Raw genomic sequence first — 212829 nt, 5'->3', positions numbered from 1 at the left:
GTGAGGAATCATCTTCATGACTAAGACTTTCATAATTTTAATTATTTTAAACATTGCCACCGCATGGAGCGAAAATACATAATCTTAAAATCCGTTAAATTGAACCCCGTCCCAAAATCGAACGGCTTTGTATTTTTTTTTTTTGCCAAGGTCGAACGGTTACTGTACCCACAAATATGTTTGTTTTCTCTTTAGAAAAATGCAATGGAAATGCACAAATCCTTGCTTGCTTTAAGTTGACTCCTTCTTTAAACAATAAGTTCTAGATAGAGCTGAATTAGGGCGTAACAGCTTTTGTAAACAATGACTTCTCTTGATGATTTCTCAAAAGTCATGCATCACCCTGGAAAATCAACATCACCATCGAGTAGAGGAAGACTTCTGCTACCCGATGGATACATTGGTTTGTGTTGGCGTGCCTTGTATTTCTAGAAATCAACGGGAGAAGTAATTGTTTACAAAGGCTGTTACGCCCTAATTCGAGCTCATTCAAGAGTTGTTCGGTAACGGATACATGCTTTTAAAATTTTATCATAAAATACTCATAAATTAAGTTGCTCTTGGAGTTGACTCCTTCCTTTTATCTTGAGCTGTTCTTGGACAGAAAAAAGCTTTTGAAAATTCCATCGGAAAATTCTCAAAAGTGACAGAGTTGATTCCTTGTTTACAGTATAACCTGTTATTTGACATTTTCTTTTATAAAAAAAATATTGAAATATTTACAAATTATTTTTTTAAGTCACGTCATGAGCTGTTTTTAGATAAATAAAATAGTAAATTAAATAATTCCATTGAGATGCTCACAATTAATTCCTAACTGCAGTACGAAAATATCGCACTGTCCGCGTTCTACTCACAATGGCTGATTTACCAAGCACAATTGGCAAGAATGAATGAGAACCAACTTTCAAAAAAATCTTCTAGCTATGGAGCGCAGGTTGGAACAATTGACTAATACCATAATGGTAACTCTAAGACTAGTAGGTCCCGAAGAAATGTGCTCAACTTTTTGGTTCAGTTCTGGTACTATCTTCGGTCCCAAGCTAATCGATTCACCCCTCGAAACATAGGAAAATCAACTAACCCCTCATTTTATCTGTCAAACTTTCATAGCGAATCAAAACAAACATAGTGTAGTACTAGAATTTTGACTAGAATGGGGTACGTAATCGATTTGCTTGGGACCAATAGGCTAGTCAAGTAGTGAGCCAATTTGAAATCGTTAGTTTCGTATTGATTGTTGCTAATACCATGCACTTCAAAGCATGGTTGTATATCGATCCGAGGATTAACTAAATTATTGGTACTGGCATTTATCGCAACTTATATTGAAATTGGTCTTAACTTTCAATTCATATTTTCCAATTGTAAATTTGTAAAAACGTTTAAATAAAGTTTACCCAATCTTAAAATAAAATGATCATAATTTTTTAAAGAAATTGACAAGATTTCAAAAGAAGCATTCAACATATTTTAACAATATTGATCACAAGTTTTCTCCAATTTCAGCAAGATGATCACAGCTTTACTAAGCATCGATCATAATTTAATATATTGATTGTGTCTTTTTACCAAGAAATTGGCCATAATTGTTTGTGAAAATGATAAAAAAAAAATCCAAAATTGCTCACTTTTTACATTGCAATGCCGAACTTTAAAAAAAATGGTCACTACTTAGAATGTAAAAGGTAATCACAATCTTTAACAAAACCCACAGTCTTCGAATTTAATCACAACCTCATTGAACGAAAATCTGTCGCAATATAACAAAAAATCAGCTAGGGTTTCTGATCCAATTTCCGTCCTACTAAGCACATCCCGCGCTTTACCTCTCTTTTTTGAAAGGGTTTGAACAAAGCATAGAATGTTTTCATTAAAGATAGCTTTTAAATTTATTCACCTTTCCATACGTACCATTGGATTTGATAAAGAGTCAAACAATGTTGAGATATTACTAAAAATCTAACGCTGCTTCTTGATTCTACATTCGTTCTACGAGTTTCAATTCCGTCCTAACGCATTGAAACGCCATTAGATTTTCTTCGTCCTATGGATGATGGTAGGAAAAGTGAATTCGCTAGGAGCGCTTCTTTTGTTTTGCGAACAATGAGTGTAAATATTCATACAATGCGCTGTAATAGGCTTCATGTTGTGGCTTATGAACTAACGGATCGGAACAAACGTTTTATTGTTTTGTGCATGGTGAAATCATTGATTTTATTGATGATTTCTGCTCAATAGAACGGAGATGAGCGATTACGACGAAGTAGCGCTCTTCCTCATGTGTTTTTTTTTTTCGTTTTTCAGTTATATTTTTTGAAATTATCAAGTTTTGGGTTTTCACCTAATACTCCTTTGCGACTACACAACTATGCATCTCCATTGATACATAGCTAACATAGTGACATTACACAAAATTTAATATGTTGTGTAAAAAATCCAAAATTTTCTAGGAAAAATATAAAAACATATTGTGCCCTCTGTCCACGAACCATGAAAACCATAAATAACAAATACTATTAATATTTTTTAATATAAAACCCCAATTTTTCAAAACCATTTAATTTTTTTTTCGAAAAAAGTATTTTTAATTAGCTTTCATTTGATATTTTGACCTTTGACATCGGCCACGTGGTTCAAAAATTTTAATATGTTTGACGTAGGACTACACACTTAGCTTTTTCTACCGAGCTCGGCTGTGCAAATCTCGGCAAAAAAAGTTTCACTGAGATCTCAGCAAACATTTCATTTGTTTGCTGAGATTCAGCTAAGCATTATCCGAGACTCAGCAATCAAATGTCACTTTTGCTGAGATCTCAGTGAAACTTTTTTTTTGCCGAGATTTGCACAGCCGAGCTCGGTAGAAAAAAACTAAGTGTGTACGTCTTTAATTTCTTTACTGGGGGTCATATTAAAAAAAAATCAAAATTCAGACATGTAACGAAAAATCTCAAACACGGACGCAACGATAGAGCACAAATCGAACACACGACACATTGCATATGCGCACATGAGCGAGCTCAATACTCGATTTGCGCTCACCATTTCACCAATGAAAGGAAGGAAGGAGAAAAGCAGCGATAATAAAATCACTTGCCATATCGTTTTCTTCGTCATGATTCTCTGCTTGATCGTCAAGCAGTTCAGTTCGGTGTTAGCTCGCTCTCTCGAGTTGTTTGAAAAGTTCGTGGCGTTAGTGTTCGCGCTCTCGCGGTTAGTGTTCGCGGTTTGTCGTGCGTGTGTGTGTGCCCCGAAATGGGGAAGCATCGGTCGCGAAGCCCGGCGAAGGTCCAGAACCCCGGTGAAGGAAGCTCCGGTGTGCCTACCTCGAACAGGTTTGCTGTTCTCCCCATGGATAGGAATATCCAGCCAGCTGTGTTGGAAAAACGCAGCAAGAAGAGGAAGAAGAATCTAGGCCAGTCCGATGGCACGATTGGTCGAGACGATGCCTCTGCGACGAACGGAGATTTCGGTGACGCTGCCGATAAAGAAAATGCTGCCGACATGAGCGCGGCAAGAGTGAAGCTACCTCCGCTGGTAGTGAAAAATGCCCATCTCAACGAGCTCATCGCGGATCTGGCGTCGCTGGGTGTCAAAACCGAATTCAAATTGGGCAGAGTCGCCACCAAGGTGGTGTTCCGTACCAAAGCGGAGTATGACTTGGTCATCGCCCACCTGAGGACTTCCAAGGTGGAATTCTTCACCCACGACATCCCCGGTGAAAAACCGTTCAAGGTCGTCAGTTCAAGGTCGAAGTTTATCTAACATGAAATCAGGGACCGGTTCAAGCTGGCCCCAAGTGCCGTGTGTCGAATGACAAGAAGAGACGAGTATGGGAAGGCGTATCCGGATAGCCTTTACCTGGTACACTTCCAGAAGGGAACGGTGACGCTCAACGCACTGAAAGCCATCCGGTCCATCAATTCCATCATCGTTCGCTGGGAGCCATACCGTGGCGGCCATCGCGATGTGACTCAGTGCCAGCGGTGTCTGAACTTCGGACACGGTACCCGCAACTGCAACATTAAGCCACGCTGCGGAAATTGCGCTCAAGACCATGCCACCTCCGAATGTGCTGCGAATGAAGCTGTAGCGTCCAAATGCGCCAACTGTGGTGGTGCTCACCAAGGATCCAACAAGCAATGCCCTAAACGCGAGGATTTCAAGCGCATCCGAAATCAAGCGTCCACCAACAATCAACCAGCACGAAGGAAGGATAAGGCCCCGGCTTTCAGGACGGAGGACTTTCCGCCTCTTCATGGACAAGCGAATCCAAGGATGCGATCCGCGCCCCCTCAAGAAACGTCTGGATCTTCTGCTGGACAAAGTTCTCCACCCCCCCTGGATTCTGGAGGCAACCAACAGCTCAAACAAATAATCCCGATCTGATGAACTGATGGAGATTTTTACCAACATGACCGGTGCTCTACGTAAGTGCCGCAATAAGCCCGAACAGATCCAAGTGCTCGGTAAGTTCATCATCCAATATGATGTCTAAACCGCTAACCATCGCTACCTGGAACGCTTGCTCTGTAAGAGCTAAACAGATTGAGCTTGCCGACTTCCTCCGCAAGCATAGCATCGACGTGGGTCTTCTAACCGAAACCCACCTAAAGTCCGGTGACAGCTTCTGGTTGCCTGACCACAACATTATCCGGCTTGATCGCACCAGCTCCAGGGGGGGTGGTGTAGCGGTCATCGTCAGAAAGGGAATCAAGTTTTGCACTCTGCCCCACATCCGCACTTCTATCATCGAGGCCATTAGTGTGGAGGTGGAATCACCCACTGGAAACGTCCGGTTTATCGCAGTTTACTGCCCACGTCAGTGTACCACAAGCAACGGCCTACGCCATCACTCGTAATAGCTCCCGATTCATCGTTGGGGGCGACCTGAACGCCCGCCATGAAGCTTGGCGGAACTACCAGCGAAACCGGAACGGATGTCTATTGTTCGACCACGCACAACATGGACTACACTGTGCAATTTCCGGACGAACCAACTTTCATCTCTCCGACGGGAAATCCCTCCACCCTGGACTTCTTCCTGTCAAACATCGGACTATCCAAGCCGGAGGCGCACAACGATCTCAGCTCCGACAACCAACCGGTGGTGACTGAAGTCGGTGTCAACGAGATTCCTGCTAGAAGCTGCCTGCGTAAAGACTACCACCATGTCAACTGGGTGCAGTACGGACGAATGGTGGACAGCAACATCGATGAAAATCCACTGCTCGACACCGTAGATGACATCGACCGGGCGTTGGAAGGACTCCAACAGGCCATATCCGAGGCTGACGAGACATGCGTTCGACAAGTTCCTGTGAGGGGTAAGTTTGTTGCTTTTGATTCCCACACCCAATTATTGATTCGATTGAAAAATGTGCGTAGACGCCAGTTTCAGAGGACTGAAGACCTGGGCAAAAAACGTGATATGGTCGATGACCGTCGATCTGAACAGGCAGATTGCTTCCAGAATGGCTCACTCCGAAATGAAAGTTTCGGGCGTGTTGTCCAGAATCTGGACGACCGCTCCAGACCATTCTGGAAGGTAGCCAAGGTCCTGAAAACTCATCCCAAACCCATTCCACCTCTCAGAGTTGAAAATGATGACGATCGGCTTTTAATCACCCCACAGGAGAAAGCAAATGCGATCGGCGAGCATGTCGCTTCATCGCATTTGCTTGGCTCGACTATCCAAAGTCCGCTCGAATATCAGGTTGCGCAATGCGTTCAAAACCTAGATACCTCCCCTTGTGTCGTGCCTCCGGCGGATATGATTACAGTACAACAGATTTGCTCAGCGCTGAAATGCACCAAGAACATGAAGGCTCCCGGGTTTGACGGTATATTCAACTTGATCTTGAAGAGACTCAGCATAAAAGTGCAATCTCTTCTAACCGCTATTTTCAACAGATGTTTGGAAGTGCACTACTTTCCAAGCATCTGGAAAGTAGCAAAAATCATACCAATCCGCAAACCCGGTAAGGATTCAACATTGTCTTCAAGCTACAGACCAATCAGCCTCCTTTTAGCGCTGAGCAAATTGTTCGAGAAACTCATTCTCAATCGTTTGCTCAAGTTTGTCGAGGAAAATAACATTCTCCTTCCAGAACAGTTTGGGTTCAGAAAGGGGCACTCCACCAATCACCAGCTAGTGCGGGTGATGAATAACATCCGAAGTAACAAAGCTGTATCCAAATCCACAGCCATGGCCTTGTTAGACGTTGAAAAGGCGTTTGACAATGTTTGGCATGATGGGCTTGTATACAAGCTTTGTAACTTCAACTTTCCATTACATCTGGTTGAAATCACCCGTAACTACCTCCAGCAAAGGTCGTTTAAGGTATCGTTGAATGGTTGTCTCTCAGACACGTTTTCCATCCCAGCAGGAGTCCCGCAAGGTAGTCTGCTGGGCCCCTTGCTTTACAGCATTTACACTTCCGACATTCCTCCCCTCGGTGACGGTTGCGTGTTTTTCCTGTTCGCAGATGATACCGCAATAGCCGTCAAAGGAAGGATGCCTCGCGAAATAACGAACAAACCTCAACGATGCCTTAACGCCTTTGCTGATTATGCCACCACGTGGAAAATTAAAATCAATCCCTCCAAAACACAAGCGATCATGTTCCTCCATCGGCAATCACCCAAACTGAAACCGGCTCCATCTTGTACTGTAATCATGGATGGCACAAGGGTGGAGTGGTCCGCCGAAGTAACCTATCTCGGGATGTTGATCGATGAAAAGCTCCTCTTCCGTTCGCATGTAGAGAAAACTGTAGTCAAGTGTTCTACCTTGGTTAGGTGTCTGCATCCGCTGATTTGCCGCAGATCCCGCCTCTCAAGGGTGAACAAACTGGCCGTCTACAAACAAATCATAGCACCTGCGATCCTCTACGCAGCTCCGGTGTGGGAATCATGTGCACAGACTCACAGGAACAAAATTCAGGTAGCTCAGAAAAGAGTGCTGAGGATGGTTCTTGATCGTTCTTTCGACACTAGAATAACAAATTTACACGAAGAGGCAGGCATTGCCAAAATAGATTCCAAAATTAACGAAATTAAGACTAAATTTGCACAAAAATGTAATTTATCAGAACATGCTTTGATAAGCAATTTGTATATAGTAGATTAGGTGTATATAATAGTTGTAGTTGTAAAAAGTAGTTATAATAGTCTTCTTTTTCAAATTTAAAACAAACCAATCCCACCAAGGTGGTCATTCTTAAAACAGGCCGATAGGACTAGGAACTGTAATTAATAATAATTGAAATATCAAAAGAACTAAAGTTGAAAAGACGCCTCTGTGTCACTTGATAAGTAATACATGCAAACCACACAAATACAAGAAATAAAGATCATTTAAGGTAAAGTAAGTTTTCTTCGTCATTTGCTTTCGAGCAACGGGCGGATATGCATCGGACACGACGTATGAGTGGAACAGCATGAATCGCACCAATACGAAGACGACAACGACGACGAAAACACCCACATCGACCGGAGGAAAGGCTTCCCGCAAGAGACAGCATGACTAGGCCACCTGCATCCGGTCGGCATCGACTTACACTGGTGCGGCCCCCATTTGAAAAATAACAGGCCTTTTCAGGGCCACTAATTCAAAAACGGAAAAAGTTAAGAACTAAATGATCAACATATTTGTTCCGTCCACTAGCGGTCCTACGTCAAGCTTGCGTTCGTGCCCCTAGGCACAGACCCTTCTACTTTTTAAACCATTTTTGAAAAAAAAAATCATTTTTTGATCACCCTAACGTGGAAATGGTCACCCTAGTGACAAAATATAAAATATGGTTTTAAAATTTTGCAATATGGAACAAAACTACTAATTTTTACGAAATTCTGAGAGCCACCACCGAGGAAATTTACTTGTCTGATTTAACATTGAATTTGATGAATCTTTAGAGAAGCCAGGAAGCTGGCAGGGGATGCCAGTACGTTGGAGGAAACTGCATGGAAAGTCGAAAAAAAATTCCAAGATTCACATAAATTTCTGCGTTGTACAGTGTATCGTAAAATTGAGCGCACATCCTAGTGGACCTTTGTTTTTAAATATTCGGAATAGATATATTTTTATTATCTTGGCTGGTGGTGATTTATCGTTTTAGTTTAGGACTTTATTGGAATAACCTGTATGAAGTTAGATTTATTTTAGAAAAACGCACGATTTTAACGAATTTTAGTAAAAATAGTGGAATATGAATGATCTTTATTATGGCTGAAAATGAGAAAAACTTCCAAAAGTTAAGTTAATTATATGTATTTCAAGATATTAAGGTTTTTCGAGGATAAGGCGTTTTTCTCAAATAGCTCTTACTTTTAATAAACGTAACCAAATAAGCGTACTGCGTACTTTAGTGCTTTCCAGTCTCGGAGCAATTAATTTTTCATGACATGTTTGTTTACGTCTCATCTTTTATGTCAAAGACGGATTCCGTCACGTGTAAGATTAGGTATTTCTAAGTGTGCAACTATAACTCAAAATTAAACAAAAGGAGATTCTACGAGATAGCTAAAAATCAGATATTTTTGTGTGGACTTTTGGGGAAGTAGGAAGAAACTTCGAGGTGAAGTAGGAAGAGTCTTCCAGGGAAAGTCAGATAAAGCTTAAGAGGGAAATACGTAATATAAAAATTCGGACAATCAGCAATACACAACTGGATTGGGAAACTGAAAAAAACTTCCGGAGAAAGTAGGAAAAACTTTTGGGGAAAGTTGAAAGAAATTTCCTTGGAATGTTTGGTGAATCTTCCAAAGACAGTTGCAGTAAGCTTTGGTGTGAAGAGTCTTCAGTGGAAAATCAGATGGAACTTCAGGATGAATTGGTAAATCATTTCTGCTTCCAGTAGCCAGAAGATACTGTTGCTAACGTTAGAATAATCTTTCGTTGAACGGTGGAAAAAAATTTCGGAGTAACTTCATAGAAACTTTCGGGGAAAGGTGGAAAAATCTTCCAGGGCAAGAAAGAGAGAAATCATAAGGATCCTTCCAAAGAAGCTGGTCAATAATTTCAAGAGGAAGTTGGAGGAAACTTAAAGAATATTTTGAAAAAATCTTCGAGGGAAACAGGAAGAATTCGGATAAAAATCCGAGTGGAATTCATACATTTTTTCGGGTGAAAACATAATACGATAATATATTAAAATTAAAAAAAAAATATATAAAATAGCAGAGTTGGTTGGAAATGCTATTAAACATGAAGCTTTAGTGTGATAATTTAATAGCTAGCTGATCTTAGAAGAGGATAGCTAGATAGTTCCATTAGAGTACGGCAACGTGGGGCTTTAGGTAGTGATGAAACGTCGCTAGAACTATTCCACAGCCGCACGCAGTATTTGAGCAAAAGTAGACGCACACTTTTTGCCTGTAGATGTGAAGACATACATACTTCAAATCTTCACTAACATCGTACGGGTTAGGCACAGAGTGTGCGTTTGACTTGCATTGTCGAATTTATGGCCCTTCGCTCATTTTCAACTTCTATTCAATTGTCATACTGCCGTACTCTAACGAAACTATCTACCTAGCCTCTTCTAAGACCATTCTCTAGCTAATAAATTATCACACTAAAGCTTCATGTTTGATAGCATTTCCAACCAACTTTGAAAATCGCAAACTTTGCGTATGAAGTAACATAAAATACTTTGAATAATAATAATATCCATAAGTCGACAGTGAAAAGATCCAATTCTAATAATTAACTCGCGAGAATTATATCTGGTCACTGGACAAAAGTATTTCCCGATTCCCATAGAATTCACAAATTCACAGGTCACAGCCATCAGCTGTTTCACGATTCCCTAGCAGGCAGGTTTGGCCGTGAAATGGAAACACTAGAGTTATAGCAAGAAAAGGGCATTTCACTAGAATTGAATTTGTGATGCTTATTTAATGGAACTAACAACATTCTATGTGGAGTAAAATTGATTAAAACTCAAGACCAAGCAACGTTTTCTCCAAAGCTGAACCCTTCGTGTGCACCACTTGATGGAAAAATCATGTTTTTAAGTAGTTAATTTAATAAAAAGGCTTTACGGAGCCGATAATGCATTGTTTCGTAACAAAATTTACTTAATTCTAGATCTAGTAGGATTCCAGTAGTCGAAGGATAGGATCAGGGGAAGAGCTTGGGCGAGAGGTTTCGTTGTCTCATCAGAGTGGTGTCTCCAGTATATGAATGATAGTGCGTTTCTAGATTCAACGTCGTCTGGAGTTCAATCGAGTGTCCAGTGGGAAACGATGAGACTTAGCGAGAAAAGGAGAGGGGAAAATCATGCTACACCTTTGAATTTAACGGAGGTATACTGCATGACATATAGGATACGACAAGCTTTCATATATTAAACAACAAATGTTACATACGGTAACAACACGCACAACTGCTGCCAAATTAAGCTTGGCCTCATACAATTTTCAACTGATTGCAATGTGAAACCGTACGATTGAAAAAGAAAACCTTCTGTCAAATAAAATATTTGGCTATAGAATTGGAATCAAAGGAATACTTTCTAGAAATCCATTCCCACAACAAACATCGCCTAACAAATCACACAAATCGCACAAAAGCTGCAGTAACGTACCATTCCGTCCCATGCAGCCATATCAGCCATAATGGACAGAAATCCGTCAAAAGAGATGCCAATCCATTCCGTCCAAACACCGAGCAACCAACGCCGATAATGGCGGTAATGATTGTACTTTAATACCTGTCAATCATCGATCCGTACTTATGATTGAGTCATCATCGATGCTGCGGTCACCCAAGACACCATTTGAATTCTGATTGAAGTGGTGCTTTTTCATATACTAGTCAAAGCAGACGAAAAGAAAAACGCTCAAAAGATTGACGTTTATGATTGAAAGCGACAGGAAGAAAAATGAGTGCTGTCTGGGTGCTGGAGCTCTCGGGAAAGTGCACCTGCCGCAGTTTTTCCTCTTCGCCGGGTGAATAATTTCACTTTCCACCAACTTGGAACTTCTGTTGCCACTACACTACTGGCTACCACCGCTTTATTCCGCTGTGGAAAAGAGGATAAAAGTCATAATTATTATGATTTACTCTATCTCCCACAAAAAAGGGAAGGTAAATAAATATTATCATCAATAGGCTGACAATCTTGACAAGCAACGTGCGGCGGCGGGGATTCGCTACAAAGTTAATATCGCGTCCGCATCAGACCGTGCACTGACATCCATCGAAGGTCTTACTCATGATCTGTTCGAATGGTAGCGAGCGAACGCCGGGGTCTGGGATGACTTCAAACGATATTGGAGAAAATTATAATTTGTAGATAATGTACGTATGTTGGTTGGCATTTGTTACACAAATCCTTCTGCGAAGTAGATCAATAGGGGCAGCGATTTGAGCTGCTGACTCGCTACCGAACCGGCTGGCATGGAATCTTCGTTGCATGATTGCCTCTCTTTTGATGAAATCACTTCCTATACCAAATTCGTTTGATGATGCACCAATATTTGGCTTACATCACAACCACCATCATCATCAACAGCAGCAGCAGTAGCAACAGCACCAGTCGTGATCACCATCATCTTTCACTGCTTGCGGATCATACACAACGACCTTACGAGGCCAGTTCCGGTTACGTCGATCTCCCAAAAATGCCGGCTCGCCACACCGAAAATTGATGGATCAAAACAACACCAAACCAACAGCAGGCAGCTCAAGAAAATTGTGCAAACAGCTCCGGAATCATTACAGCCCTCTTTTATGTCTTATTTTAACACATTTCCCTGAACATCGTCCGAGCGAGCACTCTTCGGACGGTTCCAGCAAAGAGTTCCAGCCAAAATGTGGCGCTTTTGAAATCGTCACCTCTTTGCCTTCCAAGTCGAGGTCACTCGATGAGTTGGTTTGGGCTTTCGGTCGTTAAACAATAAAATTAATGCCATAAACATAAACGAGTTTGGGAGGTGCTGAAAAACATAAATCAATCCACATAGCAGTATGACGATTTTTGTTTGAATTTTGAAATCATTTCAACTTACAAATATGGTCAAAATTACAATCGGATGAGCCCAAAAGGAAATGGGAGAGGCTTAATATGAATCTCCACCGCCTCTTCTAAACAATCACCAAACAAAACCAGCCAGTTCAATAGACTCGATGGGGAACGGCAAGGTCGACGTCTGTCCGGTCCAAGGTTGTTATTTGGAACGCATGCGGAGAGAACTACGACGGACGTTGCTTGGTTGGATTTGGGAAAGTCTTCGGGAGCAATTACCTAGCTAGAGGAGATTTCGAAGTGCTACTGACCTCCGATGACCTCAACAACAGAAACAACCGGGCAGGTCGATATGAACAGAAGGGGAACCGTATGGAAAGTAGAGTAATGTTGGAAACTGGTTTTCTTCGTTTTCGCCGGACTGGTGCTGCTGGTGTGCCTTAAATGTTCTGTGTGATGGCTTTGCTCGCTTTCACGTCGTTGTAGAATCATAATGAGTTGTGACAACTAGTGTGACAAGAAGGCCGACCGTTAGGTGTTCTTCTTATTATTATTATTATTATTATTATTCATCTTCATAATCTTCTTTTTCTTCTTCGTTGGAGCTTGGTGGAAATCATGATGACTCTTTTACTGATTTAACCAGCGTCAAGAATTTAATTCATTCGAATGCTTAAATATTTTGGCACTGAAAAGTTACGTTTAGTTTTCCATTCCCTGAGCTTAATTTACACTAGGGCATGGGTAAAACATTTCTGCAATCAGCTCGCCATACAACAATTTGAGACGTAATCAGCATCTAGAGTGGAATCCAGACCCTCACCTTAATAAGTTAAACTTATAATCACTGTCCAATCCCATCATACTCGTTTCACTATCTTCGTTCACAAACATGAATCGGGAACAGTGCTGCAAAATATCAATATCAGTACCTACAATATGCTGAATTTCACTAGCCACCTGATGTCAGTATCAGTTCACATGGATCGTAATATCAGTACGCCTGAAGTCACGCTTACTACGAATATCAGAGTCGGAAGTGAAATTCAGCGCTTAACCAATATCTTGCGTCAATTGACATTGTTGACAGCACGCAACACTGATTGGGAAGCGATAGTAAAGAAACTCTTCACTGCATTACAGAAGAACAGACAGCGGACGCCACTAATTTAAGCGAGAATATGAATAATCAAAAAATAAACACAGCTGGAAAAAGTTGATTAAATTTGTGTTCAATATAATGCAAATAAATGGAACGTCACATATCAAAGAATCTTTTCTTTCCTTTAATTTGTTTTCCGTCGATCTTGTTTTCCGTGCTGAGCACCAATGCTACCAACGCCAGAGAGACAGCTCCCACACCTGGAACCAACCTGTCGACCCATCAAACTCATGGACCGGGGACCAACGGTTTTACTTCTTTTCCGAAGAAAGGCGTGATCCGAGATGTTATGCCTCAGAATATTATAATGAAAGTTCTACAAATATTACTTACGTTAATGGAACACACTAGAACTTTTTTCTACGCTTACGAAACTACCCTAATAACGGCGCCGGTGGTGTAGTGGTAAGCGTGATTACCTCTCACCCCAACAGGCCTGGATTCAATCCCAGTCGGCGCCGCTGGGATGTTCTGAGGCATAACATCTCTGATCACGCCTTCCTTCGGATGGGAAGTAAAGCCGTTGGTCCCCGGTTCATGAGTTGATGGGTCGATAGGTAGGGTCCAGGTGTGGGAGCTGCCTTCCTGGCACGTCGGTAGCATTGGTGCTCAGCACGGAAAACAAGATCGACGGAAAAAACAAACCAAAGGAAAAAAAAGAAACTACCCTAATGCTCACGGTACTTGCCTTACAACCTTTGAACATCTCTGATCGTCTTTGAAATTCCAAAGTTCTCGCAATATCCCTAGAATTCTAGGAATTTCGTGATCAAAACTTCTCTAGATCTCGGGACATTTCTAAAGTTCTTGCATTTTTCCTGAAGTTCTTGATGCTTCCCTAAGTATAATTGTACTGTCAGAAAATTCCTTTAACTTCCTTGAAGTTCTTTGAACTTCTGTGAAAATCCTTAATTTTTTTTTTTTGAACTTTTCTCAACATCTCATAAGTTCTATAAACTTCTTGAAAACCCAGGAACATTTCAAAACTTTCCGCTATTTTTCAGAAATTAATGGAACTGCATTGATCTTCCCTTTAATTTCCTCTGAATGTGGACCAGAACTAGGGGATGGGCAGAACCCAACCTCCACGTTGACCTTTCGGTTGCTAAACGATTCCAGGCTGGTAGCAATTCGCGGAAAATGCACGGATATGTGACAGAGCAGCTGGGAATTTCAGATTGTGCAGCTAGTTTTTTCTTCCGACTCCTGGACCAGTGCTTCGTGTTCTCTGCGGAAATTGCGGCAATCTTCCACGCCATAACCATGCACGCCAGCAAACCGCTTTGTATTCTTCCGGACTCTGCAAGTGTTCTAACAGCGTTGGAATCCCAGACATCCAGACATCCTTGGATCCAAGGGATCCAATTTAATGCTCCGTCGAACACTACCTTCCTATGGATCCCTGTGCCCTGCGACACCCGGGAGAATTGTGAAGCAGACCATCTTGCGGCTACGGGTCTATTTTGACTGCTCGCTACTAAAACCGTTCCTGGACTTGATATTAAGGTTTGGGTGAAGTTCAAACTTCAGAACGCTTGGGCCAGCAAAAGAGAACCGTTTCTCCACAAAATTCAAGGGGAATCCACCATGTGGCAGGATTCCCCGAATCGTCAGGACCAACTGATTCTTTCTCGTCTCCGCTCAGGACATACTCCGACGATCCATAATATGGGGAGTGCGACTTCGTTTCGAAAACATTGCGATATTTGCAACACAACGATGCCGGTAGAGCATCTGCTCATGTTTCCAGGGAATCAGGGAGCTTTATGGGATCCCGACCAACATTATAAACGCACTGGCCAATGACCCTTCAACCGAAGCGGCTGTTATATGCTTCATGAAGGACGCCAACTTGTATAAGAACATCTGACCTACCACACTGACAAGAACCAACCATAATCGAACCAGGGCCAACCTCTATAACGAAATCTGAATACATCACCATAACAATTTGCCGACCAAATGCACCAAACCAGAAACATCTACTCTGTTAAACAAATACTCGGTTACTAGAGAGGTCCCTTTCGGACTAACCACTCGTCTTAACAAGGGGGTGCTGTAACCGTTCACGAATTTTCGTTGAAGTTATGGTAAACACACAGGAGAGACCACTGGTCGTGTTTGCAATTTGCCCGATTTATGAGATCTTATCTCAGAAAACCTCTTGACCGGTTTCCGATTACTAATGGCACAACTAGCTTTATTAAATATAAAACGCCAAGTCCTATAGAACCGCAGGTATTAACTAAAGAATAAAAACTTATCTTCAATCTTCATTAAAATCTATAGCTGAATTCGTTTATTTGGGTTGGACTTCTGAATGGGTGTACTGAACAGAGCAAATCATGGCCATGCATAAAAACATGCTCTAACATACCTGCGCAGGTTTTTCGATGCGAAGAACGACGGCTCGGTGAAGGCTGACAGTGGGGACTCGACGACTCAATGATGGTGACGAAAAACGACCTTCCTGTTAGCGTGGCCATGGCAGCGAGGTGTGATGGCGCCGCACAAGAGCTGCAGCATGGCGAGCAGCGATGGAAGGTGACCCGGGCGCAATATGGCCGAACTAGAGTATTGGAGGGAGTGGTGGCTGGACGGAAAACTTCCGATTTATTGCGTCGAGAGCTGAACATGTCTGACCCTCATAGACAGAGACTTACCGGAATCCCATACAAATGAAACAGAAAAATAAACCATGCTTTTTGAATCGGTGCATAAACTCAAGCTAATATTTTATGTAGAAGCACATGCTTTCGGAAAGCGCCATGCAATACTTCGACAGTTGATTAGATTGGCGCAATTTTTAAATAAAGGAATCGATTTAAAAAGGCGACCTTAATTTCAAAAATAGACTGTCGTTAGGAACATTCTTCCCCGTGAAGAAATCGAATCGGCTGTGCATGAATTAAGTTGTGCATTTGGCCTTGCCTTAAAAAGTTGTTAAATATAGTGAGTGTTATTTTATTTTTCAGACGTTATGTTTATTAAGACGGTTTTCTTTTTTTGTACAGTGTAGTTAAAATATCAATTGAATTCCGCGTAGTCTGTTCGTTTTATTTTATTAGTGAATTTTACTTTTTACTTTACTTTTCCTGGTCCGACGTCCTTCAAGATTGCACCTGCGTCACAATGTTACGCCAACTAATTCGTTTCGTGGCTGCTTGGCTCCAATTTCTTGGCCGTCCCACACTTCCTAGATCTTGCTCCACTTGGTCTGACCACTTTGCTCGTTGTGCTCCTCTGTGTCTTGTTTCGGCCGGATTCGAGGCAAACACCATTTTTACGGTTTTTTTCCGGCATTCTCACAATGTATCCGCCCATCGTACCCGTCCAGCTTTTGCGACTTTCTGGATACTGGGTTCGCCATAGAGTTGGGACAGCTCGTGGTTCATCCTTCTCCTTCATACACCGTTCTCACATACCCCGCCAAAGATAACCCTAAGCACTCGTCATTCTAAAACACCCAGTGCTTGCAGGTCCTCCTCGAGCATCATCCACGTCTCGTGCCCTTAGAGAACTACCGGTCTTATCAGCGTCTTGTACATGGTACATTTAGTACGGGGTCAAGTTTACCCAACCTCAGGGTCTTGTGGAGTCCATAGTAAGCACGTACCCAGCTCATGTGCATTGCCGAAGCTCTGGTAGATGGTATAACCATATATATACTATACGTATGTACCGACGATCCCTTCCAGCAAACCTCCTGCAGCGCTACAATGTCAAACTTGCGGACCCTCAATAAATCGGAAAGAAATTGAGAGACTTGCAGTTTCATGTTCTGAGTTTCCAATCGTTAGTCTGTTTTCGTTGCATGGGTCTATGCCGATTGTTCCGGTCCGTATTTACATTGCTTGCTTCCTGTAGTTTAGTTTTTTTTTACGGCTGGCTTGTAGGGTCTTCACCATTGTCTCGCCGGAGGACCATCGTGCACAGCACTGTTTAGAGTCCCACGCTGGCACCAGGACGTTGATCAGCCGCTTCTAACATGGAGAACAGATGCCGTTTTGAGCCGCACCTCCATGGTGAACAGACGCTCGAAGACTACACTCTCCGGAGAGAGGAGTCACCCCTTCCCTGTCAGCATACGACCAAGGTCCCACCGGGGTTGGTTCCCCGATCTTTCTTATGGTTACTCGTACCCCAGCTGGCACCGCGGGGAGGTAGGGATAGGGGTTACTGGACAAGAGGCTAAGTGACCACGCCCACAGAGGTGTTGAGGTCTATTTTATACCTGCAGATACGCGAAGTATCGATGGTACGCATTGTCCAGCCGTTTGCCAGCCTAGTGAATTTTGTACAAAAAGGTAATAATAGAATTTAGTTTTATATTGTAACTAGCTGAGTGTGCCCGGCCTTGCTCGGTATACACTGAAACCTCCGCTTACGAAGTCTTTTTTACGCAGTAAACGTCTTTTTACGAAGTAAATCCCACATAACGAGGTTTCTTTTTACGAAGTAAATTCCAAATAAAAAGTTTTTTTTCAAGATTTTGGGAATCTGGGAAAAACTGTGAAATACCTCACAATTCGGGTATTTTTGGAATCGGAGTGACTTGTAGGGACCGGAAATCAATGTTTGACGCCATTTTGAAATCCACGATGGCGGTATCCGGTTCATGAAAAACTGGAAAATACGGTCAATTCCCTACAATATCGGTATTTTTGGACTCTGAGTGACGTGTAGGGACCAGAAATTAATGTCTGAGGCCATTTTTAAGTCCAAGATGCCGGCATTTCAAAAATACCCATATTGTGGGTATTTAACATTATTTTCCAGGTTTTCTGGAACTGGATGCCGCCATATTGGATTTCAAAATGGCGTCAGACATAGATTTCCAGTTTGTACACGTCACCCTGATTCCAAAAATACCCATATTGTGGGTTATTGACAGTATTTTCCAGTTATTCATGAGCCGGATACCGCCATCTTGAATTTCAAAATTGCGTCAAACATCGATTTTCGGTCCCTACATATCACCCCGATTCCAAAAATACTAATATTGTGGGGTATTTGACAATATTTTCAAAAATCTCTTTTTACGAAGTAAATCCCAAATAACGAATTTTCTTTTTACGAAGTAAATTCCAAATAACGAGTTTTTTTTTTGCGATTATGGGAATCTGGGAGAAACTGTGAAATATCCCACAATATGGGTATCTTTGGAATTGGAGTCCATGTCTGACGCCATTTTGAAATCCAAGATGGCGCCATCCGGTTCATGAAAAATTGGAAAATACTTTCAATTCTCCACAATATGGGTATTTTTGAAATCAGGGTGACGTGTAAGAACTGGAAATCTATGTCTGACGCTATTTTGAAATCCAAGATGGCGGCTTCCGGTTACAAAAACACTTGGAAATTCTGTGAAAATTCCACAATATGACTATATGTTTTACTTTAAATTCTGCGCGAAGTCAATGATTTACATAGTTGAAGATGCTAATATCAAATAACAGACTGAAGTGGTAATTTATATACGGTAGACGAGGAGATGAAAGTATAGATTTGATAGTTCCTTTTAGAGTACGGCAGTGTGAAAATTGCATAAAAGAAAGCGAGCTAGACAACTTTTTATGTAAATACAAATCAGTTTTATCATCTCTCTTTACCAAACTCCCCCTTTGGAGAGGGATGGTGAGGGCTGTCCCCCCCCCCCCCCCGCCACAACTGGCAAAAAGAGATGATTACCAACGATGTGTTTGAAACAATTCTACCGATTTTTACCGCACTGCAGTTGTTATCTGAAGGAAGGCATCCAGTCGTAGGTTTTGAAATTGCAGCTATTGTTACCTCTACCACGGTCTGTGCTCCTGTCATCGTCGACTTGACGAAACATATAGTCAAAGTACATACCCATATTGTGGGGTATTGAAAGTATTTTTCAGTTTTTCATTAACCGGATGCCGCCATCTTGAATTTCAAAATGGCGTTAGACATCGAATTACGGTCCCTACACGTCTCTCTATTTTGAAAAATATCCATATTGTGGGGTATGTGACAATATTTTCAAAAACCTATTTTTACGAAGTAAATCCCAAATAACGAGGTTTTTTTTACGAAATGAATCCTAAATAACGAGTTTTCTTTTTACGAAGTAAATCCCAAATAACAAGGTGCGCTAAAAATGAACCTCAGATTCGAAGGATACGCTATTGGTACACTACATTGGTGAAGGTTTTGGAAGGTTTAATGAAGATTTTCGAAAAATCACCCGTCTATTCAGCAGAGCACTCAAAACAAAAACAAGGAACCTACAAGGAACGTTCGAAATCCTTGAAGGTATGTTATGGTGCGCTGTTGGTACACTACGAAAAACATAATTTTATCAACTTTTGTGAAAAGTGGGCTGCTGGATAGATTGACATGCGATCCATTCCTGTTCGAGCTTTTGCAATTTCTCGCTAAGACTTTCTTAGAGTATCACCTTAAATTGACCAGTTCCAGCAATGCATTACTAGCGGTGCCAGAAGTGTAGTGGTAAGCGTAATTATCCCTCACCCCAGCAGGCCTGGCTTCAATCCTAGTCGGCGCCACCGGGATGTTCTGAGGCATAACATCTCTGATCACGCTTTCCTTCGGAAGGGAAGTAGAGCCGTTGGTCCCCGGTTCATGAGTTGCTGGGTCGATAGATAGGGTCCAGGTGTCTGAGCTGCCTCCCTGGCGTCGGTAGCATTGGTGCTCAGCACGGAAATTAAGATCGACGGAAAACAAATCAAGGGGAAAAAAGCAATGCTGAACCAACATAACCAAATGGTTATCATTGTACTGAAATAGGTCGAAAGTCAGGCTTTATTGGAATCCGAAGATTCACGACGTACTTTTACATGACTTCTTGTTGCATATCCAAAATTGGTCTCTTTATCCAATCCTATTTTTCCCGAAACATCTTCAAATTCATTATTCATGCAACCGTACCATTAAAATTCGACCACACCATCCAGTTTTATGGCCCAGTCTCGTTTAAATTTCACGCATCGCTCACCGTTTGATAGACACACTGACTCACATTTCAATTAGTTTTTTTTTTTGTTCCTCTCACCACTCCAGCAATTGCCTTTTTCTTTCCCCTGACTTCCTTCCAGTGGCATTTTCGGATTAATTGACCAACACTATTTCAAATCAGACGTCGATCCGACTAAGATTTTTGTTTCTGTTTGTTTATGTGCTCATTTTGATAATGAGAAACTTAACCAATCCCAATCCACTTACAACCATCCACTAAGCAACCGTCGGAGAACCGTGAGAACTGAAATCAATCCGCTGCTGCGAGGAAAGTGCAAACCAATTCATATTCCATACCTGCTAGCAAACGCAAATTTACGTTATCAAAACAATCCAACCACCAAAAAAAAAACATTCACGTCGATGCAAAAGATTCCCATCTCGAGGGGTTTCACTGTTGCTGCCAGTTGTTTTTGTTTGGACTCCATCCACAGAAATTCAAAACAACCCAAAATTAAGTTCTTTTCACTCATCTCCCATGTTCCGTACAATAAGCCAAATTTGGGTAAACCGGCTCAAAGTAGTTTGCATTTAAGCACGGCAAAAAAAATTACCCATCGCTAAGTAATTTTCAATTTTTTCTACCCAAAATTAAGTTCAATTAACTCAAATTTGGGTATATCGCATATTACTCAATTTTGGCTTCTTGTACGGAACTAGACGGTTGAGTCGAATCTTTCGTTCTATTTTTGACAACAATAGCGAGAGGAAATGAAACGGACAGAGGTCAAATAACTCAAATTTGAGTTTAAAAAACCCAAGCGGTGGGTAGTTTTGTTTTTCTGTGTCCGTTCTCGCTCTTTCCCTCTCTGACGCACACACCTCGGATAACGATGTGCAATTTTAGACAACAACCCACTGCGGGTGCTGCACCCGCAGACTCCCATGATCATTCATGTTGTTTGCACATGGTCGTAGGAAAATTTCGTGCTCCCAAACGCCAAAACATAACGCGAATGAGCAACAGCTCGCAGAGACGGCGGATTTCTCTCTCGGCTGCTGGGTTTGGACTTCTTACAAAGCGCTGAACATTTTTCAAACATGTACAGTTATATTTTTACAATGTCTTAAATCTGGCAGCGTAATAGCATCATTAAGACTGCTTTCTGTTTGGTCTCGTGTCGCTCTTCTCTCTTCCTGGCGCACTGGAGCGCTCTCACCGTGATCCGCTTCCAAGTCGGTAGATCATATGGGGAAGTAACGACGATCACGACGACGACTACGACGACGACGACGACGATGGAGGCCTGCTCGCGTGCTCCTTTTTCCCTGTGGCTTGGTCAGTTTCCGATACGAGACTCGTCGTTTAACTCTACATAGGCGAACGCGACCGCGAATAACGTATGCTGTGCACGCTCTCTTTGAGTCGACCGTATATGCCGCAGCCCTCGGTTGGTGCTGCTCAACGGACTCACCTGTTCCTATTGGGTACTGTTCTTTTGGATGGAGTTTGATCAGTAATTTGGTCGCATCGATTCAAAGTGTAATAAAGTATTTCTTTATATGAAATGGGAAATTAAATGCAGATTTGATAGAGGCAGTAACAGCATGATTTTCATTGGGATAGTTCAGTTGAATATTTCAAAGAATACTTGGAGGCAGGGTTACTTCCACTCACTTGCTTTAAAAAAATGTTATTCGGAATTATGAAATCATGAGATGGTATAATGATAATTAGTACTTGTAAGTTGCAAGAAGAGGTCGTGAAGTATATATTTTTCACAAAAAATCTGTCAATATTGCTTTCAGTGTGTCACAATCAACGATTTTACGACTCGTGAGCGCTCACTCTGAGTGAACGCTCACGAATCATAAGATCGCTGATTGTGACGCTCTGAAAGCGAAATTTCCAGGTTTTATGAGTCAAACATATGCTTTACATCCTCTTCTTGTTACTTATAAGTACATTACATCATTATATCATTTAATGATTGTATAATTCCGAAAAACATTTTTTTATAGCTAGTGAGTGGAAGCAACCCTGCTTGGAGGATTTGTTCAACAAGGCATGGGAACTGCGAATACCACACAATCAGAAGTCGTATAATAATGTATAGAAAGAAACGTAAATTTCTACAGATTAAGTCAACATCAAATGTAAAAATGAGATGCAATGCTTAAGTCAAATAGCATAGAATTAAAAGTTTTGATTTATATGCAATGAAACATTTTTATAGAACCTATATAACGTAATAACTAATCGTGTAAAAAGAAATTCAAATTTGCACGTATATGGCCTACACTTTCATACGTGTAAACCATTTCTTTGCATTCTATACGATTTTAATGCTTTTTAATATAAAAATATTGCAAAATATTAAAGAGGATGATTTCTTGTTATTTAAGATTTAATAGTTTTTTCTTTATATATTATTAATTCAATTTTTATCCGTGTGTATTTTTCCGGAAAATATCAAATACGCCATAAATCGCAAGATTCAAAATAACCGAATTTTAGCTCAACTGTGAATGATTGATCATAACAAACAATTATGCAAAGTTTCATGAAAATTGGAGAAGGTCGCGTCAGATCGATTCGTCATTTGGCGTGTAATTGTTCAGTTATATCACATCATCGGGCTTCAACAAACAGATTTGACGTAAATTATGGAACGTAAACAAACATGTCATGTAAAATTAAGTGTTCCCAAACCGAAACATACGCAACTCGCCGAAAAGTACGCTTGATTGAATTGATTTTCTCGTTTCTTTCAACTGATTCTTATGTCATTTGGGCCGCTTGCATGTGTCGGTCTCTGGGCACGGAAATTTACATGACTTTTTCGTAGTGTGTATTTATGAACAAACAATATCCCCAACCCTGCTAGCTGACTTCATCGTCCATCTTTCTCTCACTCAGCGGTCGTCCCACAGCACTCGTCGTCTAATTTTTGTTTCCAGAGCATCGATCATCTGCTTCTCCGCCGACTGGTTTGGCGTTTGGCATCGACCACGACTACGGCAGTCCTTCTCTGTTGCTCGATCAGTTCGGTTCGTCGCTTGGATTTCCGACCGTCGTTCAACTCACTCGCGCGTGCCGATTTCTACGTTTTCTTCGCTCGCACTTCCGCGTTGGTGCACAAACATTACATTACAATCCCGGTCAAGTGCGGGGGTGTCATCGTCTTATCCCGATTTCCCGATCCTTCCCCCAGCTCATTCTTCCTGCCCCTGCCCGGGAAATCGATCGGGAGCTAGCAAGCGGTTGCATTTTAAGTGGATTTTCGGATCGTCGCTGTCGGACACAACCCGGTTATCGCCGCCAGCACCAGCACTTGTTCGACCGAGATTAGTGTCAACTCAATTCCACCGTGCACACAACTCGTATGGAGCGATCGTAGCGGACGAGTGCCCAGTATCTCTTGCCCTGCCCCTGGGGATGAGATCCAGAGTGTGTGAGGTGTAATTTCCGTGTCATCCCGCTGCTACCAGGTGTGTGTGTTTGTGTTTTGTGTGTATGTCTCCTTTCCCCTCTGTCTCTTTCTCCTTCAGTGTGTGATTAAGCAAAACATATAAAAAGGAAAAAACAACCATAATGCGTGTAGTGTCTCACTTTGGATGCGGTGATTTAAGCTAAATATCAGTGATTTGAACATGGCGAGAAAGTACAACTTGCTGAAATGGTTAATCCGTTTTGCTTTCCTCACCTCACTCTGGATGTGACGGCGAGCAAGAGATCGCGAGGAATAAGAAAATGATAACACAGTGCAACGAAATTCCACTTCCATGAGGACTGAGCTGATGTCTCCGGGTTGAAGTTTGAGAACTGATTTGGAATGCATTGTATTTATTTGAACATAAGAGCAGGTTTGTAGGGGACATTGTAAGTCTAGTTGAAATGGGGATAATGATAACCTAGTGAATGATGGCATCTAGGAATGTCTTGTGAAAAGAAAGAGCATTTGTATTTACTATTGAATTTAAATGCGATAATTGATTATCCTCGACAGATGCACAAATTTCAATGTGCATTTGACTTCATCAAGTTCTAGTTCAAATGTTCAACGAAAATTAATTGGCAATTCACATTTCGTCGGAGTGATCATAATCAAATAGTTTAATAGCAAATAGAATGTTCAAAGAGTTGTGAACGACTGTGGGCTTTGCTTAAGTTGTTTCTCAGTCACAATACTACTCAAATCAGGAAAAAAAAAATATATCCAAACTGATTATGTAAATTTTTTCCCTTGATTTGTATTCTGTCGATTTTGTTTTCCGTACTGAGTACCATTGCTAACGACGCCAGGAGGCAGATTCCACACCTGAACCCTACCTATCGACCATCAAACTCATAGATCGGGGGCCAACGGCTTTACTTCACTTCCGAAGGAAGGCGTGATCAGAGATTTTTATACCTCAGAAAATCCCGGCGGCGCCGACTGGGATTGAACCCAGACCTTTTGGGGTGAGAAGCAATCACGCTTACCACTACACCACCGACGCCGCTAAGCTTAAAGATCTGTAAGAGTAAGTTCCGATAAATTCAAGACAGTTCCATTAGCTTCTCTATTTTTTTTTTAAAGAAGCACTGCGAATTTCAGGAAAGTTCAGAAAACAGAGAGCTTAAGAAAATATCAGAAATATTACAGAAACATCACAGCAGTCCATAGAAATTAAGGGATGTCTAAAGGTTTTCAGGACAATTATATTTATTTCAGGGCAGTACCAAGAACTTCAAGGGCATCAGATAGGATAGTCAGTAAAGACACGGTATTACCAACCCGAAGGTGGCGGGTTTGATACCCAGTCTGGGCGAAGAAATCTATCGAGTTGGCAATTTTTTTGACTTCTCTGGACACATTGCTTGCCTCACAATAAAATGCATTGGTTCGAATTGAAAACTCTAAATTAATAACTGTGGAAGTGCAATTAGAATACTAAGTTTAGAGTCAGAAAAACGCTCGCTACAGAAATGTTATAAGCCGTGAAGAAGAAGAACCAATAACTTCAGGAAATTTGAGAGAACTTCACGGAAGCTCCTTGAAAATCACGACAGATTGTAGATCTTTTAATGCAAAATGCTGCAATTTTAAAGGAAGCATGGTTTCAAGACGTTCATGAAAATTTTGGAAACGTTAGGAAAGTAACATGAAATATGGGAAATGTGAGAAAATTTAGGAAGAAATTATGTGTCTTCCATGGCATATTTGAGAACTTAAAAAAAAAAACGGGAACTGCAATGAAATTCAGAAGACAGTATAATTAACGTCAACAAAAATGCGAGAGTTTTTAAGAAGTTCTGAAGTATCAGCACCGATGGTGTAGCAGTAAGCGTGATTACCTCTCACCCCAGCAAGCCTGGGTTCAATCCCAGTCGGAGACGCCAGGATGTTCTGAGGCATAACATCTCTGATCACGCCGGGAAGTAAAGTCGTTGGTCCCCGGTCTATGAGTTGATGGGTCGATAGGTAGGGTCCAGGTGTGAGAATTGCCTCCCTGGCGTCGGTAGAATTGGTGCTCAGCACGGAAAACAAGATCGACGGGAAACAAACCAAAGGAAAAAAAAGTAGTTCTGATTTCTCTGATCGAAGTCCTAGAGAATTTCAAAGGAGATCATAGATGTTCAGGAAAATTGCATAAACTTTTATTGAGCTCCGAAGAATTTTGGAATATTCCGAGAATTTCAGGAATGATCCGAAAACTTAAGAACATTGCGCGATCTTCAGGAATTTATATGAATATCATGCTAATTTCCAGATCATTGGAAAATTTAGAGAACATCAGGGAGGCATCGAAAACTTCAGGAAAGTCCATAGAAGTTCGGAGAAGATAAGGGGAAAGCTACAAGAGCTTCAGCAAAGTTTTTAAGGAGAATAAAAGACCTTCAATTATTTGAATTTGATCTTGAAACTTCAGAAGAATAGTGAAAATTTCTCGGAAGTCTTAAAGAAATTCAGAGATCTTTCGGGCAGTTCGAATAACATTAGGAAAACATGAAAAACATCAAAGAATGTCTAGACTTTTGGGGAAATTCAAAGATGTTAAAGAATCAAATCCGACCATTAATGGGCGGTTCCATGAATTTTAGGAAAATTTAGAGAACTTCATTGCAAATGCTAGAACTTAATAGATTATTTTGCTTAAATTTCAGGAAAAATAAGTTCTGTGAATATGAGGGAAGCTAAAAAAACTTCAGTGAAGTTTTAAATTTTCAGGAAACCTTTGAGAGCATAGGAGTCTAGAAAACCTCGTAAACGTCTTAGAAGTTCAGTAAATTGTAGAGGAGATCCGAGAACTTCAAAGAGATCATCATGAAAGTTTCGCGAACATCAGGAAAATGCGGGAACATTTAAAAGAAGTTGCTTAAATTTAGGGCAGTTTCTCGACAAACTCTAAGGAAAGCTGATTACAGTTTCATTTATTTAAGGAAATGGGAAAATTTTAAGATGCTCCCAATTTTCCAGTCAAGTTTTAAATCTGTAGAAATTATCCATGATCCAGAACCTTAAAGCAATGCACTTCAACCTATGAATATATGTTATTCAGCCACTCCAGAATTATTATGTTCAATGAGTGAAAGTGAGAATGAATTATGAAATATTTTAAAATTCATGAGAATCTTCTCTGGCGTAATTAAATTTATTCTATTTTAAAAAAATAAGCTTAATATGCGAAATTGAAAATTCCCTGAGAATTCCAGATTTTCAGCTAAGATAAATTTCCTGAATATTCAAAGTTTTTCAGCCATTTCCTGTTTTTTTTTTCTTAATTTTTTAGGTAGTTTATAACACTCTGCTTTTTAAAAAGATATTGATAATCTAAATTCAGTCAACTCTCCACATCTCTGTATTCTACAACTCGATATTTTCTATAACTCGATGGATTTCCATGTATTGAATTCTCCATAAGTCAATCTTTCCAGAAGTCGATGCCTCCTTTGGTCGATGTTCTGGTGGATATATTGAGTACCGAGAACCACTCGGCCACATCAGAACATATTTGTGGTGTCCTTGAGAAAAGAGTCCGTATCTTTTATCATACCAAAATCTAACATGAGGCAAACCAAACTTGAGTACTCAGGGCAGAAGTGCCAGGGGATTTAAGAAAAATCATCAAACGAGATCGAATAAATGTCTTCACATGTCTACACCGCTTCTGTTCAACTCGTAATCATGTTACAGTCACTATTAATCAATGGAGACTCATGGTAGTCTATTCGCATAGGAGTACAGAGCGAACACCCAAATCTTGATAACTTCAAAAAATATAGCTCATAAACGAAAAAAAAAACATCGCTTATTTTTATATGGTGCTTAAAAAAGCACTAATTATAACGAAAATATTTAAAGCATATTGCGCCCTTTATCTGCAAACCATGTAAACCATTAAAAAAACAAATACAATAAAAGTTTAGTTAACTACATCCCAAATTTATAATATCATTATACATCCCGAGTAACACAAATTCATATAACTATGTTGAGTAAACTGCTTTAAAACCAAAACGAGTCATATAAAGGTTATATATCCTGTTATAGAACATGTGTGTTGCTTGGGATAAGAATTTTTAGTGGTTCATAAGTTTTATTTTTTTTTAAAGCCAGTTTTGAAAAAAAAAAAATTTTTAGTCCGCTCTAACATGGAAACAGTTGCCCTTATGACAAAATAAAAAAGGTCGAATATTTTGCGATAAGGTGCAAAACTTCAATTTTTACGAAATTTTGAGAACCACTTTATAGTTTTGCTATGGAATGGATGAATATCTATATTTTTAAATTGATGCCATTATTCATAATCATAAAATCAGAGAAGAAGGATTTAAGGAGCATGATAAGGGTATACACTCAATGAACAATTTAGGTTTTAATGACGGTTAAATTTTGCTTCGACAATAACAATATAAATCCACTGTTATTTTTAATTTAGGAAGTTCAAGAATCTTGAAACATTTTATAATTTTGGGTACCTACTAGCATGCTTGGCATACACAGTTTTGGTCACAAACTGCTCATTTGCTAATAACTTTACCCAGAGTTGACGAAACATAGTTATTTTTGAAGCAGTAGATAGAATAGAGTTTAAGCTTATTAAAGATACATAAATTAAAGTAGGTTTTAATTCTTGTAATAAACTGTATTTGTTTTTGCGTTGTAAAAATGAAGTGAAAAATGCTCGCTACACATCGCGGACTTTTAGTGTAAAAATTCATTGGTGTAGATTCAAATGTAAAGATTTATCTACTGTTTGCATACCTATAGTAAACTATGATCCTAATCTATCAATTACTTTAAAGAAAAACAAATTTCAACAACTGAGTAAAAAGCTATTAACAAATGAGCAGTTGGTTTGTACAACTGTGTATGCCAAGCATGCCTACTAGAATGTAATTAGTTTTTATTAATGCGATCACTAAAGCTATTCAAAGTCTCTTATATTTTAAATTTCATAGAAATTTTTCGAAGTCTGTTATCGCTACTGGGATAAATGCGTGTCGTAAACACGAATTTCGCAAACAGAAGGAATAAAATTTGAAATTGTTTTAGACATTTTGAAATTTAATTAATTGAGATCCGAGATAACAAGACTGGAATATTTACAACAAATTTCAAAATTGTGAGTCAGATTCCTCAGATTCTGAAATAGAAATTATAGTGCCGAATAAAATTTTCAATTTCTGGTCCTTAAAAAAAGTATGTTTGACGGCAATTTCAAGATTCTAGAGCAAAGATTCAGATTTCGAATTTTGGTAGGTTTTCCAAGACCCCAGATTTGAAAACAAAAATCAACTTAATGGTTCTTTAAAAAAATTCAAGATTCATGGGCTTGAAGAAAATATGCATGATTCTGGAATTTCGTGGTATAACCTTGGGAATTTCTGAAGAACTTTAAGGCGAACTTTAAGGGAATTCTAAGTAGTATTCTTAGACAGGATAGGAGTGCCTGGTACATGGAGTCAACAATGTAAAAGTGAAAAAATGACTGCAAAACGGAGTATATGCGATATGACAATGGAGTGATGCTTATTATTAAAATACCCGGAGATATTGTTTATTTTTTGCACTGGTGTTACAGTTTTTTAAGGCACAACTAGGAACTCAAGCTTATCATACAAGGATAATCGGCGTCGAAATCTCGTAAAACACATATGAAATAGAATTAACGATGGGCCCAATCTTAGATCAATAGGCCAACATTAGACCCATTTCCCCTACATATACAAAACAATGCTGGAATTGGGAGAGACCATTAGGGCACCCGATTGAAGCGATTTGGACGGGAAGAGTGGGAACGCCAACTCGCTATTGGTAACATTTCGTGGATAAAGGGTGATCTATCCTCCTCACTCATTGGGGCATCTTTAAGTTCGGGGCTCGTCTTTTTCAGCAATTTTGCGATCATATTGCTGGAAGCAGATTCTTCACTGTCCCTTAAATGCGTATAGGCGACTTTGTCTATCGATCCACCCAATCCATTTTTGGAACATCATACAGCGACATGTTGAGGACAATCAGAGGTTATTAAGCTTGATCAAGACAAATAGAGAAGAGACGCCACTCTTATCGGACTTAGTTTCCATGCTACCATGGGTGGTAGAGCACTATCATGCATCATCATGCATGATCATAAAAAAAGTTTGAAGACATTTACAATATTCTGGAACAAAGATTCAGATTTCAAATCTTGAAACGATTTCCAAGATCCCAGATTTAAAAACAAAAATCAATATCATGGTTCTAAGAAGAAAATTTAAAAGATTCATGAACTTGATGATTCTACATTTGTCAGATGAAAAGGACGTTTGGAAACAAGGTTTAAGGAACACATAGCAGAGGTAAAAAGGCTAACAAAGAGATGGATAAAAAACTTCATTATGAATATCAATCCAAGGTTGCAGAACATATCTTTACAAAGGGGCACAATTTGACAAAGGATAACATTAACATCCTGCAGAGTGTATCTTCGTCTTGGAAAGTACACGTAGCAGAAAGTTTAGAAATATTTAAACATAATCCATCAACATTCCTTAATAGAGATCAAGGAAATGGATACTCGAGACTCTTTAGCATGTTACCTAAAATTACACATCGTAACATGCCTCTACCTGTTGGAGACTAAATTTAGATACCTGGATAGGTAAATTGGGACATGGCAGTGGATTCCTGCTGATTTGTTGTACCTTTTGATTAATATTTAACTCATATAGTTTAAGATGCTAATTTCAAATAACAGTGGTAATTTTTATACGATTGATGGAGGAGATGAAAGTCTAGAGTTGATAGTTCCGTTAGAGTACGGCAGTGTGAAAATTGCATATAGATAGTAGATAGCGAGCTAGGACAACTTTTAAGGAAGGTACAAATCGGTTTTTTCATCTCTCTTTACCAAACTCCCCCTTTGGAGAAGGATGGTGAGGAGTGCCCAATGTTTGATAGATATTAGCTTCATGCAGGAACTTCAGTAACCGCTTTTCACTGTCATCATCGCTGCATAGTGCCTAAAGACTAGTTGGATCGATATCATGTTTCGTCCTGACTGCTTCAAGTTTCCTGCAGTGTAGAATTACGTGCCGGACATCCATAACAGTTCCACAGCATTCGCATGTCGGTGGCGATGATTTCTTTAATATTCGTGTGTCAGCCTGGTATGGCCGATGCGCAAACGAGTGAGTACTCGCTGGTCGGCAGAACTTTTCTGATCGATTACCTTTTTCGTCGCACGTTTTATCTCCTTCAGTGCCTCCCACTGTTGACGGACGGCTTGGTTCATTGCCTTAATGGCATCTTTTCCTGGAATACAGATATTGATTGGCGGATTATTCCGTGCTTCTCCGGCGATTTCTGTCGGCTCCTTCGTTTCCACGGATGCCAGCGTGGCCGGGAACCCAACACAAGTGAATCGGACGGTTTCAAAGCAGACATTCAATTTATTGGATCCATGGATGCTGCGATTTGCCACTTTCTATTGCTGAAAGACAGCTAGCCGAATCGGACAGAATGATCGCGTCAATTATTGTACTCGCCTCGTTGACAACCGATTTGATCGCATAGGCCTCCGCCGATAAAAAGCTACATTGTGATGGAAGGCCTATTGCGCTCTGCACGTTGCCGCTGAATACTCCTGCTCCTACTCTGTCTTCACACCTAGAACCGTCGGTATAGATGCTAGTTCAAATTTGATAAAAATACAGATGGGACTGACTTGCGATTACCGGCAGTATTAATAGGGGAAATTGATGTTATTTCGGCCTAAACACCCCTAATTTGGGCCCATACATAAATTCAGCAATCGACTAAATTTTCAAAACCTACCAAAATGTCCATTAGTACCGTCTCAATGACGCGTTCACCTAGCTTAAATTGATAAATAGCAGATTTTTAGCGATGAGCTCAATCTTGGATCCATAGGCCAACATTAGAGCCATTTCCCTTATACAACTTATTTACAATTGGAATTTCTTTAATTTTTCATGGACGATGTTCCGTGTTACTTGGATAAAACTTCGTAGTCTGAATATAGCATAACATAATTCAAGAGCCACATGTGAAAAGGGCATACAAGCTTTTTGTAAACAAACCTTTGTAGGCCCTCTTCTCGCCAACCGAGGGTCGCCCACGCAAACTAACAACATCATCGGGAAGGGGAGAGCTTTCCCTTGATTTGATGGTTTGCGTTGGTGTCATATGGGTGGCGAGAAAAGTGCATAAGAAGATTTGTTTACAAAAAGCTTGTATGCCCTTTTCACATGTGGTTCTTGAATTATCAACTCTGTATAATTGATGTTCAATGATGACTGTTCAATTTCTCTAGCTTAAAAAGTGTACTTTAAGTTTGATGTTGATGTTTTAATTTAACTTCTACAACTCAAGTTGACTTACTTAAATTCATAGTAGAAAGGTATCCTGTGGCGGTTTTGTACAACAAATTCCGTTCAGGCATAAATTGCTTGTTTATTATTATTGATGTATGTAGGGGAATTTACGTATTCTCGGCAACCTAAGCAGCGACCTTCTTTCTATAGCCTTTTTCTCTATGGAACGCACACATATGCAGTATTGGTTTGTTTACAATCTTTTGCTGCCAGCTGCTCTAACAATTTCAGTCGAAAGAATTGTCAAAAACTGTTTTGAAACGCTTTTACAAAGCTCCAATCTTCTCTAGTGAGAGCGAGTATTGTCGGCAACAAGTTTTTCTTCGTCAACCGTTCCATTTGAACTGCATGTAAATCTGCTGTTCTATTATCGGCAACTCGAAATCAGCTACAATTTGTAGTGCGTGTGTTTCATTTCAAGAAAACCCTGCTAGATTGCTTTTTCTCAGTGGTAAAAATATAGTCAAATTGAAGCTGAAAGCATAAAGAATCGTTTGTATGCATTCAGCGAAGTGTTTTCGTAAGAAAATCCAGTGAAAATAGTGCTTCAATTTGGGTTGCCGAAAATAGTCTGTCATGCCGAAGCCGTCATTTCCCCTACATCTATTAGAACTCTCGCATTACATTTTGCGTTTATATTATAACATGGAATATGATTTTTAACCACATATTTTTAGAAGTCTTAAACAAAGATTTATAGAAAATCTCCTAGATGCAAAATGCATAAAGCATCCCCAACACCTGCAAAACTCTTGCCGCCCAGTGTAATGTGACGCATTGACAGTCCCCCATCGACGGTTTTGGTACGTCAAGGCGCAACCATATATTGGCAGCTGGAGCTCAGACATATTCAAATTAAGGCCTGGCACAAAAGAGCCAGCAGAGATAGCGCAGTCGAAAAATGAATCGCATTCGGAACAATGGTGGTGGATATCGCCGAATCATCAGTCAGTCAGCTCAGTTTTTGCGCCAAGGAGCGCACAGCTTGAACATTTTTCCAACCGTCAAACCGTTGGCGAAAGAAGAAAACTCGAACGATAACAGTAGCACGTCCAGCAGTACCGTAAAGGTTCAAAGACCGGACGCTTAGTCCACAGATCAAAATAGCACGTACACTTTACCATGGTATTTTCAAACCGTCACACATAGGGTGGATATATCATTGACATACGTTCTTACTATGGTGTGATTTAGATTAGTTTGGTTACCTTAATTATAGTGGCTTTCAGCCTTGAACTTCCCTTACACACAGGGATGGATCGCTCATTTGACACTTTTTCATTACTTTTTAATAGATAATGCTTTACGTTACATCCAATTGAATTTTCAGCTAACCCATCTTAAAATAGATAGTTTTGTGTTATTAATCCCCCAATCAATATTCATATTTTTCCCACCGCAGAGCCACACTCTCTGTTTTCACTGAAGGTGCACTTGAGAGCGCTCTCGAGTGCACCTTCAGTGAAAACACAGAGTGTGGTTCTGCAATGCGAACATTTTGCATTTTGATACGGAGATTATTAGCATTAAACTATCTATTTGACGATGGGATATCTGAAAATTCAACTGGGTTTTACGTTAGCATTCTATAATAAATATTTTTTCACGCAATAATCTTAATATGAAACAACAAATCGTCCAGTATTCTGTGCATTACGGTAGTGCTGAGATGGAAAGGCAGCAACGGTGACGACTATGCCGATGACTACGACGACGACGAAGATGACGGTCGTGCTTCTGTGCAGCAGTGCTGCGAAAAATGTGAACGCACCAGGGTGAAACGGATGATGGTGGAATATTAAAGCTTGGACCAGTTATTTATTCTAATTAAAAGTGGATTATCTAGTTGTGCGCTTTCGCGGAAGTTTTCTTTTGGAAGCTGCTCGAAGTGAGAAGCAAAACACGTGCGAATAAGTGCCGGAAGGAAGGAAACTGGTATCGAGTGTCGGATTGATTGTGATTGATGAAATTGGAAGCGAAGATAGTGAGTAGAATTTTGTCCGAGCGATGTCTTTTATGTATGACCTATTTGAACGTTCGAAAGCATTCGAGCTTTCACTGTCCATTCAATGGCTTCTTTCGAATGAAAAAGTCGAAAGCTTGAGAAACTGACCTAAAGTCGATAGCATGCTTTTTTTTCCTCTCGCCAAATCCCAAACATGACAAAACATTCAAGGTATGTGATAAGTTTTTTCACCATCCCAGCTCTTCTCCATTTTCACTCAATTACAATCAAAATATTCATTTCAATCTCTCCAACAATAAATTGAGGAAGCAATTTACCGAGCACAACACCACACACAGAGCGGAAAGAAATAGGACTATTGCCCAACTGCAATGAAAACAGCTTCGATTAGATACATTAAACTTTTTCTAAACAGCCAGCAACGATCCAAACAAATCCAACCATCGGGTAAACACCATTATTATCATCACAATCATGCTCATCATCATCCGTTCCATCTTCGTGGATCCAGCGAAAAGAAGCATTGCAAAAATCAACCGGATAAATATACATAGACCGGAAAATGCTCTTCTTTTTTTTCGCTAAACGGCATCATCATTACCACCCTTGCCCACGACGACTCCCGTTTGTTCGCTCACCAGCTGATGGTGTTTTTCCTCAATTCTGAAAACGAATCCGTTTTATTTTATTTTTGCGCCATGTTCACCGGAGCACAAACGATTATAAAACTTATACTGCTCAACGGCAAATGAAGGGGAGCCTCTCTGTGAGTGATAGTTTACTGAAACGGAAGAACACATCTCGTGCCCAGCAGCAAACACTGCAGCGGTAGCTGAAGATACGAAACAAAAAAAGGAGAGATCAAAAAGCAGAATCCATCACGGACAGATTGCAGCAGGTCCAAATGTGGAACTTGCCCCATTGTTGCTGCGGGCCGGAGTCTTTGGAGCAAGAAGGAAAGTTTCCAGCCCATTATTTGCAAATTTGCTCCTATAGCAAGAGGCTCGTTTCGGTGCTAATTTTATGGTAGAAGGAATCGTAAAACTCGTGCCAAAAATTGATTGCCGGTCGTTGGCGGATGTTTGCTGCGAGGGTTACTGAACCTGGTTGGCTAAGAATGTTTAATCGGGAAGTAATTAGCACACGAAAGCAGTTGGAAAGCTTGTGCAAATTATAACAGTAATTTTCCCAGCTACCTGGGAAGATAAACTATCTCGAATATATTTGTTCTGTTTGCAGATTTTGGTGCCATAAAAGAGAGGTGGGTCCAAATTTGTAAATAAGAAGAGAAAATATTTAAACTTTTCTGCCCTCTGCTGCAAATAACAAGAAGAGTTCTTCCTTTAGCAGCAATGCCGGTGTCATCGGTAAACAAAGATGTGTGGCAATCCTGAAGCAAATCAGGGAGGTCCGAAGTGAAAATTTTGTACAATATAGGCTCAAGAATTGTGAAAGGAACTTCAGCTCTAACAGGTATTTAGTTGATCAGATTTGCAATTTTGATAATTTACCTGTAGAGTTTTGTCATTTAAATAATGCTGAACAAATTTTGTAGTACAGAGTGGAAAATTGAACTTTTTCTAAATGGAAATCAAATCTTCATGCCAAACACTGTCGAATGCATTTCTCAATGTCTAGAAAAGCTATTCATGTTGAGCAGCCTTCAGATTTGTTTGAACGAATTAAGTTGGTAACTCTTAAGAGTTGATGAGTAGTTGAATGTCCATGGCAAAATCCAAATTGTTCATCTGCAAAATTCGAGTTGGTATTGATGTGAAGCATCATTCTATTCAAAATTGTTTTTTACCAAAAGTTTACTTATTGAAGAAAGCAAACTTATTGGACGCTTCAAATAGATTTTTATCTTGTTTCAAAATTGGAACAACTTTTGCGTTTTTCATTTGTGACTTTTAAGCAGATTAGTATGAGAATCTGAAGGATCGAAGAGGAATTTTCCACGAATCGATATCCAAGCAGGATTACTTCGGGTAGGGTCCCGAACAAGGATCGAAGAGAAATGAGAGTTGAACAAGATTAAACATTTGCAGGTAATATTGCAGCACAGGGAAGTGTTGTTTAAATTTGATGTAGCTTTTGGTAGCAGTAACACTTCCTTCAGGAAAATGCTAATAGATCGGCACGGCAAGAGAACACGATGCGGACTGAGAAATTTTTCAAAAGTTTGCACGTATTATTTGAAGGGTAAACAAAACTAGTAATGCCCTTTCTGCGCGAACCGAAGCTTGCCTTTACGCAAACCACAAATTCCCCCTATATCAGATGGGCGATGTTGGTTTCAAGATACAAGCTTTTTTTTTTGCGCGAAAAGGGCATTACAAGATTTATTTTTTCTAATGGTCCTTTTTTGAATGTAACGCGATAATGCACTCGTTGACCATAATTAATACATGAATAAAACTGCAAAAAAACGTTATCTTCCATTTAATTTCATTTAATTAATTTTGGTATCCATTTTTTTTTTTTTTTTTTTTTCCTTTGGTTTGTTTTTTCCGTCGATCTTGTTTTCCGTGCTGAGCACCAATACTACCGACGTGCCAGGAAGGCAGCTACCACACCTGGACCCTACCTATCGACCCATCAACTCATGAACCGGGGACTAACGGCTTTACTTCCCATCCGAAGGAAGGCGTGATCAGAGATGTTATGCCTCAGAACATCCCGGCGGCGCCGACTGGGATTGAACCCAGGCCTGCTGGGGTGAGAGGTAATCACGCTTACCACTACACCACCGGCGCTGTTAATTTTGGTATCCATGACAGATATGTATTTCGACTACAATGTGCAGTCTTCATCAGTGTCATTCCCCCTAAAGACTTATAAAAATCTAACCCCTTAAGTATTCATCCATTACTCAGCATTCCACTAGCAACTCAAGATCATTATATCATTATGATGGCTACCAAGCCTTTAGGAAATTTCCTCATTAAAGAATTGTATAGATTTTTCTCCTTTACTTTACTTAAATTCCTGGTTATTAGTTAGGTAGGTTCCGATTCTGCACGTTGCATTTTCATTTTTAAACCTAATATCTTGACATTTTTACCTAGGGGATGAGTACTTAAGGGGGTTAGATTTTGGTAAGTCTTTAGTGGGAATGACACTGATGAAGATTGCTGATTGTAGTCGAAATACGTGTCTGTCGTGGATACCAATATTAATTATGTAGAATTAAATGTTTCATTCAGTGGCACCAGTGGTGTAGTGGTGAGCGTGATTACCTCTCATCCCAAGTAGCACACATCTATCACTAAAAGTTGCAGCAACTTGAGTGTGACTAAAATCAGTCCTACAGCAGATATTTCAACCGGTTTGTGACAAGTGTGCTACTAGGGATCCCAGCAGGCCTGGGTTCAATCCCAGTCGTTGTAAAATTATTAGGACGTATGTAAAACCTTTACATGAAGATATAGCGATTTGCTTCATGGAGCGAAAATGTGCATTTAAGAGCACTTACAAGTTTGTAGAACATTGAAAAAATTGAAAAATTAAAACTAAAAAGTTATGGTAAAAATATGGTTTTAAGGGAGTACTAGCGTTAGTAGTCCATTTTCACCCTATAACTTCGTCCACTTGAAAGATAGAAAATTGACGTCTTGGACAAAGTTTCTTTAAACGACTTTATTTACAATGTTTTTTTAGATGTTCACCATTTTCAACAAGACATAAAAAAGTTTTTTTTTTATCTTAGTGTATACCCCCCTTAATCAAAAATGTTTACTTCTCAATTAAAGTACTCAAAAATGAAGAAACATTCTAAAAGATATCTAAATGCTATACTCAATATTGGTGCTCAGCACGGAAAACAAGATCGACGGAAAACAAATCATCCAATCAAGAAAAAAAAAATGTTTCATTTTTACTTACGCATTCCGCTAACAACACATTTTCATTATTTCAGAATATATTTTGTTTTTCTATAAGTTCAATAGTTTATAAGTTTATAAGTTCATAAGTTTATTTTTTGAAGGAAATAAGATTAATATGACGACTGATTTTTACAATTTCAAATGATGCATTGAAAAAAAAAAACTGGGTTTAAATATTTGGAAAACGTGCTGAAGTAAAGTGGACCTGTTGCCATAATTAGTAAATCTAAAGCATGTAAAAGCATTACCTTCCACTATATATTAGAAAGCGTAAAAACATCTGACTTTTTTGGCTCTACATTTACAAATTTACTTGTAACATCAGCAAACATGGATATTTTTGAATCTTTAAGGTTTAAAGCAATAGTCCGGGAACAATTTTATTAGAATATCTTCTCATAATATTCCCTAATACGTACACACAGAGATTATTTTACTGGGGTCAGTAATTTTTTACTGGGTTTTCAAACAGCTGAAAAAGTCAGTAAACTGAAAATAACGGTCACACGTAATGCAACGAACAATTTTAACATATTTTATTTTTATCATCAAATAAATGTAATAAGAACAGAGTCTGTATAAATTTCAAGAAAAAATTACTTTTATACAATTTTTTACAATTTTTTTAAGTTTACTGACTTTTTCAGCTGTTCAAAAACCCAGTAAAAAATTACCGAACAGGGAGGCCGTGATTTTGTGTGTAGGATAGATTAATTAATTTCTTTGCTATTTAATTGAATCAATCTATTAGAGTTGGTTGGAAATGCTATCTAACATGAAGCTTTGTGTGATAATTTATTAGCTAGTGAGAAAGGTCTGAAGAGGGTAGGTAGATAATTCCACTAGAGTAGAGTAATGTATTTTTCTTGGACCTATTTATGTCGTCTAAATGAATGCCGTTTTTTTGATCTATAAATGAAACAAATGGACATGAAAAATGTGTGTTTGGTGAAAAGTCTACCTGACTAGTTTCAAATTATACTGAAAAATAATATTTTATTCAAAATAAGATGTAATTGAACGTTTTTATTCAGCAATGAGTTTGAATCATGATTGGACCTAAAAATGCATCATGGTTGTATGTACCTATTATTTGAAGTACCATTTGTACGTTTGGGAGCCCGCAGGATCGAGTGTCATGAACTAATCGACGCAGTTTGATGACATCGGAATATGTCTTGGTATGTGTGTGTGTGTGTGTGTGTGTGTGTGTGTGCGTGTGTGTGTGTGTGTGTGTGTGTGTGTGTGTGTGTGTGTGTGTGTGTGTTTTTTTTTTTTTTTGGCAAGGAGGAAACCTTCAAAACGGCCATCGTGCCACCGCTTGACGACTGGGCGCACAGTCGCGGTGACACGGTGTGTGCCCTTTTCCCCCGGAACCACTTGTCGTATTACTTCGGAGGGGGCCGTGCATTACGCACCTCACTTTACCTCAGCTAATTGGCGCTTCCAGTTCGCTGATCGTCTCTCCAATTTGTGAGCCATTTATCTCCCAGCGTCACGTTCTACTCGGTTATCCCTGGTGGTGGATACAGCCTACTCTGACGGAGAGTTCTCCCGGCTTCGGCTTTCAGTTCGCACTTGTGTGAGCACATTACTACTTTCTAGTTGGTCTTCCCGCCATTTTCGCTGCAGCGCTGACATGATCTGCGTTACTGCTCTGCTGACGGCGTTAAAGGTGCCCTCCTCTCGACACTTTTCATCGACGACATTCTCCGTGCTAAGGAAGAGCATAACCTCTCGCAAATCTAGGACATTCGAAGACCACGTGCTCTGGTGATTCTTCCACATTCCCACACTCCGGACAGAAGGGTGACGTTGTGTGTCCTAACCGATGCAGGTACTTCCTGAAGCAGCCATGACCAGACAGGAACTGCGTCAAGTGGAAGTTGACTTCTCCATGCTTCCTGTTCACCCAGGTCGAAAGAGTCGGTATTAGCCTGTGTGTCCATCTACCGTTCTCTGCTGCATCCCACTCCTGCTGCCACTTAGCCATCGACTCCGTTCTCACCATTTTTCGTACTCCTCTGGTTTCTCTCGTCATATAGCACTCGTAGTCCTCCGCCAAGGTGATGCCGATTGGGATCATACCGGCGATAACGCATACTGCCTCCATCGAAATGGTTCTGTACGCACTCACGACTCGCATGGCCATGAGCCGGAACGTACTGCTCAATTTCCTTTGGTTCTGCTTCATTTTCAGCGCTTCAATCCAGGCTGGACCTCCGTACCTTAGTATTGATGAGGACACACTAGCCAGAAGACGTCTCTTGCTGCTGCTTGGACCAGAATTGTTCGGCATGATTCTGGCTATTGCGTTGATGACCTTCGTCGCCTTCTCGTAAGCATATTCGATGTGTTCCATTTGAACTGCATGTAAATCTGCTGTTCTATTATCGGCAACTCGAAATCAGCTACAATTTGTGGTGCGTGTGTTGCATTTCAAGAAAACCCTGCTAGATTGCGTTTTCTCAGTGGTAAAAATATAGTCAAATTGAAGCTGAAAGCATAAAGAATCGTTTGCATGCATTCAGCGCAGTGTTTTCGTAAGAAAATCCAGTGAAAATAGTGTTTCAATTTGGGTTGCCGAAAATAGTCTGTTATGCCGAAGCCGTCATTTCCCCTATCTGCTAAAAATCAAAAATAAATTTCAAAATTATTTCCAATATTTTTTTTTTGCTGAAATGCGCTTGAACTTTCAATGAAATTTCAAATTTCTTTCCGGTTAAAAAAAACATTTTGTTTGAATAGAAGTCGAAGTCCGTTGTTTTCGGAGTTGATCGATTTTCATCCACAATCCTGCAGAAAAGTATTGCAAAAGACGTCATTTACCCTACATTATCAACCGAAGAAATTTTTAATGTTTTGCTTTATTATGCATTTCACCAAGTGCATCGAATTAATCCGAATCGGACAAACCACTGAGTTCGATTTATTTCAATAAACACCATTTCCCACTAGCAGTGCAGCAAATGTTAATCGACTGCAATCTGCAATGGTGATGATGTTGATGATGAATTTGAATAGGCGGATTTGATTTGCTTTTCATTTTCATCGTTGTGTAACTGATCAATTCGGTCGTGGAGCAGCGTTTTTCATTCGAGAAAATTAGATGCACTACTCTGAAAAGCATTCGCCTGATCTATTCTCAACACGGTGCGAAAATTGGGTATTGTTCGTTTCATGGGGTTCGAAAACTGTACTATTATGGAAGAAACGATGACGATATCGTAAAGCATTTGCCGGTTATGTCAGTTGGTGCTGACCGAACGGTGGTGTTCGATATGAAACATAAGAATGGGAATCAATAAGTGGAGGAAATTCTGCAATTAGACTTTCTAATGGCTGCCAGAGGGGAATAATATCCTCTGCTCATACTGATGGCTTGCAAATTGATTAATTATCTTTTTGATGGACGTTGGATGCCCGAACGTATTGGAGTGAGTTTGCGAAACAGTGACTTAATTGACTGACTGCACAAATAAAAATAATAATACCACACGCAACTCTCTCATCTTTCCTTTGCGCAGCCGGAGGAGAGAAATTGTGCAAATTAGCTATCTTCTTCAGTTGGTATCATCTTCTTTTGGCGTGTGTGCAGCCGGAGGCGATTGGTTCTATTTACCTCTCTGGCTTAAGGGGACCATGCAATAATTACGTAAGCACTTAGGGGGAAAGGGGTTTTAGAAATTGTCTTACGTTTTCTAACGAGGAAGGAGAGGGTCTCGGAAATATCTTACGTAAGCATGAACAATTTTAATACAGACCATTCGAATGTTTTGGTCTCCTTTTACAATCACGCACGATGAAATATTAGAATCAGTACAAACACAGTTTCTATTATACTCCCTTCGTAAATGCTTATACACATACAAACGTTAAAAGACCGTCTTGAATATGCAATGGTTTCATTTTCAAACGATATCGTTTCGCAGCGCATAGACTCAACAGAACTTTTATCTAAATTATATGGCTATGCACCTACTCAGCAACTCAAGAACGAAATTAATTTGCCATAAACCATGGGCCATCATATCAATACTCAACACAATAATATTTTAACTCCATTTGGAACTATGACTCATAAGAAGAAAAATAGGAAAGGAGACATTGTTTAATTTTTATTTAAGGGGTTTCGCCACCCTAGGATTTTCAAAAAATCGATTTTTTTTTACATAAAAAGGTACTCTGAAGTGTCAAGAATAAGGGACAATTGGTTCCATGTCGAACAAATTAAAATTCCGAAAGTTATAAGCGAAATTACAAAACTTTGCATCACGCACCTGAATCTGTACCTCAAACTTCAACCGCGTTTTTTTTTTCGATGCAAAATTTCTCTCCGCGGCCCACACGATAGCATCTGCAATTTTGACTCAATTTGATCTAGACTTGGACGATTGCATTCTTTGATTAATTATCTAGAGAAGTACATACGAACTTTCCAATTGATCAAAAAATGCAATTGTGGTAAACAATTTTAGAAACAAATTTCAGGCGAAAAAACTGATTTTTTGCAAAAACAAGTCCCATTTGCGTAAAATTAAAAAAAAAAAATTCATCTCCGTATGTACTTCTCTAGGTATTCTTATATAAAATAAGAAAAACCACTCGTTTTTGTTCTAGGTTCATATTTACGACGAAGAAAGTGTGGGCCGCGTAACACTACACGGGAAGCAGTGCCAGGAACTCGCAGTGCTGTCAACTGCCACACATGGTTTCCCCTTATGAAAAAATACTGTAAGCACCCCTAATTATGTGTACTATAAGCCCATATAAGTTAATTTAGTATGTGACTTTATTAAATAACAAAAAAAATTAATGAAGTTGGTGCATTTTTCTGTATTCTAGGGTGGCGTAACCCCTTAACACAAAATTGGACATTTTACTTTTTCTTTCAAGGATTTTTTTATATTTATGAAAAAAAAAAAATGGTGTGATTGTGTATAAGACACGACCGCATGGTTAACGTAGACTACTTTATGCTGTGTGTGAAATTCTCGTGCATTTTTTCTAGATGTGGATTTAAAATACAGTATAATTAACCTATGAGTCCAGTCCTATGCACATATTTTGGATTTCCTACATAGTAGAACTTGGTTAAATTTAGGACCTCATAAAAATGCGAATACATAGGGGAAATGTCTCTAATGTTGGCCTTTGGATCTAATATTGGGCCCATCGCTTAAAATCTGCTATTTATCAATTTTATCTAGATGAACTCGTTATTGGGACGTTACTAATGGATATTTTTGGTTCCTATTGAAAATTTAGTCGATTGCTGAATTTATGTATGGGCCCAAATTAGAGACATTTTGGCCGACATTACCTGCATTTCCTCTATTCTATTACATTTGATTCCTAAATTACAATCAGATATTAGTCAAGCTTGCTTCAGGTGATTCATTGAAGCATCTAACAATTACCGTCATGATGGTTGATATTCCCTATCACTTCACGATTTCTAGGGCACAAATCTTGGATGTTTGTGACATCACGCATGAAATTGAAACTCCTTGTGTACTACACTGCAGCAAACGTGTGGCTTTTCAACTTCAAAACGCTAAAAAAAAAATGCACACACAAAAATCGGAGCGCACAATGTTGTAGCAATGTTATGCAACATTTCGTAGTTGATCGGGAATATCTTGATTAGCCATAAATCCCTCCAATAAGTTATCGGTACATCTTTTATCTACCGATAGAGCTAAAAAAAAAAATTACTAAATATTGCTGATTTTTAAGATTTATTTTGCGTTTTCTAGACGCACACGCATCATTTTGCATAAAAACACTGAGCGATTCGGTGGTGCAAAAAAGTGGCTTCCATATCTATCACAGAATACAAATTCCACAGTTATCATACATAAGGACGTAACCACGATGATCGATTTTTATCTTTTTTAATAACTCGCTTGGATTAACATTTCTCGGTACATTGAAAAAAAATCAAACAATATTCAAGCTTAACATTTCATTAGGTCCTCAGTAACTTTGATCGATTCTCTTCGTCGATTTTCTCTTTCGTTAATAACTTGAGCATATAACCGTTTCTACATGGGAATGTCTTTAAATGGGCGAAGGGATACAAGAAGCAAGTCGACGCAGAAAATCTTGTCTATGTTAATTAGGACCTGACGCAATATTCAGCTTGAATTTTTTCCTTTAGCTGTATAAATGTAAAGGGAAAATCGATGAAGAGAATCTATCATTGCAAGTAGGCCCTTTTGAACGCACACTGTCGAATTTCAGTACCTAGCACTGAAAAAACTCGACGCTACCTCTATTTATACTATAGAACGGTTTATAAAATCCCAGATTTTTTGCTGATGGAGGCGAGGCATAGCAAGCCGTTCTATTTCAAAATTCCCCAAGTAGGACGGACTTACAATGCTTACCTCGTAAGTCCCTTCTACTTGGAGAATTTTGAAATAGAACGGCTTGCTATGCCTCGCCTCCATCAGCAAAAAATCTGGGATTTTATAAGCCGTTCTATAGCATAATTTTCCAAGCAGGATGGACTGTCATAGCTTATCTAAAAGCATGAATGGAGGTACCGTCTGATAATTTCAGTGCTTGGTATAGAAATCTGTAATATCTGTAATAAATAATTGAATATAATTTGATTTTTTCGCAAATTTTCACACACACACGTCTCTTACCGATGATATGTGCTAACCTCTCAGTATGTTTCAAACTTTCTTACGGAATCTGTTATCTGTGTAGGGAAATCCTTTTGTTCCCACCACAGAAACACCACGTTTTCTTATGCAAAATAATAAAGAGTCAAATGGAGGGATTTCAAGTTCAAATGTATGTTCCTATCGCGAGATATTCACGATTAAGACCGAAGTTTCACAAAAATGTCCAACCCGTTTTGTTTGTGTGTGTTGCTCAATGCTTAGAGAACTTTCATGAATAACGTAGTCGTTGAAATGGGAGAGGGGTTTCAGCTGTTGTGACCGGCCATGTATTAGGTATAGCAAATCACGCTACGAGAAGGAAGGGGGGTTAATTGGTCAAACAAATTCTACGTAATTTATGGATGGTCCCTAATTTTAATTTCAAGGTTGTGTCCCAATGGACGAGTTAAATTTAACTCGGAGTTAAAAGTGATAGATGAGTTATCGAATAACCCTGCTATCACATGGTTATTTCTGACCGACTAGAAGTTAAATTTTGGCAACCGTGGCTGAGTTCTATTTGAAAACTGATTAATTTCCGGGATTTTCGAACATTGAAAATAACTTTAGTAATGTCACGTTTAACCCTTATGTGATCGACAGGGTACCCGGGTACCTTTTCAGATTTCAAGTTAATAAATTATGAAGTTATTTTCACGACAGGAAACCAGAATTCAGTGACATCTTAGAACTCATGGAGTGACAACTTTTCGTGAAGAAAGATTTCAAATTGCAGCAAGGGGCTTCGAAAGGGGGGGTCGTAAAATTTTTTACCCTTAAACAGCTCGACAAGGGTACCCGGGTACCCACAAAATTGAACTGCTTGCTACTGCGGCCAATTTTAACCGATTATGAATCTTTTGGGACCAATGGATTCAGAAACTTATCTTCTTTCTGGACATTACCATCAATGTCCATCCGGAATAGTCTGGTTCCCGGAAATCCGGATTTTCTGTATAATGTTCCAGAACTAAGCATTTTCTTGGCACTTTCGCTAGAATTTTGAAGGAATCGATATCAAAGTATCAGAATTTCCTTCAAAAACAATTTCAGCTTACTTGAGGACCAGTTTAAGGTTTCTCCCCGGAACGGCCATTCCGGCGCAGGTTCCCGTAGGGCCTCTAGTGGCCATAGAAGTGTTTTTGAAGAAACCCCTGCAATATGGGTATCAAAATTCATGAATTTACAGCAGGAGACTGTCTATCATAATCTTGTGATCATCCGATGGATTGTCCCCGGGACGGCCATTCCGGCGTAGGTTCCCGTAGGGCCTCTAGTGGCCATATAAGTGTTTGGGAAGAGACTCCTGCAATATGGGTATCAAAATTCGTGAATTTACAGCAGGAGACTGTTTATCATAATTTTGTGGTCATCCGATGGATGGTCCCCGGGACGGCCATTCTGGAGTAGGTTCCCGTAGGGCCTCTAGTGGCCATAGAACTGTTTGGGAAGAAACCCCTCCAATATAGGTATCAAAATTCAAGAATTTACAGCAGGAGACTGTTTATCATAATTTTATGGTCATCCGATGGATTGTCCACGGGACGGCCATTGCATATTATGTTCCCGTAGGGCCTCAGTGACCATAGAAGTGTTTGGGAAGAAACCCCTGCAATATGGGTATCAAAATTCATGAATTTCCAGCAGGAGACTGTTTATCATAATTTTGTGATCATGCGATGGACTGTCCCCGGGACGGCCATTCCGGAGTAGGTTCCCGTAGGGCCTCTAGTGGCCATATAAGTGTTTGGGAAGAGGCTCCTGCAATATGGGTAGCAAAATTCATGAATTTCCAGCAGGAGACTGTTTATCATAATTTTGTGATCATCCGATGGATTGTCCACGGGACGGCCATTCCGTATTATGTTCCCGTAGGGCCTCTAGTTGCCATAGAAGAAACCTCTGCAATATGGGTATCAAAATTCATGAATTTACAGCAGGAGACTGTTTATCATAATTTTGTGATCATCCGATGGATTGTCCACGGGACGGCCATTCCGTATTATGTTCCCGTAGGGCCTTTAGTTGCCATAGAAGAAACCTCTGCAATATGGGTATCAAAATTCATGAATTTACAGCAGGAGACTGTTTATCATAATTTTGTGATCATCCGATGGATTGTCCACGGGACGGCCATTCCGGAGTAGGTTCCTGTAGGGCCTCTAGTGACCATAGAAGTGTGTTTGTGCAATGTCATCTATATGTGCAACTATCCTACTAACTGTACCATTACAATATACAAAATTTACTATCATTACTATCCGTCTCGATCGGGATCAACAATTAAAAGATAAACAAATAAACACAACGTAGGGATCTCTCCCGTGCGCGATCAAAGTGTTTGGGAAGAAGCCCCTATAATATGGTATCATAATTAATGACTGAACAGTTCGTTACTCGACGAAAAGTCGACTGAATTCTATGTCAAAATTGACGCTCATATATGTCAGTCTAAGAACACTTAAATTTATATGATTTTTATCGAAGTGTGCAGATAGTTCTACCATAGAGGTAACTCTAAGACTAGTAGGTCCCGAAGAAACGTGTTCAACTTTTTGGCTTAGCTCTGATACTATCTTCGGTCCCAAGCTAGTCGATTCACCCCTTGAATCATAGGAAAATCCACTAACCCCTCATTTTATGTGTCAAACTTTCATAGCGAATCAAAACAAACATTGTGTAGTAGTAGAATATTGACTAGAATGGGATACGTTAATCGTTTGCTTGGGACCAACAGGCTAGTCAAGTAGTGAGCCAATTTAAAATCGTTAGTTTCGTATTGATTGTTGGTTCTACTCCAGTTGAACAAGATCCGTCCGGACGGGAGCCACAAGTTGGCATCTGTCATATCTGCAAAAGTGAAGACATCAAGAGTAGGAAGACCAAGAAGATGTGAAGTCATGCTCAAGACCTGTGTGCAATCAGCACTGCCAAGAAATTTGCGATAACTGCTAATTTTTTTTTTCGATTGCTTTTTACGTTCTTGTAATTTTTTAACAATTTTTTATGAGGATTTAAAGTCCATAGAAATGTCAGTTTATTTATAGCACAGCAGAGACTGCAAAAACTCCAAACAACATTAATCCACAACGTTTATACCTCTAGAGAGATTGAACACCAGGAAAACTCAAGAAAATAAACATTGCATGAGTTTTCATCCTGAATTTTTCACAACCAATCGATTATTCACTTGTTCTAAAAAAGGCCATTCCATGGACATTTAGTCAGACACAAACAAATAATGAGAAAAGTTTCTTTTTTAAAATTTAAGAAAAATAAAGAGCATTCTATCCAAGCCCATTCCGGGGACAATCTGTCAGATAGCCACGAAAATATGATGAATAGTCTGCTGCTGAAAATTCATGAATTTTGATACCCATATTGTAGGAACATCCTTGCAAACAACTTCTATGGCCACTAGAGGCCCTACGGGAACCTACTCCGGAATGGCCGTTCTGGGGACAATCCATCGGATGATCACAAAATTAGGATAAACAGTCTGTAAATTCTTGAATTTGGATACCCATATTGCAGGGGTTTCTTCAAAAACACTTCTATGGCCACTAGAGGCCCTACGGGAACCTGCGCCGGAATGGCCGTTCCGGGGAGAAAGCTTAAACCGGTCCTCAAGTAGGCTGAAATTGTTTTTGAAGGAAATTCTGATACCTTGATATCGATTCCTTCAAAATTCTAGCGAAAGTGCCAAGAAAATGCTTAGTTCTGGAACATTATACAGAAAATCCGGATTTCCGGGAACCAGACTATTCCGGATGGACATTGTTGGCAATGTCCAGAAAAAAAGATAAGTTTCTGAATCCATTGGTGCCAAAAGATTCAGAATCGGTCACAATAGGCCACAGTAGCAAGTATTTCAATTTGTGGGTACCCGGGTACCCTTGTCGAGCACTTTAAGGTGTTTTTTTGTCGATCACATAACGGTTAACCACGAGTTAAATTTAACTCGGCAATTGTGGCACAGCCCAAGAAGAATTTCTCGATTACTTTTTCGAAGGGACGTATCAGTTTTTGTAAACAACGCATTTTATCGTCGATTTGGCGTAACTGGTAGCTTACCCACGCATGTTAACACTACCATCAGCTAGGGGAAGTTTTGCCCTACCTGATATACTGGTGTCAGTATGCGTGGGCGAGCTATCAGTTACGCCAAACCGACGATCAAATGCGGTACAGAAGCTGATACGTCCTTTCGGAAAAGTATTCGAGATTTGTAGAACGTGGGATCGTTATCATTCAGGCAAAGAGGTGGATCTACTTCGGAGCGCTTGCGTCATCGAGGCGATGACGCTGCCAGCAGCCAGTGATCTCGACGGGAACGAAGCGCAAGGTTCGAGGTGCAAAACTCAAACGCTGCGCGCTGGAACCGCTGCCTTCCTACTGCTACTGCTGCTACCTGCTCACCCGCCGAAGCAAAAATGAGTTGAAATTGTGCAACCGAATGGTACTTGAATATGACGACTGGGCTTGGGGAGAACGTTTATTTCATGAAAACAGTGATACAAAAACCACTTTTTATTTGTACATTATTCAACAGTTTTTTTTTTATTGAAAACTGAAAAAAAACACGTTTATTTACGAAAGTTATAAGCGTTCAAAACCTTACGCCTTTTCTTGACGGTTGCAATTTACCCCCAGTACCTTCCCGTAAGACGTAGTCTCCGTCAAAACACTGTATATGTATGTGTACTTGTCTACGTTGGAAGACTAAATAAATAAATAAATAAACAAATATTTAGGATTCAAATTTGGCCAACGCCCATCTGGTGATTTCGATATTATCGAAAATTCAAGAACGTTAGAAAAGATCGCTGTACACTGAAGTATTTTTTTACACGGTTTTTTTTACACGGTTTTTCGCGATTTACACTGTACGTTTTTAAAGATTTCTCGACAACGATACAACCTATTGACTTGATTCCAATCACATTTTCCGTTTTAAGCTATAGGTAATCGAATTGCATACTTTTAAAAACAAAATCACAATTTTCGGTGTAAATTTAAAATATGTCTATACGGACCATAGGATGCTATAATTACAAATGGCTTCAAAATCCGATTTTTTTAAATGTGTATGTGAAAATCAAAATTTCGGTGGGTTGGCAGGATATAGTAGTATAGGCGATCTGTAGGTAAATTGAACTGGTGGAGTGTTCCTTGTAGTCTTCAAAACCATCGTTGGCAGCTAATGGCACTACGGATCAATGGACATAATTTCTGCGACCATTCCCTCTGGAGGATTAATAAATACCTCGCGGATGATCATTATACGTCCGACCATGTCTTGACATTACCGTTTCGATTATAATCTGGTTTTTTAAACATATTATGCGATAATTTTCCTCCATTATTTTAAATCGCCAGTAGTTGCTTTCACTCGCTAGCTAAGGCCATGCTAGGAAAAGAAAAGGAGACCTGTCTGCTCAGTCAGTGGCTCAATACTAAACACTCAATGGACTCATATCTTTTGAGTCCGCAGGTCCGCTTCAAGCCGGATCCTCCATAATCCCCGGTCATTTCTCCTTCGACCAATCCGTACAAAACATAATTGATTTCCTCCATTGTCACCTTGATTCAAATTATCCACTCCGCGTACCCTTTCTGCTGGAATCCACCTGTAGCCATTGTTTTCTCCGCACAAATGATGCATCCAGCTGTTTTTAATCTTTTAATTTGCTCTGCCTTGCGACTAAATAATGGCACGTGACGCCACCTCCGCACCAATGCGCTTTTTCCCTTGTTGTGGGTAGAAAGTTCGCCGTCCTTCTCTCGATTTAATCTCATTTCACTACCAACAACTACCAACCAATCTCCCTCGGTTCCACCCTCGAAGCAAACAGGAGGGTGGTAGGTGGCGGTGGTGCAACACTGACTGCCGCTGATGGAGAGAAAAGCAAAAACGAAACAACCACACCACACCGTCTCCATCGTCGTCGTCGTCGTCGTCATAATGCAGCATAACATGACTGTTAATTAATCCTCTTAATTGCAAACTCCTCCGGCTTTTGCTTTTTGTTGTTGTTGTTGTTGTTGTTTAGTTTTGGCGTCAGGCGGTGGTAACGGAACGGAACTACTGAAGGCTGGTCCTCTCGCACGACTGACGGATGGCGGCCTTGGTGAAGGTCATTTTCAAAACTCAGTCCTTCGCTCCGATTGGTAGGCATATGTAATGTGCACGATCACTCCCAGCGCCGCGCCGCCGTCGCCGCCGTCGCCAATGGAAGAAATGGGCGAATCGCCTCCGGGGTGTTTACTCATCGAATGATCATTATTCTCATGTCTTCCATTTCACGTTACATGTGGCGGCCGATGCGATGTTATCGTCGTACGTCGGTCGTCATGATCATCATCCAGCGAGCGTCTGTGTGAGCATTGATGGTCGTCATTTGCTGCTTCGCTGCATTTTTTTTTTTCACTGACTCGAAATTTTTCGCAAAAGAAAGATGAGAGAATTGCGTGTGGTATTATTATTATTTGTGCAGTCAGTCAATTAAGATTTGCCTTCCGGCTAGTATTATGACCTCGCGGCCACGCAGCGGGGGATGACCGATGGAGCGAAAATCAAAAATAGATTCGAAATTGTTTGCGAATATCGAAATGGAGGAAAAGGTTAATCAACTGCTTCGTTTTTTCATTTGCTAAGATGAAACGGGTTTGGGCGTAATTTTGGGAATTTTTCAAGCTTTAAAGCGGTATGAATGATAAATCCGTGTGTTTCATTATGTTTGGTGAATAGCATGTTCAAATGATACCATTCTTGAAAGGTATGCAATCAGGATCAGTTGCCCAAGATAATCTATATGACGCATGAAGTAACGACTTCAGGTGACCTACTTCTTTCATACACGTGTTTTGGTTTATGATGATGCCGGCAGTTCTTCCAATCAGGGGCGTAGTGAAGGTTTACTGCACTCTTGGTAGTCTTAATATAATATGCCCCTTTCACATCAAGTGTCAGGATTTGACAGCGCCGGTGTTTGAGTGGCAAGTGTTTCATCTTACTTTGGAAAGGACGTAAATTCGTTGGTCCTGCTCCCCCGGGTTCAATATGTTTGGTCATGGTGAAGTCAGCACCCTGGCGTAGTTAGAACGAATACCAACCGAAAATAGAGGGGGTAATACATTCACAACAGCTCTGCACAGCGGCACCGGTGGTGTAGTGGTAAGTGTGATTACCTCTCACAGAAAAAAGTCTCGGAAATCGATTGGAGTGGGTTTCATCTTGGGCACGATAGGGTAAGTTGGGGTTTTTCACAGTTTTGCCCTAAAATCTACTATTTTGCATGATTTGAATGCTGTATCTCAAGATACCGATGATATAGACGGATGATTTCTTCGGCAAAGTTGATCAGGAGGTCAAGAACTGTTGGATGATGGACAGAACAATTCGGAATTCCTCCGCTAGTTAGTGCTATCTATGATCTTCTCTGGCTATTACGTCCCAACTGTAACTTAACGCCTGCTCTCAACTTAGTGTTCTAGATGCACTTCCACAGTTGTTAATTGAAAGCTTTCCAAGCCTGTTCGATTTTTACATGTGTATATTGTGTGACAAGTACAATAATATGCTATGCCCAGGGAAGTCGAGAAATTGTCCAATCTGAAATCCTATACCAACCGGGATTCGAACCCAGCCACCTCCAGCATGGTTTGCTTTATAGTCGCAGGCTCTACCGACCGAGCTTATGGAGGCCCCCTGATCTATGAATGTAATCAAACTAAAATGCGAGATGGTAGCCTAATTAACAAGTGTTGAGGACAATTTGGTGAACTTAGAACGTCTTAAACATATCGAATTCAAACGTAAATAATGTGAATGATATGTTTAACCCTGTTTTGAGATGTTTTAATACAAAGGGCTTTGAATCAGTGAACCTGGATAAGAATTTGATCTGATATACAAGTTCAAGTAAGTTTAAAAATCAGTAAATTTGAAATGTTGTGCGCCCCTGATAAACACGTTCTGCAAAACATTTAAGAAGGATATATTTGAAATGACTTGCGCCTCTGGTAAGCATCTTTAAAATGATTAAAACCGTTAAATTTAAAGAGGATAGCGCCCCTAATATACATTTTCAGGGGAAAATTTAAAAAAATGTTAAATCTGGAAAATCCTAAAAAAATATAAAATGTGAAATAGCTAGCGCCCCTGGTAGACAAGTTGCGGTAAAAGTTAAATAAAAAAGAAAAATTTTAAATGGCTTGCGCCCTTTGGAAATATGGTTAAAGAAAAAAAAAAGACATGTATCAGGAAAAAAAAAATATTCTTAAAAATTGTTTAAAAAAAAACCTAAAATTTGTAGTTGTTGGTGCCCCTTACGTTTAGGAAGAAATTAAAAAAAAATATTAAGTTTGAAATGGCTTTTACCTCTGGTAAACATGTTCGGGGGAAAATTGACAAAATATTAAATTTGAAATGGCTTGCGCCCCTGATAAACATATTACGGAAACAATCAATCTAAAATGGTACAATTGATGTGGCATGTGCCCCTGATCGGAGGAAACAAAAAAATTTAAATAATACTACTGAACTGTTAGTTGAAGTTCACCTGATTGAGGTTAACCATTAACGGTGCAAATCCTTATTGGCGGACAAAAATTGGCGCTACTTAGTGGCGTAAGATATACATTTTGACATGATGGTGCTTTCAAAATTCTTTCACGGTGAGGTATGGGAGAGTAGTTTGGAATCATATAAAAAAGATAGACATCACTTCATAAAGTACTGAATCACTTGAGAATAGTTCGGAATCACTTCGGAAAGTACTGAATTACTTAAGAAAATAATTGAATCACTTCAGAATCATTCGGAATCACTTCGGAAAGTACTGAATCACTTCAGAAAAGTTTGAAATCACTTCGGAAGTGCTAAATCACTTCAGAAATGTTTTCAATCACTTTGGAAACTACGTAATCACTTAGGAATGTATTGTATCACTTTATAAATGTTCGGAATCACTTCTGAACGTACTGAATCGCTTCAGAACAGTTTGGAATCACTTCAGAAAGTCCTGAATCACTTCAGAAATGTTGAGAATCACTTCACAAAGTACTGAATAACTTCAGAAAAGACTCAAAACACTTAATAAACATTCGAAATCACTTTGGAAAGTACTGAATCATTGCGAAAAGTTCACTTTGAAAATAACTGAATCACTTAGGAATGCACTGAATCACTTCAGAAATGTTCGGAATCACTTCGGAAAATACTGAATATCTTCAGGAATGATCGGAATCACTTTGGAAAAGTTCATGATCATTTCGGAAAGTACTGAATTATTTCAGAAAGCACTGAATCACTTCGGAAAATGTTGAACCACTTTAAGCTCGGAATATCTTCGGATAGTATTGAATCACTTCAATACTTTGGATTCACTTTGGAAAGTACTGAATCATCCCAAAAAGTTTGTAATCATTTCCGCAAGAATGGAATCACTTCGAAAATAATTTAATTTGAGAGGAATGCACAGAATCACTTCAGGATCGTTTGGAATCACTTCGGAAATACTAAATCGCTTCAGAATGTGCATAATCACTTCGGAAAGCACTGAATCATTTCAGAAAGTACTGAATCACTTCAGGAATGTTTGGAATTACTCCGAAAGGTACTGAATAATTCCAGATAGTTTGTAATCACTTCAGAAAGAATTGAATCACTTTTGAACAGTTTGAAATCAATTCTGAAAGTAATGAATCACTTCAGAAAAACTTTGAAATTCTTCGGATAGTATTGAATGACTTATCCCTTTGAAAAATACTTAATCTTCCCAGAAAGTTTGTAATTGCTTTAGTAAAAACTAAAAAAATCCGGAAAGAACTGAACAACTTCACAAAACTTTGGAAAGTACTGCATCAATTCTCTCAAGTTTGCAATCACTTCTTCAAGAGCTGAATCACTTTGTAATAACTTCAGAAAACTTTGGAATCCCTTCAGAAAATATTTAGTTATTTCAGAAAAATTGGAACCAGTTTGAAATCAATTCTGAAAGTACTGAAACACTTTAGAAAATCTCGGAATCTGTTTGAAAAGTACTTAATTACTGCAGAAACACTTCAGAAAGTACTGAATCACTTCAAATAGTACATACATAATTGAGCATGATAATGATTAACCGCTCGCGGTTGCTACTCCGTTATTACCAGATCAGAGAAGCAAAAAACGATGCGTTGGACTAGCGTACATCAGCCAAATGGGATCAGTCCGCATCGTGCTCTCTTGCCGTGCGGATCTATTTGCTTTTTGCTGAAGGAAGTGTTACTACTACCTAAAGCTACAACAAATTTAAACAGCACTTTTCAGTGCTCAACCTGTAAAAATTTTCTACCTTGTTCAACTCTTATTCCTCTTCGATCCTTGTTTGGACCCTACCCGAGGTAATCCTTCTTGGATATCGATTTGGAAAATTCCTCTTCGATCCTTCAGATTCTTATAGTAATCTGCTTGGAAGTCGATTTGGATAAAAATTTACTGCCGCCATGGCGCCTAAACGCAAAAGAAAGGGGCAAACTCTTGACCCCCCTTCTGATGAAATTAATTTGAGTAATCAATTTGATTTGCTCACGGATGATGAGAATGATCCATCATCCAAGAAAAATTCTAGTAAACTTTCCCGGCTTAATGCCAAGAAGGAAAAGATTCCCCCTATTGTGATAACCACTACCGATTTCCATGCTCTTCGCATGGAACTTTTGAATTTCGTGAAAGTTAAGTTTTCACTACAAATTGGACGTCGGGGTGAATGCCGTGTATTGGCTGAAACCTTGGACGGATTTAAATGTCTTCTCAAGTATCTTACTGAGAAGAAGCACAAATTTTTTACTTACGACACCAAAACTGAACGTGTGTTCAAGGTTGTCATGAAAGGACTGCCCAGTGGTGAATCCCTGGATCAGATCAAAGATGAACTGGCAAAATTACTTGGAGTTGTGCCACTCCAAGTAATCAAAATGAAAATGAAATCCCGTCCTGGCGATTCGCGCAACGGGATTTCTAATGATTTTTATTTAGTTCACTTCAAGTCTAGTGAACTGAACAACCTTAAGGCCTTAGAAAAAGCTAGCCTTATGCTCCATGTCCGAGTGAAGTGGGAACACTTCAGGAAGACTGGAGGAAATTTCCAAAACCTCACCCAGTGCCGTAAGTGCCAGGGATGGGGTCACGGAACTAAAAATTGCTACATGCCAGCTAAATGCATGAATTGTGGTGATTCCTCTCACGCAAAGGACGACTGTCCTGTGAAGGAAGATCCTAAGAAATTTAAATGTTCAAATTGTGGTGAAAACCACAAATCCAATTTTTGGGAATGTAAGACTCGCAAAGCGATCCTACAATCTCGTTCTAACCGTCAGGTAGGAAACGCTCCACGTTTCCGACCAGGTACAAATTCCTCTGCTGTTAACAACGGTCAGCGAGGAACAAATTCTACATTCGTACCTGTAGGTACAAATATCTCCCCTGCTTCAAATGTTTCATCTGTACCTACTCCCCTCGCTGCTAACAATGTTCAGCGAGTTAATGGAGCTACCTATGCTGCTATTGCAGCGGGTAGAAATCAAAATACTAACCAACGTTCTAACGGAAATTTTGACAATTTTGACTTAGGAAGCATTACTGCCCCCAAAATGGAATTTTTACAGAATTCATTAATTGACATGATTTCTGATATGCTTAAATCTAACTCCATGTTTGATGCTATTCAAACTGGAGTAAAATTTGCAAATAATATTGTCATGACTTTAAAATTCAGTAATGGATTTTAAAGCATTAAATATTGTAAATTGGAATGCTCGATCTCTTAAAGATAATGAAGACGAGCTATTTAACTTTTTGAGAGTTCATAACGTGCATATTGCCGTTATAACTGAAACGTTCCTTAAACCTGCCCATAAGGTTAAGAAGGACGCAAATTACTTGATTTATAGAAATGATCGTCTTGATGGACCCTGTGGTGGCGTTGCCATCATTATTCATAGACGAATCAAACATAAAATTCTTTCTTCATTTGAAACCAAAGTTTTTGAAACTTTGGGAGTTTCTGTTGAAACAAAATTTGGACAACTTACGTTTATAGCTGCCTATTTGCCATTCCAATGCGTAGGCCAGCAAAAGAATTTTCTCAAGGGTGACCTCCAGAAACTTACCCGTCATAGGTCTAAATTCTTCATTATTGGTGATTTTAATGCAAAACACCGCTCATGGAATAATGCTCAAAGCAATTCCAATGGTAATATTCTGTTTGATGATTGTTCTGCAGGTTATTACACTATTCAATATCCAAACAGCCCAACATGCTTTTCTTCTGCAAGAAATCCCTCCACTATTGATTTGGTCTTAACTGATTCATGTCAACTTTGTAGCCAATTGGTTACCCATGCTGACTTCGGTTCTGATCACCTTCCAGTAACTTTTGAAATATCCCAAGAAATAATTTGTAATCCCAACAGCTCTACTTTCAATTACCATAGAGCTGATTGGGAGCAGTATCGAACATTTATGGAATATAACTTCGATCCAAACATTCCTTTGCAAACCAAAGATGAAATTAATTATGCTCTTGAATCTCTGACTACTTCTATAGTTGAAGCAAGAGCTGCCTCAGTACCAAAATGCGAGGTTAAATTCGATTCAATTATAATAGACGATGATCTTCAGCTCTTGATCCGTCTTAAAAATGTCCGCAGGAGACAATATCAAAGAACACGCGATCCTGCCATGAAAGTTATCTGGCGGGATTTGCAAAAACAAATTAAAAAGCGATTCTCGGCCCTGAGGAACAAAACTTTTGAAAATAATATTTCTAAATTAGACCCGAGTTCCAAACCCTTTTGGAAACTCACAAAAATTTTGAAAAAACCTCAAAAGCCTATTCCAGCGCTTAAAGAAGGTGGTAAAATTTTGATCACAAATTTGGAAAAAGCTCAGAAACTTGCTAAGCAATTCGAGAGTTCCCATAATTTCAGTTTGGGTCTTACTAGTCCTATTGAGAATCAGGTTGCTCGGGATTTTCTGAATATTTTCTCTCGGGAAAATATTTTTGATGATTCCTGGGGGACTGATTTGGACGAAGTAAGGTCTATAACTAAAAATTTTCAAAATATGAAAGCTCTAGGTGATGATGGAATTTTCTATATCCTCATCAAAAAACTCCCAGAGAGTACCTTGTCTTTCTTGGTAAAATTATTTAACAGATGTTTCCATTTGGCATACTTTCCTGATAAATGGAAAAATGCAAAAGTTGTTCCAATTTTGAAGCCGGATAAAAATCCAGCTGAAGCTTCTAGCTACCGTCCAATAAGTTTGCTTCCTCAATAAGTAAACTTTTTGAAAAGATAATTTTGAATAGAATGATGCTTCACATCAATACGAACTCAATTTTTGCAGATGAGCAGTTTGGATTTCGCCATGGGCATTCAACTACTCATCAACTCTTGAGAGTTAACAATTTAATTCGTTCAAACAAATCTGAAGGCCACTCAACTGGAGTTGCTCTTCTAGACATAGAAAAAGCATTCGACAGTGTTTGGCATGAAGGTTTGATTGCTAAATTGAAAAAGTTTAATTTTCCACTTTATATTATGAAATTAGTTCAAAATTATTTAACTGACAGAACTCTTCAAGTAAATTATCAAAATTCCAAATCTAATCGACTACCTGTTAGGGCAGGAGTTCCTCAGGGTAGCATTCTTGGGCCTATATTGTATAACATTTTCACTTCGGACCTCCCTGATTTGCCTCAGGGTTGCCACAAATCTTTGTTCGCTGATGACACAGGCATTTCCGCTAAAGGAAGAAGTCTTCATGTTATTTGCAGCAGACTGCAGAAAAGTTTAGATATTTTCTCTTCTTATTTACAAAAATGGAAGATTTCTCCCAACGCTTCCAAAACTCAACTTATAATATTTCCACATAAGCCTAGAGCTTCGTTTTTGAAACCTAGTAGTAGTCACATAGTCACTATGAACGGAGTTCCAATTTCCTGGTCAAACCAAGTGAAATATCTTGGATTAATACTTGACCAAAAATTAACTTTTAAAGATCACATTGCCAAATGTAACAAATATATAAAATGTTTGTATCCTCTTATAAACAGGAAATCCAAACTTTGCCTGACGAATAAATTTCTAATATTTAAACAAGTTTTTAGACCGGCCATGCTTTACGCTGTGCCAATATGGTCTAGTTGCTGCACTACCAGGAAAAAAGCACTTCAAAGGATTCAGAACAAAATTCTCAAAATGATTTTGAAGTTGCCTCCCTGGTACAGTACAACCGAAGTACATAGAATTTCGAATGTTGAGACTTTAGCACAAATGTCCAACAAAATAATTAATAATTTCAGGCAAAAATCGTTGCAATCCTCAATTGCAACGATTAATTCCCTTTATACTTAGATAAGATTTAGTTTTAGTTTTTAGTTTTAAGATATAATTGTTATACTGACATGCAGGTTAAAAAACCTGTTTAAAATACTGAATTGCCAAGACATGAACAATGTAAAAACACTTAGATATATATCATAACAATTAAGGCTGGTACGTTACTGCAGTAACTGGAGCACCTAGGTTAAAATGAAATGTAATTTATTTTAAATTTGGAACAAATAAAGAGTTAAAAAAAAAAAAAAAAAAAAAAAAAAAGCCAAATGGGATGTGTCATTTTGAATTATTCTACATATATTTTTATGGTTGCTGTCCTTTTATGCTGGCGATTGATTTATGCTATCTTAACAGCAGTCATAATTTATAACTATCCAAGATATCACAAATCCACCACGTCCAGCATAAATTGAACAGTAACATAGAAACCAAATTGTTAATGATTTGTTAAACGCCAGAGGTGTTCTGAGTAAAACGCATAAAGCGAATCCATTTTTATGTATCTTTATTTTTTGTTTTTTGATTTTAACTATCATCATATCCATAATCTTCCTCCTAATTAGCCTAGTACTTGTGACTTAAGAAGGGGCCTCGGAGAAACAAAAGTTCGTTGCGCCATTGCTTCGGTTAGCGCAGTAAGGGCTTCTTACTGCGGATGTTTTGATTTGATAACATACTGGTAGTTTTGGGAACTTTGTTTTACCCACGAATGTTTAGAAAAAGGTTTTTCCTGAAATTAGGAGAAAGTCAAGCAAGATAGATATGAGATAAATTAGAAAACACAAATGATAGTGCTGGGAAAATGTTGACCGAACTTTCGGAAACTAATCATAATTCCAAGAAAAAAGAGTAAAGGGACTTCACCACTTGTTTTGCAACGTACAATATAAACTAGATAATACATTATGTGAAACAACGCCATCAACGTCGGGGGCGGATGCATCGTTATTTTAGGCAGATTTATATTTTAAGGGCGCTTGTTAATATTGGGTGCAACTACTTAGCTCAAATTGTAAAAACACCGCACTGATTCAGATCAAATTGTTCTTATTTTGTGGTTTTCCTGGTAATTTTTTTTTAAATTTTGAAGCATAATCAATTTTCAGGAACTTTCAATTTGAATTATTTTTATAATAATTACCACCCCCTCTGCCCAATTCACCCATTTAACGTTTACCGTGGCATTCATCACAACAATCCTAAGCCCAACATCGTATTCAAGGTAAACAAAACGTCCCACGAGTTGTTAAGCTACCTCATCAAATAATAAAGTTAATGTGGAAAAACCTGTTTTTAGGTTCAAATGAAAACGGACTCAATGACAACCGGAATGAATTAAAATGCATCAAACCCTGTGCATATGTTTAAGCCTCACAGTGAAGACGAGTTGAATATACAGCTGATCAAGACAATACAAACATTTAACAAAGAAAACACTATCGGTTTCCATCCAGATGGAACTCAAAACACCGTAAAATAAACTATCCGCATCGCAACATTTCAACACTTCCATTGTTCCGTCCGTTCATGTACGTAGTGCACTTTGTCCGGGCGAGATTTATGCTGAGCCCTTGAACAATTAGCTCTGCTCCACTACCCACCCGGGCAAATATGTTTATCCTATTCAATTTTTCACACTCATCCATCTGGTTCTGGAAATTTCACGCTACAACTTTTCCTTTCTCCTTGGCGTCGTTTCAGAAAGAATGAAAAATAGATACGCGCGATCAATCGGAGCAGCAGCAGCATCGTTCAACGGCAGCAGAAACCGCGGTGGTGGAGGAAGATGCTCTCATGGCATTTCTTAACGTGCGTGATTGGAATTCTCCTCTGCCACGGATGTTTCCTAACGAAGACAACAACAATAGCTAATGCAAGTAAGTAGACGCGATCCGCGCCGTGACCAACTGGCTCAGCCTGTTGAATGGACCGAACTGGGAAATTCTCATCAAGTCAGGGTTGGCCGTATTCAATCCAATTTGAATGCATTTTCACACCGATTAATCCGGTTCGGTGTGTTTTGTAAAACGTTTATCACAAAGGGTGAATGAGGTTTTTCTGCTAAAAGATCAGCGGTGAACCATCGTAGAATCGTGTGTTAAATTTGTTGAGCTTTGCGAAAAAAGCGATTATACCACCAGTTGACTACCGACTGCTTTGGTCCGACTTATGGGGTTGGATGGTAATCATCATTTTTTTGAGTTTGTGCAACTCTAGCCGCGAGATTGGTTTTGCTGATCGTGTGTAATTTCAAGATGGGATGAGTACCCATGACCTATGGCTTACATAAATTCATCACATTAGAGCACAATGGAGGTCAGTGAGCAGCTGAGCAATTTGTCATCGTTAGGCAACCATTCCCACGATCTCTAATCATGGTCACAGAAGTAATTTATGTCTATCTTCATCCTTAGACGTAATCCACAACGTGCTGGGTGTTCCATCGACCTGCGTCCATCAGAACGTAGTTCGCCAGTGTCGATTGTCGTTCTCCTGCTGGCTCGAAGGTGGTCGCCATGTTGCCGGCTGTGGCGACAGCCGCTGGCTCTTTTCATGTTGCATCAAGGACAATGAAATTTCTACATCGCCAGCGATCATCACCTCAAAATTGGCATTTGCTGCACCGATGCGACCGATGATAGCCCCCATGCCGGTGGTTCCGGTCAATCCACACTCGTACGCCGCAGCACAAAAGAGCAGCTTCCTTCGTCGACGATCGGATCAGATGGCAAACATGGTAAGTGACTGAACTTATGAACGCATATCCCGCACTGACCACCTCCTTTCAATTCGCAGGACTGTGGCATCCCTCGGACTGCCCAGAATACTCTGCAGAAGCGCATCATTGGAGGTCGTACGGCAAACTTCGCCGAATATCCCTGGCAGGCACACATTCGCATAGCCGAGTACCAATGCGGTGGTGTGTTGGTTTCACGGATGTTCGTAGCCACAGCCGCCCACTGCATCCAACAGGCACGCCTCAAAGATATCGCCATCTACCTGGGGGAACTGGACACGCAAAATTCCGGCAAAATAGCCGAACCACTTCCGGTGGAGAAGCATCGCGCTGAGATGAAGATCGTTCATCCGAAGTTCCTCTTCCGAATGACGCAACCGGATCGGTACGATCTAGCGTTGCTCAAACTGACCAGGCCAGCCGGCTACAAATCGCACATTTTGCCGATTTGCCTCCCGGTGAGGCCATTGGAACTGATCGGACGGAAGGGAATCATAGCCGGCTGGGGCAAGACGGATGCCAACATGGGGCAAACCGGAACGAACATACTCCGGACGGCGGCGGTTCCGATTATTAGTAATGCCATGATGATTGAAGTTGTGCTGGAAAATTCCTTAGATTAACTGTTTTCCCACAATTTCAGGTACAAAAGAGTGTCTTCGGTGGCACAGCAGCAAACACATCAATGTTGAGCTCCACAATGAAATGTTTTGTGCGGGTCACTCGGACGGCCATCAGGATGCTTGTCTAGGTAAGGTTTCTGAAATGATGGGATTTTTTTAAATAATCATAGGGGAAACGGTCCTATTGTTGCGATACGTTAGAAGCGTTAGGAGCCTATTGTTATGTATGGAGACCTCCATGCACAACAATAGGCTTCTAACGCTTCTAACGTATTAGGTAGAGTAAGGTAGGCAGAAGTTTGTTTTGAGGTTTTTGATGAATATGCACACTAGACTGATGCGAAATTTGTCTTTTTTGCTCCACGGTGCTTCAATGGTTTCAAATCGGGTCCTGATTAGCCTCTCAAAGTTACAACTCATTTGGTTAGAAACAGACTTCGCACAAGCCATTTGAAGTTTACATGTAAATTACTATGGGAAATCTCAACTTTTTGTTCATTGCCTTCTAGTCTTTTTCCATATTGAGCTGCGGAACAGTTCGATAGCCATTCTTATAGAACATTTTCTCAACTACAACTTTGCTCAAGATTGTTTCTATGTAAAACGAGACAGGAAAAAGTTATTAATTATTTAAGAGATTGGTAAACTTATGACATGATCAAGCAGCTGCTCTGTAGGCAACACTGTGTTTTGCAGTGTGACATAGTAGCCATGATTTGTGTGTCCTATTCAACGCCCCAGAAACACCAATGTTGCCTGCTGAGCAGTTGATTGACCATGATCATAAGACATCAGCGCATTGAACCGTTGATAACTTTCGATCCTTGCATTAAATTAAAAAGTAGTCTGGAGCAAAGTTGTAGCTGGGAAAATTTCCCACAAGTAGAGTTGAAAACTTTTAAAGCAGACCAATATGGTGAATTATTAGATAGACATGAACAAAAATCTTGGTTTTACCATACACAGCAAAAAAATAATTTTGATTTCACATCAAAGTGGATGCACTACAATCATGTCGAAAATTTCATGTAATTTTTATGACCACATAAATAAACAAATGCAGTAAAAGCAGTGTAATGTCAGTTCATGCATTGTATTAATGATAATTTTGTCCTTTTTAGCAAGTAATATTACACCATATTTTCGACATGATTGTAGTGCATCCACTTTGACGTGATATCAAAATTATTTTTTTGCTGTGTAGTAATTCCCATACAAACTTCAATTGGTTTGTGCCATCTCAGTTTCTCACCAAATAAGTTCAAATTTTGAGAGGTTAGTCAGGATCCGATTTGGAATCGTTTAAGTATTGTGGAGTGAAAATTTCAAATTTTGCATCACTCTAATGCACACTAAAACTCAATGTTCCAACAGCTACTTGAAAGGTCTTTAAGAGGCAACATCAGAAACAAAACTCACAACAATTAATGAGGTTTTAGAGAAGTTGCAGGGAAATGTGTATTTTGAAGTGACAAATTATGACCTTTGTACGAACTTTGCAGTTGTACAAAGATCATAAATTTTGGATGGATGATTTTATGTTCGTGTTTTCCGTACACCACCATATTTTTGTTCGTGTTTTCCGTACACCACCGGCACCGCTGGAATCACCTATAGTGGGGCAAAAAGTAGAGCCTAACCCCAAATCAATGTAAAAATACACATTAGGGTGGTTCAAAATATCGATTTTTCAGGTCCTGGTAATTCTCCTAAAATTTGAGCACGTATGGATGCGAACCCATACTGCACTGGCTTACTTTGAAGTTCGTTCAAAAAGTTGTAGCTGATAAAATTTCACATTTGACAATAGCAAACTTTTCCGTAAATTATGATGGCAAAGTTCAAAGACGTTGAGTACATAAAGTTTACTTTTTCTGTAGTAATCAACCATATCAACCCATATCAACTTCAAAGGCCCAGCAGTATGAGTTCGCATCCGGGTATAAAATTTTCGACCATCTGAACACCCCCCAAATCGAGATTAGAGCCATATTTACGGAGATAAATCGATTTAAAGGTTTGGGAAATCCACCGGCCAACAAATAAAGGATTTTGATATGTTTTATTCTAGGAAATCCAGGTATAAGAATTTCGACCATCTGAACACCCCCAAACCGCGATTAGAGCCATATTTACGGAGATAAATCGATTTAAAAGTTCGGCAAATCCACTGGTCGAAAAATAAAGGATTTTGAAATGTTTTATACAAGGAAATCTATTTATTTCGACCATCTGAACGCCCCCCAAATCGTGATTAGAGCCATATTTACGGAGATAAATCGATTTAGAGGTTTGGAAAATCCACTGACTGACAAATAAAGGATTTTGAAATATTTTATACTAGGAAATCCGGGTATAAAAATTTCGACCATCTGAACACCCCCCAAATCGCAATTAGAGCCATATTTATGGAGATAAATCGATTTAAATGTTTGGAAAATCCACCGACTGACAAATAAAGGATGTTGATCCGGGTATAAAAATTTCGACCATCTGAACACCCCCCAAATCGCGATTAGAGCCATATTTACGGAGATAAATCGATTTAAAGGTTCGGGAAATCCACTGGCCGACAAATAAAGAATTTTGAAATATTTTATACTAAGAAATCCGGGCATAAAAATTTCGACCATCTGAACACCCCCCAAATCGCGATTAGAGCCATATTTACGGAGATAAATCGATTTAAAGGTTTGGAAAATCCACCGATTGACAAATAAAGGATTTTGAAATATTTTATACTAGGTAATCCGGGTATAAAAATTTCGACCATCTGAACACCCCCCAAATCGCGATTAGAGCCCTATTTACGGAGATAAATCGATTTAAAGGTTTGGAAAATCCAGCGACTGACAAATAAAGGATTTTGGAATATTTTATACCAGGAAATAAAATAAAAATTTCGACCAACGGAACACCCCCCAAATCGCAAATGGAGCCATATTTACGGAGATAAATCGATTTAAAGGTTTGGAAAATCCACCGATTGACAAATAAAGGATTTTGAAATATTTTATACTAGGAAATCCGGGTATAAAAATTTCGACCATCTGAACACCCCCCAAATCGCAATTAGAGCCATATTTATGGAGATAAATCGATTTAAATGTTTGGAAAATCCACCGACTGACAAATAAAGGATGTTGATCCGGGTATAAAAATTTCGACCATCTGAACACCCCCCAAATCGCGATTAGAGCCATATTTACGGAGATAAATCGATTTAAAGGTTCGGGAAATCCACTGGCCGACAAATAAAGAATTTTGAAATATTTTATACTAAGAAATCCGGGCATAAAAATTTCGACCATCTGAACACCCCCCAAATCGCGATTAGAGCCATATTTACGGAGATAAATCGATTTAAAGGTTTGGAAAATCCACCGGCCGACAAATAGAGGATTTTGAAATATTTTATACTAGGAAATCCGGGTATAAAAATTTCGACCATCTGAACACCCCCCAAATCGCGATTAGAGCCCTATTTACGAAGATAAATCGATTTAAAGGTTTGGAAAATCCAGCGACTGACAAATAATGGATTTTGGAATATTTTACACCAGGAAATAAAATAAAAATTTCGACCAACGGAACACCCCCCAAATCGCAAATGGAGCCATATTTACGGAGATAAATCGATTTAAAGGTTTGGAAAATCCACCGATTGACAAATAAAGGATTTTGAAATATTTTATACTAGGTAATCCGGGTATAAAAATTTCGACCATCTGAACACCCCCCAAATCGCAATTAGAGCCATATTTACGAAGATAAATCGATTTAAAGGTTTGGGAAATCCACCGACCGACAAATAAAGGATTTTAAACTGTTTTATTCTAGGAAATCCGGGTATAAAAATTTCGACCATCTGAACACCCCCCAAATCGCAATTAGAGCCATATTTACGAAGATAAATCGATTTAAAGGTTTGGAAAATCCAGCGACTGACAAATAAAGGATTTTTGAATATTTTATACCAGGAAATAAAATAAAAATTTCGACCAACGGAACACCCCCCAAATCGCAAATGGAGCCATATTTACGGAGATAAATCGATTTAGAGGTTTGGAAAATCCACTGACTGACAAATAAAGGATTTTAAACTGTTTTATACTAGGAAATCCGGGTATAAAAATTTCGACCATCTGAACACCCCCCAAATCGCAATTAGAGCCATATTTACGAAGATAAATCGATTTAAAGGTTTGGGAAATCCACCGACCGACAAATAAAGGATTTTAAACTGTTTTATACTAGGAAATCCGGGTATAAAAATTTCGACCATCTGAACACCCCCCAAATCGCAATTAGAGCCATATTTATGGAGATAAATCGATTTAAATGTTTGGATAATCCACCGACTGACAAATAAAGGATGTTGATCCGGGTATAAAAATTTCGACCATCTGAACACCCCCCAAATCGCGATTAGAGCCATATTTACGGAGATAAATCGATTTAAAGGTTCGGGAAATCCACTGGCCGACAAATAAAGAATTTTGAAATATTTTATACTAAGAAATCCGGACATAAAAATTTCGACCATCTGAACACCCCCCAAATCGCGATTAGAGCCATATTTACGGAGATAAATCGATTTAAAGGTTTGGAAAATCCACCGGCCGACAAATAGAGGATTTTGAAATATTTTATACTAGGAAATCCGGGTATAAAAATTTCGACCATCTGAACACCCCCCAAATCGTGATTAGAGCCATATTTACGGAGATAAATCGATTTGAAGATTTTGGAAATCCAGCGACTGACAAATAAAGGATTTTGGAATATTTTATACCAGGAAATAAAATAAAAATTTCGACCAACGGAACACCCCCCAAATCGCAAATGGAGCCATATTTACGGAGATAAATCGATTTAAAGGTTTGGAAAATCCACCGATTGACAAATAAAGGATTTTGAAATATTTTATACTAGGTAATCCGGGTATAAAAATTTCGACCATCTGAACACCCCCCAAATCGCAAATGGAGCCATATTTACGGAGATAAATCGATTAAAAGGTTTGGGAAATCCACCGGCCGACAAATAAAGGATTTTGAAATATTTTATACTAGGAAATCCGGGTATACAAATTTCGACCATCTGAACACCCCCCAAATCGCAATTAGAGCCATATTTACGAAGATAAATCGATTTAAAGGTTTGGGAAATCCACCGACCGACAAATAAAGGATTTTAAACTGTTTTATACTAGGAAATCCGGGTATAAAAATTTCGACCATCTGAACACCCCCCAAATCGCAATTAGAGCCATATTTACGAAGATAAATCGATTTAAAGGTTTGGGAAATCCACCGACCGACAAATAAAGGATTTTGAAATATTTTATACTAAGAAATCCGGGTATAGAAATTTCGACCATCTGAACACCCCCCAAATCGTGATTAGAGCCATATTTACGGAGATAAATCGATTTGAAGATTTGGGAAATCTGAAATGTTTGCAACGGCAGCTCCTGAAGTTGAGGCAATCAGCTTGAATTTAATAGAACCGGTCAGAGGCTCTTGGATCTTCACTGAAGTTTACCGAAATCTATGGAACTACACTCAAGCTATCGGAGCCTACACTAAATATCTTAAAAATTGACGTTTTGAACGTTCTGGACGACCTGGATGTTTTTGAAATTGCCTTTAAATGCTTGTAATATCCACAAAATTATCACTGCTTCCAGAAGGTTTACGCTACTTTTCTGTTTTCAATGGAACTAGCATAAAGTGTTCAAAATTTTCCAAAAGATTTTATAGTTTCATTAAAATACCCGAACATTTTTCAGACGCTCATGGGACTCTTAATTTTTTTGAAGTTTTCTGGACTTTGTGCTAGAAACATATGTTAAGTTCTTGCAATTATTATAAAATTAATCAAACGCACATGAACTTATCGCATTTTTTTGAGGTTCACTCAAGTTTTAACTACTTCGATGAACTTCTCAGAACTTTCCCGAAGCTCTCGGAATTAAAGATCTTTAAAATTATTTGAAAATTTCTGAAGTTTGTTCAAAATCATGGAAATTTACCGGAATTTTTTTTTAAGCTAATGTAACTGCCGTAAAGCACTCTGAGCTTCATTTAAATTAACAGAACTTTGCAAGAAAATTTGGAACTGTACTAAAATTTCCGGAACCAACCTTTGAAGGTCTTTATTCTTCCCCAAAGTTCTGAACCCTCCTGTGTTTCTTTGAACTTCCCTGAAGGTTTTTAAACATCTCTGAACACTTTGAATATTCACTAAAGTTCTTGAAACATCACTGAAGTATTCATAATGAGTCTAAATAGCTCGGAACTATCATATTTTTCTGGAGTTCCCTGAATTTATTAGAACCTCGATGAATGTGCTGTTATTCTCCTGAAATTTAAAGAACTTTCCTGAAGTTCACTGAAATGCACCATGAAAACAAAATGTTTAAAAACTACCACACGAATGTTGGAACGAATCACAGGATTTATTTGAGGTTTGATCAAGAATTTCTTTAAAGTAATCTAAGATATCCATCTTAGATTTCTGGCTCTCTGTGGTTGTGTCCATATAATTTTCATAAAAGCTCTCTAGAAATCATCTAAAGAAAACTCATGACATTCGAGTTTGTAGATCACTTCGAACTTTGAATAATTGTAGCATAATTACCTTCGAATTCTCCATAGTATTTTTCGGAGTCTTTAGGAGTTTTGCTTCGCATTTTCTTCTTCTTCTTTTTCTTCTTTTTCGCATTTCAAGCTTATTGGATATCGCATATTAGCTTATTGCGTGCTCTCAACTTAGTGTTCTTGCACTTGTACAGTCATTAATTGAGAGCTTTCTTTGCCTGTACCATTTCTGATACATCCCTTAAATGTTTTAGTCTTCCTGACATTCCATTTATTCAAAAAAAAAAAACAATTTTAAAAACGTTCAATATTTTGAGAATTTAAATTATCAATCTTTGGGATAATCATACAACATCTAATTTTTTTTAAGTAAAAATTAATCTATAACTTATTTCCCAGACAGATTAATCTTGGAACCTTTAACAGTATTTCTTTGGAATTTGTTAGTTTGTTTGTCCCCACACTTCAACTTGAATAGAAGTGATGAAGACATTAAAGACATTTATTCGATCTGATTGAAGATATTTTCTCAAAAAAAAAAACTGGCTCAGGGCTCAAGATTGATTTGCCTCATGATAGATTTTGGTATGAATTACACATACGCAGGCATGGAAAATCATTTGCATTCATTTAGTGCATTCATTTACATTCATTTGCCCCTAACTTTATTCATCAACAGAATTCCGCAAAATGGTGTATGGAGCTTTTGTAGGTATTGTTATTAGCTAAAACTTTTGCCAGTAACTCAAATCTGTATCTCTTATGCATCACGAATTAGAGCGGGCAGAACTCGTTACTGTTTTTCAGTGAATGTAAAGTACATTCATTGAAAAACAGTATTGGATTCTGTCTGCTCTGGCTCATCATGCATAAGAGATACGGATTTGGGTTTTTGACAAAAGTTGTAGTTAATAACAAAACCTACAAAAGTTCCATACATCATTTTGCGAAATTCTATTGATGAAAAAAGTTAGGGGCAAATGAATGTAAATGAATGCACTAAATGAATGCAAATGATTTTCCATGCCTGCACATACGGACCCTTTTTCCCAACGACACCAGAAACATTTTCAACGTTACCGATAAATAGATTCTGGGTACTCAATGCTGCTAACATGCTTTCAAAGTCTCTTTGATTTTATCATCAAAATCACAGAATTCAGAAGCTCATTGACATATCGAGATACTGAATCAAAATAACACTACACCGACCAAATCGACCAAAGGAGGAGTAGACTTGTGGAAATGTCGACTTATGGAGAATACGATGCATAGAAAAATTAAGAAACCACCGAATCCATAGAGTTATAGAATATCGAGCTGTGGAGAGTAGTTCCAAAGAAACTCTGGTACGAATTTCAAGTGAATTTTAACAACAATTCTTACGGGATTGAATTCTGAAGTTAATTTCATTTGAATTTGAAGAAGAATTCTACTTCTTAATATATTTTCAAGGGTATAAGATGGGAAATTCAAAGGAAATTGTCTAAAGGCTCTGGGAGTGCTCTTAGCTAATTTTGAGGAGTATCTCCAGGTAAATTTTGGTACAATAATTATAGATTACTGAAACGAATTCCCACTTTATTTTAATGAGATTTCATTAGATTTTTTGTGAGTATTCCAATAAATTCTAATGGAGAGTTTCCAGGGAGTTTGGAGGAAAATTCACGATGATTCTGAATAGAATTCCGTGGAAATTTTGAGTAGAATTCTATGATAGTTAAAAAAAATCAGGTGAATCTTAATTATTGAATGGGAAAGCGGTCACATATCATACTGATCGCACGATTCTTTCGAACTCCGGTGTAGGCAAGCTGCAAGTGTACCAACTGCTTCACTGCCTACATCTAGGCGTACCTCTGCTAACGCTTCATCGCATCGCTTTCATCATATTCATTTTCGTTGAATAATTTCCTTTCGATTCTTCTCTCCTCCGCAGGTGACTCCGGTGGTCCGTTGATCATCAGCGATCGCGGCCGGTTCACGCTGATCGGCATCACCAGCGCCGGGTTCGGGTGCGGCGTGGACCACCAGCCGGGCATCTACCACAACATCCAGAAGACAGTCAAGTGGATCCAGAATGTGATTTTAACCGTAAGCTAAGAGCTGGCGAAGAAGCAACACCTGACCTGAACCGGACCTGACGATAATGGGACGCAGCTATGGCTGAAGGTGCTGTAAAATTAGGAATCAACAGTATTTTTTTTAAACCCTACTCAACGGAAATGATAAGTCGTCTAGTGATTGATAAGGTTTATCTAGTGCAAGCACTCTTTTGCTCTAAACTAGGCCGACAGAAAACAGGATATTTTTTTACCTTTACAACACGACAACAAGCTATGAATGTGATGATCTGAGCTTTTATAAATTTCTTTAAGAATTTTATACTGTACCTTTGTTTTAAAAAACGGGAAGATGCTTCAACTACTACTACTACTCGGTGGGTGATATTCTATTTTACGGTATATTAATGCTATTTTACCTCTTCACCTCAACGAACTAGGCACAGCGTAAATTCTGTTAGCTTTTGAAACGTAGAATGCGTACATATCTCCGTAGGCAAATGATAGGAAAGTATTTATTCAAAACAAATGAATAAAATTTATTTAATTAAAATTTTAAACCTGTTGTCTTATTAATCATGATGCCAACTCTTTTCACGTGGAACTGCTGACACTGAAAGACCAAGATTAGCGTAGACAGCTGTAAAACAGATTTAATAACTTCCGTGAACGAAGATCGTGCGTGATGACAAGAAAGAAGTTTAAATGGCACTAGCCACCGAAAAACATGCCTTTCACCACTGATGAGGGATACCTATTTGAATGAAGCTTAAGATTGTTCATATTTTGCAAAACGATGCTTTGGAATATGATACACCTTAATGCCAAAAATCAGCGCTCAATTACCTCGTTTACCTCCTTGACGATAAATAAGTGCTGAAGCCGTCATTTCCCCTTTTTATAACCGAAACATAAAAATTGTGACATCGAGCTTTTCTGTCCATCCACGCAGCGTTTAAAATGCGATTTACTGCTTTGAAAAGGTGATACCTACATAAGTTGATTGCGAAAGCTTTTGAATTGCTGCGGACGAAAGCATTGTTGAAAGTGAACTTTTAAGTCGAGACAGTGTGAGGTAAACGAAGAAATAAACTTTTTATGACTTTATTGTTTAGTCGGTGGCATAGGATGTGTTGTTGTCTCCTGTTTATGGCAAGTCATCTGGTAAGTAGTACACGGTGATAAGGTTTTGAAGACGGGGGTTTTATTGTCGTTTTTTTTAGAAAGCTTCACTGCCGATCCTACTCATACTGTTTCAAAGGAGCTGCTTGTATTGAGAGTTTAAATTGTATCAACAGTCGTTCAGAATATGATCTTGTTGTCTAAGCTCTCGGTGTAGACAACGGTCCATGGGACCAGGGATGCCAGAAGGTTTAAGTGGTGTTTACATCTGTGTTGGTTTGCTAGCGCTAGGGTACTAGAACTGTACTACAAAGCAGTCACCATAATGTAAACAGGGCGTCAGCATCTACCAGCATGAAATTTCAGGACCTACTGAAATTCGTGCTAGTTGGTTGAGCTGGTTGAGCTAGTGAACCAGCGTATATGTAAACATGCCATTCAGAAAAAAAGTCTTCAACCAGATCGAATAAATATCAGCAAATGTTTTCACCGCCACTTGTGGACTTGGTTAGTGCGGCGTGGGACTCAGAGGTGGCAGGGAGAGACAAATACCTCAATCTCTGATGCCTTCTTAACATATTTTTTCAGGATTTTTAAAATTTCACAAGTCTAAGGGTCTGTCCATCAACTACGGTAATGGATAGCCCTTAAGATCGATGCTAAAGGGTGATACGGTCAAAATTTGGTCAATATCAACTTGACGTATTGCTTTCAATTTTGCATTTAAAAAACCTGAACACCCCTCATTTTGAAGGTGTGTGTGTGTAGAATGTTGTTCCTATTTTGATTTTGGAATTCACTCTTCAGTTGTCAAAATGCCGTCCAAGCAAGAAGAGCAGCGTATCAAAATTTTGCTCGCGCATCGCGAAAATCCGAGCTACTCGCACGCAAAGTTGGCAAAATCGCTAAAAGTTGCCAAATCAACCGTTACAAATGTAATTAAAGTGTTTGGGGAACGTTTGTCGACAGCCAGGAAGTCTGGATCGGGGGGAAATCGAAATGGACGACGAAACCTACGTCAAAGCCGACTACAAGCAGCTTCCGGGACAGGAGTTTTATACGGCAAAAGGAAGGGGAAAGGTAGCAGATGTTTTCAAGCACATGAAACTGTCAAAGTTCGCAAAGAAATATCTGGTTTGGCAAGCCATCTGTACCTGTGGCTTGAAAAGCAGCATTTTCATAGCTTCCGGGACTGTCAACCAAGAAATTTACGTGAAAGAGTGTTTGAATAAACGTCTGCTGCCTTTCCTGAAGAAACACGGTTGTTCCGTACTGTTTTGGCCGGATTTGGCATCTTGCCATTACGGTAAAAAGGCCATGGAGTGGTACGCCGCCAACAACGTGCAGGTGGTTCCCAAGGACAAGAACCCTCCCAACACGCCAGAGCTCCGCCCAATTGAGAAATACTGGGCTATTGTCAAGCGGAACCTAAAGAAGACCAAAAAAACTGCTAAGGGCGAGCAGCAGTTCAAGGCAAACTGGCTTTCTGCGGCGAAGAAGGTGGACAAGGTGGCTGTACAAAATCTGATGGCAGGGGTCAAGCGTAAGGCCCGGCAATTCGGATTTGGAAAAGCGGAAGCCTAACTGAATATTTTTCCTGAATTTTATACTAATTGAACTTGAAAAAGAAATTTAATTTGATTTTTTAAATAAACGATTTCACCGATTTACACGCGTTTTCCCTTGACCAAATTTTGACCGTATCACCCTTTAATTACCCAAGTCATGAATTGTTTTTCAGTCTCTAAATTTGAAATTTTGTTGACTTTCAGAATCATTTGTTTTAAGCTGACATAATAAAAATTGGGAAGAACAATTATTTTAGAAAATTTGAGCATAAATAAATAAAGATCTTGAAGAAATCTCTCAGACTACGATGGTAGGTTGGCTGTCTTTATTAAGGATATTTTCAGCCAGACGCTGGTTCATCTCCCAGAACTTAGTCTGAACCTTCAGACTGTGGAACTCTGTAAAAATTTGAGTTTTAGATTTTCCACATTCCAAAGCCCTAGAAGTTCAGATTGGTTTCATGTACCAGGACATTAAAAAATAGAGATCAGATGTCGGATTTTGAAAATTTTCCACTTTAAAAATAATTGGAACTTTTTCAAAGTTCTTGGACTTGGAGAAAAATAAACATTAATGTCTTAATCAAGAGTATTTCAATGAAAATTGCGATATAATTCAAACTCAAACGCAAACAAGAAGACTTTCAACATAAATATAAGTTAGTTTAAAAATCCCCCTTATTCCTGGTGAAACCTGAAAATTTAAAGAAATTTGAGAGAAGGGTATCTAATTAATACTAAGGGGAATTCCAAAGTAGTTCTGTGGAGAACCTTAATAGAATCCTGAGAAGAATTTCCAAAATAATTATGTAAAGAAATACCACGGAAGTGTGGGACGGGCATTTTAGAAAACATTAAAAACATTTAGAGAATGTTGAGAAAAATGGAATGGAAATAGTGAGGAAAATTTTGAGTGCATTTTATGGTCAATTTCAAAAGATTTCGAAACATAACTACAAGGAAATTTGAACTTTAATTTCAAGATAAATATGACGTTAATTTAAATCCTAATTAATAGAATGAAATCCCAGTATGTTATGTTACCGTTTTTGTTCCTGTCCCCTTCTTATCCACTTTGAGCGAGATAAATCAGGAGATAGCGAGAGCGAGGAATGGGTTATAGCTATATGTCAGTTTTGTTTGCCAATTTTTTTGACGTAGGACTACGTCTTTGATTTCTATATGGAGGTACACTTTGTGAAAACCAAAAATGGAACATGTAACAAATTAAGAAAGATTTTGAACGGTAATAACTCAGCTGCCCCTGGTCCAATTTTAATATTTTTATCACCAATCGATCAGAAATATGGCTACGCATCGATAACAATGCTTCTAAATGTTGATTTTCAACAAGAAACTATTGAAAAACTGGTAAATGTCCAGCATTGTCCAAAACCGTCGAATTAACTAACAAATCCACCAATTATCTACACGCATATGCTGCTTCCCCAGTACAGTCGTCAGAGAGTAGTAAGTAGACGAAACAAGTCGAAGTGGCATTCACCTCCGATCCTCGGGCACGTGCAAATAGGGAGGATGGAATTGCGTAATATTTTGCACACTCATCGCCATACTCAGAACCACACGCTCCCAACGACCACACCACTGTGTGGTGATGTTCGGTCGTCGAAATTAGTAGCAGCAGTAGCAGTGCTTTCGACGTGTGGCATTGAAAATTGTTCTCCAGTAACAACGAAAGGCTGCCTGCAAGCAGCGAGCTGCAGAGCCCACATAAGCAACCATCAAAGGAGGAAGAAGCTGCACCGCTATGCTATGGATCGGAATCAGTAGCTCTTCGTGAGTCACTGCGGGTCGGTCATCTATGCCAAGCGTGTCACCCTCGCTCCAAACGACATACAGCTCGACAGCCTCATCCGTGTTGAACACCCAGCTCAGCATTACTCAACCATCACTACAAAACGTTCCTTTTCAGGGCCACCAAAAATTTGTTAAATAGTATTATTTGGACATTGGTCAAGGTCATCAGTTCCCGCAAGCAGCTAGCTATCAAGGCTCAACCTGTCTATAGAAGGTGTGGAATTGTAGGCCTGAATATATTGGTGCAATTAGTTTTTCCTCAGCTTTCATTCCGCACGATTCGTTTCTTTCGTTTGATCAATCATCCTTGTAGTGACGTCGTAAAGATTGTTTCAATCAGCGCTTACATGTGAAATTTAATGTGGATTATAGAATATTTTGTATGCTACCAAAATTTATGACTGGTTTGCAACTAAATGTTGAGATAATTTATTGATTATTGAATCATCACACTGTATACCATGAAAAGGCAGCCTGTTTGTGAGTTTTTGCCTGTTTTCAAGTAAGGAGTTATCATAAAAAACAAAGCGCCAACTGGTATTTCCCGGCGACTTTACTAATAAATAAAATCAAACAAAATCTTCAAGCAGAACTAGCTAGGATTTGTTTTACTTCATATTTCACAAAATTGCTTTCGAGTGTTAAGACATCGTCTCCCGCAAATTTTACATTTTTCCCTCTACCAACACATATATCAGGGCTAGATAGATCTCCACAGGATCTATAGAATCCACGCAATTTCAAAAAATCAAAATGCAAAGCATTACGAAAAGAGGTCAGGTTTTGACCAATAGCAGATAGATTTTAATTCTAAACAAGCCAAACGATTCAAAATTTATCTACCAATCTGCTAAAATGAACAATTAATTAATTTTCAATAGGTCATTATTGAAAAATACCGAATGTCCAACTGTTGCAATGGTGATCAAAATTATCACCGAATGTCTGAAAACAGCGCATTCCCTAACACAGACTTAAAAATCGAATTCGATGCGGTCCCACTGAACGGTGCTCATTCAATCACCGTAAGTGGTGGTGTCCAGTCCAGCAGCAACAGTAGTAGCAGCAGCAGCAGCAGCAGGAGTGCTTTCAACAACAACAACAACGAAAGGCTGCCTGCAAGCAGCAAGTTGCAGAGCTCATATGAGCAACCATAGAGATAGAGGAAGAAGTCCCACCGCTAGGCTAGGATCGGAATCAGTAGCTTGTCGTGCTCAGCTCAGCATTATTCAACCATCACCATAAATTTGTTAAGATTATTATCCGGGGCACGTTCATCGCTTTACGGACGGATCGCGATCACGGGCCGGAGTGGGACTCGGAGTGGCAGGACCAAACACCGCAACAAGTCAAAGTCTTCCGGAGGAGTGTTCCGTTTTTTCCGCAGAAGCCGCTGCTGTTCTTGACGCAGCCATCACTCCTGCAGATCAACCGATCCTTGTGCTAACGGACTCACACAGCGTCATCCAGGCGCTGGAAGCCGAAGCCCCGAGCCACCCCTGGATACAAGCCATTACACGTTTTGCCCCACCCTCAACCGTTTTTACGTGGATTCCCGGGCACTGCGGTGTTCCTGGAAACGAGGCAGCGGACAGGCTGGCGGGATCTGGTCCATCCGGACCCCGCTTCACCAGGAACGTACCACTCCTAGACGTCAGGCGTTGGATTACGAATATCATCATGGAAGCCTGGCAGGAGGAATGGTTTCAGTCACGCACCACCCTCCTGAGAAAAATCAAAGAAACCGTACGACCTTGGCAAGACAGCCACAAGTACAAAGACCAGCGGATTATCTCAAGACTCCGGACCGGCCATGCGAGGATTTCCCACAATTTTGGTGGGACACCACAAGGTTTGTCCAATCTGCAGCATCCCTGTCTCGGTGGAACACGTGCTGTGTGTCTGCCCAGAGTTTCAGAGGCTACGCGAACAACACCGACTCCCAGAGAGCATCAGGGAGCTACTTGGCAACGACCCCTCGACGTTGACTGCGCTGATTGCATTCTTGAAGGACGCTCACCTATACAACCAAATCTAGCCCTCTCGTCGTGGGCTGCGCTGTCCGTGTTCTTTCACCTTCCTATTTTCCTGCCGTCGGGGTATCTCTGCCGGACTGGGGCACTGTCTCTTACGGTGGAGCTCTACCTTGTTCGCGCATCCATTCCTCACCACAGTCCCGATGTAACTCCCACTTTACATTAAGCTTTTTAAAATGTTGTCTGTCCCTTTTGGTGGGTAATCAGAGCCAGTTGTACGTTATGTAATGATAGACTGAAACGCTTTCTTTCGAGGCAGGCCCTAAGCCTGACCCTCGATTATCAAATGTGATGAACTAGCCTACGGCTAAAAATCACAAAAATAAAGAAAAAAAAAAAAAAAAATATTTGGAAATTTGTCAAGATCATCAGTTCCCGAAAGCAGCTAGCTATCAAGGCTCAACTTGGTCTCTATAGAAGGTGTGGAATTGTAGGCCCGAATGTATTGGTGAAATTAATCATCGTCTGACCATTTTCCAGAACACGCTGATAGGAAGTGTTAAAAATCCATATAGAATTTGAGAGAAGTGGGAATAATTCGCTTTGGGTGTATATTCAGTCCCCAGAAAGCCAATAAAATCAAATTTGTGAGAAAATTAGTTCTCACGAGTGCAATCTCTTGAAGTCCCTCCTTTTTTACATATTCTGCACAAACGATACTTTCCGCCCCGCCCCTTTCATATAATTCGGAAGGAAATCCTGTTAGGGGTGAATTGAATACACTTTAATACCAAAATGCACAAAACTTAAAAATTCATATATTAGAGATGAACCAGCCTAAGGCTGAAAGTCTCGTTAATAAAGGAAAAAAAAAAAAAAACATATATAACAAAAAAAATCAAAATACACCTTTTAAAGTCGGGTAGATGAATCGAAAATACTCAAGTTGACAGTCCCTTGGATTCTCTTCATCAACTTTCTTTTTGAAATAAATACTACAAATTCGATACGCTTACAAATAAAAAACGGGAAGAGTTAAGATAATTGATGATTGATCAATTAAAAGAACTAAATGTTCAAATTTGTTCCGTCCACTAGCGGTCCTACGTCAAGCTTCCGTTCGTGCCCCTAGGCACAGACCCTTCTACTTTTTTAAATGTAAATTATATTATAAAAGGAATACCTACTCCCACATGAACGGTCAACTGAAATATTGTAACCCAGTCACACCAACAACACATAACACAGAACACGTAGCTGGAAGGAGAAAGTATGAAGCTGGGCATCGGAAACAGGACAAGGGGATGGTGAAAAAGTGGGAGGGAGGTGGAAATGGGCTTAGGTCAAGGGGGAAGCTACTGGGTCAAACTGAAGGGAATGTTCTCTTTTTCTTCAGCCATTGCGCAAGATACATCGATCAATCAAGTTTAATAAGAGTTTAATAAGAGTTTAATATGTAGTGAAGTGAAAACAGTCCTCAATACATACCGGCAAGCTACCGACGACGGCATCAAACCAGCAACAGGTGAACAGCAAGTCAACCGTCGATCAGCTGAATGAGCCCCGATGTGACATCCGTCGTGCCACATGGACAACCGTCAAGCACCGTTATCCTCCGGGAACGTACCGTTCATCTGCCGTCGAGAAACCCCACCCGCTGCAGAATCCCGTCGTCGCTGGCCAGCACTGCACACACACTACAGACACCGACACCGAGTGAGGAATAAAATAATCGAGTTGAAATAAACTAAAAGGTGCTTTTGTGCCTCGGATCAGTACCGAAAAGCCAGGAGCCGACCTTGAAGCTCTAGGATTTCGAGCTCAAGCTAGCTAACAAAAGAGGCGAGTGTAGCCCACCCCAGATGATCTCTGTGGCTGGACCAGAGGTCAGGGAAATCCCTTTGAACTAGCCCATCTGGCTAACCATTAACAGTTCTAAGGACAATTCCAAGGTAGATTTAAGTAGTATTCCAGAACAATTATGAGAATTACTCGATGGAAATTCCAGAAGAATTCTAATAAGTATTCCAAACTTAAAAGGAGAATTCTATGAGATTTCGTGGAAAATTTTATAACCTTCAACATGGAATATCCTTTAACATCTCTAAACTTCCCTTAACTTATCTGGACTGAAAATATCGAAAGTCCCAAAAAATCAAAAACCTTTTCTAATGTTCTCTAGAATTTTCTGAAGATCTTGGAACTTTGCTGAAGTGTTTGGAAATTCGTTGAAGTTAATTGAACTGATCTGAGGTGCTTGGAATTTCTTAAAAGTATACACAGCTTTCCTCAAGTTCCATGAACCTCTCTGACGTTCTAAGATCTTCTTTAAAATTCCTGTAGTTTCCCTTATGCTGATGGAATCATCTTAACATTTTCGGAGCTTCCTTGTAGTGGCTGAAACTGTATACCAGTTCTCAGAACTTTCATTATTATTCCTCAGTCTGTTCATGAAATTCTCCAGAAATCCTCGGTATTTCCTTTCATTCCTCTGAACTTTCTTGAAGATTCTAAAACTTTTGTGGATCACCCCTTCCCAACATTTTCTGCACATCCGTGAGTTTATTGGAGATTTTGTGTAGTTTCTGAAATGTTTCTCAAGCTTCCTTATCTTCCCAGATATTCTCTGAAATATAATAAATTAATGAAACTTTTTGAACGAACCCGCTATTTTACTGAATTATATGCAACAGCCATAAAGTTCACGAAATTCACCTGAAGCTTGTGGTACTTTCCTGAAGTTTCCCGCATCCTTAAGATATTTAAACTAAAGTGAAGTTTTGGTAACTTCTGTAAAGTTCCTGCAGTTTTTCTGAATTTAATGGAGCTGCCCTGAATCTATGTATATTTCTCAAAAATTCTTTGAATTTCCCCAAATCTATTAAACTGCTCTGCAACTGTGGGCACCTTATTGATCTTAAGACCACCCGTAGCTCAGAAGGTTCTTGAAGTTTTTGGAATTTGCCTTAAGTTTTTGATTTATTCATCAATTTTTGGAATTTTTATGAAATTTTCAAAAAATTTGTAATGTTTTCTCATGCAAATGGAACTAACACAAACTATTCGTGAAGTTCTCGGAACTTCATTAAAGTTCCTTCAATTTTCTTGACATTGACCTTCACAAAAATTCTTGGAATTTCCCCAAAATATATAAAACTGCCCAGAAACTATGTAAACCTTAACGATCTTCAGACCTCCCAGTAGTTCAGGACGTTCTTGAATTTCTAAGAACTACCCTAAAGTTTTCAGATGTTCCATCAATTATTGGAATTTTTTATAAATTTTCAAAACTTTTTGAAGGTTCCCACATTTTTTCTGATGCTTATGAAACCAACACATTATTTTCCTGAAGTTCTCGGAACGTTGTTAAAGTTCCTGTAATTTTCCTGACACACTAAAGTTCATGATTTTGTCTCCGAAATGTATGAAGCTGCTCTGAAACTGTCGGAACCTTAACGATCTTAAGACCATCCCCTAGTTCAGAACATTCTTGAAATTCTCGGAACTACCCTGAAGTTTTCTGAACTTCCATGAATTCATGGAATTTCCATGAAATTTTCAAAGCTTCCTGAAAGTTTCTGCAATTTTTCTGATACTTATTGAACTAAAACAAAACAATTCTGAAGTTCTCGGAATTTCATTAAAGTTCCAGCAATTGATCCTCACAAAAGTTCTAGACATTGATCTCCATCAAAGTTCTTGGAATTTCCTATAAATCTATAAAACTACTCAGAAATTGTGGGACCTTTAAGATCATCAGACCTCCCCATAGTTCAAAACGTTCTACAATGAAGTTTTCAGATCTAGATCAGATCAGACTAACACAGTATTTTCCTGAATTTCACTGACCTTTTTTAAAGTTCCAGCAATTTTCCTGACATTGATCTTCAACAAAGTTCTTAGAATTTCCCCCAAATCTATGAAACTGTTCTGCAACTGTTAAGACCTCGGATCTTTCATAAATTCATTGAATTTCCATAAAATTCTCAAAACTTCTTGAAGGCACCCGCATTCCTTCTGATGCTTATGGAAGTAACAATTTTTTTTCCCTTAACTACTCGGAACTTCATTAAAGTTACAGCAATTTTCCTTGTAATTCATGGGACTCTCAACTTCTTGCAAGATTTTTGGACTTTGCTTTTTTGAAGCTAATCCAATGGCTCTGCACATCTCAAAATGTTCCTGCACAGCAGAAAAAAATAATGTTAATATCACATCAAAGTTGATGCACTTCAATCGTGTCGAAAATATGGTGTAATATTACTTGCCAAAAAGGACAAAATTATCATTAATATAGTGCATGAACCGACATTACGTTGCTTTTACTGCATTTGTTTATTTTTATGGCCATACAAATTACATGAGATTTTCGACATGATTGAAGGGCATCCTCTTGGAATATAATTATTTATTTTTTGCTTTGTGACACTGTCTAAATTGCCCTAGTGTTCCTGCCCTACAGTCCTTAGAACTTTCCTAATGCTCTGTTACCTTGTCTAAAGATCTTTAAACGTATCCGATTTTTTTTTTGCGTTCTTGTAAAGTTCTTGAAATGTTCTCGAAGTCAATGGAACTGCCATGAAGTTCCCTGATCTTCAACAGATTCATGATTATTTTTTTTTGAAGTTCATGGAACTGCCCTGAAGTTTTCGGAACTTGCACGGTCGATCAGAAACGGCTCAAAACTGTGACAAGTCGACTCAATTTCGTCAAAAGTTATTTTAATTTTCCGGACAAAAGTCGTACAAAACCTGGAAGAACTTCTCGAATATGAAGAAAATCCATGAAAATTTTGCTCAGTCTAGGAGTTTACTAATAGACTGAGTTTTATCGATATTCCTCATATTCGAGATTCTGGAAAAGACCGGAAAATTCAACTCACTTTTGATCGAAATTTCAGGGCTGGTAGCGAGTCACTTTTTAGTGACTTAGTCACTTTTTTCAAGCCAGTCACTAAAAAGTCTCTTTTTTAAAGGCCAAGTCACTAAAGTCACTATTTCTTGTAATCAGTCACTATTTTCAATTTTTTTAAGCGTGAATTTATTTCTTTACTTCAGGCGTTTAATCGTCTTTCTCTATCTACAGGGTGTCTATTCATTTTTCTAAATAAAATTATCGGACTTTTCCAGGGTTTTCCTGTATTTTAACGGATAAATTCAAGGTTTATAATAAACCTTAATTTTTAAATGCGTTAAATATATATATTCATATATATATATTTTTGTAGATCAAAAACAACAGTTTGAAGTTTATCACTTACTTAATTTCTCACTTAATAAAGATATAAAAAACTTACCCAATTTGAGTAATTCCAAGATCTAAAATTATTCAATATCTTCAAGTTTTGTATTCCATGTACAAGTTCAAGCTATTGAAAATTTTCAAAGTGCCCGAAACAAGGAAAAAAAAAAATGATTTATTTCAAGTTCGTAGGAACTTTGGCGAAGTAATGAGTAAATAAATGATGAGAACTTCAGTGAAGCTCCATAAACAAACTGTGGGATCATAAGGGAAGTTAATACGCTGAAAATATGGGGAACTTACTGGAAGCTTTAAGTACCTCAAAGCGGTTCTTTTAGCATCCGAAAATTTTCGGGAACTTTCATGAAGTTCCTAGAATTTCAAAGAACTTCACAGATGTCAATGGAACTTGAGAAGTATAGAAAACATGAGGGGTTAAACTGATGCAAATTTTGACTTTTTCGCTTCACAGTGCTTAAATGGTTTTAAATCGGGTCCTGATTAGCCTCCCAAAGTTACAACTCATTTGGTTAGAAATAGACTTCGCACAAGCCATTTGAAGTTAACATGTAAATTACTATGGAAAATCTCAACTTTATGTTCATTGCCTTTTATACTTTTTACATATTGAGCTGCGAAACAGTTTGATAGCCATTTTTATAGAAAATTTTCTCAGCTGCAACTTTGCTGAAGATCGTTTCTATGTAAAACTAGACAGGAAAAAGTTATTAATTATTTAAGAGATTGGTAAACTTATGACATGATCAAGCAGCTGCTCTGTAGGCAACACTGTATTTTGCAGTGTGACATAGTAGCCATGATTTTTGTGTCCTATTTAACGCCCCAGAAACACCAATGTTGCCTGCTGAGCAGTTGATTGAGCATGATCATAAGACATCAGCGCATTGAACCATTGATTACATTCGATCCTTGCATTTAATCAAAAAGTGGTCCTCAGCAAAGTTGTAGCTGGGAAAATTTCCTACAAGTACAATTGAAAGTTTTCGAAGCAGACCGATATGGTGAATTATTAGATAGACATGAACAAAAATCTTGGTTTTACCATAGTAATTCCCATACAAACTTCAAATGGTTTGTGCCATCTCAGTTTCTCACCAAATGGGTTCAAATTTTGAGAGGTTAGTCAGGATCCGATTTGGAATCGTTTAAGTATTGTGGAGTGAAAATTTCAAATTTTGCATCACTCTAATGAGGGGTATTGTGCAATTTTTAAGAAGTTCTAAGTACCTCAGAAAAGCTAGATCTAAAGATTTTTCTGGGGAATTTCAGACCTTAGCAGTTTCCGTAGCTATAGTCCAGACTTTTGGAGCAGTTTGAATACCTATAATCATAAATTTAGAAAAATTTAGGACAGTTCCATGATGTGCTGAAAAAAAATCGAGAACCCTTAAGATGTTCCGAGAATTTCAGGGAAGTACAGAGTCCTTGAGAGAATTTATGAAAACTTCAGAAGTATTTCAGAAACTTCACAGAAGTCCAGAAAATTTCAGGGAAATTTAAAGGTTTTTACGGGAATTCCATTTATTTCCGAGCAGCAGAACCGAGATCTGCAATAGAATTGAAAGTTTTAGGGAAGCTTCGAGAACATCAAGACAGATTATAGAATAAAAGGGCAGTTCAAACAATTTCAAGGAAATTGTAGGAACCTTAAAGAAGTTGCGAGAAACTCAGGGAATTCAGAAGCGTCAGGATATTATGAATATATTTCAAACAAATTGCCGGATTATCAAACAAATTAAGAGACCTTCAGGTAACCACTGATAAGTTCAGGGAAAATAAGGGACCATTTTTAATTTATAATGTTTAAGGGAAATTGTCGAAACTTCAAAGAAAATAATTGAATTTCAGTAAAGTTGCGGGTCCTTAAAAAAATACTGAAAATTCAGGGCAGTCTAGAGAACTTGAAAGAAATTCACCAGGAAAGTCTAGACTATTGAAGAAGTTTTAAATAAATGTCGATAATTTAAGGGAAGTGAACTTCAAAAAAATCTTGAGAACTTTAATGAAAATCATAGAACTTTATTACATAATTATTTCGTTCTAATTCCATGAAAATTGTGGTAGCACAAAAGATCCAGAAATTTAGAAAAACTTCGACAACTTCACAGAAAGACTGTGGTCTTCACAAACATTTCGAGAACTTTATAGAAATCGATAGAGATTAAGGAGAGATCCACGAACTTCAGGATTTTTTATGAACATTGAGCAGGCCAGTTCCTTTAGTTTCAGAAAATTAGTGGGAAGTTTAAAGCAGTTCCCAGATTTTCAGATAATTTCAGAGACGTTAAAAAATTAATTGAGGTCTTCGCATACGTTCAGAAGCTCACTGAAGCTTAAACATTTTTAGGGCGGTTCAATTAAATTCAGCGCAATCCAACAAGATTCATGAGAACTGAGAAAACTTTAGAGAAGTTTTGAGAATTTCAGAAAAGAACAAAGAACCTCAGAGCAGTTCCGTTAACATTAGAGAAGTCACATAAATTTAAAAGAAGTTTTGAGAACTTCAGCAAATTGTTAAACGTTTAGAGGAGATCCATGATCATTGAAAAAAATTAGGAAACTTTAGGAAGTCTTTTTTTTTATATCTTTATTAAGGAGACTTTCAGCCGTTGGCTGGCTCGTCTCCGCTTTAGGAAGTCCTAAAAAGTTCAGGGAAGTTTGAGAATTTGATGAGAAGTATTGTGAGTCTCAGGCTAGATTCTCAAACTACAAAAGAACTTCAAGGCAGTTTTATTAACTTCAGGAAAAAATTGGGAACTTTCAAGTAGTTCTGAAAACCTCACCATATTCTACGGAGATTTCCATTGAAATATTCCTCAACATTTTGGTGAAGCTATGCTCCGAATTCAATTTTCTTTTAGTTTACTTGGAATGCTCCACAATAAGAAACCTTTTCGAAAGATTCTCCGAATATTCATCGAATTCATTTCAGTTTTCCTTTTTAATCTCACTCCTTTCCTTGAAATTCTACACTCGTTGAAAGTCTCCTAAGAATGCATCGGCATATCTCCTCACAAATTACTTAGATTTCTTCTCATAATTTGTTTGGCAAACTCTCCTGAATTAATTTTCCGAATTCCTTTGAAGATGTCCTGATGATTTAATTGTAATCCTCCTTTAGTATTTTCAAAAAATTTCCTAGGACTTATGCTCCGGAGTCGTTTTCTCCCACAAACTTTATGAAACTATGCCCTTGGAATTTTCCTCTGAAGCTCCTCAGAAATTCCTAAGAGTTTTCATTAAAATTTACTTTTAGGTCACTTTTTATTCACTATTTTTACAACTATAAGTCACTATTTGGTCACTTATTTCATCACTATTTTTAACAGCAGTGATTACTAACAGCCCTGAATTTAAGCCGGTTTGATCGACTGTGTACCTTTAAAGATCTTTAGACTTCCTCAAAGGTCTGGATCTCTAGTTTACGGAACATTCCAAAAGTTTTGAAACTTCTCTGAATATTTCGGATATCCCCTAAAGTTTTCGGAACATCCCTGAAGTTTTCGAAGCTTTTATTTCCAAAAAATGCAGCACTTTCTTGATGTTATCTGGACTTTCTTCAAAATGAGCAGAAGCTAAAATCATCAAACGTACCTAACCGCTACAATCGAACTATAGAAATCACGCGATTGAGGTTATACGGGTAACAAGTGAAAATCAAGAGCAATGATAATAAATATATAAGAATGTTTTCAACTGGAACATATTCCCTAAAATGGATAGATTTTGATGTTTATTGGTGTGGATTAATACATTATGGATTCAAATTGAACTACATTTGCATTCACTTGATTCAGAAATGGCAGAAAACGACCAGGAACTCGTTTTTAGTTTGGGATGAAAATGTGTGGGTTCGATGGTAGGTTTGTTTAAGTTGAAAAACATTCTTGTAGACTTTTCTTTAAACTTGTAAACATTTATCTTGATTTCCGTTTGTGCTCGGATTGATGGCTTAGATCACCTTTGAATTTTTGTTCGGTGAGTGTAGCTTTTGCTCATTTTGAAACATAATTTGTAATTCGGGTAAGCATGTTCCGCAACGTTTATTTTAAGATCAACTGAAAGCAAAGGTGGTCCATTTTTAATTGATGTGCAGTATAGGACTTATTCAAATTAATTATAAAAATATGAAGGCTTTATAAATTATGCCCCCACGTTACGTAAAGACCTAATCAAAATAATGAACATCGGGTAAAAGTAGAATTTGGTGAAGTCATAAGTGCTATCCGTAGCTTCTCATCTCCGGTTTTGAAAGATCATCGGTCGCAGTTACCTGTTCCGGTGTCAGAGGCACCGCCGTCAGTTGTTGCATTAACTCCATAATAAGTGGTGTGTTATGATATGATGGACTTGGTTGCCTCAGACAGCCGTTTTTGGTTACTGAGCAAAAATCGAGGAATCATACCCAGGCCACATAATATTAAAAAGTTTCATAGTCACAATGCATGCTTCCCGTGTTTTGTGAAAATCGTCGTCGTTTCTGTCGATCCAGTATTTTAATGGCTACAACATCTCGATCATAAGTGGGGTGATGTGATATGAAAGGCTCGGTGGCCTGAGAGCGACCGTTTTTGCTTACTGAGCAAAAATCGTCATTTTAACTCCATACCTCTCTACATTCAAGATTCGTTAGTCGCTTCGAAGAATTTCCAATTACAATCTTAAAATTTCAAATCATCAAATTACCATTATATAATTAAACAGAGAGCAATTAAAAATTTAAAAATTGCCAATGAAATCTCAAAAAATCGAAAAAAAAAAACAATTAGCTTTTTCAATGGACAATTTTGATTTGATGAAAAAATTCAGAAAACTAACGATCTTTTTAGAGACCTTGTAGTTCCGCCAAAACCTACCGAGCACCGTTCATTTGTGGCTTTCATCGTTGATGTTGTATCATCGCGAAAGTCTCTTGCCGGCATTCAAATGGTGCAACTTGGATACGGTGTGGGAAAACAAGAAATTACCATGTCTTAACGAGGGTTGTTTCCTCGTGCATGTGTGTTTGTGTGTTGAGTTTGTAGCAGCAATCAACCTTTTTCCGGTTTCGATCTGACATTATACGTTTCCAGCAGACCGCTTTATGCTAATTACTCATAAATGAGTGATAATTTTATGTAACAATATCAAGCTAAACTGCCAAAATCATCACCTCATTCCGACTCCGAGGTCATTACCAATTCAGTGCGTAACGAGCAAAGCATGCACCCAAAAGTGCATAGCATATTGTGGTTAATGGATCGGCGATAATTTGGCAGCAATTCGACAATCATCACCTGATCTCTTTCGACTGTTCAATCATGTTAAAACAATACCGCCAACATCGCAGTCGAAGCCGACCAGCCCCCCGCCCTCCCCCGGATGATGAATCGGGTATTTTTCATTTTACTCATGCACAATTTCAATTTTGCAACTCCCCTCTCTCTAGCCGTACAGTCACATAGCTCTAGCAAGAAGCCGGTGTCCGCGTGTTGATCCGTGTATCTGCATCATACCGCGCGAAACGGTTGTAAACTTTTGGATGTTTTTTTTTTTTTTCGTTTTGTTGTACATGCTCCGGCAATGGCACGTATGTTGTTCGTTGATTGTACAAAGCTTTTTTCCACTAACCATTTCCCATCGAAGAGGGGGGTCTTGCTTGGGTAGTTGTTTAAGTGGTTAGAAAGCAGAAAACTGAGCCTACAAATGCCGTCCGTGTACCGGAGCAGTAGGTTTGTATGGGTTTTTTGTTCCGACATTTCCTGTAAAATGCCAACCTCCTCTGCCTGGTCTAGGATAGCTGGTTTGTGTGGCACAAGGTTTGTATGATATGGCGGAAAATTTCCACTGTTAGGAAGTTGTTACGTTTTAAATGTGTGCATTACCGGTTTCTGATGAACACATTAGGCAATGCTGGCCGGGCTTTGCGAAATGTGATCCTGAACACGCACACCAGCATTCGAAAAGCACAACATGTGCCCACGTCGACCACTGGATCGGTGAACGAACGATTTTCTATCATGTCATAGATTTAAGGACTTGTGAGGACTTCAACATTGACTTAGATAGCTACTCAAATTGAAATTGCAGATACTGAACATCGATGTTTTTCAGTAGAAGTTCCAACAAACGTCGGTAATGCGACAATTTAGTAATGAAATGCAACAGTACAGTAGCTCAAGGGGTCAATAGTCATCCTAGAATAGGTTGATTGGTGAGAAGTATTAGAGGTTAACAGATGTGCATAACGATTTCAGCGGCTGGGTGAAAGTTGCCAGAACCAGAAGTCGATACTTATGATAGCATGGAGATTAATGATACCGTAAAACGGGGATCTTTGATAATGCGGGTAACTTCGATAGTATTATGTAAAGATTTAATTTACTCGCAGCACTTTTTCCAAATTAGAAACATTAGTTCCATATTGTAGCTTAGGGTATTTCCGTTGATTGTGTTACATATTTTACAAATATATCAAAAAACAATTTTCGTGTTTTTCACCTGTTTGAAAAAGCACTCAAACCATCACTTATGAAATGTATTTTTGATGTTTCCATTACACATTCAATGTTGTATTCTTATTGCTTATGATGTTTTCTGATTATATACTCATTCAAAGTTTGATATTTAAAGAACTTAATTGTCTGAGTTTCACCCATTTTTTTCTACATTCATCGAAAATTATCAAAGTAACCCCAAATCAAAAAAAAAACTGAAGTTCGGACACAAAACTAAAAAAATAATGCAAATGCTATAATTTCCGTTTAACATATTACTAACGAATTGACTCTTGGATCTTCAGTACTTGTTTTAAAAATAAAAATTTTGAAAAACATTCATTGCTGTAAAAATTATTTAGAATATACTTTAAAAAACTATCAATGTTACCCCGTTTTACGGTACTTGTTTAAAGAGTTCTGTTTGATTAGACGAATAGTGTGAGAGAAGGTAAATATTCACCAGAGTTAATATTCGAGATGATCGATGACCTGAGGATACTTAATCCTTACATGTTGACTACTGTAGATGGGGTTAAAATAATAAATACGTGCGATGAAAATCTAAAAGGTAACATAGAAGGATGCTCTTAGTAAAATTACTTTTTATTTCCATTGATTAAGGATGTTACATTTCTATAGATTCAGCTTGAAAGGCTCTTCATCTTCGGATTGGGATTGGGGCATATTAAGTTCTAATTGAAAAACATTTTCATAACCTACCTATATATGAATAACTGTACCTAACGTCAAATATCATAAATTCAAGACCAACAATTGAAATGGCCTTAACTCCATTTTGTAAACAAGCCATTTTCTCGCGAACCGAAGTCCGCAAAGGCAAACCAACATAATGAACAGGTAGGGGAAATTCTCCTCTACCCGATTGTGGTTGAGGTTTGCGAATAAAGGTTTCGGTTCGCGAGAAAATGGCCTTACAAGAGTTGTTTACAAAATGGAGTTAAGGCCATTTCAATTTTTGGTCTTGAATTGTGTGATTACTTCTCACCCCAACAGGCCTTGGTTCAATCCCAGTCGGCTCAGCCGGGTTGTTCTGAGGCATAAAATCTCTGATCACACCTTCCTTCGGAAGGGAAGTAAAGCCGTTGGTCCCCGGTTCATGAGGTGATGGGTCGATAGTTAGGGTCCAGGTATGGGAGCTGCCTTCCTGCTGCTCCCGTGCCGAACTTTTCAAACACGGAAGTGAGCAGCTGCATCAAGCAATCCACCATATTCCAATGAAGATATGGGATGACGAAGAACTGCCTGCTAGCTGGTTGGATGGTCACCGTCCTAGTGCCAGCGTGGGACTCTTAACAGAGCTGTGCACGATGGTCCCACGGTGAGATAGGGGGTTGTGGCAGGCCCAACAAAAAAAAACATAAAATTGGAAATACTGAAGAAAGAAATACGGATCGGAACAATCGGCACAGACCTACGTGACGAAATAAGGACTACGATTGGAAACTCGGAGCATGGAATGGCAAATCGCTCAGCTTCCCGGACTACGATAGGTTAATCTATGACGAACTTCAACCACGCAACTTCGAAGTCGTAGCACTGCAGGAACTTTGCTGGACGGGACAAAAGGTATGGAAAAGCGGGCATCGAGCGGCTACTTTCTACCAGAGCTGTGGCACCACCAACGAGCTGGGAACCGGCTTTGTAGTGCTGGGTAAGATGCGCCAACGTGTGATTGGTTGGCAGCCGATCAACGCGAGGATGTGCAAGTTGAGGATTAAGGGCCGTTTCTTCAACTACAGTATCATCAACGTGCACTGCCCACACGAAGGGAGACCCGACGACGAGAAAGAAGCGTTCTGTTCGCAAAGGCGTCATCGGCAACATGAACGCTCAGGTAGGACGGGAGGCAATATATAGACCGGCAATTGGGCCAAACAGCCTGCATTCCGTATCGAACGACAACGGCCAACGATGCGTGAATTTTGCAGCCTCTCGGGATATGGTAGTTCGAAGAACCTTTTTCTCCCGCAAGGATATCCACAAAGCCACCTAGAGATCACCTGACCAACACACAGAAAACCAAAATCGATCACGTTCTAATCGACGGGAAATTCTTCTCCGACATTATCACGTACGCACGTACCGCAGTGCGAACATAGATTCGGACTACTACCTAGTTGCAGTATGCATGCGCTCAAAACTCTCGACGGTGCATAACACCCGTCGAAGTCGAACGCCGCGACCGAACATTGAGCAACTACGGGACGCCGGAGTTGCCCAGGACTACACGCAGCAGATTGAAGTTGCACTACCCACGGAAGAGCAGCTTGGCGCATCTTCTCTGGCAGATGGCTGGAGGGACATCCGTTCCGCGATAGGTAGTACTGCTGCAGCGGCACTAGGTACTGCGATCCCGGACCGAAGAAATGACTGGTTTGACGGCGAATGCAAACTGTTAGTTGAGGAGAAGAATGCAGCACGGGCGAGAATGCTGCAACACCGCACGAGATTGAATGTGGAGCGATACAGGCAAGCGCGGAACAGACAAAACTCGGTATTTCGAAGGAAGAAGCGTCAGCAGGAAGACCGAGATTGCGAGGCGATGGAAAATCTGTTCCGCGTAAACGACACACGGAAGTTTGCGCAAAGGCTACGTGCCGCAAGCCGATATGTGCAAGGACTTGGACGGTAACCTTCTCACGAACAAGTGTGAGGTGATTGAGAGGTGAAAGCAGTACTATGACGAGTACCTCAACGGTGAAGCAGCAGAAAACGAAGGTGGCACGGCAGCATACCTTGGAGCACGCGCAGAAGACGACAGGCTGCCGGCCCCTGATCTTCAAGAAATTGAAGAGGAGATCGGTCGGCTAAAGAGTAACAAAGCAACTGGTGTAGATCAACTACCAAGTGAGCTATTAAAATACGGTGGTGAAGCACTGGCTAGAGCGCTGCACTGGGTAATTGCCAAGATTTGGGAGGAGGAGATATTACCGGAGGAGTGGATGGAAGGTGTCGTATGCCCAATCTACAAAAAGGGCGACAAGTTGGATTGCTGCAACTACCGCGCGATCACACTGCTGAGCGCCGCCTACAAGGTACTATCCCAAATTCTATGCCGCCGCCTGTCACCATTTGCAGGAGAATTCATGGGGCAATACCAGGCGGGATTCATGGGTGCCCGCGCTACCACGGACCAAATTTTCGCGATTCGGCAAGTTCTGCAGAAATGCCGCGAATACAACGTGCCCACACATCATTTGTTCATCGATTGCAAATCCGCATACGACACAATCGATCGAGATCAGCTATGGCAGATTATGCACGAGTACGGATTTCCGGATAAACTGACGTGATTGGTCAAGGCAAAGATGGATCGAGTGATGTGCGTTGTTCGAGTATCGGGGACACTCTCGAGTCCCTTTGAATCTCGAAGGGGGTTATGGCAAGGTGATGGACTTTCGTGTCTGCTGTTCAACATCGCGTTAGAAGGTGTGATCAGAAGAGCTGGGATAGACACGAGTGGCACGATATTCAGGAAGTCCATACAGCTCCTTGGTTTCGCCGATGACATTGACATTATGGCACGGAACTTTGAGACGATGGTGGAAACTTACATCAGACTGAAGGCTGAAGCTAGGCGGAGTGGACTTGCCATCAACGCATCAAAGACAAAATACATGAAATGAAGATGTTCTAGGGAAGACAATGTTGGCCTTCCACCCCGAGTTCAGATTGACGGTGACGAAATCGAGGTGGTCGATGAGTTCGTGTATTTGGGCTCACTGGTGACCGCCGAAAATTATACCAGCAGAGAAATTCAAAAACGCATTATGGCAGGGAATTGTGCCTACTTTGGACTCCGGAGGACGCTTGGGTCGAATAAAATTCGCCGCCACACGAAGTTGACTGTCTGCAAGACGATGATTAGACCGGTGGTCCTCTACGGCCACGAGACCTGGACTACGCTCGTGGAGGACCAACGCGCGCTTGGTATTTTCGAAAGGAAGGTGTTGCGTACCATCTACGGTGGAGTGCAGATGGATGACGGAACGTGGAGGAGGCGAATGAACCACGAATTGCACCAGCTGCTGGGAGAACCATCCATCGTCCACATTGCAAAAATTAGGCGACTACGGTGGGCTGGGTACGTCGTAAGAATGCCGCTCGACGACCCAGTGAAAATGGTTCTAGAAAGCGACCCAACAGGAACAAGAAGAAAAGGCGCGCAGCGGGCAATCCACCTTGTAGAAGGCGACCTGCGGACCCTTGGCAGACTACGAGGCTGGCGAAGTGTGGCCATGGATCGAGTAGAGTGGAGACGACTTCTTCGGACAGCAGAGGACAACAAGGTCTTAGCCTGATTGGTAAGTAAGTGGATGGATCGAAATCAAGATTTCGACCTCGTTCGTGACCTTAGATGGATTGAAGCAGGACGATGCACTTTCAAACTTACTATTCAACATTGCTCTTGAAGGAGCGATTAGGAGAGCTGGTGCGCAGAGGAACGGTACCATCATCACACGATCGCACATGTTCCTTGCCTTTGCGGACGACATTGAAATCATCAGAATTGACCTTAGAGCAGTGTAAGAGGCCCTTGTGCCTTTTAAGAGGGAGACGGCGAGGATTGGGCTCACGATAAGTTCTACCAAAATGAAGTACATGGTGGCCGGTAGACAGTGTTGCATCAATAGAGGTTTTGGTTGTGAAGTGATAGATGGTGAACAATTTGAAGTAGTGGAAGAATTTGTGTATCTTGGAACACTAGTGACATGCGATAATGATGTTACCCGCGAGGTGAAGAGACGTATTGCAGCTGCAAACAGGACCTTTTACGGATTTCGTAACCAGCTGAATTTGTATAAGACGCTGGTATTTCCGGTGGCCCTCTACGGCCATGAAGCGTGTACTTTTAAGGAGACTGACCGGAAAGCATTTGGTGTCTCCGAGCGTAAGGTGCTGCGAACAATACTCGTCAGCAAACTAGGGGTAAGACAACTGTACTCAGAGTTAATATATTTGCAGTGAGTAAATTTGAGTTACTCAATATTTACTCAAAAACAAACAAAGTAGTCTAATATTGTTCAAACAATCCCCATCTGACAGAATGTTTTAATTTCAAAATTTAGTTTTCATTCATTAAAAGATCCAAGTTAGATGGCTCTTGTCCAAGCCAAGGGATGTTTAGGTCTCGTTTGCTTTCTAGGATGGATGGTTAAAGTGTAATGTCTTTGAAGTTTTTGGTGATGTGGTGGTGTTAGTGTTTTCATATCCCAGCCATTTATAATTATCCGGTAATCTTTAAATAGCTGAAGACTCTTCCCGGAAATCGGGAAATATTATCGGTAGTTATTTATTAAAACTTGAACTTCGTCAGGATTTCTCCAGGAAGATTTTTCCGACAATTTCTGGATGTTTCATCCAACTTCCCTTTGAAGATTTCGACAAGCTTCTTATGATTTCTCTAGGAGGTTTCGTCTGACTTTGCACGAAAGTTTCTTCCAACATCTCCTGGAAGTTTTTTTTAAACTTGCCCTGGAAGAATCTTCCACCTTCGTCCATTGTTCAACGGAAGTTTCATCATCTTTTCATTCCAACAGTATCAGATTATAATCAGAAGTCCTACCGCTGGAAGTGGAAACTATTTCCCATTTCATCCGGACTTCCCACGGAAATTTTTTTTCTGAATTATTCTGAAAGTTTCATCCGGCTGCCTAAATTTGCATGGAAGTCTCTTCTAGCTTTGCCCGGGAGTTTCTCACAGTTTGTGTCAGAAGCCTCTACCCAAGCCTCTACTTGTTTTGTTTGAAAGATTCTTTGCCAGGAAGCTTTCCTGACTTCGCACTAAAGATTCGTCAAACTTTCTCCGGAAATTTCTATCAATTTTCCCCGAAAGTTGTGTGACCATTTTTAATATTATATATGTTTAACATGCTTTTCGTACAAAAAAACTGCTTCTCGGGAATAATTCTGGTAAATTGCCCAGGAAGGAAACACTAGATGGTGTGATTTCAAGACTAAGGAAGTAAGAATTTGGCCAAATGTTTTCAGAAGATTAATTTAGCTCATGAAAATTAAAACTCAATCTCACAAAATCGGTCAAAGAGGTTTCATATTTTGTTGCACTACATGCCTAAAATGAGGAAACTCTTTCGTGATAAGCAACATTTTATTTACCAGCATTCCGAAGTAGAAGGGTTTAAATCTTTGAGAATATTTAGCTAGAAAATGTCAGAGTTAGGGTCAACTCTCTCCAGAAGCGTTCGTTGTTTTCCCTGATACTCCTGCAAAAAGACATCAATAGACACGAGTTGAAAAAGGTTGAACAGGAACAGGTTGAATTTTCATCGTCTTGTGTTGTTGTGTTGATCGACACAAAAAGGAGCATTGTTGAATGCAGTCTTTTATTTAATTGTTCATCCCAGTTTCGAATAGGTTAGTTCTGGCCAACTTCATAGTTGATGCGATCGTCGAATGGATGTACACATACCATTTTTTAATACTGGGATTGTCCAGAATCTACCTTTGGATTGACTGGATTATATAGAATCCCCCCTGGACAGTCATGAATCCCCGTCAATATTGAGTGCAATTCTTCCTGTGATTGTCCGGAATCCTCCCTAGGATAGTTCATATTCCTTCTTTGGATTTTCCGAAGTTACCTTTGATATTGTTGGGAAACCGAACTGGTATTGTCTGAAATTCCCCCAAGGCTTGTTAGGAATCTCTACTGAGACTGTCATAAATCCCCTTTGCGATTGACTGGAACTCTCCTAGAAATTGTACAAAATCCCCCTAATAAAACGTCATCGGCATGGCAGTAAAGCAAGACAGCTCTGACTGTTCCGTAAGGTCACCATAGAACTCATCCATCGATTTTGAGGGGACAGCTTGTAGTTCCTTTCAGAAGAGACGTGAGTGTCGCTAGTGTCCAATCTACGAAGTATATCATAACAACGCTAACGCTAACGCTAACAGCTTGTAGTTCCTTTCATACACGTGCAATTGCCTTTTAATTGCTGAAAGATGTTCCCAGTAAAGCATTGCAAGCGCACCGTTTAAAATGTTGTTGCTTTGCTTTGCTTGACAGTATCGGTTGCTATGTGTATTTTATGTTGATCAACGCGAGTTACTCAGAGTTACTCAAAATTAACTCCGATTTTACTCATGATCAAAAGCTGTCTTGCCCCAAGTCAGCAAACAAGAAAATGGCATCTGGCGGCGTCGCATGAATCACTAGTTGTACCAACCGGTGGAAACAAACGCTTTTAAATTAACTCACTACTTGACTAGCCTATTTGTCCCAACTACATCTATAAGCGTACCCCATTCTAGTCGAAATTCTATTACTACACTATGTTTGTTTTGATTCGTTATGAAAGTTTGACAGATACAATGAGGGGTTCGTGGATTTTCCTATGTTTCGAGGGGTGCATCGATTAGCTTGGGACCGAAGAGAGTACCAGAGCTGAGCCAAAGAGTTGAGCATGTTTCTTCGGGACCTTCTGGTCTTAGAGTTACCTCTATGGTTGTACCAAGTATACAACGGTACGGATATTGAAGCTTATAAAACACCGCAGACTACGGTGGGCTGGGCATGTAGTGTGGATGCCGGAAGAACGACAAGAAAGGATTATATTCAGCAGTAAACCTGGTAGAGATTGTCGACTTCAGGGTAGACCCCGCACACGTTGACTTTTTGCAGTTAAGGAGGACATCAGGTCGCTAAACGTTCGTGGTGACTAGAAGCGATTGGCTCAGGACCGAGTCTAGTGGAGAAGACTACTTCGTTCGGCGCAGAATCAACAAGGTGATTCGTGGCCCATCAAATATCAAGTAAAGGGCAAGGTTGCAAAGACTCATTTCAGCTAAAACAATGTTTTTCTAAATTATGAAATAATTAGATGCCATGATCAAATTTTGAGTTGGTAGGATACAAGAAGAGGTTGCAAAGAATGTGTTTGACATATTAAACCTGTTTATTTCACTTCATGAGAGTCACAATCAGCGATTTTTCACAAACTCACTCACTCACTCACTCACTCACTCACTCAGCGATCAGCAAATCGCTGATTGTGACTCATAGAAAGCAAAATTTACAGGTTTTATGTTTCCAACGCATACTTTGTAACCTCTTCTTGTAAGTTACAAGTAAAACATGCCATCATACCATCTTTTGGTTTTATTATTCCGAAAAACATTATTTTAGCTGAAATGAGTCTTTGCAACCTTGGTAAAGGGTGTCCCACATCAAAATGCATCACGGAAAAAAACGCTGTAGAAAATTACCCATTGGGTATTTTCTCTTGAAAATTTGCGTAGAAGTAGTTTAGAGTGTATTGTTTATACCGTATTTTAAACGCTGTCAGTTTTTCGGAAGTTGGAAAATGGCGTCACTCGAAAAGCAACACACTACCAAAAAGTCATGTAATTTTCCGTGCCCTGAGACCGACACATGAAAGCGGCCCAAATGACTTAATAATCAGTTGAAAGAAACGAGAAAATAATATCAATCAATCGTACTTTTCGTCGAGTTGCGTATGTTTTGGTTTGGGAATACTTAATTTTACATGACATGTTTGTTTACGTTCCATAATTTACGTCAAAGATGGATTACGACTCGTGTAAAATTAGTTATTTTTAAGTGTGAACGTCGTGAATTGATTTTGCGCAAGTACCTGGAAAATCCTTAACTCTCTCATCGGGACATGGGTTAACAACTCGGAATCGTGCAGTCAATGGTGAGTCGTGTGATTAAAAGCTACTACGAAACTCTGAGCATCGAACGGAAGGAGAAATGCGGTCAGAATGGATGTTATATTAGTGATCAGAATCACAAGAGTGTCGTGAAAGCGTTTAAGCGGAATCCCAATGCTTCGGTCAGGGATGTGGTCAAAAAGTTGAATCTATCTAAGTCCTTTGTTCAGAGAGCCAAATACCGGGAGGGACTGCATACGTACACAGTGCAGAAGGGAAAGTCACGGGCCCGGAAACTGTACACCCAGATGCTGACGAAGCCTTATTGTCTCATCATGGATGATGAGACTTACGTCAAGGCGGACTTCCAGCAGCTTCCGGGACTACTGTTCTTCACCGCCCAGCACAAGTTTGATGTTCCGGAGGAAGTAAGGAAGCAGAAACTTTCAAAGCTTGCCAAGAATTAATCATTTTGTCAAGCTTCTGCATTCATGTTCCATCAGATGTCACTGCTGCTGTTTGCGGTGTTTTCCGTTAATTGTTCACAGAGGAAACTGCAGTGTAAATGTCTGGCACCTCTATATATGCATTTAGATTATTATTCGAAGTCCCTTCTTCTTCACACATTCTGCACACAAAATAGCTCACCCCTCACAGAATTTTCCGCCGATTTTTATTTATGAGCGGAGCAAAAAGTATCTTTTGTGCAGAATATGTTTAAAAGGAGGGACTTCAAATGTTAAACTAAATGCTTATTTAGAGGTACCAGACATGTTTTGTAGTGAAAGGTACTCTATTTTGTAATCTGTGAAAGCGAAATCACAAATCGAGTGTCATCATACATGGCATGTTGAGAGATTGAGCTCATGAGAGAGAATTTTCTCTCTCAAATTTGAATTTTTTGGCTCTCTGGGGACTGGTAGTAAAGCAGGTAAAACTGTATGGGGAAAAATCATTTTCATTTAATTGTAGCTTGTTTAACAATTATTTCCGGGAAAAAGCTGAACGACTTAGTCCCTGACTAATTTGTTAAGGTTGTCGTTCACTTTTTTTGACCTGAATATGCGCCGAAAGAGAATTATTCCCACTTCTCTCAAATTCTATATGGGGATTTTTACCACTTCCTACCAGCGGAACAGCGCCATCTCCGTGGAAAATGGCCGGACGATATCAATAATTACACGATTTGGCAAGCGATCTGCTCATGTGACAAACGGAGTGTGTCGTTCATGGCTACCGGGACTGTAAACGGGGAGATCTACCTCAAGGAGCGTCTACAGAAGCTTCTAGATCTTCTGGCCGGATCTAGCTTCGTGCCACTATTCAAACGTTGTCTTGGAGTAGTACGAAGCCAACGGGGTCACTACCCAAGAACATAAACCCCCCGACGCATCGGAACTAAGGCCCATCGAAAAATACTAGGCTATTATGAAGCAGGCACTACGGAAGCATCTCAAGAAGGTCAAATATGAAGAATACAGGAAGAAAAAGTGGGTTTCCGTACAGAATAAGCTGCATCCAGATGTTTTACAGAACCTTATAAGTGGAGTTCAGCGTAAGGTGCGAGCGTACGGTTATGGTATTGAAGTTGAATTAAAAAAAAATATGCCAAAAGCTTATTATTGTCTGAAAGTTTGAAAAGGATCGGTCAACTAGGTAATTTTCTGCAGCGTTTTTTTCCATGATGCAATTTGATGTGGGACACCCTTTCAGTAATTTAGAGCAAAAATCGTTAAAAATCGCGTAAAGAATAATAAATGACACATAACAAATTTATTAAGATTGAAATAATTCAACTTTATTAAGTATATTAGCGGAAGCATCTCGAACTATGTATATTGCAACCTGAGAGGTTCGAATTATTGGTTCCGGTATTTTGCACCGACCCATAATCCGATATACTTAACTTCTTGAAATTCAATTCATAAGAAAAATCGTGTCTGAAATAAGTAACTGGCGTTAAATCGTTTCAAACATAACATTTCACAAACCAATCCTCGAGTCGAAACACCGCCACTCCAACCGCAAGCCTTATCAACAGCCGCTTCGTTAGTGCGTTTATTTTTTTGTTTTGATGGAAATTCATTTCACTTTCAGTTCAGTTCCACCCCATTCCAACCGACGAGAAAGAGATGGAAAATGAGTTGCATGTGGTTGGTTGAATGCGTTGTGGCCCATCCGCCAACCCAGGAGAGGACACCACCATACGTAGAGGCCCGTCACCGCTCGTCTACCACATTATCACCAACATGAAGCAGATAAAAAAAACCAACTGTTTGGGTGTTGATAGGCCGGGAGCTATTCATCTCGGACCACTTCCGCACACATGGTTCACAGTCGGGCTACGATCGTCACCCGGATCAGTTGGTCATTATCATCTCGGATCGCGACGATACGGTGGACCACAACGACAACGGCGAGAGAGAGTGAACCGAGTGAGTGGCGTAGAGTATTTCATGGTCGATTATGCAATTCAGTCGCATGCAGAAACGGCAGCAGTGGTCAAAAACAACGAAATAAACCAGAAGTCAGCGAATCGTGAAAAAAAGGTGGGAAACGGTGAAATTGTGGAGCGCAGTTTTTTTACCACCTCCCAAACGAACGCTACGGGCTTGTCGTGGCTGGTTGAGGTCTCCCCCCGAAAAGAGTGGGTGGTAATGGTCACAACGAGTTGGATTATTTGTGGCGCAGAGTCAATTCGTTTCGGTCCGTTCTAGGGTTTCAGTTCAAAGATCTACGTGAAGATTCGAACCGTCGGGCTGGAGCCAACGAAAGCGTGAGTGAGTGATTGATTAGTGAAGGAATATTCGAAAAGCCAAGCCCGAAACGAAAGGGAATTTGATTAATTAAGATGAAGCGAAGAGTTGCTTGAAATTAAGTGCCATCTTCCGTTCAAGTGCGATTGCGAGCTCCAGACGAAGCCATCTCCTGCAGTGACAGTGCCATTGATCGCAGAGAGTAGAAGAAGGGAAAATGAGGCAATATTTAAGCTGCGGCATAACACATTTTACCATGTGAAAGTGAAATTGAATTGAGACATCGATCGATCGGATTCGGTTTACAGAGAGGTGCCGTTGTTTGCGGATGGTGTTTTAGCCGGTATTTTTTTTTTTTGCTGAACTCCTTAATACCAGGTTTTTGGTACTGAAGATATCATCTGCAGTCAGTATTCTTACTACCAAAGATCGGGCGGCTAAGAATAGGGAAACAAGGAATACCGGCTAAAACTCCACCCGCAAACAACGGTACCTCTCCGTATGTGAAGGAACAAGAAGAAGAAACTGCAAGGTTGCCGGATCAGCTTGCATGTGCGGTGTACGGAGGCTTACGTTAATCTGAAAACGATCAAACAGTTGACCACGTCTGGTATCGTCCGTATCCGTTGGTGGTGATACCGGCATGATACTGTGTGGTGTAATCAAACTTGTTGCGGAAAAGAGAGAGTGTGTGTGTGTGGTTGGGTGGTAAACAAGGATTGCCGGTGGCAAAATCCAGATTGGCATCCGATGATTCATGCTATGCTGTTACTATAAAGATACTGGTGGGAATGGCAATTTTATATGCAAAGTGATTGCTAAAAAATGTTGCAGTCATTTGAATACACATATGTTACAGAGTACGTATATTTTTTTTTTCAATGATGCAATAACATTGAAAAATTAAACACCTGAACAAAATTTATGGAACTCTAAAATGTAGAGTCTAAATGCAAGATTTACTTTATTATTTAGCGATATTTCAACTTGGTTTAATCTGGTCTTGTTGAGAATTATTTCACAGATAACAATGCATCCCAATGTGATGCTTAACAAGTGTTGTTTAATCGATTTTAAATTCAGTCTTAGATTGAATAATTGCTGTACATAGACCATGTTAACCTTGTTTGTAATTATCTAAATCTGGTGATGTTAATCAGCCAAAAGCTTAATAGTAGTATACATTATAAGCTTTTAAAGGCATTAAATAACAGTCTTTTCCAACCCTTGTTCAGTCTTCTAGTTTTATTTCAAAAATAATAATGGAAGACCATTTCAAATCTCATGCATTTATATGAAACTTCTTTAACTTTTTTTTGCTGACTTATTGGATTTACATTTTATATTATTAATATAAGTCTAAAAATTACCTTTTTATTTCGGGATTCTAACCGGCAGTCCCAAGTACCAATTTTGGTTTTATGAGGGTTCTGTAGACCATGATTTAGACTTGCAGAATGCTATAAAACCACGATAAAACCTGCAATGTTACTTGGGGTTGCTGATTCACAGGCGTAAACCATACCTACTAAACCATTTAAGCATATGTGTGGCAATAGGTATGAAACACGTCAAATTTAAGTTGAATAACAACAACCGGAATAGTATTATACAGCTATGCAGAATTGTAAACAACAACTGGTGACAGTAAACATTCCTCTTATTTTCAAGTTCAGTTGACACAATATAGACACAAGTGCATGATTTATTTCGGTCGTCATTTTTAAACTATTTTAGTGCCATAATTGAGTAATATTTTTAGAATGCGGTCTGAAACTTCAGTGCAATATAACAGACAAAACGCAGTAATACAAATGTTAATACTTCCGACATCATCGCAGCCCACATCTACCTGGAGCTATGCCTAAAAAACTGCTGTCACTGCTTGTAAGGGCCCATGCATTAATTATGTCACGGTAAATCGAGCATATCGTGACGTTTTTCCTATACCTAATGCATTGCTTGCCACAAAATCTTAGCCCCCCCCCTTCCCCCCTTAGAGTGTGACATAATATATGCATATACCCTAATTAGAAACGTAGGCAGTTAATTTAGAAGAACCAAAATGCCGGAAATGCAACGAATGACACAGACACTGACGAAATTTAACAAATCAAGCTATCAAAATATGTGTAACGCATTGCTCATTTGTGGAGTTGTGTTAAGCTTAAGTAAGGCTTGTTAAATCTTTAGATCAGCTAACTTATTGAGGTTGGATTATGTTGGTACAATTCACTTCATGCAGTACTAATCAACTATATACGTATTAAGGTTGATGTTAATAAGCTTTGTTCACCTTAAATCAACCAATAATCAGCATCTGTTCTTACTGTTCAGCTTGAATTTTTACTTGGGAACTTATTAAGATTCGTTCATGCATAGAATCAACGTTGTTTCTGAACAAGTTTAGAGTAATTTTCACTATTCATTCGCTATAGGCGCTTGAACACCAACTGGTCCAATTTCCTATCTAGCACTGTATATCAATCTTTTAAAACTCTTCCAACAATGTTACATGGAATTCAGGACTGCTGGTTGGTTCAACAGCTGGACATTCTGCAATAAAAATCATTGTTTTGACTCCTTTCTCATGTGAATTGTGGCATTATTCCGTTGAACGAAAGAAGGACCCACACCATGAAACTAAGACATCCAACATGTGTACTCAATTTTTACTTGGGGTTCATGCGTAGATTGTGCCAACATTAAGTTCAGCAGTCAGAACTGACAAGATCAACCAGCTAGATAAAACTAAAATGATGCATTCTGTTTTATCCAAGGTATATTTTTCGATGCTAATATCAATTTTTTCTTAATATACCTTAAAGTAAAGTTGAAATTGTCGAATAAATGTCAGGATCTGCGGTGTAACGAATATAGTGTTTTGATAGGAGGATCAAGTGCCTGCTGTATTCATGAAAAATTGAACATTCTAGTATCTTCAAGATGTATGATACAGTTCCCAAGTAACCAACAAGCCTGCTAATCGGGCTTGTAGGTCACTTGGGTTGGATTTGGTTTCCTTCCTACCTTTACATGAAGCACTCTACAGGATTTCTTTGGAATGTTCTCATGAACTTTATCTGCATTTATTTTCTCTAAATAATTCTCTCTCTACATTTTTTTTTATAATAGACCTAACACAAATCACGGAATTTATCCTAAGATTAACTCCAAATTTTTAATGATTCTTCCATGAGTTCTCTGAAAATCTTGTTGCTGTAAACTACGTAGCAGTGCTGCAACATATCAATGTCAATACCTAAAAAATGCTAAATTTCTCTATCCGCCTGTTTGCAGCATCAGTTCACACAGTTAGAGTATCAATGTATTCACCTCAAGGGCAGTGATGCAAATGATACAGTATGATAAAGTCCGATGCCCGATAAAAGGAGTTCCCAAGTAATCAACAACCCTGCTAATCACTCTTTTTTGCAATATAAAGATGACATACGACTGTTTCTAAAAAGGGGATACGCGTACTATGAGCACACACTTAGAAATACCCAATCTTACACGTGACGGAATCCATTTTTGACATAAAGGATGCGACGTAAACAACCATGTCATATAAAATTAAGTGCTCCGAGACTGAAAAGTTCGAAAGTACGTTTGATTGAGCTGAAGCTATTATGACTCAATTTTATGTCAAAATTCACGCTCGTATATGTCAGTCTCAGAGCACCTATATTTACATCAATTTTTCTAAGTGTGCGGCCTTGTAGGCACTCTACAAGATTTCTTTGGAATGTTCTCATAAACTATCTCTACATTAATTTCCTATGAAATAAATTTGAGAACCAGCTCTCTACATTTTTTTATAATGGACCTAACATCCTAAGATCAATTTGAACATAAATGATTCTTCCATGAGTTCTCTGAAAATCCTTTAATGCTCCAATGATTTATTATGCAATTCACTTCAAAACAGACCCAAAATTCTACTCAAAATTTGGAACTGTTGATGCAACATATCAGTGTCAATGCCTACAAAATGATGAAATTCTCTTGCCACCTGTTTTCAGTATCAGTTCACACAGTTTGAATATTAATGCATTCGCCTCAATATCCAAGACGCAAATGACATTGACATCGTAAGTTCTACTTCAAATTTATATATACGCCAGCTATATAACCGATCTTTATAAAACTCATCAGTAGTATTTAAAAAAATGCAACGGTTATTCAAAAAATAGATTTATTGAGATAAAAGTAAGATTTTCAACTTTTCCTAAATGATATTTATATGGTTAATGATGTCAAAGCCGTACCGCATTCAGTGCTGGACCAATATCTTAAGTCAATTGACATTGACAGCACTCAGTACTACGTAGACCGATTTTTTAAGGTTTTAGACTCCTCCTTCCCCGCATAGAAAATCGTCCATACAAATGATTCGATTTTTTTTACGAACCATATCAAGTCAACTCCTCCCCCCCCTCTAAAGTGTCAACGTAGTTTGCGAACACTCACTTATATATATATATTTTTTGAAGATGTCCTGGAATTGTTCTCGGAATTCTCTTAAAATTCATCATTGAATTTCTCAGAAATCGTATCCTCAAAATTTAATTTTCTTGATATACTTCTCAGAATTCCCTTGGAAATCTGTTCAGAATTTTATTGACATCATTTTTAAAAGTACCTTAGAATTTGCTCTAGAATTATTTTTGAACAACCTTCCGAGTTTATTGACCTTGGAATTCTATTAGATTTATCATCAGAATTCTCTATGAATTCTTCTCATATCTTATTTGGAATAGATTAGATGTAAATCCAGCATACTTTTCTCAATCATCATGGAATATTCCTCAGAACAACAAATTCAACTCTGAACTCTATTTAACATTCACTTGGAGCTTTTTTTAGCAATGACCATGATACTCTTTCACATCAATTTACTTGGAGTTCTAGTCAAAACGCTGTTAGAATTCATTAAAAAATTACCTTGAAATATACCTTCTGATTCATAGCGGACCACTTGTTAAGGAGGTGAAGGGGGGGGGGGGTTGGTCAAATATTTATTAAAGAGATTTAATACAAAAAAAAATCAATAGGGGTGCCTCATTTGACTGATGCAAACATTGAAATTTTCACTCCACAGTGCTCAAACGGTTCCAAATTGGGTCCTGATTAGGCTCCCAAAATTTGAACTCATTTAGTAAGAAACTGACTTGGCACAAACCATTTGAAGTTTATATGGACATTACTATGGGAAAACCATAATTTTGGTTGATATCTACCTCCAAATTCATCAGTTCACTCTGTTTTAGAAAATGTTAACTGCGCTTGTTGATAATTTTCTCAGCTACAACTTTGTTGAAAACGTCTTTTCGATCAAATTTAAGGAACAAAAGTTATTAATCATTCAACTCGCTGATGCCTTATGATTACGCTCAATCAACTGTTCAGCAGGCGACATTTGTGCTTCTGGCGCGAAGAATAGAGGACAAAAATCATCACTACTATGTCACACTGCAGATTAGAGTGTTGTCCACAATACAGCTGCTTAATTATGCCATAAGATTATCCATCTATTAAACAATTGATAACTATTTAATTTGACGTTTGGCTGAAAAACGATATTCTGCAAAGTTGTAGCTGGTAAAACTTTCCATAAGAATAGCGATAGAACTTGTAACAGTACAATATGGAACAAGACTGGAAGTCAATTAACAAAAAGTTTGGTTTTCCCATAGTAATTTCCATATAAATGTTAAATAGTTTGTGCCAAGTCAGTTTCTTATCAAATGAGTTTAAAATTTTAGAGGCTAATTAAGATCCGATTTGGAACCATTTGAGCGGCGTTGGGGGCAAAATTTAAAATTTTGCATCAGTCTAGAGTCTCATAGCCAAGGCGTTATTGAGGGGCTTATTGATTTAAGGAAGTACACCTGTTGAGATCTCTAAATGAACTGTATTTTTTTGCTATTTTTATTTAAGAACATTAGAACAAATGCAAATACCTCGGGTATTCAGTAAAATTTCAGCTTTATTATCGAAAATATTCAGTCCAACGTATTTTCTTTTTCGCTGTGGGCAGCCGTTTTCTCGAAACCTTTTTTTTTTACTTTGCGAGCAAGGAATCTCAGAGACCATTCGATCAATTTTGCTGATTCTTCTGTTCACGATGTAAAAATGAACTATCTAAAATCTAACAAAGGATTTTTTTGGATATTCAAACTTTTACGATTTTAACGAAAATTCGTAGTTTTTAGTCGAACGCCGGAATTTTGGTAATTTTGCGAATTTTGATTTTGAATTTGGATATTTTAGATTTAAGATATTTTAACGAAGAAGTCACCACAATAATTACGGAGGCGAACCAACCTCAGGCTGAAAGCCTTCCTAATAAAATAAAACTTAGCTTAACTTAACAACAATAATTACAGTGCCTTCCCGTTTTTGGCAACTCGACCTTATCAACTAATACTTTCATCAAATTTTTGTTTGCGCTTTCTGGGGAATTTTCCATGGAATTCCAGGTAGATAAGATCCTGAAAGAGGGGTCTTGTGATATCACAAATGGAAATAAGCGTTGGATGGATTTTCTAGAAAGTAAAAAAGACAAAAATTATGTGTAGCCACAATCGACAAAATCATCGCCTGCATCTGCCTGGTTGCAGGGTTACCAACAGTGGAAGATTAATATTTTGGCTGAAAGTTTTCTATAATAAATGTGAAATGGTGCTTAATAACATGCTAAAAACCCGAAGTGATTGCATTTATTCTTAGATTCTAAAAAAAAACAAAAAAAAACCTTTTTTAGACATCTCAAAAGGTGTCCCCCTTAAGTGAGACCTTAAGTAATGTACTGGGCGCTGTTTTCCAATTAAATGACCAAAATGCTCCAAAGCGTATTTGTTTACAAGAGTGAAGCAACCTGTGCATGACACATTAAAAATAGGTTGAAATGTACTCGACTAAAATTTTTGAGAAATTTTTATTTAATTTTAAACATATAAAAAAATTTATGTCTCTCTTGGTAAGTTATATTATATAAAGTCCTTTAAATGTCCTTTACATAGGCGTTGTGTAGCGTTTGTAGGTTTACACTAATTAAATTTGATAATTAAACTTTTAATATAATTGGGTCCTGAAGATGCTCAAAATGAACATTAACAACTCTTAAATTACTAAAAAATCTTCCAAGGTAATTTGAAGTGTTGAAAGATTATCATTAAATCATACGTTGAATACACCTTATTTTCAATATGACAGAAATAAACAAACACACTTAGAGAAAGTTGACGAACATATTATTTTCGAAAAATGTACTATTTGGGACATCCTGTGCTAGATTACTGATTATTTTATGAATTACAATAAGTATAGGTAATGGAATATTGTAGATATCCAAAGAACATTTTTCCGCCCCTCAGGATTTTTAGTGGCGAAAGCTTGCTGGGTACGATGCTATAGTCACCCTAGGGGAAGTTGCCAGTGTTGAGCCAAAAATCAACCGAAAATTAAAAGAAATTAATATAATTTGAATGTCTACCTCCACATAACCGTCGATTTCTATCATCTTCAAATACACTAGTTTACAAATAAAAGTAAAAAAAAAACAAATCAACTTGAATCTTTGACCAATGGTTCTTATGTAAAATCGTGCGCAGAATCGAAAAATGTAATCAAAAAAAATCACAGTAGGATAGTTTTTGAGATACAACTAAAACATGAAAATTCACTTTAAAAAAGTGTGTTTACTAAAATACAAATATCTCCAGTTGTAATGGAACCAAATAAGTTATTTTCACACCAAATTAAAAGTAAGATTTTTTTTTCGATCAATTGAACATCAACTGTCAGTGAGATTAGTGGTATTGTTGTTAATTATTTGCTTGTTTATTATATTTTTATAATTTGCATTTCTCCAAGAAAAATTTGATTTCTGATTAGCTTTTAAGCAGTGTAAATAAAAATGTTTGTAGTGGTTGAACAACTAATCTTACTGAAAAATGGTGATGTTGTAATCGATAGAAAATTTTATCATCTTTAATTTGACGTTAAAATAATAAATATAACTTCATTACAACAGATATAATATCAAGAAAACTAGCAACTTTTCCAGGATCCAAGTGACAGATACAGTAGCACTGCACTTTAGCAAAGGTGGAAGCAACACATAGAAAAATGAACAAATACACAAATTTTTCTTTTTTTTTTTTATTATGGTCACTTTCACACTCTTGGGTTATTCGTGACTTGTCTGGGGGTGAGATTTGAACTCGTGACTTTGGCGTGAGAGGTATTAATGTTAACCACTACGCCGGGGCACCCCCTGAAACCTTTCTTCTGAGGATGAAATCTTTGCTATCAAATTAGTTCGAAGCATTTACCTTTGATCGGCAGATGACGCAATTGTACCTGTCTCATAGCGGACGTACGAGTAAATGGAAGAGTTGCCAGTCTTCTTGATTTGTTGTCTTCGATTTTAGTGAGCACATTTTTTTAAGTGAAATTTCATTTTTTAGCTATATCTCAAAAACTATCCTACTGAGATTTTTTGGACCACATTTTTTTAATTCAACACATGATTTGACATGGAAAATGACCATCAGTGTTTCACGTTCAAATATGCTGTGTTATTTATTAGTAAGAGATCCAATCTTATATTTCTCAATTGTGGATTGTGGCTTGAGAGAATTGCAAGAGCTGTCAGCTTTTAACAAAGAAATATATTTAATATAGATAAATACAAAGACAACTTGGGAAGACCACATGTCTGTACGAGGCTTTACATCTACTTTACAAAACAGATCCTTAAAAGGGCTTTAAGAAAAATCTAACATCAAATTTAATGAAATTCTGAAGCCAACTTGATTCTAAGCTATGCTGAAAAGTATTCCATGGGACTTTTGAAAATTTTATAGAGAAATTACGATAATTTTTACATGAAATTTGAATGGCTTGCAAAGAAAGAATATTGATATTTCTAAAATACACCAGAGAAAAATGCATGACCATTTTTAGAGAATTCTTAAGGGGTTACGCCTACCTGCAAGACCGAAAAAAGCGAAAGTTTGGATTTTTTTTCTCGAAAACGACGCAACATATTGAAAATCGGTTTTCTGCCGTTTATTGAACACACATTAAATGGTACATTTATCAGTCGATGCTGTAAAAACGAGGTCCTGGTGCCCCGCATGGCTGCTCCTCGTGGACGATGTCCTAAAAAACGCTTTTTGCGGTGCCAACTGCGGTTTGTTATGTAATCATCTGAAATAAAAAAAAAACCATGCCAAATCGTTAAGCATGTATTAAACTAGTCCTTGATCGTTCGGTTTTTTTTAAAACTTTTTTGACAAAATGGCGGCCTTGCAAAGTTGAAGTGCCGATTTTTGATCCTTAAAATTTGTCTTTGATCGGCTGTAATAAATCGAAATTAAATGATAGACGAAATCCGAACGATCGTGGGCTGCACAAAATAGCACTGAACAGAAATCAAAACGAATCGGACGAATCGAATGTATACATTTCGAGAAATTTTTGGCACCAGTTTTGAAAATAGGATTCCGAGATAATCGCGTTTAAAGTTTCAAGTTGGCTTTAGTCCACTTTAAGTGAATATTTTTGTACGTCGCATAACTTTCACAATTTTCATCGGATCAACTTGATCTTTTGAGGAAATATTCATGACTTTATATACTTTCGATTAGGACAGTAAAAAAAACGGATTTTTTGAAAGTTTGCAGGTAGGCGTAACCCCTTAATATATCCAAATAAATCCTACAAGGCGTTCCAAAAAAATCTCTAGATGAACGAGCAATAAATAAACTCTTTATTTTTTTTTTTTTGATATTTGTGAGTGGGGATAGTTCCAAAGAAAACTAGAACCGTGCCAAAAACGAACAGAATAGAAAATAATATATTTTGGCTATTTGTGATATATTTTTTTAATTGTCAATTATTAATAACGTCTTTGTAAGTGGTGCTCATGTTAATTTTCCAATAGCTGGATGTTTGATCCATGGTGTTATTTAAAGTTGAATTTTGCGTATTTCTCAATCATTTCGGCCATATATTCGTAATGCAAAATGCTGAGGGTGTTGCATCAAAGAGATCCAAGCATAGACACTTTGTCATCAAGATGTTTAACGGTGGCATACAATCAACACAATCATAAATTTAATTTAGTTTTTTTTAGAAAAGGCGTCTTTGAACTTTTTTTTTGTTTATTTAAAAAAAATATGTATAAAAACATTAAAAAAATATGAAACAAGAGCATTTCCAAACAAAAACAAATTTCTATGAAACCTTTTTTCTGTTATGTTATGCGCAATCAAACACATTATTGCAAAGAATTCTCGCGCAATACGAGAAAAGGGCCTATCATTTTCGATCTATTCTCTTCATCGATTTCCTTTTTGACGAATAACCCGACTGCAAATGTATTTCCCATTGAGTGTGTTGTTTCAGGCACAAGCTAACATCATTTTCTGAAGAGCATCGATCAACGAAGATAGGCCCTTTTCAAGTGTTACGCAAGAATTCAACCATTTTGGATGGATTGTAAAATTTTGAAAAGGGCGCCTTTGAAATTTAAAAAAAGGTAGCGCGGGAATGGCATAGTGATTAGCATCCACACCTCTCGCGCCAAAGTCACGAGTTCAAATCTCACCCCCAGAAAAGTCACGAATGACCCAAGAGCGTTAAAGTGACTATAATAAAAAGAATAATAAATCTGAGACACCGCGCACCGTTGTTGAGAACAATAACATATTTCTGGGAAAAATAAACAAAAAATATGTGGTATGTACTTTAAGTAACAACTCAAGCAAATGTTAAAACCCAAACATGTCGAAATATTCTTGTTCGATTTTAGGATTTGTTGTATCTGGTTCACCTTCCAACTCAATCCCGTTAGCTTTATGGAGCCGAAAATTCATTGGTCATTGTTTTTAACAAAATTCACTTATTTCAAAGCCTACATATCAAGAAGACTGGCAACTCTGCCAGAATCCATGCGACATATTCAGTAGCGCCGCACTCGAGCGAAGGTGGAAATAACGCATAAAAAAATAGCAAATTCACAAACCATTCTTCTGAGGTTGTAATCTTTGCTATCCAATTCGTTCGAAGCACTTACCTTAACGCGTCAGATGATGCAGTTATGTCGGTCTCATAGCGGTTGTATTAGAAAATGGTAGAGTTGCCAGTCTTCTTGATTTGATGTCTTCGGTTATTTCTATGTCTAATAGTAGTACATTGTCGAAGAATAGGATCAGGAGAGGAGCTTGGGGGTGGGGTTTCGTTGCCTCATCAGAGCGTTGTCACCAGTTTGAACGGTAGTGCGGTTCAAGATTCGTCTGGAGTTCGACCAGCTATGGTGACCAGTAGGCGATGATGAGACTCATCGAGATGAAGGTACAACGCAGGCATGCAAAATCATTTGCATTCATTTCATACATTCATTTACATTCATTTGCCTCTAACTTTTTTCATCAACAGCATTCCGCAAAATGATGCATTATTACTTGTACCCAGGCATGGAAAATCATTTGCATTCATTTCGGGCATTCATTTGCATTCATTTGCCTCTAACTTTTTTCATCAACAGCATTTCACAAAATAATGTATCGAGCTTTTGTAGGTTTTGTTACTAGCTACAACTTTTGTATATAACTAAATCTGTATCTCTTATGCATTACGAACTAGAGCTCGCAGAACTTGTTACTGTTTTTCAGTGAATTTAAAATACATTCACTGAAAAACAGTAGTGGCTTCTGTTCGCTCTGGTTCGTAATGCATAAGAGATATGGATTTACTTATATACAAAAGTTGTAGCTAGTAACAAAACCTACAAAAGCTCAATACATTATTTTGTGAAATGCTGTTGAAGAAAAAAGTTAGAGGCAAATGGATGCAAATGAATGCACGAAATGAATGCAAATGCTTTTCCATGCCTGGGTACAAGCAATAAAGAGAGACGAAAGGCAAAGGAATTAAATTCTTATACTAAACTTTGCAGAAACACATGAATCGACTGCATATAGCAGATTAGACATTTGTGTAATTTTCAATAGTGACCTATTAAAATTGATAAAGTGTTTTTCAGTAGATTCGTGGACAAATTTCCAGTCAATTGAGTCGTTAAGAATTAAAATCCATCGGTTATTGACAGAGTTATAAGTGGTCAAAACCTTACCACTTTGCGTAACATGGTCGATGTTGGTTTTTTTAAATTTCATCGCCAATATGTTGCCAAAAAACGCAATCCTACGTCAAAAAACGCTAAAAATAAACTCGGTCTAATGATTAAAAATTCTGCTTTCGACCTTACCACCACCAACTACACACACCTTTCCTCGACCGTATCTATCTTAGCACAAATTAAAACAAACAAAACCAAATCCCTCAACAGCAGCAGCAACAGCAGCAGCTCCAACCAGTAAATCAATCAACCTTGATTATGCATTGAAACCAAAGAAAGGAAAGCAACAAGAAACCGAAAGAAAGAAATTCCAAAAACGGCCGGCGTCGTTTTGTTATGCGTAATAATAAACGAGCGGACGAACCAGACCCAGACCCAAACCGGCGGCGTCGTCGTCATCACTGCGCAAGTGTGCTGTAACACTGCTGGCTGGCTGTGATCGTAAGTGATAGTGAGAGTGATTACGCGATCGCATCGTCAGATTCACTGGTTCATAGTTTGTCCATCTCTCTCTAGCCTAGTCTGGGGCAGTCTGACAAAAGTTTCGAGAGAACCGGTTCCCACCGAAAAATCTTCACGGCAAATACAGTTTCGGTGATGTTCACGTAAGAAAGGTCGGGAAAACGGCAGCAAAATAACAGACGACACAGCTGATGGTGTGACGTGAACTTGGATCAGCAGCGCGTAGGTTGTAGTGTCGAAAGGTGCGGGGGAATTCCGGGTGGCGGTGAGTGCAGCTATGATGAGTGGGGGTTGGACTAGTGCGTCACCCGTGCGATTTATTGTTGTGGTTGTCCTACTGCTGAATGTGGTGATTTGCAACAGTGGAGATGTGACAGGGGCGGGAAGTTTCAACCGATACTACAACAATGTGGTGGCGAAGGATGATCTACGGGACGTTATCAGCGGGCAGCTTCCGAAGCAGGGCAAGTTTTTCGAGGAGTTCGACCGAAGTAAGTATGAATGATGATGAAAATGATGTACAAATATTGATAAGTTGTACCAAACGGTTGATGACAGTTTGCGTGGGTCGAATGCAACAGTGTGGACAGCAGGGGCGTGATAATCGGACGGGTGGGTTGATAAGATCGATTACATGCTCCGGTGGTCCACAACTGAATTTGATAGCTGGTTTGACTGAATCCATTAAAAATTGCACTGACGATGAAAGCAACATTTAGGGAGAGAATGTTTACAGCGTTTAATCTTTCACCAAAACTATAGTCTTAAGTAATTGTGGATTCAACCTTAAAGTATAGAGACTGCTTGACTTCAGTATAAACCAGTTCTTACTGGTGACCAACGACATGGTTTTCCCAGTATTTAAGCTGCGTTCACGCAATCATCTTCATTTCCAACATGTCTGCTCAATATCCATTATGAAATCACCTTCACTTCTATTTGTAAAACAATCAAACTATCCGATGGCACTTTCCAGCTTTCGCGCGACTCTTGAAGGCCCAGTAAACAACCATCTTCCCCCTCCTAGCGAGGACAGTCCTCCACTACCATCAACAACTAGCACTGCGCTGCGGTCGGTAGTGCACTGGAATCGCAAGTTCAGACAAAGCACGCTTCATTCGCAGAAGGCAAACACTGCCTACACTGTGGCATGAGTCAGACTGAAATATTATGCAACTAAAGCCAGGTACCGGAATACCCACGAAGCCAACTCATCCTCCGTCCTCCACGCGATGCCGAAATCCGGGCCAGAAAGTTAAGCCACTCGCCACGACTGTGTTCGGGATTTACTTTTCTTATGATGTAATCCGATTGAATGCTACTGAGAAGGTGGTCGAGCTGCGCTTTACAGTGACTTGTATAATTAGTCTTAAACTTCGATACAAGATGTCTCAATTGGGTCGTACTTGGGTTTAAACCGTCCATTGCAAATGTGTGGTAAATTTCATGCACTCTTTATTGCAATAGAAATGCGTGAGATGCCGATGAGATGACTGAAAGCGATTGTTCGAGCAGTTTAGAGACGAAAAGAGAACGAAGGAAAACGCCCATTGCTATGCAACAGCTTGGCCGAGTCAAATACGACGCCGGTTTTTTTTCGAGTTGTTTGTGTGTGCAAATTAATAAACAGTGAAAATCCCCAACTGACTTGCATGCTGCAGAACGATGAACCCCTTTTTGGACATGCCATGTTTATCACTGCTTCAAAATCCTAGCAAAACTAATCATCCACCCGGCGAACGAATGTGGGTCATTTCTAATTGATTCACCTCACGTGCATCGAAAGCCACGCGCGCATTTCTCGATCGTCATCGCGCTGAGTTTCCATAATTAATTATGCAACAGCGGATCGAAATTAACTCGAAGAAATTCGTTCCGATCGAGATGGTCGATTTTTTTGATGTTGTGCACTGCCCCCGATGCCGTCGTTTCAAAGCATTGTTATTATTCAATCTTGGTGGCCACTCATAGGCAGTGACATAAATTACAGATTGACATTTTTTTACTACCAGCCAGTAGCGGAGGGCTCTTCTCGGACAGACATAACCATTTCGTTTCGGGCATAACAGCTTCAATTCACTGCGGCGATTGGTAATTCATAAGTTTAATGTGCTTTTGCAAATCAGTTGCAGTGGTTCCAGCAATCAACGAAAGCGAAAGTTTTGCTCTCTGTTCGGATAGGAGGCAAGGATCGGGGGTGGGGTTGTCTGCTCATTATTACCGTTCAGCGTGCTTATTGAATTGGGGATGCAAGACTTACAAACAAACCGAATCTTGACAGGTAAGTCAACAGCAGCAGCATTGCACGTGGTGTGAAATGCGTTTTGTTCGGTTGGAGTCATATGGTTTCGATCTTGTTGTCAGTGGAACAGGTAAGCAGACTGCAGACTGCGGAATGTGAATTCGGAAGCGTGGCAAAAACGGGGTTTTGAGGTGACTGTTTACGGTTATGAAATGTCGGTGGATCTGGGAAATCATTTGCGAGATATTTCGATCGCGGTGAATTTTCATCGTGGGAAAATGCATTGTTGTATTATGGTACAGGAAATTACACACAAATCAATGATCTAGGTAGGTATCTGTTATTTTCAAAACGTCGTTGAGATAGTTTCTTCGTCAACGTTAAAGTTAAAATAGAGAGTCCAAACAACAATTAGATTAGTATTTAGGGGATGGGGGAGGGATGATTAATATTATATTAACAAGTCTTACAAAAATAGATTTATTTGGAACAACTCTCCTGGATTGGCATATCATACTCGATAACAGGTAGTGGGCAGTGGGCTTCGCGGTCGTGCGGTTAGCGGCGTCACCCGTCGTTCAGGCGTATTGTGAGTGTCACGAAGTGAAGGTTCGATTCCCGCTCCAGCCGGTGGAACTTTTCGCAACCCGGAAATTTCCCTACTGGTCTACTGGGTGTTGTGTGTTGTCCATGGTCTAGTGTTAAGTATTCAGTCTGTACAACCTCTGGTTGAAGACGGTGTCAATTGTCTCTTTTATTAGTTGTCTATAGGCAGCAAGCTTATTTTTCCGGGATAAGGTGGACTTTCTCTTGATAAGTGGATACAGTGATCTTATCAAGATGTTGCATTTAGTGTTAGTTTTTTTTTAATGTGCTCCCTGAAAAGAAGCTTGCTGTCTCGTGTTAGTCCAAGGTACACAATCTCTTTGGACCATTCCACCACTGCGCCAATCAAATTGATCTTATTATTCTCAGACGGAGTAAGTCTGGGAGATTTGGAATGATGAAAGATGATGACCTGCGTCTTCAATACGTTTTTACGGTGGCAGACAATACATCCAGTCCTCTCTGAAGTTCGGCGGTCAGAGCTACGATGACCCTACCCTTATAGATTTCCTTTGGTTTGTTTTTTCCGTCGATCTTGTTTTCCGTGCTGAGCACCAATGCTACCGACGTGCCAGGAAGGCAGCTCCCACACCTGGACCCTACCTATCGACCCATCAACTCATGAACCGGGGACCAACGGCTTTACTTCCCATCCGAAGGAAGGCGTGATCAGAGATGTTATGCCTCAGAACATCCCGGCGGCGCCAACTGGGATTGAACCCAGGCCTGCTGGGGTGAGAGGTAGTCACGCTTACCACTACACCACGAACAGAGACAATGGAACAAGATAGGTCTAAGGATGCTTCCTTGTGGAACACCCACACCGATGTTAAAGGCATCCGAATAATTGGGTTGATTCAACGGTACAAGTGATGGAATGAACCTTTAGGCTTATTTTTAAGGATTTTTTTTAGTTTCCAGAAGGACTTTGTACAATCTAGGAAAATTAAAAAAAAAACTACAAGGGAAAGCCCCACACAGAAAAAAATCTGAATTTTAACTCCCTTTGTTTAATTTTGGCATAAACATCGAAATCGTTCACAAGCTTGCATATAATATTGCTAATTTATGCGATATTGCGCATAAATTCACACGAAATATCGCGTAAATTTATGCCAAATCTAGCGTTAATTTAAAACGGTGTATAGGGTTGTACGCAATGGTGACGTAGGACTACGTGGTCTTATATAATAAATCTTATTTGTTAACTGCAGCAGAAACTTGTATTTTGTGTAGGAATAGGAATGATAGCGTGGTTCTCTCTGTTTATACTGTTTAGAATGACGCGCTTGACATAGATGGCCCATAGCGACTCACGAAGAGCTACTGATTCCGATCAATAGCGGTGCGGCTTCTTCCTCCTTCTACACAGCAAAAAAAAATAATTTTAATATCGCATCAAAGCGGATGCACTTCAATCGTGTCAAAAATATGGTGTAATATTACTTGCCAAAAAGGACAAAATTATCATGAATACAGTGCATGAACTAACATTACGTTGCTTTTACTGCTTTTGTTTATTTGTGTGGCCATAAACATTACATGAGATTTTCGACATGATTGAAGTGCATCTTCTTGGATGTAATATTAAAATTTATTTTTTGCTGTGTATGGATGCTCATGTGGGCTGCAGCTCGCTGCTTGCAGGCAGCTTTACGTTGTGTTCATATCGATTGGCGTATTAGGAATCAAAATCCATCATCTCTGGATCTAAATCAGACCACATTCATGCCGCGACCGACTTTGGTTTTTGAAATTGTACCTCCAATGTTGCCCTAAAGAACATGGAATGTTCGATTCGACCCTCCGTTACTCGCGCTGTTGTACTTTGTACAACACACATGAGTTTTACATTGCCATTTTGTTGCTGAGTTACCAATCGATCTGAAACCAACGAGTATTCCTCAAAAAACTTGTTTTGATCTAAACAAGCTAAGCTTTGATTACAGTAAACACCCAAAAAATGCGGATAATAGGGAAAATTGAAATGGAAACCGCGTGAACTGTGACCATACTTCGTGGGATTTGACTTAATTGATTACAACATGGAATATATCGAGATCCTGACCAGATAGAAAGTTACTGTCTCCGACAAAGGTGTTCAGGAGATCATAGCCTTGTCGCTGGTGGATAGTAGTTCAGAATTTTCTCACTACGTAGCGCTAGTATACATGTGAAATTCTTGCATGTGATATATCTCGAGATCGTGACCAGATAGAAAGTTACTGTCTTTCATAAAGTTTTTCAGGAGGTCAAAGCCTATTGCTTGGTGTTCAATAGTGCATAATTTTCTCACTACGCGACGCTAGTAAACACGTGAAATTCTCATATAAAATATCTCGAGTTCCCAACCAGATAGAAAGGTACTGTCTTGGGCATAGTTGTTCAGGAGGTCAAGGCCTTTTCGCAGGTGGACGGAGTTTTTTCACTTCGCGGCGCTACTATACATGATAAATTCTCGCATATAAAATATCTATAGATCCTGACCAGATAGAAAGTAAATGTATTCGGCAAAGTTTTTAAGGACGTCAAAATCTTTTTGTTGGTGACAATAGTTCAGAATTTTTTCACTATGCGGCGCTAGTATATACGTGCCTTTCTCGCATATTTAGCTCGAGATCTTGATCAGCTAGAAAGTTGCTGTCTTCGGCAAAGTTGTTTAGGGGGTCAAGACTTTTTGGATGGTAGACAGTAGTTAAGAATTTTCTCAAAACGTGGCAAGTTTTTCGCTGAGAACCAGCAAAATAAAATACCGAGCTGCTCGGTGGTGCCCATCTTGGCAAAAACATTCTAAGTGTGTAGGTACATCCAAAGTCATAAAGAAAAGGCCTGATAATATGAGATTATCATCTCTTTCATTATACTGCTATTCCTACGCTGCTAGGAGTGTGACGTCGAATTTATGGCTACATACACCTTATCCTAAATCTAAACGAGAAGAATCTACTCAGTTCGTCTAAAATGTGTAATGTAATGTAAAATGTAAAAAATATATACACACGAGTTAGCCAGTCGAGCCATAGGACTATCTCAATCGTGATATTGCTTTACTCAGTTGTCTGAAGAAATTTCCAAAAGCGTAGTTCACTCAGCGCTGAGTAACCTACACTCCCGATCAGGGATGGAAAATCATTTACATTCATTTCGTGCATTCATATACATTCCTTTTTCCTTTCTTAATAACTAAAATATGAATCTCTTATGCATGATGAAATAGAGCTGGCAGAACATGTTATTGTTTTTCAGTGAATGCAATTTACATTCACTGAAAAACAATGGTGGGTTCTAATCACTCTGATTCATCATGCATAAGAGATACAGATTTTAATTGTTTACAAAACATGTAGCTAACATAAAAGCCTACAAAAGCTTCAAACACTATTATACGGAATTTTGTTGATGAAAAAAGTTAGAGGCAAATGAATGTAAATGAATGCACTAAATGAATGTAAATGATTTTCCATCCCTGCTCCCGATCATAAGCTTAAATACACCCCCAAAATACATGCAAATGTGTTTTGTTCAAAGCTCTCTCATTTTACGTCCAATTTTTGATCTCTTTAGGTTATTTGAATGGTATGAATGGCATAGAATAAGGGTTCTTCTACTATTTTTAATTGCAAATATATATTTTTCCACTCAATTCTGAGAAAATCAATCATGATTCTTCAGAGTACATTTTGAAAAGTAGTGAAACTTTGGGTGAACCTTTGGTATACAAAATTTTAAAATTATATTGAGCGATTTGCCTCTTCGTATTTCCATTCAAAATCTTTCAAATGTTCTAAAAATAACGAAAATTGGATGTAAATGACATGCATGTTTTTTGGGGGTGTCCTTAAACTTATAATCGGGGATGTACGAATTTATAAATTTGTCCATTCAAGTGAGCAAAAGTGCCTAACTCTCTGAGTTAGTTTCGTTATCCGTGCACTCGTTAATACAGGGATTTTTTTGTTCTAGACCCCTCGATAATACATTTTGAAATTAGCCTAAAATGAAAGGGAGACTCTAAACATTAATGTTGAGGAAGTTTCAGCGATATTGATCTTTTAAGATAATGTTTTCCATCTGAGATACGTGTTACCACTAATTTATCAGAGGTATACAAGTGGAACGATTCACCCCAATGTATGTATCCACAAATCTGCATGAAAATCTTCACCAGTAAAAGAAATCCAGAATTTATTTGTCTCATCCCACTTAGGCTGATGTAAATTGTATTTTTATTTTATGATATTTGATATGCGAGAATTGCCCTCCAAATTTTGAGAAATTTCTGAACTACTTTTCATCAGCCAAAAGATCTTTATCTGCTTTGACAAAAACAGTAAATTTCTAGCTGTTCAGGATCTCGAGATATTATATATGCGAAAATTTCACATATATCCTAGCGCCGCGTAGTGAGAAACTACTGTACTGTCGACCAACGAAAAAGTTTTGATCTTCTGGACAACTTTGCCGATGACAGTTTAGCAGGTCTCGAAATATATCTATTGCTAGAATTGCACGTGTATACAAGCGCAATGATGTAAAAAAAATGAATTTCTGTCTACCAGCCAAAAGGCCTTTGACCCCTGAACAACTTTGCCCAAGACAGTAACATTCTATTTGGTCAGGATCTCGTGATATTTTATATGTAAAAATTTCACGTGTATACTAGCGCCACTTAGGAAGTTCTCAACTATTGTACACCAAGCAATAGGCTTTGACCTCCTGAACAACTTTGTCGAAGACAGTAACTTTCTATCTGGTCAGAATCTCGAAACACACCACATACGAGAATGTATACTAGCGCCACGTAGTGAGAAAATTTTGAACTACTTTTCACTAGCAAAAAAGTTATGACCACTTGAACAACTTTGTCGACGACAGTAACTTTCTATCTGATCAGAATCTCGAGATATTTTATATGTGAGAATTTCGCGTGTATACTAATGCCACGTAGTGTGAAAATTCTGAACTATTGTGCACGAAGCAATAGGCATTGACCTCACGAACAACTTTTTCGAACACAGTAATTTTCTACCTGTTCAGGATCTCGAGCTATATCATACGCGAGAGTTGTTCACGTTTACTAGTGCCACGTGGTGAGAAAATTTTGGGCTACTGTCCACCAGCCAAAAAGTCTTGACCTCCTGAACAAGTTTGTCCAAAACAGTAACTTTGTATCTGCTCAGGATCTCGAGCTATTGTATATACGAGAATTGCATGTGTATACTAGCACCGCCTAGTGATAAAATTCTGAACAACTGTCCAGCAACAAAAAGATCTTGACTTCCTGAACAACTTTGCCACAGATATTTACTCTCCATCTGGTCAGGATCTGGTGATGTATCACATGCGAGAACTTAACATGTATACGAGCGCTACCTAGTGAGAAGATTCTGAATTACTGTTCACCAGCGAAAAGTTTATGATCTGCTGAACAGTTTTGCCGAAGACAGTAACTTTCTGTCTGGTCAGGGTCTCGAGATATTAAATATGAGAATTTTACGTGTACACTAGCGCTGCGTAGCGAGAAAATTCTGAACTACTGTACACCAGCCAAAAAGTCCCCCTTGACCCCCTGAACAAGTTTGTCCAAGACAGTAAGTTTCTATCTGGTCAGGATCTCGAGATTTTCCATGTTGTAACCAATTAAGTCAAATTCTATTCACATTTTCGCTATTATCTGCATTTTTTAGGGTTAACTGTGATAAAAGTTTTGCTTGTTTAGTTAAAAACAAGTGTTCGAGCGAGACAAGTAGAGAAATATCGATGCATGTGCATCCCTAGTAACGGAACATTTTCTCTCTACTTCTCTCACCGAGCCGAAGTGTGTATACTCACACTACCAGTGTCTGATCTCCCTCGATCACCGGTCAGCTGTGTAGTACATAGAGCAGTAGTTTTTTAGAATAAAATAAACCGTCGCGCTTTACACATCGTCGGAGCGTGTTTGGTTATCCGCAATAAAGTTATGTTGTAGTGTTCGCGTAAGAAATAAAATGTTTTAGTTCTCGTTATGTTGTAACCGTGAATATTCTTTGTTGTGTCCGAAAAGTCGGTTTTACGCGCGAACATTTGGTCCTTCGAGCCGGATCCGTCGGATCCCCTTTCGGACACAGAACACGGACATAAAGTGCTGGGAATAAAAACCGTTGAAGTGGTTCAATTGTCGCAAATTGGTGAATTGCACCGTTCTCCTTACGGTGACTGTGAACTTAAACTGTTGTGGGCAGTAGAAAGTTTATTTTTGTGAGAAGAAACTGCCAAAAAACGTGTAGGAAAGCGCCTCTGAAGAACAATTGTGTGCTTTGTTTCTGCCGCGGAATTGTTCGCGGTGCCATTTTGGTCGTGCGACATTCTACTTGCGGCGCCATCGCGAGACCGCTACCGCGCCATCGAGAGTGCAGCCATCGTGAAGCAGCTGGAAAAAGCCCGAGTTCGGAAGACATTTGGCAGCTGATCAACCACAAGGATTAGGAAGCTGGATGCCGTATTGAGTTGGGAAGTATTTTCAAGTGCATGAAACATTGGCCTAGTGCATGTGGCTTAAATATAATTGGCTAAAGCAAATAAATTATGTAAATTGCATGCGAGTATTTCATTTCATTGGCAAGTAGCATCCCTTGTGTCCATCGTTGAATGTTGGTCTCAGAAATTGTGTCTCTTCGCTGCTGTCACCTGTTGGGTTGCAAGTCATTCAATTTTTGCTTCGCGAGACCGAGTTAGTGGGACGTCGAGTTGATCGGGAGTGTTAGTTCATTGGTGATGCAGTGTTTAAATTCGAACAGAATCGAATAGGATCGATGCTGGTCACAGTGACAGTGAAAGTGTGGATTTTGCTGTGAAGTGAAAAGTAATTGATGTACGCCAAAATGGTAGCTGATATGCGTGCATTGACGAAGCGTGAACGGCAGCTGTTGAACTCCTTGGAGGGAATCGAGCGGTTTGTCGAGAACTATGATCCATTGAAAGATGAAAGGAAAGCTGAAGTTCGCCTTCAAGTTCTAGAAGCGGTTTACAAGGAGTATTTCGAGGTCCGGAGTAAGATCGAGCTTCTACTGGATGAGATCAACCCAAGCGAGGATTCAGAGGTAAAGACGGACGATGACCAGATCGAAAGGAACAAAAAGGCTCTCAGCGATTTCGAAGATCGCTACTGTGACATAAAAGCGGATCTTCTCGAAAAGATGGATAAAAAATCTGCATCTCGAGATTTGACAACAAATTGCTCATCTGCAAGTGGCTTCCCGAAGGTCAAACTCCCGGAGATCAGGCTTCCGACGTTCAGCGGGAACATTCGAGAATGGGTCCCCTTCCGTGATAGTTTTCGTAGCCTCATCGATTCCAACACCCAGCTGATGGAGATGGATAAATTTAGTTATCTGCGATCATCTTTGTCTGGTGATGCACTGCAGGAGATAAGTTCAGTGGAGCTTTCTGCCGCTAATTACAGTGTAGCATGGGATGCTTTGCTAACCCGCTACGAGAACAAAAAGCTAATAGTGAAGACCCACCTCGACGCACTTTTCGCTGTGGAAGGACTGAGGAAGGAGAGCTACAGTGGACTCAATCACCTCATTAGTGAATTTGAGAAGAATCTTCAAATGTTGGAGAAAATTGGCGAAAACACAGCGGATTGGAGTACAATATTGGCGCACATGGTATGCAGTCGCCTGGATGCTGCTACCTTGAGAATTTGGGAGACTCATCATAACTCCAAAGAAGTCCCGATTTATAAGAACCTTGTCGATTTTCTACGGAGTCATTGTTCCGTGCTCCAGTCAGTAGCTCCAACGAAATCCAATCGCGAAGATCAACGATCATCGAAGCCAGCAGTCTGCCACGCTACCGTCAAATCATTTGGAAAATGTTCCGTTACTAGGGATGCACATGCATCGATATTTCTCTACTTGTCTCGCTCGAACCCTTCTGCAATGAGACATGGCATTCTGCATTTCATTGTGCGAAGTTTATGCGGATGAAGGTTGCTGAGAGGAATGAAGCCGTCATGAAAGGAAAGCTGTGCCGGAATTGCCTCAATCCTGGGCATTACGTGAGAACCTGCGAGCGAGGAGTATGTCGCCACTGCCACCAAAAGCATCATTCCATGTTGCATAGTGGAGCAACACGATCCTCCGTTCCAAACTCGCAGTCAATACCTTCGATGCAATCCCGACAGCAGCAACAATCACAAGTCAGATCAGCACAACCGAACCAACAGACACAAATTCCCAACACTGCTACCTCTGCTAACTCGCACACACAATCAGCCACAGAACAAGCCAACACTAGCCAAAACCTCGTTGCACTTCCCATCACTCCTACACAAAACATACTTCTATCAACAGCACTTATCAAAATCCAGGATCGATTTGGGAATTCGATGCTGGCACGAGCATTATTGGACTCATGTTCTCAGCATTGTTTGATGACCAAGGGCTTCTCGAACAAGTTAAAGTTCCGAGAAAGTCCATCATATCTGTCGGTCCAAGGCATTGGACCCTCCCAATCGATCTCTACCAAAATAGTTACAGCTCTAGTAGGTCCTCGGTCCAACCATGCCTTGCAGTATGTCGAAGAGATGCAGTTTCATGTCTTGCCGAAGCTGACTGTATCCTTACCCACTGCTGCCATCGATCCATCAAAATGGAATCTTCCTCAATCAATGTTCCTTGCTGATCCACATTTCTACGAGCCAGGTCCAATTGACCTAATCATAGGAGCGGAATACTATATGGATCTCCTTTGTAACGAGCGGCAAAAGGCGACCGATAATGGACCTACATTGCAAAATACGGTGTTTGGATGGATAGTTTCCGGACGAGTACCAGACAATTCAGAAGGCAGATTAGTATCGCTAACTCATGTCTGCTCTACAGCTGAAATTCAGGATCAGCTTACCAAGTTCTGGGAACTAGAAACATGCAGATCAACCAGCATCCTCTCAACAGAGGAATCAGCATGCGAAGAAATCTTCAACAGGACCACAGTTCGGGATGAAGCCGGAAGATTCATTGTCACTCTCCCGAAGAAGGAACACCTCATCAACCAGCTAGGAGAATCGAGAACAATCGCCATCAAACGTTTCATGGGACTAGAACGACGTTTCGCATCTAACCCCGAGCTGAAAGAGGAGTACACGAAGTTTATCCGTGAATATTACGCGCTAGGGCACATGGAGGAAATTTGTGGGGAATCTACAGAGGAAAGGGATTATTACCTGCCACATCACGCCGTTTTGAAACCAGATAGCACCACTACCAAGCTGCGGGTAGTATTCGATGCTTCCTGCCGTACGTCGAGTGGAATCTCGCTTAATGAAGCCCTGATGGTAGGACCAGTAGTGCAGGATGATATTCAAGACATTTCCATACGCTTTCGTCTACATCGCTATGTTCTGGTTGCTGACGTAGCTAAAATGTATCGCATGGTCCTGAAGCACATAGCTGATCGTCGATTCTTGAAAATTGTTTGGAGGAACAACGTAAACGAACCGATTCGTACTTATCAATTGAAAACGGTCACCTATGGAACTGCTTCTGCGCCCTATCTCGCTACAAAATGTTTGCAACGTTTGTCGGAAGATGGAGAATCAACATATCCGTTAGCTGCAAAAGTGCTCAGGCAGGATTTCTATGTGGACGACATGCTGTCAGGTGTAGATGACATTGCAGAAGGCAAGGCATTGATTCAAGAAATTATAGCGCTGTTACACTCAGCCGGCTTCACCCTTCGAAAGTGGAACTCCAATTCGAGTGAATTGCTGATAAACGTACCAGAAGACTTGAGGGACAGTCGTTCTATTCTGGAGCTTGAATCAGCTAATTCCAGCGTTAAAACACTAGGATTAATGTGGGAGCCTAGCTCTGATCACTTCAAATTCTGCACACCATCGTGGAACCCCACTTCAATAATCACCAAACGGACTGTGCTTTCGGATGTTTCCCGCATATTCGATCCACTTGGCCTAGTAGGGCCAGTTGTAGTTCAGGCAAAAATCTTCATCCAAGACCTGTGGAGGAAGCAATGTGGATGGGATGAATCGCTGGACGAGAATCTTCAGGAGCAATGGCGGGAGTACAAGCGGAATTTAGTAGGTCTGGACACATTGACGATTCCTCGTTGGGTTGGATACAGCAAGAATGTCGCAGTTGTTGAACTCCATGGATTCTGCGATGCATCAAACAAGGCCTACGGAGCTTGCATCTATTTGCGCACCGTGTTGGAAACTGGTGAAATGTCTGTTCATCTACTGACAGCTAAATCTAGAGTAGCTCCTCTGAATAATCCGAAGAAGGCTGAGAAGCGTGAAACCACTCCTCGGTTGGAGCTTTCTTCAGCGCTTCTGCTCGCACATTTGTATGAAAAGGTGAAAGCTGCTCTCCACTTGGAAATGCAGTCATTCTTCTGGACAGATTCAATGATTGTGAAGTGCTGGCTATCATCATCTCCAGCTAGATGGAAGCAATTTGTTGCCAACAGAGTCTCCGAAATCCAGCACATCACGAGAGGGGGAGTTTGGAGTCATGTAGCGGGACTGGAGAATCCAGCAGACATTATCTCACGAGGGATGACCCCAGCACAGTTGCAGTATGAGACACTATGGTTTCACGGTCCATGCTGGCTGCGACTGGAAGATCAACACTGGCCTAGCGATCAACGAGTTCAAGAAGCAGAAATTCAAATGGAAGTATTGGAGGAGAAAAGCGTAACGGCAGCGCTTCCAACCGCTATTCCCAGCGAGATATTCAGTTGGAGATCTTCGTTGATGAACCTCGTACGAGTCATTGTGTACATAGATCGTTTCCGCTCAAACACACGGTCGGAGAATCGAAATAGACGACGCGTTGGTTTTGTGACTTCCTTAGAGCTTGACAAAGCTCTCAAAATTTTAGTTCGTGTTTCTCAAAATGAAAGCTTCTCGCAAGAAATCAGTGACCTGAACAGTGGACGAGCAGTACGAAACTCCTCAAGGATCAAGTCACTGAATCCTCAGCTGATCGAGGGCATACTCTGCGTTGGCGGTCGGCTGAAACACGCCATCATATCGGAAAATCGGAAACATCCATTCATCATTGATTATCGTCATCCTTTTGCCAAGCTTGTTGTGGTTCACTATCACAGAAGGCATCTCCATGCAGGACAACAATTGCTGATTTCTGCCATGCGAGAACGATTCTGGCTTACGAATGTCCGAAATCTAGTTCGCACAGTACTGCATGAATGTGTTGCATGTTTCCGATCACATCCACAAGTTCACGAACAGCTAATGGCAGACCTTCCTCCTGAACGAGTCACTCCCTGCCTTCCCTTCCAGCGGGTTGGAGTTGATTACTGTGGACCATTCACAATCAGGTACCCTCAACGTCGTGCACAACTGATTAAATGTTTCGTCGCAATCTACGTATGCCTGGTAACGAAAGCGGTCCACTTAGAGCTAGCAGCAGACTTGTCTACACAAGGGTTCCTAGCTACTTTCAAACGATTTATCGCTCGCAGAGGAAAGCCACAAGTTGTAATGTGCGATAATGCAAAAAACTTCGTTGGTGCAAGACGAGAAATCGCTGAGGTTCACAATTTGATTAAGTCAAGGGACTTTCAGAATTCTGTTGTAAATCTTGCAGCTGAAGAAGGAATAGAATTCAAGTTCATCCCTGCACGATCACCTAACTTCGGAGGACTGTGGGAATCAGCAGTCAAGTCCTTCAAAACCTTGTTCAAGCGAAGCATCGGCGTTCGAACTCTCGTGTACGACGAAATGCAAACGATTCTCGTACAGATCGAAGCAGTATTGAACTCTAGACCGTTGACACCGCTCAGCAATGATCCTGAAGACTTTGAGGCATTGACACCAGGACACTTTCTAATTCAACGACCTCTAATTGCACTTCCGGAAGCTGACCTGGATGGAATTCCAGAGAATCGGCTCTCAACATGGCAGCGAATACAACACCTCATGCAAGGCATATGGAAGAAATGGTCTACACAATACCTATCAGACCTACACAATCGAACGAAGTGGACAAAACGAAGAGACAACATCGCTGTTGGGACGATGGTTGTTCTAAAGGATGAAAACCTTCCGCCACTCAAGTGGCCACTAGCGCGTGTAACTGAAGTTCACGCAGGAGCAGATGGGAACGTTCGAGTCGTGACGGTGCAAACCAAGGACGGTAGCTATCGCAGAGCAATTTCAAAAGTATGCATTCTACCGATACGAGACAATCTTGCTTTAGCAGCTGAGGAGAACTAGGACTCCTCCAACGGCGGAGGCTGAGAGGCCTCCGCTTACCAGTTAAGTTACGTATTTCTTAAAATTTCAAAAAGTTGACCGCCTATTTTCTTCACAGTCACGACTCCCCCATTCCCCATTCAATTTGGACGACTCAAACTACTCACTGAATTTCGTGTTGTCTCTGACCAGATAAGGTAATCTGTGTTGTCCGGTGGTAGTTTCCATGTTGCATGTGTGGTGCATTTTGTGTCCATTCAGTCCTGCCTGATTTCAATTGAAATCACAGTGGCGCCGAGCGCCTACATTGCACAGCAGTGCTACGTCAGAGCCAATGCTAAATCCCGTCCTATTTTGACACTTCCGAGGTACCTCCAAATAACAACTGCATTCCGGGCAAGAAGATGTACACTTCAAACCCTGGTTCAACGAAGTGGTCGTCAGCGAACTTGGCCAGTTCACCTGATCGATCATATCATCGGAGAGCCAAATCGAACCTTAGCAGTCAAGAGGGAAGTCTACCTATCAGGAATCATCGAAACGTCATCATTAGCGGGAGATCATCGATGCCAGAGGGCATCCGCGGAGGCCACGAGGGCCTCCGCTCCAGGCAAGTTGTTTATTCTTACATAAATTCAATTTAATTAGCACCCTCTCATCTGATGTAGTCACCACCACCGATCGAACCACGGCGTTCGGTTCGTCCTGTCAGTCCACCAACAGAGGTCACTGAGAAGTTCATCACGTCCACCAACATTCACGTTGAAGCAACAACGTCTTAGCAGCAATAGGTCCGAAGATCCACCCGTTGCAACCTATGTCCAGAGGAAATCTCAGCATACAGTCTATTGAACCATCGAGGTAACAAGATTGGTTACTATCCTGAAGCGAGAGTCAGCACTGCACTACCGAAACCATCAAGGAATCGTCTAGTCAACACTTTACCAAATCTGCGAAGTAAATATTTAAATCGTCAAGCACACGACCCTGGAGATCATCATCGAGCGAACAACTCTGGCAGGCAGCTAATTCGCTGTAGAAAATCTTCAGGCAGTCCAACATGGCCTGCCAGGTAAGTTGTTCCGGTTTTATACTGCATTCTATCATGATACTCCATATTCGTATTCACTTACTTCGAGGGAAACATCACCAACTTAACCGACGATGAGACACACCAGTAGATGACAACAGCGATCGGCTACGAGCAGCGGATTACAATCCTTTCAGTGATCAGCTGTTTCGTATATGGGTCAAGGTCATACCACATCAACAGCAACAGCAGTACAACAGTAGGCAAGGAAAGTGAATCTGGTTGAACCATCCCACTTCCAGCAGGAGAACAATAGTGTAGTTTTACACAAATTTTTTATGTGTCTATTATATAAGGAAGAATTAGCATAGCAAAACAAAATTAACGATTAGGCAGCTAGAAGCTAGAGTAGTGCAATTGAAATCAGAATGTTTCAAGGCGGCCGGCATATGTTCGAGCGAGACAAGTAGAGAAATATCGATGCATGTGCATCCCTAGTAACGGAACATTTTCTCTCTACTTCTCTCACCGAGCCGAAGTGTGTATACTCACACTACCAGTGTCTGATCTCCCTCGATCACCGGTCAGCTGTGTAGTACATAGAGCAGTAGTTTTTTAGAATAAAATAAACCGTCGCGCTTTACACATCGTCGGAGCGTGTTTGGTTATCCGCAATAAAGTTATGTTGTAGTGTTCGCGTAAGAAATAAAATGTTTTAGTTCTCGTTATGTTGTAACCGTGAATATTCTTTGTTGTGTCCGAAAAGTCGGTTTTACGCGCGAACAACAAGTTTTTTAAGGAATACCCGTTGGTTTCATATCGATTGGTAGCTCGGCTGCAAAATGGCAATAGAAAGCTCACACTGTTGTACATAGTACAACGCGCGAGTACTCGTGTTACAAAAGTTGGCGCGAGTAACGGAGGGTTAAACAAATCTTGATAGAGCTGGAATTAGGGCGTAACAGCTTTTGTAAACAATTACTTCTCTCGATGATTTTAAGGAATTCAAGGCACGTCCACGCAAACCAAAATTACCGTCAGGTAGGGTACCCTACCCTAATCTTACCCTACCTAATGATGATGTTGATTTGCGTGGGCGAGCCTTGACTTTCAAGACATCATCGAAAGAAGTCATTGTATACAAAAGCTGTTACGCCCTAATTCCAGCTCTATCTTTGTATGAGAACTGACATCCGATTGATGAGCTTGGAAAATGTTCAAAAAATACTATTGTACAAATTTATGGTGGTTTGTCTTGATGGCTGAGTAATGCTGAGCTATTAGGGTGTTCAACATGGTTGAGGCTGGCGTGCTGTATGTTGTTTGGAATGAGGATGACGCGATTGGCATATATGGCCCACAGCGACTCACGAAGAGCTACTGATTCCGATCAATAGTAGTACGGCTTCTTCCTCCTTCTATGGATGCTCAAGTGGGCTGTAGCTCGCTGCTTGCAAGCAGCCTTTCGTTGTGTACTGGAGAACAATGCTCAACGCCGGACACCAATACACACGGTAATTGGAACTGAATCCGATCAGCGGTTGTGGGCAGCCTTGATATTTAGCTGCTTGCGGGGAGCCATTCATTGTGTACTAGAGAACACCACCACTCACCACGCGGTGATTGAATAATCACCGTTTGGTGACACCGGATGGAGTTCAACTTTGAAATCTGTGTTAGGGAAATCGCTTTTCGCAGGTCATTGGTGATAATTATAATTATCTTAGCAACAGTTGCACATTCGTGAAATTTTCAAAAGTGACATTTAAAAAAAAAATGATAAAGTATTAATTTTAACAGATTCGTACGAAAAATTCCTATCGATTGGCGTATTAAGAATTGAAATACATCATCTCTGGATCAAAAACTCACTCCTATATGGATGCTCATGTGGGCTGCAGCTCGCTGCCTGCAGGAAGCCTTTCGTTGTGTACTGGAGAACAATGTTCAAAGCACTGCTGCTGCTGCTGATGCCAACGACCGGACACCACCACACATTATTATTATTATTTATCTTTATTAGGGAGGCTTTCAGCCTTGGGCTGGTTCGCCTCCACGTCCACCACACATGGTGATTGGAACTGAATCCGATCAGCGGTTGTGGGCAGCCTTGATATTTAGCTGCTTGCGGGGAGCCATTCATTGTGTACTAGAGAACACCACCACTCACCACGCGGTGATTGAATAAACACCGTTTGGTGGGACCGGATGGAATTCAACTTTGAAATTTGTGTTAGGGAAAACGCTTTTCGCAGGCAATCGGTGATAATTTTAATTATCATAGCAACAGTTGCACATTCGTACAATTTTCAAAAATGACATTTTGGAAAATGATAAAGTCTTAATTTTAACAGATGCGTAGAAATATTTCTGATCGATTGGTGATAGAATTATTCAAATTTGTCCAGGGGCAGCTGAGTAATTAACGTTCAAAATCTTTCCTAGTTTTGTTACATGTTCCATTTTTGGTTTTTACATAGTGTACCCTTATATAGAAAACACCGACGTAGTCCTACGTCAAAACCCTTTGGAATAGGATTGTGGCGTTTGAATGACATTGTGTTGACAGATTATAACATAACAGAATTTAGAATGAAGTGGGTTTACTACGTGAGACAAAGACAATATTTTGATTCATGGGATTCGTGGTGGGTTGAATATGCAAAACAAAAAATAGCATCTTTTTTAAAATGGAAGTACAGCATAACGAAAAATTATTCAGCTTTGCATCTTTTATATACCGATTATTTGAGTAAGTCAGAATTACTAAGTGAAATCAACAAAGTGAAAGGAAAACTACTAGCTTTGCAAAAAGAGATGTCAATTAATCTGTATGCACATTCTAAGACCTACATTACAGGAGAAGATATGAATATCTTCCAGGTAGGACAACAAATACAACGGAGAGAAAAAAACACAGATAAGAAAGATGAACAAAAATGATCATGAGGAGCTCAATATTGTTTTTATTAACACAGAAATAACATCCTTTTACCAAGAACTGCATGCAAAAAATGATAATGATACTGAGAACACTTTTCATCCACAAAAAACAGTAGATGAAAATCTTCAAACAAATAGGCTGAACTATTCCAAACTATTAAAACAAGTCAATCAAGGAAACGTCCAGGAAGTGATGGACTTCAAAAAAAAATATCTTAAATGCTGGGATGTCATAAAAACAGAACTTGTTGCAGTTTTTAATGATGTGATTGGTGGTTGGGTGTCGAGAAAGTTTTTAGAAGGTGTGATAATACTGATTAGGAAAAAGAAATCAAATAATGAGATTGGAAGTTTTCGGCCAATTACAATATTAAACTTTGATTACAAATTGGTATCACGAATCTTGAAAACCCGTTTGAACAAATTTAATTCTGTACTTTTATCAGACGTACAAAAGTGTTCAAATGGATCCAAAACAAATTTTTCAAGAGACGTGTGGGATACGAGATAAAATTGTAGAAATTAATCTGAAAAATAAAAAAAAGCATTGTTAATTACATTTGAACTTGGAAAGTCCTTCGATAGGGTAAACCATAAATTCTTGTTGGATACTTAACTCAAAATGGGCGTAAACAACGGTTTCGTCAATTTCATACAAAGATGCCAAGAAAATTAATTTTCAAGAATACTCATAAACGGAAATTTTTCGGAATATATAAAACTAAAAAGACCTATAAGACAGGGGAACCCATTATCCATGATATTATTTTGTTTATATCTGGAACCATTATAATAAAAAATTCAAACTAAGTCAATCAAAATCGGAGAAATAATTCAACAACATCAAATTGGATTGAAATGGATGAAAATGTGAAAATTCTTGGGATTTGGTTTAACAATACTAGCAAAAAAAATGATCGAAAAAAATTGGTACGAAATTTTGTAAAATTTAAGATTTGCGTTGTGGAAACTGATTGTTCCACAACGCAAATCTTAAATTTTACAAAATTTCGTACCAATTTTTTTCGATCATTTTTTTGCTAGTATTGTTAAACCAAATCCCAAGAATTTTCACATTTTCATCCATTTCAATCCAATTTGATGTTGTTGAATTATTTCTCCGATTTCGATCAGAAATTTAAATCTTACACAAAAAGTAATTTATTTAAATACATATGCTTCATCACGCATTTGGTAAATGGCATGCCCAGTTTCAATTGACAAGAAAACAATTGCAAAATTCAAAACTTTGTACGGAACTTTCTTATGGTACCGCTGTACATTGACAATTTCCTGGGATCAGTTATGCCTGCAAAAAAAACTTGGTGACTTAGGCTCGATGACACCAGAATATAAATGCAAAGCATTGCTTTTAAATAGATTCTTACAGATGCGTCAAGTCTTGCCATGTTTGCACGTTTACACCAACCAAATAGAAAATCCGCCAAATATCAAGGATTTACCGACAAATGCGCATTTTCTTAGAAAAATTTACATGGTACTTCCCTACATCGCAGAGCGAATTCGTGCCAATCCTTCTTCGAGTAGTTTTTACAGTCACTTTATCTAAAATTTACCAAAACCACACATATGTAGTTTAGAAATATCCACAAAATCGATGGGATATTATTTGGAAGAACATTTTCGACAAAATATCATCCAACCATCTAGTTAAATGGTTTCTCTTGGTGCAAGAGAAAATCAGAAGCGCTGAAAAACAGTTTCGTTTTGGTCGTCTTATGTCACCAGGCTGTGCTAATTGTCCACTGGAGATTGAGGATTTGAAGCACAAGTTTGCTGATTGCTAAAAGTCAAGAAATTGTTGATGGTATACTGTAACACAAATAAAACTGTTGAATAGACAAAAATTCAGGAACGTAAGCTTTGAAGATTTCAAGTTTCTAGTTTTTAGAGAGGATAGCTGTGTCTTTATTTTTAGAGTACCTAAATTACATGTTTAATAATAACAGAGAAAGTAAATGTCAGTGAGTTAAACTTATTATTGAATGTAATGTAAATAGCAGATGATAATCGATGTATACATGTAATGAAACTAACAAAAGCAAACAAGTGCTTGTAACAAAGATAACACGGAATCAATAAACACGTTTTAAGAAAAAAAAAGGCGTGCCTTTGGAGGGCATTTCAACACTTCGAAGGGTATAAATAGTGGAACCTTTCAATTAGAGTCGGATACTTGCGATAAATGCAAGAATGACAACTGTAAACAATATCGAATACTTCATCATTTCTCAATAGTGATGGAGTAAAACGGCATGCACTTAACTACAACATTTCCTGATATTTACAGATGAACATAAGCATTGCCTAGTGGGGCGTAATAGTCAATCAAAGAAGAAGATCCCAACTTTGATTTGAGTTATAGGCACATTAATGCTCTCAAAATCAGTCACTAAATAACAAAAAACCATCTTCCAATTAGCAAATCTCCAACCGCGACGACAATGTTTCCAAACAGAAAATTGGCGAAAAATTGCACTCCAACGCCATATGGTGGTTATCCACACCTAAGCCTCAGCCACACGTAGACACAGGTGTTGAAAGACGCACATCCAGCTCTAAGTGCAGCTTATTTGTGCAATTGTCTCTTTTCAAATTTGCGATACCGACCAAGGCAGCACCACGTCTTCAAGCGTCAAAAAATCAGCTGAATCTACCACTGCTCCACCCCCGCCCTGAAGAGCGCTTATACACTTTCTCCAGTTTAGTAACGGCAGCTGGCAGCGTGCGACGTTGTGTTGGGGGACTTAAGTCGCCACCACCGGCTTGGGGTGGATCCAACTTCACTACCCGATCCGGTCCTGGTACGATTTGCATAAGATTGTAAACAAAGAGCCACCCTATTATATCACGCGCCAGTCCGCGGTTGTAAACAAGTAGCACCGGGGACAGTTTGATTTGATGTGTTTTCTGCTGCTTCGTCTCCCCGATTTTTCTCTTCGATTCACCCCATGCGGCTTTTAAATATAGGTACCAGCTTTATGCATAACACAAGTAATCATAAGTCGCGGCATGTTGCACTTGGTTGCAGCACACGTTTGGAGCTTTCTGCCGAACCTTGCTTTTCACTCTCGTTTATCGCAGTTTGTGGCTGCCGCAGATGTGTGAACTTGTATTCGAATCCGACAAACGAGATAACGATGGGTATGGGAAAAGCAGGTTCCTCTTGATTATATGGGCAGTATTTCGATTGCACAAAGGTGTCATTCATGGCCAAACCGGAACCGCGAAAAACGGTCTTGTGAACTGCATTTTCCACGCGGACGATTCAAATTATAGGTCTTGGTGCATGTTTTACGATGCAGCAAGAGGTGTTTTCGAAGTAGAGCTTAAGAAAGTGTAACAAATAACATTGCTTCACTCGGGATTTGTGTTTACTCATTGTAAATATTGACTTATATTTACTTTGAAAGCCAACGCCAAAACAGTCAGAAACGAAAGACCTTAAATAAGCGACGAACCCGTTGCAGCGAATTGAAAACGTTATTTTCGAAACAAAAACGAAAACAATTCCACCAGCATCGCCTCCTGCACAGTGGATCACTAGTGTGACAGGCTTCAGCTTGTTAGTACCAAGCTAGCGGTAAGAAAAAATGAACCACAATAAATCAACCCCTTCCCATCGAAGAAGCGCCCTCCACCGCCGACGACAATGGTAGGTACGTGGTTTGATTTTCGTAAAACAAACAAACCACCTTCACCTCGGCGAATGACAGCCCGTCTGGTTGAATGGTACCTACCTACATGGTGAAGACGAAAAAACGGGTAAATTGCAGTGCAAAATCAATTGTAGTACATTTCCTTTCTTTTCTTTCTACATTGATACGAGTTTTCTCGTGCACTTCCTTCTTAGGGGATAAATGGTGTGTGCATAGTTAGTTCCGCAATACACGCCAGCCAGCCAGTTAGCCAGCCAGGGAACTCAACCACCACTCCAAGGGCACTCAATCTGGCAAGGCTGCAAGATCGGTTTTTGAATTAAGGAGATATGTTTTTTTATGCGTTCATTTTCATGAATTGAAAATCGAAAATTGAATTGGCTAATGACATTGGTATTTTCAAGATTTGTATGCATTTGAAACTTTCTTCATTTTGCCAATATAACGATAAAGTTAGAAAATGTAGATTGAGTAAAAAAATGTGAAATACAGCGAGTTTCCGTTATTTGTGGATGAGTTTTAGTCGGTACTCTATTGTTACGGATTCCTTGATACTTGTTTTTTGGTAATAAAAATACCATTTGTGGTCAGTATTATTAGTACCAAAGATAAGGTAACAAGTAATTCAAAAAAAAAAAATAACAATGCTGACTAAAACTCCTTCCGCAAAAAACGATACCCGAGTAGGACCGAATATCTTTAATTGGTATAGATGAGCCTGATATAAGAGGTTAAATACCAAAAAATAATACCAAAACAATGTTCAGATAATACCATTCCAGTACCAAATTATGCAAATGCGATACCAAAAAAATACCACACAGGTATTTTTTTGGCATCCAAATATCAGTTTTTTTTTATTAAACAAGGTTGCAATTTTGTGGTATTATTCTTTGGAATTTTTCCTCTTATGTCATGCTGGTCAACACCGCTGTCATGCTGGGGCAAAATGACTTCTTAGCGTTTAAAATATACTTTAACTATTTTGTTTACATTACTTCTGCGTGAAGTTAACGCTGCCTTACTCCAACGGAACTATCAACTATATACTTTCATCTCCATATCTAGTATAAAATGACCCCTTAAGTATGTTATTCGAAGCGTAGCGTCTTCAACAATGTTAAAAATATGTGTATTGCCTTTTTTTCGAGGATCTTTCAAGCAAAGTTGCTGTTTCAGTGTCTAAACTAGAAATGCTTATAAAAAAAATGGAAATGTATTCAAAATCAGTTTTGCCCGGGGTTGCATTCTACCCCATATCTGGGCTGTCTTAGCCAACCTTGGAACCCCTGGTTTATTTTTATTGGGGGGCCCCTTATGGTTTGATATGATATAAATTTTCATATTCTAGGGGAAATGGATGCTTAAATGCCCCTAATTTGTAACCATAAATAAATTCAGCAATCGACTAAATATTCAAAAGTGACCAAAACTATCTATTAATATCGTCCCAATGACGCATTCATCTAGATAAAATTGATAAATAGCAGATTTTTAGCGGGTCCAATCTTAGATCCATAGGCCAACATTAGAGCCATTTCCTCTAGTACACATGAAATTCAAATAGGTACTTGTGACAATCCATTTTCGTTTTAATTTGTTTTTCCATCCTGATTTTATTTTAACACACATTTAAATTGAATAGCCTAAATCTATTTACGACTCCTCATATTTTCGAACTTGATAAAATAAGTGTTTTTGTAAATTTTCATCAATATTTCGTACTCAATATTCATAGTCAGTAACCAATTAAGTCTGCTAAAAGGTATCCCACATCAAATTGCATCACGGAAAAAACGCTGTAGAAAATTACCAAGGTGACCAATCCTTTTCAAACTGTCAGACAATAAAGTATAAACCATTAGTAAGCTTTTGGCATATTTATTTCATTCTACTTCAATACCATAACCGTACGCTCGCACCTTACGCTAAACTCCACTTATTAGGTTCTGTAAAACATCTGGTTGCAGCTTATTCTGTACGGAAACCCACTTTTTCTTCCTGTATTCCTCAGATTTGACCTTCTTGAGATGCTTCCGTAGTGCCTGCTTCATAATAGTCCAGTATTTTTCGATGGGCCTTAGTTCCGATCCGTTGGGGAGTTCATGTCGTTGGGTACTAAAGTAACCCCGTTGGCTTCGTACTACTCCAGGACAACGTTTGAATAGTGGCATGAAGCTAGATCCGGCCAGAAGGTCGTAGAGCGCTCGTGTTGCTTGAACAGAGGAAGCAGACGCTTGTGTAGACGCTCCTTAAGGTAGATCACCCCGTTTACAATCCCGGTTGTCCGCCTTGTCCGCCTTGACGTAAGTCTCATCATCCATGATGAGACAATGAGGCTTCGTCAGCATCTGGGTGTACAGTTTCCGGACCCTTGACTTTCCCTCCGTATTTTGCCGTTCCTCACGATTTGGACCATTCTGCACTTTGTACGTATGCTGTCCCTCCCGGTCCTTGGCTCTCTGAACGAAAGACTTGGACAGATTCAACTTTTTGGTCACATCCTTGACCAAAGCATTGGGATTCCGCTTGTACGCTTTCACGACACTATTGTGGTCCTGATCACTAATAGATCATCCATTCTGACCGCATTTCTCTCCGTTGACTGCACGATTCCGAGTTGTTTTCTGATGTCCCTATGAGAGATTTGAGGATTTTCCAGGTGCTTGCGCAAAATCAATTCGCTACGTTGCTTTTCGGGTGACGCGATTTTTCGAACTTTCAAAAAACTGACAGCGATAAAAATACAGTGTAAACAATACACTCTAAACTACTTCTACCCAAATTTTCAATAAAAAATATCCAATAGGTAACTTTCTACAGCGTTTTTTCCGTGATGCAATTAAGTGTGGGACACCCTTTACAATACATGCAAATGTATAATTTTAGCCATTAAACCCTTTCGCTAGGACGCTCCATTTAAAGGATAAAATTGAGTGCATTATAGGCGGTGTGAACAAGAGCTCAACAGAAACCTCAAAGTTTGTGCCTTGTAAACTGAGCAACTTTGTCGAAGACCGCAGAGCTGCAGAAAATATAGCCGTATTACTCCATCACTATTGAACAATGATAAAGTATTCTATTTGTTTTACAGTTGTCATTCTCGCATTTATCGCAAGGATCCGACTCTTGAAAGGTCCCGCTATTTATACCCTTCGAAGTGTTGAAACACCCTCCAAAGACGCGCCCCTTTGTCAGTCAAAATTGGATTGCTTAGCAACAAAATTAAAGAACAACGCCAATAATGACCATGCATCAGAACCCTAGTCTTAACCACTTCAAACTAGGGAACACGAATAGAAGATTAGGAATCACATAGATGAAGACTAACTAACTCATTTTTTCCTTGTTTTAAGATCATCTTCGGTGGGCAAAGCCGAGTCTTGTCACAATCAACAAGGCATAAAAAGTAACAAGGACTAAGATGTGTTCCTTTGATTACTGAAAAATCCTGTTCCCCTAGTTTGAAGTAGTCGTGGAAATTACGCTGCATATTATAAGAAAAACGTGTTTGTTTATTTTGTTATTCAGATCTATTCCAATATATGTCCATACACTTGCAATCAAATGAAAAATTATTAATTTATGAGTCTTATAAAGTGTCAGACAAAAGTTTATCACCCCGTGATATATCTACTCTTAAAAACATATCAAATAAGCTGTACCTTTTCGGAATGAGCATAAAAGCTTTAAATATTAGAATTTTTTTAATTTCATTTGTTTGGTTTTTCATTATGCGAACAGTAGTATCGTCAATCCTGTTCCTAAAATACCTATATTGTAGTGTAAATGAAATTTTATTAAAATAATTATTTATCATCAAAAGGATCTAAAAAACTCCAAAATGGCTTTAAAATGCTACTGAAATTTACCGGTTGAGCCAGCACAAAAAAAACATAGCATGATAAAAAAGCAAGCAACGAAAAAATTATGGTAAATCAACAAATCAATAGCGGTGCCGGTGGTGTAGTGTTAAGCGTGATTGCCTCTCACCCCAGCAGGCCTAGGTTCAATCCTAGTCGGCGCCATCGGGATTTTCTGAGGCATAACATCTCTGATCACGCCGGGAAGTAAAGTCGCTGGTCAACGGTCCACGAGTTGATGGGTCAATAGGTAGGGTCCAAGTGTGGGAGCTGCCTCCCTGGCGTCGGTAGCATTAGTACTTAGTATGGAAAACAATATCGACGGAAAATAAATCAATAAAAATAGACAAATCAATCCAAAAACGGCCTCAAATGTGAAAATGATTCGAAAACACTAGAAAAGTTATCCAAACGCATGATTAGTACCACCCAAGCAACAATTTTTGTTTTATTTAAATTTTATAGCAGTTGATATAACCAAATTATAAAACCTTCACTGACGACCACATTGCTTTAACAATCTCCTAAGAACCGCAATACAGCCATGTCATGGCCAATTGGCCCAGTTTTAATGCAGTCATTGAAACTTGATATGCGAACTACTTAAGGAGCATAGGATTTATGTCAGTTTTATCACACTCTAGACGTGATTGTTAAAAATGAAAACATAAAACCTCCTCCAGGTCAGAAAGTTTTAACAGCCTTCTAATGACTACCATAAAACTATATTACAACCGCATAAATCGCTCCTGAAGAAGTTGATAAAACATGATACGCAAAACATTTTGACAACTTTGAAGGTTTTAAGTTGGGGTTTTTGGATGATAGTTAATATTGAGAAATATTTTATTGTGGTTTTATTCTTTCGATGTTTGATGTGAAATCATGATCCTTGTCAGTTGGTAATAATGGCTGATATTATTGTACATTGAAAATAAGACGACTTTATTATAATTTTAAACCAATCTGTATATGCTTCACAGCATGCCGTGCAATATTTATGGTGATTATTATACCAAATAGGAGCATAAATTTAGTGCGCCATATGAATACTAAAATATAGGGATATTTTTAATTTGTCTGCATTAGCACCATGCATTAAAGAGTCATTCAAAGATTATCTATTTAGTACAAAACTGTGACTACTGTTGAGCAATAACCAGTCACATATTATTTAATTATACATAGATGTATGAAAGTGTTTTATTGCCTATCAATTAAAGCGTAATTATTCATACTGTGTGAAATTTGTTCATACGGCGACATTTTTTTTCGTTATAACTTGCTACTCCTTAAAAATACCTCAATATAACATATTCTCCTAGATTGGAATTCTATAGCATAACATAAACCTAATGGTTGTATCTTAGCATTTCGTAGTCCAAATTGAGAGCGTTAAGTTATATTTAAGCTATATAACTAGCTTGCTGGTTTTATTCGGTACAGCGAATCAAAACAAAACAAAAACCATGACCGCCTGTCAAAAAGTCAACATTCCAAGCGATCCTCCTATTTTCGCTTGTAATCAAGATGTAAGAAATGCTTATTGGATCCACTAAAAGCTTTTTCAATACAAGGTTTAAAGCCGTGATGCCAATACTGGCCATCTCCAAACGGATTTAGTGAAACTGTCGGCGTTGCTTTAAGAAGGGTTCGTGGATCTTTCGGAAGTGTATCGGAAAGCCGCTTGTTCAATATTTTTAAGAGCTCGTTCACCGCACTGTGCCTTATGTAAGGATCCTATAACTGTAGTTTCTCCAGGAGTTTCATATTGTTGATCGTCTCATCTTCATCGTGTTCAGCAGCACTGAAGGGGTTTTCATTTCATATATCTGAATAGATTTGTTTTTTTATAATGACAAAAAATTTCAGAGTATTTTTTGTTGTAGCAGTATATTTCTTATCTGTGAATCTTAGGCCTCTGATAAAGATGATAGTTGTAATGAAGCTTTAATGAAGGTCTTAGACTGCTTCAAGTTTTATATCGGTCATAAAAAGTGTGCCATAAAACATAATTGTATGTTTTGTTTTGGTTTTATTCTTCAGTTATAAGTAGTGATGCAGAACCACCTTACAGCTACCGTTAAAACTATGAAGTCTGAGTTTTAATTTAGTAGTCATAAAACTGTTTTATAGACGACTTGATGGCCTGATTTTATGACAAGCACACAAAACCGTAATACAACCACAGGCTGGAAGGGATGCTATGATAAAACAATGATAAAATAAGAATAAATCTTCCAAGCATTTAGATTGTTACTTGGGCAGAACAGTAATGCAGTATAAAAACTTATTCAAAAACCACCTCATAATGTTGTAAAAAAAACGATTCAAAACCTTTTCTCGACGCCAGATTGAACATAAAAATACAAAAAAGGCTGTACATTGCGAAAAAGGACTAAAAACGCCAAAATTTGCATTTTAAAACGTCCTGAGCACCCTCATTATAATTTCGAAAATACTGAAATAACCTCAAATTGGCCTACAACAGCCTGAAAATGACAGCTCTCAAAGTAATCATGAAACGTTAAAATGACCCTAAAAACGCCAAGAATGGTTCAAACAAGTCAAAATGGCCTTGAAATTGATTCTCCTAGCTTGATTTGAAAATCAGACAAATTCTGCATTCTGTTTTATAAACCAATGACCAAAGTTATCTGAATTTCTGCGACCCACCTGAAGGCAGCCCGAGTTAGGATTGGGCGATCTTGAGGCAAAAATCGATCTTAGAGGATCGATTTTTTTTAATAATCAATTCACCGATTTAATCAATCATTTTGAATCGATCTTTTGAATTGATTCATTTTTCAAAATGGCACAAACATGTTTCAAATATAACGGATCATTGGAAAGTTGGTGCATATTAACGCTAAGATCAGTCTAAGCTATATTATATAGATATTACGTTACATAAGCTATCTTGTTATGACATTTTACTTATAATAGTTTAGTGTGAAGATTGATATCATTTTGAAATAAATTGTGTAGTAAGTACGCAGTAAAAGTTGTGAGTATAACATCATGATGAGAATATAGTAAATGACTTTTTTAATTTCATTTGACATGTGGAAGTTTTTGCTCAGGATACTTGATTAGGTGAGTGATTTAACAGGCTATAATATTCGTTTTATTGGTATTAAATCTCGCACAACACGAGAAAAGGGCCTATCATTGTTGATCGATTCTCTTCATCGATTTTCTCTTTCGCGAATAACCCGAATGCAAATTAATTTCCCATTGAGTGTCTTGTTTCAGGCTGCAAGCTAACATCATCTTGTGTCAAACTGTGCTGCGAGCTTAGCGAGATATTTACAGGTAATGACGGAAACTTTCTTAATTCAGATATCCCAAAACTCATCCAAGAGGGATCCCAAGAAAGCTAATTGAGCCATGCGTTTTGCAATTGAGCCAATATCGATACTGTGTGGTTTCACCAGTTTTAAAGTAAGGCCTCTCTGACGGAACACTTGTTATCATTATTCATAAATAGTGTCGAACAATGGGGTATACATGGGGATATACACTACGGATTTTCTCCCCTGTTTCGACAGACAGGATCGACAGACCGTGGGAAAACAGGCTGATGCAAGACATTTTGTAATTTTTCCGATATGCCCACATGGCGATCCAGTTCTGACACAGCAGATGACTGAATAACCTGAAATATGTCCTAAGAATTGAATGTTTCTACTGTATTGGTTGTGATGTGAAAAGGCAAAGACAAAAATAAATCAATATTAAATTGCAGAATCTGCAAAAAAAAAAGTTGGATCGAAACAAAAATCGAATGAAAAGGATCGATCCAATAGATTTTTATCGTGTTTGAGATCGATTCAAAAAATCGATTAATCGAACCAAAAGAATCGATCTTTTGTTTTTGATCCAAGATCGCCCATTGCTAGCCGCGACGCATAGATTGAGAAATGCTGTCTTAGATTAAAAATGTTTGTTATGAATTTACCCTACATTTGAGCAGATGTTTTTCGTCGTGAACGTATGTCAGTTAATTTTAAACCATTTCAAATATCAATGTTTATACTAAAAATGTGAAAAAGAAGTTTGTTAAATCGCTTCGCTGAACTTTAAGAAATATCAGTTAAGAAAGGCCAGAAGCGCATAACTAAAACTGCTCAAACTTCAAGCATACTTAGTCAACCAAGTTCAACTACATACAGATAAATCATAAAAAGTTGCAATGTTTCTTCTAAGTGTCATAAACCTATTTGACTCTGATGGCTTGGTTGCCATTATAATCTAAATTGATTGATGAGTGTTTTAGTAAAATAATTGTATACCCTATTACGTTGTTTTCCTTTTAATTCTACTACTATTGTAGCGCTTTCACTTTTAGTAATCCATTTTTCACTTGCACTATTTACTTTCACTTCACTTTAAAAATAAACGATAACAGATACGCATTTCGTTTCCTACTTGCAAACTTCTTCAGTGTCTAATCATAGATTATGAATAGTTGATTGACCGGCCGTCAAGATTTTAGAAATGTTGATGCTCATTCTGAAAAGTTACAGTTCATTTAACTTCTTTGTAAAGGGAATGTTTTCCCATATAGAAAATTATTGTTGGGGCTTATCATGTAGCATATCAACAAATTAAGCTTTATTTGTTTACGTTTAAAGGTGTGCCAAGAGATCGAAGGCCAAATTATTGAACGATGAATATTTTCAAATAAAGCATATGTATCTATAAGTGTTTAGCGTGACTTTGTGATTCTGAGGGGCGAAAAATTCATCCATTTCACGATATCTTTACTCGTTCTTGAGATATATGGCATAACGATGAACGCGCATATAGACTTCTGCTTACATATTGATCTACATATCACAATCAGCATCTTTGCGGTGCAAGATGCAGCGTGTGTATGATAATGAGAAAGAATGATATATAAAGAAAAGAAACGAGAGATAAGGAATGATAGAACCCGAAAGAGAGGAAGATAGTTAAATATTATAACAGTAAGTCGACAATCGACATTTAAGAGGTCATCAAGTTAAGGAGAATATCGAGTTACAGTGGTAAGTTTTGTAATTTTCTTAGGGAAATGTGATCAAAATAGCCTGGGTTTCTCATCGTGTTAGAGAAAGGGAGGGTTGACTGTATTTGCAATGTGATCTGATTTCAACGTAAAGTGTCACGAACAAAATTTTTAATTTATTTGAAGTGCTCAATCGCGATAGCCCTTTGTATGTACCTCAAAAATAAAGCTAAGTTCATTTCTAAAACCCTTCAAAACATGTATAAAAATTTTCTCAACTTAAAGGCAGAAGACTGTAGCATGTAAAAATATCAAATAAAAATCGTTTGAATGAATAATAAATATTGCATATTGACCCCAAGACACATACTATGGATAAGAAATCACGTGTGTAACGACAGTTTGTTTTGTACAATGTACACTGTTAGTAGCTACCAAATAGAAAAAAATGTGCGATAAGCATTCGAAAGGCATACTTTAAAAAATCACAATTGTGGGTGTAAATAAAGTTTTTTTTTTTTTTGAAATAAATCTATATGGACCATAGCATGCTTTTAATGGTATCAAAATATATTTTTTTTAAATATGTAAGTTTGTGTAAAATCAAAATCTTGGTAGGTTTCTTTTACACAGTGTAAAAAAAGACCTGAGTGTAAACGCGAAACCTAGAGTTAACAAAGTGTGCGTTATATTTCGCATAAATTTAAACGAATTTTTCATACAGTACAAGGACTCATTGCTTAATATTCCCAACACTGCTCCTTAAGCTTTACTGTAGTGCCTCCTAATTTGAAGCCTTTGCCCTATAAATCAATAATACTTACAGAACCTTGATTATTTCACCACAAACCACTAGCATTTGATGTAGACTTGTGCGCCTGTTCTTTCATTGGTGTCTCTCAAAATGTCATATTTGAATTCCTCTCAATACCTCCTTAGCAGGTATTATCCCACCTTATCCTTAGTCCATTGTAATCGTTTTCTGTTATAAAGAATTGTAAAACTAAAAATTTTACCTGTTTCCTTGATATATTGATTGCTTCAACTTTGCTTCAGACATCATTTCAAATAGAAGAGGCGTTGTTAGTACTAATTTATCTTTAAATTTTTCATTTTCTGAAATCTTGCTAGATTTAAAATCGACGATTTCTCGGATTTTTCAATTCGTTTATTTTATTATATGGAAACCTAATGAGACAAATTAAGTTTTAGAACTAAACCTCAATTTGGGAAGATTTCAAACCTTATCTAGGATAATAAACAATCTGGCAACCTCATCCCTGCCATCCACTCAGCAAGCCCGCCAGCTCCGAATGCAGCGAGCAAATTTCTCTAACGGCCACCGTACGCGCATTCATTGCTGCACTTATTCCATCGCACATGGTTTTATTGTGTAGCAAAGCAAAGTTTCGTTTTGCCTCCCCACGAGTCCAAAACGGCTGAGACTTACTGGCATCGGCAGCAGCAGCACCACAAGCAGACTTCCAAGACCCCACGTAGGACCCAGGCGCCTCAGTTTGCCATCAACTGCCAAGGAGATCGTTTGTGCGCTTCTCGCCCATCGTGTCATCGTGTTGTCGTAATCGTCGTTGGATTGGATCGCGTGTGCGCCATCGAACTCGCCCTCTGGGGGGTGGTGCTGTGCTGAGTGGGGGAGTTGGTGTCTACTTGGTGGCTCAAAGAAAGGTGCCCTTGGCAAAACTGATTGCTCGTGAAAACAAAGAACCGGAACCTGTCGCCGCAAAGTCCGTTCGTTGCTCGGTCTTCTGTCGGCCGTACCGCGCTGCTGCGGTCATGCTCCGGACCTTGAGCGCTTAAAGCCCTGTTTCTTCTGGCAGTATCGAAAGTGAAATTGTCCGTGGCGGTGTGCGAGTGTATGTGAGTGAGTGTGTGCGAGTGGCGGGAGAAAGAAGATAAAATTCTCATCAACCCGACTTGTTGCATTCGAGGGGCCCTAGGCCTTCCTTGTGGGTTCATTGTCTCCCCGGTCTTTGTGACCACTGCTTGCGGACCAAAAGACCCTTCCGTCATCGGCCGAAGATTGGAACGTTGATGTGTAAAAAAATAAGAAGCAATCTCCGCTAATGGCTTTCTTTCGAGTGCATTCAGTCAGGTTAATAAAAAGATAATGTAAGCCCAGCCAGCCAAGAAGTATTCAGTCTAAACTCGACCCGGTGTGGCACGCCTGTACGTATAATATTACAAAGGTGAAGAAAAGTGAAAAAAGTTTACACCCGAAACAGCAAAATATGACCTAATTGCATAACGAACGAGCCAGGCGAGAAGTATACTGTTGCTGCTCTTTTTTTTCGGGGGTGGAAAACAGAAGAAAGCCCAGACCGTGTCGATTCTTCTTCCTCGTGCTTTTTTTTTTGTGGGTGTTTTCTGGGCATTGTGTTTTGGTGTCGGCGGTGCAAACGATTTCGTAATTTGGCAATGAAGAGCGGTAAAACGGTGAAGAGATTGGTGATAAAGTGGTGGCAAAGGGAGATTTCCCAGAAGATGGTCTTGCGCAATAGTGCGGCTTGGGGTCGTAGACGAAAGGGAGTGCTTCAGTGTCCCCGGTTTCGCGGAACCGGAATGGCTCAGATCGTTTCGCTGGTGGTGCTGTTTTGTGTGGGAGTGGTGCTGACAGAAAGGACTCCATCGCCTCAGCAGGAGCAGGATATTCTGATTTTGGACGCCCTGGGGAAAAGGCAATCGTACGGAACGAGCCAGCTGGATTATGGATCTAACTCAATTATGGATCTTTTAGGGAGAAGTACGAAAGCATTTATTCTGTATCGCTATCGCTCTGATGATTGCGATTATTAGTAGGTCACTCGGTGTTCATGTTTCAGGTTTATGAATTTATGCGTGGAACTCAATTTCACATTCGTCTGGTGTGCTATCATGAAATCGAATATGAAATAACGCATTCAGATATTTGAATAAATAGTACTATAATTCTAAGAAAGAGCTGAGAACACTGCACTGGAAGGAATATTGGGACCTCCAAAAATCATCAGTTCAAAATGGCACGGCTATTGAACATACACTGATAGAGGTGAAATGTGTTGTTTGATCGATTTAGCATTGCATTGAATTCAATGGATTTTGCTTGCTGATTACAAATATGTGTCAGATTGTTTCACTGCAGAGTCCAATCGTATAATTCCTTTGCATTTTGAATATTCACGTTCTCTAGTTAAGCTAGCTGTAGTAGCCATACGTTTTAGTGTTCCTAATATAGCATTTCATGGAATTTTTTCATGCGATTTTACGAAGAAATGCCATTATACTTCTATTCTTAAATTGGAAACGACTAGAAATGTTTATCCAATTTCTATACTGAGATGCAGCTCCGTCCGACATGAAATACATTTTATTCACAGTTAACTGTTGATCTGTACTTGGAAAAGCAATTATTTTTGAAATAAATAAATTTAAAGATGCAGAATCATGGCGCAAATAACTATTGAATTCTTTGAATCAGTTGTCATTAACTTTTTTTGAACTTACTGACGCTTGCCATATTTTCTTATTGTTACACATACTACTCAGGCATTGCTCGGCTGGTTTCATCGTCTTCAAAAAACTGCAAAACAAGCTCCTTTGTATCGTCACTCAATCCACTGCGCAAACTTGAAGTAATAGCGGAGTGCACACCTTATCGTTTAACAGTTGTTTTGCTTGTGTTGCCATATATCTGGTTATTGAATGTGTCCATAATTTACTACAGTGGCCATAATCTAGGTAAAACCGTCTTCTTTAGAAAACTTCTCTGAAAGCTATTCAATAATTTCATTAAAATCTTCAGTTTTGCTATCATCTAAGTTAGCTTTTGTATTAAGTGCAAATATGTGTTATTTTTTATTCTTTGGTTAATTTTATGATATTTGTGCACAGCATAATTTGCGTAAATTCGCTAATACTAGAGTTAATTCTCTCTGCCGATATTGCTGATGGTACAGTTTTTCTTTTCCTTGATATGTTTTCCGTCGATCTTGTTTTCCGTGCTGAGCACCAATGCTATGGACGCCAGGGAGGCAGCTCCCACACATGGATCCTACCCTATCGACCAATCCACTCATGAACCGGAGACCAGCGGCTTTACTTCTTTTCCGAAGTAAGGCGTGATCAGAGATGTTATGCCTCAGAACATCCCGGCGGCGCCGACTGGGATTGAACCCAGGTCTGCTGGGGTGAGAGGCAAGCACGCTTACCACTACACCACCGAAGCCACTGATGTTACACTTACAAAGGATTCTTGACTTGGAACATTCATGATGATATCTTGTTCATCGTAGTTCGTCCTAGTAGCACGCTTGTCACAAATCAATTGTAGAAACTTATATACGACTTATTCCAGTCATAAACAAGTTGATGTAACTTATTGTGATGGAAGTGTGCTACTCGGGGCGATAACTCATCGCTACTTGATAGTTCGATACGTTTAGAAAGCTGTATGCGACAAAAATCTCAAATTTTTATGTTACTGTTAAGGTGATTTTTTGTAGAGCCCACAAATGGCCGCCACGTAGACTATGCAAGCACTTCCACTTCGAATTTTCAATTACACAAATTTGAAAATTAATGCCCCATTTCACCTGAAATTGCTACTTCATGTATGCTGCAGTACAGAAAATGTGAAGTAACAGTTTCAATGTGGTACGATTCGGGGAAGCTGAAATTTGTGCACTTAAAGCTTCGAAGTGGTTACGAGAATAAGGATTTCTCAGCAAAACACCTTAGGTTGGTTCTCTTCCGCAAAAGCCAGCTCAATCAATTTCTGAATGTTATTTTTCGTGAGATTCTGTGAGCAAATTTTGCTGATAAAAAGTGTGTATTTTAACTGCTACTTCGTCTTCTGAATTACTGAACTTAAGCAGGTCACAGATTCACAGAGATGTATATTCTAATGTGGATTCCGTGTCAGACTGGGCATAAATAGAGATATAGGTTATTACCCAAGTTGCACATAAAACATCTTTATGACAAATAATTAGAAAGGCTTGTTGCATCAATGTCTAATAAGTGATGCAGAAAACATCCCACGTTTTATAAGAGGTTTGCATATGTTCTCTTCATGCTTCCTAGATTTCAAATTTTTTCAAAATAGTTTTCTTTTGTTTTTTAATTTTAAATGTTATTTAAACGTGCATCTTTCTTGTTTAATAACACTTTAAAACTTGTCGTATATAAAATAAATCTTAGTTGAATTTATAAAGTTCTTGAAGAGATTCTGTACTTTCCAAATTGGCGTGGACATTGACGCCGTCCAGCCAGATGACTGTCTCTTCACGCAGTGATTGACAGTTTCTTATGAGGTTTTCGGAGGTTTGATATAAACACAGTTGAAAACACCTTTTTAAGACATCTCATAAATTATTGAAACTGAAAAGGTGCAGGAGTTGAAAATACTTTTAAGTAACACTCTGGTACTTAAATTTACGCTTTTGCTGCTTACAAAACGTCTTTATGATGAATCGAAGGCGTGTTGCACGAGAATCTTATTTTAATGCCATTAGCAAGAACATGATCGATACTTATAATAGAACTTTTATCAAGTGGAGTTGGTCTAGTTAGGAAGTAAAAAGTCTACCACGCTGAGGACCAGTTTTCGAATCCCAAGCTCATTTTTCTTTTTACCCTTCTTACAAAGAAGGGTATAGATATCACTTGAAAAACCGACTATCGATCCGAGGCCCGAAGGGCCGAGTGTCATATACCATTCGACTCAGCTCGACGAGATCGGAACATGTCTGTGTATGTGTGTGTGTGTATGTAACGAAATGAATGCGCTCACGTTTCTCAGCAACCGCTCAACCGATTTGGACAAACTCGGCGCCAAATGATAGGTCTTGGGGTCCTATTGAACGTTATTGAACGGTTTTGGAATCAGTGAACCGGTTCCGGAGATATGGCCGGAATAAGATCCGGTGAATATGGGCCTTCACGCTGGATTTAAAGGAAAACGTATCAAAACCATCATGCGACACATCAAATTACTACAGAATTCAAAAATAAAGATCAATGCAAGTCGTGTTAAGTGTTCCAGACCACATTGGACATACTTGGACATGTTCCGGGTACCCCGGGGAAGTTGCTTGAATATTAATTGAATTAAAACCCATTAAATTACATTAAAATACGATGATAAGGTGATTGGTAGCCTCACCAAATAGACTACACCCGGATATACTCCGGGTACCCACAGGCAGTGGCGTAGCGTCACTGGATGACACGGGGGTGGGGGGCTTGGTTACTGATAATGACAATAAAATAAATAAACTTGAATAAGTAAGAAGGGTCTGATCACACCATAGGTGGATAAATTCGGGGTTTTTTTTTTTGCAGCAGGTTGTTATGATGTTTCCAAGACATGTTATAAGACCAGTCTTTAGCTTTATAAACTTCGCATCTTGCGCTTTTTAGGTTGTATAAATGTATTAAGTGATGTATATTAAAGTATTATTGATTCTTCACCTGAATCATTTAACAGTATTTTCAACTTTTTTACGACAAGCCGTGCTGCTTGATATCATGAATTGCTTAGGAATAGGTAGTTGTCGATAACCACAGCGGATGGAGATAAATATATCGGAGGATCTTCACTTATTTCTTCTTAATTCACAGTTCAATTTATTTTCATTAACTTTAAAACTAATTAACTTTACTTAAATTTACTTCAATTTCACTTTGTACTTTATGAAATTCTCACTGTCCAATTTTTGTCGTCTCAACCACTCGGCACTGATGATAAGGGCTCCGCCTATATGATGGTAGAACAACCAAAAAGATTTATTTATGCTGCGGCGGTTCCTTTTATAGCTGTCAGTTAACGGAAGAAAGAGAAGGAACAGTCGGAACTGCACAAACGTCAATAAACGCACAGTTCTGCTTCACGGTCGATCCCATAATTGATGAACGGGGAGTGGTAGTTTGATGGCGAGATTGATGATCGATGATGCCCACTGACGTATAGGTGTCTCTGCTCACATATGCGAACAGTAGTATATTAGCATTTAAGCACTAAGTTTAGACCGATGTGGTGCATGAAAAAGGTCGCATTGTTTTTTTTTATATATTTAAAAAGACACTAATCATATTGATGATTTCCCGATTTTTTGAAGAAAAAAAAAAGTTGTTGGAACTAAAGAGCCGCGAAATACATTCGAAAATTTACAAAAACTATTAATATTTAAAAACAATCTACGTTCATATAGCTACGCCTCAAAAACGGTGTGCAAAATTGTATGTCAGGGCTTTTTTGTTGTAAATTTGGTAGGGGAAATGGATGTAATGTCAGCCTAAATACCCCAAATAGAGGCCCATACAAAAAATCAGCAACCGACTAAATTTTCAATAGCGACCCAAAATATCCATTAGTACCGTCTCAATGACGCGTTCATCTAGATAAAATTGATAAATCAGAATTGATAGCAGATTTTTAGCGATGGGCCCAATCTTTGATCCATAGGCCACCATTAGAGCCAATTCTCCTATAATTGAACTAAGTTTTGCATATTTTTTCCAAAAACTTGAGTTTTTTTTTAATCATAACTTTTTTACCCATCACTTCTCCATATTGACCTAAAGTGCAGTTGGTAGCATTTATTATTCCCTGAAACATTTAAAAGAAAAGAAAAACACAACAAATTTTTTTTTTTAGAGAAGAACAAATTTAAATTAAAAAAAAATTAAGAATGCATTTTTTTTCAAAAAGTTCAACATTGCCGAAACCAATCAGACAATTTTTTTTAAAGTAACGGTTTTTTGAAGATAGGCTTAACATTTTTCTATAGACCCTTTTCGAAATTAAATTAAAATGGTGATCTGAAAATGCATAATGGAATGTTTGGTCATGAGAAACGTTTCTGAAAATTATCAGCCAAAATAAAACGAAAATTAATGGATTTGATAATTAACCTGGAATTGCTCAAGTATAGTTTTTGAGAAAACCGGGTTTAAATCCACAAAAGTACGTATTTTCTTGTAAATGAAGTTTGCCAGCGCTGCCCTTTTTAAATTAGTCTTTTATTTTAAATAATGGATCTTGTTGAATCCAAACGCGTTGGAGATTTTTCTTAGCATTCAAGAGAAATAAAATTGTTTTAAGTTTACAAGCATTAGTATTTTCATGGACATTTGGTTTGTCTGTTCTTTTAGTTTAAATTTTGGCCCCGCCCTTTGAAAGTTATACTTGCTGTATCCGTACGATTGAATTTTTGCATTAGGTGCAATTGTTGAGAAAACCGGGTACTGGGGATTATATATGTCATCCCTTTTTACACATCACATTTGCAACTGACAGGAAGCAAGCTTTCAACACGCTAAGATTTTTTTAAATTTGGGTTATCAAATTATATACGCGTTAAGAAAAAATAAAACCTCAAAATTAAGTTTAAAAAAATTCAACGTTGGGTTCTGTCAGACAAGTGGCGTTGGTTAAAATTTACTCATCTATTGAGTTCTAATAGATGAACTCAAATTAGAGTTAATTTTTCTGTTGAAGTATTGAGTGTTATCTCATAGGAATTTGTTTACAATATTTTGCACTTAATGCGTTAATGTTATTTATTTGTCATATTTTGTTCTTTCATCTATTCAAACAGTACAGTTTTAAACTGACGTATCCAGTGCTGTCATGGTAAATTCATTGCTGGTTATTCACTGATTCAGCATGTGCGCCCCCGCCCACCTTGAATCCATGCACCCTAGACCTGTTCACAGGCATGGACAATCATTTGCATTCATTTCGTGCATTCATTTAGATTCATTTGCCCCTAACTTTTTTCATCAACAGAATTCCGCAAAATAGTGTATGTAGGTTTTGTAGGTTTTGTTATTAGCTACAACTTTTGTTAAAAACTCAAATCCGTATCTCTTATGCATGACGAACCAGAGCAAACAGAATCCACTACTGTTTTTCAGTGAATGTATTTTACATTCACTGAAAAACAGTAACGAGTTCTGCCCGCTCTAATTCGTGATGCATATGAGATACATGTTTGATTTTGTGAAAAAAGTTGAAGCTAATAACAAAACCTACAAAAGCTCCATACATCATTTTGCGGAATGCTGTTGATGAAAAAAAATTAAAGCCAAATGAATGTAAATGAATGCATGAAATGAATGTAAATGATTTTCCATGCCTGCCTGTTCATTTTAACAGAAATGTTCGGAATGCACCGGGTCAACCGTGATTACTGTTCGTCATGTTAATTTGAACTTTTGTGCAAATTTTCAGCAAAATCGGTGATGATTTAGAGGTAATTCAAGTTAATTTTATGTTTTTAAAGTAATTTACGACTTATAATATTTGTATCTCGAGACTGAAACAACGAAAACTGCTGTAACAACCTTCATAGCAAAGCTTTACGTGTTTTCTACCAACTTTGTGACTAGAGGTTGACTATTCAAAGTGATTTTATTGAAGTTTGAATTAGTATCATGCTCAAAGATATCCTAAAAATTGAAGAATTTTAAAGTATTTGTTTTACGCACTTTCCACCCATATGAAAACGTGTAGTCTACACAGAAAAAAAATCTGCATTTTAACTATCGCGTAAAATCTCCCTTCGTTTAATTTTGAGCTAAACTACAAGCTTGCATACAATATTGCTAAATTATGCGATATTGCGCTTAAATTTACACGAATTATCGCGTAAATGTGTGCCAAATCTAGCGTTAATTTTATGTGCGCTATATCTTGCAGAAATGTACATGATTTTTTATTGATGCACGGCATAATGTTCCTTATACTGTTCTAGAAATTTCGTTCAAACATAATTTTCGTGTAGATTCCATAGATTGAGAGATAAAAATCAGAAAAGAGGCCGTTATAGCTAAAATTCACAAGACAACAGAGCCAATCACCCATATTCTTGTTTTCGTTCGAACCGTATTTTCCATACAAAAAAACTTTTTTTTTATATGTAAAATACGACAATATTTTTTTTCTCTAATGCAAAACCTAATGGTTTTATGGTTGCTTTTATAATGATAGAACACGTTTATAAAGTATTTAATCAAGACATTAATAAACAATTGCTAATGACGTTTATGCTTGAATAACAGCACAGTTTTAAGAAGGGATTGAGACCTGTTAAATTTATTTTTAAAACAAGACGCTTTTTGACTTTCTTGCCATACTAAAAAAGGTTATAACAGCAAAAATCTGAATTACTAAGCAGGAATGTTTAACACTTTGAAATGCTGTATTTAAACTAATTGGATGTGTAGTGGTAAGCGCAATTTCCTCTCATCCCAGCAGGCCTGGATTTAATCCCAGTCGGCGCCACCGGGATGTTCTGAGGCATAACATCTCTGATCACGCCTTCCTTCGGAAGGGAAGTAAACCCGTTGGTCCCCAGTTCATGAGTTGATGGATCCATAGGTAAGGTCCAGGTGTGGGAGCTGCCTTCCTGGCGTTGGTAGCATTGGTGCTCAGCACGAAAAACAAGATTGACAGAAAACAAACCAAAGGAAAAAAAAATTGATTGTTGATTGCCGTTATAAAACCATCATAAATCAGAGTGGATGCCAAATGGTTACTGAATTGTTAGTTGGGATGCCTTCATAGTTCGAACGAAGTTGAAATATTTCACCTAAATACCCTGTAATATTTCAAAAAACATTAAAAATTTGTGTGTTTTTTTAACGGAGAAAGTCTGTCTTTAGTATATTTTTCAAACAACTGTTGAAAAACCTAGTTTCAGTAAAAATTAGTTCTTCAACATCCTTGAATCTAACTTTGCCTCACCTTACTCTACCGATAGCAGAAAAAAATTAGATTCATTTCTGATTTACTGATGCACCGTTACTCGATTTCGAAAAAAAAGTATATATTAAAGTACGATAATGCATATTCCATTGAGGTCTTGTACATATAGATAAATCTAATTTTTTTTACTTTATTTTTTAACTGTATTTCATTTTCTGATTGCATTTTATTGCACTTGGATAACAGCTTCACTAGTCTTACTGAGACTTAATTTTTGTGCACCACTTAGATGTACGCAACTAGCAAATTTTCAACCTTCCACTTTGATTACGTAACCTCGTTAAAACTGTCGATTACTCACAAAACACGTGTTCGCACTCGATTATGACCAATTATCTTTAAACACACAAGTAAACATTCACCAAACATGAATAAACGATTACGAACACGTGTTTCCAGCTCACTAGATACTGGGTCACTAGGGCCCACTCGGCTCCAATAAGTACCCATTTCAAATCCAAACAAAAACGGTCGGGCTACATAACCGGGCATACTCACTGGCCACCATTTGAATGTTTGCTCACATTTCACTCCCGTAAAGCCGATCAATTCCCGCGCATAATCGACCGAATGATTCGCCCTTTTACCACGCATGCCTTTGATTTTCCATACGCTAATATATTTTTGTTTACCTTGTTCGTTCCACAGTGATCCCCCAGACGTGCCGGCACAAGGGCCGTAAGTTCGAGTGTGGCCTATCGATTTCGTGCGTTCTGGGTGGTGGCAAACCGATCGATCTCTGCTCCGGCGGGATGATCTGGTCCTGCTGCATCGATCGGGACTTCCAGCAGCAGGATCAGGATCCGGAACTGGGCGCCGTCCACAATGCCAGTAAGTATGGACTATAGGATGGATGCAGCAGAATGTTTATTTTTACTGACATCACCACACCACCAATGATCTACCCACCTACACAACACTTCATGAGGAGGAAAAAATCACACGCATAAAGAAAAACATGTTTGAATGGGGAGTTTTCTCTTTCACGGAGGAGTGCAGAAACAATCACGTCACACGATTGATTGGGTGCTAGGGTGGGTCCAAGTGATGGGGATCAGGTAATGCTGGGTTGCTGGTTTATTGAGAAATTTAGCCATGAGAATTGTGTAGCAGAACATGTCTGTTTTATTAAATTTTACTTCAGATCATTTTCCTCTATGATTGATATCCCGAGCAAAGTCCAACATGAAAATATTAGCAAATCGAAATCAAATGTTGGATGTCAACTTCAAATTTAAATCATAATCATTTTTTGATTTTTAGCCTTGGGAGAACATCAAATTCAATTCTATCAGCAGGAAAAAACCACATCAAATCGAGTTTTCAGTTTGCTCTCACTGTAAGCAAAGTTAGCCTTCAATTTGATGACGCAAAAAGATTAGTTTGCTCTCAATTTTCATATTTTAAACGTTAAAACGACCAAAACGTCATCATTATTAGCAACATCAAATTTAGATTTCAATTTGATCTCAGGCTTTGCTCAGTGGGAGACCTTTTCTCATCAAATCAAGTTAAATTTAACGAAAAATACTCTTTCCTCTAGCCCTTCTTTACAAACATTTTGCCAGACACCCTACGAAGGGCTTGTAACGACAACGACGCATAACAATGTGCGATGGAAAACATAATCATCCGTCACAGTTGCATTTCTCCTTTCGTTGTTGTGGCGATACGACCGCCGTGATGGATGGGAAAAAAGGAGATAAATACCTGGCACTGACTCTCTTGGGACAACATTATGCGTGGGAGAACACGGAGTAATGGGATGCCAAACTAATTGGGAGGGTAATTTTCCTGCGTGATTTTGCTTTCGATTTCAATTGCGCTCAATTATTTGGTGCACTCAATTGCGGCCGTCCGTGATGTTTGAGGGGGAAGGGGGTTGAGGGTAAACAGTGCAATGAAACATCCTTTTAAATAACTATGTTTCAAGCCGAACAATGGATTAGGTCGTAAGTAACATTCATTCGTCGATTAACTGTGATGAAATTGTGGGATCCTGGTACTGACAAACACATTCCAAGGCTTGTTTCAAACCTAAAAAATAAATTTAAAATGATATCATGGTGCCCTTGTCACCGTTATATTGAAAAAAAAATCATCAAATCTGTGTATGTTAGTCGATAGAGTTGGTCACCCAACGTATTATCTGTGAAAATAAAAATCATCCATAGAGGGTTTCACGAAATATCATAGTTTTAAGATTCTATGCAATGTTCAACTGAAACGTTGATTTTATGAATACATTTGAGCATAACTTAATTTTATTTATTTATTTTTTTTGATGAATGGATAATTCCAGAATATTTAAGGTCTTGAACAAACTTGATAAAACAAAAATAATGTTTTTTTATTGGATTATTGCAAATTGGATTTTTTTATTACAAAGCAGATTGGACATACCTTGTGAACCATTGTTTAATTTCATGATAGATTTAAACTTATTTTGAAAAATCGTTAAATGAATTTTCTTAACAGTAAACTGTAACCGTAACAAGAGGATGGTCCTCTTGATGGTCATTGATATTCAAAAACCAATTTTCAGACTTTTGAAAATAAAGGCATACAGACAAACCCCCTGTATCTTCCCGTAAGACGTAGTCTACATTAAAAATTATATTCATAAATTTCCTTGAAATTTCTTCAGCTGCAACTTTGCTATCTAACATCTCATTATTTCCAACTATAAAAATGATAGTTTTGGAGAATCATCTATTTTGAGGGTGGCTTAATGATTACAACTATCAAAAGAAGGAACTTTGGGTCCGACTTTGAAATATACACCAGTGAACCATATATTTTGTTAGCATGAAAAAATAGTTGAAAATTTTTTCATCTCTTAGAAAATTGTTTTTCGTGCTTATATTTATAATTTTGCTCCATCGTAAAATTTGTTCAGGGATTTTTTTTTTCAGTTTGTATTTTATTTGGATTGCTGAAAGTGTATTTTCTTCGTGCTGAGAAACTAATATTTAAAAGGACTTCTTTTATAGACAAAAAAAATCGTCAATATCGCATAATCTAGTGTATTTTAACAAGTTCATGAAGTTTTAAACAAAACATTTAGAGCCATCAATTTATATTTTTCATGGATACCATAATTAAGCTCTAAACAATTTCTCTAAAATGACAATGTTAAGAGATTGATAAAATTGCTGGGGTTGTGTACAAGACATGACGAACCTCATGTACTGGAGCATCCGATGGCTCAAAATTTATGATTTTTCATTAGGAAGTAACTAGATGTCATGTCTCAAACAAACAGGTGGATTTGACCACATCTGGATACCCGGAACTGGTTCCAACAGGGTCTCAAAAAGAACACTTCCAAAATCTCATGTACTGGTACCGTCCAACGGCTGAAATTTATGAATTTTCATCCGGAAGTAAATAAACATCATGCCACGAACACACAGGTGGATATGGTTACATCCGATACCACAGGGCCCCAAATAGGCGCAAAAAAAAAAAAAAAACAATCAAATACAAATACATGCACCAAATAAAAACGATAGAAAATCATTGCATTTTTTGCATGTCCCACTCATATCATTCTCTGTGGAGGATGATAGGAAACTCAACTAACATATAATGTAATAAATTTAGGATTGTGTGCTGCTTGGATTTTTTTTTTAATTTCTTTTAAGACATGTGATTGATTCATACCTTTTACCTTTTTGATTGCTGACCTTTTGATGATTAGAGCTACATCTTTTATGGCAACGATTATCAAAGGCCACGTATCATTTTGGGCAAACAACTCAACACTTCGAATACGATACCTCTGGTACAATTTTCGGAAAATCATAGCTTAGCTATTTATTGGCGAATTTTAATTATATTGGCACCACTTAAAACTACAGACTTTGAACATTTATTCGCTATCAATCGATTAAAAACCTATTGATAAATTCCTCAGCAATAACTTTTTAAACATTGCCAATTAGCCGTTACACATTTTACCGGAGGCATCGTGTTTGGAGTGTTAATAGTATAAGCTCTATTAAACAAACAAAATTATAATTATTTTTTTTTTTTTGATAGATTTTTAATGCAAACAGAAATCGGCCATTTCCAACGGGCATTCCAGATAGTCGAAAACCAGAAATCATTATATTGTCTACTAGTGTAAAACTCGAAGATTATGTCTATTTACTACACGATGAAAAATAATAAATTTTGAGCTATCGGACAATACCAGTACATGAAGTTTAGGAAGTGACCTTTTTAAGCTCTACCGGAACTGGTTCTTGGTATTCGGATGTAACCTTATGGTCCATGGAATGATATACACTGGAGTCGCGTTTTACGCGGTTTTTTTTTACACGGTTTTTTTTACGCGGTTTTTTTTTACGCGGATTTCGGAATTTACGCGGTTTTTTTTTACGCGGATTCCGGAATTTACGCGGTTTTTTTTTACGCGGATTTTGGTTTTTTTTTACGCGGATTTCAGAATTTACGCGGTTTTTTTCTACGCGGATTCCGGAATTTACGCGGTTTTTTTTTACGCGGATTTTTTTTACGCGGGACGTATCACCCGCGTAAAAAGCGACTCCAGTGTATATTTAATTTTCAATGAAAAGTCATGAATTTTACCGTCGAACAGTACCAGTACATGAGGATTTGGGAGTGTCCTTTTATGCACTTTCGGTGCCAGGTAGCCTAACTTACCAAATTGGAAAAATCCTGGGCAAGGTGCCACTCTACCCAAGCAACTCAGCTTGTCATAAACTGGTTTACATAACTTATATATGACAATCTCAGCTGTGAAAATTTACATCTAGTCACTTATATTCAACTCATTTATAGCCAAAAAAGCGCATGATGTGAGATCTATATATAACATATGTCAAGTTATATATGATTGACTTGCTTAACTAATGTATGACTATAACCAAATATATCATATTACCAATATGATCAATTCATGCCTTTTCCAAATGTTGCAATGGTGACCCGTAAAATATTGCTTCACGCACCATCTAGCGTGGAAAAAGGTCAGTAAAAATCATTCAATTACAATCGAGGGGTGCGAATACAGCACTTATTACAAAAGTAAGAGTCAAATTATTTTCATTAATTACATTGTGTATATTACTTTAAAATTTGTCTGACATGTCACTGTGGTCATCAAATAAAATAAAATGCTGAAATACATTCATTTGAAATATTAAACAAATTTTCATTTGGTTTACCCTCGTGATGATAAACAAATACATGGCTATCAGAGGTGCTTTCATCGCTAAACATTTGGTTCGCCAGCTAAGCGAAAGAGTGGATCATATAGTTAATATAATATATTTGCTATAACGCAACTACTGCTTAGAAGATGTTCTAAATGGATTCAATCCGTCCAACGAATGACATATGCTCATTTTTCCATCATCATTATAAATTGTATTGTTCGAATAAAGTGTATAAACTGAGATTCCGTACTCAAAAATGTTTGTGCGGTTGAAAATTTATGGTGAATCTTTACATTCTACTTCTTAAGAACTCATTGACTCTTAGAAAAAGCTGTTTGCAATAAATTGAATTGCACAAAAAAATCTGTATAAAATTCCCCAATTTAGAAAACATCACATTTTTACCAAAACAAATTGAATTTCAACCTTTTTCGATTATCATACTTGTCTCTTCTACATAACGTGAATAGGATGTTGAAAGCACAACTGAAAGTTTTTTTTTTTTCATTCTATATTTTGCTTCATCGGTCAGCCATATTACAGTGAAATTTGTAGAAAACACCTAGAAATGAAATAATTGTTATCAAAACATGTTTATAACACGAAAAACAAGAACATTAGATAGTTGAAGATGCTAATTTCAAATAACAGACTGTAGTGGTAATTTTTATACGATAGATGGAGTAGATGAAAGCATAGAGTTGATAGTTCCGTTAGAGTACGGCAGTGTGAAGATTGTATGTAGATATTAGAATATTTTCGATTTAGGTTAGCGACTGAAAGTCAATTTTTATTTGTTATATGCGACAGTTAGAAGATACTGAGAGGTTAGCACATATCATCGGCAAGAGATGTGCGTGTGAGAAAGCCAGCAGCTCATTGCTCTATTCATACTGCATTGGACATCCCGTATCCAACATGTGTGATGTAGAACAGAGACGAGTTGTGTTTGTTCACATCGACCGATACTGAGTGGTTGCGGTACAAGCACATATCGTCGGTAATAGACGATTGTTGTGTATTGAGAACGCTTGCGCAAAAAGACTAAGGGAGGAAAACGGATTCGAAACTCATATGTCATTAGCCAAATACATCCGTAGACCATAGGTCCACCGTTGTATAATTGGCAATGCACCCGTGTACTGAATGGGAATTATGGGTTCGAATCCCACCGGTGCCCTTAGATTTTTTCGCAAACAGATATTAGAATAGCAAGCTAGGACAACTTTTAAGGAAGGTACAAATCGGCTTTTCCATCTCTCTTTACCAAACTCCCCCCTTTGGTAAAGAGAGATGAAAAAACCGATTTGTACCTTCCTTAAAAGTTGTCCTAGCTTGCTATTCTAATATCTATATACAATCTTCACACTGCCGTACTCTAACGGAACTATCAACTATATGCTTTCATCTACTCCATCTATCGTATAAAAATTACCACTACAGTCTGTTATTTGAAATTAGCATCTTCAACTATGTAAATCGTTGACTTCACGTAGAAGTAATACTAAAAACATATAGTCAAAGAACATTAGGTTTATCATATATTGAAGCAATAATTCGATATTGCAACTCACAATTGCTTGTTAATAACACATTTATAACTGATTGTATTTGATGAAAACTTCCTAGTCATATATACAACATGTTCCAAGAATCGGTTCAAAAATTGATTTTTGGTAGCGAGTTTAATTTTGGGTCTCTTATGACCCGCTAATGCATTGGGAAGGTGAAGAACCATGCCGTGCCGAGGTTCATTTTTGCATCAGACAACGTAGTGGACTGATCTCCCGAGCAACTAGCAGCAGCAGTATCTCCAACGGTAAGAGGTGGAGCCTTCTGTCTCGGATCGAACAATCGGTCCTTCTCAGGACAACCAATTTTTCGGAAAGAGTTATATTCCAGGGATAATTTGGCATTATTGACCGATTTCCAGGGAGACTCCAATATTATTTCCCGCTTGGGTCCCGTTAAAATATAATGAATTACGAATTAATTTTTTATAAACCCATCGATAGGAAGAGTTATGTCCTATCGGTTGGTGAATTTGGATTTTAAAATATAATGAATTACGAATCAATCAATTGGTGTATTTGGATTTTAATTGCATCTATAAATGACAAAGTTATAAGCATTTAAAACCTATCATCTTTTTGTGACAGTTCCGATTTTAGATTTTCGATTTACCCCCCGTATCTTTCCGTGAGACGTATTTTGCTGCAACTTTGCTAACGTATCATTATTTTCAACTACAAACAAGTTAGTTTTTGAAAATCATTTAGGGTGGTCTAATGCTTAAAATACCAAAAGCAGGAACATTGGGCACTACTTTGAAATAATCACCAGTGCATGATATATTTTGTTAGCATGAAAAAAATACTTGAAAAAAATTCCATCTCTCAGAAAATGGTTTTTCATGCTTATATTTGTGATTTTGCTCTGTCGTAAAATTTGTTGAGGGATTTTTTTTTCAATTTGTATTTTATTTGGATTGCTGAAATAATTTTCTATCATTTTAGCATCGATCATATGTTCTACCATGCTTGGTTAATGAGTTATGAATTTTCAAAGCATGTGATGTACAGAAAAACGCAAAAAGTTCCATTTAAGTTTTCCGGATAAATTGGCAACCCAGATCTTTTAATTTTTGTTTCATTCATAAGGCTATAAACTCTGCCTGTGGGCAAAATTTCATAGCATTCTTAGAACTGTCGGCTCATTTGGAACGAAAATAAAAAAAAAATCCACTGTTCTTGAACTCCTGGTACTTTTCATTCTCATTGTACAAACAAAATAGTAAGTTTAATTATTAAAAAAATCTATTGAAACATTTCAATTAGCTTTTGGTTTGATCGAAATAAGAGATGAAATCAAAAATAATAATTTAAAGGCTATGGGACTTTAACTGAATAATCACAAGATAAGCTGCTGTAATATAAAACCAACAACAAAGTTCTTTCAGCTGTTGACGATCAAACCAATAGCAAAATGACTATTATAGAAAAATTAAGAATAAAAAAAGCATCGATCAAGATTTCACGAGTCTTGAACCAACGCTGACTGCGTGACTGTCTCAAGTACAAACTACTCATCATGAATGTGGGGGATAACCGGGCCCACAGTCTGTTCGATAGTCAAGATTTATGCCGTTCAGTGATAAAAATACAAGAATCTTGATCAGACGACATTGTAGCTTGCAGCAGGAAGTTGTTTTTACTAATTGTTCAAGAATAACTAGTTTGCTATGGATAAAATATTCATTATTGAATATGTGATTTAATTGTTCGTGTATGTTTAAGCTAATGTACTTTACTAATTATATAGGGTAATGGAATGTAGTTTCAGTCTACTCCTAGATGAAAAGATGGCATCGGAACTTCTTTACCAATTATCGGCAGGCCCTTGAGTGCTGATTTTTTGCATGATGGTGCATCATATTCCATAACATCATTTAAAACAAAAACAAAAGCTCTAAGATTTAATTTTTCTCCCTGACGAAGCCGTAGTTCCCGTTACCACCGATCTATAAAACAATTTTTCTTATGTTTTCACTGTTATTTGGTTGCATGCTTTGTATAATTCCATCTGCTTATAAAAATTAGGCAAATTGCGTTTATCCAAGATTTTAATCACTAGCCTAGATTCTATCCAAAAATTTAAGTTACATTTTTTCGAGTTCCACTTTCCATCTTAACAATTTCTGGGGTTTTTTTTCGTAATGATTTCTGCTGCTAAATGTATAACATTTTTGTATTAAGAATACATTCTCTTAGTTCTGGATTTCGAACACGTTAAGAATGTTTTGTCTTATTAATCAACCAATCAATTTTATCTTGGCAGAATATTGCACTTTGCACAGGTACTAAAGTTTTCTTGAAAAAAGTTAAGCGTTACAAGTTTATCATGATGACATTTATAATTCCTGTTAAGTCTTGTAATTCATTATGCAAAACCCTGATTTAAAAATTTAAAAAGCATATTTTCTTGAAGATTTAAGTTTTTGAATAATTTATAGATTTTATAAACGTTATTCTTGAATAGAATATTTTGAATTGATTCAGATAATTTAAAAATTACTCTTAAAGAACAACTCGATATGTCATAAATAAACCATGTTTTCATACAAAAATAGTTCTTAAAACTTCAGCAAACCAGCAAAAACCACAATAATAGTAATAATGATATATTAATATATATATCTGTTATTCAGAGAAGTGAAAGAATATTTAGGGATACAGACTAAGTGAACATCGTCACTATAGAAAGGTTAACAATTCATTATTTGGATTCTTTGGATTTGTAATAGAGCATGCCAAGCAGTTTGCTCAGATGTTTCTTACATATTTTCAATAAGTTATTTTATTAAGTTGATTGCAAACATATATTTTGATAAAAGTATTTATTTTCCTCCATACACCTATGTTGACTGAATTAAATTAAAAATATCTTGTAGAATACCAATTTCAGTCAGTTTGAAGAAAATAGAGTTGAGAAAAATTAAGTTTTTGAAAAAAAAAAATTAAAAAAAAAATACATATCGAAACTCTAAGAAATGTGACGGTCAGTGCTGGTATCAGTACTGGTTTACTACAATTTAACTTTTTTATCGGCCCCTACCTCGAACCAAAACAAGCTAAACTATAGCGAGGCAAATTGACGAGAAATTTATAATCTTTCTTTTGCGGCTACGCTACATTTTCACAAACAACAGAAATTGAAACCGAGCGGAGCTAGTAATACAATATTGTAGTAATTGAAGTTTTACTGATTTTTGGCTAATTACCACCTAAAATAAGAGATAAGAGTGAATACTAACCACTCCAATGCATGGATATTAAAATTTGGCAAAACTGAGTGAATTAAAAATTAATCCATCCAGTGAAATTTTTTTTCGTCATACACAAACTTGAAGTTGTTATGCTTCTCTACTTTAGCAATCGGTCGTTCAAATGTGTACCTGTACACTTGCAGTTGTGCAGAAGCTGAAAAATCTCACATCAACTTATCAATATTTACCAGCACTGCCCTCGATATTCTGTTTAGTAAGCAAAAATGGTCGCTACTACGTCCCATCACAAAAACCCATCACAACGACGATCAATCAATCCCGGCGACAGGGATGGATTAAGTTCATGTATGTATGTATGTAAGTAGCCACCATCCTAGCTTGGGTCTTGCCCTGCATGCGGCTCCACAAGATCAAATTCCGTCATCATTCTGAATTCAACATACTGCTGTATGAAGGGCCAAAAAGGGTTGGACGGGCCCGTAAGCAGAGGCACTTACGCGAAACCCGCGGGAATAAGAGAATCTCCTTCCAACAATATGATCCAACAAAATGAATAACGAAATTCGCAATGCATGTTAAGCTTTCCACGGGATGATTTGTTTAAGAAGAGCGCGTCAAATTCATTGCAACTGTTGGAGTGAAATGTAACTATCTAAAATAACAGTACACATTCCCTCCTAGACTCCGGTTGGCACTCCACTCCATTGTCCAGTTAAAACTTCAATGATGCCCTGATGCTCCCTCCCCTCCCAGTATTTATTGTAATTTACAATATGAATTTATATATAATCATGTAATATATAATGAATATAAAATATGTAGTAAATTTAAAAATAAAATAAAAAATAAAGATGTTTTACAAAATACAAATAACCTAGATTATTGGGTCCTATATACACATTTTTTGTTTTATGTGCCATGAAATGACATAATGCATCATTGTATGTTTTGAAAATATAATACTAAAGTATTGAATTAATAGACCGAAAATCGAGGTTATTTGGACATGAGACATTATATTTAAAAGGATACTACCAAACCGATCATCAAACGCACTGCTATTAAGAGCAGACACGTCCCCTCGAAAATACAATCGAGAAATGTACAAGAACAATCCTCAACTGGAACGTACTCACCAAATCAATATATCCGGGAGCGCATTCCCGATGTCGTCGAACGGCAAAAAAAAAGGGAACTCGGTGATACGGAATTTTCACTGAAAACAACCGCGAATTTCACCACACCCAACTGCGAAACACGTTCAGAAGCACTTTTGGTACACTTTCGATATCAATTTCATTCGAAAAAACTTTCTTACTCAACACCGATCGTGTCAAGCTCTTTCACGCACCTTGCAGCGCATAAACTGAAATTAAAATTTTTGCGACAGGGATGGATTAAGTTCAGAACAGAAAAGAGAAAAGTAAAATTCCAACTTCTCGCAGTTTTCAATGCCATGCAGTCTTCCCAAGTAGTATTACTAGTTTTATCGAGGTTTTAACGGACTCTACAAGTCCAATGCATGGCCTACAGAAACCACATAAAACCAAAGTTGTTACTTGGGTTCTCCGCTTTCCTTCGACTTTCTTCTTTAAAACTGAGGAAAGCTGTTTGGATGGCCTCTACAATGTGCAAACAACTGAGGAAACTATACTCTGTTCCTCTTTGAGAAACTTTTTGGCTTGATTGAATCCATTGAAGCGATGAGTCAAGGAAGAAACTTCTTATTTGGTTTTTAAATTCAAAAGCTTCTCATTTAAAGAGCACATTGATGAAACTAATTTTTATCTAAGCGTACTGCTCTTTCTCCGTTTTGTTTTGTATTTGCCTACTTAGGGGAAATGGATGTAATGTCGGCCTAAGTGTCCCTAACTTGGGCCCATACATAAATTCAGCAATCGACTAGATTTTCAATAGCAACCAAAAATATTCATTCGTATCGTAGATAAAAATGATAAATAGCAGATTTTTAGCGATGGGCCCAATCTTAGATCCATAGGCCAACATTAGAGCCATTTACCCTATATTGAAGTACGAAAGCTCGACATAATTCAACAAATTAAAACATGTCTCAAGTGGATGGTTTTGCCCGAGGACGGTTCGATGTCTAGCAGCCCAGAATAACGAACGTTGGCGGGAGCTTGGCTCTGGAACGTAGAAGTTTGCCTGTTGCAGAAGATCAGGGCAGTCAATGCGGTTACTTAGAATATTGCATACACACATTCATTTAAAATATGTACGCCGTTGGTGCAGAGGTTCCAGTCTTATCAATCGACATCGATGTTCGTAGGGAGGCAACCTGAGTCGATTATTCCAAGGTAATCTCCGTAGGGCAACGCGAACGAAGCAACGTTGCACTTTTTCAATTTGGGCAATATGGGTTTTGTGGTGAGGGGCCCAGTTTTACAAAGCATAACTGGGAAAAGTTTCGATGTGTTCGTTGAAACTTAGCTTGCAGTCCATTTGTGAGGAAATAACAAGCCTGCCTGGCTGTTCAAATGAAATGCTCTCCCTGGCAGGACTCAAGAATATTTTCAAACCCACATCGAGTATTCGTGATATTTTACCGATAAGCCCAATTTTGCCGCACTGTTTTGACGGAGTTCAAACAATAGCGATTATCGAGGTTCACCTGTTCGAAAAAAAATCTACTACTATGGGGTTGTACGCAATGGTGACGTAGAACTACGTGGTCTTATATAATAAATGTTATTTGTTATCTGCAGCAAGAGCTTGTGTTTTGTGTACAAATGTAGGAATTTGAGTGGGGTTCTCTCTGTTTATAATCTTTAGTATGACTGTAATTGCCCTGAAAAGAACAATTTAATATGAATTTTCGATGGTACATGTTCAGAAATCTAAATCTTTTGGAAATCTTGATGGTCCTGAAAAGGGCTTAAAGTCTTTGCAAGTTGATGATGTCGTGTAGGCAGCTGGATCAACAAATTGGACCGGACAATCGCATATTCTTCGGTTCAATTATTGGGCACTCGCAAGAGTCTCGGCCCGTCTGCTGTGTCCGTGTCAGTGTCCGTCCAGCTAAAGCTCCTCCCCTTTTTAGTTTTTCTCGTTAAACCCATTCTCTCAACAAGTTGGTAAATCTTAGTCTTCAACAGAAAGACGCCTAACATTTTTTTCTGTGAATTTATGATCCTGTTTCACGTCATGGTTTTTCTCCATGCCTGTTCAGATAAATAAGTACTGTTATTTATTTTCTCTACTGTGCTAAATCAAACGAGTAGAAATAAGAAGGGATGTTGGATACGCACTCGAATAATTGAAAATTCGATCAATATTCAATCGAATAGCTGGAAAAATCTTTACGATTAATCGTTAATCGAATAATTGTACATTTAGGCATCCCCAGAAAATAGTGTAGTTTAATGTTTTTGGTGGTCCTTCGAAAATGTCGAACAGCAAAATTGCAACCAGCAAGTGTAACCCAAGAACCAAAAGTGGTGCGATGCTAGTTTTCATTGCTATGACGACGACTGAATTAAGTCTAAGGATTAGAAGCAGAGGGTGAAAGTCAATTCTCTTCATCGATTTCCTGTTTTGATGACCATGGCTTCACTAACCTACTTCGCCCTGTTGCTACTATGCTCTTCTATAATCAAGAACAACAAACATATCAATGAATGTGTTTGTTGTCGAGTTATTAACGAAACAGAAAGTCGATGAAGAGAATCGATCAAAATCACTTGCACCCCTGCTTCCAAGTTTGGTTACAATATTACATCTCTGGAGAGCATTTTGTGTGGTCGTTGGGGGCGTGAGGTTCTGAATATGGCGTTGAGTGTGCAAAATGTTACGCAATTGCATCCACCCTATTCGCACACGCCCAAAGATCGGAGGCGAATGCCACTTCGACTTATTTCGTCTACTAACGACTCTCTGATGACAGTGTTGGTGAAACAGCAATGCTACATCGACATATTTCGTCTAGAAACGATTATCTGATGACTGTGTTGGGGAAGCAGCATATACATGTACGTAATTGGTGGATTTGTTAGTTATTTTGACGCATTTGGACAGTGCAGGACATTTACTACTTTTTCAATAGTTTCTTGTTTAAAATTAACAGTCAAAAACATTGCACAACAGTCGAGGCGTAGAAATATTTTTGATCGATTGGTGATAAAATTATTGAAATTGATCCAGGGGCAGCTGAGTTATTAAGGTTACAAATCTTTCATAATATCGTTACAAGTTCCATTTTCGGTTTTCACAAAGTGTACCTCCATATTGATTTCACAGGCGTAGTCCTACGTCAAGAAACCGTTCATCACTAGGTGACCGAGTTCCCTACATAAGAAAAACGATTACCACCATGTGGTTGTGTTTAGAAACAGACGAACGAGAGGGTGAACTTAGTGCAGTGACCTCATGCCAAAGATCACAAGCTCAAATGTCTTCCCCTTGAAACTCACGAAGAACTCTAAAAGTGTTGAAGTGGCAAAAAAACAGATGCTCTACCCAACAAACATTGAAAGCTAAATAAGAGATTTTCCTAGCAAAAATTTACTCGGATTTGGAAATCTAACCCACTACCTTCAGCTCCCTCTATTTACTAAGCTATGCATTGATGTATTTATAATCAAACCATCACCAATTTACTGAATAAGGATAGGCGAACGACTTCGGCCCCCTTGAAACCGTACTCAAAGCATGGGGTTAGCAAACATTAACAACGCTATTTTGTTTCAGCATGGTGCACTACATTCAAAAGCATCTTTTAGATAGGTTCATCACCCTACATGATGATGATGATGATGGTCCCACCTCTTACTCCTACAAAGGTTTGAGCTGGACGAGTTATCTTTAAGTTAATTAAATATAAACATTTTAACCAGGTTTGCAAACAAAATCGACCTGGTTACAATTACACATATTAATGTCCTGTTAAATATGCTATAAGCATCAACCAAAAACATTCAAAGGTGTAACTAGTTATCAAAAGTCCAAATATAGTCCTCGACAATACTTCCATTTACACGTGACCTGGGATTTACACGTTTAAGCTTCCGCAGTGCTAGGACTATATCAAAGGAAACGACTTCCAGCCAACCCATGCGCTTGAAATTTGACTGTTTGCAATTTAATCATGCACTTTATAACATTGCATGTCATTTCTAACAATATCAAACCAGAACTTCCCAGTTGGATCAGATTTCACAGTGATAATTGGCAAAGTTCACTGACTGCTCAGTTTTACTTATTCCTGTGCATGTGATCAAGATGCATATCTTAATGCACTCCACTTAGAACTCGACCATTCAAAGTCTGAGGCCAAAGACTCTTCCTCAAGTACCATCTGTTACATAGCCATAATCGCACCATCTTTTTCCCATGCAACCCATTATCGTGGGGAGGGCGATAATTGTTATCATATTTGCTACCATTAATCGCAAAGTAAACTAGTTTTGCGTCATGGTTCGCGTCCACCCGAATGAACTTGCAACGACGGAAGTTAACGCATCAAATTCTCCAATTACACATTGTGGAACCTCCACTCGGGAAAGACGCATTGAATGAGGTAATCTTGTGATTTTGTTAAATTACGTGTGTCTGTTAGCAGAGCGCCAGTGCAGCGTACAAATGAAAGGGAAAATTTTCGGCGAAATGCAGACGACGAAATTAGTCTTCATGAACTAAAAAAAAAAAAAACGGGTACGAATTCGTCGGTTCGTCGCTTGCCTCGGCATGTCTCCCAAGTGTTTCGATTGACGCAGGTAAAACCGTCATGCCATCTGCGTTATGTGTGTGTTCCATTAAAAGTAGCAGGGTAAAAAATTGAGAAATTACTTTGTTCCTTACAAGAGCGAAAGAAAAACGCACTCAAGAAGAAAGGTATAACGAATGAAGTAACTTTTCGCAAACGATAATAAATGCCCTCCATTTGTGGTTTGTTGCGAAAACCTAGACATGAGTTGCTGTCGCTGATGATGATGATGATGATGATGATGATGATGATGATTTGTATTATTTCTGGTAGGAAGCAAACGAAAAGATTTTATTAAGATGCGTCTGAACTCACACGAAAGCAATTTGCAAGTTGGAGCCCCAGTTACCGCCGCTTGGTTTGGCTTGGCAGTGCTGGGATGCTTTTTTTTGCAATATAAAAGTGAACGTCAATGGAAGCCCGTCGTGGAGATGGATTTGGCTAGGAGACAGATGGAGTAAGACAATGGCCCACTTCCGAAACGAAAACAGCTACGGAGTCGTTGCGTAATCTATTAGGCAATGGCAATTTCGTTTTTATTTGAGGCAGGAGACCAAACCATTAGTGGGGCACTCGGCAACTGGTACAGAGTTTAGGTTGGTTGACCAGCACTATTCATCTATCCGGGTTCATTTGAACAAAAGTTTCTCACAAGGTATGGATTAGAAATGTGATTGATGAATACCGTTCGGATTCATATTTCTGACAATTTATATTCTTATCTTGAAATACTTAGACATCTATATGATATAAACATTAAAAATAAATCACGCTTGTTACTTTAGTCCGCGGTTTAACAACCATTTTTTTATAGGTTTCACTCCTAAAATGTCCGAAACATGAACCACAATTATTCGCTGTGAAAACATGTAATTCATTTGCCGAACAAGAAAAATGTTATTCATTTATTTAATAATCTCATGACCTTAAACGACATTAAACATGAATTCTAATATAACGTTGGCAAAATATATTGGCATATTGAAAATGGGTGTCCGAAATTTGAATCTCCTCAAAGACAAGTGTCCGAAGTTTGAATCTTAGTATTATTAAATAACACTTTTTTTTTAAATTTTGATATTTATTTTAAAAATTACCCGGATAGCTCAATTTAAAGATACTTCAGCAATGTATCAAATAAACGAATTTATATATTGTGCTATCAAAAAGTATATGCCCATTGCGTGCAGCACATGCCTTATGTGTCTGAAATTCCGAAATGCCATGCTAAATTTAGAGCTGGTTATTTTTAGACATAGTACACCTTTCGACGGCCTCAGACTCATCGATTTCGCCGCCATGGCCATAAGAGTGATGCAAAGTTTGAAATTTTCGCTCCACAATACTTAAACGATTCCAAATCGGATCCTGACTAACCTCTCAAAATTTGAACCCATTTGGTGTGAAACTGAAATGGCACAAGCCATTTGAAGTTTGTATGGGAATTACTATGGTAAAACCAAGATTTTTGTTCATGTCTATCTAATAATTCACCATATCGGTCTGCTTCAAAAGCTTTCAATTTTACTTGTAGCTACAACTTTGCCAAAGACCACTTTTTGATTAAATGCAAGGATCGAAAGTTATTAATGGTTCAATGCACTGATGTATTATGATCATGCTCAATCAACTGTTCAGCAGGCAACATTGGTGTTTCTGGGGCGTTGAATAGGACACAAAAATTATGGCTACTATGTCACACTGCAAAATACAGTGTTGCCTACACAGCAGCTGCTTGTTCATGTCATAAGTTTACCAATCTCTTAAATAATTAATAACTATTTCCTAAACTAATTTGTTTTACATAGAAAAGATCTTCAGCAAAGTTGTAGCTGAGAAAATTTTCTATTAGAATAGCTATCGAGCTGTTTCGCAGCTCAGTATGGAAAAAGACTAGAAGGCAATGAACAAAAAGTTGAGATTTCCCATAGTAATTTACATGAAAATTTCAAATGGTTTGTGCGAAGTCTGTTTCTAACCAAATGAGTTGTAACTTTTGGAGGCTAATCACGACCCGATTTGAAACCATTTAAGCACTGTGGAGCGAAAAAGTCAAATTTTGCATCAGTCTAATGGCCATACGTAGTACCTACTTCCAGCATAGTCTTCCACATCGGTACACCTGGAGATCACCACAGCAGACAGAATTGCAAATCGACCACATTTTGATCGACGGACGGCACTTCTCGGACATTATCGACGTCAGGACCTATCGCGACGCAAACATCGATTCAGACCACCAACTTCTAATGGTTAAGGTGCGCCAAAAACTTTCCGTTGCCAACAACATTCAGTACCGACGCCCGCCACGGTACAATCTGAAACGACTGAAGCTGCCCGAAGTCGCAACTGATTACGTGCAATGTCTCGACGCAGCTTTGCCGGATGAAGGAGAGCTCACCGAAGTCCCTCTGGAGGACTGCTTGAACAACGTGAAAGCAGCCATTAACAGCGCTGCTGAAGGTGGTGCCATTGGGTTTGTGGAGCGAAATCGACGGAACGATTGGTTCGACGAGGAGTGTCAAACGGTTTTGGACGGGAAAAAAGCAGCGCGGGTGAGAGTGCTGCACCAATATCTTTGCGTTACTGGCCAACCGTGTTCCAAGCAGAAATTCAAGAAATTCTTGAATGCTTTGTAATATACTTGCGCAGAAATTATAAACATTGAAATATCTGCATTATGTCCGAGCAGCATTAAATGATTTAAAATCAGCAACATGCAATTCAAAACTCGTATGGGAAAGTGCAATGTCACTTCAGAAATTGGCCTGTCATAACCAAGTAAACCTATATTGGGTTCCTGGCCACTGTGGAATTAAAGAGAATGAAAATGCGACACGTTAACCAGGCAAGGATCATCTCAGGAATTCAATGGACCAGAACCATTATGTAGAGGTTCTGCTTGTTCTCTTAAAATGGAGGTCAAGTGATGGAAAAAAATGAAAGTGGAGACCAATTGGAAAAACACTTCCATTGCTAGACAGTCGAAACGGAACATAAATCCGAACATTTCAATGACTAGCAAAATTCTTGCATTATCAAAGAAAGCTCTCAGTGTCTATACCGGCTTGATAACAGGACATTGTCCATGTAAATATCATTTGAAGTTAATAGTAAAACTTCAAGAGGATATGGGTCTATTCCGTGGCATATAAAAGGAAGACTCTGAACACCTGCTATGCTCTTGTGCAGCAATCTTCAATAAAAGGCGTATTTTTCTGCATAAGGGTCTGGCAGAACCCTTTGATATTTGGAATGCAGGTCCCAGTCAAGTAGTACATTTCATTCGAAATATAATACCTGGCTGGGAAAATGCTTTTGGTCAGTATATGTCGGTTGCTTCACAAAATAGTGATACGACATCACTGATAAAGCAATATAAAACGGGGAATATCAAAAAGATCAAAGTAATGGTCGCAGTGATGAATATGCCCAACACGAGAAAATTGCTGCACCAAAGAACCCGTCAAAATGTGGAGCGATACAAACAGAAGCGAAGACAGCAAAACCATCTTTTCCGGAATTAGAAGCGCCGTCCGGAAGAGCTGGAGTGACGAACGTGAGGTGATTGAAAGGGGGAAACAGCACTACGATGAACATCTGAACGGCGCAGAAGCGGAGGACCAATGCGGCAAGAGGAATGGCTTCGTCGGTATAGCGGATGAGGGGGACATGCCAGCTCCCACGATAGGAGAAGTTAAGGATGCTATACGACAGCTTAAGAACAACAAAGCAGCTGGAAAAGGTGGTATCGGAGCGGAACTTATCAAAATGGGCCCGAATAAATTGGCCATTTATCTGCACCGACTGATAGTCAGGATCTGGTATACAGAACAGCTACCGAAGGAGTGGAAGCTCAATATATATAAAAGGCGACAAGCTAGAATGTGAGAACTATCAAGCGATCACTATTCTCAACGCGGCCTACAAAATGCTTTCCCAGATCATCTTTCGCCGTTTATCGCCGCTAGCAAGCAGATTTGTGGGAAGTTATCAAGCCGGTTTTGTGGACGGGCGATCGAAAAAGGACCAAATCTTTACGTTGCGGTAGATCCCCCAAAAGTGTCGTGAATATCAAGTCCCTACGCATCACTTATTCATAGATTTCAAAACCGCTTATGATACTATTGACCGTGAAGAGCTATGGAAGATTATGGACGAGAACGGTTTTCCCGGGAAGCTGACCAGACTAATCAGGGCTACGATGGATGGTGTACAGTGCTGCGGGAAGATATCGAGTGCGTTATCGGACCCGTTTGGAACTCGAAAAGGACTTCGACAAGGCGATGGTCTTTCCTGCCTCCTGTTCAACATTACGCTAGAAGGTGTTATGAAACGTGCGGGCTTTAACATGCGGGACAAGATCTTCAATAAGTCCAGCCAATTCATCTGCTTTGCTGATGACGGGGACATTGTCAGAAGAACGTTTCGGGCCGTGGCGGAGCAATACACCAGGCTGAAATGTGAAGATGAGATGATTGGATTAAAGGTGAATACGTCGAAGACAAAGAATCTATAAGCTGGAGGAAGCGAGCGCGATAAGGCTTGCATAGGCAGAAGCGTGACAATCAACGGAGATGAGTTCAAGGTGGTGGATGAATTTATGTACCTCGGATCATCGGTGACGTCGGATAACAACAGCAGCAGAGATATTCGTAGATGCATAATGGCCGGAAGTCGTGCTTACAACGTACTCCACAAGACCCTGAGGTCGGGTAAACTTCACCCCCGTACTATATATACCATGTACAAGACGCTGAAAAGACCGGTAGTTCTCTACGGGCACGAGACGTGGACGATGATCGACGAGGACCTGCAAGCAGTGGGTGTTTTCGAACGATGAGTGCTTAGGACCATCTTTGTCGGGGTATGTGAGGACCACGAGCAGAGCAAATCTATGGTGAACCCAGTAGCCAGATAGTCGCGAAAGCTGGACAGGTGCGATGGGCGTGACACGTTGTAAGAATGCTGGACAACAATCCCGCAAAAATTATGTTTGCCTCGAATCCAGCCGGTACAAGACGCAGAGGAGCAAGATGGTTAGACCAAATGGAGCATGATCTAGGAAGTGTTTGACGGTCAAGAAATTGGAGACAAGCCAGCTCGAACCGAGTTAATTGGCGTAACATCGTGACGCAGGTGCAATCCTGAGGGACGTCGGACCAGGAAAAGTAAGTAAGTGCACCTCTCGACTACCGACTACCGACTATGTATGTGCCTCTTTTCACGAGGGTCCATTAATCTAGTGTACGAATATATAGGCCCAATTGAGTACATATAAGCACAATTTCATTTCCAAGAGGTATGGATGTTAACCACTAAAGGGTGTCCACTATGAAATTGCTCTAACTTTTTAACCGTTGGGTAGAATTTAATGAAAATTTGGATGGATTTAGTTCATAGTGCATTATTTACATCCTGCAAGTTTTAAAGTCCTGTGATCAAAACTCGCGGAAATGGAGTCGAAAGAACAGCTCGTGCGTGATAAAATCTTGCGCAATCATCACGAGAACAAGGATCTCTCGCATCGTTCCATCGCTAAAACGTTGGGAATCGCGAATTCCACGGTGTCGCGAGTGATTAAGCGGTTCGAGGAACGGTTGACCACCGATCGGAAGCCCAGAAGTGAAGGAAAAAGTATTCCGTACAACACCAAAAATCACAACCGCGTAGTTGGGGCCTTCAACCGAAATCCGAACGCCTCCGTTAGGGATGTGGCTAAGAAGCTGCACCTAAGCCGAAGTTTTGTCCAGAAGGCCAAAACTAAGGCTGGGCTTCGAACGTTCAAGGTACAAAAGGTCCCTAATCGCGACGAGAAGCAGAACAAGTCCGCCAAAACCCGTGCCAGGAAGTTGTACCTCAACATGCTGACGAAAGTTGAATGCTGCATCATGGACGATGAAACATATGTTAAGGCCGACTTCAAACAGATCCCCGGCAACCTGTTTTTCACGGCCAAGGATAAGTTCAGCGTTCCGGAGCATGTCCGCACTCAGAAGATGTCCAAATTTGCGAAGAAATTCCTGGTTTGGCAAGCCATCTGCACGTGCGGGAAACGGAGTGCACCTTTCGTGACCCAGGACACGATGAACGGACAGGTGTACATAAAAGAGTGCCTCCAGAAGCGGCTGCTTCCTCTCCTGAAGGCCCACAACGTCCCAACAATCTTCTGGCCGGATTTGGCCTCATGCCACTACTCCAAGGACGTGCTGAAGTGGTATGCGGACAATAAGGTCAATTTCGTGCCGAAAATGTTCAACCCTCCCAACACTCCGGAGCTCCGCCCCATCGAGAAGTACTGGGCGATTATGAAGCAGCACCTTCTTAAACGACCTAAGGTAGTGAAGACAGTCGAGGAACTGAAGAAAGTATGGGTTTACATGCAAAAAACGGTTGATTCACAGGTTGTGCAGAATCTTATGGCCGGGGTTAAGGCCAAGGTGCGGGCATTTGCGTATGGACTGTAAATAAAATACGAGTAAAATGGTAAAATGAAGTTTAATAGTTATTTCTCAATCCCTGAAAATTTGATGGCAATCGGATGAAAACTCGAATTTTGCGAATCAATTTTGTGTGTGGCAATTTCATCGTGGACACCCTTTATGCCGGGGCCGTCAATTCGTTTTGTTTGCTATCAATTACTAAGACTTAAACAAAAAAAAATCGGTAACTCGATGTAAATGCACATCCTTGCCTTCATAAGCCAATCACAGAACCAATGTTTTATCCAATATGATTGCTTTTTCTGTCCTCATACACTAATAAGGTACAGCAAGCGATAGTAACGAAACTTTTCGCTACAATGCAGAAGAACAGGCAATAGAAGTCACTAATTTAAGCGTAAAGACGAATCTACAGCAGATTCCAGCAGACAGAGTACTTGAAACCAAAACGTAATCTTCTAGTAAGTAATTGAAATTTAAAATAAGGCCATTAGATCACGATCAAGAAAGTCACGGTGATTTCTCTTGAGTTGGTTGATTTAGTTGTTTTTGTTAAGAGATTTTCTCTACTTTTCTTAAGTAACCACGATATTGCTGATGTTCATGAATCTTCTTTGAAATATTTTTTCAGAAATTATCGGAACTTCTGAAAAGATCCCCAATCTTTACTGAAATTTTCTTACCTTATTTAGAGTACTTTGAATTTTACTGAAATTATCGAGAATTATCTATGGTTGATTTGCCTGCAATTATAAACCAGATAATTTATGCATTTCCAAGATGTTCAGTGACCTTCTCCAAATTTTATTGAGTATCATGGAAGTGCCCTGAATTTAACGTTGCTTATTCTTCAAGATATTTATATTGCCATGGAAACCTAGACTTTAAATAAATTATCTGATCTTCCTGAAGGTACTCGAAACTTTTCTAAAATTAATAAAACTGCTCTTAAATCTACTAAACATCTTCACTGCACTACCCTGAAGGACTGGGAATTTCTTCTAAAAAATGTACATGTGTTTTAAACAAATGGAACTGTCTTGAAGATCTCTGAATATCGCTGAGGTTCCCTGAATTTTCATAAGTTCTCGAAACTACTCTGAAGTTTACGGAACTTCTCTGATGTTCCGCAAGTTTCTGAGAATATCAGGAAATTTTCATAACATCAGAGATGTTCCTATAACTTCAGGGAAGTTTTTTTTCCTTGATTTGTTTTCCGTTGATCTTGTTTTCGTGCTGAGCACCAATGCTACTGACGCCAGGGAGGTAGCTCACACACCTGGACCCTACCTATCGACCCATCAACTCATGAACCGGGGACCAACGGCTTTACTTCCGTGATCAAAGATGTTATGCCTCAGGCGGCGGCGGTGGTGCCAACTGGGATTGAACCCAGCCCGCTTACCACTACACCACGGGTGCTGACCTTTCAAAAAAGTTTCGAGAACTTTTGAAAATTAATCCTGATTGATCTTGATGTTCTCAGAAACTTGCTGTTGGTGTTGCACAACAGTTTAATGGTTCAACGTTTCAGCTTTTGGACTTGACCTTTTCATGGGATTTAATGTTGAACCGCCTTTCGTTCAGTGCAAAATGTTTTGCGATCTAAAGCTAAAACAAGCCTTGATAAGGATCCCAGCCCTTGGATCAAAACGTTGGTGATCATTTACGTTTCCAGGGCTTGTTTTAGCTTTAGGCTGAAGACTGAAAAAGCCACACACAATAACTAATTCTTTAAGATCTCCGATAAATCTCTGGATTTTAATAAAGTTCTCAAGATTGCCCTGAATTTCTCAGAAATTTTTAACTTTTTAAAAGTTTCCGCAATTTTCCTGAAGTTAATCAAACAATCCTGAAGGTATTTTGACTATCCAGAAGTTCTTGCAATTTTCCTAATGTTTTAGAAACTTCCCCTTAAAATCTCTAAACTTCCCTTCCTACTATGAACGTGCCTGAAGTTTTCGTTCCTCCATACATTTTCAAGATGTTCTCAGAAGTTCTCTAACGATCCATCGATTTTTTTCTGATATTAATGTAACTGCCCTCAATGATCCTCTATACTCCTGAACTTTTTGGTTAATTCCTGAAATTCTTGGTATTTTCCATAATTTCACAGAACATCTAGAAAGTTCCTGCAATTAATTAATGGAACTGCTCTGTTTTCTGATCATCCGTCAAGTAATTGGAGCATCCTTGAAAATAATGGAATTGCCTAGAACCTCAAAATTTCTCTGGACTTCACTGATGATCTCAGAGCTTTGATGAATTCTTTGAACTTGTTCAAAGCTATCCGGAAGGTCAAGCAATTCTCATACAGTTTCTCACCTGAAAATTTCTGGACTTCTGTACAGTTCCCAAAATATGTATGAAAATGTATCAGTAACTGTTATTGATCTTAAAACATCCCCAACAATCTGAACTTTGCTTTAGTTATTGGGAATTACCTTAAGATCTATGAACTTGTCCGGAGATCTCTAGACCAAGCCTGTCTTACGTTATTGGAATTTCTATAAAGTATCCACATTTTTTCTCAAGTTATTTAGAATTCTCTGAAGTTCTTATAAGTTTCTACAGTTTCCTTGAAGCTGATGGAAACCATTGTCGTAGCTTATGGGGGTGCATAGAGTGCCTGCTCTCCTCCAGAATATTTTAAAAGTTTATATAATTTAAATTGTCGGAATTGAAATCTGGAGGGAGTCTGGATTATTCTGGAAGGGGGCAGACACACTAGGTACCTTCATTAGCTACGCCAATAATGGAATCACCTTGAAATTATTAAATCATATCAGAAGTGCCCGAAGTGCTATAACAGATTTCTAATCTTAGCTTATTATCATTCATTCTATTCAGAAAACTTGCCCGAAATCCTCGGACTCTCGGAAATTCTTCAAAAGTTATATGTATGACGGGGTACCTGGGTACCCATCCCCATTTGAATAACACGGTGTAGAAAAAAGATAAACATTCCTCGCGCACATAAGGAATAAAGTTCCTCAAAAATGTGGGATGTTTCTGGAATACCTCTGAAATGAATGAAACTGAAACCATGCTCCGTATACGTAGCGGAACTCGCAGCTATATTACGCAGTAGAGCGAATTGCCTCACTACCTTCTGACCATTATTTCATTTTTACGGATAGTCTTAGCTCATTGGAGGCTATTCGTTCAATGAGGCCGATGAAGCACTCCTCATATTTCCTGCCTGAAATACGATCTAAACTGAGTGCTTTATCTAACTGCTCCTATACTATCACCTTAGCTTGGGTCCCATCTCATTGCTCAATTCCGGGTAATGAGAAAGCGGACTCATTGGCAAAGGTGGACGCTATGGAAGGCAATATTTTTGAGCGACAAATCGCCTTCAACGAATTTTTCTCCATTGCTCGTCAGCAAGTCCTCATCAGTTGGCAACAAAAATGGAATGATGGTGAATTGGGAAGATGGTTACATTCTATTCTCCCACAGGTGTCGAACAAACCATGGTTCAAAGGGTTGGACATGAGCCGCGACTTTATACGCGTTATATCAAGGCTTATGTCCAATCACTGTTCGTTAGACTCGCACTTCTATCGAATTGGGCTCTCAGGCAGCAATTTATGTGCGTGTGACAGTGGTTATCACGATATCGAGCATGTTGTTTGGTCGTGTACCCTACACCGTGTTGCCAGATCTGAGTTATCCACATCCCTCAGGGCCCGAGGAAAACAACCCGCGATACCCGTTAGAGATGTCTTGGCGAGCCGAGACCTTGACTATTTGAATTTAATTTATGTGTTTTTAAAACGGATAGATTTGAGGATTTAGAAGTTAGTGTCATCTTGCGTTCTCCCAAGTTGTTAGCTACCCATCGGTGTACCCCCATGTTTGTCTTTTTCATTAGAGTGTCGCCTAGTTCGAGATCAAGAGCACATTGCTCTCCAAACCTTGTGTTCACAATCCCTACCCTGCCATCCATTTGTTGCAATTTGTTACCCCTAACCTCGAGATAGCCGCGAGTAATCGGCCCCCGCTTCACTAACTTTAGTTTCAAGTAATTTTGTTATCTAAACAATGAATATCGGCTCCGCAAAGCTACAGCAAATGAGCCTGGAAAAATAAACGAATTATTAAAAAAAAAAAAGAATGAAACTGCACACTACCAAAAAAGCATGTAAATTTCCGTGCCCTAAGACCGACACATGCAAGCGGCCCAAATGACATAAGAATCAGTTGAAAGAAACGAGAAAATAACTTCAATCAATCGTACTTTTCGTCGAGTTGTGTATGTTTCGGTTTGGGAACACTTAATTTTACATGAAATGTTTGTTTACGTTCCATAATTTACGTCAAAGATGGATTACGCCTGGTGTAAAAATAGCTATTTTTAAGTGTGTGTCCTGAAGGCCTTGAAATTTCCCAACACTTCCTTGAATTGATCGGAGATTCCGTTAAGTTTCAGAATTTTGCTTATGTTTACCTAATTCCCCTGGTGTTTTATGGAATATCTTTATTTTAATAACGTCAAATATTGCCATTTTTCTGCATTTAATGGAATTGAGCATAAGCATGAACATGAGCATGTTAACCGCCCGTGGTTGCTACTTCGTTACTGCCCAAATCTCACCAAAAATGGATCACGCACGGTCGATTTTATTTTCAACACTCACTCAATCAGTGTTAATCAATTTTTATGCATTTAATGGCATTGCCATAAAATTTCCACAGCTTATCTTAAGTACCGTTAAACGGGGTAACATTCTCGATAGTTTTTTAGAGTAAATAAATATTTTTTACAACAATGAATGATTTTCAATTTTTTTTTAAATAAGTTCTGAGGATCCTAGAGTTAATTCGTCAGTATTACAGCATTTGTACTATTTTCTTAGTGTTGTTATCAAACATCAGTATTTTGATTTGGGGTTACTTTGATAATGCTCGATAAATGTAAAAAAAAATGTGTGAAACGCAGACAATTTATTTATTGAGATATGAAACTTTGAATGAGTATGTAATCAGAAAAAAAATCATTAGCAACAACATTGAATGTGTGATGGCTATGTTGGAAATACATTTCATAAGTGATGGTTTGAGTATTTTTTTTTTTTCAAACAAGCGAAAACATGAAAATTGTTGTTTAATATGTTTGTAAAATATGTAAAACATTCTATGATAAAACTGCATGCGATAATAACGGATATACCCTAAGCTACAATATGGAACTAAAGTTTTTAATTCAGAGAAGGCGCAGAGAGTTAATTTAATCATTATATTACTCTATCAAAGTTACCCGCATTATCAAAGATACCCCGTTTTACGGTACCCGAAATTTCCTGATATTCATGTTTTGAAGTTCTCGGGAAAGTCCTTAAATTCAAGTAACTTTCCATAATATCTTTAAACCCAATTGAAGTTTTGGAAACTTCTGTAAAGTTCTTACAATTTTTCTGAATTATTTGGAACAGTTCTTAAAATTTTCCTGAAACCTATGGAACTGCCATGAAATTTTCAGAACCCATATTAATGACCATAAAACATCCCTGTAGTTTTGGACGATCTTGGAGTTTTCAGAACTTCCCTGAAGGTTTTTGAAGTTCCAAGAAATTCTTGGAATTTACATGAAATTCTTGGAACCTCTTGAAGTATCCCGCAAATTTTCAAACGCCAATGCAACTATCAAAGTATTTTTTTTGTACCTGCTAGATCGACATTTCTGTACCCAGTTTGTATTGATTCGTTGATCGATTTTCAGAGCTAGTTATTCATGGAGTTTCTGAGTTTCACCATGACTTAAATGTGAATCTTGAGACAAAAGACCTGGTATGAAACAACAGTGCAATTGCATCCAATAGTAAAACAATACTAAAACAAATAAGCCAACATGACCAAATCAAAAATAATACCTACGAAATGTCGTGACACCCCATTCCAACGAACCTTACCCGAGGTCACGTTAAGATATCTGTTCAATGTCATTATTCCACCAAAATTTCGCAACATTCGCAGTGATCACGGTCCAGTTGTGTGCTAAACACGATCATGACTCTTTTCTCAACTAGCGTGATCAATTCCCACCCACATCAACCGTGTTTATGTTGTGATCCTCTTCATCCTAATACATAATTCAAAGCAACCAGCAAAAGGAAGGTATCCAACCGGTAAATGCAATATTTCAACGCAAGTGTCGATTCCGACGGAGCGTGAACCAGCAGAGAGCTGTGCAGACAGCCTTGTTGAATAATTGCTCGCTTGTTGTTTGATCGTTAGATGACAGATGTCTGACTAGCTCACATTGAAACGGATGTTTTGACCAATTGGTCAATGGAAATGGTCAATCCGGTTTGTGCGTTTTCAAGACAGATTTACCAATTCTTTCAAATGATTCAAAGTCACCAGTTACAAAACAATGCTCATTTGGGTGCTCAGACGATGAAAAAGGGCCTGGCATGTTTCAAAAATTTCACGAAAATTGAATTGTGAAAATCGTTCACCGCTCCGAGCATGAAAATCAGAAACGTAACGAAACTACGAATGGAAAAGCTCGATAAAAAGCACTTCAAATCGGCAGGCAAAAGTGCGAACAATTCAAACGAGTCTCTGGCGCTGAAGTACCTCCCATAAGTAGGTGATGGTTTACGTAATTGGTTGCAATGCAACTTGGTTTTTGGTACGAAGTTTTTGGCAATTTTAAAAGGTTTGGTGAATTGAGGAAAAATGCGCGTGTAGCTTTGGCTTCAGTGGATGATAAAACCTCAGTCCGAATGCGAATTCAATTTGAAGAGGCATAACAACATTGTTCACAGCTATTGCTCAATTACGATGAAGAAATGCTAAAATAGATGAATGAATCATGATGACTCGGTGAGATTGTCAATTTAGTAGCGCTCAATGTTGCAACAAGGGGTTTTTATTCGGAGAAAAGTGGCTCCCACCCATCAATTACTTTCCATTTTAACGACCTTGTGCAAGATGATGAGTGTTGATAACTACAAGTAGCGAGGTGTACCATTGAAAACGACACGGTGCAGCTTGTTTGGGAGGATGATGGATTTCTTCGTTGGTGTACAAGTTCAAGTGTGATTAATTTAATCCAGCTGGGAGATCTGCATACAATGATTTAATGTTGCCGGCAGACTAATGCGAGACTTAACCCTTGATGATGCAGGTATGTGTGTGATACTAGCTTGTATGTTCGGTAATTTTGAATGAAAAGGGATTTTTGCTGTGTTAATTGAGTCGTAAAGTAGCTGATCATCTCGTGGAATTTAAAGGGATTTGGAAAAGTGTCCAATCTTTGTTTCATTGTCTCTTTTATGCCCATGATGATTTAATAAGTTCGTTGTTGAAATAGCTAGGCCCTTGATTAGCAATTTGACGACCAGGTGCAGGAAGATTAGGTCGAAAGCCTTTTGGTCATATTTGTCACTATGCCAAATTGGTTATTAGTTATTAGTTTACCATGTTAAACCGAGTTTTAACAAAACGATCTTCAGCCAAAGGTATATGTGGATCGACCGTCATCATAACATTGAGCTATTCAAAAAAGGACTTCCCGATATAAATAAACTCCAAAAAAAATCATTCGAGGAAATTTCAAAACGTATTGCGCAGTTCGCACTAAAATGTATCCCTCTAACAAATTGTTGCTCATTCTAGAAAAATTAAAACTAATTATTTTCAAAGTTGAATGACCAGTGGTATGTCGATATGATACACGTTTGTAAAATTTAGCAATTTGTTACATTCAAAGTGGAAAGTTTTTATTTTTACTGGGATGAGCGAAAAAAAATATGAGGGATTAGTTTAAGCGCAGGAATGTACTTTGGTGAAAAATGCGCAATGCTAGGACAAATATATATTTCGCATTCCAGAGGAAGAGAACGAGATATCCGTGTGTAAAAAAATTGAGTAAAACGAGTTAATGAACCAGCTGAAGGAGACATTTTTCGTTACTAAAATTACTTTGCCAGAACCAGAGCTGGTAAACATCACGGCCGTCATTTGACAATGAAAAAACAGGTCCTCTCACTATCACGAGACGAAACTACCTATCATTACCTTTCTTGTCATTTCCCAATGATTAAGCACTCATAAGAATAATTCTTATGCGGTGATGATGATGATGTAAAACATCATTTCTAACTGATTTAGATGAATTTAAGCAAGCAACCGTAGGTAATCGGTTAAGTGAATACATTATTAAGATTTCCTCGGTACAAGTAACTTCAATAGCAATAAATGAGCTTGTAATTAGAATTATCTTAACACTGTCACGTTCTGTCATGACAAAAAGTTCGATGAGATTTTGAAAAAAAATCCCTATCATCGTTTTCTTATCCGATGATAGTGACTGAAGTATTTCTGTAAATATCGCGTGAGATCTTCATTGAAACTGACATTTGCTAGCCCTGGCCAGAACAACTTCAGATATCAACAGCATTGCCAAAATCATGCCAACTCAAAAGATGGTAGATGGTAGATTAGGCTAGGTTTCTTTTTAAAGAGACGTTCAACCATTGGTTGGTTCGTTTCTAGATGATAGATTATCCTATTCATTATGCATTATCTAATCTTTCATTGGATATTATCCCTATCCCCATCCGGATAATTTTTAAACGGATAATATCCGAGCTTAAACTATCCGGATAGATATGTTTTAAAATTATCCGAATAGAAAAAAATGGATAGGGATAATATCCATTATCTTTCTATCTGGATAGTATCCGGAGTACTCCGAACAGTTTATGATTAGCAAAGGGATGTTGGATATCAAATATGTACTCATCGATATCCTACGCCATTTTGGAATCCAATATGATGGCCGTTGGGATCAGAAAATGTGGCAAATACTCATCAATAGGGGTATTTTCGGAACGTAAACGACCGGTAGATTCCAAAAATCGATATCCTACGCCATTTCGGAATCCAATATGATGGGCATCGGGATCAGAAAATGTGGCAAATACTCATCAATATGGGTATTTTCGGAACGGGAACGGGTAGATTTCAAAAATCGATATCCTACGCCATTTTGGAATCCAATATGGTGGCCATTTTCGGAACGGGAACGACCGGTAGATTTCAAAAATCGATATCCTACGCCATTTTGGAATCCAATATGATGGCCATTGGGATCAGAAAATGTGGCAAATACTCATCAATATGGGTATTTTACGGAACGGGAACGACCGGTAGATTTCAAAAATCGATATTCTACGCCATTTTGGAATCCAATATGATGGCCATTGGGATCAGAAAATGTGGCAAATACTCATCAATATGGGTATTTTCGGAACGGGAACGACCGGTAGATTTCAAAAATCGATATCCTACGCCATTTTGGAATCCAATATGGTGGCCATTTTCCGAACGGGAACGACCGGTAGATTTCAAAAATCGATATCCTACGCCATTTTGGAATCCAATATGATGGTCGTTGGGATCAGAAAATGTGGCAAATACTCATCAATAGGGGTATTTTCGGAACGGGAACGACCGGTAGATTCCAAAAATCGATATCCTACGCCATTTTGGAATCCAATATGGTGGCCGTTGGGATCAGAAAAAGTGGCAAATACCCATCAATATGGGTATTTTCGGAACGGGAACGATCGGTGGCCATTTTTGGAACGGAAACGACGGGTAGATTTAAAAAATCGATATCCTACGCCATTTTGGAATCCAATATGATGGCCGTTGGGATCAGAAAATGTGGCAAATACTCATCAATAGGGGTATTTTCGGAACGTAAACGACCGGTAGATTCCAAAAATCGATATCCTACGCCATTTTGGAATCCAATATGATGGCCATCGGGATCAGAAAATGTGGCAAAAACTCATCAATATGGATATTTTCGGAACGGGAACGGGTAGATTTCAAAAATCGATATCCTACGCCATTTTGGAATCCAATATGGTGGCCATTTTCGGAACGGGAACGACCGGTAGATTTCAAAAATCGATATCCTACGCCATTTTGGAATCCAATATGATGGCCATTGGGATCAGAAAAAGTGGCAAATACCCATCAATAGGGGTATTTTTGGTACGGGAACGATCGGTAGATTCCAAAAGTCGATATCCTACACCATTTTGGAATCCAATATGATGGCCATTGGGATCATAAAATGTGGCAAATACTCATCAATATGGGTATTTTCGGTACGGGAACGATCGGTACGGGAACGATCGGTAGATTCCAGAAATCGATATCCGACGCCATTTCGAAATCCCATATTCCCTGATTCCAAAAATATGTTGATGGGTACCTTCATTTGATATCAAACATCCCTTTTCTACAGATAAACTTTTGGGAGTACTCTGGATTCTATCCGGATAGAAAAATGGATAATATTTGAGTTTAAATCATCCGAATAAATTTAACTTTGATATTATCCGAAGGGAAAGAAATGTGGAGAGGGATAGGGAGTAGCAATGGGCGATATTGTGAAAAGTATCGATACTTGAGTATCGAGATATCGAATTGGAATGTATCGATTTGCTCAAAATATCTGGTGGAAATTATCGATACTTTCGTATCGATACAGGTTTTGGAGATTCTTTTTTTCTGTTATTATATAACAAAAAATTGAACAATTATAGAATATTTAAAAAAAAATCAATGAAAAACATTACATTTCAGGTTCATCACATCACTCCGTGAATCAGAAGTCGTCTTCAAGAGGGCTTAGAAACATCCACTTCGCCATTCTAGTAGCGTTGAGCCTGAATCGGTTTTCACATGTTCTGCCAGTCATCGAGAACAGTCGTTCAGACGGTACAGATGTTACCATCCTTGAGAGGTAGTCTATTGCGATCAAGAAGAGTTTTGGATATTCGCTTTTAATGATACTCCAAGCTTCAAGAGGATCAGATGATCTTGGAATGACTTTCTGTTGTAAATAGTTGCGAAGCCCTCCAGATATTCAGCTCGATTAGGTAGGTTTCTTCGATGCCGTTTTTTTCCTCGACCTAGATTAAGAGAATGAGAAGTTTCCCCAATAAAATTGTTCTAGTTATTTTGCTTAACGACGTGATCGGGGTATCATCACAACCATTTGTGGAATAGTTCTATCGTTTTAGTTATCGTTCGTTTACGGTATCTTTTTTATTAGGGCTGTAATCTATAAAAAAAAAAAAAATCAATGAACAAGTTAACTACCAAACGATCGTGAATGTCCCACAGGATTTGTTTGCTACCTTGAATCTAGATCGGTTGCTCATCGTTGGTAGTTTCTTTTCAAATTTATTGTTTATTGTATTACATTTTATTTGTGCCACCATCGGTTACAAGAGCGCTGATTAAAATTAAATACACCGTACTAAGCAGCTTTACTTTAACCTCATTTTCTATTGATTTATCAAAAAATCATATCAGTATGGGATACCTGTTAAAAATATTCGAAGGCATAATTTTCATACATTCAACATTCAAAACTGTGGAATATTTTTGTAGATAAGTTTTCTCTTATTATTTAAAAAAAAAATAATCGAAATAAATTAATACCTTGGCTAAGTCGATATTAATAATTGACCACTTTCTACCTGCGATTTCACAAAACTGGACCAACTTATTTTTATATTTTTATGAAACGCACAAATGTTGGCTATTTTTCTCGAGGTTCTAGAAGAAAAAATCTCAAAATAATGTTTAATTTCAAAGTTCGAGTGGTAGTAAACGTCATTTTAGCTGCTCAAATGAAGTGGTTAATTCCGTGCAATTAGCTTTGAATTGCTTTACAAAGTGATCTTTAGTATGAGAACCCTCTAAGGGGCGTGCGACAAGAGCGATGGATTTCATAGCTTTTTGGTCGTCGTCGAGGAAATGTAAGGTCATACCCTAATAACTCTTATTGTTTCCAGTGTTTGTCCACACATCTGCTGTCATACTGTATTTGTCAAAGCCTTTGATTTTCAGTTTGATTATTTCGCTCAATGACTATGCCAATCGAAATGACAGTAAGATATTTGGAATTAAATTAAGTTGAAATCTGCATCTAGAGAATCGATTTTAAAAAAAAATTCAGGTGTATCGATATAATATCGGGATAAATGTATCGATGCACATAAATATAGGACTTTGTAGTATCGATAGCAAATATCGAAATATCGACTCAAAAGGATCGATATTATCGATATTGATACAGTATCGCCCATTGCTAATAGGGAGTCTATTTATATCCACTGGATAGTTTGATCCTATCTGGATAATTTTGAAGCCTGAAAATGACTGCTTCTAGAAATATGATCATCATGAGCATTTTTGATCTAAATTACATCAGAAATTGTTATAATTGTTAAAAATTCATACATTACATTTGAAAACATAGGCTTCCAAAAACCTAAGAAAATATGGTCGTCTACGATATGTGTTGATATGTTTTTTGTGATCTCAGAATCATTTTTAAAAATCTCTAATTGACTACTGTTTTTGCTCGAAAAAATTGACAAAAAAAAAAAAAAATAACAACTCTAGTATTTTTAATAAGCTTAAAATTATGGGCAACTACCACAGTGTGCATTTTTTAATGATTTAAAATTAATTCTCTACGTGTTGTTGGAAGGTACCGGGATTAAATCGAAGAGGTGTTAGGTTTTGAACGCTTATAACTTTGTCATTTATAGATGAAAATCAAATTCGATAGGATATAACCAAAGACTACAAATCAAGAAAACTGGCAACTGTTCCCTTCTCCCATACAAATGTCAAACGTCACTGATAACTGCGCCTCTGCCAATCAATAGTGGAACTTTGAAGCACAAGTGTTAGTGAGACTGCTCATAAACAGTGACTGTGTGTGTGACCTAATGCCACCGAAACGAATAATCATAACACGGTACTCGTTTTTTTTTTGTTTGGCTCTACAAAATTTCACGGCAATTTTTATCCTAATCACAGCAAGCCGGTGGCTTTCCAACTCCAAACCGAAAAACTTGTCATGGTGGATCAAGTAGAGGATTGAAACTTGGATCGATAGCTAGTGAAAGTAACTTATACTTGTGTACGGTACGATGGACCGAAATATTGTTTACTCTGCCTGTTGGAAGCAATCAATTATAATGGATTGGAAGCTTCCATCACCATTTAGGGAACTACCGTCATTCGGAAGCTGCTGAAAATTCAAGGATTCAAAAATAATAAAAATAAGATCCGGTGACTACATCACGATCCAACCGAAAGCGTAGCATGATCTAATGTTGGAGAAAATGAATATGAAAGGTTGAAATGTGTTGAAATGTGGGTTAGGAAAAGTGGAAGATAATTCTGAGGTAAAAAATTAATGATCGAGGAAAGTCCCACCATCATTGTGAATGGCATCATTGCCATAGTTTTAATTTTCAGAAAAAAATTACTTACGCATCTGTTCAATTTCTGCTGAAATTTTACACGTTGTCAGCATAAAGCAATGAAAGAAATGTTCCGCTTTTTACAAAAATCATAACAAAACCAATAATTGGGTTGCTTAGGAATATTGAGGTAAATACATATTCGTTATCTACATTAAAGATGGATCCGAAATCCTAAATTTCATCAATTTTGGTACACTGGATCTATTTTAAATACATAAGCAAAAATCACCGTCTTAGTGCCTCTTGGTGGGCTTTGTGTAGGAGCGAGCTGTCAACGAATAGATTTAGTGTCAACGATCAAAACTTTAAATCTTGATTAACACTCCGAACACGATGCCTCTGAAAAACGTGTAACGGCAAGTTTGCAATGCCTTAACTTAGGCATTTCTTAATGAATTTCAAAAATTGTGGTACCTTTAGAATTCCTATGGTTTGTAGATGATTTTGATGGCAAAAAGATTGAAAATAGAGTCGTCTACTTTTTTAAAAAGCGACAAGAGTTGTTACACGTTTTTTTGTAAAGTGTGTTTGTAGGGTTTTGCAAGTGGCGGAAGATCTGCAATTTAGATTAATGGGCACAAATGTTCACAATTAGCCAGAAAACAGTCATGGTTCCTATATATGGATCCTAGAACAAAGGAACGGTCCTCAAAAAATCCGGAACATCCGTAAAAGTGGTCAATCCATGAACCTGATCCTAGAGCTCCGCAGTTTTTGAAAAACACTAAGAGCTGAGATGATAGAATGCATTTGGGATCGTGACATAAACATGAACCCAGATGGCCAAGTGGTCAATGTATGGAACTGATCCTAGAGCTCCACGGTTTTTTCGAAAACACTTGGAACTGTTATATATAAATTAATTTGCGGTCGTGACATAAACATGTACCTAGAAGGTCATCATACCAACCGGGATTCATGGGTTCATATTCGCAAATCGAACCTAGAGCTCTGCAGTTCTTTTTTAAACACTGTGATATAAGAAACCACTGAATCACTTTTACGGACTTTCCGTATCTTCTTATGGCCATCCAGGTTCATGTTTTTGTCACGACCACAAATATCACAGTTCCTAATGTTTTTGTAAAAAAAAACTGCGAAGCTATAGGATCAGTTTCATTGATTGACCTCTTTTACGGAAGTTCTGGACTTATCAGAGGATGGCCGCATGGTCATTTGGCTCCATATTCATGTCATGACCCCAAATTATTTCTTATATCGCAGTTCCACATGCTTTCGAAAAAAAAAACCTAGAACTCTAGGTTCAGTTTTGCGGATTGACCATTATACAAGATGTTCTAGATCATGCGGAGGACAGTCCGATGGCCTTCTAGGTACATGTTTATGTCACGACCGTAAATTAATTTATATATGACAGTTCCAAGTGTTTTCGAAAAAAAACCTTGGAACTCTAGGATCAGTTCCACACATTTACCACTTTTCCGGATTTTTCGGATCTTCCGGAGGACGGTCCGATGGCCATCTGAGTCCTTGATTATGCCACGATCCCAAATTCATTCTAATATCACAGTTCCTAACGTTTTCAAGAAAACCACGGAGCTCTAGGATCAGTTTCGTGAATTTGTCACTTTCACGGATGTTTCGGATCTTCCGGAGGACGGTCTCATGTCCATCAAGGTTCATTTTTATGTCACGATCCCAAATTCATTCTATCATCTCAGTTCTTAGTGTTTCTCAAAAACTGCGGAGCTCTAGGATCAGGTTCATGGATTGACCACTTTTACGGATGTTTCGGATTTTTTGAGGACCGTTCCATATATAGGAACCATGACTGTTTTCTGGCTAATTATGAACATTTGTGCCCATTAATCTAAATTACAGATCTTGCACCACTTGCAAAACCCTACAAACACACCTTTCAAAAAAACGTGTAACAACTCGTTTCGCTTTATAAAAAAGTAGACGACTCTATTTTCAATCTTTTTTGCAATAAAAATCATCTACAAACCCCCCCCCCCCCCCACAATTTTTGAAATTAATTAAGAAATGCCTAAGTTATGACATTGCAAACTTGCCGTTACACGTTTTTCGGAGGCTTCGTAGTCGGCGTAAAGTTTTTTACCCACCGTATTCGGAGTATTAAAAAATCGAGATGAATGTCTACGAGATCGATAAAAAAAAGTTTTTCTCACAAAACGAAGCTCTATCAGATGATGTATAAAAATAGGAGGTATACTTTTGAAGTTAAACAACCCAATTGACTGCTTTTTATTTGCACCTATGTGTGTGAATGCACTCGTGAATTAACACACACTATCATACACGGGTTCCACTTTTGCTCTGAAGAGGCGTTGCCGTTACTGTCTCCTGATTTTTGGCAGTGTTGCCAGTCGTCTTGATCTGCAGTCTTCGATATAACTCTAAAATCCTGCTGTTGTGCCTCCGCTCATTATACAAACATTTTACATAAACATAGAGCAGCTGAGAAAAACTAAAGTGCAGTTCAATCCAGCAGATTTCCTCTCACCATTCGGTTAGAAGGTGACGATCCACGCAAAAGTAAACAGACGATGACCCGTATGAAAAATTAATTGCAACTCCAGCTCCAGCTCATCAGATTATCAGTTTCTATCTCATCAGCTCCGATTTCAGGTTCAGATCTCAGAGTCGAATCGTACAAAAAAATCCAGAGATAAAGGATCCGATGAGCTCGACGAATCAGATTACTGAAATAGTTGCTTGCTTCCGCTTCCAGCGATTGATTCGGGTCAACGATTCGGATCTGATGAGTTGGAGCTGGAGAGCGGCAATTCGATTTTCGAATAATGAGAGATGAGAGCACATATGCTGGAGGAAGGATATCAGTAAAAAAAACTAAATACGCTTGATTGAATAGTACGAGTAGTAATGTAACATCTTGTGGCGTATATATCTCTCTATTCCATACAGTTTCTCTCAGCCGCTCTCTGTTTACATGCCATTCAGAAGTTTGCAATCTATCAGTAGGCAATTTAGTATTTCGCACATTTTGGCTTACGCGCGGTGGCTGTTCAAAATGCGTGACTGGCATCCACTTCATTAGTACTTCTTTGGAAAGCAGAGTTACGCTTTAAGCGACGCATTTAATGGCTTAGACTTGTGAAGTGAGTGGGTTCCTTAAAAATGAACCGTGAATGATCAGCTCACTCAATTACATTGGATGAACTTAGAGTTATTTGCTTTTCATTGACCAACCTTAGCTTCTCACCTGAAATCGAACATGGACGACCGACAATACCTGACCTACATTCTATTTCTCTTATGGATAACGCCAACGGATGATTTATACGACAACAACAACCGAACGACAATCATGACAGCAACTAAGCCAGAAACAACTATGATAAAACTATAATTATGATTTTAGAGAGGGCTCACTTCTGGGGATCCCACCTTCTAAACTCTGTTATTAGGAGGCTCCCTTATGGTGTCTCCACCCTAAACTCTGTAACAAGAGGAACTCCCTTCTGGTGTCCCATCCCATTACAAACTTTGTAATTAGGGGGGCTCCCTTCCAAAGCCACCAACTATGCACGAGACGAACCAGCCCAAGGCTGAAAGTCTCGTTAATAAAGAAAACTATTTACACTGATAGGCAAAATAAAGTGCCCACCCCATCATTTTTTGAATTTCTCTCATTTATTTGGTTCAAATTAAAGTAAATACACTGTAGTATTTTTTATATCTTATTCTTTATATTCTTTTTAAGTTTCACTTATAGAATACCAGATAAAAAGAAGAGACTGACTCGAAGAAAAAAAAATCAAAATGGGTGTAAAAAAGAACAGTGACAAAAAAAAGTGCCCACTGCATTTTAACTCCAGAAAACATAAAATAAAGTAAAAGAATACCAGCCTAATAGTTAATGTGTCCTCCTTTGGCCTTCAGGACCAGCTGCAGGCGCTTCGGCATGCTCTCCACTAGATTCTTCAGGTGCTGTGGATCTAGTTCTTCCCAGGCGCGCTCCAGGGCTTCAAAATAGTTATTTTTATTGGTAACACCAGTTTTGTCAACCCTGGCATCGAGAATCGCCCACAAATTCTCGATGGGGTTGAGGTCCGGGCTTTGTGGAGGCCATTCCAGTGGTTTAATTCGACATGACCGGAAGAAAGACTTAGTCTTCTTGGCAGTATGCTTCGGATCGTTGTCCTGCTGGAATACGAATTTCTCCTCAAGGCCCGTCTGGATCAGCGAAACTTCCAGATTTTCCCGCAGGATGTCGATGTAGGAATCTGCCGTCATTATCCCGTCGATTTTCACCAGGCTTCCCACTCCACCCCACGAAAAGCACCCCCAGACCATCACATTTCCTCCTCCATGCTTCACCGTGCCTTGTATGTGGCGCTCCTGAAGCTCCTCACCCGATCTACACCACACACGAACCCGTCGCTTCCGGTTGAACAGTTCGAATTTTGATTCGTCCGTCCAGAGAACCGTTTTCCAGAACTCTAGGGGCTTATCAGCATGCTCCTTAGCAAACTTAAGCCGTTTGACTTTGTTTGCCTTGCTGATAAATGGGCGCTTCCGAGCAACTTTGCTGTTCAACCCCTGTGCTACGAGACGGCGACGAACAGTTCGACTGGAAACTGTTAGCTGAAGAGCCTCCTGGATCTCGCGGACAGTTACCTTCGGGTTCTTCTTCACTTCACGCATGATCTTGGTGTCCGTTCTCGCATCCGTTTTGCGCATCCTGCCTCTGCCAGGGCGATCCACCACTGATCCGAACGATTTCATTTTCTGCAGAATTTTCCCGACCGCTGTTTTGCTGATATTGTACTTCCTAGCGACAGACCGGTGCGATTCACCGTTTTGCACATCACGAACAACCAATTTTCGGATACACACGGGAATTGCTTTCGAAATCACTACGTCCTCCATTTTTTTCAACTGATTCAAATGCGATCACGTGTACAAATGCACCAGTTCCACCCGTTTGCTTCAATACATGTCAAACTTTCAAAACAAAAACAATCGAGGGGTTTTCCGATGGAAACTTATCGAAAACATACCGATTTTTGAAGTGGGCACTTTTTTTTGTCACTGTTTTCTTTTTCAATCCAAATTGATTTTCTTTTACTTCAAGTAAAACTTTATATTTTCAGTATTCCATAGGTGTAACTTTAAAAGAATAATAAAGGTAAGACATCGAAACAGACTACGGTGTGTTTATTTGAATTTGAACCAAATAAATGAGAGAAATTTCAAAAATGATGGGGTGGGCACTTTATTTTGCCTATCAGTGTAACTAACTAAATTGATTTTCATTAGGAAATTCGGTGGGAGTAGATAATGTTAATTCTAGATGAAGAGCTGTGAGTGTGTTGGTTTATTTCTTCTAAATTCCATTATAATTGCTTATCTTTTGACAGATACGCGTATTTCGTCTACTACTAGCAGACTTCATCAGTGCCAAGTACTCAACACCACTTGGCACTTGGCACTGATGAAGTCTGCAAGTAGTAGACGAAATACACTTATCTGTCAAAAGATAAGCAATTATAATGGAATTTAAAAGAAATAAACCAACACACTCAAAGCTATTCATAAAGGGATTCCGTTAAAAGGTTCGACAAATTTTAAAGATTAATCTAGAGTTATTCAAGATTACTTTCATGTAATTGGCCACATCTTGCTGGACCTTCTTAATGAATCATTGAAACTGGCCATGTACCAAAAATTTGGAAGGTATCCTTAGTGGTTCCTATTCGAAAAGTTGCTGGAACGATTAAAGCCGAAGATTTTCATCCCATCAACATGTTGCACACATAAGAGAAAATTTTAGAACTTGTTGTTAAGGTTCAATTTACTTTGATGCATTTTTTAAAAATTCAAAAGCAGTTTTTTTCGACGCATTATTTTAGATTGCAAAAAGCTCGCGTCATTTTGTGTAAAATATCAAAAGGAATCGAATAGTGCGAGCTTTTTGCAATCTGAAATAATGCGTTGGAAAAAACTGCTTTTGAAATTTTCCAAAAAGCATCAAAGTAAATTGAACCTTAAAGGCCAGCTGTTGGAGTATTCAAATAGTAATAGTTTGTTGATACCAGAACAATCGGGATATCGGGTTGTGAAACCGCGTTGAATTTGGTATAAATGAAGTAGAAAAATAATTGGAGTGTAAAAATACGATTGCTTCTGTATTTTGGATCTAAAACGAGCTTTTGAAACTTTTTCTAGGCCCTTATTGTTAAAATCAATCAAGCGCTTTGGAATTGCGAGTACTGCATATAAATGGTTTAAAGGCTATTTGTCTGACAGAACTCAACGGACTGTTTTCAATGATTCTGTTTCCAGTCCCGTGGGGAATAACCTTGGAGTGCCCCAGGGAAGTGTATTAGGGCCCCTTTTATTTATTATGTATATTAATGACTTGCGACGTGTTTTACGATGTTGTAACATTAATCTTTTTGCAGATTATACTGTGTTATTCATTGATGCTAAGGATTTAGATGATGCCGTTTCAATCTTGAATGAAGATTTTTGTTCTTTTAGTAGATGGTTGAAGTATAAGCAGTTGGAATTGAATACAAGTAAAACTTAATTTATGATAATTTCGTGGAATCGAGTATCTGAGAACGTCTCTGTTGTAATTGATGATGAGACCATTGATTGCGTTGGGGAGGTTAAATATCTTGGCGCGATTATTGATGACAAACTTAAGTTCAACTCTCAGATTGACAATGCCATCAAGAAAATTGCCAAGAAGTATGGAATTCTATGTCGACTGAAAAACGATCAAACTATTGCCAGTAAAATACAGCTATACAAATCAATCATTTCTCCTCTTCTAGACTTTTGCCCTTCCATTTTATTTCTGGCCAATGAAACACAAATATCGAGATTACAGCGCTTGATTTTGAGATGTAATAGATTCACATCCTCAACTTTGATGATAGACGCCTTAAATTGGTTGTCGGTGATGCATGGAATTGTATATTTGACTATGGTGTTAATTTTTAAAGTAGTTATCGGTTTGCTACCTCGATATTGTTGTGATAGAATTGAAAGAGGAAGTGACTTTTATAGATTTAATACTAGACATGCGGTTCTGCTTCACAAATAAATGTATTCAATTCGTAATGGAATTCAGAGAGGGTAAAGTTTGATTGATTAGTCGGTTGGTGACACCTAAATAAAAATTCCAGTTTGTCGCATTTAAGATCACTTGAACGTTCAACTAAACTAAACCATATAAAATATGTAGCACTTCTACAATATTTTTTTTTAATTCACAATTTACCACCGAGCCTCAGTTACGATGATATTGAACATACGAGACGTGTATCTTTTCGAACGAATTTACTCACTTATTCGTTATATTTTGATAACACAACATTTTGTCGAACAACAACACAATACAATACACACAGCCACTTGTGATTAAACGTATAAAGTGATACTTAACTACCTTCCTCAAACTTTAAAATCAATTGCTCCAATATCATCATATCTAGGTGACATTATCAATCTGTTCGATTTCTATCCATCACCGTCATCTTCCTCGCCACACTCTTCGAGCTCCGGTGGTCACCAGAGCCGCCCACCAATTGCAAAACCATCCCAGTCCCCGATCTACTCCAACTCCGGGAGCTACCACTCCAAGCCACCGTACCATCTCTATCCGGTGACTAGCACCAACGCACCCGAATGGAGCTACGAAAGCAATCACCTGGGTAGTGGCTTGAACTCGGTATTCCCACCGCAGAACCACCACCGGCCACAGCCTCCGGTCAACTTTGGCGACGAAAACCAGCATGGACCCACGGCCAGTGCCATCTACAGTGATCGACCGTTCAGTTTCGGAACACGACCCACGGCCAGCGGTTCGATCTTCAGCAGCACCGGTAATGGGGGTTCCAACAGTGCAGGTCCCATGGTTCAGCGACCGTCCGTTTTCAACTTCCAGGGGCCAGGTTCCAACCAGCAAGAGGACGACGGCTATGGAATCGAGAACGGTATTTTGCAGCTCTAGTTTGCCTCTAGTAGTCCTCCAGTAGATCCAGCGTAGCGATTCCGAATTCCAGTTGATCCCTCACCGATGCACCGCCATTTTCGTCTTCACGAACCACGCTTATATCTTCCGTCGTAGTTGCGTAGTACACACTTGTCTGCCTACAGCACCAACCAATGCTCTCTATCTATCGCTATCACGCTTATCCCAAACATTTGGGCACCTTCTAGGTTAAGTCACATCTTTCAGTGTATCACCTCACTTCCGCCTCATTTACTGACGACGATCTAAAGATCTAACTTTCCGTTTCACAGGTTGTGGCGAACTGTACACCAGAACTAACCGGATAGTGGGTGGCCACTCGACCGGTTTCGGTACGCACCCTTGGCAGGCGGCACTGATCAAAACGGGCTTCCTGACGAAAAAGCTCAGCTGCGGAGGAGCTCTGGTGTCCAATCGATGGATCGTAACGGCGGCTCACTGCGTTGCAACGTAAACCATCAATTCGTCTTATTTATTTCCGATTTGCGCTGATTTCGCTAATGTTGCGTCCTTTTTAGAACTCCAAACAGTAATCTGAAGGTAAGGCTGGGCGAATGGGATGTTCGGGATCAGGACGAACGATTAAACCACGAAGAGTACAACATTGAGCGGAAGGAAGTGCATCCCAGTTATTCGGCGAGCGATTTCCGGAACGATCTTGCTTTGGTGAGCTTAATTCGAAATTTGCGTTCTCGAATTTAACAAATTGAATTCTCGATTTTTTGTTTAAAGGTGAAATTGGATCGCAAAGTAGTCTTCCGGCAGCACATCCTGCCGGTGTGCCTTCCACCGAAGCAGACTAAATTGGTGGGCAAAATGGCCACCGTCGCTGGATGGGGTCGAACGCGACATGGTCAGAGTACAGTTCCTTCGGTGCTGCAGGTTCGTTTCGATCATTTCCAAATTTACTGCTAAGACTAATGACTTGAATTCTTCAAATTCGGCAGGAAGTGGACGTAGAGGTGATACCGAACGAGCGATGCCAACGGTGGTTCCGGGCGGCTGGTCGGCGGGAGGTTATCCACGATGTATTCCTGTGTGCCGGTTACAAGGAGGGAGGCCGCGATAGCTGCCAAGGCGACTCCGGTGGACCGCTGACGCTGTCGTTGGATGGACGCAAGACGCTGATCGGGCTGGTGTCCTGGGGGATCGGATGCGGACGGGAACATCTACCCGGGGTGTACACCAACATCCAGAAATTTGTGCCTTGGATCGAGAAAGTCATGGGAAAAGAGTACTCCTAGGTGATCCAATCGTTGGAGAGTGAGAGAGTTGTGTAAATAGTCAAACAAACTAAAAGTAGTAGCATTAGGTGTTGAAAGTAATGAACAATTAAAACAAAAGAAAATCTCGATCATTTACGGTGATGTAAATTCAACTGTATACGCTGTTATTGAAGCGCATTAGGGAGTACGTATGAGGAAGCGAATTTTTTAGCAGGAAAAATTGGATAATCCAGTTGCGTTGGCAGTATTTCGATCGTTTGATGCGAGCACAGTGCGGTAGTAATTTATTTGTAATTTATTTAACTGGAACTCCGGTTTCGTTCCAGTACTCCAGTAGAATCGTACTGAATTACCATGCTTATAGTTTCTGATAGGATGTAAGTTAGAATACAATAAACAAAGGTTCCGAGATCACATTTTGAGTTGCTAACTGTTGTGAAATTCCATAGTATTACCTAACAGGGCTAGTAGGTACATCCCACATAGAAAATAGTCATAATAAGTGCCTATCAACCTATTCGGGTTATCATCGTAGGTAAACGTGATACGGTTGCCCCATTTGCGATATCGTTCATATATGGTGTTCTAGGATGATACTGAAGCCAAATTGTCTAGCCAAAATACGAGCTGATTTTTGCTGCTATGTGAGGTCCTTTTCTCTTGTAAAAAAAAAAATACGTCATACCAATTGACAATTTTACACCATTCCTTTCTCACGCTTTGATGGGTAATTTAGAGCATTTCATGGATGAAAAATATCATGTAAACATATTCATGAAGTTTAAAATTATTACGATACAGTTTACGGTATACATTACCGAATTTCCTCTGATTATATAATAAATAACTGTACAGCAGCCATGTCATGGAAGTTACTCATGGTTACTCCATTAGTAACCAGCTCCAAAAACCAATTTGATAGAAACTGATTCTGCGCAGAAATATCTATATATATATGCATTTTGCCTATAAAATGAATCAGTGCCCTTAAATGTAGAATTAATATTACAAATTAAAAAACAAATATTCAGAAATAGTTCCACCCAGAAATGAACACTGCTATGAACTCATCATATCATAATTAATTAATTAATTTGATTTTATTTAGGCAACCTAATGTTTCAACATAGCCGCACTCAAGATATAATTTGTGTCTCCCCCTTACTCCCCCATTCACTCCTGTTTTTTTTTAATTTTTACTTAACCACGAAGCCCGCTAAGAAACCGATAAGGGTCCTTTTTTCAATACCCAACAATCATTGAATATTGAATAAGAGCTTATTCAGGCAAAAACAAGCTTCTTCAGCTAAAAAATAGCTTTTTCAGCTGTTGATCAACGCAAATTGTTTGTTGGGTAAATTATTAATATAGGGCTTCCATGTTTAATATCATACTTATATCAGCTTTAGATTGCAAAAAAGGGCCTTATCAAGCTTGATGGATACTTGGGTCAGCACATTAGGTATTAGGATACCGTGAAAATGAAAGAGATATCGCAACAAATTCTTACCATCATTCCAGATTTATTTTGAATGGATTGGGAGTTGTTCCACCGACGATTTGATGAGATAGCTACATTCAAATTCAAGTCCCTGTTCATAGATTTTTCCTGGATCTCTTAGAACTATACTGCCCATAATCGCAAGTCAGTCCCATCACTAAATAATTGGAGAAAACGGCGTTCAAAAATTTCACAAGTTTTCTGATTCTACACTTATTTTGGAGGGACAAATTTAAAAATAAATGCACAATGTGATAGAATGCATCTTTGTTTACCACAACATATTGGATAAAATATCGTGAAATTTTAATTTTATTGACAAAATCCGAGGGGGACTGACTTGCGATTACATTTAACGTCAATGAGAAAAATAACCGCAAGTCAGTCACAATTCCATGAAGATGCTGCATTAGTTTAGCACAGTATTGAACAGTAGAAAGATACCATGGTCCCATAGAACGTTATTGAATGTTTCTGGATTTGGTCCGCTGGTTTCAGAGCAATGGCCGGAACATATTCTGGTGAGCAACAGACCAGAGGTTTTCATAAACATGCCAAACCCACCATGTGATAAATCAATTCACATGAGAATTCAAAAATAAGATCAACAAAAGCCACAATGAGTGACCAGCACCATGTTGGCCACACCCGGACATGTTCAAGGAATTCCGGGGAAGTGGTAAATCCTTTTTAAATCAAAATCCATCAAGGGATATATTAAATCACATGAGAATTCAAAGCCATATCCGTTGGCGGTCAAACTGAGTACCGTAAGAACTATATTGGCCACATTTGGACATGTTCCAGATACCCTAGGGGAATTGGACAAAATCTGTCTTGAGACAAATCTCATGATGCGATTTGTTGTCTAACATTTTAAATTCTATAGAAGCAATCCTTAAAACATATCTGTGACTTTTGTTTTATAGTTTATTTAATGAAAGCCTATTTTTTCTAATGGGCCTGACTTGCGGTTACTTTTCGCTCTGGGTCGATTTGACTTGGTATTATTGTTCATTTTTCTTGAACAAACCATCTTTTTTCGGAGTTGGTTGGAAATGCTAACATGAAGCTTTAGTGTGATGATTTATTAGCTAGAGAATGTTCTTTAGAAGAGGGTAGGTGGATAGTTCCGTTAGAGTACGGCAGTATGAAAATTGAATAGAAGTTGAAAATGAGCGAAGGGCCATTAAAGCGACAGTTTTCAAGATAGACGCACATGTGACAGATAACATACTGTGACGTTTCCGAATATCTAAAAATTACTATCAGGAAAACAGCGAGACCCTTCAAGAAGTTTCCAAAATTGAAACGTTGCAAACTTTTTTAAGGATCTTGCTACTTTTCTGATAATGATGAGACCGCCCTAAGCGCTCAGAACTGCCCAAATACACGTTACTTCTCTTAAGATCTTTATAAAGGGCGAACACGAAATTATTGCGACACCGAAAATGTCATGCCAATTTTCTTCTAATGTTTAGAATCAAACCAAAATTTTAGAGTAGTTTTATACATATATTTACTTCAAAAATCAAAAGAAAAGTTAATCGATGGAGCCTTGAGTGTAAAATTGAACGCATTTTCGCTTGATGCCTTCCATCAAAGTCTTTACAGTGTCATCCGGTACCAGTTTCTCAGTTTTTTTTTTTCATTTTCTTAACATGTCCTTCTCGTCTTTGACTGTCTTCTTGCTCTTCCGAAGTTCCCGCTTCATTATTGCCCAGTACTGCTCCACCGGGTGCAGCTCCGGACAGTTTGGCGGATTCATGTCCTTTGGAACAAAATGGACAGAATTGGCCTCATACCACTCCAGGACACTTTTAGAATAGTGGCATGATGCCAAATCTGGCCAAAATAGCGGAGCTTCGTCATGCTGCTGCAAGAACGGCAAAAGGCGCTTCTCGAGGCACTCAGATTTGTAGATCTCGCCATTTACTGTGCCCTTTGTCACGAAAGGCTCACTCCTCAGTCCGCAAGAGCAGATGGCCTACCAAATGAGATATTTGGAGGCAAACTTCGACATTTTCTTCTTCTTAAATTTGTCGTCCACATCGAACTTGCTCTTGCCGGTGAAAAACTCCAACACCGGAATTTGCTTAAAATCGGCTTTTATATACGTTTCGTCGTCCATCACACAGCAGCCATATTTTGTCAGCATCTTCTCGTAGAGCTTCCGTGCCCGAGTTTTAGCCGTCGATTGTTGCCGCTCATCGCGGTTTGGGAAGTTCTGTACCTTGTATGTATGTAGTCCAGCTCTCTTCTTTGCATTCTGGACGTAGCTCTGCGACATGCCGATCTTTTTAGCCAAATCACGGCTTGAGACGTTGGGATTTGCTTTAATCATCCGCTTCACCTTTCCCTCCGTCTTTTTGTTCTCCGGTCCCAGTTTTCTTCCAGCTCCTTTGCCGTGGTCCAACGTCAACCGCTCCTGGAACCGCTTCAACACTCTGTTTTCCATCGATCTTGCTTTCCGGACTGAGTACCAATGCTACCGACGCCAGGAAGGCAGCTCCCACACCTGGACCGTACCTATCTATCTATCAATTAATAGACCGGAGACCAACGGCTTTACTTCCCTTCCGCTTCTCCTTCCGAAGGAAGGCATGATCAGAGATGCTATGCCTCAAAACATCCTGCCGGTGCCGACTGGGATTGAACCCAGGCCTGCTGGGAAGAGAGGTAATCACGCTTACTACTACACCTTTGGCGCCGCTACTATTCCATAGATGGCAAGAAAATTGCATGAACTTCAGGGCAGTTTCATTAACTTCTGGAAAATTGCAGTACTTTACTGGAGTTGCCATATCTTCAGTTGAGTATAAAGATCTTAAGGGAAGTTACGTATCTTCGGGCAGTTCTGAGCGCTTAGGGTGGTTTCATGATTATCAGGAGAGTAGTGAGATCGTTTAAGAAGTTTGCAACGTTTTAATTTTGGAGCGAGATCCTTCGCTGTTTTCCTATTATTCATCTCTAGATAGTCGGAAACGTCACAGATAATATACATAGAGAGATACTTGATTTTGTCAGAAATCGGAGGACTATATAAAGTTAAGTCAAGAGCTTGTTTTCTCGTTGCATTTATAAAAGTTGGATCACTCATTTTATTACAATAGACATACCCTTGCCAATCAGGCTAACGCCTTGATGTCCTCTACTGTTTGAAGAAGTCGTATCTACTCTACTCGATCCATGACCACACGTCGCCAGTCTCGTCACAACCCGAGAAGCTGAGCGATTTACAGCAATTTATAGTGAAAGAAACTATAATATCCCGTAAAAAAAAAGAACGATAGAGGAACAATGAAATGTGTTGTAATCATACAATAGAATTTATTGTACTTAATGTACAATGGACACTGATAAATTTATTGTTCCACAATAGAATCTATCGTAAATGTGGATATCTACAATAGAACAAGGGAGTTGTTATTTATCTGATCCGTACAAAAATCACTCTTTCTTGAACATACTTGAGCCATTTACCATTAATTTTATTGTTTTTCTATTGTTGAAAATTCATACTATATGGGACGTATTGTAGACAGGGCTGGTAAATGTCATTTCCAATGAAATATCTCACGCGATATTTACAGAGATACTTCTGTCACTATCATAGGATGAGAAAACATCGTAATTACTAGCTCATGTAATACTATTAAAGTTACTTGTGCCGAGGAAATCTTAATAATATATCCACTCTACCGATTACATACGATCGTTTGCTTAAATTCATCTAAATTAGTTTGAAATGTAGATGTCAAAACCGCATAAGAATTATTCTCATGAGTGCTTGATCATTGAAAAATGACAAGAAAGCTAATGGTAGGTAGTTTCGTCTCGTGATAGTGAGAGAACCTGTTTTCTCATCGTCACATGACGGCCGTGATATTTACCAGCTCTGGTTGGGGAAGCAGCATATTCGTGTACGTAATTGGTGGATTTGTTAGTTATTTCAACGCTTTTGGACATTTTCCCCTTTATATAACAATTTCTTGTTGAACATCAAGTTGGAAGCATTGCTATCGATGCGTAGAAATATTTCTGATAGATTGGTGATAAAATTATTAAAATTTGTACAGCGGCAGCTGAGTTATTAACGTTCAAAATCTTTCATTATTTAGTTACATGTTCCATTTTTAGTTTTCACAAAGTGTACCCCCCTATAGAAATCACAGACGTAGTCCTACGTCAAAAAAAAAACAAGAATTTATTTTCATTTCGATTCACTTGTACCTTACTTCTTAGTTACATTGATTATAATTGATTATACTCATCTTTCCAAATGGTGTTCAGGTGTTAATCAATTGAAACGACTTGAAGGCATTGCTCCTATTTGGAAGCGATTTACTGTTGATCTGAAGCATCCTCAACTGTATAATTATCCATCCACATAGTCTCCTCTTCAGCTACTACCAACAATTCTTTTCCTCTTTTGGCAACAACTCTCTTTGCACGAACCTTTCCCAGATCTTCTGTAATAACATTATTTTAAATTTACTTGCATGACACACAAACAATAAGAACGATTGTTGGACTTTGTTGTGAATGTATTATATTGTAAGGTAATTGTTTGGGTATTTTTTTCCGGGATGAGTGAGATTCAAAGGCCGTGTCTACAACTGAGTAAAAGTGACTCTCTCACTGATCCGCTCTCTGCGTCCGTGTGCGAGTAATGCGCCTTCGGTTATGTGCAATCACTGATGTGGAAATTGTATACAACTGAAATATTTCACTTCTATACAACTTTTATTTGGACTATCCTCTACGTTGGAGCTATAACTGGGATTTCGATTATCATTTTCAAGATAGAATTCACCTGCGGACTCACCCAATACGCTTGTCAACTGGGACCCAATATGAACTGTCAAACGAAAACCAAACATTCATAAATCACAAACATAATTGCTGTTTTTATCGATCGTTAAGTAGGGTAGAGCGCTACTTCGTCGTAATCGCCCATTTCCGTTCTATCGATCAGAAAAGATCAATAATATCAATGATTTCACCGTGCACAAATGAATAATAGGTTTGTTCCGATGCGTTAGTTCATTAGCTACAACATAAATCCTGTTAGAGCGCATTGTATGAATATTTACGCTCATTGTTCTCAAAACAAAAGAAGCGCTCCTAGCGAATCCCCTTTTTCTACGTTTATCCGTAGGACGAAGAAAATCTAATGGCGTTTCAATGCGTTAGGACGGAATTGAAACTCGTAGAACGAATTTAGAATCAAGAAGCAGTGTTAGATTTTAGACAATATCTCAACAACTTGTGACTCTTTATCAAACCCACGTAAAGATGATCTACATAAATCTCATACACTCAAATAAAATTAATTATTTGGTTCATTACAGTAGACTTATTCTTTCCATTATCCTACACTACATATCACTCCCCGACCCCTTCACGAGAAGATTTTCTAGACGCAATGCATTTGGGGAAACAAAGTTTGTTGAAAAAAAAAATGCTAAAAAAATAAAAAAAATATTTTAAAATCCTTCCGGTGACCACATTACATATTTTTTTCATCTCGCGAAACATTAAAAATTCTGCATACTTTTCATGCAAATCTGTAATAGTATCTTGCATTTCCCGGTTTCGTGTATAGAAGAGTTATAAACTATGTATGTTAAGATGAACAACTTTGTGCCGGACGTCAAGGCTCCGGAATGTCCGAGTGAAAAGTTATATGTTGGCGCTATCTATGCGGTTGAGTACCAAATTACCTGTTAACACAGCCAAACAGACATAACACTCACAATCACATTCTTCGAAAATAAGGTTTTAGTTGGGAATGTGCTTGCATTTATCATGGTGGCGCCACTGAAGCGTTAGGCAAGCCACTGCATTTCAAACTGATCAGTGATGCCAGTTCTTTTTCAGTTCAATTTAGTAGATGTCAGCTCTTGAGAATGATAAGCTAACGTGCACATACCTTAAAGTCGGTAAAGAATACCTAGATATTGGTAAAAATTACCAATTATTGCAAAGCATCCCACTGTACAGTAATGACCCGATTTATTCAGCCCCGTTTTTATTTTCTAATGTTCTACAAAACCCATGCTCTTTTTCAGTTTTTGAAGTTGCATGAGAATGATTTGGAATTACTATTTTATGAAATTATTTAATGATAAAATTGCGGAGGGGCTGACATAATCGGGTCATTACTGTACCACATACTAATCTGACGAATACAGAAAAAGTTGTTGAATATTACAACCAAACCCAAACTCTAGTTGATTGGTCATTCCGCTTGTAGTGTAATATTACGCTGTACGATGACCACTTGTTCCCGGCAAATGAAAAATCACACTAAACATCCCTCAAAAGAAATCCCCAGTGAGATTTTTCTGAGCCATAAAAATCTTTGGTCACGTCTTCCTTCGGAAGGGAAGTAAAGCCGTTGGTCCCGGCCCATGTGTGTTGTGAATGGGTGCGATATCCTACGCAGGTGTGGAAGCTACCTTCCTCAACATTCGGTTGCCGTCAATGGATGGCAATCGATGTCCGTCGGTGATTGGCACTAGATTGCGGAACAGAGACCGACGTTAAATAAAGGAAAAGAAGAAAGAATCCCTCAAAAGACTGAGCTTCTGTGAATTTCCCTTACGGATCCGTATTTATGCAAAATTCAATCAATTCTAAAGATCTACGGAAAATTTCGTAGAAGCGACATCCATCTGTTTTGTTTTTATTCAACACCGCTGACGCTTCGACAGAACGAGGAAAAAGCAACTAGTGAAAAAAAAATTGCATGAACGAGGGATGCTCCGGTTGCAAAACAAAGCTTTGGAATGTGCATGATAGAGGATGCTAGTGTGCATACAAAATATGCTTAACGATATTTTTTGAAGAATTTTCTTCTAAGCGTTATGTCTGTTTGTCTGTGCTGTTAATGTCAATAGATGGTTCTAATATTGTGAGTCACGAAAATGTTTTGCTTTGAGCTATTAATTTTGTCTCGTCAAATCTAAATCTAAAAAAATAGCCCATAGTGCAATGCTTAAACATTGAAAATTTCTTATTAGATTCGAAGTTGTTCTGGAATAAATTGATTTTACTTTTTTTAAGATACTCAACAAGCCCCATTTGTTATTGTAATTGCCTCAAAAGTCATGATGTCATCTGTGCTAAGTGAATCCCTTAGGGCCCAGGGAAAACACTGATTAGAGATGTTATTGCCAGCAGCAATCTAGAATACATGAAGTTGGCTTACAAACTAAAACGGATCGATTTGAGAATTTAGGAGTCTTTAGTTTGGTAGTTTTCCAAATTGAAGGGTCGGACCACTCATTGCTCTCCCAATGTAGCCCCTTTTTTATATTTCATTTCAGTTGTCCCGTCAATCTTCCATTCACCATTCCAGATTCAGAACACTTTCCCATCATTGCAATGCTTCTCTTACGTTCATTCACCGATACCATGATGACGGAGATTAAAACGACAATTCACTCCCATATACCTTGTCCCTAAACTACGACAAACCTGTTTAAAAAATTTAGTCATTAACCTCGAGTAAGTCGCGAGTGTTCGGTCCCCGTTCTACTTACTTTAGTCATAAGAAATCATGTTATTGTACATTGAATTACGGCTCCGCAAAGCGAACGCAATTAAGCCTGAACAAATAAATGGATGAAAAAACATACAAACTCCCAATGCCATTCGGCAGAAAATGCTAATTAGTCAACCATCAGAACAGACCCTCTCAAACGGGTTTCAATGCAACGGGCAAATCCGATTATCATCAACCTCATCCCCCCGGAGGCCAATAGAATTGCTCAATTGCCAAAGATTATCTCCGGTTGAAGCGAAAGGCCACCCAGCTGAACTTCACCCTCGTTCATGAACCCACGTCGATTGGACTTATCTTCCTGCCAATTCCGGACATAACACACGCAGCTCACACACTTTGGGCTCCGCCACGGTTCTTTCCTCATCACCTCGCCCATCCACTGTCCCAACGATGGTGAAGATGGCATCGAATAATATGTTTTAACAAGCGAGAAATACCTATATAAAATATCTGGCTCATCTTCAGCGCAACCTTCCTTCAATCGACAGGCACGGTGCGGCAGTGTGACCCGGTGCATCCCGGTGGACCTCGTCCGAGTGCGTGGTGGCTTGACGCTTCCATTGATTTGCTCTCGAGCGTTTAATGAGAAGCGTAAAAACAGCGACCATAATGATGACAGCACTCTCGTCGTCGTCGTCGTCGTCGTCTTAGTCCTGGACAATCCAACTGACGGTGATGCTGCTATTCGTGCTGATAATAATGATGCTGCCCGCTGATGATGATCATGTTAAGGTCGTTCAACTAATATCCATTCTACGGTCGTTCTAGGGTCGAGCAGCCTCCGACGAGGATGATGATGATGATGATGATGACAGAACGATGAAGGAAAGCGAATAGAAACATTGGCGCATCTTCACTCAGAACCTGAAATCTGATCGTGATGTGAGCGCGACCGTAGAGCATAGGTAGGACTTAATCTGACCGTGTTGGGTTGCCCGACGATGATGGCACGGCGGTGTATCCTTTTGTTTCGAACGTCCGCGCGGTAGCTTCAGTGGGATGTTCTCTTTGCGCTTGTGGTGAAGCTGGACCCACAATGTTCATAAAATCGGATTATGATTTTATAGCTGCTCCTCGGTAATTGAATGATACGGGACCGGATCGAAGATTGGTTTGTTCCAGCACGATGTACGTGCGCGGTGTGGATGCGTTTCAGGAAAGAAGAGAATTACTGTGAAACTGACATCATTACGATTTATTGATTTATGTTTATGAGGGAAACATAATGTCATGGTATTGGAATATATCTTTGCAATGAGAAGCTACCGTTTGGGCCCGAAATCTGTACACCTCATAAAAAATGCATACATTTTATAGGACCTGTAAGGTTTAACGTCCTCCACAGTGTGATTAACTATCATCTGAAACGAGCAACAGTTCTGAAAGCTTTCGGATAGATTGAAAGTCTTGTTCATGTTGTTCGACATGCTGCTGTTCTTAAAAAATAATTGTTTGCATCGATATTCTACCTTTGAAATAGCATTTACTTAACGGCACCGGTGGTGTAGTGGTACGCGTGATTGCCTCTCACCCCAGCAGGCCTGGGTTCAATCCCAGTCGACGCCACCGGAATTTTCTGAGGCATAAAATCTCTGATCAGGGAAGTAACGGCTTGGTCCCCGGTTCATAAGTTGATGGGTCGATAGGTAGGGTTCAGGTGTGAGAGAGCTGCCTCCTTGGCGTCGGTTACATTGGTGTTCAGCACGAAAAACAAGATCGACAGAAAACAAATCAAGGAAAAAAAAAATAATAACATTAACGAATTAGTAAAAACATTTTTTTGCAAATGAGCAGTTTCAGGCCAAATTGTGAAAAACTACCCAAATTTTAGATTTTACCTTTCAGAGTTTAATGAAACTTAGCATAATTGTTCGATAGGGGTAATGAACCAAGTTTGTGCTGGAATTCGGTCATTTTGAGTCACACCAAATTTTTCAAAATGGCGTTCTCAATATTTTCAATAAATCGTAACATGCAAACGGCTTATATGGGAAATGGATGTAGTGTCGGCCTAAATGCCCCTAATTTAGGCCCATACATAAATTCAGCAATCGAATAAATTTTCAATGAAGACCAAAAATATCCATTAGTACCGTTCCAATGACGCGTTCATCTAGATAAATTGGATAAATAGCAGATTTTTAGCGATGGGCCCAATCTTAGATCCATAGGCCAACATTAGAGCCATTTTCCCTATAAACGAAATGACATCTGCAAAAAAGTTGTTGGAAACTTAATTTTAAACATTAGTAAACATTATCGAAAACATTTCAATGCAGATCACAATCTTCACCAACGTGAGTGGTTCGTAGTTCAAGAGCTGCTAGAACTGGATCAAATATATTATTGCGAAATGCTCCTCCACCTGGTTGCGAAATCTTATCCCAACCCCAAAGTATTGCAATTCTAGATTCTCACCACGTAAAAATTGTGAAAACTCCATTAATGCGGTATCCTTTAATGTAGGCCTACTTTTTGTAAATCAATGGTCTTTGATGTCTTGGGCAGCAGTTCTCAATATTATGAAGTGCACTACTTTACCCAAGAAACCCTCTCCCTGGGACGCTCTATTTAAAAGATAAAATCAAGTGCATTCTAGGCCAGTGGTGCTCAACTGAAGGCATATGGCGGGTCGTATTGCCAGTTTCTAAGTAAAGTGCTAGCCACACTTGAAACTAATGTTCTGCCCGACAACAACTCAGCAGCACGAGACTCCTTGAACTGTGACTCAGAGTCGGCGCACTACTGGGTAAACTGGAGGGGCTACGCGGACGAAAAGGCACTCAAGCTTTCAAATGAACTGAAACACAGCGTGGATCAACTTAATCACTGTATTTTTTTTAACTAACTTTCTTGGCGGGATCGACTGTTACGAGCTGTGTTGAAGGTTATGTGGCTTTCAGTCTTTTAATGCTCAGAAACGGGGTTTTAAGTTTTCAACTGACGTTTCGGTCACATGTATTGTGCCTTTTTCAAAGAATTAACTAAATTCCGTTTTAGTGTTAAGAGCCCACAGCATAGACATAGGCTCCAATTATCGATAGTGTAGATTGTGTGATGTTGTGATCGATTTTCTGGTACATACCCTTGACTATGATGGCAACTACGACGACTGCAGTCCAGCGAGTGCTCGCTGCGGTTCCAGAATGATTCCATCGATGGCGAATGATGAAAGGCCGATCTTGTTGGCAAGATGGCGGTACCACCGCTCGGTGAAATTCCGATAATGGCGGATGAAGCAAGGTTGACCGAACGTCGGCTGTAGTGCGATAACGGGATGGTTTTACCGGAGCTGGTACACTGGAACCTCCATTTACGAACCAAAACGGGGGTTCGTAAATCGAATTAGTGCGTAAAAAAAACCTCGTTATTTGGGATTTACTTCGTAAAAAGAAAACTCGTTATTTGGGATTTACTTCTTAAAAAGAGGTTTTTAAAAATGTTCTCAAATACCCCACAATATGGGTATTTTTGGAATCTGGGTGACGTGTATGGACCGGAAATCGATGTCTGACGCCATTTTGAAATCCAAGATGGCGGCTTCCGGTTACAGAAAAACTTCAAA

At 38.9% G+C, this 212829-nt stretch overlaps 2 protein-coding genes across 6 annotated transcripts; both read left to right on the top strand.

The window, feature by feature from the left end:
- The first annotated feature begins 23238 nt into the window (after positions 1-23238).
- Positions 23239-71416, top strand: LOC135696991 (plasminogen). Its single transcript, XM_065216536.1, has 6 exons — positions 23239-23574; positions 60574-60749; positions 61287-61609; positions 61669-62185; positions 62253-62360; positions 70777-71416. Exons 2-6 carry the CDS (start codon positions 60659-60661, stop codon positions 70938-70940), a joined length of 1203 nt encoding a protein of 400 aa, XP_065072608.1. The 5' UTR covers positions 23239-23574; positions 60574-60658; the 3' UTR covers positions 70941-71416.
- A 29043-nt stretch (positions 71417-100459) lies between these two features.
- LOC135697015 (serine proteinase stubble) lies at positions 100460-200382 on the top strand. Of its 5 annotated transcripts, none has more exons than XM_065216562.1 (8): positions 100460-100563; positions 112922-113649; positions 156155-156337; positions 198426-198926; positions 199237-199414; positions 199483-199630; positions 199697-199846; positions 199912-200382. In XM_065216562.1, exons 2-8 carry the CDS (start codon positions 113436-113438, stop codon positions 200206-200208), a joined length of 1671 nt encoding a protein of 556 aa, XP_065072634.1. In that variant the 5' UTR covers positions 100460-100563; positions 112922-113435; the 3' UTR covers positions 200209-200382. The 5 variants fall into 5 exon arrangements, with proteins under 5 accessions (XP_065072634.1, XP_065072633.1, XP_065072636.1 ...); XM_065216561.1 differs by having other exon boundaries at positions 112919-113649; XM_065216564.1 differs by lacking the exon at positions 198426-198926 and having other exon boundaries at positions 112919-113649.
- The last annotated feature ends 12447 nt before the right edge of the window (positions 200383-212829 follow it).

This window comes from Ochlerotatus camptorhynchus, unplaced genomic scaffold (assembly GCF_037179485.1).
Source record: "Ochlerotatus camptorhynchus isolate MF236.1 unplaced genomic scaffold, CSIRO-AGI_Acam_v1.1 ptg000064l, whole genome shotgun sequence".
Lineage (NCBI taxonomy): Eukaryota > Metazoa > Arthropoda > Insecta > Diptera > Culicidae > Ochlerotatus > Ochlerotatus camptorhynchus.
The sequence above is the reverse complement of the archived record's forward strand: the minus strand, read 5'-3'. Positions and strand labels throughout refer to the sequence as shown.

Coding starts and splice junctions, on each gene's coding strand:
- LOC135696991 (XM_065216536.1), top strand. CDS start 60,659: ATGCTCTCATGGCATTTCTTAACGTGCGTGATTGGAATTCTCCTCTGC. Junction 61,610..61,668: donor CGGATCAGATGGCAAACATG/GTAAGTGACTGA, acceptor TTCAATTCGCAG/GACTGTGGCATCCCTCGGAC. Junction 62,186..62,252: donor GGCGGCGGTTCCGATTATTA/GTAATGCCATGA, acceptor CCACAATTTCAG/GTACAAAAGAGTGTCTTCGG.
- LOC135697015 (XM_065216559.1), top strand. CDS start 147,175: ATGAAGAGCGGTAAAACGGTGAAGAGATTGGTGATAAAGTGGTGGCAA. Junction 147,500..156,154: donor TATGGATCTTTTAGGGAGAA/GTACGAAAGCAT, acceptor TTCGTTCCACAG/TGATCCCCCAGACGTGCCGG. Junction 199,631..199,696: donor TCCGGAACGATCTTGCTTTG/GTGAGCTTAATT, acceptor TTTTGTTTAAAG/GTGAAATTGGATCGCAAAGT.